The sequence below is a fragment of the Perca fluviatilis genome, chromosome 4, assembly GCF_010015445.1.
Source record: "Perca fluviatilis chromosome 4, GENO_Pfluv_1.0, whole genome shotgun sequence".
NCBI classification, from domain to species: Eukaryota; Metazoa; Chordata; class Actinopteri; order Perciformes; family Percidae; genus Perca; species Perca fluviatilis.
The window spans coordinates 27,003,569-27,219,239 of record NC_053115.1 but is presented as its reverse complement, the minus strand read 5'-3'; the positions used below and the strand labels follow the sequence as shown (position 1 = coordinate 27,219,239).

Here is a 215,671-nt window from a genome sequence, read left to right as displayed (position 1 = left end):
GTATTAGTTCAAAACGGAACCATGAATCTCTGAGGTTATATTGTTAATTATGAACGGGTTGCAAAGGAATTCTCTGCCCACAAAAGATCGTCACATTAGGAGAGTCGCTGTTTTACAACTTCCTGTTCCAGCGCTCTGCCTGGGGCTTACAAATAATCTGTTGCTGGTGAACTCTTGCCCTCGGACGGAATAAATATAGCCAATACTGTTGGTACTGCAAAACATATTGAACATTCACATTTTAAACAAAGCTATAATATAAACTCACTGTCTCTCATTCTGAACTTACATTTAAAAAAATAAAAATAAAACCAGAAGTCTCCTGAGAATATAATCCATGACAGATTCTGCTAATTAGCTCTCTAGTTAGTGAGGGGGGATCTGTCATTTAAAGTAGCCTACCGATTCGTCAGCCAAGCCTCAGTAATCCTTAGGGTCTCCAATTATCAGCTTAAACTTCCACTAAATAGGCCTTCTTAGATAAAACACCAGTGAGCATTTTTTCCTAAAAACACACCCAAGAAGTAAAATATTACAGTCAGATGCAAGCCAGGCTGTTAGATCTTCTTTTATTGGCAAAGTTTGGCTAGTTTAACCCAGAAAGTAATTAGCAATGTGATTGCTCATTAACATATTTAGAATGTGTGCTCTAAAGAAACCCAAATTAACTTAATTACGCACACATAAGCTAGGGTCTAACCCATGCCCTGGAGAAACTGGTTGTAGTGCACATCCATCACGAATCTGTTTAAATGGTCCCTGCTCTCAGAAAACCAGTTATAGCATCATGGGTTTTGTTTTTTAGCAGTGTGTCCTCAAAACTAATTATACACAAAAAAAAACTTTGGATTTGTTTTGCTCTGTTTGAGGTCAGAAACAGGTGTGCGTGTGTGAATCATATGCCTTGACTGTAGAAAAGAAAAAGAAACAGAGCATGCAAGTAAAAAAAAAAAAAAATTGCATGTTCACAAAATGTTTGGCAACAGCTCAGGATTTTTGTGGTCTTTAAACTATAGGGTAAATCTGAAGGGGACTCCTCGTGAGAAAGTGCAAGCACAAAAGCACTCTTTTGATATTGAATCCAGTTGCCTAAATTCTCCTAAGACACTCCATCATACACTTCAGAAAACATGTAATACTCTGAGGTATATATATTTTTTTTTTTATTTGCCTTTTCTTGTTTAATATGTTCAATAAATTGACTAAAAAACAAAATCAACAAAAAAATAACTAAAAGCTCAACACTCAAATCTGGTTTAAACACACTTGCAAGCTAAAAAAAAAATAACACACTGCTGTCATACATAATCTATAACACCAGCAGATATGATGATTGCAAATGTATCGTTACTGAAGAAGCAGTTAAAAGGAAAATGGAGGCTCGGTTTGAAAACTCCATAAGCTGCAACATATGTGCAGAACAGTCAATACACTATAAACAAATAAAGCCATATGAAGCCAGGCCCATAGGAATCACAGAACGCCAGTGGTAGAAATCTTTTCCAGATTTGCTTTCTGTAAGGTCCTAAGAGGAATGAGGAGCTCCTCTGTGACACTTTAGACCAAACGCTGTCCTTACCTCGGTCTTCTTTTGATGAGTGTCTACTAGTCTTGCATTGCCAAACTTTCCTCCAGAGCACTGCGAGGAGGGTCTGGCTAGTCCAAATAACATTCCTGAATAGGAGAAAAATGTGCTCTGGTTTAGTGGCATTTCTTTAAACCAATTACAATAGTTTTGGGGCGACGCTAAGAGCCCGGACGTAGCAACGGTGCCTCTGAAAATTAGCCTGGCGGATGGTGAAACATGTGTACGTAGGGAGGAGAGCTCCATAATTACAACGGCTGCCGTGTTTGTGATTTAGAATTTTACTCCAAAAAAAGATCATACCTGTCAAGTATCCTGTTTTGGCCGGGAAAGTCCCGTATTTTACCCTTCTTTCCCGCCGTCCTCCCGTATTAGTATTTTCCCGTAAATCTCCCGTATTTTAACCTGCGTTATTAAAAAATAATAATACCCCGGGCCCGAGCGGAGTAAAAAAAAAAAAAAACATTCCCAATCTGAGCTCTGTCAGTAGCCTCGCGATAACTGCCACCTGCAGTAGCCTACTACAGGAACTGTAGGTGGCAGTTGTCGCGAGGTTAGTGTGTGAGGTCAGATGATGAGTGACAACACAGGGGAAAAAAAGAAGAAAAAAACAGAGACGGATGATGGACGCTACAACAGAGACGGTGCGCTACCAAATCTTATGAATGCTTTACTATGCATTCCCCATAGCAATGCAAGTTGAGAAAGGGTGTTTAGCATGGTACGAAAGATTGTTACAGAGAATAGGATGACGTTAGACAACAGAACTGTTTCTACTCTCATGTAAAATGAACCACTCTTGCCCAGCCCACAAATACACTCCTTCCAAAACAGTCTTAAAGTGATGGTTCGGAGTAATTTCACCCTAGGGTCCTTGCACCATGACCTCGAGCCAAACACTCACCCAGAAGCTTTTTTCAGCTGGGTCGAACATTGGGAGAGTTAGCTAGAGTAGCGTTATCAGCTGAATAGCTTAGCGCAGGGGCTAATGGATCCGAAGTGTCTTTTAACATTATCCCACTAATAATGCCCAAAATGATACCAAACGTCTACAGTAGTACAAATAGTTTATGCACTCATAAAACGATGGATTGTAAAGTTTGTAAGTACACCAGAAGTTTATGAACACTTGCCTGCTGGCTTCTGCTCTCTGCTGCTGCTGCTGCTGTTACTACCGGGCAGTAAGAGTGCTTAGGGCCGTCAAATTACAACAACCGAAAGAGATGCAACAAAAATATTTATTAATTTAATGATTAAATAAGGTAATGTCTCCAAACTTACCTCCAATTATAACTTGTCTCCTGCTAGTTATTCTACAGTACTTACTTTAAAAAATAAGTTAAATTAAAAATATTTTTGTTGCATCTCTTTCGGTGTTGTAATTTGTAGACGCCGTAAGCACTCGTCTAACAACAACAACAACAGCAGAGAGCAGAAGCCAGCAGGCAAGTGTTCATAAACTTCTGGTGTACTACAAACTTTCCAATCCATCGTTTTATGAAGTGCATACCTATTTGTACTACTGCTAGACACGTTATCATTTCGGGCATAATTAGTGTGGTAATGTTAAGAGACACTTGAACCAAGCCCCGGCGCTAAGCTATTCAGCTGATAACGCGCATACGTAACCTCTCCCAAATGTTCGGCAAAGTGAAAAGCTTCTGAAGGTGTTTGCTCGAGGTCATGGTGCAAAGGACCCTAGGGTGAAATTACTCCAAACCATCACTTTAAAGAATGCAAAGTCTGCAACAAATTTGTACAATAACTCACTAAAGAAAAGTAATGTGAAATTAAAAGAAAAACTGTAAAAGAAAAGCAATATGAAATGAAAAGAATGTGTGGAATGAAAATAAAATGTAGGCTAAATGTAAAGACAAGCAATGTTATAAATTGTAAATGTTTTCAGCATTCTGCATCAAGTGGTGATTTTAGCTTTCTTGTACACCCGTCTTAAAATGTAAAGGGATACTAGAGCTTGGTTGGGGTGGTGGGACTGCTCGAGGTGGGCACCGGAAAATTTCCCTTATTTTCAAATCCAAAACTTGACAGGTATGAAAAAGATGAATATAATTTGATTGTCGGTTCTAGCTCAGAGGAGGTTTCCCGAATCAACCAGAGTTTAGAATGCCAACACAAAGAAAGCGGAAGGTGAGGGACATCCGGCGGAATCGGAAATATCCCGTAAATGAAACGTCTACCGATTGAGAGTAAATGAGTTCCGGCTGTCATTGCACACAAGGATTTGTTATTACCTTCAAGGTACAATGACATGGAAGGCAAGAATAAATATAGTATACTACAGGTAAAAATGAAAGAAAGAGGGGAACAAGGAACAATATATGAAGCAGGGGTGTCACAATACCAAAAATCTAGTAGTCGGCAGGAAGACAAAATTGCCAGGGTTTGTCCTGCTGCCCTTCATTGAGGGTAAAAGGTCTATTCTTTGCCTTACTGCCATTTGTCAGGAAGTTGTGATTCACGAGGACTCAAGTAGCAGAAATATTTAACTAGCTAACAGTCTAATGAATGTTTTACTGGGGTGACATGACTGCTGCTGTCCAGCTGTGGCTGCTGTAATGGGCACATTCTCTTTGGGTTTTCAGCAAAGCTCATCTCGAGTCACAGTGAGGGGCCAATTGCCATCTCAGCGCCCTGCTGTTTGAGCTGAACGTTTGATAGGGGTCTTGTCTGGCAAGAAGGGAGGAGGGTAACAGGGAGGAAATGGGGTGATGGGGGGGCAGGGGGGGGGGGGGAGTATGGGGCCAAAACAGGAACAGGGAGACTATGCAAGAAGGGCACGGTATCACTCATATAACATGGAAGAATGGTGTGTGTTATTATTTCTCGTTGTTCTATTTTTTAGGAGGTGGACTTGTGACTTTTTTGTTCTTAACATGTTATTTAGCATACCTTCGCCAGTGGTTCCAGATGTGTGATTTACAGAGAGCATGAGAACAGCTAGCAAAAAAGCTAACAAAAGTAAAGCAAAGATCCCCAAATTGCAGGGGGTTGGTGCTTTCAGGACTCTGTGGAAGTGTGAAAGGTTTAAGCGGACCCTGTGGTGTCTTCACTACTGGCGTGGCTGTTGTTGATTGATGGCCTCGCTGAGTGGTGGGGGCTTCGGGTCACTGAAATGGATTAATGCCATTAGCATAACAGTGGATCACACTTTTGTTTCGAGTACGATATGCTGCTCCACGGTCTATCTCCATAAGCCTATTAAGGACCAGAGTGTCACCCTATTGTCAGCGATCACCTTTCATTGTGTAGTGGATTACTGCACCCATCCAGACAGGGTTCACAGATCAGGCAGACATTGTAACCCAGTGCGAGCAAAGGATGAACTAATGATCACCAAAACATAACCTACCTATTCATGGGGGATTCAAGCACTGGAACTGCCTATTTAATGTGTGTGTGTGTGTGTGTGTGTGTGTGTGTGTGTGTGTGTGTGTGTGTGTGTGTGTGTGTGTGTGTGTGTGTGTGTGTGTGTGTGTGTATATATATATATATATATATATATATAAGTATAAACATTGATTGGTATTTGAAGAATGCTGCACATACTGTAGTTTTTTTTTTTTTTTTAAATACACAACATCCCAACAAGACCCCATTCTCCTCTGTCTGCCTTGCTTCTTCGAGAGGGGTGGAGGCACAGAGGAAGGGTTAAAGTAACCAGTGGAAGAAGGGGTGTAGGGCTGGGCCGGAGTAAGGAAGGAGGGGTGGGGGTGGTATATAAAAACTGGCAGAACACAAGAGGTGCTTTATCCACCCTGTCCCGCTCTGGGTAAGAGGAAACCCTTAACTGCTCTGGCTCAACCAACTTCACACTTTTCTCCTATTCTTTACGCTCCCACCCGTTGGACGTGTGCACGCTCAGGACCAGAATGGCAGCATCATCTGCACGGAGAACAAACGGGCCCTGCAAAATGCTGGCTTTTGGGCTGCTTGTCATATCCTCACTCTTAAATGGTAAGTAGTTAAAAATGGCTAATGCAAAGAGGGTCAAGTTCTCAGAGATCGTATGGCCATCCATAGGGAGAGAGGGAGGGCCAGGAGGGGTGGGGTTAGGGTGGAGGAGTGTTTGTTTGTATGATCTTTTGAGTTGAATCCTAGTTTTAACCCTACAACCCTTTTACTCTCTAGAATGCTAACTATCTCCATACTGAAAACAAATCTAAAACATGTGAGACTTTACATATTTTGAAAAGGGTTTGATAAAGATGTTTTTTCTCCAAGATGCAGACAGAAAACATTACTTTGGAGTATACGTTGGCAAACAAAGGGATAATTTTAAAGAGACGGGTTTTTAATTATGTGGAGGCACAGGGACGTTTTAAATGATTTAAAGTGAAGATCTTTATTCGGAATTTACAATATGCTGCTGTGTTATCTCATGAGTTTCCTTCTTGCCTTTTGCTATTCAGTTTGAAATGTTTGTGAATCTTCCTCTGGTGCTATGTTTGCGATTTCATTGACCTGATTCCCACGATCTTCAAGGACTTGTGTGTAGAATGTGTCTATTTATATTTTTAGCGTTGTAATGTGAGGCCAGCGTGCGTGAGAGGAGGGTCGAGGGTGTGGAGCTTGGTTGTTAATGTGGTTGTGCCGATATGTAGGAGCTTTAGGGATCAGGGAGGACTGATAATGTTAAATGTGTAAGGACCACATGTGGCTCACATGAGCTCTAAATACATTAAGAGCCAATTTAAGAGTTGTTTATTTAGAATGGAACTACTTAAATCTATTGTACGTAATTTAACAATCAACATCTGCACCTAATTTTATCATTGTTAACCAATCAATAGGGTGCGGCCAATTCAGATTCACACTGGGTTTCTGAAATCACCACATTTTGCACAATGCAGTCACGTATAATTAACGTTTTTCCCAAACTTTTTAAAATAACTGTCCCCCCAATCCAAGCCAATTTTAAAAGTCCACTAGTTTAAGCCAAGTACAATTTAAAAAAAGAGACAATAAACCGTTTCCGTTTTCCAAAAATAAAAGAGATAGATCATGTGGTGCAGGAGTGAATCTTTTTAGATGGTAGATGTGTTTCATCCTTCAATAGTGGCCGAGCAAAGTTCAAATCAAAATAAACACAAAGCCAAACCAAGACGTCAAAAAGATGGAGCTGAGAATGAACTAAAAAGGTATACCATCATCTGCAGGGCTCTCTGTTGTGGCTGGAAATGAACCAAACACTGAATTGCTTAATTTAAACCTTCAGTCCTTTTCATGGGATATATGGGAATGAGATCATCAGCAATAAGAGGCCGCTGCATCTGCTTTGGAAACTGTAACATAATGTCAACCTTTAAATTCTAAATCAGAAGCAACAAAAATTGTACTCTGCTTTTGAGGGAAAGAAAAAAAATTTATCTCTTGACGTGCACTGCAAGGTTTATCTTCTCTGAAAATCACAAGGGGATAACACAAAAATGGAGCAGATTTCAGATGTATTAAAGATGGGAAACAGAGCAAAGACAGAGAAGACCAGTTAAGTTAACTATATTTCAACTACAGGATAAACCACCTGTTTCCTGACAACAATCCCTCTCGCAGAATTGTCTTGTCAACCCAGGAGATGGCAGCAGGGCAGAGTTATGTAAGCAGAGGAAAGATGGGCTTACTGTACAACTTTAAGGTGATGAGGTCAGAGCGGTAGGGTAACAGTTACTCAGACAACCTGGGCGGGGGGGGGAGGGGGGTGTGGTAGTAGAATCAGAAACACGGTGGGGAAACCCCTGTTGACAATGTTTAGCATACTTCAATGAAGCAGTGCACAGGGACTGAAAGATGCTTAGATTAACTTTGTTGTCAAGGACATGACTGGAATGTCTCGTCTGTGGAAGAGAACTGCACAACAATTCCTGGAATATACTTTAAGCTCTGTCTGCGCTGTGAAGTGGTTTTTAAGAGGCTCCCCAGTTAAGCAACAAACACTGTCCAATCTCACTGCCAACCACAGAGCATGTTATTATGTAAATCATGGTTTGTGCAGTAGCCACTGAAGTAACCGATTCACCAAATAATCACAGGAACAATGTCAACAACAAGAGCGTTCATTCCTCTCATGAAGAAAGTAGCACAGAGGGAGCCAAGTCAAATCCCAGTGTCAAGTGAGCCAGCGGTGGCAAGTACCTCTGGGCACACACACCCACACTCATACACAAGATCCTCATTCACTTGGGCTAGTATTTTTCATCCGTTCCTAAGAGGAGAAAGGCTGCTTTCCACTCAGCTCTTAACAGCTTTGTCTTTGAACTTGTTCCACTTCCTGCGTTTTACTTTTAGACTCTATTTATACTGTGTCTATTCAAATACAATAAGGGTTGACATGGTACTGCCAAACATGCTGCCTTTTCAAACAAGCAGAAGGTTCCCTGATATATAAATTAGATACGTGAAAGGGAAGTCAAAGCGTCAGCGTATCAGATGGCAAAATGTACTGTAAAAACTCAAAATGAAAGCAACTGATGTTTCAAAAGCAGAGAACAAATCATCGCACATTGACAAAGGGCACTCTAGTTCAGAGTCTTAATGGCCTATTATGGTTGTTTTTCACTACCACCCCTGGATGTGTGTGCAAGTAATTACTCTGGTGGATGTTTTTTTTTTTTTTTTTAAAGATATAGTATATCTCGTTTTTTTTCTGTACAAACTCATTGTTGAGCCTCTGAGCTATTGACGCCCAGATCTGCCTCGCTCTGCAACAGGATCCTCTTAACAGTCTACCTGCATACACTCAAACCAGACAGGCTCATTCAAGGTAATGAACAAGGCAGTGAAACTTTGGTGGGCAATTGTGTGAGTGTGTGTGTGTGTGTGTTGGGAGGAGGGGGTGGTGATGATGATATAATGCTCACAATTGAAAGCAGATGTCATGTTCCTGATTGTGGTCACTAGAAACAGGCATCTTGCTTTCGATAAGGGGCTGTAGTGACCTCAGGGTTGGGTTGGGTGAATGCTGCAGCTGGGCAGCATTGGGTGAAGTAAGTGCTGCTTCCACAGGCCTGATTGAAACCATTAGATCCAGTTGCTTTTCTGCCAAAGAGAGAAGAATGGGCTGGGTTCTGCTATTAATCGCTGTGACAGGAACGACAGGGGAGGGGGTGCAGTGTGTGTGTGTGTGTGTGTGGGGAGGGGGTTCAAGATAGCGGGGTCAGCTGTCTGTTGTTTCAAAGAGGGTAGAGTTACAGAGCATGTTTAACCCTCAGGGACTAAGCTCCGGTGTCACATTCCTCAGCACGCTCCTCACTCAAATACAGATTGTTTAAGATATGCTTTAAATCATGACAACATTCTGAATGAATGACGATTTCATTAAGTGTCTAAAAAGTCAAAACAGGGGTAACCACTTACGGGGCCAAAAAAGATGAGAAAAAAATATACTTTAGCACCTTTATTTTCACATTATAATAATAATAATAATAATAAATTATAATTGCTCCATATAAACTGCTGATTAACTTCTGGAGCTACATTTGAAAGAAACAGAACCCAACTATAATATATAATCTTTATAATCATATAATCTATAATCATTATAATAATCTTGAGTAGATTCTGATAACCCTGAAAAAAATAACATAGTTCAAATCATGGTATAATTATGGGATGCCAGAAAAGGTATTTAAGAGTGATTACATTCATTGTTTTGTCTCAATCTTCAGTTCTACTTAAAAATTCCATGTTGGGTTGAGTGCAGGAGGGGTGGGGTGGAGGGGGTGTAGGCTCTTGGATCAAATTTCTATCCAATGGATGCCAGTGATGACAGAGAACCTCTAAAGAGGTACTTTGACATTACATTACAATTTTGAGGCAGGTCCAGAAGCAGCAAAGGAAGACAAATTACACTTGATGACATGCAGTTTAATCAGGCATTTTTGCAATTTTTGTTCAGTATTACATTGCTCAGAAATGCTGAAATAATTGTACGTAATGTTTTAAGCTGACAATCACGTTTACAGAGAACACCTATACTTAGATTACCATTCCAAAATCTTTCTTGAATACTATTCTAAAAACATAATAGTTTTTGAAATTGGTGATGGTAATCAACCACCATGGAAGTCCCAGAGTGGAGGCGTTAAAGGCTTTTTTATGCTTCTGCGTAGGCTCTGCTTCCGCCATAGCCTACGTAAGAGGCCTGGTGTTTATACTTGTGCGCTGGTGTGTGCGTCGAGCCAGCATGTGTGTGTGTGGGAGTGTGTGGTAGAGGGAGAAGTGAGAGAGTGACGGCGATTAGTTTCGGCGCAAGTACCGACTCTAGAGTCACAGTGAGAGAAACAAAGTGTCTCCCATGTGTTTTCTGACCACGGTGAGACATCTGTAGCAGGAAAAGTTAACCCTCTCCTTGATTTCATGTCGTTTATGGAGAAGGACAACCAGGAACTGAGTAAGGGGAAATGAGTAGGGGCAAACGCAACGCTACCTAGCCACGGCCAAGCGACGTGTAGTTACATTTTTCGAGAGGTGCACGTCAGGCTAAGGCGTAGGGTCCGGCGTAGACGCAGAGGGGTCTGCGGGGGTACGCCGTCGATTATACGTACAACCACATAGCGGCCTTAAGAGACTTGCATGCTGGGCTGCCCGTGCTGCCCCTTCCCACCAAACCCACTCAATCAACACTGTACAAGGCATCCATAATCCGTCTTGGCTGGACAGACTTGCCATGTGGTAACTATTGTATGCTGCATGTGGCAGCAAGGGTACTAGTAGAACCTCATTAATTGGAACTTTGACACAGTGGTCCACTAACGTGTGCAGACCATTATCACCTCACCATGCCTCTTTACACAGCACAGGATGTCCCCCAACAGAGGGGTATAAGGCCATATTTTGGGGATTTGTCCCCTCATGAGGGACTACCCATATAAAACATCCCACAGCTGGAGGGACTACCCATATAAAACATCCCACAGCTGGTTCATGTTTAATATATAAGACACACGATAGAGGGTGCACAGTGAAAGATGTACAGTAGTTGCAGATGAATGGGGGCATTGGTTGCATTTAGAAGAGGGTGTGCAAAGTTGCACAACTTCTTAAATTTAAAATTATGAAACTTGACATGAAAATCTTTCTGTCCATTAGAGAAAGTAGAACAAATCTTGTCAGTGAAATACAGAGTTTCCATGCTCAAAGTCAATATGAGAGGCACAAGAGGCATAAATGCAAAGTTATGCAAAAAGACCTTCATTTGAAACTTGTGTTATGCCATTACATATCCACGAAGCAAGCTTAAGAGACTGAATGCAGGGAGAGCTTTCTATGGCGATGGTAGAGAAAGTAGCCATTACTATAAGTCTCTTGGCATGTTGCTTTACATTACAGCATATGGTGTGAGAGGTGTGAGGGCTGAAGCCGACATATCCCCTCGATAGATGCCTGGGATTAGCGGTGCGTGAGAAGGCGAGCAGGCAGGGATAGTTGGGAGGGAGGAGGCCGTCGAGCTGCAGGCTTGTCTTCTTCCAAAGCCTGCCACATTCCTCCATCCAGAGTCCCAAGAGATGCGGGGGGGGCGCATTTCAAGACCGCAGCCGTCACTCAAAGCAATCTGGTGGGAAAAAATGTTCAAGAGAGCAGTGAAGTCAGGGCCCAGGCTGTACACCATATGGAGTCAGGGCCGATTAGGTTTGTCATGTTTGTGCAATGATAGCGAGACACACGACTGATGACGGATATCTTGGCCGCTTTTTAACATTACACAAAAAGAAGAAATAAAGGACAAGTCTGTGTGGGTATTAGTGATGATGCGAGGCTCGGGGGTTGTGAGCGTCTCTGATATACAATATGCATTAGTGGAATGGTTCAATAAAATTAATAAGTAATTACTGTTAGCTGTGGCTCCTACACCACCCATCAATTACAGCACAAAAAGGTACAGGTTACAAATTCACAAGAAAGTTCCTTTTGTCTTCATACACTGTAATTAAATAATAACTCATGGTTGTTGTGTAACAAGCCTTGAAAAAAAAGTGTTTGCCTGAAATGAATAACAGCCAGATTTGAAGCTTTTAGATCTACAATGAAAACAAAACAATAAAAGGCCTTAGTCAGATCCTGTTTCTGTAAATGTTGGTCATAAGTGGCAATTATATGCAGAGGTATCATTCCATCTGGGCTCTGGTCTGTCAAGGGAAGTTTGTTTGTGTGTAATGAGTGATGACTGGTCAGAGAGCTGGACAGAGTTTACTGGCAGTCTTGCAAAAAAACAGGGCACGTGTCATTGTGGCTGAATCTAAACAAGCATGTTTTGCTTTAATAAATGTAGCAGCCAAGCTTTACAATTGTGCTCGAGGAGCCATGAAATCATTAGCACAAGACTAGTAAAACACAGTTGCTTTTTACAGTAAAATACATTTAAAATCATCCTTAATCATTCCAAATCTGTGCTGTGTGAACACGGAAATGCGTTAAAATATTTTTTTTTTCATTGTGGTTCTCTCCATTTTAAAAAAGGAAATACAAATGAATTTCCAGTCACTTACCACAATATCCTTTAAAAGTGTGCTACAAATAACCTGATGACAAAAGTGATCACAAAGCTGAAACAAAACATTTCAGGCTTTGCACTCTCACACTCCTGTGTGTCACATTTGTGTGAAAAAAAAACTCTGATATATGCCCAACCATCTCACCTATTTTTAACCTCATCCTTTCCGGTAAAATAAACAGACAGACCACACAGAGACGTGGGAGGGATGGCAGCTGTAGGCTACAGGCTGCAGACTGGAGGTCTAATAGACAGACTTAACAAGATTAGGAAGTCCTTGACCTGTTGCTGGTCCACACCCACGCTAATGCTAATGGTAAACTGGACATGGGAAGGATAGTGAGATGAGGCAACATTCTGGCTCCAGATCTAAAAGAGAGCCTTCTTGCCCTTTATTGAAGGTATGACATGAGTAAAAAAAAAAAAAAGGAAAGTGCAAAACTGCCTAGAGGTCAGTGACTCTGATGTGTTTTCTCATTTATCTGCACCAGTTACAAAGTGCAGACTTATTTATCTGCACCAGTTACAAAGTGCAGACTTATTCCCCCTGTTTACACACAGTATCACAGACGGCTGCAATGGACAGTTGGCTAAGCATGCCCAAAGACCTCCTTGGAGATTACTGCTCACACAGTATTTACTCTGTACTTGTGGAACCTGTCTGTCACAATGATTTATCTAAGGAAGTCGGTGGACATGTGTCACATTGCCACCACTGTGTGAATATACAGTATGTGCCTCGTGTGAAAATCTCAAGTAGTGACTAGAGATCACCATGAGGAGACGATAGGGTTTAACAGAGGTGAAAAACAACTCAGTGTACAAGGAAGGCAAAAGTAGGCAAACAAACTGAAGGCAGTTTCTTTTGTTATGCTGTGAAATGTTTGTTTACATAAGTTGTATTACTAAATACAAGAGTCAAGCAGGCCAGTGAATATTAATCTTAATGTAAACAAAGGCATTAGTGGCAGCATACGTGAATTACAAACACCTGAAATCAATCACAAACTCAATCTGGCAATAGCGAGAAGTAATGAGATCTGCAGAGGTAAGGCGTTATGGGAATGTTTTGATAGTGAGGTAATGCTGTTGTTAGACAGAGAGAGGGAAATCTGGGTAAAAGGAATTCACGCTGGATATTCTGGTTTGAATCTTGGATTGTACCCTTGCAATTTGACCTGAGCAAATCAGAGCAATAAAGGCCTCAGCTCATTAGCTCAGTGACTGCAGGGTGTGGTAGCATATTTAACTAATTTGCACAGAGAATAAAAACGTGTCCTGAAAGTTATCCAGGTTATTACAGCTTTGCAGGTGAAGTAATTTACAGCTGAAAGAACCTGAATAGAAATATCCTATCAAGACTTTGATTTAGTGTTGCAATTTATCAAGGACTCTCCCCCCCCCGAAAGTCATACGGATCTCTGAAAGTGGAAAATGGTAGAACGGCAGACCCATTACACAATTCAAAAATTTGGAAAAAGTGATGTTTTCAATGGCATCATTAACTGGCACCTTCCAGGAGCACATTTTAATCAGGGCATTCAACTGTTTAACAGCGTAGATGGAAACTCATTCCACTCACAATAATATATTTCAGCAACTTATTTTGTATATCCCATGCGTGCCAAACCTAAAGTGAGTCACTGTGACCACAGGATCTTTTGAAAAACCTGGGAGTGAGAAAGATTGAATTTCAAAGTAATTGACTTCATGAAGTGCTCCATGGATCTGAGCACATCAGTTATCTACTGCAATAAGATCTTTTACCTAATCTTCCATCACTGTAGAGGCCTCTACAGACACAAAGAAATCTCACTGCGAGCACACCAAAGAGCTCTCACACTGCATGAGCTCATGCATTACAATGATAATTGACGTTACGAGAGCACACTGGTGAAAACTACCGACCGTCCTCACATTACAACTTTATCAAATCAGTGCATCAGAACCACAATGTGTTGATGTGGAATAGCTGGACTAAAGTAGCTGGAAATACAAAATGGAAACTGTGCTCTAAAAACAGCAGCAAGCGTACGATCCTATCCATTAGAATTAATTTTTCTGCTGAATCTGTTACGCAGCTGTGATAACTGTCCACTTTAGTACATGTGAGCTTTGGTGTGTGCAAGTGACAAACATCCCATTATAAGATATCTGGATACCAGGGCTGTAGTACTTGAGTCCTTGAAATGATTTTAAAAAAAAATCTCTTATTTCAGGTATCTGGTATGTCATTGTGTTTATCACAGATTTAATGACAGTCACAGATTTAACGGTATGCCACTGCATCTACATGACAATATTAATGAGAATGTTTGTGTTTTTCAAACAAAGTCACACCAAGCCTTATTTTGATTTAACAGCAGGAGTCACGGCACAGGAAGATGAAGTTGTCGCTGCAGAGGCGCCACCTGTGATTGCAGAGGAACACATACGAGGAGACATGATTCCAAAGGCAACTGAAGCTCCTAGTAAGAAACACTAGCACTAACACTCATTTCTAGAAATATTTTGTAGGTTTACTCTATAGATTGACTCATCACCAGCACAAACTAATGAGAAAAACAAGCACCCTATAGAACAAGTCAATAACTTGTTTGATAGTCAATCTATGTGTGTGCTGAATTCACTTTACAGACTTTAACAGAAACAATGCATTAAAACCTCAGACCCTTCCTTTGTAAAACACAGCTGAGCCCAACCATTGGTCCCTACAATAGACATGCTGTACGCTTAGCAACACTACAGTTCTGCTTTTCAGAATCAACTGTATAATAACCTCTGATCTACCATGTGTCTGAAAGCCCGTGTGTACTGTTTTAATATAGAACAAATTGGTTTTGCAGAGCCAGATGATCCGCAAATCGCGGTTTTCCCTACTATTGGAGCTCTCGATCTGACTGAACAGACTACAGCAGCAGCAGCAACACCAACAGCTACAGAAGAGGCAGGAGACGACAACGACAGCGGCCCAGAGGAGACAGCAGATAAGAAAGCGGAGTTCACAGTTGAGGTCCATACTGATATTGCCAAAATTGTGGAACCAGAGACCCCAGCACCTATGCCTGCCAGAGGCGACGGTCCCAACATTCCCCAGGTATGATAAAAACGTCTGTCATAAAGTAGAAATGAGGTTTCTGGTTTGTAATATGCAGTCTGGCTGTATCTGTAAAGATAGTATATCTGCGAGTTATTATAAAGAGCTCAGAATAACAATCAGTGTTATATCATTTATATTAAATCAATAGTATTTATTACTAGTCTTACTTTTGCATGTTGGAACACCTTGTTTTATGCATCAAATTTTCAAATGACAGTGAGGTGCGACGCTACTTGCAAATGGTTCTTCTCCATGCAGAGAAGGAAGAGTGGTAGTTTTTGCAGAATAAGGATATATGTTTTCATACTTCTCTCTGCAGGCCATGTTTGGTCTTGTTTACAAATGTTGTTATTCCAGCTAATATCGCGTACAAATTTGTAGTATATGAATGATTTATCTCAGTCCCATTGCCAGTGGGACTATGATTTTCTTTAGTTTTCACAGATGCTCAAAACACTTGTATTTCCTCTTGGATTGCTATAAAAAGTATCAAAACTCTCTCTAAAAAAAATTGCTTATGATAGAGGGAGCAGGCCAGAGGCATTCAGTTGTAAGTGTCCATCATAATATGTGATGTAATATGTTAAAGGCCACAAACAAATAATTCTGTACAATTTGGACAATGACCTACAGCACTCATGAGCGGAGTAGTAAGTCATGGGATAATAAAAGGAGTTTTGGTTTCTCTCTGCAGCCAGTGCCACAGGATGATGTTGTATGTGTCAGCAAGGAGGCGGTCCAGGACAAAAACGCGGTCAATCTAAAACTCAAGGCCTCCTCCAACTGTGTAAGTTCAGAAAACACCTTCTGTCTGTTTATGTATCTACTAATATGTGCTATTGAATAAAAGTATGTTTGTGTAAGTTTTTGCTTTTACATTGCAGTAGTATTGATAATACAGAGAGGATAGAGAATAGCAAACTATTTTACAGGGGCCACATGAACCAGCAGGGTTGCAAAAGAATTCATGCATATTTACACACAATCCAACAAACTGCACTAGAAAGGAAAATCGTCTGTCGCTTGGTTTTGATGCCATTCCCAGTTGGCTACCAGCTTGCTAAACATAAGTTCAGCAGGAAATCCTTCCTTATTTAAGAGGCAGTGACTGTTACATCTCCAATGCCAATACAAAAGTGTCTATCCTTTTTAACACTGACTTCTTATGAAGAGAGGAAGCCCATGAGATTTCTGTTGCATGTAAGCCAGGGCATGGATTGAGCCGTGAGGGCAGAGGGAGAGGACCACAGTGGGTGGGCTCACCGCTGCTGTAGACTGTGTGATAGAGGCCTGGAGCAGCAGCGTGGGTGTGTTTGTGTTTAGAAAAACAGAGTGTTTCAGAGTTTGAGGAGGATAACAGCTTTAAGCTCTATATGAACCACAGCACCTATGTAGTCTGAAACCACTAGATGTGATTTCAGCTAGCTATGGCTCTCACATAGCCTGACATGCATTATTTAGTAATTTTACAATTTTACATTATATAGTAATTCTTCTTTTGTTTTGCCTTAGTACTTTGGCTCTAACCACCCCAATATGTAGCCTTTCAGACTAAACTGAGATCTAAAGTGAACTCTAACTCTTTTAATATCCTTATCATGTTATAGTGCCCTCCTATTCTTGGGCATGCACACCCAATGGCAGTTTGTAATACATCCAGTCAGGATGCTTTCTATTGCTCCTCTGTAAAAGTTAAGAACTTGGCACAGTAATTTTGCCATTTTAAGTTTCCTTAGGAAATACAGCCGTTTATGAGCTTTCTTTACACAGAGATCATCTTCTTAAGACAAATATTTCCCGATGGATGTCACTGTGTCCTGCCCATAGCTAGGCATTTAGCCATCTATGCACTCCTGAAGTGGGATCAACGGCTACTACAGTGTGGCACATTCTGATGTTTGGATCAAATTACATCAGGGTGCACAGGGTTGTGATAGTCCTTACTGGAATAAAGACAAAGAAACAGGGTGAGAGCTTAGAGGTGGGGTGGAAGATTTAAGGCAATATTGAGGGCAGGTGTTGAGATTTTGCAGAGTGCTATTGATTTGGAATTAGCATTGAATGTCACTGTGCAAATTAAAACTTGATCAATTAAACTGTTCACAAATGAAAAATGTTTCAATTCTAATTATCTTTTATTTTCGTCTCCTTGCAGAAAGACAGCAAAGTGAAGATTGAAAGTGTTCTGCAGGAGCTGTGTGGTGAAGACTGTAAGCTAGATATCTACCAAGAGGACAACTCCGACCAAGTCCTTGTATCTGGAAAGTATGTTGAAGGTCAGTAGCGTTCTTGTGGTAATTAATATGATTTTTTTTTTTTTTTAAATGACAGCACATTGTTACACCTCATAAGATGGTATTCTGAGTTTTAAGCATCAGATGAGCGGCAATTATAAGGCTGCTTTGGAAGTTTTCTAAGTAGCATTGAGCTGTTTCTAAAGCTTGATTTATACTTCTGCGTAAAATCTACACCGTTGCTATCTACGTAGGTACGTGGAGACACAAACCTACGCCCGACCTACGCCGTAGCATGACATGCACCTCTCGAAAAATGTAACTACACGTCGCGGCGAGGTACGTCGCTCGGCCGTGGCTTGGTAGCGTTGCATTTCCCCCGACTCATTTCCTGGTTCTCCTTCTCCATAAACAACATGAAATCAAGGAGAGGGTTAACTTGTCCTGCTACAGATTTCCAACCGTGGTCAGAAAGCACAGGGTACATAGTGTTTCTCTCACTATGACTCTAGAGTCGCTACTCACTCCGAAGCTAATCGACGTCACTCTCTCACTTTATCCCCCGTTCTTTCACCCACTCCCGACACGCACAAATGCCGGCACGACGCATACACCAGCGCACAAGTATAAACATCAGGCCACTTACGAAAGCTCTGTTTGGAGCCTACGCAGAACCTTAAATCAAGCTCAAACCTACAAATATGGGCTCCATTGCTCCAAACTTTAAACATTCCAATTTACTTTACTGGCAGTTATGATGGATTATCTTTTTTATTACTATAGGATAGCATTTTGTTAAGTACCATCTCTACTTCCACTTCTCTGTGAATAAAAATGTAACAGGAAAAACACAAACAAAATCTTTTATTTGCAGATGATGTTGCAGACATGGCTAAGAAGTTCAACAATGACAACATCAAAGATAAGGTACAGTACCACATCTATTGTAGAAATACTCTACACATTTATCTTGTCCTTCTAATAGTATATTATTATATGTTAGTATTATAGCAGTGGTATGTCATATATATATATATATATATATATATACACACACATACATATATATATATATATATATATATATATATATGTGTATATATATATATATATGTGTATATACATATATATATATATATATATATATATATATATATATATACACACAAGGTTACAGCCACTGGACTCAGCCACCATAAATTTGCTGGTTGACTCCTAATCAAACTAAACGGGGGGGAATACACAAGGGAGAAGAAAAACACTGCCTGAGTATGGAGATTTTTCTAAAGGCTTTAAAGCTGCCAGGCGTCAGTTTGTGTGACAAACAAAAAGCCCACAAACAATCCACTTGTCAGCTGCAAAAACATAATTTCTACTACCTAGGGAGCACTCTCTGGGTGTGCCTGTCACACCCCTCTGTCTCTTTGCATTCAACATACACTACATTTCCCTCCAGCACATACTGAATAATCCTATATGTAATCTACCAACGTGTCAACCAGTCACTCTTTATTATGCCGTCTACAGCCTGCTTGCTGGCATATTTTAGTTTTGACACTGCCTTAAAGCCAGAGGAAATAATGCCAATTCTGTAGGTACAGCTCCATAAACAAAGTCTTTGGGTGGGGTTGTGCTTTTTCCTACTTTCAGTCATGATAGACAAGACCACAGTAACCTGATAATGAAGATCTCCCCCTGCCAGTATAACGATTACACACTATGTACACCTGCAATATCTGCAATGTATCCATGCATGTCAGATTCTGTACAGAGTGTTAGTTGATTTGTTTGTTTAGCTAGAGGCACTATCATTTTGACTTGGTGGAGACACACAGCGTGAACACTTGACTCATGTTATTTTGTTCCTGTTATCAGACTGATGTGGAGGAGGCTGTTCCTCGTTGGGGGAAGAACTCTAAGTTGGTGCTGGTTTCTTTGCTACTGACTGGCCTGTTGCTGGCTGCACTGCTGGTAGCTGGTTATTACCTCAAGACCCACCGCAAGAACTCCAAAGGAGTCAGACTGGTGAGTAGAAGAGAGGAGGTGTGTCACACGGTTAATGCTTGCTTCTTCAATCAGCTTGTTTAGGTTGCATTTAAACAAAGACCCTGGCTACCTTTTAAAGAAATCTCCCCTAGGCCAACATCTTCTTTCTACCCTGTATTGCATCCCTTCAGTGCAAGTAAAGAAAAGCATCATATGCTGTAATGAAGCAACCACCTTTATTGACCTAAGATAAGATAATTTGGCCCCACAAGATCCAGTTCACTGAGGAAATTGTACACGGTGAGAAAAAAAAAAAAAGTACATGGATTTGAGGTCACATGTATGGTTATCCTTGGGTCAATTCCTTACTCAAGGGAGGACATGCCTGACTTGCATGTTTCTTAAGTCAAAGCAGCGAGTGCTTTCTGTTTTTTCTACTTCAATCCCCTGCCAGGGGGCTACAGATGGTTTTAGTTTTTTGCCCACCCTTTCTCTCAAGCTCATGACATCACTTCTTAAAGCGTTTACATATGGAGGCACACCCATATGATGGTTTGGATGAAACAGATTGCTAAATTGCCTTTGTTTGGTGTCTTATTCAGTGAATAAGTGTCTGTCACAGGCATGAAATATTACCCTTAGGGTTTTTGCCGACAGACCAAACTTAAACAAAGTCACTTACAAAAGGGGTCATATGTTCAGCTTGAAGCAAAGTAAAACAAGCATGCATGCATATTGTTAATCTCCCAACAGTAAAACAATTACCAAACACCCTTCTGAGTGTGCGTGCGCGCACACACACACACACACACACACACACACACACACACACACACACACACACACACACACACACACACACACACACACACACACACACACAGCTGAAACCCATAAACCTCATTAACAAAGAATGCATTTGTTTATTTTTGCACAACGGCCACAAAAAACTAATCCAATTTCAACCTCACACTTCCTTGCTTGTTTGTGTGTCATATTTGAACAGTAAAATTAAACTTGAAGGACGGAAGAGAATGGAGAGCTTCTTGGAACTAGTGTTAGTGGACAAAAGACGGCGCTCTTTGGTAGGGGGCATGAACAAATCCAGCCTTTAATACATCTGGCGCATTCTCAGTAGAATAAGATTAAAAAACAACATTCACACGTTTCGGCGTCAAATTTGACAAATTTCGGCGTCAAATTCTATTGAGAATGCGCCAGATGTATTGAAGGCATTTCGAAATAATTTTTCTTAAAGACAAGTGCCTTGGGTTCTTTCTTGATGTCTAGTAAAAATTAAACTTGTTGGTGGTACATGTGCATCTTAAACCTTTTTCAGCTCTGATGTTAGTGTTCTGTGTTTTTTTTTTCCTTAGGCCGAATCTTTCCAGGTGGATGAGGAGAACCAGGCCAATACCCTGGTGTCTGTGGCTCCTCTACCCCAAGAGCCTCTGGACAAGCCGACCATCAATGGTGAGTCTCCACCAGAAAATGGGACCAACCCTGCCCCCACCACTAATGGACACTCTGCCACCCAGACCCCAGTGGCCGACACGGAGATGTGAATCATGACACCTCGGACCTCCTGTCCTAACCATCACCCACTGGGACACACTACCCACAAGCCCCTCTGCTGCCTCAGAGACTGTCCACACACTGAGACATATTCAACAAGAATCCGCCAAATACATTCACCTCCCCTCTTCCTCGACTGCACCTCTCGGGACGCTGACGACGACAACAACGATGAAGCTCATGACAATGATGACGATAAGGACAATGCCTGTAATGTGAAAAGGTTTGGGATCTTTGCTGGTGTCAAGAGGAGTGTACACACGCTGTGTTTGGGACTCAGACTGCTCAGCAGGGCACTGACTGAGATTTGTTAGCTGCCCTGACTTTAGTCTGGTTGTAACAATCATTGCACAATCCCCAAACAATGCCCAATATGTGCTGTTGACTTCCGACGAAGAAGCAGCAAATGCTCTATTATTTCAATCCACAATTGTGATGCAATGAAGCCAACGAAGCCAGGCAGTTGAAATGAGACTAGTTGACTGACGCTCACTGCTTGTTATTTTTTTTAAACTTTGATTCAGGAAATGTTTTTGCCCAAAAATAATCTTGAAACTTTTTTTTTTTTTTACTTTAACTTGGGTATATTTTCTCACAGATTGCCAAACTGTAATGAAAAAAAACTGCCATCTTTGCAAAAAAATTGCTTGTCACTGTTAACCAATTGACATAGTATTAGCAATGATAACATAGCAAGCATGGGCTTTGGTTTTTACTAAGGAATGAAATACATCTACCAAGCTATTCATACCATGGAAATGTCAGCTGAGTATTTGACTCAATGCTTTAGACTGATACGCATAATTAACAACTTAACCTACTGACAACTACTGACCATTGGTCAAAGTTAAACTGTTAAAAGTTAAAAATTCAGAGAAAAAGGAAAAACACAAAAAAAACACCAAACGGACTGGGAGTTTTCTAGGTGCCGAGCTGGTAAACAAAACCACTGCCATGAAAAAAGCATTTCCAAGACTAGCTTCTTTCCTTGTTGATATAAAACTTCTTTTTTTTTTACATCAGTGGTACACATGTTTAGCTTCTCTTTTGAACAACTGGCTGATTTCATAATGTGCTGCATGTGTAAATAAGCCTGCTTTTTCTGTTAGTAGTACCTGTGCCTGACTCATAAACTGTGATTGATGACAATATCTCTGTGGGTTGTCTTCAGCTTACTTCTGTTGTGCTCACTTGATTTATGAACAGAAACATTTAAAATGCATTCATAAAAAAATCCTCCAAACCAGGTCCAGTAAAATAGTTTCATGTTAAAAAAATGCATAGCTGTACTCAGGAATATATCTAAACAGTCTATCCAAGATCCTTGGTATGGTAAAGTTAAGCCAGCTACTTAATTACTTAGCAAATATATACAGGTGAAGTACTGTATACTCATTATCCTAAACAACCAGTGAAACTGAATATGGCTGTGGCTGTTTTAAACTGTTCACTCCACCAAAAACAATGAATACAACCTGTCATGCAAAGCAGTAGGCTCTTGATCATCGAACATTAAGCCCCGGAGAATTAAAGCCTTTAGTGTGAACGTTCATCATGAAAAAATCAAATCTGGTATTCAAAACATACCATTAGCGACGTGCTTCAGTGAAGTCAGGGGACTAATGGATTGCCCAGAGTTGCATATGTAGAGGGAGGACACACTCCTGACAAACACACGCAATCTAATGAGCTCAACAACATTACAACTAGTTAGCATTATTAGTACAACATTATTTTAGAGCTTGTGCCAAATTTTACTTATGTTGTCAGAGACATTATTGGAATTGCACTGATCCGCCATGAAAATTCAGTCACACAACACATCGTCACAAGGTCTCCTTTCCTTCTGGGTGCAGATACTCTGGAGAGGGAGAATAGTACGTGTCTGAAAAGCCTGGCTTATGTGTGTGTGGTGTGTGTGTGTGTGTGTGTGTGTGTGTGTGTGTGTGTGTGTGTGTGTGTGTGTGTGTGTGTGTGTGTGTGTCTGATGTAGCAACAGCAAATTAACCACTGCTGTCATTCTAGCTGATGTGACCTTTTTCAACCCTTGTTGTTGCACTCTTGACGGCCTATACATGCCTGCTGTAACGGTTCACTTACCAAGCCCACCGGGCTGGAGGCTTCCACTGTCTGTACAGCTGCTGTAAAGCTGAGTGGGTGCAAAGGTCAGCGTGGTGTTTGCTGATAGCAGCTCGGCAATGACTCTGAACAAGGCTGTATCCCTCGGTCGCTGAAGATCTACAACAACAAATATACCAACATGTCAGTGCTTTTACAACAACATCAAATCTCTCATTTGTCACACAATAAGGGCTAGGGTTTATGTTTTACTATACTTCTTGTTAGAGCTGCTCGATTATGGAAAAAAATCATAATCAATTATTTTGGTCAATATTGGAATCACAATTATTTAACACAATTACTCACTGACTTTTGAAAAGATGTTGCAATTATTGAACTTAGAAAACAGTGAAATAGTTAAACAATTAACAGTGAAATCACCTTGAACTGTGAAATTTCCCTTAATCCTTTTCCCGTTGAACTTAATGAATGGCCCTTCAGAACACAAGACAAATAACAGTTTACTAGCAAAATGTTATGTTAAAAAATAATCGTTATTGTTGATTTCTCTGTTTTTGTGATCGTTAGGAGCCAAAATCATAATCACGATTAGAATTTGATTATATGCACACTACTACTACTTATTGCTATAATCCCAAGCCTTCCAAAATAAGACAAATAGCCTAATATAAATTATAAGCAGTGGTGAAATCCTTTACTTAAGTAAAAGCGTCAATACCACCATGTACAAATAAGACCTCCAGTCTAAAAGTATTTGCAGCAAAATGCACTCTGGTGTTAAAAGTAAAAGTACTCATTATCCCTTTCAGATTGATAAATCATCATACAGTCTAGGCTAGCCTATATAATTGGATTAATATTACAGACTTATATAGGCATTTCAGTCAGAATGGAGCTACCACTAGTATAGTAGCCTACTAGTGGAGAGTTTAACCTAAAACAACCTGACCTAATAACCTAATACACATTTTATATGTTGATAATAAACCTGAATCTGCAAACCTACCAACTATAGATGCCAAATATTGTAGTGGGGTAAACAGTAAAAAAAGAATCCTGAGTACAAAGTCCAATTTTTTAGAGTTTGTAGCAACTAATGGAAATATTCACAAATGATAGGCCTATGCAAAGGATATCAAGTACAAATACTTCATACTGCAGCACATATATTGTGCAATGATGCAAGAGAGAAATATATTAAGTCGCTAACACTTCGACTGCATGGAAAAACAACCTGTGGAGAATGTGGATCCATATGTGCTACAATGTGTTTCCAGCAAAGCACAACCAATAGTAAATACTGTGTCTTCACCATAATATTACACAGTCTATAGTCTCCACCATAGACTGTATAATAGATGGTCTCCACCTACTGGGAGTCCTTCGTTATTGCAGCTATTAGGTTGTTCAGGAAACATGTTCCTGATTATAGAGGCTTTGTTTAATACTACATTATCTTAAAATTGAACTCGAGTACCATGTTTACTTCTCATGTGCGCAAAAACACTGTTGCTCGGCTACTAATGTTACTTAAAGAGACTTCAGCTTGTTCTTTAAAAAAAAAAAAAAAACTAAGTAGGCTATGCGCTTATTGCATTTCAACCAAACCAAATACAAAAGCTAACGTTACTTTCAGAGCCCTGTTTTAAAACTTCAGAAGTGTCAGGCCCACACTTCCCCAGGCACCACTGGTTAAACACAAGTGTACTTACTTGAAAGGCTGTGGCAGTTTGTGTGTCAACGGCATAGACTGTTATGTTAATGTTATGTAAAGGGCGAGAACAAATGCCGTGTAACAGGTGAGGTCTTTGATTTAGCTATAGGGGTATCGGGTGATGTGATAACATCCCGCCAAAACGTGCCAATTACCGTAAAGGACAGTAAAGTGGAGCACCGAGTAACGTCAATTACCGTAAAACACACTGTGAAGCAGGGAGGCAGCATTATTTATGGATTTTTCTTGGCTTTTTTTCAAAAATCAAAAAAAAAAATAGAGAAACAAAAATAGCACATGTAATAGGCTACCTGATACCAATACCTTATATGTGCCTTGTCTTTGATGTAGCCTATGTTTCTGATTAGAAGTTGCATCTTTGAGTTGTTTCTTGAGTCAGAAAATTAGTTAAACAAAACCTCACTTCCTCAAGCCTTCCTGTCCCCTCAAAGCAGCTGGTCCTTGTCTTGGCCAAATGTGACATCATTTTAAGTCAACTCCACATTGAGTAGGCTACATAAGATAGCCTAATGTCTATATCTATACTGTCAATTCAGCAGCCACACTACCCAGTTAAGAATATAGTGATGCCAAAGGGGCACTCACTCAAGCCATTCATCAGTGTTACACTGCCATCTGTTGCAACAAAAACGACATTACAATTTAGGAGATATTTTTTTTGTCTTGTCACTCTTCAAATTGCAGCTGGATCTCTGGATAATAAAACATTTTTTCTTTTTTTTCTTTCTTTTTTTTTTTTTTTTACAAAGAAAAGTATTCCTGTAGACGTAATGAAGATACTAGACAAAAAGGGCCATGGTAATTCATATTTTAGGATATTGTGTGGATATTATGACACATAAGAATCACCAGAAGCTACAGAAGGAGGTCAGAAGTATGACAACAGTAGACTTGTAAGTGTAACATAAAGAACAGTGGTTCCCAAACTTTTTGGCCTTTGACCCATTTTAAATAAAGCAATTGCTTGTGGCCCCACATGGGTTGACTGTTCCGTGGATTTGTCTTATTTGAAGGATTTGTAAAGGCCCGTAGAGGTAGGCTATGTAGCTATCCAGTAGGCATTTTTCCTAATAAAAAGCAAAACCAATATTACAGAAAAATAAACTAAATGAATACATGGATTTTCTTATTTCTTATTAGTCCTTATTAATCCCCCAGGTTGGATCCAACTGTAGGATCAAGTGAGTCTGCGGTTCCTATTTCTAAATCCCTATAATATCCCTTATGTAAGCCTATCCTATATGGCCATCGACAGGCTGTGATTGCACTTCCTGTGTCCTTAAATAGAAATATTTATTAGGCTATAGGCTATCTTATATTTCCATTCTGTTATTGAAAAAGGCTCTCGGCACGACATCTGGTAGCTGCGTCAGAAGAACGTAGTTTACGGTAAAACGGCGCCCATGTGATTTCACCGATGTTTGTAAACATGCGTCATCCACATGTGATTTTGGCGATGAGGAAAGACTCCAGCCAACCAGCGACCAGGGGCGTGTCAGGGGCGGGGTTTCTGTGTTGCGCTATGGAAAATCGTTAGGGGGGATACACAGTGATAAACGTAATAGATTCAAACAATAAGGCTGTAACGGGAACTTGGTGGACTGACCGCGTTCACCGAGGACCTGTGACCCGGGTCTGAGTGGCGCCGGTCGCGAAATGGATGAGACTCCTTTGGCACGGGAGGGAAACATGCAGTTGGGATAAACACGTAAGTTATTTATGTTATTATAGGGCAAGAGCGACATAATAGTGCGTATGTTGCGTAGAGAATAGCACTATTTAATTCATAACCACTCGAGTAGCCACTGTGTGAACAGTCATATAATACAAGCCCAGTTGTAGCAGCGCTGCTGTAGAAGTGTAAAGAATAGTTAAAAAAAAAAAGAAAGAAAGAAAGAAATCCTATTTGCAGGAAAACATGACGTGAGGGCTTGTTGATGGAGGAGGTTATACACACTTTAGATCACGAGTGTTTCATCATCGACATGACAACAGGTAAATTAAACTGCGTCAGCGAGAAGGACCGACAAGCCACATACAATCCAGTGGGAATTTCCGCTGCGATGGTGGGACATGCTGCGACGGCAGCGTTGTTGTTCTCGCTCTAAAACTTGACTTGTGCCTGGTTTTAGTGATAATATGAAGATGTAAACAAAGCGTGGAATCGGCGGGGATGGCGTGTGATGGAAGAGCTCGGAATAGGATGCTGCGCAAGAGATGGATCATAGTGCGTATCCTGTTGTGGAAGACGATGTTACGCAGTTCATATTGGCACGATTATTTAACACCATGGTCTTTTTTCCCTGAGTGTTATCAGAAATAACTGACCGGGTCTGAGTGACTTTTTAAGGAAAGCAGGATAAAGATACTTTCTAAACACGGTCACACATTGACGCACGGGGGGTTGTTCTATTGTTTTGCGTAATTTCGAAGGAAATAAAAACTTATGCTTCAAGTGAGCAACACAGTGGTGACGCAGCTTGTTTTATCTTTGAGATGCCAAACAACATTTGCTGCGTCACAGAGATTCCAGGAGGTTCTTAATAGTAATCTGGCTTTTTAGTGCGCACTTGGTATGATGAAAACAAACTCTATTTCCCAAATATAGGGGGTGCTATTGAGTAACACAGTCTTTGGGATGTATCATCTGCTGTAAAGGGATGTTGACATACAGGTATTCGTCATCTCGAACCTGAATACTAACTGTTTGACTTTTTTTTTTTTTTTTCTCTGGGGCCTTTTTGTTTTATCATTTTACCCCTGATTACGTGGACAAATCAAATACCTTATGATTATGTATTATGTTATGTAACTAAATACATCACACAAAGCCTTGAGCTTTCTAAAACAAAGTTAGAGTCCTTAAAGCTGTTGTTGCTGTGAGAAAACCATTTAGTGGATTTGTCTCCTTTTTCTAGAATTTGTAATGCACACCTGCCTAAGCACAATGGGACACTGACGCACCTGATGGGATGTTGCCGTTGACACCAAGGTTTCTGGCTCCTGTTGACCTTCCTAATAACCCTAGTGAAGGAAGGCCTCCTGCTGCTTACCTGCCAGAGGGACAGGAGATAAAGTGCGTCCCCGCCTCTCAGAGCTTCTGAGGTGAGAATGAGACACACAGGAGGAGCAAACTCCTTCCTGCCAAGTGGATTTGTTCGGTCAATGGGTGAATCAGCAGTAGACCCCATGAGTTGCTAAACCACTGGCAAGGAAATGGAAAGAGAAGGAGAGACAGAAAGAGAAGAGAAGAGAAGAGAAGGGGAGGGAAGGGGAGCTTTAGAACTTTAATTATGTGTACTGAATAGAAACTTGACTCCCGAGGGAATGTCACTATGGTAGTTTCGAAACAAACAGGTAAAGGTCATGGGAGGAAGTACAAGCTGATAACTGAAAGAGTACAAGTGGGGCCTCACAGCAGCAACAACATTCCCTTGTGCTTATTTGCATTATTCTTAAAATATGAAAAGCACAAACCTTCTCTATATCAGATGTTCATCAGAATATGTTTTTACTGGCGATCGTGCCCTGTGCAGTGTTGAAGTTTACCATGCCTTCTGAGGCTGACCAGTAGAACAAGTGACCCACTTTCACAGACAAGAAACGTGACCTCAATAGTTATTTTGCCATTCTTACAGGGAGGGGTGCTGCCTCTCAAGTCAAACAAACAGTACAAGTGGGCTAAATGCAATGCGCTCAGACTCGTTTTCGGAGTTCTTGGAGAAATTTCGCAATTAAACAATCCCCTGCTTTTTCAGCTAAAGCAAATTAAATTCAGCAGATGCCGTCGGGCCAAACTTAGATGCAGCAAACAAGCACTTTAAAAAGACTTCCGAGGAGAGGCAGCGTGAATCTACTGACGGATGTGTTTACAGCAAGGGGCCAGCATCACCTGTAGCCCACATAAAACTTCAGTGAGAAAATGGGGAGCGACACACTGTCTTTTAAAACAAATCCCTCCTACACACAGATTATAGAATCAGAGGTGGCACAGAGCCAAGACATGACAGTGCTAAAATTAAACTCAGAGCACTACCCCCCCTCACTAGATGATGATGTATTAATAGACAAGTGTGAAGCAGCATTTATTTGCAGGTATCATTAGCAGCTAGACACCTAACATGCTGCAAAAGGGAGAGCGGGGACTATTGTAAGCTACTGTGCTGAAACTCAGAATGTACCTCTCCTTACTGTCATTATGCCTTTATACATATTAAGTTTTGGAAATATTCCTTTCAGAAATGCAGTACATACAGTAGGAGGGTAAAATAGTAAGAACGCTTATCGTTGGAAACCTGCAGGTGCATTGTACATCTGTACGCGCTTTTATCTCACGGTATTTACCTCATAAAGCCACTCGTGTTTTCAACCAGACATTTGATATTTTCCAACAGGCAGAGTGGGGGCCAGAAGAGGGTGACAAAGTGTAAATCAACTCTTCCATCTGTGGCCTTCCCATTTATTTCCACCCATATTGCAGCAGATACAGTAGAACAAACAAAGTGTCAGGCTCATCTGAACGTGTGAAGGCTCTCGCATCTCCGAACGTTTCGCAATTGGTCGCTCTGAAGAGAAGATGATGCAACGTAGTAGGAGATATGCAAGCTATTACACGATCCAAACACAATTTGTACTTTTAGGACATTGTCTGTGCAGGCAAAATCAGCAGAAAATGAAGTTTGTGCCACTGTTGGCTTTTTACTGGTCCAGTCAAGTATCATGTGAACACATTAATAACAACATCAAAAACACATTAGTTCAACTGTTGCAAGTTATTCTGAAGTTTTCCCTGATTGCGCAAATGTTGAGAGTGGGTTAAAAAGACATATTACCTCATTGAGTTTGCCTCTCTCACTCCTGATAAATTTGGACTTCTAATCTGTAAGAGGATTAACCACCTTCCTTGTTTACACATGCACACAACCCCCCCCCCACACACACACACACCCCCCCACACACACACACACACACACACACACACACACACAGTTACGCACACACACTGTCACACACATACAGACATTCAGTGTTTATTTTACGTCACTTACTCTAGTATGACCTAACCCAGTGCCTCTCCCTGTCTGTGCTGCCTGATGCACAGCATTCATCTCATTTTTGTAAACCAAATGGATTTGTTTTTTTTTGTTTTATTCTGCTCCTAAATCAGAAACATTTGTTCAGTTCATTTCTGATGGAAGAATTATCTCTGTTGTTGACTTTTAGTTAACTTTTTTTTTGTATCTTCTTTCCTGCGATTTGTTGCTAAAGATTGACAGTGACCACAGTTTGACATAGTGGCTCTAAAGTAAACCAATAGTTGCTTTGGCTTTTAAAAAGGGGCCGATGCGCCTTTAACAAGCAGTAGATGGTCAGGTGACTTGGCAGAAAAAAAGGCTTCGATGCAGAAAGCAGCCTCTGCACACACAATAGTCGGCAAAAAAGAGCTTGTAGTAAAGAGAACAAGAGAGCAAGGGAGAGGTAAATGCAGAGTTCACAAATAGCACTGTTACATGGGAGGAGTCGCAATAGCAAATCAAGGAGAAGACGGATGAAAGCAATGTTGTGGCCATCATACTGCAGTCTGCCTGAGTTATTCTCGAAGCTGACACTGTATTCTTGTAAATACTGGGAGCGCTTGTCGAAATCGAGGATATTTTCATCTGTTGTTAGGGTCTAAGTACATGTCGTTAAAACAACGATGGCCCTTATATGTCAGTGGCGTAAATATAACCAATCAGTACAACTGCTCTTGTTTTAGAAGCCAAAACACTAAAATAGCAGTGAAGAGGATTAGGGAGACACATAAAGGTTCCGGATTAAATGCTACGTCACCTTTTCCCATTAACAGGACAACAGCGTCTGAGACACTGACACGGCAGATAACGCCAGTCTTTTAATGCCAGACCTGCAAATAGAATCCAGTGAGTCCTCCACGTTAATTCTTTTGGTATTGTGCTGTCATTTCAAAAGAAAATTGGAACGGTAATGGTGACAGAGAAAGTCTCAAATGAGCTCTCTGTAGACATATTGTACTGCATGCCTCGTAGCAATGGACAACAGGGGTTCATACTAATGAGTCCTTACCAATTTCAGGACCATGTTTTTCTATCTTGCACCACAGTCTACCCGGCTTGGACCAGGAGCGGGACTGGATGCCTGAGGGAGACCCAGGAGAGGACACAGTATCCTATTGTGCATTACAAAGAAGTCTACAGAGAGCTGCGGAGATCTATTTTTCCACAGTATGAATCATAGACAGTTTTTGTTGGGGTTCATCTCTGGTGCCAGTCTGCTGCCATGCCCTTTCTTACACTGCGATCTTGGTTATCTGATGCACCTCTGATGTAAGGAATTAAGCTGCTGTGTCACTCTTAGAGGAGCTGGCCATGACTCAGTGGTTCTCCTCATTGGGTGCCAGCAAAGAGTCTGTATCTGCCTAAGTTTCTGGTTCCTCTTATGGCTTATGGTTTCAATCTCTTTGGAAAGAGATATACTTCCAGGCCTTAGGAAATATCTCAAATGTATCACTGTATGGACCCAAATATGCTATGTTTATAGTCAGTAAAATGTAGTTTGTGCAAATATTTCACTTCACATTGTGTGTGACAAAACAGGCGAGTATTCTGTTCTCCATTATATAACCAAAGTTGATATGATGAGATGAAAGTTGTTAAACATTATTTTATTCAATTTCAACACCAGACTTAACTTGAGGGCAGCGTTTCAAACAAACTGCAGAGGTTTACATAGGCAAAAATGGATTTTAGTGTGTGTCTAAAAAATCAGTTCTCCTTATCAAATAGCCACGAGAACAACAAATATATGCCCTAAAGAGTTGGAATTGTATTACCTCTGTAAATGCAGCTTGAACAAACAGGTTACTCAAATAACTGCCTGTGTAGTGTTGCTTTTTGCCTTTGTTAACTGGTAACAGGCTACATCATTACAAGGCATTGAGTACTGCATTAAGCAGTTTGGCAAGACACTGGATATCTGTCTAATGGAAAATTAAATGATTATTACACATACATGTACCACTGTGTACCCAGTAATAGGATGAGCCACTTTTATTGATGGTGTTAGAATCATTTATAAGTTGATTCATTCCATTTTCACGATCTGATACTGAAACTGACTGTGGCGTAGCCCCATGCCTGATTTTGTGTCTTAACCATTAAAACAAATACGTTCAAAAGTGATGACGGTTATGTTTTTTTTTTTCTAATTGCAGAAATGGACATGGCTTCCCGAATGTGGCTTTGCTCAAAAGCATCCTCCCCAGGGAACTGGTTTCAGATGGTGTCTTAGAGTATAAAATCCTGTCTAGCACCATTTGAAATCGGTGTTCTTGAGCGGGAACAGGCTTCAGAAATGACGACAGTGACAACTTCATTCGCTAAGTTGGAAGACAGTTAAGGATCGCAGTTTGGTGGCATGGTTTGCATTAAAATCTTTAACAAACTATTCCAGATGTAAAATGCGTTCAGTCATATCAATCAGTTGGGTTCTCTGGACCAGTCCTCTGTACAGCTTACGCTCCAGTGACCAGAAGAAAAGAAGGTGTTGGAAGTCCAATCTTCTGACCAGCTGACCACCCCTTTCACCAAGGCTGACCGTTTTCATCTGGTGTTCAGAGTTTCCATCATGTCTAGCACCATTTGAAATCGGTTACAATGTGAAGGGACCATCAACAAAGCTTTTGCTTCAGCAGACGCATGATGCATTTCCTTAAAGTACCAGAAGATGGTAGCATTGAGCTGCCATCCATGCTGTCATCCAAGGCTTTTTTTTAGAATCATTCAAGCAGTGAAAGTTTTATTGGAGAACCCTGATCAGGTACAACAACTGTTCCATAGAGTTCCTTTTTGTTAGTCTGTTTGCTCTTTTCATCATGTTGCCGTTACTCAGCCGTGCTGTGTGCAAGTTCCAGCTGCAGTTATCTTGTCTTGTTCATTTCCTCCAGGGACAGATGATAAACAGAGAGAATATCTAGTTAAATGCTTCAGTAGTTCAGAGGCTGTGTATCCGCCTGTTGCAGAGCTCTAAAGGTACACAAGTTTGTTTATATATATATATATATATATATATATTTAAATAAAACATTTTTTGTTAAATTAACATGTCAATAGCTCCATACTGTATTTCTATTAATAAAGCAAAACTGGTTTCACTCAAAGTTGTACAGTGTTTCATTTATTAAGTTAGTGAGTGTAATTAAATGAAAATGTTTTTTATTTTAATAAAAATGTAACAATATGATTTTGTTTTTGATATGATTAATGTTCAATTTCAGTACGTTTTTGCACCATTTAATTGTCACCACCATGTCATCTCTGTCCGCTTTTAAGGGAGACAGAAGTTTGACATTAACAACTGTAGGTTGTTATTAATTAATTTAAAATCATAACCTGTTACCTCCCCAAGCCCAGACCGGAGGCAATTATTTTGAGTTTTTGCACTTTAAATGTAATTATAACATTTCATAATTTAATTCATGCATGCCTTTAAAAAAAAACCCATTCATTTATTCACACTCAGTGGGTTCTTACCCAAGTCATTTTCAATTCACATGTAGGCATGATTTACTTTTTTAACTTTTCTTTTATGTCTTTGGTTTGTGGAAGTAACCTCTTCCCATGTACATGTGGCACCTGTTCACACCATTGATAAATTAATGCATTTGAATTCATTCATAAACCCCTGCACTTCAATAGCTCAGATGTGTTTCAGCAAGAGTTCTGCTCATTCAAAACATACTCCATGTCTGTGTTTTCTGTGTTCTATTTTCAGAACATTTTTAACAAATTTGGTTTTAAAAAATGTGAAGGGGACAAAAGCGACCATTTCAAAAAGTAGTGGGGACGTATCCCCAGCATCCCCACCTATGCACCTGGTTAAAACTAATGCCGTCTAATATAACAGACCTGCAATGAATCCTCCCTTTATGGGGCTTATAATGTTTTTAGTTGTAGTTTTTATTACTTCTGCCAAGGAGGTTATGTGTTTGGTTTGGTTTGTCCGTTGGTTTGTTTGTCTGTCAGCAGGATTGCAAAAAAAAACTGTGGCCCAATTTCATTAAACTTGGTGGAAGGGTGTAGCGTGGGCCAAGGAAAAACCGATTACATTTGGGAGTGGATACGAATCACTGGGTGGTACGCGAATCATTTTTCATCTTTTGTGAACATTGCAAAATTGGGCGTTTGATGTGCATTAATGTGGTGTCGTAATAATCAGAAAAATGAGTTCCTGTCACTGCATTGCGTTGTGAGATGGAACATGCCATGGCGGAGGTCTGTGCTCTCCGAGTGCCCTTCTGTTTTAGAGAGGTGTTGATTCAACTATATAACCATTTTGGAGTTTGTGGTGCTGTTGAATTGTAGCTGCTGTGTTATGCTAACAGAAATATATATAAATAATAATATATACATATTTTTTTTTGTCCACCCCATTTCTATCAGTGAGGGTAGTCCAAATAAGAGAAACACCTCTCAGTGTCCCAGTATGAATTTTAACATAATGTGTAAATAACAAACAAAATTAGAAGTCGCTGTACCAGTCAAATCCTATTTCTGTTGACACTTTGAGCATTATGCTGCTCTACTGTCGAATTACAGATCTGCCATCACTTTTAGCATCATTTGACACTGTTGAACCGCCAGCTTTACAGCTTCTCAATCCACCTCTGACATTTTCTCTTCCTAGAGTAGTGCCCAAACAGGGTTACTGCTGAGTATTTGTCCCACAGCTCTTTCACGACTCTCCACAACCTAATAACCTTCTCAAACAGAGTGATAAGTGTTGTGGAGTGAAGTCCAAGCTAAATTAAAAAGTCTTAAAATACTGAATGGCTAGCCTTCGAAAGGGGTAGAAATCTCCACCCCCAGCATGACCTTATTTCTATCTCTGGTGTCTGCAAGAAGCCAACCTGGCAAATGGGTAAGGATATATTTTTAGCAGAGTGTGTTGCTATATTAACAATAAACAAGACTTTGGAGCGAAGGTGAGTCATAAGGAGTGTCTTGATTAAACATGACATCAGCAGCAGCATCATCAATGCTTGATTCCGCACAGCTCAGCTGTGACTCACCCGGTCTGCTTCACTGTGGTGTGGTAACCGTGATTGGTATCCTTGGTTGCATACATTCAGAATTTTCCCTTGACCTGGCAGATGTGGGAGGAGGACTGATGATTAAAATGACAGATTGGTCATAGTAGGCATCAAGATTTAAGACTTAAAGCTAGACTACGTGACTTTTAAAAGAAGCAATGGCATGTTCATTTTCTTACAAATTAAAAGTTTAATTCATAAGCTTTAAAAGGCGCCCTCGCTCTACTCAATACTCTGAGAGGCTGTGCTGCTACGGCCTTAATTGCTCTGGTATGACCAGTGGCTTATGTTAGCTAACTTTAGACAGATGTTACGGAGTCTGTTTGCTGGTTTAACGTTGGGGTGCGTTTTGAAAAGAACTACATTGTACAGCATGCCGTCCAATTGATCCAAACGGCCACATTCAAAGGCGAGGTAAAAAGTCAGCTGTCATGGAAAAGGACGAGATGCCATAATCGTTTCAATATGGTCTTGTAATGGAAGTTTCCTTTGCAGCAGGGGTAAAGTTTTGAGAGTTTAGTAACGTGAAACAAATAAGACAGCAGGAGACTAAACCACTGTTAGGTTTTTGTATTTTATTAAAAATATATTTGCAAATATAGGAGCAACATGATTTCACAAAAGGCACAGCAGCCCAGTGTGGAGTCATTCCCTCAAATGAATGAACAAGAACACTAGGCTTATATGCATCTTCAGAGTGACAGCACACACGCACTTGGCTTATCATGACGCTCCAATTTTTTACAGGCAATCTGATACACATGAAGACAATCAGGAAAAACACAAGAGACATCTCGGATCCATTTCGCCTCCTTCTCCCTGTACGACTTTCACCCCCCCCCAGTTACATCTTTACTGGCATGGGAAAACTAGAGATAGTTTTAGGGTGACCTTGTAGCCCCTATCTGTTCAGACAAACAGTGCTCACATTATGTCCCAGACTGGATGTCGTACTTAGTTAGAATCAAAATCTACATGTGGGAATTAGATAAACTCTCTTTAAGATTTGTGAGAGAATTAAAGTAGAAATAAAACAGTAAAAAGACGCTGACGCTGTTAGGCCGTCCAACAAGCAGTTCTGTTTGAGGCCCCGTTTACACGAAGGGAAGACGCAGATATTTTCCTGCGGTTTGGTCTCTCATTTACACGAAAACCCAGTTTTTATCACAGACAACGATTATTTCTAAAAACTCCGGCCAAAGTGGAGATTTCTGATAACACCGGTTATGTGTTGCCGTGTCAACTGGGAGAAACGGGGATTTAGGTTCTCAAACGTCACATTTTGCACCAGAAAATGCTTAACGTCATATAAGCGCCCTATGTTTACAGTTTGTTTGGCTACTGATCATCGTAAATCAGGATTATCATGGATGCTGTTAAAGTGCTACTAATTTTTACTTTTGTGCAAATGCTTTTGGCCTGTTTGCATTTGCAACAACTGCTCTACTATATGGAGGAGCAGAGGCGAAGGAGTGCACGGAGGTCAGCATTTTTACTGCAGCTTTCCCTTCCAAGATGTAGGTGCATTGCCTGCCAACGTCGCCGCCGCCGGTTTTGGATCCGACCTGGGCGAACCGCGGTCTGGTGGGAAAACTTCGAGAAAGAAGTCGTTCTCCCGGAGGAGTGGCATGAGAACTTCCGAATGTCACGGTCATCCCTACTGTCGCTTTCGGAGTTACTGCGTCCCACCATAGAAGGTCAGACTACTGTTATGCGGTCGCCAGTCAGTTGCCCTCACCCTGTACTATTTGGCTGATGAGGGTAGACTTCGTAAAACGGCAAACGCATTCGGTCTGTCTAGATCGACTGTTTCAATAATAATCAGAAAGGTTTGTAGAGCGATTACTGTCCACTTGGGTCCGAAATATATAACACTGCTGAAAACCGAAGCTGTCCAGCAACTTGTGCAGGGATTTGAAGCTCATCATGGCCTCCCTCAGTGCCTAGGTGCTGTGGATGGGACGCATGTAGAGATAAAGCAACCACCAGCCAATTCCACTGATTACATCAATAGGAAAGGGAGGTTTACCTTAAACATTCAAGCCACCTGCGATTATAAATATGCCTTCATGGACGTGGTAGTGAAATGGCCTGGGAGCGTGCACGACGCCCGTATTTTTGCCAACTCCACACTAAACACATCCTTGAAAGATAGAAGCATCCCTCCCTGTCCAAGGCAAATCATTGAAGATGAAGAGCCCATACCGGTTTACATACTAGGCGACCCTGCATATCCACTGCTCCCATATCTTATGAAGGAATATGTTAATGGAGGAAGCACTGCCCAGGAGCAGTACTTTGGACTATCTTTGTGCCGAGCAAGGATGGTGATAGATAGTGCGTTTGGGAGACTAAAAGCCCGGTTCGGAGCCCTGAGAAGGGCAATGGACATTAATCTGGCTGATCTTCCCTATGTAATTTATGCATGTTTCGTGCTGCACAATTACTGTGAGGCTTCCAAGGACACGGTAGACGACAACAGTGTTGCTGAGGCAATTCAATACGACAGGGAAAACCAGCCTGACACACAACCAGCTACCAGAGGAGACTGCATGACATCAGAAGGGAAGAGGGTCAGGAGAATCCTCACTCAATTCCTGGATCCATAAAAGCGACACTCTTCTCTCCATTGTGTGTGGGGTATCAGACAGTATGACATTGCATGACATCTCAAAGTTTAAAGTTATTATTGTCATAGTTCACAATATTTTGCCTATGTTCATCACAGACCTAAAAACTGTGTGCTCCTGACATGCCAGTACTTAGGCAGTATATTTTGGCTACATTTCAAGGTCTTAAGCATTTAAATTTACAACATGTTAAAGCAAATATATTTAAAGTTTTCTGTTCTTTACATTGTACGTTTACAAGTCACTTGGATGTAATGTATTGACATTGCCAAGTGTAAATGTTAGTTGTTTGGTAGAATACCATTATCCACATAAAGAATAAGAAATTCTAAATGGTCCTGTGTGAACGCTTTCTATAATAGGTTGATCTGGTTTGACCCATATTGAATAAACACAGAGACACGTCTCTTTTTTCAGACATTTTACTTCTGAAGAGATCTGACACTTGACAGACACAAAATCAAATTGCCTGTTTGTCATTAATCCAGAAAATCAGACAAGCATAGTAGTGCAAATAAGTGGCATCTGTAGTGTAAATTGTCAAATAATAAATCAAGACATATTTCGAGTAAACTTAAACTTCAAGAGGAATTCACAAATTGACAAAAGTAGTGCATATAAGCTGCCTCTTCAGTACTGCTGTTCAAGCAATAGGCACTTTTCAAGTAAAAAAAACACTTCAAGAGGCCTTTACTTAAGGCTACCTATATAGAACCCATTTTTAAACTCTTGGTACAACAATATTGGAACTGCTCAAGTCAAGTAACAAGTCCCCAAAATACAGTACCGATTGGCAAAAACTTTTTTTACAAATCACAATTGCACACATCAATTGAAACTTTTTATATCTCAATATTGCTAATCTTCCTTAAGGGCTTGGGTATATGAAAACTGACCCTGCATGCCCTCAACAGGTGTGTGTGTCAAATCAGTTATGTTGATGGTGCTGAGTGGCACTGCATTGGGTGGTCTGTTGATGAGTTGGGTGGGAATGAATGCTGAACTGGTGCTGAATTTGGGAAATAGGAGTGTGCGTGTGTACTGGTGGAGTGTGTGCATATACTGGTCCATAAGGACCTCTTCCCTCAAATGGGATATTGTAATGTGGCAGTGGCGGTGGCTGCACAACTTGACGCAGGAGAGCAAACCCATCTGCAATTGATGATGTTAGCCTATCCAGGGTATTTGTTATTTTAGAGAAATTCTCGGATGCCTGCTTTTCTGAGGTCTCAATAATTTCCACGAGTTTCTTCTTGACATTTCTGTCATCCTAAATGGCATTCAACCACTGGGCCTCAGCGGGTAGCTTCCTCTTTAACCGTTCATGCTGGTGTCCCTTCAGTTTAGCCTTTACAGAGTACACCAAAGAAAATGTATTAAAGCATGCTCATTTACAGAAGTAAACCTATCCAAAAATAATCACATTTGATATTACCATGATTAATGATGGCCTATATTTCCCTCAGCGTAATCAATCTATGAACAAGTACTTAACACTAAACTATTCTGATAAAGTATGATCTTAAATTTCACAGATACATATACATTCATTGAAACAAAGCTAACAATACATACACTACAATGATATGACAATAAATGCATACCTGAAGCTGTTCTCTCCTCTGCTTCACTGTGGGGATGATTGCCACACTGCCATCACCATCTTGAACCTCTGCTTCAGACTCAGCGTCCAAGACTTCCACCAAGGACGAAGATGATGTGGCGGGGGAAGGAGCGACGGAATCCTCCAGTTCGTCGGTCTCGATGCCGGAGGCGATGGTCGTAGTGGCTGGGGAACCACCCCAAACCTGCTCGCACAGTTCGAAGTAGAGGAGCACCACTCTTCCGGGGCCGCTCCTGCGTCCAGTGTCCACTGAATTTCTGTATTTCCCTCTTATTGCCTTAAGTTTCCTTGTCAGATTGGCTCGTGTTATCTCCTCCTTCACATGAGGAAAGTCCTGGTTGGTCTCGGACGGGTATTGCTCCAAGAATTGGGCCAACATGTCGACATATTTGGACTGGCAAGATTCCCAGTCGACATTGTCTTGGGCTTTACTTGCCTTGTAGTCTAACGCTACACGAAGGAGTAACTCAAATTCGCTGTCTGTCCACACAAACGAACCTCGCGCCATGTTTGCTGTTTGCAGTCGCTCGTCTTATTCGTTGGTGTCGATTCTGAGGATTTTGATTGGCTTGCATGCCTTTATTCCTTTCCCTATCCTGCTGCCCATAGGTTTGGCATAGTTATTATGGCGCTTAACGGCGTATCTATTCGGGTTGATGTAAATGACAAGTTTTTTTAAAACGATGTTGTGTGCACGATGTTATTATTGAAAATGGAGGGGGGGGAAATATTCGTTTCTCTAAATACCCGGCTATGTGTAAATGTGGCCTAAGTATACTAGCTCCTTTATGTCACTTTTACCGTGGTCCTTATATCTAAAGTGGCTGTTGTTCAGCAGAAGTTACATAGGTGTCATGCCTCAGGGAATTTGAGGACCCAAAAGCAGAGAAAACAGGCAAGAGTAAGTGAGCTTGAGGATTTATTTCAGAAACACAAAGTACACACCAACAACAAAAGGAGTTCTGAATGCAGCATGCAAAAACTCATTTCTGAATGTGGCTAAAACAAGGAACCGGATATCCCAAAAAAAAAAAAAAAAAAGCAATCCAAAAAACAGGAACTTCAAAAAAAACTCCAAGGACGAGAAGACAGCACAGAACACGACTGACAACTGACACAACACAATGATCTGCAGGGTTTCCGCAGAAAATGTGTTAGTTAAGGTGGTAGGCGCGTGTTGTTAAGGCGGGCCGCCTAAAATGCAAAGTGCTGTGGGAAACCCTGATCTGACACAAGACAAGGGCAGCACAGAGGCTAAATACAAGAGGTAACGTGCAAACAAGGGACAGGTCACACAACAGGGGCCTGTTTCACAAAACCAGGATAAGGGATTAAGCCGGGATTTCCCAGTTATCCTGGCTCAATTTAGCCTTGACTCGGTTTCACAAAAGCGGAGGCACATAAATCACCATGGAGATTTATTCTGTGCAGCTAGCCTGCTCCTGACCAGGCTAACAGCCAGGATTTATTTAATCCTGGAACCTTTTCTGTTCACCCAGCACTGGTTTTACCCTATTGTTATTATCAGCCTGGATTAAAATACAGCATATTGCTGTTCATTTAAGAAAAGTTATTAGTTAAAGTCGTGACCATTATTTTTTATAATTATTCATGTGACAGTCATTGTTACTGTTATATTGCTGTATGAAGACTGATGTTCATATTGTTGTTAGAAGTTTGATGAATATATTATGGCAGTTTTTGAGATGATTAGAAAAGGCTGATAAAATTTCAAATGTGTTTCAAATGAAGTCTGTTACTAAGGGTAATATATACAATGCTGTACATTTCTATAGTTGACCAATGCACCTTGAATTATTTTAGTTGAGAATTTATTTTTTTATTATTCTTTAACAATAAGGATCGTGTTTATTCCTCTTTCATGTGCATTGTATTTGGAATTCTTAGCACACAATTTGTGTTGTCCAGTAAACTGGGACTATAATTTGGGAGGATTGTACAATTTTAAGAACATATTCTTATTGTACAATCCTCCCAAATGATAGTCTTAGTTCACTGGACCAGTAACTATCTAGTGATGTAGGCTACTGTACATTCATATAACAACAGGTAGAGGACAACTCAATGGTTTTTGAACTTTTTTGCTGGGGGGAAATAACTGATGAATATACTCTGTTCCATTCATGTTTACAGTGTGCATGGAATTTATCACTTAATTATCTTTATAGTTTCTAGATTTTAGTCCAATTTCTTCAGTGTCTTTATTTTCTATGTCCATACAGTATATGAGGGAGCAAGGCATATAATATGTAGAGAAAGAAACTCGTCCTCTATAAAAAATAAAATAAATAAATAATAAATAAATTTATGAACTACTGCTCTTAACTGAAACCATTCAATGAGTCACTGTCATTTGCAAAAACGAACAGTTGTATGCTACACTTTGCATTAAAAGCGAGCAGTGGAAGTTAATATGACTTAGGAAATTTATATTTTAGCCCATGAGAGAGAGAGAGAGAGAGAGAGAGAGAGAGAGAGAGAGAGAGAGAGAGAGAGAGAGAGAGAGAAACAGAGTGAAAGAGATATTTACGCATCATATTTTAGCGTTGTAGAAAATTGATCTTGATGGTAAATTTCAAGGCTGTTAATGAGCAACTGTTAATTTGTGAAAATGATTTGTAGCCTAATCCTTGAATGGTATGATTATGACGGTTTCAATTCAGAGCAGTGGTTAGTTATGTTTAGGCTGCTTACGCATTCAGTCGGTCCGTGATCGTCTGCTGCGCTTTTTCTCGCTGTTTCATTACAGCGGCCGTGTTTCTTTTCTTTTTATACAAATCATGTGTTTCACGTCATCATACTTCCACAAGAAGCTGCTGCTCACTCTGTATAAAGTATGTACAATACGTATTCTCCATTTTGGCATCAGTAAATCTGTGATCGACCTCGCGGTCTTTTGAGGAAAGCCGTGGACTCGCATCTATCTGAATTACTTCATCCTGGCTCGACCTAGTCGCTCCTCCTCAGCCTGGCTTGGCCTTCGTGAAACGCACCAAGCCAGGATGCACAGATTAGACTAGGTCAAGCCTCGCTTTATCAGTTATCCTGGATTTAGATATTCTGCTTTTGTGAAACAGGCCCCGGGTGAAACACAACAGGGCGGGGCATAACAAGTAAAACTAGACAAGACAAGGGAGAAAACAGACCACCAAAATAAAACAGGAAACAGAAACATACACAACCACAACAATAGGCTAACTTTAAACTGACACTTCCAGTTTTGGCATTCAAAATCAGAACCAGCCAACTCAACACTGTTGATTTTTTGTCTACATCATATGCCTCAGTATAAGTTGTGTGACATAAGGGCCCACATAATGTACAGTGTTATACTACAGCTGATGTTCATGGCCTTATGTTTCTTTTTTTTTTTACTGAAGTAAAAGTGGAATCAGGCTGAGGGCTATTTCACAAAACCAAGATGAGGGATTAAGCCGGGATTTCCCAGTTATCCTGGCTCAATTTAGCCTTGACTCGGTTTCACAAAAGCAGAGGCACCTAAGTTACCATGGAGATTTATTCTTTACAGCTAGCCCGCTCCTGACCAGGCTAACAGCCAGGATTTATTAATCCTGGAGCTTTTTCTGTTCACTCAGCATGTGGTTTGACTTTATTATCAGCTTGCATTAAAATACATGTGCATTGCTGTTCATTTAAGTACTGCTATTATTTAAAGTTGTGACCATTATTTTGTATAATTATTTGTGTGACAGTCATTGTTATTGCTGTATGAAGACTGCTGTTCATATTGTTGTTAGAAATTTGGTGTAAAACGACAGTTGTTGAGATAATTAGAAAAGGCTGATAAAGTTGCCAAATGTGTCTTAAATGAAGTCAGTTACCAATGCACCTTAAATTATTTTAGTTGATAATTTTTTTTTGTATTCTTTAACAGTAAAGGATTCAATAAATTGGCATTATTAGCACACAATTTGTGTTGTCCAGTAAACTGGGACTATACTTTGGAAGGATTGTACAATTATAAAAACCTATCCTAATTGTACAATCCTCCTTAATATAGTCTTAGTTCACTGAACCAATAACTATATAGTGTAAGGCTAGGCAAGGCAAGGCAGCTTTATTTGTATAGCACATTTCAGCAACAGGGCAATTCAAAGTGCTTTACATAAAACATTAAAGAGCACATAAAACATTAAAGGGCAGTGTAGACTACTGTAACAACAGGGAGAGGACACCCCAATGGTTTTTGACCTTATATTTTGCTGGGGCGAAATAACTGATGAAAATAGCTACTGTTACATTCATGTTTACAGTGTGCATTATATTTATCACTTAATTATCTGAGAGAGAGAGAGGGAGAAACGGAGTGAAATAGATATTTACGCATACTCTAGCATTGTAGAAAATTGATCTTCATGGTAAATTTCCTGAGTGACATTATCTTCTGCTTACTTTTAAAGGCAAAGAGTACAACTGTTAATTTGTGCAAATGATAAGTAGTAAACTTTGAATGGTATGATTATGACGGTTTCAATTCAGAGCAGTGGTGGTCAGTTAATGTATATTATTAGTTTAGTCAGTCCGCGATCGTCTGCCACGCTTTCTCTCGCTGTCTCATTACAGCGGCCGTATTTCTTTTTTACAAATAATGTGTTTCACGTTATCATCCTTCCACAAGAAGCTGCTGCTCACTCTGTATAAAGTATGAACAATGCGTATTCTCAATTTTAGTATCATAAAATATTTTATTGACCTCGCAGTCTGTGTAAATGCGCTGAAACACTAACCCGATAATCGGCTGTTAGACAGTCTGGCGAGGTCAGCGACTCAAATCTGTTCGGTGTGTCCCGTCTGAGGGGCTGTTGGCGTTCATTTTAGCCGACCTGACGTGTTCATTCGGCGACAGGGCAGTCGGGACTCACCCAGAAATGGCGAGCGGAATGAGCGTGACTAGAGTCTCTCAAAATCTGACGAAAATCTTTTAAACTGACCTTTGTTGATCTGAAATGAAGACAGATTCAGCAACTGCATGACCTATTTCACGCTTAAAATGTTTTCAGAAACTATTTTAGTACAATATGAGATTGTATTCTGAACAAGCCGCCATGACAGTCTGGCTTTGAATTTCCGGAGAAAACAAACCCATGTGATGAGTTTGTACAATCAGCTGCCGCTTTCATTTTTTTGGGCAACAATACAGATTAGCGCCGCCTGCTCTTATGGAGACGTATTACGTCTCGTCTCTTTGGTGTGTTCTGTGGCACTTTTTGGACCAACTCCGGGAGAATGATCAGTCCGACTGGCTTTTCTGCTGACGGCTGGCCGTCTGGTTGGTGTGTAACTGCCAAGGAAAGCCGTGAACACGCATCTATCCGAAATACTTCATCCTGGCTCGATCTAGTCGCTCCTCCTCAGCCTGGTTTGGCCTTCGTGAAGCGCACCAAGCCAGGCTGCACAGATTAGACTAGGTCAAGCCTCGCTTTCCTGGTTTTATATAGTCTGCTTTTGTGAAACAGCCGGTCAAGTAAAACTAATAATCCATATTGTCAAGGGTGCTTACACTAAGAGCAGCTGCATTAAAAGCATGTAAACATTTACTTTGAGATCACTGCCACACTATGGCAGGGGATTTTCACTTAACATCTGTTTCTGGTCTAATGTTGAGGCCTCAGTGGGAACCATTTATGTCATGTTTGTCTTAACTTTAAAGATGTCCATCCGCCCTACTCACGAGAACGACTTTAAAGACGAGCTTTACCAACAAGTGTTTTTATTCGTTTCCATTCTTCTTTTTTTCACAGCAAAGTCTGTCGTGTCATAACCGCTCCCACCACACTTGCGTAACCAAGTGATTCACTAAAGATACATGAATCATAAACAAGGCTAAATTTGCCTCAGTATTGCTCCAGTTAGGCTGCCAGGTTCATTCTGCAAGCCACAGAAAAATGTGTTGACCTGAGTGTGTGTGATGTGTAATTCCTTTTCTTGTTTACAGCATGTGTGAAAGTGCATCACTTCCTCTGTGGTGAGATCCCCCCTATGCTTGATCATGTAGCTGGAACAGGATAAAGGGAATGTTCTCATGCAAGGCTGATGGGCAGATATCCTCCTTCTTGTGCCCTAACACACTATAAAGACTAATCTTGGGATCCTGATCTTGAAAAGTTAATGTAATGGGAGGCAGTTTAAAGTCCAGCTATAAAAAAAAGAATGATTGATTTTTGACATTGTAATGACCACCGATGGATTATGAGAAGATTGGCCCCTGGGAACAGACATGTAAGAGCCCCCCCACCCTGTCTACATATAAACAAGACACCCAAAACTAAAGAGTCTTCTTCTAGTAATTTTTTTACATTGTGTCTTTTTGCGATGTGATTGTTTTGCATTTCTGTATTTGTTTTGTATCTATTTGTAGTCATGTTGCATCTCCTTGTTGTTGCATGTTATGTTCTATGTAGTTTTTTTCTTTCTTCTTCTACATTTTGGGTTGTTAGTAGTCATTGTGTGTCTCTTGTGGCCGTTTTACATCTATTTTTAGTCATTTTTAACTAATCATGGGCATTTTGTGGTTGTTTTGCATCTATTGTGTGTATTTGTAGTCATTATGGGTCATTTGTAGTTTGTATGTGTATGTTTTTGATCATTTTGTGTCTATTTTCAGTCATTCAGCATCTAGTTTTGGTCGTTGTGCATGTCTTTGCAGTCATTTTGTATCGTTTGTAGTCGATTTGTTTATTTTTGTGGTCTTTTAGCATATCTTTGTGATTGTTTAGCGGTGTTTCAGCAATTTTTTGTGAGTCAGGACCCCTGACCCCTTGGGCCCCTGGGTTTATACCTGGGAGGCCGTTTAATATTCCATCCATAGTAATGATGTCAAATTCAAGTAGCTAAGCGATACTTCAAGTAAACTCACCATAAGTAGGCCTATCTATAATATGTAATATATGTTTTGAAACACAGTTATGTAGTCATAAGCACATTTAAACAAATAGTTTGACTGATTATTAAAACGTTTATAACAATCGTGTTAGCAGTTATTACATGTTTTATGACACACAAGTCCATAGCTGTATATTTCATTCAATTTATGTGACATAGTTAATAGGGAGTCGGGTATGCGCACAGACTTAAAACTAGTAGCACACTGGCAATCATCAACAGAGAAGATAGAGATACATCTAATAAGAGAAACCTCAAGCCTTAGATAAGATGCTGTATGGTCTTATGGAAGGTTTGTGTGGTGTTATTTTGTCGTGTTGTTGCTTAAATGTTTTAGTGAGTAAGGCCTGAGCTCTGCTTTACTGTTCATTGTTTTCATGATTAGCTTCCAGCTCCCCTCCAGCGTCATCTGGCCTTCTTGCATCAGTATCCTTACCAAGTAATTCGCATTAGCTTATGTCAGAATAACGTATTTCCATGCTCCAAGAAGCATATTTTCATTATATACATTCAGTACATTTAATGTGTGTGTATTTGTATGAGTGAACTGAACTATGGGAGGGGTTACAATTCTTTATAAATGTGTGAATAACTACCTAAAACATGCACATCGCATAAAACATGCACATTCCATCAAATTAATAAACACACTAACCCATGTAACTAATACATGCTTCATTTGAAGGGCCACACTTGTTTCTAAATGTATGTATGAAAATCTCCTTTATCCATCTACGTTTTTACAACCACGTTATGTTGTACTATACTGTACAGCATAAGACATTATGTTTTAGATAAGTCTCAAAAGTGTAACATCAATGTCTTCATCATCTTTGAAGATTTGTTATAGTTCATACTGTATATACAGTTAAGTACAAAGTGAATTCCTGTAATGAGATCCACACATAGAGGATGGAAAGAAAAGGCATCACCATGTTCCTGTGCTTCACAAACAGGAAAGGCACTCACGGAAACCCAATGGAAAAAAACAGCAGGTGCTCATTGACATCTTGCTGTTGTCATGTGAATGTATCTCCAGCCATAGCTCCTCACTACCTAACCTCTGCCTCCTTGCCCATACCACCTCCATTCTCCTTTGTCCCTTACAATAAATCCCTTTGTAATTCATCAACTTCTGACTCTGTGTCTGGGTCTCTGTGAAAATCACAACATGTTTTTCTTACAGGGTTTTCCGACAGTGATGATACAGTATGAGCCAGGATGGGTGTGGTACTGTAGGCTACTTGTGCAGTGGAAAAACAGGGTTTGAAAGAGGAGGAATGCTTGTGATTTTAGTGAGTGGAAAACTTGCTGAGACAGGGAGGACACTTCCTGCTATCACTTTATTTTGTCTCTTTACATCCTGTGGTGAAGCACGTCTGAGAAGAACTGCTGAAGCTAGAAGAGGACCGGTAAAGCTGGTTATTCCTGATACTATTTTTATTTTATTGCCATGGTTGCAATTTTAAAAGGGGATCCCGATTTGTTGATAAGATGAAAAAAGAGAATATCACCAGCCCTATCTTTTAAATCAAAAGAATAATTTGTAGTCCACAGACAAATAGCTTCAACTTAAAAAAAAAAAAAGGTGTTTTTTGGGTGCTGGGTTTGGAGGATTGTTGATGACTTCTACAAAGAACACCACTGTTGTCAGATTTCTCTGGGGAAAACAGCAAACCCCTCCTCTCTGGAAATACTGTCCACATAACTAAGATGAATAACTACGATGATGAGTGCATATCCTGTTTATGACCATGCTTTTCTTTTTGAAAGGAGTTCATCAATGCATCTTTTCAATCCAGCTAAAGCTCAAATATATACACTTAAGTGAACTGTAAAATCTGACCCAAAATGATTTAGTTCTTTTGAAGCAGACAGGAGAAACCTTCTCTATTGATCCCAAAAAGGCACACTTTAAGCCCCTGGCACTATACAACAGACAAGGGTACAATGAAACAGTGTAACCGCATTTCATTATGGGGCTTTTCTCTGTACTGGTCCACACCCCCGCCAGGATAATAACTTGGTCCTTCACTGCTGCCATGAGTGTAAATGCAACCAGTGACTTTTCTCTTTTCAGGCACAAAAACTGCTACTTTGTAAGTGAACAATGCTTCAACATCTGCAGTTTTTTTATTTTATAGAAGCTTTTCCCCTTTTAAATACTATGTTGTGCTCTGCAAGGCAGCACACACAATTGACATTTTCATTTAGATCTGGTCGTTATACTTTCATATAAAATATTTTTTCAGCAATGTCTGCATTAACAAAATCAGCCTCCTGTACATATTCAATGAATGGTGCACAAGCGTTTACAGGTTTCTGCTCCATTGGCACAGTGAACCCATTCAGTAACACATTTAAAGCGCCCATATTATGCTCATTTTCAGGTTCATAACTGTATTTTAAGGTTGTACCAGAGTAGGTTTACATGGTTTAATTTTCAAAAAACACCATATTTTTGTTGCACTGCACAGCTCTCTCTCACTGCTGCAGATCCTCTTTTCACCTGGTTTCTGTTTAAGCTACAGAGTGAGACCTCTTTTCATCTTCTTCTTCTGTACTATCTTTGATTGCACTCGCATATGCTCAGTAGTTCAGATGTAGAGCATGTCAGCTAGCTAACTCTAGAGACAGTAAAAGAAAGGCTGTTTCTCCAACTTTGGTCAATTACAAGACAGGATTAGCTGGGAGACTTCTAAATGAGGGCGCACATGTAAGTAGTTCTTTTGTAGATTATGGTGAACTTGTGTGTGTTGTAGCAGTGCTTTGCTATTGAGAACGACGTAGAATGCTAGCGTTAGCATTAGCGTTAGCATGCTAATGCTAACGCCGATGCCGATTTTGAACAGCTCACTAGGAGACTGAAGGCAGGACACATTCAGAAACCTGTCTCAAAGTTTGTATGTGTGTGGAAGCACCAGAGACACAAAAGAACACCCCAAATCCCAGAAAAAGTGTTTTTTTCATAATATGGGCACTTTAAAGTCAAAAACATTTGTATCACTTTCCTGAGAATCCCCCACACACTCACACACACACACACACACACACACACACACAATATGGTAATTCATATAGTAATTAGCGTTACATGATTCATTGATGGTAGGTACACTAGGTTCTTTTCTCATGAAAGGTTTCCCATCATTTTGCACAGCTCGATAAAAGAGCCCCAGAACAATAGACAATGACAAAAAGAAAGTCAGGGGGTGAAGAATGCAGCTGATTGTATCTTTATCAGTCGCCATTCCAGTCTGCAAACTGAATAAACCACATTGTATGCCTCTTGAATCACCTTTTCATGAGTCTGTCCTAACAAAACAGCACATTAGTAACACGTAAACGTATGGCCTTAAGATTGCGCAAATACCCCAAACTAAAATGTTTTTGCGGGAAAAAAATTAAATAATTTTGCCATACTTCATAACACGAGGCAATGTAAGATGTAATGTTATGTAAGAGTTTATTCCAGTGTATATAACATAAATAATGTACAAAATAGCATGGCATATTTACAATTGTCAAAATGGCAATAAAAAAATCATTACAAAAAGTGCTTGATTTAAATGATCCTACATTTACAGGTTTGACCATCTGCCATTTGAAGTGCAATAACATTAAAGGGAGTTTTCTTTCTTCCCCCATCGTTTTCTGGCACGCCCATCCTGGGTCACAGATGTTCTTTAATAGACGTGCACGGTTCCATTTGCAGAGCTAGTGTTAACGAGAAATGAAAAACGGTTTAGTTTGAGCTTCATTCAAACAGAGGTGCAAAAAAAGGAAAAACAGCACAACATTCATGCTTTTCTTTGGCTTAACTTGTTATATCTAATTCATGCTTCCACTTAAAAACTGTATGTTAGCTTACTTTCTGAGAAGTTAAGTGACAATAAACAATTCTTCAATATGTTTTTAGAGGTATTTTGGTTGTTTTATGGCATCTTAAACACACAGAGAAATGGACAGGTACCTTAGTCAGGCAGGCAATCTAAACGTTTTGGAACTGTAATAACTCCGGCTTCAGGTCTTCTCTGGTGTCATATGAGCTATGGTGTCATCAAATAGGGAATTTGTGTCAGAATTGTTGAGTTATGTTATTTTTGTTAAAACTTTATTAGTTAACCAAATGGTGTTTTAATGCATACTTAATTAGCAATTAATTAGAAATATTAGTGTTAGTCATTGCAACTTTGAGAGAATAATGATTTGTTTTTGTAAAATAAGCTTTAACCTTGGCTTAGTGGAATATTCGAGCATGCATATGATTATATGAGAGATTCATGTTTAAGAAAAGTTTCTCTAACTGAGTCTGAGCTATCTGGTTTATCTGGATTACAAGTGAATTTCACAAGTTGAATATTAAGTGTTGTTTCACAGTTGAAAGCTTTAAGTGCCTTCGTCTCTGTATAAAAAAAGATTTGTCACATGAATTCCTAACAATATTTGTCACATAAATCACAAAATACGTCAGCCTGCTTCCTGTACATTTTATTGAACTTGATCATTAAAGAAATCCTGATTCCCTCCGGCCTGGAGGGAATGTTCCTTCCTGATGCTGATTTCTACGTCACAGATGGTTTCATTAAAGGATTTCCTGTTGACTTCCCTCATTCCACAGCACAGGTCCGTAAACACAGACATCAAGATTTCCTCAAACAGTTCAAAAACTAAAAAGCAATGAGGAATCTGAACCTGCTGCTTCCTAAAAGTTACTGCATATTACTTCACTGCGCGCTGTATTTGTTCACAGAAATATGTGCTAATATTGACCTGCACGCTGCTGTGCATTTACGTTCTGAGAGTACAAATAATATGTTAACCTCAAAAGGTAAAAAGAGCAGAAAGCGCAAAGAGGATAAGAAGCATAATCAAGTATGGGTCATGCATTAAAGAGTTAGGAGTAAAATACTGGAGCTCACCCTTTTCTCGTCAGAAGAAACTTGTGTAAAAAGAGTACAATTATACACGCAACTGTAAAGAAAACAATAAACAAAAAGATTAATTTTATATTGTACTTCAACTACAAAACGCAGTTTGACTTCCAAAGAGAAAAATTGTACATTACCAAATGAAACGCATATCACACTGACTACCACAGGCATATATCCTGAAAGACACATAAAAGTTAAAAGTTAAATGCAGAGCATAAATAATGACCCATGGTTAACATCTTTATATTACCGGGGCTTAATAACTCACCAGTATGCTTGTTAGTATCTACAGCCTCATCACGTTTGTCTGAAAGTATAAAACCGTACCATTAGTATGCAAACTATGTATTTATCTGGAAGGACAACATGGCTTACTCAGGCTCGGAAACCATATCAACACATTCAAGGTTTGTTACAAACTGAGCAGCTCATTTACCGATTTAAAACCAATATGTAAAGTTTCTAGGCAAGTTATAGCATCTTTCAAATGATTATGCTGGAATAGCTTTTTGTATGTAGAAAAAGTGGTATGTGTTGCTTTCAGTTCGTTTATCTCTGTGTCTCCATGTCGGATCAGGGAGACATGTCTGTGAATATTAAATTACAGTTCTCTTGCCCAGTAAATTAAAACCATTGTTATCCGCTTTACGAACAACAATAATTATAGGGCAAACTAAGATCCATAAATAATGGTGTTAAAGGAACAGTCAGGAAAAAATCCTTTTCGCTTTCTGGTGGAGAGTCACATGAGAACATTGATATATCACTCTCATATGTGTCTGTCTGTTAAATATGAAGTTATAGCCGTTATATAACAGTTGGTTAGCTTAGCTTAGCATGAAGACTGAGGGAATCAGCTTGTCTGACAATATCCCAGTCTCTTCGCCGGTTGCCTGGGAACTGCTTAAAGCCAAAAAATAACCTGGAACGTAACTTCCCAAATTGTTGTTTTTACACTTCAGATCATCAAAGTCTCTGCCAGAAAGGGAATATGCTTAACACCCAAAATGTCAAATATTCATTATGTTAAATTTGTTAGTTTAAGTGTTTCAGGAAATGTCTAAAAGTGGAACTAAATAACTATTGAGTGAGCTATGAGCACATGTAAGTTCTAGCTGACCTGTCTGGTGGTTTGGAGTCAGCTGTCCACATTGATTACAATGTTCATTCTCCTCACAAATGGGTTTGTGTGGTTTCAAAGTAGGGGAGAGCGCGGTATGTTGTCACACTTTTCACACTGTCTAACATTTACTGAGCACCATGCATCACAATGATATATATGTCATACCAAATGAAAGAAGGAAGTCTTGGGAACATATGTTGTATTCATAACATTTTCATATATTATCTCATTACGGAGTTGTAGACTGTTGAATAGAGAATGTGCACTTGTGACAATTTGCCCCATCGGAGGGTAAGTTGTCACACTAGATCTAAAAATAAGAACACAAATACTTATTTGTGAATATTAATATAAACAATCATGCCTAGAGAATCTGGAAAAACAATACACATTGCAATCAAAACACATTAAGCGGCAAGACCACTTTACTTTGAACTTTAAACTCTAACGTTCTCTGCTGCACATAGATTCATGAAAACTGAATGGAATGCTGCAGCTAACTTGTTTAACTTAACATATTTAACCTCTGAACTAAACAGATGCCCTGTATTTGACTAATCAGACTCATCTTCAGAGTCACAATTCTGGCACACATAAATTGCCTGGCTTAAGGTGCAAGCATCATGGGCCCATTAGTTGCATTTTACACATTTTACCCAGGTCTCTTTTGGACAACTGTTTGAAAATGGCATAAGCACTCTTTATCATCTGATGATGACTGTTGTATAATTTTTCTTCTTTTAGCTGCCTTGTTCTTTGTAGGTCCTGATTCTGCCAGGTCACATGTGACAACTTGCCCCAAAGTCATTGAGACAACTTGCCCAAATGTTGGCTTAATCTCAAGATTAGCTCAACATAGCACTTCAGCTAAAGTATCAAAAGACACGTTATTGTCTCCTCTATTTTGAGCTAAATTATTATTTTTAACATTCATACCTAATAAAAGTTGTATTGCATACAATTTAAAGTGCAAATGTTTTACTTTTTAAGCGGAAAAATAAGAAAATTGTGCTAACCTCAGATTAGAGCGACCTTGACCACATGTGAACAGGAAGTTGACTATAGAAGAAGAAGTCACACAAAGTGGCTATTTGATTTTTGAGACAGAGCTTCTAGTGGTGGAGTTATGAACAGTGTGACAACTTACCCATGTAACAACTTACCCCGCTCTCCCCTACTAAATCTTGTGTTTGACTTACAGATCCAGTTAAGTTGCCTTAAACTATATTTTGCTATATTGTCTTCATCCCACAATGACAGAAACTCTCTCTTCCCTCCACAGTTAATTTAACTGAAATAACAACACAACTTTTATATTAAAATTGTTCAATACCTTGAAATGAAGATGATGTCATTGATGTTACAGTGGTTGTACCCTCAGCTGTCAAAATGTCTCTGCCACCTTTGAACAGAGCGATCAGAGAGATTCTTAGTTCTACTCAAGCTTGGGCAGGATAAAAAGTAATTTGTCAAGCTGAAAAGCAATTTCTAAGATGCATGCAGCATGCACATAATCCATTCATGCTGCCAAGCACTGTGCCTAAAAGGTTTTCAATGTAATTACATGCCGATCGACATTTTTCTGTACCTCGTACTGAAGGTGAGGCAGTAGGTGTTGCACTGGTTGTGACAGATTTAGCTCTGTGAGTTGTGGGTGTGGCAGATGAATCTGTAGAAGTGGACGCTTCTGTGGAAAATAAACAATGTTGTCAAAATATTTTTCTTGAGTCTTAATATTCTGGATTCCTTGTAAAGAAGGAGGCAGAGTAAACAAGATTGTTGGGCCTGCTGCTCCTAGGTAGCTTCTCTGTCTCTCCTCTCTCCCTCCCTCTGTCTGTCTGTCTGTCCTAATTGCAGGAGTGGAGTCTGGTGTGCAGGAGTCAGGGTTCTAGCTGCCTCTCATCTACCACAATCAACCTCTGCTTCATATACCCGGTCATTCCTTCACTCTGCGTCAGATCATTGTCAAGATGACCACAGTTATACCCGTTTTACACGTACATGGTTATTTTGAAAAACAGACGTTTCCCTTCGTTTGTGCCCTTCGCGCAAACGGAGAATTCGCCTCTGAAAAACAAGTCTTTTTAAAAACTCCGGCCAGAGTGGAAATTTTGGAAAACTTTGTTTGCACGTTCGCATGTAAACTGAGACATACAGAGGTTTAGGCAGCCGAGGAAGTGAGGAAGAGAAGAGAGAGGAAGTAATTTGTTGCTGTTGTTGCTATTTTCAGGATTCTGATTGGCTAACGTGGGCTTGAGCTTCTCGTAAACGAACACTTTTCTGAAAACTGACAGCTGTGCATGAGGTTATTTTTGAAAACTGATGCTACGTTTACACGTGGCCGGCTATTTTCATAAACTGACATTTCAACCTCTCGGTTTTCAGAAAAGTGTTCATTTATATGTACCCGTGTATATAAATGCGTCAAGAGCACGCCAGACCTGTATGTGGCAGTGTAACAGACAGACGCAGAGCCAGGAGTGTGAATTAACAGGTTTAATTCAAAGTACTCAACTGTCAAGTCCAGGTTTCTGGAGGTTTCAATTGTTTCATTGACGTTTCGAAAATTGCTTATCGATGGAGTTTTAAGTCTGGAACCAAGCCACCCTGCTACGAGATGAATAGTGAGCATAACACATTTGACTCTGCGCAAAAAAAACATTTTGAAAACGGCAAAAAAGGCAACAGTACAAGACCGTGTACAGAAACTATCATAGACTTCAATGGTAGAAGCTTGCGCTAGCCGTTTTCGAGACGTTGCTGTTAAGCTTAGGATTGTGGGTAGTGTAGTTTTTCTCCATAAGATCGTGGATAAAACATGTTTTTCTTAAAACAAGGTTGATTTCATATGGACTTCTAGCTTCTACAGGAGCAGAAACCTTCGTTTCACAACCACGTAGCTTGGGATCAGTCTACCTCGGATGGTTTAGATATTATGACTGATATTCTAAATCCTTATGGAGAAAATCAATGGGATGAGTCGGCTGTGGGCGGGACTATTTAGGTCTATTAGGACAGACAGAGGGAGGGAGAGAGGAGAGACAGAGAAGCTACCTAGGAGCAGCAGGCCTAACAAAGATTGAATATGTATTAGTTATTATCTCTCTATAAAGTATATTTATGTACCTTTTGTTGTAGGTGTAGATGTTGGTGTTACTGTTTCTGTTGTAATTCTGTCAGATTCTGTTGTCACACCTATGAATAAGAAAACTACTGAATTTATCTGGGATTTAAATAAAAATGGTTCATCAGTCATTTGTGAGATTGGAGGCGATGCATATAAATTCCAGTTCACAAGAAAGAATGTGCTGTGCCGAGAAAATGACAGTAATGCATCAGTAACATGCTTTCTTGTTAACCATCCACTTACAGAAAACTATACCTAGGCTACATTTACACAAGTACGTTTTGGTTTAAAAAACAAAGATCTTTTGCTAAGTTTACGCCTCGCGTTCACACTACTACGGCATTTCAGAGCCCCTAAAATGGAGAAATTTGGAAACACTGCTGCCCCCGTTTTGGTTTGAAAACTCTTGCGTTGTAGTCTAGACGGGCAAAAACTGAGAACTTTGGAAACGACGACGCACGTCAGTCAGTCAGTGTTATCGGTTAGGTAGGCTTACATACCTTTCAGTAACAGTTCCACCTCGTTATCAGTCCAAGCTGGTCTTACTTTTCGCCATTGTTATTCTTTCTCCAAAGTATTTTCTGTATTTTTAACTTATACATCCATCCATTTTGAACCGCATAGTAATGTCAGACAATCCGCTTCCTGTTTACACCGGCACACGCATGCTCAGTGTATGCGAATGGTCATGTGATATGCGTTGTCAGACGTGAACGGAGATTAGTTCTCCTACTAGACAGAGATTGTTTTTCTCTCAAAACGCCACATACAAATGATACCGTAGTAGTGTAAATGTAGCCCAAATATTGCGTTAGGTGAAGGACTCTGTTAAGGAGTGTATGAGTGTGGCAGTTAGTTAACAACCAACTTGGAGTGAGCACAGACATTAATAGTGATTACGGTTAGGTCACTGCTTCAAAGAGCTCGGATAAAAGTGGAGAGAGGGGTTTAAGTGATGATGTTGTGTTCTGAGTGACACCATGGCAACACCTATAGCATGTGAACTGTATTTAATTGAATACAGAATATTACAGATAAACACTTTGTTTGGGTGTTTGCAAGTGCACTGCAAACTGGCTACTGATCTTGCAAGCCTGTGTTTATGCCTATTTAGGATCAGAAAGTTATGACCACGCCTGTGGTTTTGCATGATTTAGCCCATTAACTACTCCACAAGTCTAAACACGTTACACGACAACATGTCAAAGCATAACTGTGGTTTTCCGACTGCTTTATTCCAGGCATAATTTAATTAAATGTTTCATATGAATATTACAATTTGCAGAGCTTTAAAACTTGCTTAAGATTTGGCTCGTCATGGCGTTCAAGACAATGAGACTTGAGAGCCAAGCAGCAATGCTCACGTAACCTTTTTATTACATCCATATTAGCATATTCTTCTTATTCTTGGTTTTATATCAGACCAGTACTTAAACTGGTGAATGCAACGCTAATCACCATCCAACTCTTACATATTTTATGTCCTTGATCAAACAAACCTGGACAGCTGGGGACAGATTTCTCTGCTTTATCATTGTGTTAACATAACAAAATAAATAAATAATGGAAGCACATGTTCACTGTGATCATTCACATCTCAGCAGCTGCATTCAAAACTTGGAATTACATCTACCAACTTATTGTTTGAAAATGGTCTGCAGTAATGTAAAGAGTACTTGTAATTAATGGGTTAAAACATGCACAACTACCTGTGTGGTCCTAAAACAACTTAAACAATACTTGTTATGCATGCTTTGTCCACCTCAGCCTGCCTCTCTTCAGTGTAAGCAGTAAGATGTTGAGGAACAAGACAAACACATGGACGGAGTGTGCTTACCTTCGCATTCAGGAGGCAGAGTATCGTATCTACCAGTTTCGCTGCACGTAATGCTATCTTTCCCAATGAGGGTGTATCCGTTATTACAGACGTACTGTATGCTTTCTCCATATTTTGGTTTATCTTGAGAATCCCAGGAACTTCTGCCATTGGCTACTTCATCAGGTTTAGCACATGTTACAACTGAGGAATCAGAAAAACAGATGTTTCTTATCACACAATAATTTAGATTAAAAACAAATAATCCATTATGTTGGCATATAAACTGTGCTGTTTGCTGACTGACAAGGAGAAGAGAGAAAACACACACAACAAACTTTGTAAACAGAGGAAGAAGAATTTCACAAATACAAAAAAAACTAACCCACTGCTTCACGAGTTACGTATTTAAATGACTATTGCAAGAAGAGAGAAACAAGTCTTTTGAAAATAGCTTTTGTTGTAGGAATGTCCCAAACAATTGTTTTATTGCTTCTGGTTGTGGCTTCATGAAGTATAAAATAAAAGACACTTACTTTTACAGTTGGCTTTTCCACTCCACCCATACGCATAGCACTTTTTGAAGCTTGATCCACTGAGCTTGAAACTGTTGAGAGGAAAAAAATAAAGCAGGACTGTTTATTTAAGCAGGAATTGATACTGCAGAGCCATTTGGTAATGCAATGGAAAGTTCATTTAAACTTTGAAACTAAATTCTTCGAGAGGTTAGTCAAGAACTATGTATGAACAATTATCTCAATGTAGGCAAAAGCAGAGCCAAGTTTCTAATCAGAGAAACCGTAATGTGGCAATTTCTGGCAACTGCTCCATTTACCATTTAAGACTATTTTGTTTTCTTTACAGACTGTTTTTTCTTCAGCGAATTCACCTTGACTTTAGTCATCTTGTTCTATTTTGCAGCAGCACTTGCGGGTTGACATCTTTTGGCAGTACAGCAAAAAGAGATACTGTGTATGTAAATGAACATTACTATCTACTTAGGGCTCCCTTTGTGTTGACACTGGAGCTGCTAAATGCCAACAATTGTTTCTCCAAACATCATTTCAGATGTAATTCAACCAGATAGCAATCAGATGGGAACATATTTTCTACAATTATACTCACCCTTTATCACAAACTACTTTTATTGTATCGCCAAACAGAGTACCAGCGCTGGTGTTAAAGCTCATGTTCGGCTGAGGTCTAGGGGGACCACAGTCGTACTCTGTAATATAAAAACAAACAACACAACATTGCTGCTGGACTTTTAAGCCACGATATCAACTGCAAAATGACAGAATAAGGCTGTTTGGTTGTCAACAGTACACTGTTTGTTAAAAGAGTTATAGAGTTATAAAAAGGACTCACTTTTGCAGATGAGATCTGGTTCAGTCCAACTCCCATCAATGCAGGTCATAATCCCAGAGCCACTTTCTATAACATATCCATTAAGGCACTCTACAGTAACCTTGGTATCTTCTCGAAACTCATTCAGTAGAAGGGCTTCGTTGGTGAGGACCATATTTTCCCTTAAAGGTGGTTTAGGACAGTCGGCTGGGAAAAAAAAGAGACAAAGAGGCAACATGAACAGTGACATCTTTTTCTTTCAAAATCACTCAATAAAATAGTTAAACTGTAATCCTGTAAATAAATAGATCTTAAGTAGAGCTGTTGCACCAAATATTTGCTCTTGGGGGAATTTGTTGGATCTCTGTAAATTATAGAGTGTGGTCTAGACCCACTCCATCTGTAACATGTCCTGAGTCATAACGTCTGGTATCATTTTACACTATAAATAAATTGAATTGAATAACAGACGTACCATATTGTCATTTATAGTGATGATCCAATGCATGAGAAAATTCCTTGCAAGTGTAATAATTATTTCATAAAGTGTTTTTAATCCATTAAGTCTGCTGTTACACATTAACAAGTCATTAATAAAGGTTTTTTAATCCATCAAGTCTGCTGTCATACACTGATAAGTCATTACAAAAGGGCTTTTAATCTATCAGGTCTGCTGTTATAATTGTTATATCTTACAAGTAGTTGTTAATGAATGGATTTTGGTCCAAGAGGTTCTCCATAACCTTTTAATTTAGAAGTTTATAAGATGTATAACTGATCTATAAAGCATTATTTATAAACAAAGAATAAAACCATTAGTTACAACTAATAAAGCCTTTGTTAAGGAGGGCTTTTAAAAAAAGTGATACTTAAAATAACTGATAATTGATTCTTTTCCAAAAAGACAGAGGCTAAGTGGTAGGTCTGTGGTAGTCAACTACTGCGTACAGTCAACATTTTACACTGGCATCGTCATACTTAATATAATTGTCTTATCTCTTTACCACAGAATATTTCAAAATGTGCAGATATCTCTTGTCTTGACAGTTCATCTCACATAAGTAGTCCTAGAATACTCCTACGGAGATGTCAATGTGGAGTAGGTTTACAGTAGTATTCAGTGTTGAATAGTATTTGTTTTATATGCACAGTGGCCACTTTATTAGGTTGACAGACCACCCATAACATCTATCTTTACAAAAAGAATAATGTTCAGTTTTTTTAGTTGACATTGTTGAAAATGTGTAAATTCATGTTTATTACTGAGGTTTTAGATAAAGACCTAACTAATTAACTAACTAACTAACTAACTAACTAACTAACTAACTAACTAACTAACTAACGATAGGCCTATGTTTATTTCTGAGGTCTTAGATAAAGACCTAACTAACTAACTAACTAACTAACTAACGATATGTTTATTACTGAGGTCTTAGATAAAGACCTGACTAACTAACTAACTAACTAACTAACTAACGATATGTTTATTACTGAGGTCTTAGATAAAGACCTGACTAAATAACTAACTAACTAACGATATGTTTATTACTGAGGTCTTAGATAAAGACCTGACTAACTAACTAACTAACTAACGATATGTTTATTACTGAGGTCTTAGATAAAGACCTGACTAACTAACTAACTAACTAACTAAACAACCAACCAATTAACTTAAAATTAATTAAAACACCTCTATGACAAAAACTGAACATTATAGGCACTTTAGAAGTTTGCCAAATATTGTACAGGTGTACATAATAAAGTGGACACACCTAGTGTCCACTTTATTATGTACTCGGTACTTTGGTGAATAAGATCTGAATAAGATCTGCGAGGCTGATGTTACTGACCTGCAGCCTTCACGACAAAAAGGAAAAGTAACAGCAGAGAACTGACTCGTCGCCGTCCACAGGTGTCCAGTAAAATGTCCATGCCGGGCTACAAAGCGAGATTAAAGATCCTGATGCAGATTCTGTCTCTGTCAGTCCAAGTTCTCCAGACAGCAGATGTAGAGACGCGCGTCGCTCCGCTCCTGGTGTCAAGTCTACACTGACACGCTCCTCAACGCACCACTACTATCCATTTTGCCTGTGGTCAAGTTAACTTCAGAATGACAGGAAGAGAGAAAAGAATTGCCATAATAAAAGCAGTGATATTCTCGCCAAGAAACCGTAGCCTAATATTTGATCATGGTATGAACATGTATGGTTATATATATCTTGCACATTGCACTTTCCCAAGTCAGTTATGTAAACACATTACGGAGGTAAAGCATGAGGGTGCTCCATGTGCATTCATGTGCCCCTCATTAAATCAATGGTGCATTCAATTGCAACTTGTAATTTCTGAGACACGCAAACTGTTGTTGCAAAGTAACCTTCAGCCACCTATCTATCTATCTATCTATCTATCTATCTATCTATCTATCTATCTATCTATCTATCTATCTATCTATCTATCTATCTATCTATCTATCTATCTACCTATCTATCTATCTACCTATCTATCTATCTGTCTAACAAGTGTCTTATTTTGAAAGGCAAAACAGAAAGTTTCGCTTTTAAAACTGTCTATCTTGATGTGTTCCAGCGGGATAGACAACAGGCACAGACAGAGATCTCAGACGGAACACATACCAGTTAATAAAATCAAGGACATATTTAAACAACATAGTTAAAGTATGTGAATGTTCTTTTAATGACCAGTAAAAAACAAACAAACTCGCAGTATTTCCACCAATAAGAGCAGCTCAGTAGAGAAGTGACTTCTCCCCAAGTGTTGCAATGCCAAAAAAGTGGAAACGTGGGTGGGTGTGTCCTGGAAAAAAAGGGGTATTCCCTCTCTGGGTCCTCCAAAGGGGGGAAGCCTTTAGTCTATTTTATTCAGTTCTATTCTATTCTGGTATATTCTGAAACAGACATACACGTTTGTAAAGTGTCAGCAAGAGAACATGATAAATATCAGAATAATAATTCCATTACATGCCTTGGTAGATACTCATACTACTATAACGACTACTACTACTAATAATAATCAAACAAATAACACAAAATAATTGAGGTACTGTGATAATGAGGATTCTGGTGTTTTTTTGTAGTACATTACAGAGCCTGAGTCACTTTCTGGGTTTTGGGTTATTGTCATGGATACATTCCACCGTTTACTTCAACAAGGGGGCTGTGCCTCATTGCCTCACACACACACACACACTTACTGGGGTAAATTCCAAGGAGTTCACTCCGCCACCCATTTTCAACCACATAAGTTTGTTGACAGGGGCTGTCTCCGTCCTCCACCCAGAGTTCCCTAGAAACACCCAGACTAACAAAGAAACCTGGCAACAAAAAGCTAATGAAGTTTAGTAGCCTGCATCTGCACTCTTTAGTGATCCAGTGAACCAGTGAGGAAACCCCAGGATATTTTTCATTATGCACATTACATCATTAAAAAGTAGGAAATTAAAAGACGTTTGAGATCATACTGGTCTGCACACTCAACCCAGTAAAATGTGACCTGTAAAAACTGTGTGGTGCACCTCATGTCTTTTTAAGGCGTTCAAAAAACCAGCATTAGTTGGTTACAAGTCTGCCAAGCAACTTCTAATGTTCAAAGCCTCCAAGGGCTGTGGCAGCTTGTTTTGCTTATCTCTCCAAACACCCTGCCCAAGTGAAAGATTTAGACACCTCCCTTCTCAATAACCAACATAGAAGAATGCATCTGCTTCTCTTCATGTCTGATAATGGTGAAAAGAGGTTGCCACCCAAATGCTAGTATCTGTCCGCTGCTGCATAGTTCACCTGCCTTCCTTATGCTCAGACATACCAAGGATGTGATGTAAAGAGCAGCAGGACCATCATTTTTGAATCCACTCATACTTCACATATCTTCACACACATATATCTCTATGACATACCAGATGTTACCATACAAAGGGCTTCATTTAGGAAAACCTTGTCTCCCTGATATTCACATTTCACAAAAATGCATGACAGTGCCTTCATGTGACTCACCAGAAATATCCATTTATAGCTAGACAAATATCAAATGGAGCATATTCTGTTTACAGTATGCATTATTGAAATAATTATCTCCTCAGAAAACCACTTCTAATGCCCTCCGAAAATGATTAACTGAGTCAAGACATTTTATTCTTCCCTTCTCCAAATGTAAACACTTCACTATGAGTTGGTGACATCTAGTGGTATGAAAGATGGACTACATTAAAAGGCAAACACTTTAACAATAATTATGACGTAATAATCCAGTTTTCTTCCTGTGCAAAACGTGATCTGCATTGTATGCGTGTTGGGTAGTGAACGAACACAAGGTGAAGGAATGATGGTTATGGTACAAATCTGAATAATATTCATTTATATATGTCTACCTCTACCTTTCCATCAATCTAAGCCATTTGTATATGAGCAACTGCTTCTTAACTTTTTAGTTTATGGTTTTACAAACCAGAAAAAAATTAATATATCCTTTTTATCTAATGAAATCTGACCCATGAATGCAGCAGAATGTGATTGTTTTCAGACAGAAAAGGCAATAAAAACACATTTAGTTTAGACAAACTAAAAAAAAAAGACAAGGTACAAGTCTTTTCAGAACATTTACCTCCAGTTCACACATCATTTAATTTCCATACCTGAAAAAGAAAATACAATTCCAGTCATTTTTAAACCATTTAAGTCAATTATCACAACGCATGCAAAGTCGTTCTGTATAGCCATTAAGGCTGCTCTTCCATGGCCGTCAAGTTCTGAATGAATGAGCAGCCCTCATCCAAACCAGGGTCAAAGTCACTACCATAATGGACGTGCCGAGAGATGAATTGTACTTCTACAACAATGAAGTAATCAAAACAACGGTTTGGCAACGGGCATCTCAGGTGTATATTTTTCTAACTGCGTCGATTTGATGGAAGGCACGGCAGAAGACCATCGCACATGCACAGCTAAACCCAAGGTTAAAGGTTAAGAAATTAATCCTTTGTCTAAACGTTCATAATTTAAATGTAAAATGTATAATTCAGGGACCATGATTTATAAAAGTTCCCTGCAGCTTATCAAATTTGGATTTACAAAAACTGGAAGGAAAAGAACCTGCACAAGACAAGCTTTTAATGAATGTTTTGCAGTTACACCTGTTTGAGTTATATCTAATTCAGTATATGACATTCATGCGTGTTTCCGCTTCATGTGTGTTCCCATGATTCATGCCTGCTTGTGAAATATGGATTTTAATGGACACATACGAAGCCCCTGAGCTTTCTCTTGTAATTGAAAGAGCGTCTGCTTCGTGCAGTGAAGCGCTCTCCCAGCTCTGTCGAGAAAAGCAGTTGGCTACCATGACAACTGGAAATCTGCCATAGTAACAGTGGCTTATGCCGCTTTGTCAAAGGACAGTATTAGAAACAAAAATAATCTAAATATGGCACCTAAATGATCATCCTATGGACAAGTGTGAGAGAAATTGCATAGCGGTTTGAATTTAACATCTATATATATATATATATGTGTGTTTTATTTTCAGTACAAGAGGTCCAGAAGGTATTTTCAGTAAAACTTTATTTTTCAGTGCATGAACAGAACACCATGTCAAGGTCATAGTCTATCCTTTTCAACTCATTTTTAAATATTTTCTCTTTTTTTTTTTACATAAAAAAATAATGGAGCAATTTAATATACCTCTATTCCCCACCCGCCCCCACCCTCCCTCCGAAAGAGCACTCAGCAAGTATTTATAAAGGTGCTGTACAATGTACAAACATTTACATCTACTGTTCCTACAGAATGTAGAAGATACCACAAGGATTGTTTTTCTAATGAAGCGATGCAAGGCCACAGTATGATACAGAGATGAGATTAAAAAAAGGTCAAAACAAAAGCATAAAGAAGTACAACAGTGCAGGGGACATATAATAAAAAAGGGCATTATCTGACCCACCAGAGTGAACTGCCGGTACCTGATTTACTCATTCAACCAACCAAGCTATTGCACACTAACCTACCACTGATTGGCTCATAGCGCGTCCTCAAGCCATTCTTTAACCTGAAAACTCCCTTAAACAATTACAGACCTTACCCATAACTCACATTGACTTTATCACACGTTTGCTACTATACTGTGTTCCCTGAGCTCATCTGAATATGTCTTAATCTCATAAACTGTATTAGCAGGTATACTGAATATATTTCCTTTTCTCTGATTTCACAGCAGAAGCTTCAAAAACGTACTTAAGCAACAGTGAAATTCGACAAGCCCTATTCGTGTTACCAGGGGACCTCGTGTGATTTAAGGCTCTGACACACCAACCCAATTATCGGCCGTCGGACAGTCTGGCGAGGTCGGTGACTCGAGTCTGTTCGGTGCGTTCCGTGCCGTCGTCAGTCGGAGGAGCTGTCGGCATCCATTTTGGCCGATTTTACTTGTTGAATCGGCCAGCGGGCAGTCGGACTCAAGGACCAATCTGATTGGTGGAGGGCTAGCCCTTGACTAGCGAATCAGTGCACGAGAAAACCGGCGCTGACAACACCAGTATCTTCTTATTACTGGCCATTGTATTTTCTTCCGTTCAGCGAGTATTGACAACAACGATCCTTCTTGACTGCTATCAACACTCATTTCCGGTTTTCATTCTTTGGGCGACAATACAGATTAGCACCGCCTGCTGTTATGGAGACGTATTACGTCTCGCGCAAGCGCAGAACGTACGCTCAAGTCGGCATCGCTTCGGTGTGTTCCGAGGCACTTTTTCAAGAGACGGGAGCCGACTGATCAGTCCGACTGCCTTTTCTGCAGATGGTCGGCCGTCGGGTTGGTGCGTCAGAGCCTTTAGACATAACCCCCAGTGTACATCTGTGTGCATTCACATGGGATAAGCGAAGTCTGTATTTTAATTATCCCCCGGGATACGATGTCAAGGCTCTGTCAAAACATAAATTTATAATTGCCAACACAGCCAATATGACCCCAAATCACAGAGATACTGATTTGAATGGGACTTATATTATCACACAACTTCTGTTTGGCGAAATATGGTAAGTAATTTACAGTAGAATTTTGACTTGACAAATTACAGACATGGCAAATTTGCACAGGATTAAGATCACAGACAATCTCTGTAGTTATTACACTTTAGTCCCCAGGTAATACTACTCCCGTGTGAAATGTCTCATTTTAACTGACCCCACGTTTGGAACTAATTGTTCATCTCATCAGCCTAACAACCCTTACATTATGTAAAAGGTGGGATCTCTGTATAACTGACTCAATATCTCAGTAACCCACCACATCACTCTCTAAGCTCCATTATCCTTCAAGCTACCCTGTCAGATAATTATACAGCAGGACTGACAAATACATACATTTAAAACCCCCATGTTTCATTTCTCAGTAGGCAAAGGTAAAACCATAAGGGACATGACTCAGAACTTGCAAATTATTATCGAAATTGCCATTTTGGCCTTCGACAGTGAACTTTTTAGAAAAACTGAAATAGCTTTAAAAAATAAGGATAATAATAAAATGGCACTGGTAGCAAGTCAACATCACAAATAAAACACCACTCATGTTCATTCTGTTATGCTACAAGGGCAGATGCAGTGCAATGGAATTCAATAGATATTTAAAAGTTAGAATCTGCAAAACATGACACATTCAAATATATTTATATATTATATTTCACAATGAGACACGTTTTGAGCGATTGCAAACATTTGGTACAGCGGTTTGCACGTTTCCTATACATTTCATGAACTACAAGATCCATGGTAATTCCTACCACTGAAGTACATCGGAGGGATGGCGAACGTTCAAATAACATGGGACAAATCTTTGAAGTCTATATCAAAATGTGGAATGGCTTGGTACAGCTACATATACACATATTAATCTATCATCTCAATAAATTACACACTGCTTGGTTATCATACACATGGTAAACAAGATCTCAAACCACAAGTTTCTGGTCTTTTTAATGATACTGTTCGTATTGAGGAGAGTCTATAATCATAGAACAGTCTAGAGTCCCCGGTAAAGTGAACGCTTGCTGGATTGTATTAGAAATCTGCCTGGTGTTGAGAATGACAATTATAAACAGGATCATCCTCAGTGATGAGCAGAACACGTGCAGTAAAACAAACAGAAGGGTCGACTGCATGCAGTTGAGCAAAGTTGAAGAAAAAGACAAAATAGTCAAAATATCCCACAATGAGGCCGGGAGCTAAATTAAACCCTAGATGACAGTCACACTTGGTGTATACTACAGCGGGAGAGGCGAGGGCCTATCTCCTTTCTTTGCATATGGGTCATTGCATTGTAATGGGTGAAGCGCTGTTGGTGGTCGTTGTTCCACAGGAGGCTCCCAGAATTGGCACATATTCACATTTCAAAATGTCTAGTCTGGCAATGCCCCGAGCATACCGCACATGCTTAAGTCCCACATCAGAGATGCTGAAGCAGCGGACAAGGCGGAAGGGGAGCTGCTACATGGACTCCCAAGAAAGACCTAGTCAAAAGAGAAATCTGGACATGGTCCAAAGGTAATAATCTTGCACTTTATTACCTCTCTGTTTTATGGAAGAACTCAGAAAAAAAAAAACAATCTACTGATCGACTGTTGAGTTTTCTTAAGTCTGGCTGATCCAATATCCTTTCACAAAGGGTCACGAAGGACCTCTGCCTGGGAGAGGATTCTGGCTGAGCTGGGCACTTTCCAAGGGCCAGGGCTAATAGGTCCCTTTGGGGTCTGCGGGGTCCCCGGAGAACCATTTATACAGGCCACAAAGTCTTCTTTACTACTGACTTTGGAGTAAGAAAATGTGTCCTCTCTTCCTTTCTCCTGTCTTGGTGAAACTACAGAACCTTTTCTACTCCACATATCTTTAAAAGACAACAGTGATGCTCTTTTGTTGACGGTTTCTTTACTTGTTTTCCTTTCTTCTGTGGATTTATACTTACCATTAGTATCTTTCTGCCCTGAGTCTTTACCTGTAACTTTCTCGGCCTCTTTGACTGTATGAGGAGGTGTCCTGTGGTGGTGAGACTCTCCTGCCACCCTTCTTTTGAAACTTTCTTGCTCACGGCCAGGCCTGGTCCTTTCTCCTCTCCCTTCCATCTCTCGCCTTTGGGAGTATCTTCTGATCTCAATATTCCCCCCTTTGCCATTTTTCTTTTCATGATCCAAGCTCTCTCTGCTGGAAGAGTCTTTTAATCTCCTCTGAGGGCCTTGTTGATGCTCTGCACGCTGCGGGGTCAAAGCCACTTGCTGTCCAGCTTGAGGAGACTTCCTAGGGCTTGTGGATCGTTTTTTTGCCTGTGTCTGAGCCATCCTGTTCCTGCTCAGTCTTTCTTCCTGTGCCTGACTCTCAGTCTTTTTGGGACCGTGATGTTGCTCTTTGGCTTTAGGAAATGTCTCCCCTGTTTTCTTTGGGCTGCTTAGCTCTCTTGAATCTTTTGTGGGCCTGGTCCTCATGTAGAAGTTCATTTGCTCAGAGGAGGCGGGAGAGAGCCTATCTACCCCTTTGTCTGCCCACTCACCGCTCTCCTCCACTGAGCGTAAACCCCTGCTGCTGCGGGGCTTGAGGCCTTGTGGGGAGATGCTGCTACAGCTGTGGGAATGTTTCAGTTTGCTGGAGAAGGGGGAGGAAACAAATATGGAATCCCCACTGGGATATGGAGAGGTCAGGGGTGATGAGTCAGAGTAAAACACCTCTTCGGAATAGCTTGTGGGTGGAATGAGTTTTTGATCATGTTGACCTGTAAAAGATGCACACATTTTACATGGAGACACCATACAAACACTTATTAGAAGATCCACACAAAATACTGAAATTGAGGGAGAGAAGGAAGACAAAACGGATTAATACTGAGAGGTTAACAGAGGGAAGATATGTGAGTAAGACAGGAATTACCAAGGTAAAAGAGAATAGGCCAGTAAAAGCAGTGAAGATGTTAGTGTTGGTGCTCAGTGTAGTAGCACACAGTAGAAGAAGCCGTACTACCTGCATCAGGGGCAAGAGAAGAAGAGCCAAAAGGAAGCAGATGGTTAGAGATTTAATTAATAAATAAAAAAGTCAATAAAGAAAGCACATTCAAATCAATACGGGAAGCATTCCAAAATAGGCTCCAGCAATTAACAAACAAACTGGAATCATTAACATCAAGGTTAGTTGGATTTATGGATTCAGAATGTATTTAACTACTTTCAGTGTCCCCTCTCTGTAAACACATTTAGTAAATAAATCCAATGCAGTTACTAACTTAAAGGGGTGATAGAATGCATTTTTACACCTCTTTCCTCTGCAAATCTCACAATTTGAAACTGCCGCTGAAAACAGGCAAATCCCAACGAAGCTAATAGTTGACGTCAACTCGGTGGCTGTACCTTAATTGGCTCTGGTCTGTACCTTGGTCATGCCCCAAAATTTACATACAGACCACTGCAGATCTCACACACTAGTTTAGCTGTGCGCTGCTCTGTGCGCTTCCTCGGGAATTACAAAGAAGAAACTTTGGAAGTTTTTCAAGGATATTGAAAATGAACCACGGTCGTAAATTCAGTGTTCCAGGCTGTACAGGGAATGCTGACACTTTTCACATTTCTTTACTGCAACTAACGATTATTTTCATTGTCGATTGATCTGTTGATTATTTTCTCGAATGATTGATTAGTTGTGAAAGACGTCTTTCAGTGTTTCCCAAAGCCCAAAATGACGCCCTCAAATGTTTTGTTTAGTCTACAACTCAAAGATATTCAGTTTACTGCCATAGAGGAGTGAAGAAACTAAGAAATATTTCCATTTAAAAAGCTGGAATCAGATAATTTTTACTTTTTTCATAAAAAGTGACTCAAACCAAAAAAATCGATTATCAAAATAGTTGGCGATTAATTTAATAGTTGACAACTAATCGATTAATCTTTGAAGCTCTAGTTTTTCCATTTGGACAGAGCCAGGCTAGCTGGTTTCCTACTGCTTTCAGTCTTTATGCTATGCTAAACTAAGCTAATAGGCTGCTGGCTGTGGTTTCATATCAATCTTCTTGTCTAACTCGCTGCAAAAAGTGAATACATGTATTTCCCAAGCTATTCCTTTAAGGAGTTTATATTGAAAACATTGAAAATACTTCTTGGAGGAAAGAAATTATTATATGCCATTCATATATTTGTTGTCAACTAGTCAAAAAGTACTAACGTTTCCTACTCTATTATCCTTCACAATGTACCAAAATAGTTAAAAAAGCTTTCTAGGCGCAAAGGCGGCCCGTATTAAACAGTAAACTAAACGCTTAGAGGAAAACTTGGATTGGTCTCTGTACTGTGTTATTTCAAAACATGTAATTACAATATAACATATAATTGAATAAATTGTGTGTATACAGTACTTACTGCCATCTTGAGCCAGGCCCGCCCCAGGTCTCAGCAGCAGGACCACTTTGCTTCCTCCAGCCTGGATCACTTCAATAGCTCGTGTATGGGAAATGCCGCGTGCCGGCTCCCCGTTAATCTCCACTATCTCATCTCCAACCTGTCAGTAATACAGAAAATCCAATTATCAAACAGAAACAGGTTTGATCAAAGCTTAGCATTTTTCACTGTGCATGTATTCACACTTTCACTCAAACATACAGAAGTGGTATGGTTACACACACACGCGCACACACACACACACACACACACACACACACACACACACACACACACACACCCAAAAAAAACACACACACACACACACACACACACACACACACACACACACACACACACACACACACACACACACACACACACACACACACACACACACACACAGCCTTGTAATACCCTGAAGGAATAACTCATGATAAAGCATGTAAACATGTCAGTCTGTTGGGATCTAATCAGTGTTGACATTTCTCTCCACCCTTGGATAGGCAAAGTTATGCCCAGAGATGACAGTCTGGCAAGCCTAGGATTGATTCCCACCCAGGAGCTTCTATTCTGTTCCCTCACTGCACCATCTCCCCTCTCATCCTAATAATAATAGTGTGATAATTTCATCCTCATGGGCAAATTCTAATTCAAACCTCTTCCATAGACAGAAAAAGTACAGGGTCAGTTGCAGGAAGACACTGACCTTCCTGGAAATGGTCAGCGTCACCCTTAGGTGCACTAAAGAAGGATGGATACTTGCTGACATAGATGGACAGGTGGATAAATAGACACTTAATGATGGTAAGAAGTAGGTAAGAAACCAATATGATAAAAATCTAGAAATAAAAAAACAAGAACACAATCAAATCAAAAAATAGATACTTAAAGCCCATCTCCCAACTCTCTTTATTTGCTGTGTTGAGAGCTTGATTAACTACGCTAAATGAAAGCAAAAAAAAAACAGCAAACACATTAAAGCTGAACGCATCTACAGCATTATACCATCAACACTGTAACTGGCAGTTGTTGAAACACAATTCATTAGTTTAATCTCTGGTGCATTGAGCACACAGCAACAGAAATGCTATTTCTTCTGATTTACCTCTCTCCTTAATGAACTAGTAAATGTGCAAAATTAGATTTCAGCAATGTAATACTCTATATAATAGCACTATCTAACATCTAACATCTATCTATCTAACAGTATTGAGTGTAACCAAATGAGCTTCCCAGGAATGGATTGACTTTTATTTAATCAATTTATTTTTTTACCTCTCGTTAGCTGAAGGCCCTGAGGATGGCCATGTAGATCTGTCGGCCATTTGGTCTATCTGCCAAAACGTGTCCAGAGTGAGACATCTCACATTATTGGATAAATGCCCATGACATTTCGTGCGGATATTCATTGTCCAGAGAGAATGAATCTTAAATGATTCTGGTGAACTCCTGACCTTTCAATCTTCATTTGTAGAAATCCCATGTGCTTTCCTCTAGCTCAACTGTGCACACAAGATATCTTATAACCCGATATGCTAATTTCAATGAAATGCTCTAAGCACATTCATTAACACTTGGGGATAATGACGTTAGATATTATTAACCCCATGACCTTTCTTGTAGCACCACCCAAACGTTTAGCCCCACCACTGTTAAGATGCTAAAAATAGAGTAATTAGCAATATGTTGTTCTCTCCATCCAACACTGAATATTGTGCCACTAGTAGTCCTTTAGACATTATGAGTCAGTAGGATCTGGCCACAGGGGCATCTCAAACTTTCCACAGGTCATGGGGTTCATTGAGAAAAAAAAAAGAAAATCTATCCATATAAAAAAAATTAAAACACATCAACAACCACACTTTTAAGTCCCTCAGAGTAACTGCAATCCTCCCCCCAATTCGTTCCAGCAGTAATGATAACCTTTTTTTTTTATTCTTTTTTTATCATAAAGATTATAATAAAAGAAGCACTCACATGGATCCTACCGTCCAGCTGAGCAGGTCCATCCTCAGCCAGTCTCAGGATGTATAGGCCCATGTTGTACTCTGTTCCCCCTCGCAGGCTAAAGCCAAAGCCCCTGGGACCCCTCTCTAACTCCACTGTCAGACAACCCTACACAGCATAAAGATAACACTCAGTCATTAATACACTCACACACAGACACACAAAGTCATGCGGCAAGTTTCACGCACACGTGCACAAAACATACACATAAAAACAAATATGCATGCAGGGCTTAATCCATAATTCCTGTGATAAAACATTGTTGTTTAAGGGGCAGCTTTCCTTCAACTGAAGAGGTCATTGAACCCTCTTCTTGTTTGAGCCTCGCTCTTCTCTAAAAGGCTTCCTTCTTTGCTCATAATGATCGGAAAGTAACATTATTTGAAACTATAACTAGAGAAGGCAATTTCGGAAGACATGTCAACACTGATTAGATCACAACAACATGTTTACATGCTTTATCATGAGTTATTACTTCAGGGTATTACAAGGCTGTGTGTGTGTGTGTGTGTGTGTGTGTGTGCGTTTGAGTGTCAAACTGCACTGATTAGCTCATCTCAATCAGCTGTGTGTCCAGCTGCAATCACAGGTTGCCATGGTGATGGTAACTGCTGACTCACTCCTGGGTCAGAAAATTCATTAAAGTTCATTCAGTAAAGCTGAGGCGCACCTCTTAAACCTCGGCTTCTCGCTCTAAAACCTTGAGTCCAATCATGAGCAAGTATTATTATCATGAGGGAGAAAAGACCAGATCAGAATATCAGCGCATTGACTTTATGTTTGTGGTGTTAAACATGTGAGAATGGGAGAAGGTAGCTTGAGATATATCTATATCCATGACGTTCCACTTCCCGGTATTGCTCAGATGCCACCAGAAATTTCACTGGATGTCCCTTTTTTCGGCCAGATGTCCGTTACCTTCCCCTTTCTTTGTGTTGGAATTTTAAACTCCAGTGGATTTATGAGGAATGGTTAACTGCTCCTCAGATCTCTGCAGGGTAAATCCAGACAGCTAGCTAGACTATCTGTCCAATCTGAGTTTTCTCTCACACGACTAAAACAACTTTTGAACGTACACACGTGTTCCACCAAAACAAGTTCCTTCCCGAGGCTATTTTGCAGCGGCACCGTGGCTCTGTCCGGTGCTTAGCGCTGCCCAAGGCGATTGTGATTGGTTTAAAGAAATGCCAATAAACCAGAGCACGTTTTTCGCCCATCCCAGAATGCTGTGTGGATTAGCCAGACCGTGCTCCGCAGCGCTGTAGAGGAAGGTCTGGCAACAAGAGACTACTTGAGATATGTCTGGTCTCAGTTATCACGATATCATGGGAGTCATTGCGGCAGCTCCTGGGCACTGTCACTTTCAGGCTCACACTGCCAAATGTGTAAGTCTGTTTGCTTTCATAGCTACATTATATGAAAGTGTGAAGAGGGAAAATTGTGGGAATGAGAGAAGTGAGTTTAAGACAATTTTTAAGAAGATTTTACAGGACTGAGGGCGATCCTGTATGTCATGTTGACCAGAGGACTGATCCCCTCCGATGGGTCTGGGGATGGCCTTACCTGTATGTTTTATAACCGTCCAATTGTCCTACATCATCTTCTAATGCTGTATTGCATCAATTGTGTTTTTTTGTAATGTTATTGCACTAATAAAAAAAAGATAAAAAAAAAGGTTTCTACAGTTGAAAAATGTGGAAGGAGTTGAATGACGGAATAATAATAAAGATTTAAAAGAACACAGGTGCTGTCATCATTCACACCCAATGAACGCAGTATGCATGAACTCAAGGTAAGAGCTAAGACATTTATGTGATGGGAACAGTATGCTGTATTGTAAGCAAACAAACTGTAATATTTGTTTTTATACGGTCATAAAGATGAAAGCTTTTATGCCTATTATGTAAAATGTGTGCCTTTGGCAGCTTTATCCTACGAATAGTTGCTAAGACGACATACTGTATGGTGAAAGGAATAGATCTGAGGATGATTCTTACCTGGTTGGGTCCTGTCACACACAGTGTTCCCTGCTCACTAAGTGGAAGAGTTTTGTGGTCGGACCAGTTGACTCCCTCCCTTTTCTCCTCCAGGTCCAGGTTATAACTAAAACAAACAAACAAACAAACAACAAATGTAAACACAGGCTGTAAACAGCATGCTGCAGGCCACAAACACATAAAAGCCATTATCCAAAACATAAAATCTAATTTAATGTTGGATATGAAATAGGAGAGGGCTGCTTTTTTTCATATTTGGATATTTTCTTTATTTGTATGCTGTATTGTACTGTATATGTTCTATACTGCACACCTTATTATCTTACACACGTTTATTTATACCATCGTCTTTGTTGAGAGAAATCTTTTTTAGTTGTATTCTCTGAGGGCAACCCTTCATCTTCCACATACACACACTTTATTTTCTGTGAGTCTAATTACAGAGGATTGTTTGTGGTTTCATAATAATTTGTAAGGGCAAGTAGCAATAGCATTCTATTAATATGACCATAACCACAAAGTAATTAGGGTTCTATTTTAGAGGAGGTTCCTGTTGCATCCTCCTCAGGCCAAAAGTAGGGGGTGGGAGCAGTGAGTCTGAGCACCAACAGTGAAGGAGGAGTTGGCCATTCCAGTTTGGAGAGAAAATACATCTACAAAAGCATCACAATCATTTTCTCAATATTGCCTAATATGAATGTTAAAATAAAATGGCAATTTGGGCATATTTTTGTTCTTTTATGGTACAAATGGTGGGAATTCAAAAACTGACTTCAAACCCACATAAGTCCTTTGTTCAAGCAGCAATTACAACTCATATTTATGTTTATATTGCCGGCACCCTTTAGTGGCCATAGTAATTATGATGGGAGCAAAGCAGAAAGTAAGGTGACGAGGTAAAAGAAATCCAAGGAGGCAGCTCGGGGTGGTGGATAGGTTAAACAAACACAGGACTCTTCACCCAGGAGACCAGGGTTCATGCAGTGTTTGAAGCTGGATGGGAAGTTGGATTTGAACCCAAACCGAAATCTTTTTCTAAACTTAACTTATTGGTTTTGGTGCCAAAACATAACCAAGTAGGCTTAGATATGAGGACGGAAACTGCTATCAGGGTCGTACTTCCTGCCACCTCTAGGGGTGCTAATTTATGAAACGCTACTGTGGGTCATATTAGAGGGTAGGAATAATCAACCTATATCGCCGTATGGTTTGGAAGACTTGTTGGTACTGACCCCGGACCAGCGATGCACCCGGTACGGTAGGTAGTTAGTGTGTAGTGTAGTCAGAGTATAGTAAGAGTTCAAATCTACTGGTATGAACATGACCATCAGACTCAGAGACAGGTTTTTTTTTCCCCACAGCCATCAGCACACTAAATAAACAAAACAATCAAGTAATTGCTGCCATCCTGCAATCCACTAAGCACTTGCTGCACTTGAAATACATTTATATTTATCTATTTATTGCATTTGTATCCCACTGAATGTCCTCTGTCTTGTGTTTTTATGTATTGAATGTTGGAATGCATCACCTGAGTGTCACAACTAATTTCGTTGTATTCCTATGCAATGGCAATAAAGGCTTTCTATTTCTATTCTAATATGTTTGCACAGTCAAAGGCCCTTTTCCTCCGATGACTGAAAGCTTAGTTTTTTGATTTCCTTTGGAGTGAGAGTAGATTCTTACCGTTCATCCTGTAGTGCTGACCTTTGCCCCATGGCTCTGTGCTGGAGAGCTGGACTCTGTTTAGCTGAACTGGCTCCAGATGGAGGGCCCTTGTATTCTGACATATGTTTCACATCACAGAGATTAGTTCAAAAAATGCCAATATATATAATCCTTCTACAACATGTTTCATTTTCATTTTAGGCTAAAAATGTTCATCGTTTAAACCTCTTTAACAACCTGATGAAAATGTAGGCTGTAAAAGTATATGCATTATTATAGGCTTAGATATCCTACTTAATGCACTGGCATTATAGTGACATAACAATTTCATGCATTTTATTTTCCTTCATTTGATCCTTTCAAAGAAACAGGGGGCTCCTTTTTCAGATCTGGAATACTTCAATTTACAAAATTCTTGATACTGATACTAAAATATGCACATCTTCTTATTATGTGCATGGTTGATTGCTTTGATTACCCGGCAGCATAACTAATTTCCCCATGCAGAAAATAAAGAATTAAACAGAATTGATCACGACAGCATACCACTATAGTATGTGCATATGTGAGCACACAGATTGATACACACCGTCCTCAGGAACCACAGTGAGGGTGACAACATTGCCGGCTTCCTTGATAAGCTGAACAATGTCATTGTGAGAGAGCTCAATGATAGAGCGCCCGTTGACTGCCGAGATACGATCTCCGACGTGCAGCAGGCCGCAGCGGTCGGTGGGACTGCCTTCAATGATTCGGCCAATTTTGTGTGGAATAACTGAAATGGCAGATATGAAAAGAAAAGAGACATCACGACCCAGATAGAGTGGCCATGGTGAAAACCTTGAAATATATCTAGAAAGCCAACATAACGGTTGACTTCGTAGTCAAAGCAAAACTGCTCTGTTTAAGGTCTTGATTTCTTTATGCAAAGACTTAGAGAATGTATCATCAGAGAAACACATCACTGTTTCTTCTATTCGTCTTTAAATTGGGTTTACTATTCAATACACAGCAGCTAACAGAAGCCCCGGTGAGTCTCCTTCTTCAGTGATGGCTGACAGTGTTCAAATCCACATATGACTCTTTAGTTTAAGCCTACACCCCAGCTTGTACACTCCGCTCTGCATCGGCTGATCTACTTGCTGCTCCCTCACTACGAGACACCTAATCACTCAAGGAAATCCCCACTGTTTGCCGTCCTGGCTCCTACATGGTGGAACGAGCTCCCCGTTGACATCAGGACAGCTGAAAGTCTACACATCTTCCGCCGCAGGCTAAAAACACATCTCTTCCAACTGCACCTTGGCTAAGAAGATGATGGTTATAAAAACAAAACAAACTGCACTTACATGTTGTACTTACATGTGACACTTTGTAGTTTGGCTTATATTAAGCCAATGCACTTCTTCTATGTGATTCTTGCTGTTCCGAGTTTGTACTTTAGCTATACTGTTATTGTATAGGGCCAAATGTTTATTGTATAAGGCCAAATCTTTATGTATTTATTGATAGCTTAATCGTTTTATCTCATTTTAGGGGGACCTCTTACCACCAATCCAGGGACAGCGGATGTAAAATAGCCTCCAGGCTAATTCTGGCACATTTTACTTTTATGTATTGTTAGTGTGCATTGTCCCTGATAAATTAACCTGAAAATAAATAAATAAGTACCTTCATGGTTGAAAGCACCTACTGGAAGTCGCTTTGAATAAAAGCGTCAGCTAAATGTAATGTTATGTAATGTAGTTTATAGCCAACTGCTAAAAAACTATAATACATCATAGCTTGCCATGAAACCTGAAAAACAGTGATCATTGAATCTTTCTCCTATCGTCTTTGATGTGTCTACACTGCTGCAGTTTCTTAATGATTTTATCTAAATTAAGTTACTCATCCATTTTGCACTTGTATCACTTGTCAGAAGGACCAAAAACTAAGCTTAAAACATAGATGAGGAAAATCTTAAAATGTTAATGCAGGACTTGAGAGACTAGACTTTCACCTCCATGCGGCGGTTTACTCTTTGAGGTGAGGATGACAAAGCCAAAGCCCTCAGAGTCTTTGCGGTGGAGTGTGATGTCAAAAGACTCGTGGTCCAGAGCGCTGGGCATTGGTAGGCGAGGTAGCTTGGGAGAACCGTTCACCAGCACTGGAGCCATTTCCTGAGCCTCTTCCTCTGTCGCATCTGAAATAAAAGGATCTAATGTATTTGTGTTTGGTGCAGCTCTGTTTGTATTTGTCTGCGTGGGTGTGTGCATCCCCGAGGGTTATTACAGAATGGTCTGGAGTTTATTTATGTGGCCAAGTACAAGAAATATGCAAATAAAAGTGTTGTCTTTTAAGTCTATTATAAACAAAGCTGTGAATGTTGTGTGATTGCCAATGGCTAACGGTGACTATTTTGGTGGAGAAATAACGACTTAAAGATTCTGTGCAAGGCCTCTATTTCCTGAATCCCAAGCTGAGGCTGTAATAACTTGTGATAAAAACAAACAGCATACCCAGTGCTCAAACAGTTTGTCTAGATTTTCCACTGAGTTTTTGGGAATTGTGCCTTTTTTCTTTGTTCAGATATACCGGTTGCCTGCTCAAACTAACTACTGTGTTCATCATCTATTTTTAACCATCAACCAGCTATTGTTTCGGTCAAAATATAGAATGCATGAATTCTTGCGTGCCAGAGGATTTTTCTCAGAAAAGCCCTATGAGACATTGGGCCCTATTTTAACGATCTAAGCGGACAGCGTGAAGTGCATGGCGCAGGTGCGTTTAGGGCGTGTCCAAATCCACTTTTGCTAGTTTGACGGCGGAAAAAAGGGTCCGTGCGCCGGGTGCATGATTCAAAAGGGTTGTACTTAGTGTCTTCATTAATTCATAGGTGTGTTTTGGGCGTAACATGCAATAAACCAATCAGAGTGTCATCTCCCATTCCCTTTAAAATCCAGGCACATTTGTACCTTGGTGCATTGCTATTATGATGGCGAATTTGCACCGTAATATTTTTATTTGTAATTTTTTGCATGTGTGCGGGAATAAGAAGTCGCAATTAATTCACTGTTAAAATAACAATGAAATGCTGCGCTATTGACTTTAGACCAGGTTTTTGTTGGTCAGTGGGCGCGATCACTTCCCGCTGCCTCAAGATAGCAATATTACCAGAATTCACCTGTACACACCTCCCTGTAAGACCAGCATGCCCATGGGCGCATAGATGGGCGCAGGTGCATTTGCTATTTAAACGACGTGGGCGCTGGACGGGAAACTGACAACTGCGTCGGTCTTAAACTAGCAAAGACACTTGCGTCGGGCTTTGCGTCGGTGCAAGATAGGGCCCCTAGGGTGTTTAGAGCAAGAAAGTTTTCATGATCTTCACACACGGTAGGATGGCTCAATGTTTATTTTATTTAATAATATCACATCAAAACACAGCTTCCATTTATTAATATGAAAGTGTGAGATTATTACTTAATAAAATGCAAATCATTTAAATTGGGTCAGATGTTGTTCTGCTTGTTACTCACCTCTGTAGATGACCTTCCTGCGTACAGTCAACATAACTTGACCATTACGGGCAGCGTTGGTCATTAGATCCAGCACCTGTTTGTGCGAACGACCTTTAACCATCACACCATCGATTCCAATGAGCTCATCTCCCGCTCTCAGACGACCATCCTTCTCTGCAGCTCCGTTGGGTACAATGGCCCCAATGTACACCTGGGGGAAAACATTCTGATAGAGGGTTAGTATAATGGAGAACTGGCCTTTGAGAAAATAGATCATTTAATGGTTATTAAAGGTCCCATATTTTGCCCATTTTAATTTTCATACTTGTATTTTGAGTTTCCTGTCGAACATGTTTACATGATTTAATGTTGGAAAAACACATTACTTTTCTCATACTGTCTGTCTAAATATACCTGTATTTATCCTCTGTCTGAAATCCCTCATTTTAGCGCCTGTCTCTTTAAGACGAAGCATAGTCTGCTCTGATTGGTCAGCGTTTTTTGGGTCTTACCCATCTGTACTCTGGGCGTCTCTGCCATCTGTCATTGTAGCCAGGGAATCACTGTAACACCACTGTGGCAGCACTTTCTACCTATATATTGTGTAGTTGTGACATCACAACCGTACGGAAGTCCTGACGGCTCGCTTAAATGCACAGTTTCTGAAAACAGGCTGTGTGCATTTCTCCCGATTGAGCGTTTTGATACGTAACAGTATTTATATAGCGCCTCAACCTGCTTTATAAGAAAAAAAAGACATGAAATCTCACTTTTTACAATATGGCATAAAAAATTAATAATTTTGGAGTTCCACATCAACTGCTTTCTTTATAGTATAATCTTTCCATAATAGAGATGTATATATACACTTACTGGCTGTTGTGGACCTTCTCCTCCCAGAACACGGAAGCCAAAGCCTGTTTCAATGTCTCTCTTTAGAAAAACATCTATGTCTTTGGTATGAGGCTCTGTGAATGAGTAATACTGAGTGAGGGATCACACTTTGAAGTTGAACTGCCATTAAGGTCAAAAAACAACTTCTGTGAACAACTGATGGTGTGTTGGTCTTCACTTACGTCTGCTCTCCAGCAGGGCTTTGGACTTTAGGTACATCTCTGTAGCATCTCGTTTGGGGGAGTCGGCAGAGCGCAGGGTACTTGTGTTGGAGTGGTAAGGCAGGGCCTGGGGGGCTGAGTCTACGATACCGTCCAAAGTCTCTGTACTGGCTGTCATTTCCTGTCTCTGAAGAGAAATACATGTACCATCAACACCACGTATTGCTTTTTGAACATTTTAGATATTCATTCGATCACACATCCTTTGCTATTCACCTAAGGACATCACACATTGTATTTTCTCTACAGCTCATTACCCAAGACAAGTGGCTGAGCATCTGATGGTGATGGATTATCAAAAGCAATAAAGGTCATTTCACTGGGGTTTTTGTTTTTATTTAAGCATAGACTGTGTCACTTTACATTCCTTCAATTGTTTTAAAGGCTAAGGAATGAGATTTTAATGTAATTTAAAATCCACACGGGAGAAACTAAAGATTTCCCCGTGGCTGTGACAGGCCTATTCAGCCAGAAAGGGCAACTTCTTTATCTAAAACTGTTGTATTAATAATACCACCATATCTAAAGAGGCTCATCCATGCTTCATTACCATTGCAATCCCCTGACAATAGCCCTAAGAATATGAATACTGAAAGGAAGTAATTAAGACCATTTTTCAGAGCAAACAAAAGGAAGCACCCAGAAACATAATCAATATTCAAATTTATTGCTATCATTTAATTCGATGCTACAGAGGCTTACTGGTTAAAGTGAAGGACAAAACACTTTGAAATTAAATTGAGGGATAAGGCCCCAATGGTAAACAATACTGAGGAAAAAGGAAAAGGTATGTTTTTTACTCACAGGCTTTAGACTCTTCACAGGTGATGTTTGACCTATGGAGAGACATAGATAGACAACAGGAATATGGTAAGACATGCAGATTTGATTTGGAACAACAACAACAATCACTCAACAACCATCCACCAGATGGCACTGCCTCTCTGACTGAGAAACAGCAGCAGTGAGCATAAAAATAAACCAGTGAGCTGCTCTAAACTCAAGAGGTGCTCCATTAGGGAATATGCATCCATGTGCGATTAAAGATACATAGGGAATATAAAGGAGGTACATGTGCTGGAGTGCTGACTACATAGTGGAAGCCCACTGTTGGGCTAAGGAAGCGGGTGAGAGCATTAGAGATTCATGCATATAATTCAATGACCGATAATTCTGTTCCCTCTCTCTTTTTTTCGCTGTACAGTACACCCACACGTTCCATCTCAAGCGCTCAGATTGTTCCCTACAGATCATCTCTTACAGCCCCCTTCCCTCCCTCCCATCAACAGCCTGCATTAACTGGATTAACAAACAGAGCCTACAGCCCTGTGGGGCCGGACCAACACTTTGCTTGATGAGGGGTTAATGGAGCCTGATCTAAAGGGGAGACGCAGCGGCATTTTTCCGCTTCACTGCGAAATTCCCAATCCAACATCAGAGTCATCAAAGGCATATAAAAATATCTGTGCGCTATGCACACACCTGAAACACACCCACTCACACCACTCTTTTCCTTCCATCCTTTCTCTAAGCTCTGCTCTTCTTCTGTGCAGTGATGCCCACTCACGGGGATCCTCTTCCAAACCAAAGGCCATTGTCTAATGAGGGTTAAAGCTGGCATTAGCTCTTCTATTGGGCAGACTGGGTGAGGCTGAGCCCAGCTATGTTTTGACTGTGGGCTCATGCAGTGTAGTATAGGACATAGTATAGGACATGATGGTGATGGTGGCACAGCAGTTAGGGTGAGTGCTGTGGCTGTTCGGGAGAGGAGAGAAAAGGGTTAGGGTGCGGCTAAGGGGAGGAGGCCCCCGAGGAGCTTCCCTCTATAGACATTTAGCCATGGCTCTTTAAGGGCCACGGATATAGAGGCAAGCAGAAGACCCCTACGCTCCACTGATGTTCAAAGCCAATCCGAGGTTCATCGACTTACGCAGTGAATCCCTGGGGCGGCTGAAGATGATGTAGGAGACATTTGAAGGGTGCCTACCCTCCTCCCTTTCTCTTTTGGAATCAAGCACAGCCCCACACTTATGTAATTCTTGCTCTCAGACTTGTAACAGACTGCATTATGCCTCAATGGCAGTTGTTATACACAGAGCTGGGTTGAGTGAAGATACACGAGAGGAATGTTTGAGAAATGCTTGAGCTGTACAGTTTGTAAATACAAAGAAGCTGCATGTGATGGCAAGAAATAGAGCTCAGTCGGATCGAGTCGGATCATTGTATGGAACAGCTTTGGAGGTGCAGGTGGATCTTTGAAAGCTAAAAGAAAATGGCAGCAGTCTTTATTGTGGTGATCTTAAACAGACCACAGACACAGTGGCATCACCAAGGGTTCTACAGAACAACAGTGTGTGGTGAGGCAATGCCCAACACCACCTCATCTCCTGTCAGCATCAGCACGCTGACCTCACCTGCCCTGGGCACTGTTGAAGTTGTATTGACAGCAAAAGCAAATTTACGTCACACACGAAAGGGCATTAAAGCATGAGAATGAAGGAAATGCCAGGAGGAAGACTAAGATACAGGCAGAGAGAGAAACAACAACTCGGATATACAGCCATTCAGTCTGCCATAAATAGATCGATACATCGACAGACAAACAATTACAAAAATGTATTGTTCTTTCAGTCTCTCACCTCCTCGCAGCACTAGCACGTTAACCTCGCTGCCCACTGGTAAGTCTTTGAGAATGTCCACCACTTGGGCGTGGCTCAGCGTTTGGACATTTTGCCTGTTGATATCCTTAATGACATCTCCTTTCTGCAGGCCACGGCACCACTGGGCATCCAGGATCATCTTCACCTTCTGGCCCAGCGGGCAGTCAGCAATGGCAAATCCGAATCCTCCAGGCCCCTTGACCAGCGGCACGCTTACAAGCTCCGGCTGCAGCATCCCTGTTGGCGCCTCTCCACGCTCCCCCTGCCTCCCATTGGGCAAGGCCGCCACAACGGGCCGGCCGCTGGCATCCGTAGTGACATAGTGGAGCTCCTGAGAGGAGCCGTGGAGGACGTCGCCTTTCACCAGCAGCGGCTGTCCGTTGATGAGGGGCACGGCTGTCACCACCTCTCCACCATGCAGGGCCTGCTGGGGCTGGGTGGCCGGTGGGGGAGGAGGAGGTGGAAGAGGGTCGTCGCTGTTTAGATCCACATCTGGAGGAAGCGGGTAGCCACGGCAAAGAACCATGTCCACATACTGGTTGATGGGAATGGATTGGAACATCTGCACCACCTCTGGATGGGTTTTCCCCAACACAGACATCCCGTTAATCTCAACAATCACATCACCTAAAACAGAGGGAGGAAAGAAAGAAAGTGACGGGGGGAGTTTTTCTTCTGGTATTTAATCTAGACATCATTTCTCTGTTTCTTTGGAAAGCACTTCATCTTTCCTTTGTCAGATGGATCTTTCTTCTAAAATGTCCCTTTCCTCTTCACTGCTCTCTCATATTTTTATTTTGGCAGCTCCCTGTAACTCTTCCCGTTCCTTTTATGTTCAGTCTACCATTCATTCCTACTTTATTCCTGTCCCGCCTTTATACCCTTCATCGTTTAACAGAATTGAACAGCACTTTCTGCCACAGCTACACGGAGACCGGTGCAGATTTCCAACACACACACACACACACACACACACACACACACACACACACACACACACACACACACACACACACACACACACACACACACACACACACACACACACACACACACACACACACACACACACACACACACACACACACACACACACACACACACACAGCTGTTGGTTTATGCAGGCTGCCGCAAGGCAATGGGAGGATCAGAAACTAAACAACAAAGACGTTACATGGCTTCACACCCCCCCTAATCAGACTGTCTGCTAAAAAACTGTACCCTAGACAGAGCTGGAGATGTTGTTATTGCCTTGTTGAACTCATGGGACAGTGTGAGGTTAAGTGAACACTACAGAGGTAAAATGAATACCTTCAGGTGCATCGTGGTAGCACAGTTGGCTGCAAAATATAAATTTTTGTAATATCACAGAAAGCTATGAACTCATAGATCTTTCAGCCAGCTAAATTAAGTGTTTATTAGAACAGGAATAGCCTTTCTGATGTGTGTGTGCATCTGCAAATGTTTTGCTCACCAGATGCCATCTTGTTGTCGTGGGCAGCAGGGCCGTCGCTGAGCACGTTTTTCACTTGCAGAAACTCATCTGTGCGGTCACCTCCAATGATGGTGAATCCAAATCCCTGGGAGCTCTTTTTCAGTGCTGTGTGGTACATCTCACCATTTAGTTCACTGGGGTCTGAAGTGAAGCCAAACACACCTCCCTTACCTGCAAACAAAGTGCACATGTAAGCATATGTGTGTAAAATGGTTTTGTGTGTAAAGAGTGCGTGGGGAGGGAGGTGTACTAATAGAGAGAGAGCCTGAGTGAATGACAAGCTTTATCAAACACAAGTGATACTGTATCTCTAAACAGAGCTCGACATCAAACACAGCAACACAGATTAATAAATTCATAACCCTCTCGAAAGACAGCAAAACCCATCCATGTCTGCATTGAACATCGATGACACGCATTATGTGCTGAGGATCAACATAGTATTTAGTCATTTTTAATTAACAGGCATGATGTACATGCCTCAACTAGATAAACTCATGAAAAGAGACCGAGACCTTTTTGTGCAACCCTGCAGAGAGAAAAAAGAGGACTTTGTGACGAGGTGTCTTTCACTGACATTTTATAACTTGAGCTAGGAACAACTTAAGGTCAGTGGCAACATCAATATGGACCAGCAGCTTGGCTGTGGCATACGCTATACACTAGATAACCGACTGTCAGGGTCACACTGAATTAAACTGAGCAGCAGCTTCTCTATCTGTGGTATCAGCACTTTAGATCATGGACACACCATTTTTCCCTTACTGCCTGATGGTCTCTGGCCTGTACTGCGTTATAGCTTTGGCTCAAAAACACTAAAAGTGAAGGCAGCCGGTGATAAATGATGCACATCCCAGCAAGTGTGCTGTATATTGAGAGAATGTGATGTGGCTGTCTGTCTCTGGAATATCATTATACTTTTAGAAACGGTCAATCATTTTAATAAAGAAGCTACAAGTTTCTTTATAAAGTTCAAAGAACTGCAGTAAAACGACTTGCTTCACACTCCATACATACAATTGATTATTATTTTTTTCCACTAAATATTACTTATCATATGCGTGTCAACAATAACAAAAATGTATTTAATTATAAAATGCCCAAGAATGTTCACTGTGTTTAAAGAAATAAAGAAACATTAAAGCTGCAGTTGGTAACTTTTATAAAAAAAATGACCTTTTGTCATATTTGTTGAAATTGTCACTATATCCTGACCGTAGCACATGAGACAGATAATCTGTGAAAAAAATCACGTTCCTCTGCCTCCCTGTAGTGCTCCTAATGGCATTTATAAGATTCCACCGCACATGAAGAAAAACAACCAATCAGAGCCGAGGAGACTCTAACACAGTGTCCATGACTGCTCGTTAACTGCGGTCAAACAGTCAAACTAGGCACCGATGATTAAATATGAATCAAGATTCTGAGACTGCATTGCCTATTTCTTGCCTCAAATGTTTTCAGAAACATATTTTGGTGTACTGTTTAGCTTCAAAACGAGAAGGTTTGTGACATGGCCGACATGTTGAAAATGATCGGTCCAAAGCCATATATTTCAGCAAATATGACAAAAACTTATTTTTTTGAAAATTACCAACTGAACCTTTAAATTAACATTATTAATTTTAAAATTTTAAAAAACATAGTTAAAATAACTAGTAGTTGACTTCTTCTCCAAAGAAACAATGACACTGCCCAAAACAGAATTGCATTGCCACCATGTTAGTTAAAGATAACTACTCACTCAATTAGAGTTTGTGAAAATATTCACAAATAACTGTCGAGGATAGGCTGGAGTTGTTGTCGACAAATCCCATCAAAAGACCAAAACCAACAATACTTTAGTCTGTCCTCCCAAACCCATACATTCCTACAGAAAATAGAAATTTGTAAAAACACAAAAAAAACAAAAAAACAACTGTAATAGTTTTATCAATTAAATAGGTTATAAAAAATCCTAAAACAGACAATTAATAGTGCATCTGTTGATGACTATTTCTGCCACGATTGTTGCATTAGTGTGCATTAATGCCATTAGGATGGGGTATTTGATGTTGACTTCACGATAAATCGTTATAAAATCGCGATCTCGAGTCACCCCTGTTCGTGATTTAGTTTTTAAATGACTTTGATTTTTTTTATTTAAAAAAACAAAACAAAATTCTCCTTCAATTAATTTATTGAAAGCATTTGTCATTGACATTAACATGTTTTGATTTAATAAAAAGACATGTTCAAGGAGTTCAGATAGAGCCTGTATCAGGGCCATATTTAGTTCAATGTGTTATATGTCACTATTTTTGGTAGCCTACTGTACTTAAATGGCCAGTATGTACTTTATTTTCTTTATTCATTTAAGCCTCTATGTTTACAGGCTTGTGGTGATGTGCAATGTGCTATAGGTGCCAAAAAAAAAAGTTTGGTTTGGTACTACCAATTTGTTTTGTTTTATCATGGTTCATGTGTGCAATAAACATTACACTTCGTGAGAAAAACAGTCATGGCAGAGAATCGTGATATCAATTCTAAGCTAAAAAATTGTGATTCATATTTTTCTCTGAATCGTGCAGGCCTAGTCTGTGTTCATGGTAATGAAGGTAAATGTCACACAGTGTAACAATGGGCTACACAGACAATGCTTGTTAGTATGATTTATTCATTGTTGTTGATGGTCTTTTAATTACATTTGTTGACAATAAGAGAATTATATGTATCACTATTAGTGGTTTAGGGGTTATGAATCGTGCCTGAAAAGGGCCCTTTGGCTAAATTTACACTTGCCACTTTTATGTGACTTTTAAGATTTGAGGCTAAAACTGGATTTGAAAAGACTGCATCAATGCATATGTATGCCTAACCTGAAAATAACTGCTCCGTGTATGTTAATCTAAAGCTGCATATCTTCTTCCAATTCTACCTCTTTATCTCCTTCTGTTGCACATGGTGATTTTCATATCTAATTGTTAAGATCACAACAGCAGTTTTCTAGTTTGGCTGGGAAGTAACAACTGCACATTTCCCCTCTCATTTCTTTTCAATTTTAAAAACACTCTATAACTTTCTGAGCCTTGTGAGAAGAATTTTAATGCAGACTCTCTCAAACCATCAAATGGTTCAGCAGTCATAAACATCCAGCGCAGACATGAACGCCTGTGAGTGACTGTAACTTATCACAGTCAGTGTGGACTCCAGATGTCCACAAACTGTCGCATGGATCAAGCAAAGCTCATTTACATAATCACTCAAATTGCTTGCTAAACTCAACATGTTGCTTTTTTCTTCCTCCTGCCAGTTAGTGCTGAAATAAAACATTTGACTGCAGGTTTGTGTTTGATGAAACCGACAGGGGTAATGGAGGGAGAAGGAAACAGAGGGAGGAAGTGAGTGTGGCGTGTGCGAGCCTGTACTTGTGTGGGAGAGTCCAAGGAAGGTCTCTGTGCCAATGTTTGTGGGCAGCCTTTGAAAGCCAGAGGCAGACAAAACCATCAGATCCACCACAACAAACAGCCATGGTGTTTGATTGTTCGTGTATGACTCAATTGCGTTGTAAATCTCCAGCGACGTTATTCAGCATAATTGGGAAGACATCTTTCGTAGTGCATCGATGGAGCAACGGCGGTTGCTGTTTCCAACAATGTACCTTCAACATCACAATTTAAAAACAACTGTCGTTGCAAGGCCAAGATTTGACTAACAGGGAATGTACCATGCATACAATATAGATCAACCAGAACAAAGCAACACATAGGCACAAAGCCTGGTATGTTGGCTAGCTGACAGACACCACAGTATAGTCTCCTTTGCAGGTTTAGCTGCAGCAACACTGCAGATAATATGGGCCTCAACATTGCCAATATTCAATAGATAAATAATACTCACATGAAATAAAAAAGTGTTGAAAAAGGGCATTTTGGAATAATAATAAAAATGTAAGATAAGTTTTAAGAATGTATTGGACTATTTACAACATGTATATCTGTATATATTCATGTGTCTTAATTATTCTTTAATAGCAGTAATTTATATGATATAAAACTCTCTGGGAATCCATCTTTGAAAACAGTAAAAATCTGAATTCTAGCCTGAGGTGTAACCGTCGACTGATGCTTTGACTTCATCATAGCAACCGCCTGACAGCTCACTAGGTTGTGTAATCGGTAATCAGGGGCGAGATGGCGGTTTCCTCAGTCCCCGCACACCTGAGCAGAGATATGTTTATGCTTGGCCTCTCTGACGTGCTGTTCTACCAGCTGTTGCCACATGCACCGCTAAAAGCCGGCCTCCTCCCCTGCATTCCCTCTTGCACACCCTGAAACCCGAAAAAGCCTGTCTATCTCCACTACTCCAACACTGTAATCTATTATACATCCATTGTAATGAAAACATAGTTAATTCATAATGTTTATTGCAGTGGGAAAATGGCTTGTCAACCTAAAGAACAGACCATTACTGACACAAACGTGTGTTATATGAGCAAAGTAGAGAAAAGAACAAGAAGTTCATTTTGACAATCTATTATTGTTTGAGGCTACAAGAAGGTTGACACGTTCAGCTGACCTTGCATGAAACGATGGCATTCCTTACTGCTTTCTATTCCCAGAAAACATATTTATTACAGCACACTGACTAAGGTGAAAGGGTTGGCCCTTAGTACAGAGCACAAGCCAAAGTAATTAAACTACAATTATATTTTAGACAATTAGCTGATGCTCGTGTCCAGAGTGATTTAAAGGGAGTGCAGAAATAGAATAAGCTCAGTGAAAATGTTTCACGGCTCCAATAAAGCCAAAACTACTCCTGGTGTCCTTGAACATCATACATAACAGTGAAGTAAACACTAGGTCAAAAAATATTGGCGCAGTATGGGAAGAATGTTCATAAAAACAGCAGCAACAAAGATTTCCACTGTACCGTGTCACTTCAGTTTTACTGGAATTTCTTGTGGTGTTGTTTTCACCTAGACAAACAAGTGAATTGTGAGTGTGAAAGTGAGAAAGCTGGTGGAAGTAACTGGAGTTAGACATGTACTTATAAACCTGAGGCAGATGTCAAAACCCACGAGGCAGGGTGCAATGCCTCATGATGTTTTCTAAAGGTCACTGTCCCATGTGTTGAGGCAAGTTTTGGTGTGTGAAAAATCTAATTCTCTGTGTCCTTTATTTATGTCATTTATTAAATGATGGAAGTTTTTTTTCCCCTACTAACAATCAAAATGGAGAGGAAGCGGTGGTGGGGGGCTGTGTAGTGCTCTTTTTACCTTGGGAAGGTGCTGCTGCGGCTTGTTGTATCGCAGCAGTCTCCTGGCTCAGCTTCTTCTTTGCCTCCAGGACCGGGTTCTCAAACTGGGTTTTCTGGTTGATGTGGCTGCAACATTAACAGGCTCAGATTTAAGAGAAGGGAACTGCAAACACACACAATATATACACACATACCTCTGACTTTTTGAGCTTACTGTGCCACTTTTCTGAAATTAATTATGTATGCAACTTCCCTACAAAAGGAACCATGATTTTCTATTAGAGGGATGCTATAGTGGCGCCATTATAAATACATTCCTAAACACAGCACACATACAGTAAAGGCTGGCTTGCCTTCTCTTTATGTGGGGAAACTACTATGGCTTTTAGCAATTTAATATTGTAGGAAATGAACCCCCCTCCCCCCGACTGCCAACAACATCCTGTTCCTCTACAACAAGGTAAACAGCCTGTTGTCCCTCTGGCATACAAACCACAGCCATTGTATCATAGTTAGCTCATTTCAAGCTCCAACACTGGAAGCTATATGCTCCATCTAAATGCCACTGACTCTCCTAGTCCAAACGGTGAGAGCTTCGCTCTCGTGTCACTTCCACCTACGAGGGATGCTTCTGCAGTCTGAGCAATAAAACAACGCCAGTGTTCCCATTTTCTTTTTTATCACAACAGATTGCTTTCCTTCCAGCCCCCTCTCTCCTCCCTTCATGCATTCTAGTTGAATGTCTCCCCACTTCTCTCTACTGCTGTTACAATGGCTGTGTTTCACTGATTTCCTGCCGGGGTGGCAAGCACAAAAACACATTTTGCACACAGACAAAAATACAAACAATAGGCAGAGATGTGTACACAGACTCACATTCTGCACACACACACACACAAACAAACACACAAACACTGGCAGAACACAACCAGAGCACAATCAGAGTTGTGTTCACATGCAGGTCACTGCAATGTTACCCAGAGTTTCATTTTGCCACCCACTGATAAACCAACTGATCGCAATCTTCAACTGTTCTCCTCACCCAAGATGAACGAAACGAGCCGTGTGCTAAATCCATTTGCAGTAATGAATTACAATTACTCATGTTACTGTAACAAAGTTGTTTCGTTGTGTACTTGTACTTGTACTTTGTTGAGTATTTTTAAAAATAGGTAATTTTCAGCGGGTGGGAAGGGTGAGCAACGATGGTCGCACCCAGACTGGGCCTAGTATTTAGTGAACAGTACAAATGCAATCAAATTAGGGATCACATCCTTATGGGTTATGGTTAGCAATATTGTACCTCCGCATAAGGGGTCATGTTGCGGATTGATATTGACCCCCCTCCCCTTTTAAAAATGTAACGCAGTAACGTTTACTCAGAGTAACTTCAACTGACCTACTTTTTACTTTTTATGTAAGTAATTTGTAAATTTGTTTACTATTAGTAAAATGTATTTAAATTAACAGTACTTTCACTTGAATACAATATTCTAGTACTCTTTCCACCGCTGCCCATTTGTTTATTTTTAGAAGGTATTGAATGCTGGTCTACTGCTAATGTACACTAAGCAGTGTAATATGCATTTGTGCTCTGACCGTTCTGGTAAACTGCGTCGGTGTGTCATGTGCATCTGCGAGTGTGATGTGATTAAACATTTTGCACTGTTTGTGATAATGGCAGCTATAGTGCTTGGAAAATTACATATTTCAATAAATCAATAAAACTTACTCAACATAATATGTGCCGTACTGTGGATCGTCAATTTCCTCCCAGCCGTAAGGTAGCTCTGCAGACAGAAAACAGTGCGCCATTGTGTTATGCAAAGATACAAATAGGGAGCACACATAACAGAATGGAAGAAAGAAGAGGAAGAGCAGACAGAATGTTCAGTAGATGATCATCTGGGAGTTGTAACCCTTTAAACATTGTGGTAAAATACAACAGTAGTTACCAGTGTATTTATTTTCCCCCTGACTGGGACGCTTAGCATAAGAAAGTAGCCATGAAAGTAGCATACAATGATTTAGTGAGCTGGCTGAAATGGCTGATGTATGTCATGCCCTGATGAACATACAGTATCAGGCAGACGGAGGGAGGGAGAGAGAGAGAGAGAGAGAGAGAGAGAGAGAGAGAGAGAGAGAGAGAAAAGAGCTCTTCACGCAAGAGAGGGCTTTGGAGTAGCTTTTCAGAAGCCACACACCAACTAGCTTTCTGTCCGCCAGTAAAAATCCATTAAAACCCAGCTGGAAAGGTCCCACTCCTTCAGCCGTAGCCACTCTCTGTCTCTGCCTGCACTTAAGCCCGCATTAGCATCCTGGGGATACAAAGGCACGTCTGGAAATCCTTAAAGTAGACCCCAGCTCGAGGTAAATTAGGCCACGTGACTGTGAAGCTGAGGGTTACACTTAGGTGACGTGTCAATTCAAAGACTAGTTATATTTCACCCTGGTTGGTTATTTGATTAAATGTGTAAAAACGTGTGATGGATTATGTAATGTGGGGCATATACAATAAAGGTACGGCCATGTGTAAAAACATGTGCAGTAGTTAATGGAATGACTGTATGCTTGAGTTCACCAGCTGAGTAGTGCAGCCCACATACCTCCATCCTCACACTTCTCAGGGGGCTTTGCCTTCTTCGCCAAGCGGGGATCCAACCACGTAGTCGTCTTGGTGTTATGACTATGGAGCACAAAAAGCAGCCAGTAAATATCAACTATAAAAGACCTGTGCCAGCTGAGAAACCGCTGCTGAGGCACAAGCAGCCAATAAAAGGATGGTGCCAGTATTAAAAAAACAACAACCGTATTCTCCGTATATGCTTTGATAAGAGTCACTGGATTCATCAACAAACATTTGATCCATTGGTTTACGTCCAGCTGTCACATTATAGTGTTTATGGTTAGGTGCCCTTTTCAGAGGGGAGAAGAAAAAAAAACTCTGAACGTGAAACCCGACAAACTCGTTTATCCTCAAATGTGTTCAACAACTGGGGTGTGTAATCAGGGGGAAAATCACAATGGTCTTCTAATATCTTTAGAGACAAGTGGCTTAGAGCCAAATATGAATAAAACACACGTTTGCATGTATGCACAGTACACCCACACACAAATATAGCTCTAAAAGAGCGCAGTGCTTTACGTGTCTTTATGTTAGGTATAGAAACAACATTTGAAACAACTGTGGCAGTCAATCGGAATAAATGTGAGTATTTACACTGAAGAACTTAGCATACACATTAAGTGGGGGGCCTGAAATGGATTAGTATGTGTATATTTTACACAACTGACTCTTTCTTTCCCTTGTATTTGAACGTGTCAGGGTGAGGTTGAGCTGCTATTTTCTGTTTTTCTTCCTTTTTTCTTATTACTCGGTGATGACAAATGATGTCTTAAGCAGATCACAAACCCATCGTTCATTAACATCACACACACAGGATCAAACCTAACCTGGGTGTTGGGCTAATTAGATCCTGGTTTGATACTAACAGAAACTTCATCTGTGTTTCATTATGCATAAAGAAGATATCAGTAAATGACATGCTGTATGACATCAGATATACAAACACTTTCATTTTTAACATCGCATCTTGCAACATACCCCGCTGCAGTTGTAAGATGACATGATTTACACAAGTAACAACACTCAAATCGTCAGTTGCCCTACATTTCTTCCCTCATCATCCAGCATACAGGCGCTACTACACCTGATCAAGCTAATAAAAAAAAAAAAACATATCTAATGCAGCCTCATCTTACGGTTACGGCTTCTATTATTATATATTTTTCTAATTATGAAAAGACCCCAAAGATGTTCCTACTGACAATGCAACTTAAACAGTGCACAAATATATACATTGGTATACATACAAGAAAAGGCTAACTGTACCCTAAGATAGCTTTACTCAAAGAGAAATAATTTGCATTTGTTGAGGACTATTTTCAGCTGCAGATTAATAGACATTTGTTGCGCTAACATGTTTTTATGGCAGCAGGCCAGTGTATTTAGCACTTACATGTTCATGGTAGTTAAGGAACTTTTTAACAGTTCTTGACATCAGGCTAACAGGCTTTGGCCAAACAGGCAATTCTTCTTACTTCAATTCATTGTGGAGCTCTTTTAATGGCATTAAACCAGTCAGCCTCTTTTTTTCTTACGTAAAACATCTATTTTGTATAGCCTACATCTGTTTCTGTATTTCTTGTTTATTACATATTAATGTTTAATATGTTTGTTTATGTATGCACTAGTCTACATCCTTGACCTTCCACTTCTGGGATTGCCCCGTTAGCGCCGGAAAATCCGCCGTATGTCCTTATTTTCGGCTGGATTTCGGTTACCTAATGCTTCCTTTGTGTTGGAATTTTAAACTCCGGTGGATTTATGAGCATTATGGTCAACTGCTCCTCAGATCTCTGCAGGGTAAATCCAGACAGCTAGCTAGACTATCTGTCCAATCTGAGTTTTCTCTCGCAAGACTAAAACAACTTTTGAACGTACACATGTTCCACCAAAACAAGTTCCTTCCCGAGGCTATTTTGCAGCCGCACTGGGGCACCGTGCAGCGCTTAGCCCATGACGATTGTGATTGGTTTAAAGAAATGCCAAAAAAGCAGAGCACGTTTTTCTCCCATCCCGGAATGCTGTGTGGACTAGCCAGACCCTCCTGTGCAGTGCTGTGGAGGAAGGTCTGGCAATGCAAGACTATGTATGCACCAACCACCAAGGCAAATTCTTTGTAAGTGTTACTTACTTGGCAAAACATCATTTTCTGTTTCTGATTTGTTTGAAATTAAAAAAAATAATAATATTGCTGGACAAACACTTTTCACTCAGTTGCCAGTTTATTATGTACACCTAAGTACTGGAGCAAAATCTTATTAAGTCTAATACAACGGTCAGGTGAACAACCTTAGGATGATTTTGGAATGTTGTGTTGGTTTGTAATAATATAAGAAAGACACGCTGTGAATCCTCATATTGGAAGAGGATGGAACATACAAGCATCTGGCATTTTTATTTAATAAATCTCATAAAATGAACTAATTGCTCACTAAAAATAGTGGTTCATCACAATTGATGCTCATTAATTAGTCAGTTGACGTATGTACAACACTAAATGGTCTCATGGCCCGTGTGGGTTGTGTCTTTCACTTACTCTATAAAGTAGACCATGCCGGTTTCAGTGTAAGCCATCTCCCAGTTAAGGGGCAGGGGCTCCAGGCTATCATCGCGGGGAAGAGAGCTCCATGTGCGGAAGTCCATGGTGCTGCTGGACTGGGTGTAGCTGGGCACCGCTTTCCTCCAGTCTGCCCCCTCTTTGTGCTCTGTAGAGAGAGAGAGAGAGAGAGAGAGAGAGAGAGAGAGAGAGAGGAAGGAATGACAGGGAGAAAACAGAGTGGATGGTTAGCCTGCAGGAACACCTTTGCCCTCCTGTTTTCCTGTGTGCTGCAAGGGAGTGGATGAAGAGCTGATGTCACACATAGGATTTGCATGTGAGCGATGGTGTTCGTGTGTGTGTTCCCAAAGGGCTGTTTTGGATTTGCATGTGCACAGTGTAAATGCGTATGCATATGTGTATATGTACATTCCCTGTTGCAATGATAGAGGCAAGGATTCACATTAGAAAGGTCCATTTAAGCTGAAGGCGGTTTCTGTATGCTAATACTTTACTGCTGCTCTTCACCTATATACAATTGCATTTGTAGACACCTATTCATGAGAAACTGCTCTACAATGAACATGAAACACACAACAAAGGCCTTCCTAATTCACTTAGCATTTCATACCTTCCCTCAGAAGATGGTTACAAAGGGATGAAACACGAGTGCTTTTTATCCCTTTCTTTTCATTTGGAGCTAACCTCCTTACAAGAGCGGATGATGCCTAAAGATGTTATGCACACCACGTTTCTGGGGGATGTATTTAGAATAGAATAGAATACACTTTATTGTCCCTGAGTACAAATTTGTCTTAAAGTGCTCATATTATGCTCATTTTCAGGTTCATAATTGTATTTAGAGGTTATATCAGAATAGGTTTACATGGTTTAATTTTCAAAAAAACACCATATTTTTGTTGTACTGCACATTGCTGCAGCTCCTCTTTTCACCCTGTGTGTTGAGCTCTCTGTTTTAGCTACAGAGTAAGGCATCTCACTTCTGTTACATCTTTGTTGGGAGTCGCACATGCGCAGCAGCTAGGCAGCAGTGCTAGCTAGTCAGTTGTGTTTTCTGTTGGAGATGGTAAGTCCCTTTGGGGTGGACTTTGGCCTTTTTCACTTTGTAAACCTATTACATGCACAAAAAAGATATCTAACACAATAAAGGAAATGGAAAAAGCCAAAAAACATAATATGAGCACTTTAAGCATTGTGCTCCAATCTGTTGCTTCACAACACAAACATGTAACCGAGAAACACCGTAAAATCAACATAAGATCAACATAAAATATATCCGAAACATAAACATAACATATTACCGAAAAGGTCATTCCACCTGAATTTTAGATTGAATACATATTTGCTTAAAATCTAAACACAGAGCCGCTCTGCAGCATCAACATCTGAGTTAGTTGCAGCATCTAAAACACTTTCTTCATTTGCCTCTCTGATCAAAAACGCACACTTGTGCTGTGAATGCACGTGTGTTGAAAAAACATGCAAACACTTGGAGAAGCAGCCTGAGGGCAGTGCCTGAAGGAGAGCTGAGGTGTTTAGGGTTCACAGCAGGGTGAGGGCTCACTCCACAATACAAGATGGGTTGAAGAGGGATTGCTGGGGAGGGGGTAATAAGGACAGTCTTGTGCAAAGATGTGGAAATCTGCAGTCAAGAGTTTAGAGACTTAGAGCTCACATTTTCCATTAACCTCTTTTTTCATTCGACCATAACTCTGCCCATCTATGGCTGGTCTGAGACTTCTCTGTATCAGCTGTGGGCTGTAGCAGAGCAGTCATTTGTGACTGGTTTCTTTCCATAAAAAGAACTCCTGAATGTCCGGGCATCGTTTTGTGTTTGATTTCAATATGACAGAGCGGGTTGGGTAAACAGACTTTGGATTCCTGTGAATCCTTTGTACAGCTGAGCAAGCAGTGTTTGAGCCGTGACTGTCAAAACAATGTTTCATTCGGAAAAGAAAAATACCTTTTTTTTTTTTTAGCTTCAACTTGCCTCAGTATTAAACCCAATTCTCTCACTATGAAAACCCAGGTATGGTGCACGGTATGTAACCCATTTCTGTTGCGGGGCTGTTCTCCTTGTGAGCATTAAGGACATATTTGTTCCTTAGAGAGCTGAGGAGTTGTCCTGATTGATCACATACACACTGTCCTGCTCTCTGGATGACACGTCCTCAAGGTGACCTGTGGTATGAGGTATTAGAAGGTAACAGTAACAGCATTGTCAGCGGACGTTTTATCAACGGTGTGGCCAGCACATTTGAATGTGGTGTGTGTGAATACTGTCACTTTAGAGACAGCACGTCAGCCATGTTTGGTCACTAAATGTGACTTAATCGCAGATCAGTATTAAATGATTTGTTCATCCAAATTACAACACATTTTTCTCACTTAGCTTTTGTGGTATAAAGGCATGCAGATATTTTGGGGTTTTATTTGCTCAGGTTTTGAGATTAACTGTTGACAGTTAAATCTGCGGATTATCCACGGAAGAGCTGTAATTTACTGTCTAATCTTCTGACTATTTTTGTGATTAATCCATTAATCACTTACTCTATAAAAAATCATAAAACAAGTTCCCAGAGTCCAACATGCATTCTATAAATGTCTTATTTTATCTGAACAGTCCAAACACCAAAGAGATAAGTAGGCTAGAGTTTACCATAATGTAAGACAAGAAAAAGCAACAAGTCTTCAGATATAAGAAGCTGAAACCATCAAATGATGATCAAATGGTGTTTTGCTTGAAAAATAAAAAGCAGGTAACTGATTATCAAAATTGTTCAATGTCACAAGTGGAATTGTTTTAACGCTAATTCAGAATAAGTGGGGCACTGTTTCTCTTGAATTTTTCAAAGCTGTGACCTAGAGTGGTTTATAGGACTGCTTGCTTCCTAGTAACCGAGAGCTGACCTGGGGACACATATTGGCCCGGGGCCTAATTATATTCAATCCACTTGGGTCAATGACGGTTCTGTTGCTGCAGGTCTGTGTGCCAATAGGTCTAAAATATTAGTAGACATATATCCAATGGCTACATCTATTTGGGTCTCTTGAGGTGAACTGCATTTGGATTGGATCTAATTATAGCCTTCTTGGGATTTGGTCTTGTTCTCGCTTCCCTTTCTTTGTTTGGAAAGTCATTCATTACTTCGTCTTCAGTTAGGTTTTCTATGGTTTTGTATCAGATCACGGCCAAAATTTTCGATTCTCTCTACTGATGGCACAACAAAGAAAATTCTACAAACCTCTGGTTGTATTGTGGTAGGGGCTGCAGAAATGTCAGGGACAGAGAAAAATATTTAAAAATCTATACAAACAAAACTAAAAGGTTTTAGTGGTAGGTTTTGTAATTGAACAGTTCTCATGTTAGTTCATGTAATTACAACACTAAAAAAGCACTACCTACTTAACTGCACCAGCAGTTACATGTACCTGTGTTACAAATCTCCTTCCCCTGGAAATGAGGAAATAAAAGTGCAAGTACAATCTGAACTGGGTGTGCAAAAAAACTACAACCTTGAGTGACAAATGAATGGCAAGTGGATGATCAATCTGCTCAGGAAGGTGTAGTCAATCTAAAGCAGACAATCTTTTCATGCCGTTTTAAGGGATGGATTGAAAAGTGCACAGTACTGTAGTGTCCTCACACACCCATTGGGTCCATCAAACTGTAAACAATCTGCAGCAAGCCAAAGTCTATATGTCTTTCAAGAGACAGTGACAATGACCTCATGTGGCAAGTCCAAAACCAAAGGACAAACAGAGTTTGCAGAATGTCCGTTATTTAACGTGACATTCTGTGGTTTGACATTTACTGACCAGGCAATCCATTGACCAGAGGTGGCCTCTCATCATCATCTTCCTCCTCGGGGACTGCGCTGTCCTTCCTGTCCATCTTACTGACTGAGGTGGTGCGTTTCCTGGGGACTTCGCCACTGTAGTCTTCATCAAACAGCACCTGATCCACCAGGTCAGGCTGCACCAGGTTGGGCTCCGCTGGAGGCTTCGGGGTCCCATAGTAGTTACCTTACAGAGTGAAGCAGAGAGAGGAAGAGAAGAGAGACTTAATCATAAAATAATGCAACTCCAAACAGTTAAGGAGCAACAGAAAAGGCAGTTGGAGAGCAGACCAACATGAAATAAAAGTGTACAGAATCAGAAAGGGGTTTATTGCCAAGTAAGTAACCCTTACAAGGAATTTGCCTTAGTTGTTGGTGCATTCATAAACATATAACAATAAACAAACAAATACAGAAACAAATATAACTGTTTAACATTAAGAAAGAAAAAAAGGCTGTATGGATTAGTGAAGGATGTGCCATTAACTGTACAATATAAAATAGAATAGTCTTTATTGTCATTGCACATGGACAACAAAATAGGATGCAGTCCTATCATGTCAGAACATCGGCAAATGTGCAAAATAGGTGAATAAATAAATAAATATAAAAGAGATGCTAAAAGTCACTATAAAAATATATTAAAAGAGACAGAAGTTTTTTTTTAAGTTTTTTAAAGTAAAGAAAAAGACATTCACTGCACGATCGATCCTTAATACTCAAGCAGTGTTAAGTGCAGTTACGGCTTTTGGATAAAAGTTGTTTCTGAGTCTTTGTCCATGTTTAAATTGTCCTAAAACACCTGGGCAGTAGTTTCAATGGATGTTATGTGAGGAAGGGAGACACAGTCAGAGAAATCACCCACTAATTCATCTGATTTAAATCAGGTTCGGAAATTAATCCTCTGAATGTCACACACCAGCACTCACGGTTCAATATTTACACGTGTCAGAGGTCTGCTTCCTCTGCATGATTTTCACGTCTCTTAACCCCCTGCTTTGTTTTCCCTGGATAACTGCACCGCAGGGCTGTCATGACTCATGTTACATTAAAATCACTTCACTTGGAATTTGCTAGCAACTAATTACACTGATCATTGAATACAGCAATTATCTATGTCTCAGCTTGCATTTTTTTCCTAATGAAGAAAAAGCTTGTGTTACGGTTTATAAATATTCAGTGGGATAACAGCGCTCTGTAAAGAGAGGGGATAGAGCGCAAAACTTTGTTAAATTATTTGCTCGTTTAGCTCATGGGGCGATCCATCAATGTATAGCTTCTGAGCAGTACAGAATGCAGAACTTAATTTAGGCACAGAATAAGTAGTTATTCAACCTCCATTAGGATTATAAATAATGTGCATACTAATTTATATCCTAACCGTTATTTGTTTGCTAAATGCTCTTCTGTCAGATGCATGTATGCAAAAATGTGAAATGAATCTTTCGGCAATCCATTTGTTAAGTGAAATATTTACTCTGTTCTTACAATAAGCGATCATCAGATTGAGCTTACTCAGCTAAATCACAAATTCTAATTAGATTAATTAAAGAATAGGGAGAGATACCACTGGGAAATAAGGATTTTCAGAAATTTAATTAGCCTCTATAAACTCGATCTTACTTTCAGTTGGACCATGGTATTATGGAGCTTTGATGTACTTAAGCGTAAGCATGCAGACATCACAAGTGCTGTAGTGTAAGAGCAACATTTATCAACTCCAGATCTTTTTATAGCTCGGTACAAAGACGGGAAGCTGTCAACGCGGTTAATGGCAGGAAGAACAGAGGGTTCTGAGGAACACATGACAGCCATTCCGGCAGCCTTACAGCACGGCACAGTAACACAACAGCTTTTTTGATAAGTGAGCCCATCTCGAGTGCGGCCTCATCTCCTCAGGCGAGCCAACTACAATACATGGCAAACTGGGTTAATGCAGCTATGCTCGCCTTCCTCAAAGCAGTGGAAAGGTTGAGGAGGAGAAGGAGGCTGGATGAAAGCCTGCCTCTCTCCACCCTTGTCGCTCGACTCTCTTTTGTTTACTAAGCGACACTCATCCGCATTTGTCAAAGATGGCTTCATTAACAGGGGTGGCACAACGATAGCAAGGAGAGATTGGGTCTGCTGGCTAATCCCCGCCTGTGTCCTGACGTGCGCTTGCATTCATCAGCCAGACGCTACGCCTGTGATTAATTACTTACAAACATGTCTCTTGGCCCCTGATAAATGTGTGTCGCAGATATAGAGGTGTGTGAAGGCAGCGCGTCAGTGAAGATTTGTAGCACCGTTTTCCATTATAAATGGAAGGAAGCCTCGTAAGCTGATGAGCAAGGGAGCTTGTCTGACGTTACTTGTGATTCTCGTGTCACAGGGTTGATGAGCCAGAAAGAGCGAGCCTCCTCTTTCAAAGTGCGCGCAGGCAATTTCATGGTGATGGAATCAGCTCCCAGTAATAAAAAGACTCCTGTTCCCAAGGGCACTATATATCCATAAGCTACACAAGGTCATGAGCACACTTTTTCTCTCTCCGAGATCATGAACTGACCGCTATAGTCACAGAGCCACACAACCGTCCACCCAGTATACCACACATTACTAGTAATGCATGAGTTCTGCACTGCCGTTTACATCTAGTTTAATCTCCAGGTCTGTTTTCCTTCCTCGTTAAAATCCGACTCATTACCACAATGGGGATCCCAAAACAACAGATTTAACGTGATCTCGATTTGGCAGAAAATTGCATTCCCTGGTAGCCGATTAAAGATGTCATATGCCTCCAAAAAAAAACAACCTCTGTGTGCAAAATTTCATTTTCCTGGCAGCTGTCCCTCCAGTCTTGCACTTCACTGCACTGGACTATTTAGTTCTTGTCCGGCTGCTCTGTTTTGCTCCGAGAGAGTGACCCAACCTGAAACCTCAGAGGCGCCAAGACTGAGGAGGGACCAAGAGCCCAGAAAGACTTGCTCTCAGCGCCTGGCGCAGATGGCGGCTGTGTCTGCTTAGCAGGCAACCTGGGACCCTCCAGACCAACATGGAGCAGCCAGCATGTACCCTACCAATCATAGAGCAGAGCCTGGACCCACAGAAACAGTCTGACACTGGCTATGCATGCGAGTTGTGTCCTGACTTCTGTGAGGATGTGGATGTGTCGACATGGTCATGGATGGCAGGATGATAGACAAAGGAGTCGAGGAGAGGGTGTTTAAGTAGAAATGATGTGTACAATGCAATAAAATGACTCCCATTAAAGATTTTTCGAGATAGAGGAAAAAACGTTGAAAACATGAACCATTAACATAATGAGCATTCAGGCATGTCATGTGGGACTATTAGTGGGACCATTATGATTAGCTAAGAATTCCATTAACTCAGTACCTTGAGTAACATTCACCTACTGTTCAATTATAAAGTGAAGGTAACTAATGAGCTCTTCACAGAAGGAAGGAAACCCATGTGACCTATACAAGTGGATGTTTGATGGTTATTTTCCTCTTTTCAAAGAAAAAGAAAGGCCACGAACAAATAAAGTCAATGGGGTTCCATTGTTCAGTTCTGTCTCTGGGAGAGTATACTCAAATCTTCCAACTTTTGAGAAGCTAATCCACACATCTGCCAAGGCAGTCCTGCTTCCTCTGCAAAGGGGTTTTCCATTGGGAGCTGAGGGGCTCAGTATGCCTCGATATCAACTGTGTGTGTGTGTGTGTCTCTCTCTCTCTCTCTCTCTCTCTCTCTATTATGTGCTCTTCCTCAGTTTGCTCTCCATTCTCCATCTTTACCCACGGTCAACCTCTTTATGAAGGTGTAAATCCCACCTGGCTTCAGCTCACAGATGAAGGACAACTCGTGGGCGACTTGGCAGCTCCTGAAACCTGATCTTCCAGTTCTTAGATGATCTATTCCGACAAGGAAGGAAGGACGGGATTTGTTCCATGTGCCCTTATGCGCAAGTGTTTGTTCATTCTGTACTGTATGTGTGTAACTGTGTGAGTGTTTGTGCGTGCGTGGTTAACGTCATTGCTGCCACTGTGCTACAAGGACGAGGGTGGAAGAACCTGCCTCAACAGGCCCATCACACCTTAGAATAAGCACTTCACCATCTGTAAATCCCCACACACACACACACACACACACACACACACACACACACACACACACACACACACACACACACACACACACACACACACACACACACACACACACACACACACACACACACACACACACACACACACACACACACACACAAACTTCTACAAACACACTTGTGCACATCCAGAGGAAGCTACTCTCAGACTTAAGGCGCTTTCTCACTGAATGAGGATTTGACTTTATCTTTTAATTCTCCATCCTATAGGAAACACGAGATGCAGCTGAATGGGGAACGAGAGAATGGTGCAGAGAAGGTCCATTCACGCGACCAAAGGTTGCCCCTCAAGCATTTCCAAAAATCCCCTCCCATTTCACAGCAGCCTGGATTTGCAGTAAGAAAGAATGAGCTTAACGAGAGAGAAAGACCATCATGTTATTGCTCTAATCATTGTGCAATGTGAGAGAAATCCTCCGTTCCAATCCCCTCGTGACACAAATACACTGCGACCGTCTGACTTTCCAAGACCTCTCAGTGCAGTGCAAGTACTTATGCTCCATTGTAGTATAAGGTCTTAGAAATGGTAAATACTTAGCCATTCAGCCGTTCGCCAAGCTGAAATATCCCTCCTTGTGTAAACTTCTTACTGGAAAGAACATGACTGGGCTTGTCTACTTGTTGTAAAATATCAGTCGCCACTGACATGTTTACTGCAGGTAGGTGCAGTTCAAATGAACATTTATATAGTTTTGTTGAAGAGTGGAGAGAGTAGCAGAGGGGTGGGTTACTTTAAATAGCTCTAAACACAAAATTAGTTTTGGATGCTTGTGATGAGCCAAAGCCTGTCTGTGAGAGGAGAGGAGGGTGGGAAAAAGAGGAGGCTGGTATATTTGACTGGTTTACATAAGGTGCTACAGCTATTTGCGTTCTCAGACTCTATTGTGTGAATATCTATTGTATGTTGTCAACAGAGAAAGACATGCTGGCAGAGACACACGAGAACACAGAAGGAAGTGTATCCAATGAACTGACAATTAAAGAATGTATGCTTGCATAACACAGACTGGCACATGCATGATAAAAGTCCTCCAAACCATACGACCACATAGGTCACTATAGGTCACAATCATATAGGTTCATACCCTCTAATACCACCCATTGAAGTGTTTCATAAATTAGCACCCGTAGTGGTGGCAGGAAATACAACCAGTTTGGTTGGCTTAAGGCAGAAAAACTACTTGGTTAAGTTTAGAAACAAAAACGTGGTTTGGGTTAAAAACAGTATAGTACATGACGCAATTATGCATGTGACGCAGAATGTGACATACAGCAGTTCTGTTAGTTAGGTAAACTTCAAATAAATTGGCGTTTACTTTTATTTTCAAACAGATTTTAAATGGGACAGGAACAGCTTTCTCCTGAATGAAAGTCCTGTCCCGCCCACACATAGACACAAAGAATTTCTGGGTCTTAATACCACGTTACATGACTTCCTGCTTTGATCCCGTCATAATTTCTACGGCCACTTTGACCAAAAATATCTTATATTTGAATCCCTGCTGACATAAAAAAAAAGTTACACCCTTGACCTGATTTTTTTCCAGTATTTCCTTTTAAAATTAAATATAAAGTCTGCCTACTTTATTCCTCAGTCGCCCGTTTTACACACAGTGTGGAGGAACAGAATAGTGGAGTTCATCTGAAGTGCTGCGAGTATCGCTGCTAATCTGACTGTCACTTCCAACAAGTCTTTAATCCTGTTTCACTGATCAATACATTTCGTCCTGCTTGTCACATTTCACTAAGGCAGGCGGTAAGTCATAATAACTGTGAATATCGAGCTTACACTGACTCCATTATAAAGAGATGTCAGTGTGAATCGTGTACATATATGCGCGTGACAACACACACACACACACACACACACACACACACACACACACACACACACACACACACACACACACACACACACACACACACACACACACACACACACACACACACACTTCTCATATTTAACACTGTCGTGATACCTACCATCATAGGTCCCACTCTCCAGTAGAAGTCCACTCTCTTCCAGGATCCTGAAGTCTCCAACACTGATAAAGTTGTAGTCCACTCCTGGCACCTCTGTGTCTCGAGGCAGCCGTGTGGTGCCTGAAAGAAAATGCAACCATGTAACGTGTTTTAGGTAAGAGACATAAATGCTTTGTGTTAATGACGTTACATCATGCAATGCTTTTTGAAAGTACTTTGGCTGCTATTTTTTTGTATGAAAGCCCTGAAAGTGAGCTGAGAAGCGTTTCAGTAAGCTCCAGTTCTTTATCGAACACATTCTTCCTCCTGGCTTACAGCGCAATGCGGCTGCAACGTGAACATAAAAACATTATTTTAGGATACACTTTTGAGAAATCTTCAACGGACATTCCTTGCTAACGATTGGGAGGATCCAGTCCGTAACAGTGTTTCTGTGATCGAAATCGCCTTGAACTGCAGCACATTTTTCAAAAGGGTGGATATCTCATTTTGGAACGAAAACCCCCAAAAAGACCTTGATGCCACCCTGTGAAAGATGGATAATTGATGACAGGCCTGCGGTGGTATTCATTTAATCCTCCATGAGTAACTGCAGCTTCTGCTAACAAGTTATTATTGGGAGGCTCTTAATGTATGTCCTGGCTACAGCTGAAACGAAAGAAAGCAGCCGAGTAAATTGTAGATGTGAAATATGATGTAAGCAAAGGGTTGTGTAAGCACCTGGAGTGGTATAGGTTCACTCAGCCCCACAGAGGGAAGCGTCAATGCAAATGACACGAGGCCATTCTGAGAGCTCCAGTGGTGAAGCCGCAGTCTATTCCAATACCGGTGGGAGGCTTTTCCCAGGATGAATATCCGTAAGGCAGAAATGGACACCAAATGATTACATTAGCGTGAAGATAATGTAAACCATATTCCATGAATAAATAAGTAGGACTGGGTTCCTATTGCACTCCAGGCTAATTAGGTGGCGTGTCATCAAACATGTTAAGTCCATAGAAATAACCTCAGCTGAACTGGAGGCAGGGCAGCAGTTATTTATTGCATGGGAGGCTGAACAAAGCACACAGCATGAAGCAATCATCAGTGCTACATTCCATGGCAATCTCTGTCACCGAAATTTACTGTCGCCCATGGTTATGGAGCGGATTCATTCATTCACCCGGTCCAGTAAATCCTTTTCAGGGTCGTGGAGAGGACAGTGGGGCGAGGGTAGGAGGGAGGCTGAGAAACACCAGCGCAGGCCACCAGTCCATCGAACACAGACAGTCATTTACGTTCAGAAAAACAGGCGCTTTAGAATTTCAAATCAACCTGACTTCCGCGTCAGGGGAAATCAGAGCACACCGAGTAGCCCTGCAGCAGCACAAGGAGGAGATGCAAACAGATACAAACGCCACGCAGAAGCCATGGATGTCTTTCTGTGAGATGAGTCAGAAACAGACTGTGTCTCATGATCACAGTTTAATGAACACTCTTTCACACATTTAGGTAAGTATACAGTAACAAACAGCAGCTGTGTTTTATATTGATTATACATTAAGGAAATGTGCTAATCTGTTCGATGACAGTATAAAATATCTTGCACTGAAACCTTAAATAGCGTATTCTGATACAACTATGCTGTATGGGATCTCATTGAAATGTGTTGTTGCATTTCCTAAGTAGATTCCTTGACACTTGTCACGTCTGCGCTTATTAGCAGTGAAGTCGCTGTACAGATCGTGGTGGCCCAGTGGCCTATTAAGTAACTTTTATATTGCCGTTTCCTTTTGTTTTTCCGGTTTTATTTTCTCGCTAACAGGACTGTGACAGCTCTCTGCGCCCATGAGGAGTAAAAACACAGTTTGAAAAAGAAAGAAATAACCATCAGAGAAGCTTCCTTCCACAGTGTGCCTTGATGCCACGCTTTGTGTAAACTAAAGCAGTTGACACTGCATCGAGAGTGAGAATGCCAGCCTCCGCTGCTTCTCATTACCCAACTTGTTTGCCTGCCCGCGTTGGCTTTGGTCACTCAAAATTGTCCCCTGAAGCCCAATTACTTGAGCCACAGTTATGTACCTGTCAAGGATCTCCCCGAGCCATCAGCCCGGAAGTCACACCGATATATACCATCAGCCTCCAATCGGGGATCAGTCGCTGACAATATAATGAGGGCTTGCTGAGCTTTGAGGGTACATCCGACTGAAAGCGTTAAATCTTTTATAGCAGAGCTAAAGTATGTACATAACATCCTATCATACTTTCCTTTTCAATACAGGAGCTGGATCTGCATTAAAAAAAAAACTGTCAGAGATTGGTCCTTCTAACAAAATGCTCAGTGTATGTTGAAAAAGGTGCAGTCGATACACTGCAGTTAATTAAACCAGACAAGAGAGGGATGTGGATATAGAGAGGCTTTATCAAAGACTTTCTGTCAGAATAATAAGTTATACACAGTGTTGGTTAACACATCCAGGAAATGTATTTGCATTGTGCAGTGTTAGGAAAGGAAAGCATGTTACAGTACTAGGAATATTTTGAGATTTTGGGAAGTACACTCCAAATCTTATGTGTACAGAAAATATGTAGCTACAGCCAGCATCAGGTGTGCTCAGCTTAGCATAAAGACTGGAAATAGGACAAAATCTGCACTAATAAACAGGTTATACTGTATTTTGTTTGTTTTAATTGTGCAAAAACCGTGTACCGAAGTGTAAAAAGGACAATTCAGAGTTGAAGCTGAAACCTCACAATGACAACAAGTAAGTTTGTAATGTTTACACTTGACAAATGAGATATAACATGGTAATAAGTGACCTTTTGAGGTGCTTTTATGCATATTCTGTTACCTTTCTCTGTTTCCATTCTTTATGCTAAGCTAAGCAAACCGTCTGCTGGTTGTAGCTTTGTATCCAGGAGAGACAAAAATGTGCTATCGATCCCTTCATCTAACTCTTGGCAAGAAAACAAATAAGTCCATTTCCCAAAATGTCAAACTATGACTTTAATTTCATGACCATGCACAGTGATCAAAGCCATGTGTTTACATTTGTGTGTGTGTGTGTGTGTGGGTGTGTGTGTGTGTATCCTGGACTGAAACAAATTGTCACTTTAGTCTTGCAAGGTCTCACGGCTGTGCACTACTGAGACATATTTTTTTCGAAGTGTCTGGACTGAGAAGATGTCACAATGGGAACATCAGAGGTAGTCAGTCAGAAATGGCAGCCCATAAATTTAACATGGTGATTTTGTGCATAATTTTATGTTGGTGGTACTTAAGAAAAAAAGATGGCTTAGGGCTTTGCTGTTGAAACGACGAGAAAGAAAGAGGGAACAAGAGAGGAAAGAGGATAATTACAAAGCCAAAGTCTTTTAGTCCTTTTGTGAAGTGTTTGCTCTTAGGATTCTGAGGCAAGCTCTGTCATATGGCTTAATCTGATGTTTTCACGTTGTAAAAAAGAGTTTAGCTATTAACATTTCACAAGAAATACAAAACTTCAACCTTCTACCATTATTCTTTATCCTAAAATATAATAATAATCAACTGAGGAGAGGGAGAAGAAGGAGCATGAGAAGAGGAAATCTTCTCCTGAAATGGTTGCATCAAATCAGGCAGAAAGGTCACAGCTATGTGTCCATGACGTGTACCAGCTCGTCTCTGCATTTCTGTCCATGTGTACGTGCACCAGTGTAGTGTGTGTGTGTGTGTGTGTGTGTGTGTGTGTGTGTGTGTGTGTGTGTGTGTCTGTGTGTGTGCGTGCGCATGAGCGAGAAGGAGAGTTTGTGTGAGATCAAAATCTTTCTGCCCCTCTCTGATCTCAGTGGGGAGTCGAGGGACTGCTTGGGACCTTGAGCTCTCCGTCCTCTTAGAAAAATCCTCCTCCTTTTGTCCTCTCAAGAGCTCCTGAGAGCCTCCTCCAGCGTTTTCGTAAGAATCCTAAATAGGATGAAGCCCGTCCCAAGACCCAGTAAAGGAGTCTTAGGGATTTACCACACACAGCGTGCTCTCTTTGTCTCTCTGCTCCTCACTTTTCTCTCCTATCCCTCCATTACAGACCACACTCACTGCCTGTCTTTCTTTCATTTGAACATATCAGCTTTCATAACTGGCCTGAATGTAGAAACTATTTCATTATGGCCCCAAGCAATCCTGTGGTGTTGGTCGGACACACAAACAAGACAGCACAGATCCGCTGCAGTTGTATGAGGGTGCAGCAGTGTGGCTGGTAGTTAAGTAAAGTGGACCATTGGCAAAGTGACACGAACCGCCTCTGCTAATCCTCCTGCCGTCTGCCTGATTGCCACACACGTTTTTGGTATAAATCCACCATGAGATATGCTTATTTATCATCAATTTGTGATGTCCAGCACATTAAAAAGAACTGTATTGATTTCCCACAATGGGAAAATGATTTCTTCAAGTTTCAGTGCCAAAGAGTTGAGGAGTCCGGCATGTACAGCGTGTTTAGAGGGTGACGCTGTGAGAGCAAGACAACTGGAGTTTGGGAGAAAAAGCAACAGACAAGCCTCAACTAACACCTGCATTGCACTGTGGTCCACTGTGGTTAATGTCAGTTAGTTGTCTGCTAGTCTCGCTTTGCCAGACTTTCCTCCACAGCGCTGCGGAACAGGGTCTGGCTAGTCCACACAACATTGTGGGATGGTAGAAGAACGTGCTCTGGTTTATTAGCATTTCTTTAAACCAATCACAATCGTCTTGGGTGGCGCTAAGCACCGGGCAGAGCCACCGCGCCGCTGCAAAAATAGCCTCGGGAAGGAACTTGTTTAGGTGGACGTTCAAAAGTTGTTTTTCAAAACTCAGATTGGACAGATAGTCTAGCTAGCTGTCTGGATTTACCCTGCAGAGATCTGAGGAGCAGTTAACCGTAGTCCTCAGAAATACACCGGAGTTTACAGTAGAATGGTAAAACAAAGTAAGCAGGAGGTTACGGACATCCGGCCGAAAAGAGTGAAATCTGGCGGAATTTCCGGCTGTACCGAAGAAATCCCACAAGTGGAACGTCGTGGATGTAGACTAGTTGTCTGCAGAAGTGTAATACAAAACAGACCAGGCAGTGCATGTAGAGATTTAGATTTGTATGAACAATTCCTGAGCAAGGCGCCCTGACACTGAATTGATGCTCCTAAATAAAGTTGATGATTGGATTTCAAACTTTGCATTTCGTAAATACCATAAATATTTCAGAGGAAATATGTGTATACTGTATATTAATTTAACTAAAGGCAGGGCTCAATCTGGGACCCACAACTGCTCTGAATCAGGTGAAATATATATGTGGACCTTCTTAATGCACCTGATTTTGGGATGTGAATACTTAACATTGTAACTTAGAGGTTTCATTCAAACATCTTTCAAACATCAGAACTGCAAATGTATATGCTCATTATTACGGTGGTCAATACAATTAGAAAAAAATGCTTTTCTAAATTTTCTTCTATTTTTGTACTTATCTTGTCTAATCAAAATCGACTCATTGACAAATTTTCATATCACAAAAACTCATCATACACACACTTACACACACGGACACGCCTATTCATGCGCACACACCCCCATTGTAAACTGTCCCCTGTAACGTTTAGTCAAATACTGTCTTTATATGTTTTATGTTCTTTGTGTTCACAAGCTCTATGTACAGTATGTCAAATAGTCTTTGTATACTGTATGTTACATGTCTTTTACACTCATTTGGGTTATGTAAGGTTTGTGGGTTTTTCTAATTATTACTATGGCAATAATTTAATAAAAAATCGACTCATTAATATGAAGAAAGCTGCAAACCAGAAAGCAAAATTGAGTGAATCAATTTCTTTTTTAAAGGCAGACAAGGGAAATTGAAACAGAAAGAGCGAAAGTGAAACCGAGAGGGTGAAGGATGGGGGACTGAAAGCGAGCGAGTGAATGATGGAGGTGCCGTCACTGTGCGAGTCCTGGTCTCTTGCTCATTAAGACAGTAATTCAAGCCGAGGCTTAGAGAGTCAGACTTATGTAGCGAGCCCACTGGCTGTTGATGATGAATGGTGGTTGCGGGCCATAAAAACCTCAACGACCGCCACTATTGTACATGAAAAAAAAAATAGAATTTTAGATGTTTGCAGTTGAAGATCAGGGTGTGTATCAGCTGAATGTGGATGACAGAAAGCAGAGCAGGCTGTGGAGGAAAATGCAGGTTGTTTAGTTTAGTAGTAGTTTATTTTGAACATGTAAAAAAAAAAAAAAAAAAAAATATATATATATATATATATATATAAAATTAATTTTTTTTTATATATATATGGAAGATTGGAAGATTGTGATGAGACGTACATGTCCTTATTTATCTGTCATTTTAATATATAAAATTAAAATGACAGATAAATAAGGACATGTACGTCTCAGCACAATCTTCCAAAATTATTGTAAGTAATTCAAATAAGAAATTCCCATGTTCAAAAAGGAGTAGGAATAAGTTCATGAACAAACTTTTCTGGTCCTACCTCCTTTCTCTATTTTTATCCTTTAGTTAAATACAAAACAATTTTATGCTTCACTTATTTATACATCTTTACATACACGCACACTGTATATCTACCTACCTACAGCTCACATAAACCCATGTATACACATGGACATAGATGCATACATACATGCATACACACACGTTTACACTTTCTTTTTTCTTTTCCATCTATTTTCTTCATTTCCGTCTATCTATAGTAAATCAAATAATAACACATCCATACTAGACTTAGTATATAGGCCCAGGAACCATCAGTCTGTATATAATACTATTACCTTGAGTCCTTTTCGTATCCATTCAATATATTCATTTTAAATTGTCTCTTAAAATTGCTCATTGTTGTACATGATTTCATCTCTTCACTGCAGGTGTTCCATAAATTAACTCCTTTGGTTGTGATGCAGTGATATTTTGCATTTGTTCTTATAAGTTTCTTTTGAAATACCTAAATGTATTATTTATATTGTGCTATCCATTGCCCTTGGAAGAGAAATCACTGATGATGAGTTTAGTAAAAAACACAGATAAAGCTCCATCTAACCGAGCTGAGATACTCCCAGGGCAACTGAGCTTTGAAAAGAAATAACAATTCAAGTTGAACCAAACGGCTCAGCTCAGAACGTGACTGACAGGCAAATGAAATAAAGAGGGACAGTGAGTGAATGAAGGAAACCGACATGGAAGGGAAGAAGAAGGAAAAGTAAAAGTGGAGGTGGGGGGTAACAACGATATCCCTCCCTTTCCGAAACCAAAAAAATTAAATAAAGATGAAATGTAAGCAGCTTACTTCCTAAAAATGTTACACTTGTGCATCCAAGTCACCTCTGAACAAGACAGAGAGCAACCTCCAGCCCTTGGGGAGTAGAGAGCAGAGATGCTGCATGTTTGTGACAGTGCTGTGCCTAAGAGTCTGTCATCGCCTAAGGAGCAGTCACTCTGCATGGGACTAAAACCTTGACTACACTCAATTACGGCGCTCCTCTGAGCAGAGTCAGTCTTCAACAGGACGTGGGAAATATTTAGGCCAAAATATCTGTGCGAATATCATCACAGTTTCAGGATTACAGAGAATGCGTCATAGTCACGTCTCCTGTTGAAGCAATTTCACTTCAACACGTCATCTGGTGCTTGACAAATGCAGTGCAGTATCTCTGTAGACATCAGCAGAGTGTATCAGAGATGAGACGGCTTCAATTTTGGTTAGCTGTTCAGCCCTTTAGAATAAATGGAATAGGAATGAACTAGCCTTTTTAAGCTGATAAGCATCTTTGTGTATAAATGGAGTATAAATTACAAGTGCAGCAGACAGATGCCGTTTACTTGAAAGAAAAAGTCTTTCCAGGAAAATTTAATTTGGTGGCATTTGGATCATTGTGGCAAATAACCTGCATTTCTGCAACCCACACAAACCTTAATCAGGATATTTATTTGCTGTAAACAGCCGTGTCACTCTAATTTTGGTAATTGTCATGCTTTCATTTGAAAGATTACAATATTCAAGCTCATAAACCCAAACCCAGCATCAGCAGGCTGTGATGTGAAATGTTTTTTTTTTTTTCCCTTTCTCTGAGCTCATGGAAAGTGACAGATGTTAGTTTTTTTTGCCTGCATGGTCAATTTTAAAATACTTAACACTCCAAATACATGTCATGCAGCAACTATACAGAATATTAGATCAACAGCTGTTTTGCAATATTAACATTTTAATTTTTTTGCAATTAATTGGACATTTCCATTAGAATTACTGTTAGCTACTGTTCTTTGCAGTGGTTCTTGGCAGTCTGCAATACCAATCTCTTTATTTACCACTCCATTACTGATTCCGGTGATGGCCAAACTGAGCAGAATGTCAGCGAGGGAAAGCAGAGCAGCAGAGCGAAAACACAAGGTTATTTATGGAAAAATTATGGCTTTGATCACGGTGATGACACGGCACAGAAGTAAATAAGTTACATTAGAGAGATGTCCTTGGTCGGGTTGCTATGGTGACATTGAAGTCTGTGTGTTTTGTAAAGTGTGTGACAGAGAGCTGTGAGAGGATGAAAATGTGTGAGTGCAAGCATGTGAGTGTGGTATGCGTATAAAGTCCATAACGTACTAGAAAGAGAACACATTAATGCTGCTTCCAGTGGGTTGCATATCCAGCTGTGTGATGCATACAGAACATCGTCAGTGCTCCCACAAGATGCTCAGATAAAAGCACATATGCACTGGAAAGTAGGTTACACTATACATTCATGGCTTGCTTTGTGCTTGCAGGTGCTTTTGAGTGTAGCAAATGAGTGTTACGTATGCAGTCCTGTACAGTATGGTGTACTTACAGGGGATGGTGCGTAGGTAGAGGTTGTCCCGTATGATTTGTTGGAGCTTGTGGTCCAGCGAGCCCTTCTGAAACTGCAGGCTGAGGTAGTGGCGCAGGTCCGTGTTCAATACTTTACCTGCAAAAACAGAGGCAGAAGGGGTCAATACAAACGTGGCCGTGCTCTCTCTGATGGGTTTACGTCCAATCCAAGTGACATGTACCCATAGAAAGTGATCAATACCACAGAACCAGAGCAAACCGTTTTTCTACCTGACTAAACGGTTAACATTTTAGAGCGTAGATGTTGCATTTACTTGTGCTTTTTTGTTTTGTTTTTACAGATATTGAGTGCTGCTTAATTTCAAAATAGATTCCCTCCTGAGGGATTTAACCAAATTTATTTAGACTCATACTCCTAAGCACCTGCCTGATAGGATGAGATAAAACTAATAAAACTCTCTCAAAGCCTTTCGGATAAAATCAAACCTCACAGTTTTCACTCATAGCTGAAATATTATCCACAGGATTATACATACAGTATATGCCCGTAGGTACAGTATGGATGACCACCTGTTCTGTCTAGCTGAGAGATTAAATCCTTTTTGAGTCACCTTTTCATTCCAGTTTGATCACTGAGGGGAGATTGTAGCTGAGGAGGAGGATGAAGGTTAAACTGATTTTTAAACTCTGATCTCTTCTGTTAAATCCACTGCAATCATCATGCAGGTAAATGGAGATTGATTGTACGAGAGAGGCAACGGAGGGATATTTAGCCCGGAAACAGCTGTGTATGTATTGTTGAAAAGGGAGCACAATGCCGTACTAGAATATTTTTTCTGATTATTTTGCATACGCAGTGAAGACTGCTTGTTAAAAATACCGAGAACAAACTGAACTGGAACTGCCTTCGTTCATCTGAAGCAACAAATCTGACAAACTGCTAAGTGACAGATGATGAATGCCATACGCTTGACTGTCTTTACAGTTTCAACAATCTTACAAGCCTCAAAAACTTTTTGGCAAAGATGCGCAATGCCACAACCTCAAAAGTGAGGCGCCAGAGAGAATTTCATAAGAAAATCTGAAAAGATTTCGCCTTTGCTCTCAACTCCCAGAAGCCTTTGTAAAAACAAAGCAAGTTCATGCAAAGTTTGAGGCAGAAGAAGACTTCAGAGTCGTCATACACAAGCAGGGAAAAAAAGTTTTTCTCTGAAAGAACACGAGGAGGAGTTTGGAAAACAGGAAGAGATCTTCGGTGTCTGCCTGCCCTCAGCTTCAGAGTGAGCCTCATCTTTTGACAGACGGGGGAAAGTAGGCTTTAAAACAGTTTGACTACAGAGAAGTAATCAATTTTTTTTCTCCCATTTCTGTCCCTTATTCTGTCTCCGTCTCTCTTTCCCTCTCTGTTGCGCACACAGACCAAACTCTGCTCTGCTCTTACTCCTCTCTGCATTGCTATGAATAATAATCAGAAGGACTAAAGATGGGATCTTGCTACTGTAGACGTACTGTATGTGCTAACAGAGAGGGGAGATGTACTTGACTATGGAGGGGTGATCCAATAATGATGAGCTCTGGGAATATTTATTAACTTTTAACTATTAGATTTATTAACCCTTACATCTTCCTTTCCAACACCAACCAGCCTTTATTGTGACACCACAGAGATCCTATGTTTTTTGTGTTCACATAAGTTTTGGAGTTCGTTGTTGACTCACATCAAAATGCCCCATAATGTTCACAGGCCTCGCTGCCATCTGACGCCGTTTTAGGAGCAATCATCCCGGCGGGCCTGGCTTTTCAGAATAAAGGTTGCACATTTTCGGTCTGCCTCTCCAAAGAGGGCTGCATCACAGCTGGTCTAGCAGACAAACAGACTGAGACTGGGGAACCGAGGCCCAATCTGGCAACTTCATCTCAAAACAGAATATCCTTTTTGTTCAAATTCAGCTCACACACAAGGGAATTAATAGGGAACAACAAACTACATGTGCTCCATATGCTTTCAGATAGAGAGATGGCATCCAAGGGAGGATTCAACAAAGTTAGCTTAAAAAAATAGCCTCTCCAAAACATTTGGCCATTAGACATAAGATACATGAAACGTCATCAGTCTGTTGGTTATCCTGGGTTGACTCAAAGCTCGTCCAAACATGTGACACGTCAACTACCTTTTCAGTGATGTTCAGCATGTGTTGTAGTATTTGCTGTCAATATTTCAACAGCAAGAGCACCAACGATAGGTGCACTGTGGATAGGATCTTTACATGAGTGAAAGCTGCATTTCTTCTCCGTTCTTGCATGGATGCAGATTCTTGCCTATTATGAGGTAGACAACTCAGAAAATAGTCAGATATTAACCTGCCATGCTAGCTGATGACGTTTTGAAATGATATCTTCTGAATGGCTTGGATAATACGATTTTTGGGAATGTCTTTTTTATTTCTATGTCTTGGTTCCTACTCTTTCCGTGAGGAGTCTTATGCGAGGATTTTCTTTTTGAGCGGTTTTCCTTTCTCTTCTCCGAGATCATTGATGTGGTGGGCCTGCAAAGCCCATTGAGACTTTGCATGTAATATTGGGCTTTACAAATACACTTGACTTTACTAGTTTTTTTGATCTTTCACCGTCTCAACATCTCCCTGAGCACGAGCCAATCACACCAAATATTACTCTACACATTGAACCCTTAATTGCAGGATAACACCGCGTGCATTTGTGAAGATGAAACTCTCTCTTTGATGATGAAAGTAGTCAATGGCTCTCTGTAACTCACACATGCCTCAACCTTTAGTAGCCAACAGGCCTCATCAGCAGTAGATGTTTGTGGCTGTACAGTAGAGCTACAGTACCAGGTGTCTCACCGCAAGACAGTAGAGCAAACATGCTCATTCACACTTCACTGGATAAATAAAATTTTAAAAAAAGCATGCACACACATAGACACACAAACATTGCTCTGATCTGTTCATTGCGGTACAAGTACAGCGCTACAGCTCTGGCCTGTGGGGCTTCCTGGGTCCTGTCAGACAATGAGGCTGTCACAGCAGAGTTCCTCATTCCTCCTCCCCACAGATAACACGGCTATTGTAGCAGGCCTCATTTTTCTGTGACGGGGACTCAAAGTGCTCTATTGTGCCTCATCGGCCACCCACTCACTTGCAAGTTACTTCTCTACAGCCAGCTAGGAAGATGAGCAAACAGTACAGTAACTGTCTCTTTACAATAGAAAATAATAAGGTACGGTCTCGTTTCTGTCACATTTCTCCTTTAAAAATACTGTAAGTTGTCTCTCTTTTCTCAACTTTCACTGTCTTTTTTATTTCACAATGACTGCAGTCATTGTGATGGCAGAAAATTGTCTCTAATTTATTTTGTGTGTTATGTCATGAGCTGTAATCTGAGACTTCCTCCAAATTGGATCAGATTAGACTATAATCAAACGACTGGTTCCTTCTTTAAATGAAGGTGTTGCTTCACACTCAGCTCATCCAAAGATCCTCTGCTCTCCTCTGCTAACTTGTTATTTTTGTCATGAAGTGACGACAGGAGATGTCTCATAAAAGAGCAAGGTCACCCACGAGAATCCTTGAGCACCGTGCTGCCAGTTCACATGGCATCAGCAGTACTCCTCTCCTCAAAAACAGGAGGCTCAAGAGAAAATATCTGCAGTGATGGAAGCAGCGCGCCTGGCACCCCTAGTGAAGCAACAGCCTGTTAACATCCTCACTTAGACCAACACCTCACTCAGAAGCCACAGAATTAGATTAACACTCCAAGCTCAAGACATAACTCTCTCTCACACACAAGCACATGTCAAGCATCCGTTTGAAGAGACTTGTGAATGTTATCGGGAAAAATGCACTCATTTACTTTGTGAAAATGATTATGTAAGATCAGAAGACTGAAAACACATCATGTCATTTTTTTAAACTAAAGTACTGAGATCACTGTAAACGATAAATAAAGGAAAAATCAATCTGCCATCAGTTATATTAGTGATGTTCGTTTTATTCCCTGATATAATTTATGTTTTGTTGTTGTTGTTTTAGTTTTGGGTGTTGCTCCAACTGTCTGTCAATTTGCCTCACCTACTTCTTAATCTTACTGTGTTTTCTAAATTTCCTAGAACTCATGGAGAAATGGTTTAAATTGCTGCTGTCTATTACTTTTAGGTTTTAAATCTGTAATATTACTTTATCTTATAGGTGCAAATATTTTTTTTTATTATATTCTTCTAAATAGCACATTCTAACCAAGTATTTAATTTCGATGTAATCAGAAGTGCAAGTGCCTTGTCTTAAAGGAATAGTTCAACATTTTGCTTTCTTGCTGAGCGTTATATGAGATGATAGATATAATCTACAACATCTACAAAAAATATTAGATAGTGTAAGTATTATTGTATATTGTTTGTTTAATACAAATAATAAAGTATAAAGAGGAAATGCTGTGGTCTTACAGGGGGGTTACATGCTGGACTATTTCTTGGCCTGGAAAAGTGACTTTCTTCCTGGTTCCAGTCTTTATGCTAAGCTAAGCTAAACGTTGGCTGGCTGTAGCTTCATATTTGTTGTGCAGACATGAGAGTGGCGTCAATCTTCTAAACTCACTCTCGGCAAGAAAACACAGCCTAGGAGCATGGCAGTGCATGGACAATCATTGTATCCTCTTGATGGGCCTTTTTTTCCCAACACAGTGAAATGTGAGCAAAAATCTGGTTTCTATTGCGACATTTCATTCTGAGGCACTCTCCCCGAGGCATGTGTGACGTCCGCAGGGAGGTCATTATCTCTGTTGTTTAAGAATCTTCTGAATAGGGAATATGTCTTCAGAACTGGAGCTGTTCAGGGACACCTTTCTCAGCGCACAAGGTCATCTCATAGAGGGACTAACGGCAGGAATTCTACACATTTTGCCAAAACACATTTGAAAAGTCACGGGTTACATGTGTGCCTGGAACGTATATGCAAAATACTGCATTCTCTGTCTCTCACATTATTTAGACTGAACACCTTCCTCTCTTTTCTCTCTATAATAGATACCCATGGGACTTCCAGACACTTGCTGCACTACAACATACAGTAAGCTTTTATCCAAACATCTTTACTGTGTAACGAGTGGATCATTTTTAGGCAGAGGGGGAACGTAGCTGACAAAATGTACTTTATTAAAAAGGGAAAATATGCTTTAGGCACAAACACAACTTGGTTAGGATTTGGAAAAGATCCTGGGCTGGGTTACATAACTATGATTGTGGTGGTGGTTAAAAGAAACCAAATGCTGGCTTTGAGTAGTGAACAAGAAATGAACAGCAGTCTCGGTTTAATGGTTTGTTTACCCATCCAACCACCCTACCTTTTGCCTTTGCAGACTATGTGGCTCCCTGGCAACTTCACAAATTGTTATCACAATACTTCTTCCTTTGCTCCGATGGACAAGGGTCATAATTCATACGGCCACTAGAGGGCTTTGCCACTTAAATGTAAGCATGTCATTTTTTGGCTGATGCAGTCAATTTTAATGAGAGGACCGACTCGTATTGTTCAAACCCAGTGATTTTTATTTTAAATTCTAGTTGGGATCCCAAATATGTATTTTTGCATCAATGTGATGAATTACCTTGATTTCTCTGGTATTACATTTGCTGGTATATATATATATATATATATATATATATATACTATATATATATATATATATATATATATATATATATATATATATATATATATATATATATATATATATATATATATATATACTACCTTACTTTGTCACAACCAAGGAAGGCAAGACCACACATGAGTTGTAACTATAAATAGGTATAATATTTTACATAACTGAAAGAGAAAAGAATGAAAGACAAACTAAATTCAACAAAATCAAAGGTGAGCTGATGACCCAACTCCCACCAGGAAGTGCACGTCCAGAGAATTGTCTGTCAATAATGGGACATAAAATTATATTATAATTAGGTGATAGAGGTTTTATTTATATCGCCCAACCCTTGCTTCTATAAAAGAAAAAGAGGAAGAAGCTGATATATAATATGCAATACTGTCAGACAGTGTGGATGTTTTCAATAAAGCTGCTTCTTAATGGTTTAATTAGTAAAAGTGAATTACATAAATTGTATTTATCAACTTAGAATAATAGGTCACTGTACTGTATATGGTATATTTATGACCTTTGCTTTAAGACCCACAGCTATTGCTGATTGTGTGTGTTTATTTTCTGTGCAGTATTACATGCATTTGCACCAACAACAAAAAATAAAAACAAGGACAATTAATTAAAAACATTTTTTTTTCCTAACTTTTAAAGGTCCCATGACATGGTGGTCTTTGGATGCTTTTATATAGACCTTAGTGGTCCCCTAATACTGTATCTGAAGTCTCTTTCACCAAATTCAGCCTTGGTGCAGAATTACAGCCACTAGAGCCAGTCCCACAATGAGCTTTCCTTAGTATGTGCTATTTCTGTGTCTGTAGCTATTGAGGAGGAGAGAGGGGGGGAGGAAAGGTGGGGGCGTGGTCTTGACCAACTGCCACTTTGCTTGTTTGAAAGCCATGAGGTCTCTCTCTCATGGGCGGGACAAATTCTCTGGGCGGGCGAAGCAGAGAAAGGGGAGGTAACCTTGCTCCTTATGACTCATAAGGAGAAGATTCCAGATCGGCCCATCTGAGCTTTCATTTTCTCAAAGGCAGAGCAGGATACCCAGGGCTCAGTTTACACCTATCGCCATTTCTAGGCACTGGGGGACCATAGACAGGCTGGGGGAACGCATATTAATGTTAAAAAAAACTCAAAGTGAAATGTTCATGCCATGGGACCTTTAAGAAAAACCCACAAGAAGTGAAAACCAATGCATTCTGTGAATAATTATCATAAACAGTAACCTGAGCACTGTACAGCACTACCTAAAAAAACAGGGCAGTTATACTTTTAGTTTGTTTTTGGCCTGTTCTGCCTTTTTGGGTGTACCCTTGATTCTAAGATGTCACCCTGAGGTGCTTCTTACACTCTTTTAAATCCCTCTTTCTAATGCTCTGCTTCACCCATACTCGCAGGCAGGCAGATGCTACATGTAGCCCCCCAAATCTTGGCTTCCCTCTCCATCCATCATGTGATGTATGACAGGTCACCGACATCCTCTTCCTCAGACTCTCCTCTTCCCCTGTGGCACTCAGTCAAACGGGGGCTCGCTGAGGCACCAACACCTGAAAGACCTCTGGTTTGGCTACTCATCACTCTTCTGCCCTGACAGCAACGACACCCCGCTCCACCACCCTCCTCCATCCTGCTCTAATCTTGCAGCTTTGTGTGGCCATTTTAGGTGACAAAATTGCCTAAGGGCACCTTTTGAGCTGCGAGTTTCCAGCAAGACCTCTGCTCAACTTTTCAAATAGCTGTATGTGAGACCAGGATCATGGGGCATCTCGCTGACTCTGCTGAGAGAAGCAAAGACTGTGAGTGGTGTGCTATAAGCCTGGTTTATAATCTCACACCTCATGCAGTACGGTCAGTTGAATTCTCTGCGCTTATATAACTGGCATGTGGAGGGCTACAACGGCTGGAGGATTCTGCATTAGAGCAGTGGAGGGGCTCGCCTGATTGGCCACTGTGTAGCTGTGTTTCCAGTCTGTCTGCTTGGCTGGATGGCTACAGAGCTATGCAAAGTTTAACAGGCAGCGGTCTCACACGCCCAAACCTCTCTCTACACACGCTGTCATTTCACCTCATTTTAGCAGTGGGACAGAGGTCTGGCATAAGCGGCTTAAAAGGATGAACTAAAAGGGAGAGAAAAAACAACACAACAAAGTAAAAATCCAGCAAGGTGATTAGATTTGTTGTGTTAGCTTTTTTGATGTTGGCATGACTTCAGCAATTTAAAATATCCCAAGATGATGTTCAATTATTTGTGACTGCGTGTCTTAGTGGTAGACACACATGCACAAGCACACAGACACACAGACACACAGACACACAGACACACACACACAGACACACAGACACACAGACACACACACACACACACACAGACACACAGACACACACACACACACACACACACACACACACACTGTGTAGACAGAAAGTGTGTGTTAATGTTGTACCTTTAATTACAATATTACTCCAGACTGCAAATAAAATCCTCAAACCTCATATGTAATAACATTTTGGAGTAGGTATAATCTGAAAGTACGTAAAAGTCAGATGTTTTAAAATATGCAATGAGTATCTATTCTCTTTTATCATAATAAAGGCAACAGCGAAAAAAGCTGAAATTCCTTTCCACCAACACTGCATGCCGCATAGTACGACCCCCCCCCCCTCCCCCCGACAATAAAGACTACAAATATCCCCTCGTATGATCATAGCATGACACATTTCCAGCCCACTGATCACACAAGTACACAGAGAGACATCTGCCTCCGCATTTAAGTTAACTAACCATATGCTCTCCTCTCCTCTGCCCTCCACCCCCTCCCCTCAGTCCATCGCCACTCAGGAGATGGAGGCATGACCTTCCTCCTGTAAGGTAAAGGCGAGACAACTCAGCAGAACGGCAGAAGTGAGAGCGGGCTGCGGTGTGCGAATTAACAGCATCAACAGCAGGAGTGCCAGAGCTGCTGTGATAGCGTGAGGGGAAAAGAAAAAGTCCTAGTCCCAGAGAGACAAATAAAGGGTTGGGGTTGAGGAAAAGAGGAAGGAAGGAGAAAGAAAGTGCGAGAAGAGGTGGTGAGAGGAAGGAGGAGTGTTGCCCTGCAGGTGCTGAGTCATGTTGTTGCTCTATTTTGCGCTTTTGTTTTTTTTTTGCGTACCTTCACTTTTTTTGTTTCTAAAATCTTCAGAATCCATTTTTCTCTTTCTGCTGTCTCATACTCCTCTACTGTCTGGATCCTATTCTTCTACTCTCTGTTTAATGAGTCTATGGCCCATGCCTCTGTCGTATCATTAATGTGGCCTGTGCAAAAGGAGACAGCTGCAGAATGAACTCAGACCCAGGCACACAAACACTCTGTACATCCCATGTGGGTCCTCATTTAACATCTGGCTCAGCCAACATGTCTGCAAAACCTCATAAGAGAGCGTTTATCAATCCGACTGAAGTTTGCACCACATTGATATTAAAAACTGAACTTTGCTCTCCTTCGCTGTGTGTGTGGAAGCCACTGTTACATACACCTCGCATCCCTCCCTGGCACGTTATTATGACCCACTGCTTTTCTTTGCAAGACCCTGCTTGGCAGTCAAGCACTAGGATTGGCCAGGTGTCCATGCTGGCGTGTTCTGGTCCTCTCCACTGACCAATAGGCTATCCTACCCTGACCACCGGAGGTCAATGACCTAAGCGTCTACGCAGGGCAAGTTGTGGGATTTATATTAACAGGCCCATGGCATTTAAGATCAGATCAACTGGTATTAAATGGTGACAATATTGGGTATCCTAGAAAAAAAAGACGCTAAATAATACTAGCCATTAGGGCTGCAACTAACGATTATTTTAATTGTCGATTAATCTGTTGATTATCTTCTCGATTAATCGATTGGTTGTTTAGTCTATAAAATGTCAAAAAAGCCCAAGATGACGTCTTCAAATGTTTTGTTTTTGTCCACAATTGAAAGATATTCAGTTTACTGTCATAGAAGATTCAAGAAACTAGAAAATGTTCACATTTAAGAAGCTGGAATCAGAGAATTTTGACATTTCCTTCATAAAAAAATGACAGTTGAAAACCGTTGCCGATTTATTTAATAGTTAACTAATCGATTAATCAATTAAACATTGCAGCTCTAACAGCCATGCTAGTGGCTCGTTGAGACTGATGTTAGCATTTAGCTCAAATTGTGCTTTGAGCTAAATGCTAATATCAGCATGTTCAGAATTACAATGCTATCATGCTGATGTTCAGCAGATGTTAATGTATGTTTACCTTGTGCACGATTACAGATTAGCGTGTTAATTTGCTAATTAGCACCAAATACTATACAAAGTTGGACTGAGGCTGATGGGAAATGCATTAGTTTTGCAGGTCTTAAACCAAAGTATTGGAAAAAGAGTTGACCTGCCAGTGCTGCTGGATGGAAAGTCAGAAATGATCGAATTTAATGGCAATCCATAGTTGTTGAGACAAGATAAGCGTTTTCATAATTTAGATTTGACCGACAAAAATCAATAAAAATCTGTCCATCTCTTGTACTATACATGTTTTGATTTCTGACTGCCTTGCTGGCATCAGAGCGCTCTTGTTTGTTTATTGTTTCCAGATGAATCAGATTCATTCAGCTTTTATTCCAATCCACGATTTTCCCTCTGGACATGCTCCTCGTTTCGGCTCAATGCCACTTACTTTGGGAACCACCGGTGTAACCGACTTATTCGCCCCCTCTCTCCACTCCTACCTGTTTCACATGCAAAACTACATCTGGCACAAATGCATGCAAACACTGTTTCTGCTGGAGAGAAACAATTTTTTCAAGTTATATCTAAAAAAACAAGTGTGACTCAAGTGAGCCATGTTGTTCTCCGCTTGTGGGAGGGTCTGTCTAATCCCAAGCTTGTTGTCAAATCATGTCTCCATAAAAGTGAAGTCATGTTTTTTTGTGGAGCAAGAACTCGGCCAGACGTATTCAATTATTGAGAGCGGTAGAAAAAACAGTGAGAAAGAGAACGTAATAGCTACTGAAATGAGGAGGAAGCAGACCAACCTGTTCAGGCAGTCAGGAACACGAGACTAAAGTCTGGATCCTAATCTCCCACCAGCACTTACATCTAGCCTGTTTTTCTCTTTAAAATGTCACACCAAGGCACCGTAAGCACAAGTATCTCGTACAGGAAAACATGCTAGCAGACACTCAAAGTGGGAAATGCAGCTGCAAGACCTTAAACAGGCTCCACTTAGGACCGCTTTGAATGCTGTTGACTCAGTGCTGCCTAACAAATTATGTGCGTTATTGCAGCTACAGAGCTCATCAGGCATTCCTTTTGATGTTTAATGAGTCTACAATGGGTAAAAAAAAGGGCTGAATCATCCTTAACCCAAGATGGCTGTCGTAGTCTGCAGCTTTGCCATTAATCCTGCCAGCTGTCAGGGAATGATGAGAGAAATATGGGCTATCGCAGGCATCTTCCTCAATGGCGGTAGATAGTAGTCAAACGACAAAGTGCTGTTAATCAGGCATGCAAACAGGTCATGGGTTAAAAAAGGTGAGAAGGATACGGCGGACCCCTGACCATCTAGGGGGATCTGGGGGTATACTCCCTTGGAAGAAAATGTTGTTGATTTTAAAGTTTAATGCGTCAATCTGGTGCACTTTGAGAGCAAAATTAAGAGGCTAGATCTATGTAGAATCTGTACTTCATTCTCACGTTATTAGACCGTTCTGTGAGACAGCAAAGGCAAGATGATCTGCAGCTTAAGTCAAAAGCATCACTTAAACCTAACAAACATACATTAGACATCATTTTTAATATTAGTCTGTTGATCCAAAGTGCAGCGGATTAAATAAATTAACAGCTATTAAATTAAAATAGTTTCTACTGGATGATACCTGACAGATCATATGGTGAAAATAGATTACAAATATACTTTACTTGAGCAAAAGAGTAATCCAGCTCACTGTCTGAAGTTAAACAGACAACTTGTTGTAGTGGACAATAACATATTATTTTCTAACTCTCCCTACTATTTTTCTCATTGAATCTGCACAAATCAAGTAGGTGACCTATTTTGGTTTCAAAATGGCGAATTTCGCCGAAAGGTGAGGAGTTTGCATGCCTGGTTAATGCAGGCCATTGCTGAGCAAAGGATGGGAATCAGGGAAATCTCTGGCTCACTGTTTCTCTGTTTCACTCTCTCTGTGAGGTGTTTAAGTGACTGACAGATTGACAGAGGAGGATCATATTATTAATTCAACGCACACCCAAACAAAGATGGGCTTGAAATAGAACTGTAATTGTTGCTGTGGTGATGAGATGTGCTAGCCTGGTTGTTTTCAGACAGCAGCCGCCTCGCCAGATTTTGCAGAGGAAGAAAGCGAAAGAGAGCAAGACGGTGTGTGTGCCAGAGCAGAGAGAGTGAGGATTTGTGTGTCACTCTCGACTCCTCTATTCCACTGATCATTACGGTGTGTGTTTAACTATCATTAAAAGTAACTTGGTCTGAAGGTCGAGACTGATGTCAATCTGGATGCGTTTGTCGTCATACAAAGACTCCGTGAACAAAAGGTGCAGCTCACCGCCTAATTCTACTCTCCAGGCTAAGACTCCTCTACCACTTTCTCTTTTATCATCGTGGCTTCTTGTGGAAGGCGAAGGTCGGCATTTCCGTGCCGCCTGAAATGCCAGTCCATCGCCTCTAATACCATGCATTTCATTGTTGAGTGAGCAAAGAGCATCCTGGGGGCATCTTATGAAAGTGCATTGTGCTAAGAGAGCATGATGCACACGTCCGTTTCACCTCTTACGCAAACAACTACAGCGTCCAGTTACTGAACAGTCCTTGATAACTTAGATATTTGTAACATTGCTGTAGAAATGTGACAAATGTTTATTTTGTTTTAAGATCAAAACCACCCAGGTAACAGCCTGTTCTACTGGTTGGGGTCGGGTAGAAGGTACTGTACCGGATACACCAGGAGAGAGGCTCAGGAGGCAGCCTGTTCTCATGAACCATTCGTTCAAAAAGCTACGAAAAGTTAGGCCGGTTACACACTGGATGGGTCGCGCGAGCGTGTCACCTGCGTGGCGTGTCCGTTTATATTTCGGCTCCCATGTTAACAGGTTAGAGCTTACACACTGCCTGCGTGACACGCGCGTCTCGAAAACCCGTGCATGCTAGAAATAGAACCGACGCCTATTTTTCACGCGACACGCAAGCATGTTATATAAAAAAATAGAAAAAAAAAAATGTAATAGGAAAAGAGGTTTATATGTCATTTAGACACGAATACATATTAATAAATGACATGTTGGTGTTTGAAAGTCTCTAGGTTTTGATACAAATGCAGATATAAATGTAATAAAAAAAAATATTCTGTAGCCTATTTTGCCGTCAATACTGCCGACGTTGTCTTTGCTGTAATCAAATCAGTATATATTTATTTATTTGATATAAATGCAGTTATAGATGTAATTAAAAAAATAATCGATTTTCTAATATTGCCATACTGTCATTAAATCAGTATATATTTATGTTTAACATGGTATTTCATTTTATCAATGGGAAACATACATGTGTACAGACAAGGCTAGCAGCAGCAGCAACGCGTCAGACACGTTTCTGGTGTGTAAAAATCCACGCAGCTGACACGCAACAGAAACGCCACGCACACGCCACGCAGGCAGTGTGTAGCTGGCCTTAGTGTTTTAATCCAAACCACTATCTGCGGCACTTTGCTGCATGTCATTCCACCTCTCTCTCCCTTTTCATGTCTTCAGCTGTCCTGTCAAACATAGTCTAAAATGCCCAAAACATAATCTTTACCCTTAAAATAAATCCATTACCCTTAAATGTTCCACTGCCTGAAAAAAAAAGCATATTATCTGTGAGTGTTGTTTGAGAACCACAGCTTTAGGAGGACAAAAACACCCCTGCCACATTGTAAAACATTTTACAGGCAAAGCACTAGACATAGAGTATGTTGATTTGATTACAGTATTGTAGGGTGTATCCGTCCCACTTCATGCAATTAACCACAAATTATACAAACATAAAGCCAAACAAAGATTTTGCTGGAAGGAAATTTCAGGTAATATACAGAAGAGGAAGGGGAAGAAATAGTTCAGCAAACATGCAGTAAGAGGTGGAAGTTCTTAAACATCTGTCCATTTAATGCTCTGCAGCTGTGTGCATTCAGCAAATGCACCGTAATGAGCACTGAGGTGAGAAGTTCATGATGAGATATCCTGAAGATAATGACAGCTATTCCAATACCTGTCCTCACTCAATGCACACCCACTCACTCACTGTGCAGAACCTTAATCCTGGGCTCTAATCCTGCTGACTGAGAGGACCCCGAGAACCATTTATAACAACGCAAGAGATAAAGAAGACAGCACAAAATATATCCCCATGGTGTTTATGACAGGACACCCAGATTACCACAGCTCTGACACAAGGAAAGTAACTAAAGTGCAACACAGCTATATGCCAGGCCTTGCTGCTTTAGGTTATAAGCTGCCATTAAGTCTCTGCATTAAGGTCTGCTACTATTAGACTATTTATTTACGCAGCGATGGAAGTATTTTAGAGTATGATTCCATTCTTAGTCTTCCACACAGCTCACGGGGATGAATTTGTCTAGACCTTGGCCTCCTGCACTGTGAATGGATGACCGACGTGTCGGCATCTTGCCAGGATGTTACACAGACAGAGCGAAAATGTGGCAGAGAAAGTTTGTCACAGATGAAAACAGCCCCTGTTGATTAGACTGTGGAGGTGCGTTTGTGTGTCTGCAGTCGGGGATTAACTGCTCATCCTCATCATGAAGCCATATTGGCTGCAACTACCGTTTACATGCTGGGGAGTCTGCAGGGAAACAGTTGGAAACAGTATGTGCTGCACTCCTAATGGGCCTTTTTCACAGCAGACATTTTGACTTGTCGTAGTAGGAAAAGCACAGCTGGAATTGATAACCTTATCGATGGTTCAATTCCATCAAGTGTCCCAGTAAGCTATTTCAGTGAGTCAGCATGCACAATACCAGGGCCTCTCCTAAGTGGAATGCAGCCATCGTTACTGGTTTTGAATACACCTATGCTTTTGCTACTATGATATGTCAACATGTCTGCTGTGAAAAAGGTCTACTGGCAAAAGGCCAGGGTTAGTTTGAGGGATTTGGGTGCTGAGGTATAGAGGCTCTGTTGGTGGCTCTCTGAATTATTTTTCTGTGAACTGAAAAGCAGCCAGACAGCTGGGGATGCCAGACTACAGTGAGTCCTCCAGACAGAAATGTTGCTTGTACATATTGTATTTATATAAGTATTGTCATGCAGACATCTAAAGAGTCGGTTTCTGTATCAACACCCATAAGTTCTTGTGTGGCCTCTTCAGATTGAACATCTCTCCTCCATCTTCTTTTTAATTTTGTTTTACTTTGGAAAGAAAAATCTCTTGTTATTGAAAATAAAGTTATTTTTTACTAAAACTCAGGGATCATACTGGAACAGGACATTTCAAATGATTCTAAGCCCAAGGTAAGAGCACATATTTTATCAACATCTTTGCTTTTGCAGTATTTTAAGAGTAGAACTCCTTGTTTTAAGCTTCCTGGCAGTGTGTTTTCTGCTGCTTTATAAACCAACTGTAGTATTTTTTAAGATTATTTTTGGGGCATTTTCGGCCTTTATTTTTGAGAGGACAGATGAAGACATGAAAGGGGAGAGAGAGGGGCAGCAAAGGGCCGCAGGTCGGAGTTGAACCCGGGCCTGCAGGAGTACTCCTCTACGGGACTACGGGCGGAAAATAACACTTGTGCTACAACCTGGCACAGTGCATCTCTCCTTCTTCTTATACAAGCTTAATGTTAACTTGTGCATTGTCCCTGTTTTAAATAAAATGAATCTGAAATGAATCTATATATGGGCGCCTGCTCTACCAACTGAGCTATCTGGGCGCCCCAACTGTAGTATTTTTGAAATAAATTCTTTGACAAACAGGAAGCCAGTGTAAAGCCCTCAGAACTGGAGTGATGTGACCCACTTTCTAGGTCTTGGTGAGGACTCGAGCAGCAGCGTTCTGAATCAGCCGCAGATGTCTAATCAAATTCTTCAGGCAGACCGGTAAAGACGTTAACACTAGTCTAATCTACTTAAGACATATGCATGGACAAGCATTTATCAGAATCAGAGGGAGAAAAAGAGAGAGTAGAGGAAAGAAACAAAAAGGCGAGGGAAGAAGGATGACCTTCTCAGAAACCAAGTTAACTTGCAGCTTACAAACATAGGGCTGTAATGATGCCTGCACTACAGGTTCTGGTGCTGACTCAACTCAAACAATGTGAAAGGGGAGAGACTTCGTGGAGGAGCACAGGATTTCTGCTAGTTGTGTTGACACTTACTGGGCAAGAAGTCAATGGAGACAAGCATGGAGGGCAAGCTTTGACATGTTTGTGGCTTAGGGGAAAGTCTGCTCTCAGACACACATACACACTGGAAGGACAGAAGGGAGAATAAGTCAGCACAGCCTGGAGTTGAATGGAAGAGGAAGTAACAGGTGAGGAGAAGAGAAGAGTTAGTGGTGGCCGGGGACAACCGCATGACGACCTGGCTCAGATGTGTGCGTTGACCTGTTAATAATCTCACATAGGTGGTTGACTACAAAGGGGTAGACACTGAGCATGAATAGCTCAGATGCAAACAACAGTATCTTACTTTAAATCATACACAAACATTTTTGGCAAGGAGGAGAATTTCCGAGCAAACTCTCTAAGGGTTGTGATTAAGATGTTTCACAGTGCATCAATACATTTTAATATTCTCTGAAGATTACAAAAACAGTAAATGTAAGAGGATAGTAAATATTGAATTTTAAACTTAAAAATACAGAAGTCAAAAATCCAACAAATGTAGCCCATGAAATACGTATTACTGCATTAACACTGCAAATTATTTTTGGAAAATCTGCAGCCGATGTCAATACAGCCAACACAATTTGATTTCATTTTTGCTTAATCTGTTGAAATTTTCTCAAACTCATCACTTAATATATAAATATATAATTTTTTTTTTTTTTAAATGTCTTGAAATTGCTTGTTTTGTCCAACCGACAGTCCAATTCAATTTACAACAATAACAAAACTGAGAAAAGAAGCTGGAACCAGTGACTGTCTGGCATTTCTGCTTGAAAAATTATTTAAATGATGAATACATTTTCTGTTGATCAACTGTTGAATTAATTGACTAACCGTTTCAGCACTATCCCTCAACTACATCACCCCTGCTGATTTAACTGTTCAGCATACAAGTTTACATACTTTGTATATATATATATATATATATATATATAAATATATATATATATAAAAAATGCTTATTATATCAACGTCTAGAAAGAATATATATTTTCAAGCTTCTGCCAACGCACATATCACAAATGAGGCATCATGCAGCAGCGGTCTGTGAAGTAAAAACAATGTGTTTTCATAACCTCTCTGAACCAGAGGCTGTGCACACCGGAATCTATTTTTTTCTCCCCCATTTGCACATTACCAATTCAAAAAGAAAACCAATCCATTGCAGTCTGAATCCCTTCTTCACGTTAAAATCTGCAACGGATACATTAATTCTTGAAGACAGACAACCTCACATATCAGCGCAGAGTTGATAGCAGCAGGGAGAAGGAAAAAAAAATAGACCACATCTTTTCTGCAGACAAATTATGTAAGTGACCGACTATCCAGACCTGAGGAGTCAAGGCATCTCAGGCAGGATGCCTGCTGAGCAAGTGGATCATGATGTAACGTGATGAATCTCCGGGGAGACGCGGAGTAAGGATGTTAGGGGGAGCCATTTTTCAGAGAGCAACCGGTACTGCAGCAGGGATGCATGACAAACACACACGCACATGCATGCAAACGAATACACGTCTACTTATGAAAGCACATGGAAATGTTATGAATGCACAAATATAATCTAGACGTTGATATAATGAGCATTTTTACAACCCACTCTGGTCATTCAAACATACCTCTATTCTATTGTATTTCATTGATTTTGTTATGGATCACTGTTTATTTGGATCCCATTAATTGTTACCTTGGCAATAGTCTGACTCTGGATCAACGGAAATACATTTACCCTTCTCAAAATCCCTTTGCTATGGGAAACAACAACAACAAACTTCTAGCTAGCAAGCTACATGCTGAAAATGGCAAGTTTTGAAGAAAATGTGGGTCATGCAGCAAGGCAGGTCTGCTTGGTTCTTTCGGGGAATGATTGTAAAGATTTACAAAAAATATGTTTACAGCATTTACTCTCTAACTGGGACGTTTTGGGACGTTTTGGGATCTTTTGGGATCTTTTGGCGATGATTGCTATGGATGAAGTACACACGGTGATACACCGGTAAGAGCAAATGATGTTTAACCATGTATCCAGCTAATTTAAAATGCTCACGTTACTGTATTGAACAGATAACTTCAGTTAACATTGTATGTGCCGTTTAGTTTTTTTGCGGGGTGCAAATGTTCCACCAAAACAAGTTCCTTCCAGAGACTATAAGCGTTTTCCCATTACATGGTACCTGCTCGACTCGCCTCGAATCTACTCCGCCGTCGAGGTTCCAAGCGACCAGAAGGGGCCGAGAAAACCTGCAGACTACTGATTGGTCGGAGAGAATCGTCACTAATCACTGCGTCATCATTGCTAGCGACAGACGGGGGTGTCCTGAACAAACCCGCCATTTTTAAATCGTTGGCAACCGCCACATGCAGAGAACCAAAACAACACACCTTCGACGTTCTGTGTGTGTGTGTTGTGTTAGGTCACAGCAGTTTCCTGCGGCGTCGCTATGACGACCAGCCACGTTCGCCTCACGCATGAGGTGGTACTAAATCTGCAATGGAAAATGGAGGACGGGGCACCGCAGCCGAGTCACCGTCGCTGCGTCCGGAGTTTAGCGCCGCCCAAGATGATTGTGATTGGTTTAAAGAAATGCAAACAACCCAGAGCATGTTTTTCCTCCTATCCCAGAATGTATCTGTGGTATAGCCAGACCTTACTCCACAGTGCTGTGGAGTTATGTATGGCAATGGGAGACTACCTTGGCAACAATCAGTCCACCTGAGGTCCATATTAAAAGAATATACTATGATCAACAAATTACACTTATGCTACAGTATGCATACAGTATATTATACACCTACAGCAATAAAAACAATGTTATAAAACAATAGTTATTGATTTTTTACTACAGTATGTGGCAGGTTTGTAAGCTTTTCATCCCTAACGGGACAAATAGTCATAATAAAAATGATACAGAAATACCAATATATTTTAAGTTTATACCTGCAGATAACTTCAGCAACAGTAAATTGACAGCAGCATCCCTCACACACAGTGCATACACACATAGCCTTCCTCGTAGTATAGCTGTGGTGCACAGAGGGCAGATAGAAAATCCTCACTCTTGATTCACTCCAAACCTTAGACCTTTCCAATAATCACATCCAGACGAGTGCTCGACACCCAGGATGATCACAGCTCTAATCCCCATACTCATGTGGGGTACAGCTACCAATTGTTGCTGTAGAGTAATTGCTCTGCATAGTAATTATCCTCCATAAACACTGTTGCTGTATGCCCCCCTGAAGAACCAGCTGTAATTATTTCCTTTGAAAGGGAATTTTTCATTGCCTTAAATGAAACCACTTAGCGGAAAGTAACTTTTAAGGTTTTGCAGTTGTGTAATGAGGGGATATTCTTGTTAAATGGAGCCTCGGCAGGCTTTCCTTTGAAAGGCTGGCATTGGTTTGAAAGAGTGTGAGAGAGAAATAGAAAGAGGGAGAGATTAAGGGAGGGTGGGAGGGATGGCTGTAGGCAAGGAAGTGGAAAGTTTATCGTCATTTCAAGGTTGTGGTGTATCCCATCCACCTGTGAAGCTTCATTGAACACATCGCTCTTCATGGGCTATAAACAACACACTAACAATTGCCTGCTGGCCACACACACACACACACACACCTGTATTTATACACTAATTCCTCCCTCTAATGTGTTCTGCAGCAAATCTCCGCGGTGGCAGCATGAAGCATGCTGACACCTCTATATAAATTATGAAAGCATAGACCAAATCAGGCATTAGTCTCTGTCTAGCTCTAACAAAAGCACATTGGGGCCACCTTCAAGCAATCCAATGGTGAATTAAAAAGTGTGGATAAATCAAGCTGTCAAAGATTTTGCATCAACCTGCAAACTGCCAGATTAAAATAGTCCCTGTGCCTACAAAAGCTTTGCCAATAGTCCCTAGACAGCTTTGCCACCCACTCTGTATGGTTCAACAGCACTGCACCGACCACACAACCAAGCCCTCCACCTCAATAGAGAGCACACCACCCCAAATCAATTAGAGCTGAATTATGCTGTTTGAGGGAGGTTATTTATCTCTACCAATATCCACAAGGAAAGACCATAAGGGGTTTTGGAGGACAATGATTAATTTAATCAAGTGTGAGTGAACTTTCTCCAAAAATCATGCCGCTCCGACAGATAATCCGCTTTCCCTGAAACGTTTCCAACAGGATTAGCCCCCGAGGGAAGCCTGGATGTGTATTACAGGGGAGAAAGAGAGTGAGAGAGAGAGAGAGGGAGAGAGAGAGAAAGAGAGAGAGAGAGAGGCAGAGAAAGCAAGATAGAGAGAAAGGAAATAAATGGAGAAAAGAAGACAGAGAGAGGGAGACAGAAAGGAGAAAGAGCGAGACAGACAAATGGGGATGGAGAGGGGTAGAGGGAGGCAGAATAGAGAGAGTTAATTATAAAAGTTAAGAGGAATTATCAAGATTAGACTCAGTTTGGAAAAGGGAGAAGGGATAGATGGACGTTGACAGAAAAGAAGACATTCTTACTTGTGCATTAAAGGTTGTGGTTTGGGATGAAGGCATAAGGTTATATCTGGGTGGGGAGGTATCTAAGTAAAACTAGTTCCTCCTTAACTTCCCTTAATCCTAACTGGACCAGTTGATATGCTCACTTTCCCACAGCAGAAGTACTGCTCAACTGTTTAGCTGTGTAAATGTGTGACAAAGTGTGGATGCCGGTTTTTATATATAAAGCAGTAGCGAGGGTCAGATTGGGATCATTTTATATGCAGTTTTGTGTTTTGGTGGATTTTAAACTAATCTGAAAGTTTTTCCATCTGCTGGGGGGATTTACATGTCCTAAAAGCATGTAGAAATATTTCTACTGTAAAAACCCTTGTGGAATTAGAGAAAAACGCTTGACAATCAAATGAAAACCAGGCAGTTGTTCGAAATTCCTGAAAAGCTCATCTCACAGCAACAATATGTCCCACGGCCCAGAAGCTGCATTAAGAGAATAGATTAAATTAAGCCATATTAAAAATATTTAAGATCCACAATAGCAGGCAAATATTCCCTTGAAGTGCATATACAGTAGGCAGATGATCTTAAAAAAAAAGAAACACACACACACACACACACACACACACACCATAAATTTTAAAGTTGAAATAAAGAAAAGAGGGTTGAGCTGAGCTGGATTGCCTTAATGGCAGCCTCAGCAGTTTGTACACTACAAAGTGTCCTGACTGCTCACAATAAAAGCTAAAGAGGTTTGCTTGAGGTAAGATTTCTGAACTGCATTACAATGTCAAAGAGTCTCTCAAAGCTAACACAGCTCTCCAAAGTCCGCCTCTGGCCTGATAATTCAACTTCCTATTTAAAATCTATGCTGCACCAAGCTCGAGGTTACAACTGCCAATGGGGCGGCGCTGAGCCGCACTGAAAGCTGTAGCCTTTGATTAAGCTCCTCTATTCCAAGCCTAATGCCCCGGCCTTGAATTATTCACCGAGTTGGTGGAGAAGGGTTGTGCATGCTACAAGCTTGCTAAGTGTGTTAGCCTAAAAAAACATAATGCAATAAAGCTCATCCATGCATAATGGATGGGAGACTGTGTGCTGTCTGTCGTGGGAAGACAGAATTAGAGAGAGGGCATCAGAGGGACGCAGCTCAACGCCGATGTTGCCAAATAGCAGTCCTCCAATGCCAGGGCGCTCTCCGGCCACAACCCCTCCCCTTCTATCTACTGCTTTCTCTCTTTCTGTCGAGCCAGCACAGCTTTAGCAGAGCTTTAGCACAGCTTCTTTCAGTTTCAAGGGAAATGACAAGTGGAGGACATCACTACACAAAGAATTAGAAAGTCAACAAGGGTCACAGAGGGGTGAATACAGCTCAGGAAGGGATTACATTCAGGATTTGGGGGGGTTTATTTGAGATATTTCAACACCTTAAGCAGCACCACAATGAATTGCTGGTGATAATTAATTATAATACGCTAAGATAATGATCTCTGTGTCACATGATTGCATGCGGTGTATTATGCAATCAACACCACTCAGGTTTTAGCATGCCAGCACCGCTCTCCCTCTCCGCAATTAAGGAACTGATTGTCCCTGGGGTGTTGCATGTCATAAAGGCTCATTTATCACTTCCTGTGTAGCATCGCTTTAAAAGTCCAATTCACACCTTCGGAATCTATCATACTTACTGTGAAGGCCTAAAATATTCAAGGTGACAGTCATGGGGAAGAGATTTGATGTGTTCATCCAACTCAGCCTCCATATTGGTATTTTTGGCATGCGGGGTGCAAGAAAATAACATTTTCACTACGGATATCACTAATCAAACTTTAAAACCTCAGCTGTGGATTTCAGCTTGTTAATTGTTCTGAACATTTTTCAGTGTGCAGACAAGAGGAAGGCATGGCAAAACTCCAAGCAGACAAGGCTGAGTCCAAAACAAAAGTCATCTGGAGGTTTGCTTTTCAACGATGAATACTAAAGAATAAGATTAAGATGAAGAGTAATGCGGAGTTTTCTTTGCGAGCACTGCAATCTGGCAACCAAGGTGGAGGAGTGTGTGATTTGCATCTTGTAGAGCGACTGAGGAGGCAGCATGTTGTGTTAATACGCCCGAAGAGGCAGAATGCTACTCAGTATGCTCTTCACACGCTTTATTTTACTAAAGAAATACTTACAGCATCAGTGAAGCCGTAGCTGATTATTATAATTATTCAGCAGGGACCAGCTCATACAAATTAGCTACATTTTGATTTCCATCATGCACAATGTGTTTGATGCAAGGGTCCTGCTCAACTTAATATAACCAGCTCAATCATTGCTCCAGATAAAGACCCAACATGTATACATTTAAAACGTGAATGCCCTTTTTCAACCTAATTCCTATAAAAAGAAATGTTTGGAAAGAAAATAAATAAAAAGAGAGTTTTAAGCACACAGATACAGTGTGTAAATAAACTGCTAAAAACCAAGCAGAGTGCTGTTAAGCATGCATAAGCCCTTTGAATTAGTCTTCCTGATCTGCCTTGGATGACAGCCGTTTGCGCAGGCAGAATACGATATGAGAGCATATCACCACAACACAGACTGTTCCCTTATGTCAACTCTTGCTCTCCACACAAAAACCCAACTTTGGCATTATTCACTCATTATTTAACACCGCCACTAACATGCAATTGCCTAAACAACATGGAAATATTCCTCTCGCTGGGTTATGGCTGAGTGATTTTCATGCATTGTTCAGGGTGGAGTGATGATCTGCAGTTATCAAGACATCCTGCCCCCGTTCACGGTTTAGTCTTCGATGTTATAACAGTAAATTTCCTCTGAGACATTTCCGAGCTCATCCACTCTGCCCATTCTATTCACCACCAGACAGCATGTAAATGGCTTCAGGATTCATTACACATCGTGTCTCATAAACTACATCTCTGTCTTTTTACAGTTGACTTACCATTGCTAGTGCAGCATTAAAAACATCCAGTAAACCACCTTATAAATATAAAACTAAAGAGGGAATGGGGTAGTAGATATTGAACACAATGAAAGTACTGTTTAAATCAAATGCCCAGACCTTCTTCCCATGTATTTGTCAAGCTTATAAAATTGAGATTATTGGCTTTTGAACTCGTGTTAACTTGCAGTGGTTTCAACAACAAACACAGACTAGCGTACAATAAAAGCAAATGAATCGGTGTTCCTGAGTGGGGACAGGGCTGGATTGATGGGCCTCCCGGCACTTTTGCAGAAGGGACAAGAGGGGAGTAGGAGGAAGAACAGACCAGTTGGGTTGAGAGCAAAAGACCACCCGTGTTTCGCCCACCGGGTGCTGATGCTGCTAGACAGATGGGGTTGCCACGCTTCCTTGATGTGTGTCACCAACACTTGCGGGTGTGTGGTATTGGAAGCTGGTATGTAATGCTTGTCTACAGCTCGGGGGCTGACGAGTCACACACAGAGACTGACCCAAATCGTTGTGTGTAAGTGTTTATCTGCGTTTTCATCGCAAGTGTGTGCAGCTTCTACGTATGCATGTACTGTGTGTGCATTGTTGTGCACAAGTGGCCTATGCATGTCGGTGTCTCTCATGAGTGTGTGAATAAATCATGGCCTGCTACAGGACAATGACGCAGCTTGTCATCTTGTCACAGCAAGAGCTCAGCCGCCCCGAGAAAATAGCTGCAGGAGAAGAAACAAGATGTCATGGTTTAGCAAATATTTACTCCCTGGCCTGCGCTATCGCTCAGATGCAGATTTAAAGAGAAAAAGGAAGAACGGGGCCTTCTTTTCAACCTACTGCTTATCTTACACTTTAACCATTTGAAAAAGACTGACATCCTATGCAATGTGTCAGGAGTGAGGCATAATTAAAGTGTATCTAGAGTGGCGATCCATTAAAATGATAGCGGGCAATCTCACAGCCAGCAGGTGCTGTGGTCAAAGCAATTGACCTGAGATTATTGAGGTGTGATGCAAGCAAGGGGTTGGCAGCCTGCTGGAAAAAGAAAAGGTCCCCAGCAGAGACAGATTGTCATCTGTGTAGTGTTTACTATGTTCATTATAAAAAAGGTCTCCGTTCATGGTCTATTGGTGTTAAAGCAACATGGGCGACAAGATGTTCTTGCATGTGTGTGTGTGTGTGTGTGTGTTGGTGGTGGTGGGGGGGGGCATAGAGAAGAGAGAGAGTGAAAACAACTGAGAGACGAAGACTTGTTTATTCTCACACGGTGTCATCATCTGTGAATGTGTGGTTGTGAGAAAGAGGCAGACAGACGCCGACAGAGAGAGAGAGAAAGAGGTGAGAGCTTTGAACATGAGCATATTAAGCAGTTAGAATTGGCCATAATGTATTTCTTCATCAAAATAATGGGCTAAAAATGCATTTGTAGAATAATGTTCAAACTGTCCATGCCAAAAAAAAAAGTAATCTGCTAGTTCCTGAGATGTGTTTTTTCTAATGAGTTGAAAGTGCCTTCCAACTTCTATACCACATAGATGGATCATCACAATCGCCTGTTAAGCAGCAGAAAATGTTGGCGTCACAAAATGTCACGTGAGAAGATGGTGAGCCAAAAAAAGTCTGATGACTGTGCGAAAAACACAATCTTTCCGTGGTCCCAAAACCAACGAGTTTGACAAAGACCTTGACAGAGGAATGCCTTTGACCAGACCCGTTATTGTCCTGAAAGCTTTGAAAATGACCAAACAGCTCAATGCACCGTTTAATGCGGTTTCTTTTTGATGTGGTGAAAGCAAATTAGATCAAATACCAGTATAGTAGGCTGTAGTTTGATGTGTTTACTGTATCATAGTTAGTTACTAATAAATAACTCAGATTAACAAAATCATGTTTTGTTTCAAGTGTGACTATATATTGAGAAGATGTCAAAAGCTTCTGTGTGTTCTCTGAGTTTTTTCTTGTAAACAAACATACTTTACTGCATGCCCTTGAGGCATGTGTTGAATGCATTTCTTTCTTCATGAGGGAAATAAAACATTTACTTAAATATTTTGTAACGAGAATGGCAGGAATGTATATTGAATCCAACACAAACATACGTACAAACAAAATGGGGACCTTCTCAATAAATTGCTCCATACAGTAGCTCCACAGATGGTTTTTTTTTTACGTTTGTTTTGTATATGTTATCTGTTGATTCTTGGAGCAGACGCTGCATGAGAACTTTTTCTGTGTGAACAGACAAAGTTTTATCTTAGTGTCTTTTTTTTTTTGGTTTAATTATTGAATTTATTATTTAAGTATTTATCTGAAACAGGTGTTGCAGAAAAGGGGCATTGTCTCATTCAAGCGGAGAAATATTCACGATATCATGATTAAACAATGGAATAATGTTTCGCACGCAACACATAATAATAAGCAATCCGATCCAATCTTTTGATGTTACCAGTAGTGAAGGCGTTTTTCACACTAGTGCAACGATTCAAATGTTTGGACAGAGGTGCCAGGTTCGTGCCGGTCTGCACTGTGAGGTTGATCAAGCCTGAGGCGGGCTTTTGGTGAGGAAGGTGAAGGAGTGAGCGACAGGCTACTTTATGAGCTCTGGTCCTCTGATGCCCGATGCACCCCTCCACTTGGCCCTGTGGCACATGCACACGCGCGCACGCACACACAAACACACACACAAACACACGCACACACACACGCCCCGAGCAGCTGCCAAAAAACATGCCGGTGGAAGAAGAGGGAAATGACAGCAGAGGAAAGGAGGAAAGGACGATAGGACTCTGTTGTCTTTCTGTCAAACTTCGGCATCTTCCCACCCCCTCCAGACTGTTTACTCTCAACACCCCCACTCCTCCACACCCCCAGTTCCCCTTAAAGCCTCTGCTTCTACCCTCCACCATGACCTTCTCTCTCAAGCCACCTTCTCCACTGCGAAGCACATGTGTAGTTTCACAGCGGCTAGCGGAGCGTCTCTGTGTGACAGTGCAGCTGCTGAAAAGCAGGGATATCGAACCACTCAGCTTCCCCACTCTAACCACAGCGCTTTAATGGAAATCACAAGGACTCCAGCTGGACTGCCAGTGTAATGCATGGCAGTAAATCACATTCATTGTCCATGTAATTGTGCAGTGAATGATGGGAAAGTCATAGGGAAGGAGTGGTCAACCTTGTCATAGCCCAGAGGAAATTATATACAGTTGTTCAAACTGGGCTCTTGCTTGAGAGAGAAAAGCACACACTCAGAGTCTCTTATCTGAATAATCTTCCTAAATTGGCAGTTAGCAGCTTATCTCTGAAATATGTGCTACTTTGTAGAGTATCCCCTGACGTTCATTCCTCTCCACATGCCAGAACTCAGCACTGACAACGTAACTCTGACGTCATCACAGGACCACTAGCAAACCCCCCATGGTGTTCTGCTGTCATTCATTTGGTTTCCTCCTGCTGACCTATCTCGTCATATTAAATGATGCCTGCTGTAGCACGCTACCCTCAGAAGCACTAGCTGGCAGCTAAGCCAAAACCCACAGTGCTCCAGTGTTTATCATAGTTTTCTGGCATAAATGTGGCCAAATCCCTTCGACCCAAAGTCAAAACCAATTCTGCATTTTACAGTAGCGCTCATCCTCTGAGACAGACGATAAATCACGGCAGCGAAGCATGCAGTACAACAAAGGACTGCAGTGCTGCACTTTAACCCAAACCAGTCACAAAGCAGCTTGCATCGCTGCAGCTGGCCTCCTCCCTTCCTCTCTCGCTCCCTCGCGTCGATCACAGGCAGAGAAACTTTGGGGGCTAGAGCTTGATCATCATCTTTACTGCACAGGCCCCACCCCCTTCCCCCCCCCCTTCCCCCTCTTTTCTTTTTTTTTTTTTTCCTTTTTTTCTAAAACCCCCCCACTCCCCTCCATTACACTAATAAGGCTAATCACCCCTCTGGCTGGTGCAGCCATGGGCCCGGAGAACATGTCAGCAAGGGAAGATCAATGGACTACATCAAAGGGCTGGAGCAACACACAAACCACCCCAGCACAGGGCCCGAGAGATAAGGCTGCTGCTCCCCCTACATTTTTCATGAGATTATCCACTACTGTTCTGTTCTTGCCTGCAGTTTGAGTGCAGGGTGCTTTTAATGAGCTGGGCAGCACCAGATACTAAGGCATACAGCGATATCCAACAGCTTGGAAACACATGGGTGCAAACATGACAATGCACACATGCAATGGATGTGGGCCCCGCACATGTAGCCACGCAAACACCAGGGTATGCATGGTTGATACAGCATGATTGAGTATCTGCACACAAACTCACGCAGGCACGGTTCATCCATAATAGATTAGTTGCTAATTAGGGGATAGTTTGCTGGTGCTAAAGTAATGTCGAGGGCAGAGAGAGGAGAGGAAGAGTAGATTGTTTTGCCAGCTAGCTCAGCAGCTCACACTCCGTCTTCCTCACTTTGCTCGTCCTGAAGGCCAAGCAGGCATTTTCCAATCCAAGGGTGCTAACTCAGCCTCCTCCTCCTCCTCCTCGGAGGAGCTGGCTGGCTGAGGAGCTGAGATGAGAGCCCAGAAGAAGGAGGATGTGAACTAAAGGCTGGTTTCCTCCAGTTAAGGGGGTGGAATGAGGGGATAAAAGAAACGCTTAAGCTCTTGCTCAGCAAAGACTGCAAGAGGAGCGGGGATGAATATGTATGAGGAGATTTGTAAGAGAGGTGACCTTTAAGTCTGACTAAGGTGTTAACTGGCTGAGACTGAGACATTTTCTTTGCCAGTGGACAAAATAACAGCTATTAGATAGAAGACAAAAAGAAATATGTGTCTTATGGTAAGTTGCAAAAACATTATAGTATTTTAAACAAGTTTTATGTCGCAGATATAGCGCTCACCGTAAAACTAGAATGATTTTGCTCTGTCTAGAGACAGCAATGCACTTTAAAGTGACTAAAACTTTTAAAGTAGGCTTTAGAGGACAGTACATCTAGTTTCTGTCTCGCACACTGAGTTCTCAATCAATTACGCCTGTCTGTCTAAGAACACAGAGGACAGTATAGATAAAAGCGGAGACAAAATATCAAAATATAATTTCTCCTCAAAAAACATCTCTACTAGAGCAAGCTGATCTGGCTCACAGGAGAGGTATTGACTCACTCAAAACAACATTTATCATAACTCAGAGAAAATCAAACTTCAACAAAAGGGAAGCAATAACACTGTGTAATTTTCTTTCTAATTAAATAGACTCGGGGAGATATAAAGTGCTGCGATGTAATGTACGCTGCGATGTCATGTACGCTGCAATGTAATGTATTCTCAATAAACATCTCTTTCCAGTGAATAAAAGCAGAGTGGAGACTAAACTGTTTATACAATCAATAGTTCTTTCTGAAAAAAACATTAGAATTTAACCATTGCTTAACTATATATCAAACCTTATGTGGCACTTGTTTTCCCGAGATAGAAATGGCCGCAAATGAACAGCATTACATTAAGTAAATGCCATATTAAAATATGTGTATATTTTTGTTTATATACTGGCATATGGGATGGCTTAAACAAGCACCTGAAAAACTCAAACCCTACTTCCAGTGAAAAGAAAAATATAGCAGTTGTAGCAGCAGAGGGAGAATGAATGTCACTGTTCAACTTCCCCTTCCTGTACCGTATATATTTTTTTTTTTAACAATCCCGGAGTGATGCTCCGGGAGCCAAGCTTTTATACTCCACTATAGAACATTTTCAACAGTCTCCCTTCTTTTTCAGTCCTTTGATTTTTTCACTACTGCTGCGCATACGCAATTATAACAGGCATTTTAATTGAAATCCTCGCCTACACTGAAAAATAAAACACAAATAGTTATTTGTTAAATCCTCCTGCATATAAATAAAAGGTGAGCACATATTGCTGCAATAAAATCAGTGTCAACGCACACCCTGGCTCTTGTTAAGGTGGAATAGCTGTTGGGTGAAAATAACTGCATAAAATCACAGTATATATTCAGCAGGGCCTAAAGGCGTTTTCTAACAATACTACAAACTGTTTCAACAGAGAAAACTCTTTTAACAGTGCATTGTCACTATGTGAAACATAGATTTCTTTTACTCTCCACCATTTCCCTTTTAAAAATGTATTCCTATATGAACCAGCTTCTTCAGTATTTGTGAATATGAAAATCTTCACATGGCCATAAAACTAAAGTGAGAACTGCGAGTTGAGTGGTTCCCGTCTTTAACTCTGGTTTCTCAGTCACTTATGGAATATTTTAGGCTTCGTACCCAGCGGGATGGCCCGTCCTACCGATCAAAGAATATCATGTCTGTCAGGCTTCTCTGCAGTTTTCAAATTCTTAAGAGCTGTCTCTCTCTGTAAGACTTCAACTGAGCAGCTCGACGAAGGGTGTTGATGAGGATCAGTGTGTGGAGACCAAACACACAGCTCTTAAAGACCAACTCCACACTAAATGTTGGACTGTGAAAGAGCAGTGTGCAAGATTGACAAAGCGTCAGACCGGACAGACCACACTCACATCATACTTGGGTGTTGTCACAACGCTCAGCTGTGATGTGTTGTTGCACTATAGTGAGGGCTGACCTTTGATAGCTGCTCAATAAAGAGTCTCTTGGTGTGGTTTTAAAAGGAGTGCATTTATCATTGGGTAGTCTCGCATTGTTAGACCTTACTCCACAGCTTTGTGTAGTAAGGTCTGGCTCCTCCACACGTGGATAGGAAGAAAAAAAATAAAAAAACACTCGTTTGCATTTCTTTAAACCAATCACAATCGTCTTGGGTGGCGCTAAGCTCCGGACGCAGCAATGGTGGCTCTGCAAAATAGTCTCGGGAAGGAACTTGTTTTGGTGGAACATTTGCCATTTCTCATGGGGGAGACAGAAACGACACACTATAGCTTTAAGTTATTAGGATTATTACACTTCATCAAAGTCAGACCTTGGTCAATTTATCCAGATGCTGGTTGAACATGTATATACATATATTTGCGACATAACTAGATATTTTTTACACATATTAGTGCAGTGTGTCTTAGCTCATTTATGTTTGTGATATTTAGTTTTATGCAACCTTCTTAACAAGGCCTTTCTCATAAAATAAAGATTTTAATCTCATTGAGTAAGTTTACATGCACACCAATATTTCACTATTATTCCCAATATGACAATATTCCGAATTTGATACAGGTCATGTAAACTGCATATTCCGGTTGGATATTCCGAATAAGGCCTTTTTCCGAATATAACATTTTCCGATTAAGACGTGGGATATTCCGGTATTATTCAGGTTTTAGAGACATTCTTTGGACATGTATAGAGCACATTGTACACTGAATATGCGTGTCAATCGGGTTTTTTACCGTAGTTTACAGCCTCTCGCCTGTTTGCAACTAACAGTCAGCTCTGTGCGTTGCCATGGTTGCTGTACACAAACCAACCAGTTTGCAAGGCTGGAGACCCGATAAGAAGGAGAAACACAGCTAATTTTAAACATTGTTAAAGACTTGGATATCAACAGATGGATATGTGCACACATCGCTACGCCAACCTTTTCAAGAAGCTGGTTGAAGGAATGAAAGAGGGATGCTGTGTCCGCACGGTCCAACAAGTCTGCCACCACTGGTAAACTTTGAAAAAATCGTATTTTGCACAGCTAACGTAACATTACATGTAAACGGGAATATTAGTGGAATATTCACTTTCACTAGCCATGTAAACAGCTTAGTCGGAATATCGTCTTTTTCGGACTAAGGGCAAAAAACGAATTATTATGTGCATGTAAACGTAGTCAATGAGATTTGTTCTTGATTGCTACATTAGCCTAACATGTTAGCCTAGCTAGGCAAAAGACTGGGAACACTAGCTGGTGTAGGGTGACCAGACGTCCCGGTTTTGAGTTGAGTGTCCCGTGCCCCGACAAAAGCCTGTCGGGCTAAAATGTCCCGGTTTACACCAACCACTATGAAATTGTCCCGGTTGTCAGCGATTACATAGCCAACGTGGTCTTATTATAGCCCGATCATTAACTAAACCCATGTAGAAAGACTAATAAAGCGTCCAGCGTATGATTTTAACAATGTGTGTGTGTGTGTGTGTGTGTGTGTGTGTCTGTCAATTGTAGCGGTCTGCGTCTGCATAATCTGTGCAGCCAGCGTTACAATGTATATTTGTACATTGTTGCAATGCCTCTTCTTAGCTTTCTCGTTTTAACCATTAGACAGTGAAAGAAATGGACACAGCGATGCCACAGACTTAAAATGTAGGTCTCCTTTGTCAGTTCGCCATGTGTCGCCATGCTCCCGTTGAGCGGATCTTTTCGCTCATTAACAACACATGGACTGACGAGAAGAACCGCATGACCAATCCCTACCTTAAAGGGACACTTTACCGATTTAGCATTAAGCTTTGTATCAGTAGAAACCCGGTAGTATTTTTGAATGAGATCTCTGTATTGTGGGTCTAGAAAAAAGCCTCAGATGACGCAAAATGACGATTTTTGCGTCATCTGAGGCTTTTTTACCCAGAGGCAAAAGACTACAGCCAGTATTAGGAGCCACTTCCGTATAGCCCATAGGGGGTTGGACTGTCGGCTTTTTCCGGAGATTGCCGAGGAAAAAACGAGTGTCAGCCATCTTGAATCCTTGCTTAGCTTCTCAGCAGGAGCAGAAACTGTTCATCCCGACGAAAATTTTAGAACATTTATGTGCATTCAAACTACCGCACACGTGTACCACCTGGATACATTGGTACACATCGGAGAATATGCAGGACACTTTATTACAGACGCAATACTCGACACACTACGCGAGCTTCGCCTGTATGGAGACCAGCGGTGGTGCTCGATTCCTCTGGCCGGTAAAGAGACCTCATCAGCGGGGAGCGTTGAACGAGTGTGCCGGTGGAAAGCTAACGTTAGCCGGCCACCTGTTCCACCAATCCAGATTGCAAGTGTCCGCTCATTAAACAAACTGGACTACATCCAACTTCAACGAAACTCCCAACGTGGGTTCAGAGACTGCTGTGCTGTGTTTTTGTTGTTGTGGAAATATTGCTGTACCGGACAATCCAGCCTGCTGCACTGTCACCGGGTAAGACTACTAGTGGAGGTGGGCTGTGTTAACACGCTCTGCCTGTTGCAGAAATGGGGTGATTTGTATCCAACTAACTGCTAACTGCTGGTGGAGTTTGTGACTGTAAAATGCCGACCATTCTACATCCCACGCAAATTTACAGCTGTGTTTATACTCAATGTTTATACCACAGCCCACCAAGAGCTAATGCTAGTAGCTATGTGTTAGCCTTCTTTTATGGGTTGGTTGAATTCAAATGTAGAATGCGGTCTGTTATTTCTCGTTATACCATGGTCTGGGTGAATACTCGATTCTGATTGGCTGCAGGGTGTCCATTAAAAAGTGATATAGGACACCTACTAAAGGAGTTCGGTGAAACTGACTGTTTACTGTTCTATATGAATGCGCTACATTAAATCAAAAATGAAATGTGCATTTATTATTTCCAAATCGTCCTCTGAACATCACAGGATGGCGCTAAAACACACAGGCTGCAAGAAGTAAGTTATACTGCCCCTCTGGACTGACTTTGTTTCACAGCGAATAACGTTATCTCACATCCCGTTCACTGTTCAGCTCGCTGCTTCAGGCTGCGCCGCTGCAGCCGACAGTAACGTTACACATCGCGGATCAAATTCTTCGTAAAAGTCGTTATATTGTTTTGGGGACAATGACATGGCTGGATAGCTAGCTTGTCTTGTTGTTCAACATACTGTCAAATTATTTTTACTGATTGCCAACTGTACACAATGTTATTGACTTTGGATCTTGCTAGCATAGCGTTAGCTTTCTGGCTCGTAACTAAACTGAAGGGTTCTATCAGCTGAGCGGACTATATAAATATCTCCGGTTGCTAAGGGAGGCAAGTCGTATCTAAGGTTCTTCCTAATTCCTGGTGGAGAGAACAACGTTTGCATTGCATAAGAACCTGATGGATGGGAATGATTGTTCCAGGTATTAGTCAAACCGTCAGGCGTAACCAGGGAAACTGAGTTATTGTTTGGATAAACTTTAGATTTCGATTGTAAAACTAATTAAAATATGAACTAATGTTTTAAAAATATGTTATTTGGCAAGTGACCATGGTATAAGCGGGTTAATACCCTTCGAGGTGTCCAATGGACTTCGACGGAGGACGGTTCACGCCTCGCCGTCGCCCATTAATACCTGACAATGGACACCTCGTCGGGCATTAACCCTTACATAACAGACCGCTGCTAAGGATAACACACCGTTGCCATGGACACAGTTCTGTTCACTCTGGAGCTATCAATCAATCCGCTGAAAGAAGTCCAGATAATGTATAAGCTATGGCAAAAAAGTATGTTTTAAATGTGTAACACCACTTGAGCCACGGTGAAACGTTTTTTCGTGTATATGGTTGAAATGACAATAAAACACACTTGTTGAGTTGATGGCCTCACTGTCTGTCTGTAAAGGGTAGGCAGTGGCTTGGGAGTATACGCTAAAGCAGCGAAGCAAGTGCATTCTGGGATTTGGTGTCTTTCAGCCACATGAGCCAAAAACACATTTTCTGGCTTTTCTCAGCCTAGAAGCCACCAATTTCTAAAACAAATTCACATTTCTGCTACATAAGTGACCCAATTTAAATATATATTCATCTTTCCAATGGTGAAATATTCCTTTAAACGCACTACTCGTCACACGGGCCAATTTTGCGGACACCTGTGCGCAATTTCACAGTAGGCTTTCAGCCAACAAATTGATTCTTGAGCAAATTCACTCCTCCAACAAATATACGGAATGAATGTTTCCAATAGGGAGGCTATCTACTATATCAAATGAGATTACATTTGTGTGTGTATGTGTGTGTTGTTGGTTGGAATAACACTGGTAACACTTTACGGTAAGGGTACATGCATTATCATGAATTCATGCATGAATTAATTGATGTGTATTATTATGCATTATGTAATTCATGATTTATGTATTACTGCATTCCTTAATATCCCATGAATCATCAGGAGTTGACGTGTTCATAGTCTGTCATTCGTGACCTCATACATGAACAACACAACTAAAGAATTAGGTACGTGGGCACATAATTATGAATTATGATTTATTAAGCATGATCATGATTATTTTTCTGCAAAAAAAATGTGGTCATCACTGCGCAAATTCTGATTTGAACACAACTTGTGCATAATGATGTACCCACCTTACCTAATGCTTTAGTTGATGTGTTGTTCATGCATGAGGTCATGAATGAGAGGCTATGAACTCATGTCAATTCCTGATGATTCATAATATATAAAGGAATGAAGTAATGCACAAATCATGAATTAATTCATGCATGAATTCATAATTCATGTACACTTACCGTAAAGTGTTACCATAACTTTAGTTCAAGCCTTTGGCAGTAGTTCCAAATAATTAGTTTAGTGAAATGCAATGAAAAATACATTTTCACAAAGTTTTTCACAAGTTCAGTAGGTGCATTTTCCAAAAGAATGCTTTAATTCTGAAAAATAAAGTTAGTCCCACAAAAAACTCACTCAATGTCTTTTAATATTATTTCTTAGATATGTAGGCTACATACCAAGAAAATGCATGAATATTAACTGAGATACCCCATTATGTTGTGAGCAGCAGGCCCAAAGTGTCCCGGTTTTAGTTCCAGGAAATCTGGTCACCCTAAGCTAGTGTCAAATAATTCTTACACACATTAACATGTGTGTATTTATTTAAATGTCAAATAGCAATAAACGACAATAAGCTGAACTGCCAGAAGGCAGAACAGTTCAGAGTTCAAATGTCTTAGAGAAAGAACATTTTCTGCCTTGGCATTACAAGAGAACATATACCAATATTAGGGCCAGTGTATCAGTTATACATTGCAAGAAATCATATCATAGTATTCTGCAAAATTGATTATTTATCTGACCCATATCCATCCTTATTAGCAGATTGAAATAAATAGTGGTATTAAGTGTGTGAGTCAAGTCTGACTTCTTTTCTTCCTCTCACACACACACACACACACACACACACACACACACACACACACACACACACACACACACACACACACACACACACACACACACACACACACACACAAATATGCTTTGGTCCTGACCATCACCACAGAACCTTAAAAGGTAATGCCTACTCTATGATGTCTCCTCTACTCAGCCCTGGATATCTGAGATTTCCAGCAACTCGTTTTATGTGGAAACTGAGCCAGTCAAATCAGAGCTGCAATATCACCACATGTAAATGGAAAGATACACACAAACAGCTGCATGCCTCAAACAAAAGCACAGCCTCAAAGCTGGCCCACTGAGTGAGCCGTGCAGCTTGCTCTTTGAGTTGATTGAAAAACATTTCTCGTAGTGGGGATAGAATCCCAACTCATTTTCTGTGACTTAAGTTGAGTGAATCTATTATTTTCTTACTGGGGATACATGACCTACTTATTCTAACACACACTGTTTGTGTGTGTGTGTGTGTGTGTGTGTGTGTGTGTGTGTGTGTGTGTGTGTGTGTGTGTGTGTTGTGTGTTTGTGTGTGCGCAAGTATGTACGTGTGTCACCTGTGAACTGATGTTTTCCCATCTGTGAAAATAGAATACAAGTACGTGAATGGCGCCCCCGTTTCTATGTGCTGCCTGGGAGGTATGTAGCTGCTGCAATGCTTCTCCTGGGACTAATAAACATGCACACACACACACACACACACATACCCACACAACACACACACGGGTGCAAAATGAGCGGCGGATATTGTCATCAAAGCTTTCTTGCTTGCCTGTCACCCACGTTTTTCTTCACTCACTAAAAAAAAAAAAATCGCTATGATGAATTCAGGGCTTCCTTATGACTGACAACGAATAGAATAAAAAAAAGAAGACAGAGAAATTCAAAGTGAACATTTTTCTTCTTCAGAATCCAAAATGAGCCCTAGTATAGTACTGAGCCGTACATGTAGCGTGTGACATAACACATCATTAATTAACCATGACAGAGCTCTTACATGTAGGGTAGGTGTTTAATGTGAGAACAAAAAATCAATTGGCAAGTGAAATCCCTTGTCACTGATTCGACAGAAAATTATTTTGAGAGGGCGATTAACGCACATTAAGGTTAATAAGCCCATTCTGTGCACGTGACACTGACAGTTCTGCTTAATTTAATACTTGCCACGTGAGCACTATGGGGTATTTGACAAGTAAAAGAGAGAAGGAGTGTTTGTGGATGTACAGTATGTGTGTATGTATGTATGTATAGGGCACTGGTGCTCCACACTCTTCATTTCTGTTATTGCTACCTGCAGTCCCACACTCCTGCACCCTCTCATTTCCTCCATCTCCTTTTCACTCTCCCAGCCTACAGCTCCTCTTATCCCCCTCCTTCCTCTTTCTGAGCAGTGGTCCGTGACATTATCCATCCAGTACAACTCACCCCACAGGAGAGCCATATCGACTGCCTGTCTCCACAGGGACTCCATTACTTTTTTGCTGAATGTCTCAAACAAATGGAGAAATGACAAGAACAAAATGTATGGTGTCGATTTGTTAAAAAAAACAACTAATTATTGTCATGGCTGACTAAACTGAAACAGCACACCTCTGACACTCACCTCATAACCAACAAGCAATGAACCCTGCAAATTTACAAATTTGCTGGCAAACACTTGCAGGTCTCTATGCACTCTTTTTTGTTTTTGCAGCATCACCAGAGGGAATGACAATGGCTGCATAAAGAGGTTAAAGTCAACTGACATCTGGCCAGTGGTCATTCCTTTTGACTAGGCCCAGAACAACCTTCAAACAAGAACCTTCACAGCAGTGGAATAATGTTGACTTCTGGCTGCATGTAGCTGACATAACCAGATATGAGGTATAGTGGGCTAAAGCAGACCAGGAAGAAATTGATGGTCGGTGTAGATTCCCTGTGGAGACGGTAGCAGCCTCATCGGATTATTTCAGGATGGACCGGAGAGATATTTAGCCTGGATTTGGATTTTTGCCATGTCATAGCCAGGAAAATCCAAATGTTTGCAAAAAATGAGGAGTAGCGAGGTGAAAGGAGCACCTCAGCTGACTGATTGGCTGAGACATCTGTCAGTCAAGCAAAGATGCTTGAAAGCTTCTCTTTCATCCTAAACCCAACAGTGGGCTTATAACTACAAATGCAAACTGAAACTGCACAATGAAACCCCACAGAATATATCACATTATATTCAAATCAAGATCCCAGGGTTTCCAATAATAACCAAATATAATATGTTAATGTTGCATCCTCAGAGCCCTACGGGATCGTCCACGACGTCACACGGCACATCCGATTGATATTTAGATTATTTAATGAAACTTTTATCGATCTTACCGTTTTTTCCACCTAGAAGCTAAGAAGCTAGCCGTCATGGGGGTGTCTTTGTTGTCTTCGTAGCCTTTCCAGAAGGTTTTCTATCCAGCCTGGAACTTGTGCCTCTTTTCGGAGATGTTCAGCAATAAATCCAAACGCTTACATCCAAGATTTATCCACTCGTTGTCTGTAATTTATCAATTTTCCGTCATTTCTGCCGCTAGCTCTGTGCTACCGGCTGCTACAGTCTAGTATAAATCTCCCATGATGCTTTGCAAGACTGTTTTAACGTTTTTCAACCAATGGGAAGGCAGGTCCATCACACAAAGAGTATATAGTCGAAAAGAGAGTTCACTCCAGGAAATAGGAGCGAGAACAAAGACTAAAGTGAAAAAGAGAGATAACTACGTTCTATGACCGTTCTACAGAGAAGAATGGCGTCACTGTTTAGATATTTGGGATACATTTGGGCCTTTTTTTGAAGAAATGTAAATAGTTTGTCATTTATAAGAGTTATAATGTTCATTATGTTTATTTTTGCACTGGATGACTCCAAATATATAGGATAACTGTTTTAGACAACACAAATGCTTGCTGTGTGTGTGATCAATACATTTGAACATTATTATTTAGATTATTGGCAAAAGCGTCTATTTTGTATATATTTTGTCAACTATATAAGTTATAATGTTTATTTCTTCACAGTTTGACACCCAAGACATATGGGAACTGATTTAGAGAGGAGATTGGCTTAGCTTTTATTGTTCTGTGTGTGATATCAATAAATATCTGTGAAATTCATTTTCCGTTTTATTTATTTATTTGTTTTTAAGGTCATACAACCTTTTTTTACTTTCAATTGACCTCACTACAGCTCAAATATTCTAATAGCCCAGTTTTTCCTGAAAAAAATTATGTACATTGATTGAGTATAGACAACAGGGTTGATGTTTTACAAGCTTTTTTAGAAAATGAAACCAAACGGAAAAGGAATTGTAAAAATGGCCTTAGGTTCCTGGACGTTAAAATGATGCATGTGTTGTTGTCAAGGATATTTCTGTTTGATGGTAGACTTTTAGTATTTGAATGTTTCACTCAATATAAAAAAACTAATTGTTTCAATGACATGTTGAACAAGCAGATAAAGAATTGAAGGGTTTTTAAAAGTACTTTTGAGTCAAGGACCATCAGCCAAAGTGATTACTAGAATTAACTTTACAAGCCACTATGAATTCCCACTAGCCAAAACAGTTTAATTCAATTCAATTCATCAGCTGAGGTGAAGAGATAATTATTAATCATAAAACCCTTCACTTCTTATCCCAATTAACCTGATCCTTTTGCACGCTGCACACTACTACCCTTGTGCACACTTACTAGGGATTGTGCTTGTTTTTGCTATTTAGCCCTTACAATAGAGTAATTGTTACTTTAATTTGGCAGGAAGTGAAGGATTCTTTGCTTCCAACTTCAAAGCTAAATAAATAGGACATAACAGGCAAATCATGATATGAGAAGTTAACCCTTAAAATCTCCTTACTGAAAAAGAGTCTTAAAATTCCCACCAATACTGTAAGGTCAAGTGAGTGCTTAAGCAGCAAGTCCTCCAAACCATACGACCACAAGTTATTTATGCCTACCCAATAATACGAGCCAGGAGTGTTTTATAAATTAGCACCTCTAGCGGTGGAAGTAAATATGACCCACAGGAGTGTTTGTCGTTGCAATTTTAAACATGTCGTCAACGTTGTGAAACTGTTGCAGTTTGGTTAGGTTTAGTCAGCAAAACTACTTAGTTAAGTTTAGAAAAAGATCTTGGTTTGGGTAAAATCAGTTAATTTGTTCCGTTACTTCAAATCCAGTTAAGCATGTGACGCAGAATGTGACATAGTTCGGTTTGTTCCATAAAGTTACCCTTCCACCACCCCAACCTGCCTCCTTACGCCGAGTTTTCTTCGTCACCTTACTTCCTGCTTTGCTCCGGTCATAATTACTTCAGCCACTAGAGGGCGCCACCACTATAAGCGTGGCCTTAAAGTGATGGTTCGGAGTAATTCACCCTAGGGTCCTTTGCACCATGACCTCGAGCCAAACACCCCCCCAGAAGCTTTTTTCACCTGGGTCGAACATTGAGAGAGTTAGCTAGAGTAGCGTTATCAGCTGAATAGCTTAGCGGAGGGGCTAATGGACCCACGTTTGTATCTTGTAAGTTACCCCACTAATAATGCCCGAAATGATACCAAACGTCTACAAGTAGTACAAATAGGTTATGCACTCATAAAACGATGGATTGGAAAGTTTGTAAGTACACCAGAAGTTTATGAACACTTGCCTGCTCTCTTCAGCTGCTGCTGCTGCTACCTGCAGTTAGACGAGTGCTTAGGGCCATTTACAAATTACTACACCGAAAAGAGTTACAACAAAAATATTTATTAATTCAATGATTAAATAAGGTAAAGTCTCCAAACATACCTCAATTATTACTTGTCTCCTGCTAGTTATACTACAGCACTTACTTTTAAAAAAAAGTTAAATTAAAAAATATTTTTGTTGCATCTCTTTTCGGTGTTGTAATTTGTAGACGTCCTAAGCACTTCGTCTCAGCCACAACAACAGCGAAGAGCAGAAGCCAGCAGGCAAGTGTTATTTACATAAACTTCTGGTGTGCCTACAAACTTTCCAATCCATCGTTTTATGAGAGCATAACCTTATTGTACTACTTGTAGAACGTTATGTATCATTTCGGACATTATTAGTGGGTAATTAATGCACATACAAACGTGGGTCCGTTAGCCCCTGCGCTAAGCTATTCAGCTGATAACGCTACTCTACACTAACTCTCCCAATGTTAGACCCAGGTGAAAAAAGCTTCTGGGGGGGTGTTTGGCTCGAGGTCATGGTGCAAAGGACCCTAGGGTGAAATTACTCCGAACCATCACTTTAAGGGGAGAACGGTCTCAGCTTAAGGCATTTCTGCGCTGGCTTCAGCAGTCCGCTGTAATGGTTGCAATACAATGTTGAAGGATGGCTCACATCGCAGCCAGAGGGTGTGTTGGATTTCACACAGTGCACACAGTTCCTCCCTATAGCAGATGTCTATGGCAATAGTGAGACTTACTCCATCTGCCATGATAAATTAATGTCTGTGTCTAGTCTTCTTGATTTTATACAACCTGATGGATTGAATGTGTGCATGTCTGCATGAGCGTTCTAACAACCTTACATTCAAGTTGGACATTCAGCATTATAATGGATGACGCTTCAACCCTGCATCTAAAAGCTGTCAGACTGTGTAATAGTTCATTTTTTGTGCAAAAGCGTCTCTATTATGACATGATCTTTCTCCCCGATGACAGTACTGTCCCTCATTTCGCGCTGTCTCGGCAGTCGAGGAGGATTTGGGAGTAATGGGTGCTCTTGTCACCTGCCTGCTGTTGTTTCTGCTCTGCGGTTGTCCATCTTGTCTATGTGCTAAAACAATGACGCCATAGATCAAAATCAGTTAGCTCCAGTTAACCACAAAGAGAATCACATCCACTATGGTCTCCCGATCTGAGAGAGAAACAAGTTCTCCTGGCACGTTTTAACAGACGTTTGAGGATGAACATCGTGTGAAGTAAATGAGCCGATTTTTTACTAAAAGTAAGAAGGTGCCGTATGAAGGTAAAAATCTGGTTTAAGTGGGAGTCGTTTCATTTGGAGGCATGCACACATCACAGAGCATGCACAAAAAAGACATTGTGCCAGTTACAAGTTTAAGACTGCAATTGAAACACAAATGCATGGGCTATGAGCTCAGCAGTTGCCCACCCCCAGATTCCCCTTCTTCCTCACAGAAAGAGCGAGAGAATACAGAGTCAACTTTAAGTAGGTCAGCTTTTTTTCTGGAGAATATGAAGAGATGAACTTACAAGAGCCATGTTGTGAGAAAGTTGGGAGGAGGACAACACAGGCATATTGATCATCCCTCTGTGTCCCTTTGAATGTAATCCTCAGTGATTTACATGGAAAAGCCAGGCTTACAGTATGTGTTTTCATGAGACTCAGAGGCAGAGGGAAGATGATAGCGTTTTCAATAACACAGGTTTTGTAGTCCTCAACACAGAAAAGCCCTGCGGCTGAGAAAGAGCCTCCCTCTGAGCACTCGGGGGACCGAGTCCTTATTGGCTGGTGTATGAAAGAAGCCCAGAATCTGCTTTATGACTGTTCTCTCTAATCAGGTTAATACTGCCTTGACTGATGCCAGCAATTAAAGCCATATCTAACATTTATTATTACACAGTGGGGACCTCTCCCTGGCCCTCTCCACATTACATCTGTGATTCAGTATTGCTGCAACAGATGTAACTGATGTAGAATGACTGTTATCTGTCTGGACAAGTAGCACATTAAGGGCAGAAAGGTCACTGGCATCTACAGAAGCATCATGAACACCCTGTAGCCTGAAGGAAGGACTACAACAGAGCCTTGGTATGAAGCCTGATCATCTTGTACTGAGGATCTATTAAATCCATTTGATCTAGCTAAGGTTAAATTTAGGGCTGAAGCGGTGAAATAATTTCCCCTGCAGGGATTTAGGGTGAACCATTTCACAAGCGTGCGTTCCGACAGGAAACTTTTAGCTGTCCACCTGCGTGTTCCCGGTCATCTACAATAGCAACGGAGACAGATTTGTGTATAAGACGAGGACGGTGTGTCGGCATTGCTCCACCGTTGTAGGAGATGTGAATGGAAGCACATCCAATATGCGAACGCACATTCGACCGCATCACCCAGATGTGCCAATCACTGGGATGAAGAAAAAACAAACTGCAGCCCAACTCCTTATTCCCGGTGCTTTGAAGCAGCCTTTAGACAGAGTGATTCAAGAAAAATTACACTCTCAAAATTTGTTTTCTTCATGAATTTATTATATATTCAATACACACACATTGAAGTGTAACACAAGGCGTAGCCTCATGAAACTAGCATTACCGCCTTGCAGATGTATGCCTCCGCCAACCAGTGCAGTTGTTGCAGTTTATATCCATGTCAGGACAGACAAGTCAAATTGTTTTCCTTGTGGCACAATAGCAAATGCTTCTTGCCCCAGATGTTGGGAACCTTTGAATTTATCGGATACTGATGGACTAATTGTTCAGTTTGATCACACAATAATAGTAACATTGAAAAAAAAAATTAAAGCAGACTTGATGATCACTGTGTTGGATAATGAAACTCTAGCAAGTTTCAACGGTCAGCTACCATGCTTAATTTACATGTTCGAAATTAATGGAACCCAATGGCTGTGAGGCATGTGGTGGGGAAAAAAACACTTATAAATCTAACACATTGCGACATGGTCTGCAAAAATGGTACAATGTGATGTACAGTGTTTGTAATCTGTAGTAAATGGGGCAAAAGTATGAAAAACCACTGGTGGTAGGGTTGGGTACTGTTTGGATTTTTATGATTCCGATGCCAAACCGCTACTTTTAAAAAGATTCCAATTCCTAACCGATTCCTAACAGATTCTTGAAAAACTGAAAAATGACATCAAAGAAAGCTTCTTTTATGGAATTTTTTTTAAATTGAAAATGATTTCAATTTAACAATATATTAATGTTTAAAGTTAACAAATAACAGTTACACTATTAACAAGTAACATCAAAATAATTGTTGTTGAGTTGGTATGCCAACCAGCTTCAAACTTTAGCAGTTCTTTTGCAGAAAAATGACTATATTTGCCTTCTCTGGCAAGATACTACACCTCTCCTGACTTATGGCATGTCCTGCACAGGAGAAAACTCTCTCCGATAGTGTCCAAGAGACCTGTACACACAGGTAGGAGTTTGAAAGGGCAGACAATTTGGGGAGGCTGTCCCGCCTCCCCCACCACCAGGCTACAGAGTCTTGTCCTGAATGACAGACTAGCAGAGCAAGTGTAATATGTTTACTAGCGATCAAGTGCAGTGAAGGTTAATATGCTTTTACGTCCGTTTTGGTGAGCCCAGAGTGAAAATATGCCATTTTAAAAGTAGCCTACATTTACGATAGCTAGCTAACGGTAGACTACAGAGAAAGTGTGATATTTTTACCTCCGTTTCGGAGCGTGTACAAAAAGCCTTCTATCAGCTGTGATTGTAGAGTGCATGTCCGAGAATAGCGCGCGAGCGGGCACGTGCGCCACTCGGCAGAAAAGAGAGAAAGAAAAAAAGAAAAAGAAAATAAAGTCTGCCGCTGTCTCGAGCGTTCTAATCCGGTCCGAATACTACCGTTTGCGTAGGAACCGGTGGAATAGTGGAACCGGGTTTCGGTACCCAACCCTAACTGGTGGTATGGTCCTTTCAATACTTTTCATTCAAAACCAGGGTTTTCATTGTGCTCATGCAACCGGCCTTCTGCACAGTAGAGCACTTAAACACCAACATAATCCCTGTGTTTTAATACCAAAGAGTAGTTCACTATTGATAGTCAGTGATGCTGCAGATGAGTGAGTGAGAATCGGAGTGAGTGAATGAACGAGCAAGTGCAAGCATCAGCATTGGATAAAGAGAAGGAATGAGAGAAGCAGGCAGGAGGAAGTGAGGGAGACAGCAAATGGAGCGACAGCACATACGCCTGCTGCTCAGAGCTCAGCCCATTGAAAAAGATATAGCTTTCTTTCAGAGGGAAGCTGCAGGATGCCAGCCTTGTTAGCCAGACAAGCAGCAGGCTGCATCCCAGCAGCCCCTGTTGCATATTCATTCAGTCTGATTAATGGATCCAAATTCTGTGGGTGTTGGGTCTCTTGATATGTTTAGAGACTTTCTTCCCGTTGTACCAATACTCAAGGACGTGCATCTGGTTTATTCAATGAGCTGGCGGAGGGAAGCTAAATCCACCTTCTACACTCACAGCTAATCACAAAATCAATGTGGTTTTCCTGTGCACACACGCTTGAAGAACTTTCTGCTATTCCAATTGAGATTATTTATAATTCTAATATCATCACAGCCTGCAGTGATTTCACCTCAAAGAAAAACAAGTTCATTACACTAAGTTTTACAAAGCTCTCAGTGATCACACAACACTGAGATGTTGAGTCTTTGCTCAGTTTAATGCCTCATAGACAATATTTATTCTTGAGCTGTTTAAATAATTTTTCGGGTTTGTGAAAAACATTTTAAGACAATTTTAACTAAGATGATTTTTTTTTTTAAATCAACATAATATAAAGGATTCTTTAGCTGTAACACTGTATCCCTATTGTGTGAAAACTATCCCAAAAGGATCTGTGAAAAACTTAATTAAAGGCTGGGGTTTCTTTAATCAAACCAGTTTACAACATATCAATGTAATGTACTGTTTTAGTATTTTCAGCACGTTCAACAGAAATCATATTAGCTAAGCAGCTAAAATATTCCAATGTTGCAATATTTCCAATGTCTACATTGCCAACTCACTAATGGCACCATAGTCACGGATGAGTGGGTAACGTGTGCTATGTCTTTGTATTCTAGCCCAACACCAGCCTCAGTGACACCAAACACCAACTTCAAACCAAACACCAGCCCTTAACAGCTAAAAAGCAGCTCTGACACTATGCCTCAGCATCAAAGCCAATTAGTAAGATGAAATCTCTGCTGGGGGAGGACATAGGCCAGCCAGACTCCTGCAGATGTGTTAAGGGGATGTTGGTGCACTGTGAAGTACAACAAGGATCACCTCTCAGCTGCACCAGCAGCAGCCAACTTGCCTGCACAGAGCTCCTTAAAGTCTTATCCCAGCTGCGTTATCATTGGCAGATCTAATTAGTATAAAAACAAGCAGTTTAATCACCGATGGGCCCAAAGTTTGCACACAGAGACTTGTAACCTGACGTACCCTCTCCTTCTGAGTCCCTATTCTGTGTGTGTGTGTGTGTGTGTGTGTGTGTGTGTGTGTGTGTGTGTGTGTGTGTGTGTGTGTGTGTGTGTGTGTGTGTGTGTGTGTGTGTGTAACAAAGAGTCTTCCGGGCATGGACCCAAGTCTCTCCTTATTGTTTTGTTTCCCTGGTTCATCTACAGGTTTGGTGCTGCTCCGTGAGTCTAGCCAAGGTTGGACTTGAATGTAGCCGCCACAGTTGAATTGGATGCAGCTACGCATTTAAAGCCAGCAACTGTCTTTTGTATCCTGTGCCCAGCGTAGGGAGGCACATCAAGAACCTGCGAAGGGCTCGCAGTCTGCCAGACTTCAGAGCAAGAACCTGGGCACGGCAGACGTTTCAGGAAGGCAGCTGATGGATGTGCTGTTGTTCCAGGCATGTAGCGTCTGGCAGACCTTATCCTGCTACTCTGTCTACTCTTTCAGCCTTTGCGCTGCACAAACAACAGCACCTTCCGAAACACACAAAAAGGTGCTAAGCAGTCAGGCTCTCTTTAAGCCTCACTGAAGTGGCACTGTGGCGGAGAGCTACATTTGTTTATTAAACCAAGCACCATTTTTCCATCTGAAAAGGTAAACAATTGCTGCTTCACTAGGGAGTGGCAAAGAGTGTATAAAAAGAAGCAGATATAAAGAGAAAAGGGAAAGAGAGAGAGAGAGAGAGAGAGAGAGAGAGAGAGAAAGAAAGAGCCGGAGAAAAGAGGAGACGATGTCACCAAAGGACACAGAGTGAGTGACAAAACCTTATTGGATTTATTTGTCTTGCTCGGCTTCTCAGATGAATCTCATTTATTGTGGCTGACAGCAAGGGAAGTGCACATCAAAGAGGAGCCCAGCACAGACAAATGTATTTTTCTTTATAATGAACGAGAACAGGTCCTCTAGTTGAAAAGCTGAAGCCGAACAGTTATAGGGCAAAAGACAGCACATTCACACACAACAGACAAATCAATCCTTATCACATTAAAAAGGCATTTCATGGATTAATATTCTATTCTTTCAAAAGCTGGAAATGAAACATGATAATCTGCCACACAGAAACCAAATCGTTTGCACCTTGGCTGTGGATGTCATTGTTTGTGAGACTTTCTGTCAGTCAAAATGACATTGCATTCATCTTTCCCAGATAGTGACACCAAAGAATATACAGTCCTGTGTGAAAGATCAACTCTGGCTAAGATCAGGTTGGGTTTCCTGTCTTAAAAGTTCAATGGCTTCCAGACTCAGGGGAGAAGCTAAAAACCGTTCTCTGATGGTTCATTCACTTAAAGGAATACGCCACCGTTTGTTGAAATAGGGCTTATCACAGTGTACCCTGGCTGTAAATAGGTGGGCCAATGCATTTTTTGTCTCAGTGCAAGTAATTAGGTTGTTTTTTTGTCTTTTGTTGGCTCACTTTTACTCACAACATGCTAACTGGCAACATAGGATTCCATTCACTACGCTAAGCTAACTAGCGGCGGCGCTGCCGGTGTTGCACCGGACTAAAACAATGCATGCACAAAAAATGCGTTGGCCCACCTATCTACAGCTAGGGGAGACCGTGATAAGCCCTATTTCACCAAACGGTGGCGTATCCCTTTAACACTCAAACCGAGATACATACACTATCTCACAAAAATGAGTAGGCCTACACCCCTCACATTTAAGTAAATATTTCATTCTATCTTATATAAATAAATTACACTTTGCTACAATGTATAACTAATAACTAATAACTCAACACACAGCCATCAATGTCTAAACCGCTGGCAACAAAAGTGAGTACACCCCTATGTTAAATTCCCATAGAGGCAGGCAGATTTTTATTGTTAAAGGCCAGTTATTTCATGGATCCAGGATACTATGCATCCTGATGAAGTTCCCTTGGCCTTTGGAATTAAAATGGCCCCCCATCATCACATACCCCTCACCATACCTAGAGATTGGCATGGGGTACTTGCCATAAAATCATCTCTCAATGCAAATTAAACCAGCTATTAGGCTAACTGAAATAAAACCATGCCAATCTCCAGGTATGGTGAAGGGTATGTGATGATGTAGGGCTATTTTAATTCCAAAGGCAAAGGGATCTTTACCAGGATGCATACAGTAGTATCCTGGATCCATGAAATAACTGGCCTTTAAAAATAAAAACCTGCCTGCCGTTATGGGAATTTAACATAGGGATGTACTCACTTTTGTTGCCAGCAGTTTAGACATTGATGGTTGTGTGTTGAGTTATTTTGAGGGGACAGCACATTTACACTGTTATACAAGCTGTACACTTAATACTTTACATTGTAGCAAAGTGTAATTTCTTCAGTGTTGTCCCATTAAAAGATATAATGAAATATTTACTAAAATGTGAGGGGTGTACTCACTTTTGTGAGATACTGTAAATTACATTTGCGTACTCCCTACTCAACTCAGGTACATGAGAAGAACACGTCAGGAACTGCTCGAAATTGCCGCAGAGCGCTGTGCTCAAAGTTGAATTTATCAGTTTTGACCTCGTTGCCGCTGATCTTTGAAGGCGCAACCAAAGCCAGAAGCAATGATGGTGTATACCTGCACTGCGCTTTGCCTCGGTGTCTGCAAAATGCTTTGCGCCCTACCTCTTGGTTTTACCTCTGAACATGTGTAGGGGGCTTTAATGTATTAAAAACACTTGAGTGAGAAAAGGCAAAGAATGCTAACAGAGACCAGAGGATCAAGTATTTATAACTTTAACCCTGATTGATTGGGGGGGGAGGGGGATATTGAGATAGTATTTGGGAGATATGATCCCCAAACAGCTGGCAATGATGTAGTGTTTGTTTTCTGTCCTGCTCTGTGGCAGGGGAAGCAGATTGTCCTTGAGGACTCCACATAAATCAACAATTGGCAGCAGAAGCTAGCAGCATGCCCCTGGGTCTGCCAAGGAAAGCATAAACTTAATTAAGTCCCATCTTACAAGGTGTGCGTGCACTGGGAGGCCTGTAATGAAAGCCTAATGCTGGCCACAAATTGGTCCAACAAGCAACTAAAACGGATGCCTGACAACAAGGCACTAGTACAGAACAGCCCCTGCGTGAGACTAGAGGATCTCAAAGTTAATATAGAGAGATAGGGCATTAAGGAACAGACTCCAAAATCTCCTCTCAACCCCAATGCTGAGTTATGGCTGAGGTATGACGCTGAAGCTGAAAGTGGTGCTATGAAGAGCGCTTCCTCCAACCTAAAGTGATTTAAATTTAGAACAGACTATGAATGGAGTGATTAGGGCTTGGTGGTTTGCAATAACCATATTGCCAATGCCTCATGATATTAACAAGGACATTATCTGATTGATATCAGTCATAGAATAATCAAATTTACGTTCATGTGCAATGACCTGTGATGAATGACATCAATCAACGCTCTTCACATCTATGAATAAAAAATAAACATGACATGATCCCGACTATAGGGCTGCAACAAACTTCATTATTGATCAATCTATCGATCAGATGTCTTTTTCTAATTGTTGAAAATCCAAAGATGTTCAAATTAGTTTTTTTATATATTAAAGAAGTAATACATGTGTGAAACAGTCAATATGTGATTTTCTTGGCTTGATAAACGATTTAAATGATTAATGGATTAGTCAATTGAAAGAAAAAGCTAATTTTGATATTCAATTATTCAGCCGTAGATCATAATCATTAAACAATTCCAACTCCACAGCGCTGCGGAGGAAGGTCTGGCTAGTCCACACAGCATTCCGGGACGGGAGAAAAACATGCTCTGGTTTATTGGCATTTCTTTAAACCAATCACAATCGTCATGAGCGGTACTAAGCACCGGGCAGAACCATGGTGCTTCTGCAAAATAGCCTCGGGAAGGAATTTGTATGTGTTGTTTTAGTCGTGTGACAGAAAACTCAGATTGGACAGATAGTCTAGCTAGCTGTCTGGATTTACCCTGCAGAGATCTGAGGAGCAGTTAACCATAGTCCTCAGAAATCCACCAGAGTTTAGAATTACAAGACAAAGAAAGATATATACAGATTAGCGTAGGACAACAAACTGTTTAAATAAATTGATTTTCACCCAAAGGACCTACCTTTATCATGCACAGATACATTTATTCTCCGCATGTACTGAGTAATGGTCCTTTTCGCATTTTTACTGAGAATAACAGATTCAGAAAAAATGATTTTAATGTTGGCTAACCGACGATGGTAGGCAGAGATCTTTGCTACAGAGGCTGAATTAAGGTGAAGGAGCGCCATTGATCTTTAACATCAGCAGCCCTTTGTAGCACCCTGTGATGCTGGCCAGCATGAGCACACACACACACACACACACACACACACACACACACACACACACACACACACACACACACACACACACACACACACACACACACACACACACACACACACACACACACACACACACACACAAGTTACAAGTTCAGTGTTTTCTGCTTATTTTGGCCTCAACATCGCAGACCTATGCCCCAAAATGTAAGATCAAATGACAGTAGTAGGAGTGACTCAGCCCTGAGAACATTACGATCCTCATGATTGGCCAGAACACATCATCTAGGGCAGTCAAGAACAAATCCTTACAAAAACGACTTACCCGAGAAAGCAAAAAATGGACTTCACTCACATGAATCCACTTGGCCTCGCCAGGATCTCTCCTCCAAACAAATCTGTCGAGACTAAAGCTCCCGCAGAATCACTAGCTGCACACCAAACTCAAGACTCCAACAAGAAGAGTCCCCAGGGTGCACACAAGCACCCCCACAAACCGACTAATAACTTTATGAAACTGGAGCTTTCAGTAACATGTAACCTAAATTGGCAATTCATCCTCAAGTCAGTGGGCTGCTGATTGGACTCACCGCTGCTCCAGTAAAGTTAATTCCATCTGTAAACTGTTCAAATTACCTCCGAATCCGTAACCCCTGCAATTTATTGACTTACTAGGTGTTGTTACCCGCTTGCTTTCCTTTTGCCTTGTGCAGTGTGTCTTGTGTCGTGTGCAGCAAATATTAACTGCTTTCTTGTGCTTGGAAATTAAATCACTAAACTGGAAAAGACCTGCTTTTCCACATAATAATTAAGATTATTAATTCCAACAATAACAGGAAATAATAACCATCAGCTTCTTGTCTCGTGAACAAGAAGGGCCATCTTTTTATCATCATATGAGCACTCAGAGGAATTACCTCGCTGGTTGAATAATTCCATATTTTATGTAGTGATAATGTAGTGATGTAATGATTTATAATTCCCCCTCAAATAATGTTAGTATTTAAATTACAGTAAATTACTAAGCAAGCAGTACAAAAGACTGCTGAGACATCATCATAACAGCCGCTAAAAAAAAGTTGCTATTAAGGATTTATTTGCTCCACAGGGCTAATCTGGGCCAAGAAACACTGTGGTAATCATTTTAGTGTAATTCTTCACATCTAGGCACATCTGCTCAGTAAGAATCTTGCAGTAATGCTGGCGAAGAAGTACATTATATCAATAAATAACAGTATGTGTGATTGGTGCCTAAAGACAACTGCATTTGTGCCCATTACACAAATTAAAAAAAGACACGGCTAAGGAGGCGGAGTGTCTAGGAGAGGCCTTTGTTGGGTTCTTCAGAGAATGTAATGAGTTTCAGTGAGCTGAGAGAGCTACATTTGTGACAGAGTATATGAAACCACTGTCACTGAGCAGGGTGAGAAGGTGGAGATGCACAAACACCTGAGATGTTTAATATGGATGGAAGCACTCAAATATTCTTCTTAAGGTTGCTCAGGTCTTTCAAGACTTTGATCAATGTGTAGCTCTGTTATGAAGAGCTGGAGAAGCAGCATCAAGACTGAGGCAGGATAAATTAACTAGTGAGAGTGAGGACAGTATATCATATGGACTGGTCTGAGCCCCCAGGAGGCATTAACAGAGGAGATGGCGAGGACTTAACTCTGTCCTGAACGACATATGTCACCGGCTCCACAGTTTGCTGAAAATGCTCCTTCAGCTTCATTCCTTTAAAGTGCAATACTGAGCTGAACAAACAAAAGTCCAGGCCTCAGCAAACAACACTGTTGGATCATTGCATCTCTAATTGTCTTCCTTCATTTTGCACCATTCGACTAAATATATAGCATCAATCTCAAAACAAAGCAATATCCACTGTGTTATGCCTTGAATGTATATATTCTTTAAATATATATTATTTATGTATATTGTTGTATGTTTCATTGCCTCTTATATGTACTTTGTTATTGTATTTTTTGTCTCTTTATATTTACGTTTTTTCTCTTAAATTGATTTTTTGTTTTGTCAGTGCATTTTTTTTTATATGCCTCATTTATTATTATTATATTATTATTATTATTATTATTATTATAATAATTGCAAGGTAACATGGCTGAAACTTTTTCTTAGATCTCTAGGTAGACAAACTATATTTTGGTACGGTATCTGTATCAAAGATCCAAACATACACCTTCTGTACATTATGTATAAATGTAGGCCTATATAAAATGTCCCTTGATTTACAGTACATACCCACGCAGATCTGTTCATATTGAATATTACCTCATTTTGCATATGTGTTGGAAGCTTCACATATAGTTCTTTTCAGATTCTATATTTTAAAGTTGAAATGCATAATGCATACCCAATTTAATTCATTCTTACTCATATTTAGCTTAGTTTTTAGCTTGCTTGCTAATAACTTCTATTAGCAAGTGATGTACACACACTTAATTATACAGACAAGTGATTACCAGTTAAGAAATGTATAAAGACGCCTCAACAAGTTTTCTCTGACTTACACTTGCACTATTAAACTCTGCATTTTTCTAATAAACGTTGGCAGCTTAAATTATGCTCATGTAAGTGTGATAAGGCTGTGGTTACCATGGTAACAACACAGTTCTTCAGATGTGGAATGGAGGGAAAAGGCACGTCCCAGTGTATGATAGTAACCTCCTATGGTAAAAAGAGAAGTACAGCTAATATAGAGGTCTAATAATAAAGTTGATTAATGTGTGTGGATAATGTGAGACACAAAAAGCTGGCACATTTCACCATACCTGTGACTGAAATGTTCATTTGAATGATGATTTTAGTAAAGGTAAAGAATTAGCTTGCTGGGTCTCATGTATTAAAGAAAATGCCCATCCTCGATGCAAATGTTATGAGCTGTTAACCCTAATGAGAATATGGATATTATTATCTACAGTAAATATACATGTTATGCACTGTACTATCAAGCTTCAGAATAGTTTTTAGTAAGTACAATTTTGTTACAGACAAAACTCATCTGCAAGTCTTATGTCATATTCAAGCCTTATCAAAACATTTTTGCCAATGAAAAGAAATCACAAAGCACTAAAGTCGGACTATGTAGAGTAGTAAAAGTCCCGGTGTATTATTATAAGAACTGGAATCTTTCAAAAAGCATTGTTGGCATTTTATTGCACACTCTCTAATGTGGTCTCTGCTAGTTACCATTGGCAACATCCAGTCTTGCACTCTGCTCTGTTTCATGAATATTACCCAAGTGTTTTGTTTCTCTTTTTACACCCAAAATGCATTCATCCATGGCTATCTACCCACTTCTAATGCCAGATTAAGTCCATAAATGATTCTCTTTTACAACTTGGCTATAACATGTTAAGTTCTGATACAGTATGAAGGTAGAAAAAAACAGACTGAAACAAATACGACTAAAATAACTTGGAAAAGCTTGCTTACTTCAAATCCCAATAAAGTTAAACACATAAGTATAACTGGAATTCCACAGACTTCATAAAGGCTTCACAAATATATTTGACCAGAATCAGTATGCTTGTGTAAATGCATTACGATGCCATGATTTTGGAAGGATTAAGAGATAGTCAAGGAGACAGACCGAGGGAGTCAAAGAGGTAACAGCGGAGCAGAATCACCTGACTGTGAACTCAACTATCGTTTGCTACAAGATTGATAAGAGGCATTATGGTGCCAACGCTTTGGCAGGAGCTCCGAGTGACGGCCAGGAAGGAAGGACTGCAGGAAATCCTGTTTGTAATCTGATGGTAGTTTTCATCTCAGCTGAAATAGAGCAGAGCTACCTGTCCATCCTTGTTGTCAGATGGATAGAAGTCTAATGAGGTAGATAACACACTGGTGGAGTCCCTTGCTTGCTATAATGAAGCCAAAGAGCTCTTCAGCGCCTGAGCAACACAGGTAGCAGGTTATTAACACCTCCTCCTATAAGAGTCCAATCAATTAAACATGAGATGAAGAAGTAAACTGGAGTCATGCCTAATCGTGCGGATAGGTGATGACAAACAGAGATTTAATGTTCTCGTTTGATGAGCTGGAGGTGAAGAGGAGATATCCTGCGTGGTGTCAGCAGGCTCTTATCAGGACTGATTAGATTGAAAGCCAAAGGCAGCACACTCTGGAAAGTGCTGTTGACAAGTACCTTAATAACTTCAACCGAGTACTTAGTCAGACCTGCTTGCTGAGAGAATGATTAGTCTTGATGAAGGTTGGTTTTCCCTGACATTGCAATAACTTTAGATGTAAGGCTATGGTACGCATAGGAGCTCTATTAGAAATAAGAATGGGAGATCAGACTATATCTCTGAGTGATTGGTGGCGACAGGATTGGGGGCTCAAAAGTGAGAAGTATGCTCTTTGCAAAACACATTTATTAAGAATTGATGGAAAAACCAATGGTGTGTTTGTAGAGGTAGAGCCGACAGTGAATTCACTGGAAATAAAGGACTTAGGAAAGGGATTTGTGCAAAGCAGTTCCTGGGCTCATTGGAACAGCTTCCCTGAACCTCTTCACCGTACACTGAAGAACTGTCTAGATACAGTTGTGTCAGAGGGGCCTTTCCTCAGCGATGTCTCAATGGTGAAAGTATTTGCCACTCAAGTCTATTTCTGCTTTATCTCCTGCACAAACACGTAGAAGAAACAGACTTACGTGACAGCATTTAATTTGTATAGACATAATGCATGTTCGGAATGACTTTAACATGCATGAGTAATGAGTGGTGTCAACTTTAGTAGTCATTCTGCATTTCTGCATTTAGTGTCAGCGCAGACTGTGATCTTTCTGTATTCATATTGTGACATGTCCCCCCACACAGCATCATACTTCATTCAGAAGTTTTCAGTAAGTCCCAAAACTGGTTTTACCAAAAGTCAAATGTTTCTTTTTAATATCCCCATGAAAAAAACAACCTCTTTGCCTTAATTAAACCTGCTGACCAAAATAGGCTGTCACATCTAAATTCAAATGAAATGTTCCTGCTAAAATATTGAAATAAATGAGCCTTTAGCAGGTTGTTTTTCAAGTACAATTATGGGAAGGAGAATTTTGGCTAAGCTGTAAGGCTAGCCTTTGCAAGACCTATTGTATTAAATAATTTCTCAGACACATTGCGCATTACTCAGCCTCCTGGCACCTGTAGTTTTACTGAAGAGGGAAAAACTTACAGTGCAGCTGAAGTCACTGTGGCAACGGCAGACCTCAGCTTCACCTGTGTTAATCACAAGGATACGCTTTTGCCCAAAAATAATAACAACATCAATTTCTGGTTCACACACGCACACGCACACGCACACACACACACACACACACACACACACACACACACACACACAGCTCTGTCAGCCTGACAATTCCTAGCTGACACAGTTTTCATATGCCCATTTGTCTCCATAGGATGATTCTTGCCCCTGGCCAGCTTAACATGGACAAGGGGACTTCCTTTTTCTCCCCACACAGCCCCGCGGTCGCTGCTCGCCTCTGCCTAATGAGATTATGCCCGTCTCCTGGAACATCTACTCAAGAGGAGATGGGACCAATTAGTCTGCTGTCTGCCCCAAAGAGACACAATCGCCATAGCACTGATGTTATTACTTGAGTGTGTCAGCCTCCAAAGTAATACCAAACATGGCTAAAAAAAAAAAAGAGAGAGAGAGCTTGTTTACGATGCGATTGGTCAGTGTGTTCAAGGCTGTGGGAGAGAGAGAGAGCTCCATCCTGTTTCTTTTGATGTAATACAAGGTTGTAAAGAGTCAAGAGCAATAAACAGACCCGATTAGACCTGTATGCAGGAGGGCACTCAACCTGACCTGATGAATGAGCTAGAAAAAAAAAAGATCCTTTCTCAGTCCTGTGAAACATTTTAAAGTATGAAGTAGTACAGTCATCCTTCAAACAGAACCCCAGTATTACCAATTCAGTCTTGACAAGTCAGTAAGGGTGCTTTTTTAATGCAGGCCTTTCTTGAGTACCAGACCACCACAGGTGTCATTATGAAAAAAGCAACCCACATGGAAAGTATCCACTGTATGGAGATAACTGGCTATATGCTTGCACAGAAACCAATTACAAAGAGACATTCTAACATTTTAGATTTCACAAAACACGCTTTTTCTATAGGTGGACGCTGGTAGCTCAACTGGTAGAGCATGTGCGACATGTACAAAGGCAGAGTCCTTGCTGCAGCAGCTGGGGTTTGACTCTGTCCTGTGGCCCTTCGATGCATGTCTCCCCACTCTCTTTTCCAGCCGATCTTGTAAAAGAAAAAGGCAAAAAAGTCCTAAAAAAAATCATCATGGAACTACAGCCAGGATACAGTACAGTTAGCCAGGCAACCAACCAGGGGAGACGCTGCACAAAAGTGCTGTGTGAACGGATAAACTGTTCTTCAAGAAATAGTTGACAGAGCCAGGCTAGCTTTCCCCCCTGATTTCAGACTTCATGCTAAGCTGAGCTAACCACGTTACACAGTGGTATGCATCTCCTCCTGACTGTTGGAAAGGAAGTGAATAAGCATATAAAAAAAATGTCCAACTATTCCTCTCAGTATGAATGCTTTCATGGGAGAGGTATCCTCGCAAGCTAGCAGCACTCACCTGTTTTCACATGGTGAGTATTTAGAAAATGTGGGCCTGTATAACATTTTCACAAAACAAACAAAAATCCTGAACTTCATCCTGTCTCAGACCATATGTGTTTATATTTTTTTAACACAACCACAATCTTTCCTTAAGCTTAACCAAGTTTTAGTTGGCATTATTGCAGGATATTAGCAGAAAAAGTTGCCTTATGTTGCCTCACTAGTTGAAAAAGCCAGTACCACAGAGTGACGTACACAGATTTTAAATTGAAATAGAAAAGAGGACTGCATGGGCAGACGCAGCGTCAGCCGATTTTCAGCCCCGAATGTTTTGAGTGTGTGTATTTTGAAAAGTTGACTGACCAATATGAAACCGGACAATAGCCTATGTAAACCCCCCACCTTGACTACTCCAAATCACAGAGAACACAGATATATTTTGAATGTGCAGTTTTGAAGAAATCTTGCTCAAACACATCTGAAATATTACAGTCCAGGGGTTTATCAATTCATTAAAATGAATTCATGTATCATTGAGGTGAATAATTGTCATGTGCACATTTAAGGAGGTTACTTCCTCAACAAAAGATGCAAAAGAGGAGGGAAGAGTAAATTATGCCTACAGGCTACATGTGTGCTGACTCAGATATAATTAGAAAAGCCGAGCTACAGGAGAATAAATAGATGAAAGCAATACAGAATGCCTGACAGCCTTACTGCGATATATTCCATTATGTTTTTATATTTGGATTGTAATCTAGGTTTCCCTTTACATAAAGATATTTCCAGCATAAATTGATTCAGAAAAAGCTATAAATAGGTGCATACAAATTTACCAGAATGCAGGAAATTAAGTGTTTTTTAATAAGTGCATTAATTTGTTTGACTAGCCCTTTGTGAGCATTTAACCTCTCCTGTGGGAGGATCCATGTCTAATATGTGTGCAAGCATTCGTGCACGACCTTTGAGCAAATGCTGCACAAAACAGATTCTTTCATTCGTTTGCAGAAGCTTTTGCAATACACATTTCACCCCCACACATGCTGCTTCCACTTCACATCTCTCCAACGAAAAACATTTGGCTTGACTTTTGTCTTGAACGGAGCCTCATGCATATAGACAGTACAAACAAAGACACATCAGTTTCGAGACAATTAGCGAACCAGTGAGCATTTTGAATCAAATAGGTACCGCCAATCAATTCTGTAATTTAAAAAGTTGTTAAAGTACGCCGTCCCTTTCTCTGTGACAAAGACAGATTTAGGTGGCTCTTTCACACAGATAAGCTTTTATTTGAAGCATCCAAATGTTTGTGGAGAAAACATTGCAAAGCTATTCAATTCCAGTTATGTTGAGTAACCGACACAAAGAGATCACAGAAAAAAGATGTGGCAGATAAGGAAGAAAAAAAGGTATAACTGAGAGTGCAAAAGTCATCAGGATGTGTGGAAGAGTGACGCAAGGAGAATAAAGATCCCCCAGGTCAGAGAGAAGTGCTGAAGACTACTCCATTCACTGGCAGCTCCATCATAATTTAACTCCACTTTAATAACTCTGTCAGACTGAATTACAGCCCAGTGATCAATATCAGCAGTTGTTCTATGTTATTTTGGATAAAGAGCTGGCTTTTAGGAACATAAATTTGTGGCTTCCTCAAATATTCAGCCAATAATCCCTTCTAAGTATTGGTAGCACATGCAGAATCAATCATAGAGTGAACCAGCTGGGACAGAGTTTGTAGAGGATTTATTTATTCCCCTAATTGATCGATCAGGGCTGTGTGTGGTTGTCAGCTGCTGACACCTGTGGCCCTGTGCTGTGGTGCGACACGCGTGTCCAGACTCCAGCAGAGATTCAAACTCAAACCAGTGCCTCCAGAAAGACACGCTGCATGGATCCTAAAGATACACAGTGGGGGTAGAATGAGTGTGTGTTGGTGCGTGTCTCAGAGAAAATGTATTTTTGATGAGTCTACTGTGTGAGCGTGTTTCTCTGAAGTCCTCTTGTTTAGGTGACTATACAACTACCTGTACACCTACAATAAAACTATCAGACTTATCCAGAGAGCTGCCAGTCATGTTTTCTATCCAGTTTGTCTATCTGGTGGCTGTCTCCATCCAACTCCCTTTACTCCAGTGCCTCTCCACCGCTCACAGCCTTGGCTTTGCTGAATAGCTGATACAGACTCTCAGCAAGGCTGTGTATGGCTTCAGCTTAACAGGGCATATCTCTGGCTGCTCTTCTTTGACCACAGACAGCACTCACTGCCCCAGCTGCTCTATTCTGAGCTGCATGCATGGCTAGTCTGTCTGGAAGAGACAGATAGCCTGACACAACACCGCCACTGCTACTGCTGCTGCTGCTGCTGCTTCTGTGACATACATGAAGAGTGCTGCTGCAGTTATGAAATGATAAAGTGACAGTCTGCTGAATTCATCTCCGATTCTGTCGGAAAGTGAGACTGACAGAAATTATGTCAAACACAAATTCAGTTTATAGCATTCATATGTCAAAGATAATGTTTTCATGCACAATGCAATGCATTAAGTCTATAGTTTTACTGATCTATTCCTTAAAATCTGACACAATTCCATTAAAAAAAAGAAAGAAAAAAAAAGGGTGAGATTTAAATTTTTGGGTTTCAATGATGTGCTTCCTGCCTGTGTATGAATGAGTCCGAATGCCATCATTTCTCTATGCAGTCAGACAAAGTCTAAATACAGAGTCAAATTATTTCATTTCACCTGTATTTGCATTAAGCAGTAACATGACCGCTCTTGAGCTTCTAACGTCCCCTTCTTATCTTCTATACAAGCAAGCCTCATCCTGCACCTTGGCTTACTGAATGAGCCAGCATACACACATTCACCAGGGAAAAGTGCTTGGCCAAAACTGGTTGACAGGCAGCTAGCATATAGCTAGTCAGCTGTAGCACAAATGTCAACATGGGTTTGATCGAGGTGGGGATCCAACACCAAGTAATGCAAGGGTCAATATCGGTACTGATATACTATTAAAAGTTATATTGAATTTTATTTATCATGTCACATCATAACAGAAGTTATCTCAGGACACTTTACAGATAGAGTAGGTCTGGCCCACACTATAATTTACAGTACAGTATAATTTTTCCTCACCCAAGATCAAGCATTTGGTGCGAAAAGTAACTACTGTACAACAATGTAGGAGGGATGTGTTATAATCTAGTAGTTATATAGTAATAGTTTCATTAATAGGGTACTTCAGAATATATTTTCTATTACTAACAAAAGATTTGCCGAACAATAAGCATTTGTATTTAACGGTAGATACATGTTTATTGTGTGATCTCGCTGAACTGACGAGGTGATGTCTGCACACGTGCACACAGCAGCAGAGAAGCAAAAGTGAATACACTAAGAGGAGACAAACGCTTTTTTTTGTATAAATCTTGTTGATGTTTGTATCAAAAGTAAAAGGGGACATGTAATAAAAAAACTAAAAAAACTTACTTTTTCAGTGCTTGTGCACATGCATTTGGGTATCTGGAGTGCCTACGAACCTACAAACTGTAAAATAAGACATCCCAGTCACATTTTTTTGGGCCCCCTAGATCAGAAAACATGGATTCAACAAGCCAATCAGATTTGGCTCCCCTTCCTATGTCACATGCAGGCTCATTAGAATATACCGCCCGCCATCTAAGTAGCTCCACCCACGGCTTGAAAACTACATTTGCAAAGGTGTGCCATATTTTTGTCGCAAGCCAATCAGAGTAGAGTGGTTCTTTTCTGGAGGGGGGCTTAAAGAGACAGCCGCTAAAACAGTGTTTCAGACGGAGGGCGAATACAGGTATATTTAGACAGTATGAGCGAAAGAAGTCTTTAGCCGTAATAATGATAATAATAAAAATGCTCGAGTAGAAACCCAAAATACCTAACCTGGACATGAGCATGATAGGTCTCCTTTAAAACAAAACTTAGTATGTGTACATACAATTATTTAGGTATTGTTTCACCCACTGCTAATGCGTTTCCTTGGCTTGTACGACAGCTAACGTAACACGGTCTTTCCTTGGCTCGTAAGCTACAGTTACATCAGAAGTTCCTTTTGGTTACATCCCTGTCGGCTCAGCAGCCAATCAAACACATAGTCCAGCTCAGGGGCTGGGAGGGTAAGGGTCATTTCTGATGTATCTCCAAATACAGTTTTCCTTTCCTTCAATAATATAAAATGATTTAAAATGTAATGACTTGTGGCCGGGTTGGATCAGTGGGTAGAGCAGGCACACATATACTTAGGAGGTTTATGCCTCGACGCAGAGGTCCAGCGTTCGAATCAGACCTTTGACGATTTCCTCCATGTCTTCCCCCGCTCTCTCTCCCCCCCTTTCTTAAGCTGCCCTGTCAATTAAAAGGCAGAAAAGCCCCCCAAAAAAATCTTTAAAATGTAATGACTTTTGGGATTTCAGCTGGACTTGAACGATGAGTAAAACTTTTGTCTTGAGACAGAGCGAACAAAGAAGACTGCATCTATAGCAAAGGTGGGAGAAGCAGGGATTTGTTCCACTTGTTGCATCTAATGAAGCCTACTCCTTCATAGACTTTATAGCATCACCGTTTCGGGCTTGCTGAGTCGTCAACACTTTTAGCTGCTCTGGATGACAAAAGTCTCTAAAAGATGATGTAATAAATGTTTGAGAGCTTCTCACTTTAGGTGGTGTCTCTCTCTTTACTTCACTGCTCTTTTGGAGTTCCAACCGTGTGCTGTTTGTTGGATGAAGCTGTTATTCTGCTCTTCTAGAACCAGTCTGGTGTCTAAATATTTCGGAGAGTGTTATCTCCGGTCCTGTAGGGCATATTGGGTGTCTATGGCAACCGCAGCAGGGACAAGAACACTGCTCTTCTAGCTGAATTTAAGGACACCATTAAAGATGATGTAGCTCTGAAAACACAATTACACTTTTCTGTAACCAACTTGCTCTGTGTGATGACACATGTTTTGGTATTATGAGGAGATTATGGGATGTTTTTCCAGTCTCGAGTGTTTTATGATGTTTGTTTTGGTCCTCTTTGTTGAAAGTGCAAGCAATAAACATATAATACAATAATAATAATATATACCATATTATCAATATATAATAAAATATATATGTATACACATACATGCACATGTAAAAAAAAACATATATACATATATACATATATACATATATACACACATATATATATACATATATACATATATATACATATACATATATACATATATATATATATACATAAAAAAATATATATATACACATATATATATATATACATATATAATATATATATATATACACACTCATATATATACACTATACATACCACATACACATACTATATATATATATATATATATATATATATATATATATATATATATATATATATACATATATATATTTTTTTTTTTTTACACATATATATATATATATATATATATATGTGTGTGAAAAACACAAAATCTTTGCTATAGTAAAACTGCACACTTACTGTAATGGAGGTGGAAGCAATGGAAACACCAGATTCATTTGTAATTATAGATGATGCAGTGATAATGAAAACGTGTGGCCTGATGCTGGAGAGAGGCAGGATTAGCCCCACTGTTCTTTGTTACTATTACATACCTTTAGTTTGTAACTTTTTTTTCCAGTAGCCCAATTACATAAATTACTACAGACAAAATAAAAAAACTATATATCTATTGAAGCAAACTGTGGATTTTCATTCCGTCTTGTTTACATAAAAAAAACTGGTAGGTTATAAAATAAAGATTTTCATGTGAAAGAACTTCACTCTTTTCTTTAAAGAAAATATTGATTAGTGTGAAGTCACTTAAATTATTCAAACTGTAAAGATGAAAAGGGTCTAGTTTCTGTATTGGTGTTTGACGCTAGTGTTTTTACTCTCAGTGTGTTCTGAGTGATAGTGTGTGTTGTCTCAGTGAGGATTGTGCATAGTGTTTGGCTGCACTCAGTCTGTTCTGAGACGTGTGTGAAGAGTTGTCTGATGAGTTTTGCAGCTGATGTGAACAGTTTAGCTCAGGTGACTGTTGGTGACGCAGACTGTAGGTAGAGAGGGGAGACTCTTTCCCTTTTCATATACTTTGACACTAAATAGCCAGAACAAGACCCATCAAAACCCCCTGTGCTGTCAGTGACGAAGTGTCAGGTGTTCAGCTTTGACTGGTGAGGCTCCAAAGTTGGACAGAGATCAAGAGAAGTGCTGACACGGAGATAATAAGGAGAAAGGCTGACCTCAGAGATATGGATCCAGAAAAAAACAAAGATCAAAGGAGTCATATTGAAAAGTGGAACAAGGAACACCAGCTGATGATTCGGTTTGTTAGTAGCAGAGAAAACACGCAATGGCTGCACATTGATTCAGAGAGACGCTGCGACGTTCCTGAAGGTTTCTGTATACCTTCCGCGTGTGTCTGTTAGCGTCCGGTTCAGTCCGTGTGACGTAAATGTCATCATCCGCCCATGTCTGCAAGGCTCCGGGCGGGCCACCCAAAAAAAGAAGAGAAAAGATTTACAAGAGAAGAAGATAACAAAATGTGCGCTTGTTTTGAGAGAGGTTCTGCGAGGAAATCCACCGTAACCCACATTTAAATAATGTGTCTTTGAAAAGGAATACAAAGACCTCGAACTACCAGCAACTGGAATAGACTGTTGAGAAAATGCAAATGCGTGGAACTCCAAGCCTTTAGTACAATATTCCCTTCTTTGCCTTACTATCCCTCAAACATGGCTCTCCAAAAACACTGGAACTTTGGAGGGAACCCATTTAATATGACTAAATCAGACTGCCTCACATCAGCTTTGCTTGAACATTGGAGAGCATTTTTGCACAGAACAAGAACTGTGGATGTTGTCCCCCTATCTCTTAGCCTACATCACCAAAGATACAGCATGAAAGTGTGGAGAGATAAACCTGCCTGACCGACCACATTTGTTCACTTGGCGCCATGGCAACAGATCCATGATTAAACTCTTACTCTGTACTTTCAGAGGGAAAAAGAGACAAAATCTTAGCACAGGATACCAGCACAAGGTAAGTTAGTTGCTGTGATTGACAGCGGAGCACACACACACACACACACACACACACACACACACACACACACACACACCAACCATCTTTGATCTTTCGTCTCCAACATTGACTAATGAGCTCATGATGAGAGATTTACAAAATCTCAGCTTGTCTTTCGCAGCTGAGAAATGAGGGTTGAACCTCCAACCAGGGCTTTTTACATCCATACACACATTGCTGAGGAAGCAAAAGCAGGAAGGAGAAAAACATAGTTTTCTGGTGATGTCTTGGTAAAAAAAGATATTATTAACTCACATTTTCTATATTTAAACCATAAATTGGTAGTGATGTAGCCATTGAAATGTAGATGGTGACAGTGCCATTGTTATTTGTGGTATAGTTTAATGAGTGCCCTGCTGCCTGTGTAATCATCCCTTTAATCTGCCCCACAGCATTTATGGAGTGGAATTTAAGACATTTAGTTTGTGAGGAAGCTCAGCTGGGTTCCCACTTTAAGTGCCCAGTTTTGCCACTTGCCATCAAACCACACACACACACACACACACACACACACACACACACACACATACTGTGTACACACACACACACACACACACACACACACACACACACACACACACACACACACACACACACACAAGCTCCCATTGTTCCATCCATTCTTCCTTAATCATCTCTCTTCATGGCTCTTCCCTTGCCATGCCCAGAGGCCTGCGGCATCTTCATAATCTGATCCTCCAATCTGTGGCTGGTTTGTGTGCGAAGAGGTGGAGCAGCTTGATTGATTGGAATTACTTGATTTTTTTTTTATTTAAAAATAGCTCTGCTGGGAACAGACAAACTAGTAATATCCATGTAGGGGGGAAAACATCCCAATTACTCAGTAAATAACAGCTTATCCCTTCCAGGGCTGTTTTAAAAGAGGAGTATGAGGGAAGAAGAAACATATTTGTAATGGTATGACTGGTGCAAAAACACAATTCAGAAAGGAAACTGTTTACTGCATCAAGTTTGATGATTAAAAATAGGGCTGCAGCTAACGATTATTTTCATCATAGATTGACTTGCTAAGACCTTTTTCTGCTTAATTAATCACTTGTAAAATGTCAGAAAAATAGCGATAATTGCCACAATGGGAATCACAATTTCCCACAGCCCAAGGACACATCTTGAAATGACTCGTTTTGTCTGATCAACAGTCCAAAATCCAAAGATATTCAAGCTGGAAGCTGGAATCAGCCAGTGTTTGGCATCTTAATCAATCAATTATCAAAATAGTCATTTTGTTGATTAACTTATCAATGAATCATCTAATCATTTCAGCACAAAGTAAAAACAACATGCTCTTAGATAACAATCACATTTTACATCTTGTGTACAGTGTCTCTGCTCATCCTTAAACAACACATTCTCATGAACAGGATCATATGACGTTGTATGGAAACTTCTGGACAACAATTCGTGAAAACATGACATCTTATGAAAATACAGCGACCAGTAACTGTTAGGCCTATATGAAAGTTAAGTTTAGCCACAAAAAGGTGACTGTGATGCAGGTTCTAAAAAACATAAATGGCTAAAATGGCTTCACTTATTACCAATAAAACTAAACTTAGATAAAAGGGATTTTCCTAAATAAAGTGAGTTCTACCAGATGGTTGGATTGCCTCAATTGCTTAATTTAAAAAAATTATTTATTATATATATATATATATATATATATATATATATATATATATATATATATATATATATATATATATATATATATATATATATATATATATATATCACACACACACACACACACACACACACAGTACAGGCCAAACATTTGGACACACCTTCTCATTCAATGTGTTTCCTTTTTATTTTCATGACTATTTACATTGTAGATTCTCACTGAAGGCATCAAAACTATGAATGAACACATATGGAATTATGTACTTAACAAAAAAAGTGTGAAATAACTGAAAAAATAAAGGGAAAAAATTCCACTAATTAACCCTGACAAAGCACACCTGTGAAGTGAAAACCATTTCAGGTGACTACCTCATGAAGCTCATTGAGGGAACACCAAGGGTTTACAGAGTTATCAAAAAAAGCAAAGGGTGGCTATTTTGAAGAATCTAAAATATAAGACATGTTTTCAGTTATTTCACACTTTTTTGTTAAGTACATATATATATATATATATATATATATATATATATATATATATATATATATATATCAGAAAATAAAAAAAGAGTTGAAGCTGCATTGAAAGCAGGTGACACACTTTAAGCTCACCCAGTTCTCACACATACCCCCAGCTTTAAGAGCAGTAATAGTCTAAAACTGAATCCAGATGAGACGTGTAAGTGATCTTTTGCCATTCCCGGTGACAGCCGGTGACAGAGGCAGCAGGTTGCTTTGATGCTGAAGGTGGAGACGCCCTGCTCCTTACCCTCCGTCTCAAGGCGTGTACAAGAATAACAGGTGAGCACAGAGAAAAGGGGAAGGTTTGGCAGCTGGGGTCCTAGCACTCTTTTCAGGCATTCATTATTTAGCCCGTCTAAAAATACATCAGAGGCTGCCTCCCTTCCAGCACATGGTGCATCTGAATTTCACAGCATCCTGCTCACAGCCGCTCAATCTGATCTGAGGAGCTGCTCGGTCTACTGTACATCAAGGAAACGCATGTGCTCACACACACGCACACACGCACACACACACACACACACACACACACACACACGCACACTTTGATCAAAACAACAAAGAAAAAACATCCATACAGTAACATTTTTACTAGAAATTACAGGCATGAATTAAAAAAAAGTTATCTAACATTCACTCATACTCCAGTTCAAGTCCGATGAACTAATTCAAAAGCATAATCTGTTGTGCAAGCTAATTTACACCAACAGCACAGCAAAAGCAAGTAGAGCTCACAACACCTCAAGAAAATTAGCCAAGAGAAGCAGATATGGCTCACAGGCAGCGTCCTCTTAACACCATGTATCCCTGATGAGTGTCACATGCTGCCTCCTGTTAGGAGTGCTCTTGGGCTTGTAATGTAAGATGCAGTCCATGAAATCAAACATCTAACGGGTCACAGATTGGACAGCGCTTATTGTTAATTGCATTGGGGAGAGAATGTCAACTTAATTATTTCAGCCGGAGCTGGAAATGATTCCTTGCAAATCTATTAGACACGTATGCTATGCGAGTCATGTACTGAGTCTCAGAAGTCAATAAGCAGAGTGTCAACCAGGACACATGAGCAGTTCTAATAGGCCAGCTGTGATTTAGATGGCAAGATTAAAATGGTAAAACGTTAAATTCTGTCTGATTAATGCTGGGCTTTTGTCGAGGTTTACTCACATATTTGAGAAATATTTATACCTGCTGCTATACTAATCATGAAGGCATGTTCATTTACCTTTAGAGCTACAATTAAAGATTATTTGTAATATTGATTATTCTGACACAAATGTTTGATTAATTGAATTATCATTGTGTCTATTAAATGTTTTATAGTAAAAAATAAAGCCCAGTATACGTTCTAAATGCCACGGGTAACATCTTCAAGTTGATTTTTTTGTCTGTTCAAAACCAAAAGGAATTTTATTCACATGGATATAAAACTGAGAAAAGCAGCACATCCTCACATTTCAGAGGCTAGATTGAGGAAATATTTGGCATTTTTGCTTAATAAAAAGGTTCATAATTTATATTCATAATTTTGAATGGTCTGCAAGGGAAATTATCTTACATAAAAAAATGTTTTGACTGAGGTCATCCAATAATCCATGGAGTGAGACCTAACTGGTTAGCGATTTTCAGTTTGGTGTAATTGACTGCAAGATCTCCCATCAGCTCAAGCTCCACTTGAACAGTTCTGTTTGAGGACAAGGTAAACAGATCGATTCTGCATTGAAGCACCTCACGGTAGATGCCCCTCTCAAGAGCCAAACAAAAGTCATGATCCCATCTCACACGTACCCTGCCAACACAGAAAGTCTGTCACACACAGCCCCATGCTATGCAAACAGCATCGGGCTATCTTTTAAGCTAAGAGCAGCTTGTGTATCAGTGCAAGTGTTTGTAAAGTTCTCGCTTTTGGCCTGCATGCACCAGAGGTGTCAAGTAACGAAGTACAAATACTTTGTTACCTTACTTAAGTAGAAATTTTGGGTATCTATACTTTACTGGAGTAATTATTTTACAGCAGACTTTTTACTTCTACTCCTTACATTTTCACGCAATTAACTGTACTTTCTACTCCTTACATTTTAAAAATAGTCTTGTTACTCATATTTCAGTTTGGCTTGTTTTCATTCCGGCTTGTCATCGTTCAAAAACACACAAAAAAAAAAAACTATCCAGATAAATCGCGCCATCCGGAGAGAGTGAATTTGATTGTGGTTGGATGAGAAGTATAAACATATACCATTCCCACACCCTATTGGTTTGTACGCGATCCATCGCACCTGCACAGACCCGGTGTCTTAATGACCGTTAGCTACCAGACCGAATAGCAACGCGGATTTCGGTGCCTTATTTAGGTGCCACTTAAATGCCTGCGCTTCTCTCTGATGCTCCGAAAACAGACGTTAGAGGGAACTGAAACATCGCCACACGGGACGTTAGTTAACGCTACACTCAACAGCAGGTAACGTTAGCCTACCGTTAGCTAGCAGCTAGATTACACACGGTTAAAATGCTGACAGCTAAACGGTGTAAAAGTGTGTCTGTATTTCACTGGAGAGGATTGTAACACCAGACTGTAGCTGCCGTTGTCTAAAAAACACAGACTCAGTTCAAGTTATTGTTATAAGTTATTGTTAATAAATCATTTAATTTTGACCCTGTGGCCTTAGCAATACACAAGCCGTTCTTTAAGGTCGCCTTGTGCTCCTTTTTTATTTATTTTTTTTTTAGATCAACTTTTTATTGTTATATTTTTGAACATACAGAACAGACAAATACAATGGAATAAGGTGCTCCTTTTTTTGTGGAGGTGGGGTAGTGCACTATAAGCCCCTGTGCGGCAGCCTAGCTTTTGTCCTTAATGGCTTTTTTTTTTCCTTTACCTTTTTCATTACTTTTACTTTTATACTTTAAGTAGTTTTGAAACTAGTACTTTTACACTTTTACTTGAGTGAAAAGCTTAAGTTGATACTTCAACTTCTACACAAGTCTTTTCAAACCATAGTATCTATACTTCTACTTGAGTAATGAATGTGAATACTTTTGACACCTCTGGCATGCACACACAGACATCATGGAAAGATTCAAAACTGCACACATAGGAGGAACATCTGATGTATGCATTTATTACAAAACTTAGCATTATTCAGAATAAAATGCTGCACAACAATTGCAGCCATGCCCCAGTTATAAGCAGGAAGTGATGGGAACACAGCTTTGAGGGAGGTAAAGTATTGGCTTGGAAGACGGGACCGGGGAAGGGAAAAGCAGACTACTTCAAAGACTGAATGTGAGCCGGTGGCTCAAAGCATGCTGATTGTACGTGACGTGAAATCTACAGCAGGATCTTAGCAGCCTGACAGAGCAGATGGAAATGAGATTTTTCATCACTGAAGGATATATCTGATAACTAACAAACTTTGTGAGAATATATTCACTGAAAAAAAAGAAGAAGCTGAGCCTGACATGTGAGATAGCATTCTATGATGTATGCATCAAAAATGGGTTATAATTTATTTAAAATGTTTCTTAGCAGATTTGTTTGGAATACAAGAAGGATGCAGTTTATTAGTCTACTCAACTGTATAAATAAAGACAGGTAACATTAAAATAAAAAACAATATCATATAATCTTCTTTTATAAGACTTCTATCTTCCTCCAAGTTGGGAAATTTTGCAAAGAAATATCAGCATCTCACTGTTAGTGTTGGACATCATATCTCCAGGGTTACCTTCAAATAGTTCAATTTTGGATCCAGTTCCAAGTTGGTAATATTCCCGGATTCATTAAGCTCTAAACAATCTAACAAATCTCTTATCAAATCTTTTATGTCCTCTCTCTTCTTTTGAAGTTCTTTGAATGCCAATCTGAGTTTTTAAAATGATTTATAACTTGCCATTTTAAACTTTTAACAGCTTAATCTGAAAAGAACTGATAAAAGATTTTAAAATGATATAGATGATTGGATTTGATACTGGATACAGATTTGATAACATGCTGTCAAACTCCAATCCATAATTTTGTATGGATCATTTTCTGCTATGGCACAGTGAAAATGCACTTTAGAATTTTCTACATTTCCTGGAGTACATTTGTTTGCATCATAATGCGAAACCTTAAATGCAGCAACAAAGTAGTCTAAAAATAAATTGCTACATATATTTTCAAATAATATTTCAGGTCTTGTTACTTAATGTGGGTCCTGAACTGAGCTGTATAAGCTCAGAGAAACGCAGCGCTACCCCTGACTCCTGACCTGAACATGTACATGGTGGAGTCATCTCTCCATCTCGGTCATCCATCAAGGGAACACGGAAAGCTTTCAGATGGTAGATCTCACTCTGCCAGCGGCAACATTCACACATCTAAATATGCATACATGCGCACAACATTACATAATTGACTATATTCATTGACTATATTCACTCAGCAGTGATCATAATCTGATTCTATTTCTGATCTGAAATGTACTTTCTTGACTACTGTGAGGGCATTTGGTCCTGGTAAAGACTAGTAGAAAGTATCTAAATGCATTTACTCAAGTACTGTACTTAAGTACAACTTTAAAGGTACTTTACTTCACTTTACTTAAAAGGGAAACACCACCTAAATTAAGAATTCCAATATATTATTTATGTTATCAGTTGTTTTCAGTACCACTGACATGAGACGGTATGGCTCGGCCTACTCTATCTCCTAATTGGCTCAGTAAGCCGCTATCATACGTTGGTAAACTGGATCACCCATCCACGTCAATATTAGACGCTCAAAGCAACTGCTTGACCGCAGCGCTGTACGATGAAGTATATATTATATTTTCATATTATATGAGTATAAAGAGCAAAACTCAGCGTGAGGAGGAAGGTTGGGGTGGAAAACGGGTCAAACAAACACAGGACTTTCACCCGTGAGCCCGGTGTTCGTGTCCTGTGTGAAACCACCAAATATCAACGTTATGTTGTCATTACATTACATTTTTAAAAAGGTGCAGTAGGTAACACCTATAAAACTAACTTTCTGTCATATTTGCTGAAACTGACCCTATGTTCCAGTAGAACTACATGAAGCAGGTCATGCCTCTGGCACCACCTACAGCCTGTAGTGTGATTTGCAAAAATCCACAGCTCCCTGTTCAGATGCACCAATCGGGGCCAGGGGGGGTGTTTAACTGCGAGTCAATCACTGCTCATGCACACGCATTCATTCTCCCTTATGGGGGGAGGGGCTTTGGAGACCGTTTTGGGCTCTACGGCACCTTTAACTAATGCACGAACATAAGTGTTATAACTCAAACCATGATCTTTTACTAAACCTAATGCAGTAACAATTGAATTCACAATAGGAACTCCCAGAGCATTAAAAAGTGACGCAAATGGGTCCAGGCCACACTAACGGCGACCGTTATGATCCTATATGAATATGAATCTAATATCAATTTGATAACGGCCTTCTGAACCTATTAGTGGGTATAGCAGGCCCCTTGTAAGCCATATATTTGAGGCTGTTAACCACTGATAACGCCCATTTAATGGAGTGATAACATTCAAAACAGCAGGTCATTTCCATGGCCTAGGAAAGTCCAATCAATAATCAAAAGGTATGGTAGATACATATGTGGTTATCATGTAACTGCAACATAATTAGTACTGCCTACGCAAAACATGTAGGCATGTTTTAATGACTTTATAGCCAAGAAGATATTAAAGGCTTTTAAAACATTACCCTCAAGAGTGCCTCAGATTCTTTCAACCTTTGTAAACTAAACTACTCTCCAAACTGAAGAGCAACAGAGGGACACTTATTTATAATTATTGCATTTGTTTTGTTACTCAGTATCATCTATAACATCTTTCCCAATTCATTGTCTATCAACCAATTGACTTTTACCATTCTAGTTTTTAGATTTGGGATAGAATGGTTAATATTTACTAATATTTGTGGACTGTGAATTTTGAAAATAGGCGTAACTCCCCACACATTTCAGAAGGAACATTTCTACATTTTTCACTCCAGTAAATTTGACACCTGTAATTACTTTGCAGATTAAGATTTAACGTACAAAACATACGAATAGCCTTTAAAATATTAAAAATAATAATGCATTTTTTTTTAAATAGTGATTTTTCAAGATACTTAAAGATGCTTTACACAACAAGTTAAAATATCCGTAAGAAAACACTAAAATGCTAATTAAAATGCTAATTACACCTTAATGTATCTGTAGTAATTAGAAGATGAAATGATTAGTTGATTATTCAGCTGGTTGATTGACAGAAGCCTATTCGGATAATCGATTCATTTTCAAATACTGTTATTGGTTCTAGCCTTTTCAATAAGAATATTACCAGGTTTTCTTCCCCTTTAATGATAGTAAACTAAATAACTTTGGCTTTTGGACTGTTTTAAGACATCTTGCGCTTTGAGATTTAGGGATGGGTATTCTTCAGTCAAGTCTGACATTTTATAGACCAAAAAGATTATTTATTTATTTATTTATATATTTATTTATATATATATATATATATATATATATATATATATATATATATATATATATATATATATATATATATATATATATTTTTTTTATAGAGAGAGAGAGAGAGAGAGAGATAGATAGATAGATAGATAGATAGATAGATAGATAGATAGATAGATAGATAGATAGATAGATAGATAGATAGATAGATAGATAGATAGTTACTTTTATTAGTCACTGAGTAGTTTACACTGTGGTATTTCTACTTTTACTTAAGTAAAGGGTCTGAATACTTCGTCCACCACTGCTACTAAGTACACAAATCCAACACATGGGTGACTACATGTTCTGGGAAATGACACGCCTTGATCTGGAAATACAGGCTCAGAGAGGAGCAGAAACTAGCCAGAGGTGGCTCATAGCCTTCCGCTAAATCAACAGTAGGGCAGGCACATCCAGTTATACACCTCTGCTTTCTACAAGAGCAGTGCACTCCCGTCCGGCTCTGCAGCAGACAATGGACTATTTATCTCTACCCTCTCTTTCGGTCAGCTCCCGGGACACATGTGGGCATGTTCATTCACCCACCTACACACACACACAAACACACACAAACACACACAGCTCTCAATTCCATCTATGTAAGCATGCATTAAGAGCTCCGAGTAAAAAAAGAAATACTGTTTTCCTTTTTACAGGCGATGCTTGAGTGACTCCAGGGCAAATGGTTCGACACAGACACATACCTTAGAACAGCTTCCCGTGGCAATGCAAGTGTGTGTGTGTGTGTGTGTGTGTGTGTGTGTGTGTGTGTGTGTGTGTGTGTGTGTGTGTGTACAATACATTTGTGTCCAGTATGTGTGTCTTCATGCACTTGTCTGTGGAAGGGCCAGATGGGCAAAAGTGATGAACAGAGCCAAATAAAAAAGGATGATGGCAGAGAAAAGAGAAGAAGAGGTGAAATGAGGAAAGAGGGCACTTGGAGCGGAAATGCTTCAGTGCCTCTGCGGCCTGCCACCACGTATCACGGAGCATCCACTGACAGATGAATGCAGGAGAGCCCAATAATAGAAATGCTCAGTCTTAAACGCCAGGACGAAGGGGAGGAGCTCCTGCATGCAAGCTGATGCGTAAGGAAGTCAGGAGGTAGCCGGGGGTCAGCTGTCTCAACAGCAGCTACCCATCTCAGTCTGATGCCTGCATGAAGTCTGATTTATATTATTATTTATACTTATTTATGTCAGTAAGACCGGTTCACTTTTTTGGTTTCACAGAGAAAGCTTCAATGCTGTTGTTACCATGGAAACTTGAGCCTGGACTTTACCTTTTCACCCCCTTTCTTCTGTGCTTCTGCTTTGTTTCTAAATGTGTTGCTGATGCAACTGTCAAGGGTCATAAACAAAGTTTTCTAAAATAAGGAGATCTGATGTGAGAGCAGTTGACAAGGCCACATTACCAAAATATCTTTGACCTGGCAACAGCTTTCAGATGATTCCATTGGCCATGCAACATTTTCTATTAAATCGTGATAACGAGTCTTCTGATAATGAATTATATCTAGATTAGGGCTGCACGATATAAGGAAAATATGCAATATGTGATATCGTGGTTGAATATCGTGATAACGATATTTCTTGCGATAAATAAACAGATATTAAAGTGTACCCCATTCTGCTGCTTTTAGTATTCTGCTGAAATACAACAAATTGCTTGTTGAATTTAAAGCAAATGAAAGGATATCATTTCTAACATTCTTTTATTGAACAAAGTTAACAATGAATGAAATATGAAAGGCAGCACACACAAAAAAAAGAATGACAGTTAGAATTTAATGTTCAGTTTTCTATTGATGTTTTCTTACAACTAACCCAAAAAATCTCTAAGTGTCCATCGCGATATGTTGCAGCATTTCGCGATGTGTATGTTGCACAACTTGATATTGCGAAGACGATAAAAAAAACAGTATATATTGAGCAGCCCTAATCTAGATTCCCATTTAGGTAAAGGATGGATTACCAGGGGATGATGCGGTTTGAAGTCTCCTAAAGAACAGCCTCTCTTTTAATTGACTTATTTTTCGTTATAGCATGTTGTAGCATGCTGCAGGTTTGGAAAACCTTCCTCTGTCTCTCATCTCCAGCATTAACAGAATACTAAAGTTGATGTGCAGTTTTCAACCAATGACCTCATTTTATACAGTAGTTATGGTTAATATGAAAATATCAAAAACTTCCCCCTTGCCCGTGGGCTCTTCCCACGACAGATCCTTTAACTTGTTTGTGCCCAGGTGTTCATTGTCTCATACTGTAATCTCTCCAAGGTTTTGGAATATATTGGAAATATTGGAAAATGCCGTTACTATTTTTGGTCTAAGATATCAGAATAAAGGTTATTCTAACAATAAATTATACATGTGTGTATGTACACTCCTTCCTGCTTTTTAGATGTTTCATTTCTTATTTTTTCCTCTTTCATCTGATAAAACATAAGGTTTAAAAAAATAAAAAAGTATTGCAATGGGGGGGGTAGGGTGGGGTTATCGTTTCAGGCAGAGCTGACGTAAACTGAATGCAGGTAGAGGTAATAGGCTGCTGGGATTCTTCCCATGTCTGTGTAAAGCTATTATAATAAGCGTCAAAGTGAAAGGAGCGATAAGAGGGCATTGGCTGCTGCTGGAAAATGAAATCCAGCTCTATCACAGCTACAATTGCTTTTCAGACATACACTGAAAGCCTCACAGTGTGAAATCCCATACCACAATATGACTGTAGAATTAGCTTTACATATTAACATCCTGCTGAATGTTGAATGCTGAATGCCCCCCAAAAAAAAATTAAATATATATATATATAAATATTGTTTTTGGATACTATGTTGTTGGGAAGGTTTTAGCATGTTTATGTTTAGGCGGAAGATGATTCAGGAGGGATTTAACCCTGTTGGGTGCAGTTCAAATATGAAGCTGAGGGAACATCACTGGTGTGGCTGGGTGGATCTGAATACCAACGCATAATCACTGGCTTTACAATACATGATGATTCAACCTATTATGTGCACAAAGACAGGCAGGGCCTTCCAGAGGCAGCTTGTTCCTCTCCACACCTTTGGTTCAGACACGTTGTGGAATTCAACTAATTGACCCACAAACAAATCTAAATAATACACACAACTGCTTCTCTGTCTTGCCCATTTAAAAAAAAAAAATAATAAAAGGTGTTTCCTCAAGAACAAGAACACAAATTAGTGACATTAATTAAGACATGAATCCTGTGACATCACAGAAAGACAAGGACATCAGCCGATGTTTCTGTCAGCTGCGGGCGCTTGAGTACAGATGTGTACAGAAGTGCCCTCGCATATAGCAACATTAGAATTGACAAATAACCCGGTGCTAACTTTGTCCTCAATGTTTCAAGTCATATGCAGTGTCAGGTTGGAGCTCATGTCCGGGAAGGGGAGATAAAAAGTAACGTGATCACTCATTAATGTTCTGGTCAACAACATGCATAAAATGTCAGACTTTATAAGGTTTGTTTGACAAGATACTTTCCAAAGAATGCATAAATCGCACTTCGTGATAGAAAAAAACATTTCAGCAAAAGTAGTAGAATTGCAATACAGCTTGGGTTCCTGTTCCTGCCTCAGATTAGCTATCAGCAAATATTGCAGCAAGAAATAGAAAAGAGAAGGATCAGTTAGAGAGTAGCTACAAGTGGAAGACAATTGGGGAGAAGTTAACAGATACCTCCTTGTCAACTATAAAGCCATATATTGCAGAACAAATTAAAGGAATAACCAAAACCAAACCACTAAGTGGTTTTACAAAATTTTGTTAGAAACGATAAACGAAAATATGGTGAAATTTATTTTGAGTTTCACTTGAAGGACTCTTTCAATGTGACAGAGGAGGCCATTGCTCCATACTTTATTCCTTCTTGTCCTCCTTAAAATCCTAGAACTGCAAAAGAAAAAAGCATGTCACTTCTATAATGCTTTTGTCTAAAACTGTGAAATGGTCTGAAGGTACTGTACAACTTTTGAAACTCAACTGCTACAATTTACACTGCAAAAAAATTATAAATATAGAAGTAGCTGTCTCGTCGTGAATTAAAAAAGCACTCCCTTATTGAAGAATGAGCCACTTTTGTTGCCATTTAAAGCAGCACTGACAAACGTAATTCGTAGATAAATATACAACAGATACTTTATGTACAGAGGAGATTTTTTCCCCGCAGTGGCTTACCAGCTAGAGCATGAAAGGAATTAATTTAATAGCTTTTTTTCTTTCCCTTTTAAAAAGGTCAGCAACACAATTAAACCAACTCGCAAACATCTATCCTTGTCCTGAGTGAGACAGATAAATAAAAAGCTAGCCGCAACCGTGCATGTCCAAAGGTTCAACTGGTTTGACTGGTTTTCATCAAAAAGTTTTAAATCTCTGTCGCGGTGCAGCTACGTGCATTCCATGCATGCCACACAGGTGTGTTCAGCCTGTTGACAGCGTGTAAGCCTTCTCCACATCAGCCTGACAAGCACTTGTGTCGTCCTCTAGTCCCATAATCCCGAGCTCCTCTCTGGCCTGTCAATAAGCCTGTCACAGTGAGCAACATCCCTGTCAGGGAAACCCGAGTCTGGCTGGATGGGTGAATGGACAGGTGGATGGATAAGTGGATATATTCATCTATGTTGTGTCGTTCCCCCCCCCTCAACGCCACAGAAATCCAGTCTATTCACACATCAAATTTTGTTTGAGTAACAAAATTGGTACATGGCAGTAAGTCTGGGACATTGTGTGACAGAGCTTGCCAAACTGACTATTTTCTTGGGATGCATCTTCTTTTAATATGGCATTCTTTTCCTGTTAATACAATCAAAAAAATCAAATGGCAAAGGTCTTCCCAGGGCATCTAACTCAGAAAAATAAAAAATACATCTATATGCGATACTGAACCACAAATTGGATTTTTATCAATATAAAAATGCAATTTCCCTCCTCCCTCGCAAATTCACAGATTTGCTCAGTCGTGTAGTGGACATTTGCATCTCCTGACACATTCAGCATACAAACTGCATTTAAGTGAGCTTGAGATTTTAAATTAATTTTGTCTGCAGAAACACAGACAACAATGGTGTAATTTTAGGAAAATTTATGAGAACACTGTCAGACAATAGACAGCGGGACTCCTCAAGCAAGGCTGCTGCTGCTGTGTGGTAATGAGCAGGCAAACAATATGAGTTTTTTTAACTAATTCCTTTTTATTAATTGGATATCACATGAAGTGTAAAATACAATAGAGAGGGGAGTCCCTAATTTGTGATTCACTATCACGCAAGATTTCCCTTAATTTAATAAGGTGCAAAAATGTAACCCTGATAAATGATTCTATGCATTGTTTAAAATGACAGCACCAAACAAGAAAATGATGGGTATGAGCATCCATTCCACACTACTGAAGGCAGCAAAAAAAAATTCATTTTCATCATCTTTTTCTTTCCATATTTTAAATTAGAAGCACCGTCTCTCCTGGCCTTCATTAGTCTTCCCAGAGTTAGCCTTTTCCATGTTATTAACTGTTCAAATGTCAACCCGCAGACAGCCACAATCACATTCGCCATAACAAAATGAATATTGCTTATGTCAGACTTTGATGCTAATTTCAAAGTAGGAACACCTATCATCCTATTACTTGGAAATAAACCTCAGCTTGATAGACAGCTGGACCGCCTTTTACTGACTTCCACCTTCACCTCATCCAACCCAACAGCGTTGTGTAAGTGTGCACATGCGAGTGTGTCTTTTTGGATTTGATTATGTTCATGTGTGGGAGAATGCCAATGGCAGGGCTGCTCAGCCAGGTATAAAAACAGCCATCCAGACAGACTGGGGCTCGAGGTCAGAGTCAGCCATGTCAAAACACAAACTGGCTGAGTCTGTAATGAATCAGAGGAGAGATCATGATGCCACACTGCATCATCTGGCCCGAAGCGCCAAAACACAGCCCCAACCCCTGCTGAAGACTAACAAATCTGTTGAATTGGTATACTCCGGTTTCAAAAAGTTCAGCTTTTACAAGAAAAGCATAAAAATGTCAAGATTTCATGTATTTTAATAGATCTTTTATAATAATGTGTTGCATATCTGCAGACTTCAATAAAATTACAAATGTATTTATATATCAATCATTGTTTTTAAGCAAAAATGCCAAAAATGTATGCACTCCAGCTTCTCAAATGTGAAGATTTTCTAGTTTTCTCAGTCTTCAATGATAGTAAAGTGAATACCTTTAGGTTTTGGACTGTTGGTTGGATAATACAATCAATATGAAGATATCAACTTGGATTTTAGGAAATTGTTAAGGGGCTTTTTGTACTTTTTTTGACGTTATATAGACCGAATTAATAAAATTATCCACAGATTAATTGATCAAGAAAAGAGCAGTTGATTATTATTATTTTTTTTTTTACTTTCAGGCACCTGATACTGCATATCAATATCAATTTATAAAAAAGGTTCTTTTTTGGCTTTAAAGTGAGTTCAGATCTCCAAAGGAATACGTAGTTATGTGAAACAACTGAACTCCCGACTAAATTCTTCTGCAACACAACAGGCCTCGACTTGTACAGACGGCACGGGGTCGGACAAAAGAAAGGAAACAGACGGAGTCGACGGATCTGTATCAAAATTTCAGAGGTAAAACCACAATTTGTGAACGCACCACTGGCTATGTGAATGAAATTGCAGACACAGACTAAAGTGCAACCGAGCAGAGGACAGCCAGTGCTTAAACAATGGAAGCAAAGCTGACGGAGAGAGTGTTCGATTGTTGAATTTTATTGGCCGCTTTGGCAGCTCAGATAGGATAAAAGCTTGTCAGCAACACCTGCTTAAGTATGAGCACACGGACACGTTTTTAAATTTAGTAACACTGACATGTATTGTCTGCACCCTCGCTGAATGCATATACACGCAACAGCCATTTGATATTTTAGTAGAATTGCAGCAACCTCAAGTTTATTTGAAACGCGGATGAATCAAAACAGAAACAAACCTTCAAAGCTCTCCCGTAATGTAAGCAGCAGCAGTCAGGTGTCAAACTGGAGTTTAATTGACGACTGCTGGTTGATGTCGACGTCTCTCTTTTAATCTACACTTTGAAAACTTTTCAAAGGCTTATTTTAAGGGTTTTACCTGAGAAACAAACTTTTGTTGCTTGCTTTTATGTTGCGTCTAGGAACAAATACATACTGCTGTTCTTTTTTCAAACCTGTTTTAATGGATTATGGGAATTTGTTTGCATCAGCTCAGATCCTGTAGATGTCAGCTGCTGTTTATCTTGGGGCTTTAAAAAAAAAAAAAAAAAAAAAAACATTTTTAAAAACCTGACTCATCATTGTACCTTGCATGCTGAGGCCGGTCTGCTCCTCTGGACTTAGTCACTGCTATATCATTATTTATAAAGGCCACTTTGGGAAAGCTTCCTTCATATTTATGAGTCTGAATTAGTCAGAAATGTGGAGCTCAAGATAGTTTGAGTCCCAGGATTCATTGTTGCTGACGGTCTTTAAAGCTTAAACACAGAAAGAACGCCTTCATGATCCCCAGAGAACATGCTCAGGACTGTCGCATCGAATGAAGATTTGTATTAGAGATGGTTTGCTTTTAACGAAGTTCTGCCACATCTGTAACTCTCTCTCCACCCACAGTTTGCACGTTATGCTGTTTCCGGGTCTTCCACATCTATACTCTCGGCGTCTCTGCACTGCTATGCGGCCGCGGAATGACTGTAACTGGCACTGTAACGGCACTTTCTACCTATATATAGTATAGTTTGACATCAGAACCGAACAGAAGTCCTGCTCATTTAAAGGCATCGTTTCTGATACTTTCATAGTATTTATATAGCACCTCAACCTGCTTTATAATCAAAAGATATGGAAATCTTACTTTTACAATATGGGACCTTTAATAGCATGTGCCACATGTCACAATGGCACATAACAAAAGAAATAAGCTAATCCACCACAAGAAAATAATTTATAATTAATATTGCTAGCATCAGTATAAGATCAGTAATTAGCAGACAGCAATGACATGGCCCACAAGATCTGTGAGAGAGCAATAAAACAACCTGCTACCAACCTCGTAATGTTAGCTAACTGGTGTTGCCAAGCACACAAACACTGATGGAACAAATCCAAGACATCAACTCACAACATGTATATTAGCACGTGCAGCGAATATTTTTAATTTGATAAAGTGAAGCAGTAATTCCCGGCATCTGCACTCTCAAGGGAATGAACCCTTTGGGAAGAGACACTGTGGTTCCGAGCTGTCAACACCAGGACAGGAGACTCCTGCTTCCAGATTTCAGTGTTTGAGGCCCAAACATGTTTATTTGCCTCAAAAAAGCCATCCCGAAGACATGATCGGACTATTGGCAAGTGAGTTTGCTCGTTGTGAAATGCTACATGAGCAGCAGCAGTAGCCGGTGTTGCAGTATTACAGCAGAGTTAGCAAGTGAGCAGATCAGAGTAGGCAGAACATTGTTAGCTTAAATATGGTCTGTTTTATTGTAAAGGCTGCTTGGCATACATGTTCCAGCTAGTACAGTGTGTCCCTTTTGGACTTATATTAGTTGTGGGGCAGGGGAAAATTTACTGTTTAACAATCTTCAATATAAATCAATCAATCTTTTGTGGTAATCGACTAGTTTTTACAAATCTGACAGTGAGCCACTCTTACAAACTGCAGGGAAGTCATATTTTGGTGGCCACAGGGGCAAAGAAACATAATGGATGTGATGTTAATCAGCATGAGCCACTCATACAAACACACTGCTTCACTCTCTGTACTATGAGGAAAGTTAACATTATGGATCATCGGCTATTGCAAATCTCACACTGAAAATACAGACCATTGCCAAACCCTACTGCATGGGTGAGTTATGGGAAATGTGGTTTGATGATAGACGACAACTACTGTCAACTTTAGGACTTGATAACATAATTGTTATACAACCCAGACAGATAGATGGCTAGGATAGATTCTATGTCACAAAGGCTTCAAACCCGTTAACACCAGCCCTGGTGATAGTACCGTTACAATACAATGCAGCGGAATGCCAGCACAACTGTATATTACACAACAGAGTTAACCACAGCTGTTAACAACCATAGCTCGTCCATCTGTCCGTTCCCTGATGCCCTCCCTTCATCGGTCAGGATGACTGTGTGGAGCCGTCTGTAATCAGATTAGGCAATGACTGGGTGACTGGGGCTCCTGCATCCACCCATCACGCCATCCCACTGTTAGCAACATCTGCGTCATGTGGAGAACTATGTGCATGCTGTGAAAGAGAAAGATTAATGTGTGTGTGTGTGTGTAAGAGAGTTAGCATTACAGCTCTCTATTAGTACACTACTAGGTCCTGTGTTGTCGTGAACAGCTTGTGTTGTCTGTGTCAGACAACACAAGCACAACACTTCATAATTAAGGAGACATCATGTTCAAGATGTGATCACACACACACACACACACACACACACACACACACACACACACACACACACACACACACACACACACACACACACACACACACACACACACACACACACACACACACACACACACAAAAAAAAAAAAAAAAAAAAACTGAAATAACGGAAGTACATTTCCAGGATAATGGCCTGACATCTGAAGTCCCTCACCTTCCGCTCTCTTTGTGTTGCCGGTCTCAAACTCTGTTCTCTTTGGGGAACAAGAACTAACTCAAAGCTAGCAAACTACACGCTGAAAATGGCAAGTTTTGAAAAAAAGTGTGGACAAAGAATATGTGTATGGCATTTACTATCTAACTAGGACATTTTGGGACAGATTGGTGTGATTACTGTGGACAAAATACACATGGCGATACACTGGTAAGAGCAAATTACCTTTAAAAGGTCCCATGGCATGAAAATGTCACTTCATGAGGTTTTTTAACATTAATATGTGTTCCCCCAGCCTGCCTATGGTCACCCAGTGGCTAGAAATGGCGATAGGTGTAAACCGAGCCCCGGGTATCCTGCTCTGCCTTTGAGAAAGAAAGCTGAGATGGGCCGATCTGGAACCAAGGAGCAAGGTTACCTCCCCTTTCTCTGCTTTGCCCGCCCAGAGAATTTGGCCCACCCATGAGAGAGAGACATCATGGCTTTCAAACGAGCAAAGTGGCAGTTGGTCAAGACCACACCCCCACCCTCCACCTTGTCCCCCACCTCTCTCCTCCTCAATAGCATTTAAAGCTACATGGCACATGGCACGTCCTAAGGAAAGCTCTAGTGGCTGTAATTCTTCACCAAGGCTGAATTTCAGGAAAGAGACTTCAGATACAGTATTAGGGGACCACTAAGGCCTATATAAAAGCATCCAAAACCATTTATTTATTTATTTAACCATGTATCCAGATAATTTAAATAGCTCACATTACTGTACTGTGTGAACAGTTAACTTCATTTAATATTGTATGTGGAATTTTCTTTTGCAGGGTGCAAATGTTCCACCAAAACAAGTTCTTTCCCGGAACTATTTTGCAGAGCTACCGTTGTTGCGTCCGGTGCTTAGCGCCACCCAAGACGATTGTGAATGGTTTAAAGAAATGCAAACAAGCCAGAGTGTTTTTTTTTCACCTATCCCAGAATGTACAGTAAGTGTGGTGCAGCCAGACCTTACTCAACAGTGCTGTGGAGATAGGTCTGGCAATGGGTCTGGCAATGGGATACCATTTCCTGCACTGCAACAGGAAACCAAGCAACAAGAGGGCTAGGCAATATATGATATGAAATATAAAAGTTATTAGGTTTATAATACCATCTTTCATCATAAAATTATACATATGCAGGCAATAACAGATAATTTGTGGCGATGACCAAATGAGGAAATTATATTTTAATAAAAGCTGCAGTATCAAACAGTGTTATTACAAGGAAGGCTTAAATAAAACATCACATGCGTGCATTTTTAAAAGAAAAAGGCAAATATCATTAAATGCTGTTATACACTTGAAATTAAGAAAATATCATCATATTCTATCACCCAGCCTAACCCAAATAGGAAAGTGTAAATTACAGAGAAGAGAAGAGAAGAGAAGAGAAGAGAAGAGAAGAGAAGAGAAGAGAAGAGATGGTCATCTAGAATACCTCTAGCAAAGCCTCTACACCGTGCCCCTTGCTTCAGTGTCATTTATCATTGTGTCATTACTGAATCAGAATCTAACAGCCTCACTTTCTGGGGCACGATGTTACATGGGAAGCGGCGTAAAGTCAAAGTCGAACAGAATGCACTTAGATTATCTCCCCCTTGACAAAGAAGCACAAGAGAGGCGCTGAGATAACCCAGAGACACAGAGCTCATCTTGCTGTGCAGCCTCTGGGAGCAGACATATGCACCCCTCACCTGGTAAAGGGTTCTAAAGCCTCTGCTACAGCCTGGCCTGATCCATCCTGCCTCGACCCTAATGTCTCATTGGCATTCAGTTACACGCCTGCAGCAAGCGGCGAATGGAAAGCTTGGCGCTAGCTCACCGCAATTGAGATTCTACAAAGCCAGCCATTCCCCTGCTGCCACAAGCACACAGAGAATCAGACAGCCAAGGAATAATAAAAGAGCTGCGGAAGGGATGAGCGTAATGACCAGCCACACAGGCAAGAAACAGAGACAGGGAAAAAGGTTTCGGTGTAAAATTTGAAAGCTCTACTATTCATGATGTTTATGAGGGCAGCACCTTGGTTCACTGTTCGCACTGCAATATCAGCTAATGAAAATGATATACTTCAAGTGGCGAAATCACCACTGCACACACATAATCGCACTGGCCCCGGTAACCCCCTCCATCCCAACCGTTGTCATCAGCAAAACCACACCGTGACCACTTCATGATGAGCTGTATTACTGGCAAGCCTCCCATCATGAACCACAGAGAGGCAGCCCCCTTAACACCCCCCCCCCCCAACACCAGCCTAGCGCCCTTGCCTGTTTATGTCTGCCTATCAACATCTCCCCAGAATCCTAAGCTGCTTGCTAATCACCCTTTGAAAGAGCAGACTAATTCAGATGTCAAGGCCCATTACCTGTGAGCTGTCTAGAGGTGACCTGAGCCCCTAGCTTCGCAGTGATCAACACCAGTTGGAGGATAATGCACATCTGGATAATAAGAACGTGGGGAGTGACACGCTGGCCGAATGTGAACGCAGCTAATGTGGGGGGGACTGTGGCAGGAAGGGACTGTAGCGTGTAGCAATTATCGTTGCATAAAGAGAACGTCCTTCATGACAGTGCCGGGTCAGTCAGCCGCCATATGGCTGCGATGCCTCTGGTCAAATAAACAAGGATCTCAGACCGAGGAGTGACTCCTCACCAGCCGTCCGCTCCAATGACAGACACAATGCTCAACCAAAAGACAACCCACAAAATACCCCCCCCCTCCCCCAAATTCACAGATACATGATGTGACTGATGCACTCTAAAATAAGACAGCAGGAAAAGAGTAGGAGAAAAAGATTGTAGCTAAAAAGATATAAACATCACATATAAACATCTTTTGGGGATTTTTGAGCTCCTGTATTTTGCCGATTACATATTTAGGAGTTTCTGTGGATTCCAGGGGATAAAGTGATAAAGACTAAATCCATTTTTATCATACTACTAGCTACAGGGGTTGTATGCTTAGTATTTGGATGTATGACCCTATTGTAGATATACAATACATTTAGAAAAGATTGATGAATGACAAATTTCTATCACAGGAAGAAATTATGGCAGATATCTCAAAGCCATAGTTATGGGCATATATGAGCAGAGAAAAGCAGAGCTCTCCACAAAGCAGACAGAAAGAACAGTGGGTAATAAGGGCAAATAGGATGCAGGTGAAAGCAAAACTAACCAGTTTCTATAGCCATTACTCCTCTTCTATTCAGTCAGCAACAACTGCCAATTTGCCTCCACTGCTAGAGCCCTATATATATATATACTAAAAATAGAATTAATGATTTTATGACCCCATAATATATACACATTTACTGGGACAGGATTAGAATTTGTCACTATATCACAATATGAGGCATTTAAAAACAGAAACACAGCCTTCAATTGATACAGTGACTGTAGGCACAGAGTAACTGAAATCCCCCAGAACCTCCCACTGATAAAAAATAAATAAAAATAGCCCAGAGAAAATTCTAAATACTGTAAACATCCAAATGCTATTTGGCCAATGCTACTGTAAACAACTATGCAATTAGAGAATATATTCTCCCATGATGAAGATTCAACTTTCCATAATAGGCCATGTAGCCTAGATTTGAGTTTACCATTAGAGTTGGAGATTGTGTTGTTTACACACACACACACACACACACACACACACACACACACACACACACACACACACACACACACACACACAGACACACAGACACACACAGACACACACAGACACACACAGACACACACAGACACACACTATGACCTGTGTGCACCACTCTCAGCTTCCTGGGTATGTGAGCACCGTAATATGCCATGACCAGACACCTCGCAATTTCCAGTTCTCACACTGTTATAGAACCTGGCTGATTTCATTTTTCTTTTTTGCTAAAAAGAAAAAAACATTGTTCCATAGGTGGCCTTAGGACAAATGATTCAGTTCCGCGAATATAAACAGGGTATGGAAGATAAACCCATTTATGCTCAGTGTTACCACCCTTTTTTCTTGTTTGTTAGCAGAATTCAGCAGTGACATACTGAAGTGATTATAGAAGACATGGTGTATGACAAAAAGAAGTTAATGCTTTTTAGAAAATTCAATTCATAACCCGTAAGATGATTCTTTGAAATGTGCTAAAATCAACTAGAAATCAGGGTTTGCCAGCTGTTCGACCCACCTCTATTTCACTGAATATAAGCCGGATATTCCATGAAGCAAAACTGCACATACATTTCACATCTACAAGGCAAACATCATGAAACACACTCATAATCAGTTTCAAAATGTAGGGTTCCAACTCCAAACCGCCTCACCGCCAAGCATGCTTTACATTGCGATCGTTGCAGGTGCTGCTGAAGTGTGCGAGAAGAGCAGCGCCAATTTGATTAAAGTGGAAATATTAAGAGTGTGCTGGGGAGCGGGAGTCATGCTATGCTTTTTCACTGTAGCCTACCGCTTTACTCTAATATCACCAGTTATCACGCACATGCACACACAGACACATGCACATTAGTGGAGTATCTAGTTGAGATGAATTATTGAGGACATGGAGTAGGGTTGGGAGCAACTTCACGCTCGTTTGTTTTGTAGTCATATTATGCCTCCCCCCCCCAAAAAAACCACAAACACACTGTGGGGCATGAGAGAGTGGGCTCTCAACTACAGGATGTTGGCAGCTGTGCTCTGCTTTAGAGTTATGGGAAACTGGTGCAGTATTGCACTGCAAAAAAAACAAAAACAAGTAATTAATGCTGGTATGGAGTTTTGATATCTTACTCTGCTAAAAAACAAGAGTTAAGGGTTGTTTCTGATACAGATCAACATATGTCATGAAATTCAATAAATTAAATTGACTCCTTCAACTTGGCTAATCATAATATGTTGAAAACTGTTTCACAACAGTTTTAATTTAGGTTACGTGTCAGATGGACATTTTACACAGTGTACTTTTAGATCTGTGTGTGTGTGTGTGTGTGTGTGTGTGTGTGTGTGTGTGTGTGTGTGTGTGTGTGTGTGTGTGTGTGTGTGTGTGTGTGTGTGTGTGTGTGCGTGTTGTGTTGCGTGCGTGGCAAGGCAGCAGCACTTCACTACAAGTCTGACAGCTGCCTCAGGCACATATGGGAGATGCTTGATGGGAGTCACAGAGGACAAACAAGCTGTATATCAACAAAGTGCTTTGTAGGATGATATAGCGAAAGGCCAAACGGATACAAAAAGCATGGAGTGGTTACAAAGAAAAAAAGAAAAAGGACGGAAAAATAGACATATCCTCATTTCCACCAATTAGAATTTATTAAAGTACTTTTATGTTTTTAAGGCATTTGAAGGCCTATTATGACAAAGATTTCAAATTGTATTTGGTTAAGCCAGGGCCTCACACTTTTCTGCACGATAAAAATGTAATCAAAATGCATCACAGTCATCACAAGAATAAGGATATTCAATAGATGATCTAAATGTAAAATCACCAGCATAGCATTATATCTTTCTGATACAAAGTGAAAAGGGCGAGGAGCGTGCAGAGAGACAGCAATACAAGTTAGCAAGACATTAATGAGGCGAGGTTATAGAGCTGAGAATATTCAGCGACAGAGCAACACTTGTGCTAATTGTCATACTCTGGTGCCATGGCAACCGTCTTGCATTTCCAGTTTTGACAGTCTTGCTCAAGTGTCCCTGTGCAGCACTAACAGACCCCCCACGCTGGCTGATTTTGTGACATTACATGCCAGTGGCCTGGTGGTGTTAACAAAACAGGAGGGCTCGTGATCAAGTGTCTGCTGCTGTGCTTCCCATCTCAAACACTGGTAGGAGTTAAGCATCACAAGCTTTTAAGTAGTAGTTTCCGACCTTATTTGTTTTCGTTTCCAGGTCGTCCTTTAGTATAAAACTTGCAGAAACATAAAACTTGCTCGAGTTAACTAACCCATCAGAGTGAACATCACGCCTGCTTTTATTTCCGTCAATGTTACGTTACGTCATTGTGCAGCAGTGCAGTTGTGAGTGAAAAATCTATGATTTATTGCCACACAATGATAACTATGACAACAATTCAAGCACACATGGTATCTACATAAATGAAGGTTTCTGCTGGGTGATTTTCATTATTGTAGTGAAATGAAAACAGTGCCGGCCTCGAAGGTAGGAAAAAAAAAAAAAAAACACATTGAGCAATCTACACTACAGCGTGCTTTAGAAAATGGTCAGCTGTAATATAGAATACACTCACCTAAAGCATATTAGGAACACCTGTAAGATTTCTCGTTAATGCAATTATCTAATCAACCAATCACATGGCAGCAGCTTCAATGCATTTAGAGGCGTCGTCCAGGTCTAGACAATCTCCTGAACTCCAAACTGAATGTCAGAATGGGAAAGAAAGGTGATCTAAGCAACTTTGAGTGTGGCATGGTTGTTGGTGCCAGACGGGCTGGTTTGAGTATTTCCCAATCTGCTCAGTTACTGGGATTTTCACGCACAACCATTTCTAGGGTTTACAAAAAAAATGGTCTTAAAAAGGAAAAACATCCAGTATGCTGCAGTCCTGGGGGGTGAAATGCCTTGTTAATGCTAGAGGTCAGAGGAGAATGGGCCGACTGATTCCAGTTGATAGAAGATCAACTTTGACTCAAATAACTCGTTATAACCGAGGTATGCAGCAAAGCATTTGTGAAGCCACAACACGCACAACGTTGAGGCGGATGGGCTAAATCTCCACTAAAAATAGGAAAATGAGGCTACAATTTGCACGAGCTCACCAAAATTGGACAGTTGAAGACTGGAAAAATGTTGCCTGGTCTGATGAGTCTCGATTTCTGTGGAGACATTGAGATGGTAGAGTCAGAATTTAACGTAAACGGAATGAGAACATGGATCTGTCATGCCTTGTTACCACTGTGCAGGCTGGTGGTGGTGGTGGTGTTATGGTGTGGGGGATGTTTTCTTGGCACACTTTAGGCCCCTTAGTACCAATTGGGCATCGTTTAAATGCCACAGCCTACCTGAGCATTGTTCTGACCACGTCCATCCTTTTATGACCACCATGTACCCATCCTCTGATGGCTACTTCCAGCAGGTTAATGCACCATGTCACAAAGCTTGAATCATTTCAAATTGGTTTCTTGAACATTACAAGGAGTTCACTGTACTAAAATGACCCCCCCAGTCACCAGATCTCAACCCAATAGAACATCTTTGGGATGTAGTGGAACGGGAACTTCGTGCCCTGGATCTGCATCCCGCAAATCTCCATCAACTGCAAGATGCTATCCTCTCAATATGGGCCAACATTTCTAAAGAATGCTTCCAGCACCTTCTTGAATAAATGCCATGAAGAATTAAGGCAGTTCTGAAGGCGAAAGGGGGTCAAACACGGTATTAGTAGGGTGTTCCTAAAAATCCTTTTAGGCGAGTGCACATATTAATGTAATGTTAATGCAGTTAATGGGCTGAAACACCAGTATTTTTAAGTTCTTCCATATACAGTAGCTGTGGCGTTTCAATAAATACAGCAGCAGAGGAGTGCCTGATGCAATACTGTGCTTATATTTCATATAGGTGTCTAGTAGAGGTTAGCCAAGTTTCATCTTTACATTGTAAATTATTAATGAGGCACATGAGAGTTCACTACCACCCACAGTTTATTGTGTGTACATAATTTTATCTGTGTGTCACTTTCTTCATTCAGCCTTTAATTTGCTAGTTGGCACCAATGAGATTAAGAATGTTTTTTTTTTTTTTTCCCCTAAGGGGATGCCTGGCCAAGAAAGCATTATCAAGACAGTCGTAGAAAAACATACAGTAACATGCATACGAGGCAACTATTACAGCAATTAAAATCACAGAGGCGCAAAAGTAGCTACATATGCATCAAACAGGCAATAATCCGATAGGAGAGCAGCAGCAATCAGCGCCCAAGCCTAAACAGATCTTAGCAAAACAAAACCTAGCCAACGTCTTATTGAATCTGCATTAGAAAACACACGCACTCATAATCCCTTTAAACTCACACACACAAAAAATAAAATATCTTTCAGCCTGAAATTAATTTGTTATGAGTTCCGTGCCAAAAGGAGCGGTGTACATGACGGCTCTCCTGTTCCATTCAGCTGATTGTCAGAAACATCTTTTAAGGCGAGAACAGATGTCTCTAGTTATTTGACCAGGCTCCCTGAGCTGCTGTATTCCCACTCTCACTCCCCGTTTTCTTCTGCAGCCGACTACAAATCTCTTCGCAGTGACAAAGCATCACCTGTCAAGAGGATGATTCTATTGAGAGGCACTTCCGGATATGAGAGGTGCAGTAACGCGATTAACCCTCACACACTATTGCCGTTTGATACGGGGGCTTAGCACTCATGTCACTCTGTATTCTTCTTTATTGGCATGATCAGCAGGTATTAGAAAATATGATAACGTGTTAGCGGAAGCAAGCAACTCAAAATCTATTTGCAGAATCCGCTGCTGCTTTACACAAACTCACTTATGCAATTTGACTTAAGAATTCAAAGGGTAATTAAGAACCTGCCTCTGAAACTCAGTAGCTTGAAGAAACAGATGAATTATGCCATTCTGCAGACTTAATGCGTTCTCATTATCAAACCAACAATTATCAATCATTAAAATCAATGAAGATAAAATGACTGTCATCTTCCAATAAATAAATGCTGTTATCCCCACACCCCGAAGGTGTTTGAGTATTTCAATTAATTACCATCTGAATTAAACATACCTGCAATCTGGTGACTGCCGTTACATTTCATTCATTTTAAAGAGAGGGCTTGTCGTGGTTTTCATACATTCAGCCAGCTAAGATCAATCTTCAAAAAGATTAGCAAACATAGCCTATATAGGCGGCACGGCAGAAAATAACAGTGGAATAAGAATTCTGGGATGCCATTCATGAACCTTTTCATCAGGCATCTTTCCGATCCATAGCTGAGGGTAGTGGCAGAAATAGATTCCTGTAGCAAGCACAGAGCTACAGAGCTTTTAATAGAGGCGTCGCTCAGCTTAATCAAAGATACCCAAGAAATGAGCACATTCACCTCACGGTATATTGTGAAGTCTTGGTGTAGGCCCGGGTGTGAACTTTTTTGAAATGTGAACAGTATGTATGATGTGAGGATGTATGCATGTGAGAGAAGCCTCTTGGCACTCCCGAGAGAATATATGATGCGCCAGAAGCAGCAGAAAAGTAAGTGAAGTGCTGTGTGCAACTCTTTCAGCTTACATTCTTTTCGATCAATGGCTGAGATAGATAATAGCCTCCATAGAGACTTGCATCTCTTGCATCCTGTCTCTCTCTATCCAGGCCTCAAATCCCCATTTCTGCTTTTGCAACTCTGCACACACTCTTCTATCGCTTCCCTCCTCGCTCCGCCCCAGCTGTCAGCAGCAGGAGCAGGAGCAGCACGGGAAGCACACCAGCTCCAGAGGGCAAGGCAAGCAGAGCACAAGAGGATCTTGGGATGAGTACGAGGTGGGGGGAACATCTGGTATAGACCCAGATAGCCTGTCCGTCGTTGCCGGGCCGCCGCCATGTCATCGCAGATTCCCGGGCTTCCCGGTGACAGCTGATCCTCCATCAGCATGGAGAAAATCCAATGGCAAACTCAAATTATGCAAGAAGTGTGAATTAAACATGAGGCTACCAGGCAGGAATGTATACAACACAGCGCAGACATACACACATGCACAATATGGAATCATACAATGTAACAACCCCATCTGTATACTGATGCCAGGGGGGAATTTGTGAGGCCGTTTTGCAAACAGAAGATTGAAGAGCCGATCCACGCTGGGCGTAACATTAGATATACTGAAACTGAATATGGGCCAAACAGGTTAGAGTGACAGTGAAGAAACGGGTGATGAGGAATTTTGCCATCTATTACTTCCCTGTGAGCTTTAAGGAGAAAAAAGAGCCTCGCGTAGGAGTAAAGCCTGGAGCTAAAGGCAGAGCCGATTTTCTCCCCATCTCTCTTTATGCCTGCCTCTCTCTCTCTCTCTCTCTGTTTCTTTGTCTCTCTCTCTCTCGTTTCTCCATGCCCTTTATTAATCATCCTTGGTTAGTGGGGCAGCGAGCATGGTGTTAGGAGCTCTGGGGAGAGTCTCTCTCTCTCTCTCTCTCGTTTGCTTATAAAAGATTCAAAAAAAAAAATATCAATAAAATGTTAATTAAAAAAAAAAAACTCCTAGGAAGGACTACACACGCATGACCACAGACACACACCATAAGTAGGCATGTGCACACATACAGCTGATCTTCAGGGATCCTGGCCTGAGATCCTGGGACTCAGCTGCGGCTGCTGCTGCTGCTGCTGCTGCTGCTGATGATGATGATGATGTAACCTTGTGAACAGTCTCAGTTGTGGTTTCAACATTCCAGCTCCAGCATACAAGAAAAGTAAGGGCCATTTCCCTTCCCGGCATACCCACAACTGTATCTCCAGAGCCAGTGAAACCCTTCACCTGAGGACCTCAGCCTGGGCCAGAACCAGTACAGTACAGCAGCAGCAGCAGCATCATCACCAAGCCATTAGAGCTCATTATCAGTGTTTGGATGTTGCAGCCAGCATCCTTGGAGAGGTGGATATGGAATGATAGGACAGGGTACAACACAGCTAACTCTGGCTTCTGTGGCCAATGGGCAGCAGAGTAGCCTGAATAATGAAAGATGTAATTAGGCCTGATTTCTATGCATGTGCACTTAGCCTAGAAAACCCCAACTGGGCTACATGCCATTATTACCATTATCACGATTCGATCTCCCTGAGAGAGTAGTGAGAGAACCGACCAGTTAGGTGTTGAAGGACAGTAGAAGTCTGGGATGTCCTTTGGGATGTAGTGTACAGGGATGTAGTGGATTTTGCAAAAGTCAACTTTAGCTGACAGGTGTACATTCATATAGGCCTATCTCAGGGAGACGTATAATCATATTGCAAGTTATATGAGGAGGGACTCTGTGGAAATGAAAGGAATCTTTTTGAATATTATTTTAAGGATGTTTGTCTTGAGATGATCACAGACTGGCAGTAATAGGTGCCAATGTTTTTACATTACTGGCTGTGTATAATCACCATGTGGGTTGTTGTGTTTGGTGGATGCCACATTATAACAAAACGTTCATATTACAAACATAGGTCAGATGACACAGCGATGGATTGGGGGGGGGACACGCACCTGGTTTCACCGTCTTCAAGCGAATCGGCTCCCGAAAGTGGCGTATGACAGCCAGGGTGTCACGGTTTGTAAGTCCACTCACGGGCGTCCCGTTCACCTCCAGCAAAACGTCGCCGTAGTAGGGCAGCTTCCCGACGTGGCACACCAGCACGTCCAGCTTCATCTGGCCCAGGTGGGGGAACTGTCCCAGCTCTGCTCCCCCCAGGACTTCCACCATGGAGCCAAAGTCCCCCAGGCTCCCCCATGACACCGCGCACTCCACCACTTTACTGGACCAGTGTTTCTTCTTCTTCAGTGTTCTGGACATGGTTACTCCCTTGTTTGTTTTTTTAGTTTTTTTTTTTTTAAACAACTAACGATCGAACTGGTTACAGTCGCTTCGTCTTGCTGTTGTTAAACGGACGCGAAGTGAAGCGGCCTAATAATAAACCCTCCTGAGTTATTCTCCCGACATGCTGCTGGGGATTTCATCTTCCCGACATTTAGGAAGGCTGGTTGTGAGGTTTGTTATTCCGCGCGGGTTAATGCTCCGGTGTGCGCACACGGTTTGCCTGGGTGGCAATAAATCCAAGCGCTCCTTGTGCGTAAAACAGGAGAGTTGATAGCGGCGAGATTGTTTTATATAAAAAAAAAAGAAAAAAAAAGAACCCAATTCAGGTCTCGTGCTCTCACACAGCTACTCTGGAACCATGTCCGCGCTTTTGCTTCGTCACCGGAGGAGCCTCGAATCCCGACGTCAAAGTAGTCCGAACCAACTGTAAACAGAGAGTGTTTTCGCTCACTCGGCGGTAGATTGTGGAGTGTCTGTCGCTGAAATGCAGTGTGCGTCAACGAGAAATCCCTCTCAGACCTGTGGGCAGGCGATCACCGTTTTTTATTTTTTTGTTTAGGCGGTTGAGATCCAGCCCATGGTGACTGAGCTGAGCGACATCTCTGCGAGCGTTGGTCGGCTACAGGTTTGAACACACCTGGCACCGCCACGAGAGCCGTTGCCAAGCTCCGAAACGCCCCTTTTTACGCTCAGCAGCAGCAGCAGCAGCAGCAGCAGCGTTCTGTAGACGCGCACGCTGGCTCCATCCTCCGGCGTGCTGTGGTAGCCTAGGCTTAGGCTACTACTAAAATGACAAACAACAAGATTCAAGATTCAAAATCCTTTATTAATCCCACACACTGTTGCAGCAACAAGGGATAGAGGGGGTGGGGGGGGTGGGGGGGGGGTAAGATAAACAAACAACAAGTAAAATGTGTTTGACAGTTTTGAACTGTCACATAAACAAACCAAAAAACAGACTGTATGAGTCCAGTAATGTTAACTGTGACTTGTCATGTTTTAGTCCCTGTCTAATATATATAACAACCATGTCATTCTGTATTTTGTTATTTTGTATTTTGTTAATATCACGCGGAATGAGTGTAACATACAAGACTAACTAAAAATACACGGAGCATGTAATCCTAATATTAAGCGTGCAGAACCAATTACACCTCATTAAGACTCTTGATTTGTACACAGTGAGGTAAGTATTCTTGGGGAGGACGTTCCGGATGATAGTAGTCAGTGTCTCCCCAGCGACACCTACTGACACAATCAGAGAGCTCGAAACCATTGACTGCTCTGGTTCATCTCTCTCTCTCTCTCTCTCTCTCTCTCTCTCTCTCTCTCTCTCTCTCTCCCTCCCTCCCTCCCTCCCTCCCTGAGGTCTTTGGTTTACACTCGCATACCTTCATACCATCTCTTAACTGCATTCAACTGTATTCATCCATGCGTGGCCTATAAGGAGGATGCAATAATCGTTAATTGTCACTTGAATGGCATTCATGGCTTTGTTTTCCAATTGTTTATGCATAAAAATGCTTCGCCTTAGTACTGTGTTTATGGATGCATTCTAATCATGTATGTAGGTCTAGTGCACGGAATTCTTACCCTTTATTCAAAGGGAAACTCCCACCTACATGCAAAGCCTACACATTTCATGGCCTGAGAGAGCACAGGTTTTGCATGAGCTCATACATTTACATAAAGGTATGTGTGTTGGTGTCAAACTATGAAATATGACAGCTCCTTTGTCCTTGTGCAATGTTGGTTGTTTCGTGATAAATGTCACTGGAGCTGGATGAAGAATTCAAGATGATGCAAAAAAAAAAAAAAAAAAAAAAAACTGAAGCGGTGTTTTAAGCATAGTTTTGCAAGTGAATTAAGATTTGTAAATGTCACGTAATCTCTGGCAATTACTAGTTGTGTTTCACAGCATGCTTAAAATGATACCCAGTTTTGTTTTCGCCAAAAGGTCTCCCAATACAGCATGATGGTTTTTCACAATTTGGGCACGTTGACTCACAGAACATTTATATGTCAGCGTCACGTAGTCGAGTTCGTTAACTTTCTGACTGAACGCAGGGAACACACCTTCGGTAGGATTTCTGAAGCAGCAGTAGTTTCTGTTCTCGGTGTGTGATGCATTAGAAGTCTGTGTTTAAATCCAGAGTTGCTACCCAGGACATCGTGCTGAATAATTCATCGCCTTGTAGAGGATGATTAACAATGCTATCATGTCTTTGATGGGGACTGGGGAGTGGAGCGGGGATCCAAACAAACTGCAGACTTTAAAAGGCTGATGCACAGTCAGATTTGACTTGTGTTTAATGTTTCCTGGGATTCGACTGGATTTAAGTAGGAGGGACTTTTAAAAATGAGGTCTTTTTCCTAACGTCAAGACCGATGATGGACTAACCTTTTTTTAAAGGCCCATATTAGCTGGATTTGTGTTGGCTTGACATGACTAAATCCAGATTATAGATGGCTTGGCCTTTTAAATCGTTCCATGGTGTGCCCAGAAATCATGTTTTGGTTAAGACCCGTGTCTGGAATTACATGTAACCTAAATCAAAGCCTGCAAGAACATTTTCTCTCATTTTTCTTTAAACCCTCCTACTGTCCGAAAAAACACACCCCATCACAGAAATCTGAAACCGATTACTTGATCAATCTTTGACAAAAAATTAACTAATTTCATGAATAAAACATTTTGGTTATTTTACAAGCAAAAAATGACAAACATTTGCTTGTTCTAGATCATAGTAGATTCAATACATATTTGGACAAACACTTTGAATATGTCACGTTGGACTTAAAATTGTAATGAGCTTTTTCCCCACTTTTTTTTTTTTTTTGGACATTTTACGCACAAAACAACCAATAATCAAAATAGACAGCTTAATAATTTTGAAAATAATCCTATTTCTACCTGAGAAGTGTTGAGACAGACATTCACGATCCAAAGCGAACTATCAGAATTCATGTTTAATGTCAGAGTAATGGCTATGTAACAAAAAGGCTCTCGAGACATGCTTTACAGAATGTACAGGTAAACAAGGTCCAAAAATACTATTGGATACAAGATGCAAAACTAGAACGATACAAAAAAAAAAAAGCAGCATTGGATATTGCCAGAGCAGTTACTGCTAAACTTTGGTATAAAGTCATAAAAGGACGTTCAGAGAATAAAACAATACAAATGCACATTATGTTATGCTGTGTTGGCAAAAAGTATTGATCTGGGAAGTGATGTATGCGCCCCCCCCGCCCCCCCGCCCCCCCAATGTAGCTCCATTAGGATGACTTATCACTGCAAGTTTTTTTAATTTGAATTTCTCAAATCGCTCAAAGGGGGCACGACATCGACCTCGGCAAGGAGAAAACAACAAACATCTGCTTTAATACAGACAAACTCAGGCATGTTGGTTTTTTTTGAGCTTGGTAATGCCAAAATTCAGAGGAAGAAGCTTGGAATGTGCTGATGTGGTAATTAAAAAGGCAAGCTGAAGATTGTTAAAATATGAAAACAAGTTAGAACCAAAAGAGTGCAAGAATGACATGCGATTCATGTCGACTTTGTGACATTACAAAATATACCATCAAGCTACACCATCACACATTAGCAACTTTTCAGCATTTTGGATTTTTTTTTTTTGAATTCGTGTACCACTGCAAAAAAAAAAAAAAGCGTGAAAAGGAACATGACAAACCCTTTCTTGTTCCAAAATAAAAGAGCAGAAAGTAGCAGTACAGATTATCAACATACCAGAAATGACAATAACAAAAATAAACTTTCAAATATTGTTGTCAGACATCATGTCAATGGAGAATGATATCACTCAGTTGCCAGTTTATTAGGTACACCAAGCTAAAACTATTGTAGTGCGACACAACAGTCCTGAAATAAATCCAACCTTCATAAAAAAGGTTTTAATGTTCAGTTTTTGTTGAATCGGTTTCAGAGCGGTGTTGATTATTTGAGTAGGTTGTGGTGCTGCTGAACTGTATTACATTCAAATAATTGAAGCACCTTTTGGTATAACTCAATACAAACTACAATTCAACAGCACCACAAACATCCTCCAAAATAACCATAAAGTTATGAAGGTTGGATTTAGAGACTGCTGTATTAAGAGTGCACTAGTTCGGTGTACCTATGAAACTGACAACTGAATGTAATTTGCTTAATATAAATTATATATACATAACTATTTTTTTAAGGACAACTCATGACATCAAATCTGATTAAACGAGACCACGTTCTTTCACACGAGAGGCATTTACATTTCCAAATCCTCAAAGCAATTTAATAGCAGACGTGGAAACGGAACAGTTTGGTCACTGTCTTTCTGTAAGGACGAAAATTACACTAATTTCTCAAGAAAAAGGTGTTCATCTTGTTCCCTGAACAAAGAGCTTAAAACTTCAGGATAACGCTATGTCAATAAAAGGCATAACATGAAGAAGCTTAAAATTACTGCAGCTTATGTCTCAAACCTTTCTGCAAATGGGCTAGTAAAACATGGAATTCAATAGATTACTAGCATTATGTACATACATACATACATACATACATACATATATAAAATAATACAATACATTTTCATTTTTCACAGTCCCAAGTGAAAATCTAGGCTTAATCAATATCTACGGAAGGATCATGAGCTTTTAGAGATAAAACTGTGATGATAAATCCTCACAATTTAAAAAACGGCATGCACACTGCATAACAAAGTTTACCACCATTAAATTAAGTGCCTGGAAGATAGGATAAAGGGGGAAAACAAATCAGTGCATACTGTATATAAGCCATAATATCACCTGATCGAGGTTACTGAAAATGCTTGTTAAAAAGGCCATCCAACAGACAACCATTAGAAAATAGCCAGCAAAACCATGATTGTCACATGTGCAAAAGAAATTGTACGCTTTCTCTCCAAACTGCTTATCATTACAAAAGACATAAAATGAAGGAATTAGCAATTGCGTTTGACATAGGACAACAAAAAACAAGATCAGATAAAGATGATATAGGATATATTCATAATATACACCGCATTTTGGTGTCACCGTCCAGATAGCATAGTTTTGAGTCAGTTTTGTCAGGATGGCTGTGGGAATGTAGGACATATTTTCTTTCCTATATTAACAACCACAAACTGCTGGTCAGGGAACAACAATTGTCAGCTGTTTTAACATCCATTTTCCCCACTTGGGAAAAGGTAGTTTGAATTTCATGTAGGCTGCTCAAACAGGTGTCTGTACGAGGAATGATGAGACAAAACTGCCAGTGTGACGGCCACTGGCACAACATTTCAGCGCCACAGCGGCAGGGACGGAGGAGAGAGAGCTTGTAAAGACTCGACCATGTCGTGGCCTCCTCTCACGGCAGCATCCGACATGGCTCTTTAAAAGCATACATTCATAGCTTTCTCTAGAAAGAGAACAAAGAAAAGTGAGGGATGTGGGAGAAGAGGGTCCTGCAGAGGGGTCAAGGAGGAGGGCCATTTAATCAATGGTCCGTTTCTCCAGTCTGACGCAACGGTTTTCTCCACTGTGGAGAACGATAGTATGTCCTCTTGAGCGAAAGGGGAATGTAAACATACAAGAGAGCATCTTTGGCAGAATGTAAGGAGTCTCTTTGGAGGTAGTGGGTGAAGGGAGGTGGGGGTGCAGCAACGAGGAGTCCGGAGCAGAACGTGGGCGGAGCGAAAGGACTTATGTGGGAGCAGGATGCTCCTGAGGGTTAGTCCTGTTAGAGGCACTTCTGTGGTCCTGTGTTAATTGGCTGGAAAAGAAGTCTGCCTCCGCCCCGCTCGGTTCCTCTGCCCCGTCGGCAGTGGAGGCCAGAGGTGGTGTCCTGTGTACTGTTACTGGGCGCTGGGATGCGCCTGTTGGGGGTTTCGAGGACGGATCTTCCCCTTCATCCCAGAAGGACCTGCTGAGAGAATCTGCAAAGACAGGAAAACACAATACTTAGACACAAATATTTATATCAATGCAACTTGAAAACCCTTTCGATTTTTGGGAGTGTTGGCTTAGACAAAACAAGACTGAAGATCTTGTACACTCTCAGGAACTTGTTTTACATTGTTGCACATAAAAAAAAAAAAAAAAAAACAAAAAAAACAACTGTTAATCAAAAAGTAATTGAAAATGATCATTTATTTCAGCCCTATATCGCCCGTCAACCTTCATGACAAGCCTCTATGTATCTAAATGGGCTAGATCATATCTGGAAGATCAATATCTATAATAAATACAATCCTTAATGAGTTTACCAGTTAAAAAGGAACACGCCGACTTATTGGCAGTTTAGCTTATTCACCGTAACCCCCAGAGTAAGACAAGTTGATACATACCCTTCTCATCTCCGTGCGTGTTGTAACGCTGTCTGACGGCTCCACCGTTAGCTTAGCCCAGCACAGAACCTGCAGGTAACTGGTTCCAACTAGCCTACTGCTCCCATTAAGTGACAAAATAACACCAACATGTTCCATTCACATGTTGTGATTTGTAGAGTCACAGCGTGTACAAAAAAACAACGTAACATGAGACACAGCCATCTTCTATCCGTAAACAAACCGGGAACTATATTCTCAGACAGGCTTGCTGCAAAGCAAATCATTCCGCCCAAGTACTATATTCTTCCGCCTGAGAATATAGTTCCCGGTTTGTTTACGGTTAGAAGATGGCTGTGTCTCATGTTACGTTGTTTTTTGTACACGCTGTGACTCTACAAATCACAACATGTGAATAGGATCATACTGAGTAAGATAGGAATTACTGGAACCATTCACCTGCCTGTTCGGTTATGGCCTGATGCCGCTGGAGCCATCAGACAGCTTTACAGCACGCACGGAGATGAGAAGGGTATGTATCGACTTGACTAACTCTGGGGGTTACGGTGAATAAGCTAAATTCCCAATAAGTCGGCGTGTTCCTTTAAGTGGGAAATCTCTTATCTGGCTTGAGTAAATCAGTGACCTCAGTGTTTATACTGCATATACAGGTGAGCATTTGCATTTTTTTTTGGGGTCGAGGGGGTGGTAGCTGCAGAAGAGTGAAAATCAACGTGTTACCCAAAAACACCTCAGCAGGTAGGACACGATAGCTGGCAACTAGACAAAAGATGGTGTCACCACCTTGCTCTGAAAGGCAACAGCTCTGTTTCCAAGTCTCACCATTAGCATAACGCTCCGGGGGAGTGTGGCTGCTCAACCTTTTGTCGTGCGAGGCGAGAAAGACGGAGGAGTCCAGGTTGCTGATGAGGCTCTCCAGTGCCGTGTCCTCGTGCTGGGCATGCTCGCTGAAGCTCTCCTTCAGGCCCGGTAGAGTCCTGTCCAGCGGGTCGTCCTCCCCCAGATAGGCGTAGGGGCAGTACTCCCTGGTGCGAGAGTAGATGTTTGCGTTGTCGTAGCAGTCGGAGCAGATGACCAGAGGAGCTGCACCACCTGGCCAGAAAGAATATGCATCTTGATAACTTTTCCCATATGTTTTTCAAACCTGTTCCAGACCATACCTTCCATTTGGAGACTCGATCAGCGTGATGCAACTGGGAAAAGGCCTTAGCAACACTTAATCCTGCCCGATTACTTCAAATTATTCTCACCATATATGGATTTCATGCTCAACAACTACACTCTGTGTATTCATTGGTTTCATAATAGAACAAAAAATATTTCATATTGTCTTTGTTTTCCATGCCTTTTTTGAGACCTGGAATTTCATTTCAAATTTTCCAGTGTTTTCCTACTATTATATTGATTTCATTTATTAGTTTTTTATAATAAGTAAATATATAGTTATAAAGAATTGAACTTGAAAATAATGTCACTTAAAAGACACACGCCAACTTATTGGGACTTTAGCTTATTCACCGTATCCCCCAGAGTTAGATAAGTCCATACATACCCTTCTCATCTCCGTGTGTGTCGTAACTCTGTCTGACCTACCCACTGCTAGCCTAGCTTAGCACAGATCCTGGAGGTAACCGGCTCCATCCAGCCTACTGCTCCCAATAAGTGACAAAATAACGACAACATGTTCCTATTTACATGTTGTGATTTGTATCGTCACAGCGTGTACAAATAACAACGTCACATGAGAGTCGTCTTCTAACCGTATATAAACTGGGAACTATATTCCCGGCGAAGCACTGCTACTTATTTTTTCGATTAGTCGACTAATCTAACGATAAATTTTTCGATTAATCTAATGATTAATTTTTCAATTAGCGATTATTTTCCCCATTGCTCAATTGTTAAGAATTTACACAAAACAAATTTCAATAAGGCTCAAATCTCTATTAAAATTGTTTAACGCTGCACTGTTCAAGTAAAATGAATTTTTATTGCAACCTGAAGCCAGATGTAGCCTATCAATCCAACCACAAAATAAAGTCACTTTCAGGAGGAATACAAAAATAAAAACTTTAAGTAAACAGAGCAAGTGCAAAAAGAGTAGTGTATGAGAGATTAACCTGTATTTGCTTTTTTTAACAGTAGGTAAAA

The 215,671-nt window shown here is 40.5% G+C and overlaps 4 protein-coding genes and 2 long non-coding RNA genes across 12 annotated transcripts in view; 2 read left to right on the top strand and 4 right to left on the bottom strand.

Annotated features, from left to right (window-relative positions):
• Positions 1 to 5,331: 5,331 nt before the first annotated feature.
• Positions 5,332 to 22,138, top strand: si:ch211-286o17.1 (hematopoietic progenitor cell antigen CD34). Its single transcript, XM_039799170.1, has 8 exons — positions 5,332 to 5,560; positions 14,456 to 14,563; positions 14,939 to 15,189; positions 15,887 to 15,979; positions 17,348 to 17,468; positions 18,301 to 18,353; positions 19,302 to 19,451; positions 20,789 to 22,138. The coding sequence occupies exons 1-8, from the start codon at positions 5,476 to 5,478 to the stop codon at positions 20,975 to 20,977; spliced, it is 1,050 nt and encodes a 349-aa protein (XP_039655104.1). The 5' UTR covers positions 5,332 to 5,475; the 3' UTR covers positions 20,978 to 22,138.
• Positions 9,907 to 25,068, bottom strand: LOC120558213. Of its 2 annotated transcripts, XR_005639067.1 has the most exons (4): positions 24,782 to 25,068; positions 23,490 to 23,543; positions 23,088 to 23,225; positions 9,907 to 11,153 (listed from the first exon to the last, which is right to left on the bottom strand). It is a non-coding gene; the product is annotated as an uncharacterized LOC120558213 (long non-coding RNA). The 2 variants fall into 2 exon arrangements; XR_005639068.1 differs by lacking the exon at positions 23,490 to 23,543.
• A 1,291-nt stretch (positions 25,069 to 26,359) lies between these two features.
• On the top strand, positions 26,360 to 32,003 carry LOC120556974. 3 transcript variants are annotated; one of them, XR_005638916.1, is made up of 3 exons: positions 26,360 to 26,512; positions 27,723 to 27,909; positions 30,653 to 32,003. It is a non-coding gene; the product is annotated as an uncharacterized LOC120556974 (long non-coding RNA). The 3 variants fall into 3 exon arrangements; XR_005638917.1 differs by having other exon boundaries at positions 26,360 to 27,031; XR_005638915.1 differs by having other exon boundaries at positions 26,360 to 27,909.
• A 17,529-nt stretch (positions 32,004 to 49,532) lies between these two features.
• Positions 49,533 to 60,503, bottom strand: im:7151449 (complement decay-accelerating factor). 3 transcript variants are annotated; one of them, XM_039796912.1, is made up of 13 exons: positions 60,288 to 60,503; positions 58,459 to 58,644; positions 58,216 to 58,315; positions 57,627 to 57,697; positions 57,112 to 57,294; positions 55,274 to 55,342; positions 53,736 to 53,834; positions 53,481 to 53,549; positions 51,293 to 51,331; positions 51,159 to 51,200; positions 51,013 to 51,064; positions 50,064 to 50,139; positions 49,533 to 49,807 (listed from the first exon to the last, which is right to left on the bottom strand). In XM_039796912.1, the coding sequence occupies exons 1-12, from the start codon at positions 60,367 to 60,369 to the stop codon at positions 50,082 to 50,084; spliced, it is 1,050 nt and encodes a 349-aa protein (XP_039652846.1). In that variant the 5' UTR covers positions 60,370 to 60,503; the 3' UTR covers positions 49,533 to 49,807; positions 50,064 to 50,081. The 3 variants fall into 3 exon arrangements, with proteins under 3 accessions (XP_039652846.1, XP_039652847.1, XP_039652848.1); XM_039796913.1 differs by lacking the exon at positions 50,064 to 50,139; XM_039796914.1 differs by lacking the exon at positions 55,274 to 55,342.
• Positions 60,504 to 66,093: 5,590 nt separating this feature from the next.
• On the bottom strand, positions 66,094 to 207,842 carry LOC120556972 (membrane-associated guanylate kinase, WW and PDZ domain-containing protein 3). Of its 2 annotated transcripts, XM_039796911.1 has the most exons (22): positions 206,843 to 207,842; positions 113,510 to 113,626; positions 104,686 to 104,805; positions 98,536 to 98,742; positions 94,696 to 94,864; positions 92,140 to 92,219; positions 91,266 to 91,323; positions 89,553 to 89,659; positions 84,275 to 84,466; positions 82,780 to 83,427; positions 80,945 to 80,976; positions 80,102 to 80,267; positions 79,899 to 79,993; positions 79,044 to 79,251; positions 77,525 to 77,707; positions 76,112 to 76,297; positions 75,541 to 75,637; positions 73,855 to 73,960; positions 71,828 to 71,965; positions 69,830 to 69,968; positions 68,355 to 68,444; positions 68,082 to 68,199 (listed from the first exon to the last, which is right to left on the bottom strand). In XM_039796911.1, exons 1-21 carry the CDS (start codon positions 207,147 to 207,149, stop codon positions 68,395 to 68,397), a joined length of 3,405 nt encoding a protein of 1,134 aa, XP_039652845.1. In that variant the 5' UTR covers positions 207,150 to 207,842; the 3' UTR covers positions 68,082 to 68,199; positions 68,355 to 68,394. The 2 variants fall into 2 exon arrangements, with proteins under 2 accessions (XP_039652844.1, XP_039652845.1); XM_039796910.1 differs by lacking the exon at positions 68,355 to 68,444 and having other exon boundaries at positions 66,094 to 68,199; positions 206,843 to 207,837.
• A 2,988-nt stretch (positions 207,843 to 210,830) lies between these two features.
• lrig2 (leucine-rich repeats and immunoglobulin-like domains 2) overlaps positions 210,831 to 215,671 on the bottom strand; it is a 25,150-nt gene continuing 20,309 nt past the window's right edge. Inside the window, exons 17-18 of the mRNA XM_039798064.1 lie at positions 214,343 to 214,612; positions 210,831 to 213,109 (exon numbers count right to left, since the gene is read on the bottom strand). Coding sequence (XP_039653998.1) covers positions 212,877 to 213,109; positions 214,343 to 214,612 — 503 coding nt within the window. The 3' untranslated portion in view covers positions 210,831 to 212,876. The remainder of the gene's footprint in view (positions 213,110 to 214,342; positions 214,613 to 215,671) is intronic.

What these genes read in the sequence shown, in the direction of transcription:
- im:7151449 (XM_039796912.1), bottom strand. Translation starts at nt 60,369, where the DNA reads ATGGACATTTTACTGGACACCTGTGGACGGCGACGAGTCAGTTCTCTG. An exon ending in TGGAAAAGCCAACTGTAAAA is followed by an intron (nt 57,295 to 57,626) that starts GTAAGTGTCTTT and finishes CTGATTCCTCAG; the next exon opens with TTGTAACATGTGCTAAACCT. An exon ending in TGTGATATGCGTTTCATTTG is followed by an intron (nt 51,065 to 51,158) that starts GTAATGTACAAT and finishes TTTTCTTTACAG; the next exon opens with TTGCGTGTATAATTGTACTC.
- LOC120556972 (XM_039796910.1), bottom strand. Translation starts at nt 207,149, where the DNA reads ATGTCCAGAACACTGAAGAAGAAGAAACACTGGTCCAGTAAAGTGGTG. An exon ending in TGAGAAGTGTGAGGATGGAG is followed by an intron (nt 91,324 to 92,139) that starts GTATGTGGGCTG and finishes TTCTGTCTGCAG; the next exon opens with AGCTACCTTACGGCTGGGAG. An exon ending in AGCCCTGCTGGAGAGCAGAC is followed by an intron (nt 79,994 to 80,101) that starts GTAAGTGAAGAC and finishes ACTCATTCACAG; the next exon opens with AGCCTCATACCAAAGACATA.
- si:ch211-286o17.1 (XM_039799170.1), top strand. Translation starts at nt 5,476, where the DNA reads ATGGCAGCATCATCTGCACGGAGAACAAACGGGCCCTGCAAAATGCTG. An exon ending in TCAAGGCCTCCTCCAACTGT is followed by an intron (nt 15,980 to 17,347) that starts GTAAGTTCAGAA and finishes GTCTCCTTGCAG; the next exon opens with AAAGACAGCAAAGTGAAGAT. An exon ending in ATCTGGAAAGTATGTTGAAG is followed by an intron (nt 17,469 to 18,300) that starts GTCAGTAGCGTT and finishes TTTTATTTGCAG; the next exon opens with ATGATGTTGCAGACATGGCT.